Below are 288,358 nucleotides of genomic sequence, written 5' to 3' on the forward strand. Positions count from 1 at the left end.
CTTCAAAATACAGAACATGTCGCTCCTTCATAAGGGAACGGATCAAATATGGCTCATTTTGGGTTTGGAAGACACATTTTAAAAGGTGTTGGACCAATTGAAGTATTGCCAGAAGGTTTCCGCTGATTTTTTGCAAATTTTCCTTTTCTTTGCCTTGTGCTACTATGCAGGCATACAGACTGTCGTATGAAAGTCATCATCTGCTTTGTTTCCCAAGCAAGTGTTGACCTGGGAAATAATAATTTTTCTAGCTTTTATAATTCTGTGTTTCAGAGGTGGGGTTTCTTTACTATATTAAGTCTGTGCCAGCCCTCAAAGCCCAGCTTTTGGTTTCTAGAGAAAAAAAAAGGAAATATATTTGGCCTTTACAGTATGCTTACACTTTCCTCATTCATGAGTGAAAATGTAAGTTTACTTCCAGGTTTAAATTTGGAATAAAATTGTATTTTCATGATAGGCATTTAGCTGGGTTTTATCTCTTTTTTTTTCCTGTACCGTGAAGAAAAAAAAATTGTTCAAAACACACAGATTTTGCAGTGGATGACATGAGCTGTTGAATTAAAAGTAAACCATTTAGATTTTTGTAACAAGTAACCTTTCAATGCATTGGGAAAGAAATCTAATTTCATTATATCTACAGGGGGCTATATGTTTTGAGGGTAAACTTGATTTTAAATAATGTTGTAAACAAATGCACTGAAGGCTCACAAGCTCATCTTTCAATGTGCCTCTCTGTGGTGTTGCACTAGCATGGCACTGGGATGCCACAGATTTTTCATTTGTGGTTTACACTGCTGCTTAGCTCCTGAGCTTTTTCTATATGACTGGACAACTGTTTTCCTGACTGCCCAAAACTCAGCTTTGCATCCCAGTTACATCTTGTTCTTTTTACTCCCATGTTCCCAGAGCTCTTAAAAGTACCTCAATTTAGCTAGAAGTCTGGCAGGTAGAATGATTTTTGTCTGCTATTTCCCTCATGTGACCCATATCCCTTGTAGCTCACTACTGTGTATTGTACCAGCACTCAGAATCTACTGTAAAAATTACATTGGCATGGTACTTGGCATGATAAACATGGTGGGAAAGTAGGAACTCCACCCTAAGTCCTTAAAATGAGGTTTAAAAAAGCCTTTCAAGCAAATAGCAAGCTCCTCACGTGGAAGGCAGAAGGGAGAAGAAGGATCTATGCTGGTGAATGCACAATTTAAGTTCTGGGCAGCTGGAGCCAGTCCCAGTGTTGGTGACTTCTCCACCAGCTCCATATAAAAAACATTTCTCATTCCCTCCTAGTCCCTGGCTCCATGATTTTTGCCTCTTCACCCTGCATTCCCTGCCTTAGCCAGGCCATTTTTTTCAGCTTGTGGTTGAAGTATTTCACTTTTACATGTCTTTTCTTCATGTCATATTACTCTTCCCAAATATTAAGTAGCTTTGTTCTCTTGAGTTGCTTTTTGCTGGGTGCTTTTGATGTGCTTGTTCACTTGACTTTCAAATATTGTCACTCAGTCACTTCTTGGTGGCCACGATCTGGTTAATTCCTTACAAACCTTGCAGTGTGAATTGGAGGGCAAGCTACAAGTGTCCATCTTCAGTTTGTACTGAATTTCTGCATAGGGCAGAAATCAGAGGAGAAATCCTAGCTGATGAAGTTACCAGAAAAGTTATTTTCAACTTCTATGGGAATTTCCTCCTGTTTTTTTTTTTTTTTTTAGAAGTAGCTGGGAAATACCACTTAAAATGGTACAATAAGTACATAAACGCCTTTGGGGGGACACAAAAATGACATCAGCACACTCATTTCCTGACTCAATGAGTTTTGTTCACTTTTTCTCTTCCAAAAATTATGTTTCGGCTGTATGACTAACCTCAGTCACCTTTGTCAAAGCTGCAGAACTGCCATTATGCAATTTCCTTGGCAAAAGGCAGCTGCTGGAAAAGAATTGGTGCCCATAGAGAGGAAGGCTGAGTGTGCCCGAGCTGCATTAGTAAACACTGTAAACTGCACAGCAGAGGAAGCTACAGGAAATCAGGCACCATAAATTCAGAGGCGTGCAGCATTAACTGTTCCTTATGCAATATCCTGTATTTAAATTGTATTATTTTTGCTTCCCATTATATAATATGGTGGTGTCTGGTGGAGTAATACAGCCAGCTAAGGGTGCTCTTCATCACTGCAGGCATTAGGTAGGACATGAGCAATCAAAAGAAATTGTAAAAAACACCATGTCTGTGTGTCCTGCTTGTAATTACTGACTTGGCAGGACTTCATTCATGAAGAGGTGCAAGGATAGGCTCTAAGCTCCTGAGCTGTATAAAGAAGTTTAATATGTTCAGTTCCAACCCCAAGAACATCTTTTATAGCAGCAACAATTTTAAAGCTATGGGCAAAAAAAATCCTGCTGGAGCTTTGAGCTTGGAAGCCAAGTGGTAAATTCAAGAATAAATGGACCTGCTTTCATTTTCCTCCCATGTAGGTACTTCAGTCCTTATCCAAGGATCTTCACTGCTCCCTGGCACACTATGGGGCTTGTATCATCAGCTGCCCCTCAGGAGATGATCTCTGATTGATTTTACAGTCCAGGGAAGTTGTAGTCTTCCAGCTCAATGGGATCACTTTCAGGAGCAGTGCTGACTTAAATACATTTTTCATTTGGTGGTAAGGGATGAAACAGCACCAGGATAAAAATGTTTTAATTAGAGGAAATGGATCCTGGCTGGCTTAATAGTAAATATTTACTGCTCTAACCATTTTACCATAAGAGATTGGGGCTTATTCTACCCACATCACAACAATTGTCCTAGTTTCAAGGCTTAAATCTACAGGAGCATGGGCTCACCGTTAAAGTGCAAATTTGGGTTATTAGTGTTCTTACATCCACATTGCAATGCCTTTCTTGTTTACAAGCCTAACTTAGTGTTCCAGAGGAAACCACACAGGGCTGAGGCAGGTGATGAATGCATGTATGTACATCCCCAGATTCTGCAAAATGGAAGGTGAGGGGATGCCTAATCCTCTCCTGGTGCCAGCAGGCAGCATTGGCACTTGCTGTTCCAGCAATACTGATCTGTCAGTGCATGGATATGCTCCACTGGTGTGATATCTACATTGTTTTGGTAGGTAAAAAAACAGACATTTATGTTTTCCATCTTGCTGTTCTGCTCTGTTGTTAGTTTTCACGAGGCTGCTTTGACAGCTGCTTTCCTCCAATGCCTCTGATGCAAACTTCCTCAGCTGCTGTCAGCTCTGACCTGAGCTGTGGCTGGATTCTGGATCACAGGACACAGAAAACTTATTCCTGTAAAAAAGGAGTAAGTCAGCCTGGAGTGTGCCAGACTGGTAGTAGGATGGAAATAAGAAACATAAATTTCCACATCAACACATATCTGCATTTGTGTAGATCTGTTCTTCTGCTCTTCTCCCACAGGTTTTTTTTTTTTTCTGTTTTTTTTTTTTTTTTTTCCTTTTAAGAGAGGCCACAGATGTCAAGAATCTCTGGAAATCAAACTGCCTACCTCAGCAGGGGTTTAGAAGTGATCCACAGCCCCTATGTTCACTTTTCCTCTTATTTTCTGGAGAGCCTTTCACAGCACATGTGGTTTGTGTTGATCCTGTTCTCCAATCTGCAGTGAAACAAAGATGCTTTGGGGCTAAAGAGCAAACATGCTCAACCTGGGCAATGTGCATGTGCACACACAAGCATGGATCAGATATGAGTGGCTGAAACAGTATTGGTGTTCAGGATCAAATGTGGAGATGTTTTATTGACACTAAGAATAAATATAGACTTATACAAAGGACTGCTATTAATTCGATTTAAAACTAAATTTTTCAGGGAAAAAATCTAGTAAAATCTAAGGAAGAATATAGTTTTGCTTTCTGTCTTGTTGTAAAAGTTAAGGCAAATGTGTTTTAGTGTAATACTGCCTAAGTCCTGCATGTGTCTTACCTGGATAGCTGTTCCTGAACAGGCCTTATCCTAGAAAAAGCAGATCAAACCCTACCAGAACTACCAAATTATTGTAAGAAATAGAATTTCAAATGGATTTTGGTTTCCCTGCTTCTTCCTAAATATAACAAAAATCCTTATTGAAAGTTATTCATCAATGATGAATAACTCTTTGAAGAATGTCTTCATGCAGGAGTGACCTAAGTTTGCAGCCAGCATAATGCAGATCTGCCTTATTATTGCAATTGCTTTAGCTTATCTGTTATTGGAAGTCTCAATTATTTTGGCTTTAGTAATTTTAAATATAGTTACAGACATATAGAAGTTGAAGTTATCCAGGAGGATATGAACTTTTAAGTTCATAAACTTTAGAAAGTTTTAACTTGGAGAGGAGAAATTAACTTGAATGGTAGACCTAAATAGAGTACTGATTTTCCATGAGTAATTTCAACTTCACAAGTTGTTCAGTTTATTTGAGCTCTTGTGAATCAGCAGAGGAGATTAATAAATTGACACCAAATGTGATCTTTTGGAAGTGATAGTCATAGAATCACAGAAGGGTTTGAGTTGGAAGGGGCCTTTAAGATCAACCTGTTCCAGCTCCCCTACCATGGGCAGGGACACTTTCCACTAGACCAGACTGCCCAAAGCCCCACCAAACCTGGACTTGAACACTTATGGGGATAGGGCACCCACAGCTTCCCTGGGGAACCCATTCAAGTGCCTCACCACCCTCACAGCAAAGGAAAAGCCATTCCCCCTTATCCTGTCATTACACACCCTGGTCAAAAGTCCCTCTCCAGCCTTCTTGGAGTCCCCCTTTAGTGCTCCAGGTCTCAGGAAAACAGAGCAGAGGGGAGAATCATCTCACCATAAGTAAACCTTTAAAACTGTAGGGACTGTCATACTGGATGAGACCTGAGCTCTGGGTTGCTCAGTACTTTGGATGCCAGGCAGCTGCTTCATATCACCTGCTGTGTGGTGGAATGGCCCCCAGCAGCTCCTGTCCAGATGCCTGGCAGTTTGGCTGCTTCTTGGTTACCAGAGTCCCTTCGGTGCTGTTGGATTTTGGAGCTTTGGCCATGGTTACAGTTGATTTTCCTGATAGCTCTGCAGGACACTGTGGTGTTCCAGTGCTTTCCCAGCCAGGAGAGCTGGCCTGCTGTGTGGCCTGTGTCTGCTCAGATTCAAAACTGCTTTCTGTGGATGGCAGTGGGAGGCTGATCAACATGGTCAGGGAGCAAGGTTCTCCCTGTGAGAAGCAGAGGGGCTAGCCAGCCCATCAAACCTGACTTCTGCATTTAATGCTGAGGGCTGATGATCAAAGACTAGGAATGGATGTTTCCTGTGGAAGCTGCCTCCAGAGAGGAATGTGGGACTGCAAGTCATGCTCCATATGAAAGACTTCTCAGGACATGCTGAGGCTGACCAGGAAGAGAAACAGAAGATGAGACAGCACTTCACAGAGTTGGATTTGAGCCAACACAAAGATGGGAGCAGCTCTGGGAAAAAGTGGTTTTATACACTCTAGATCAAAGGATCTACACTGAAACCCAAGAGGGTACCTAAGCTTCAATGCCCCTTACTAACTCCTAGAGAAAGAGGTTACTGAAACTGACTGAGCAGATTATGGAGCCCCATCATGAGAGGAAAGATTGTTAAAGACCCATCTGGAGAGCTGTCAGTAGGAACAAACTTCCTGATGGGAAAAGCAGTTGCATGGCAGAGAAAACTGGGACAGGCTTGAATAGCCATCCCTGACTGCATACAAAAGTATGGAAATGTGGACACTGACTGTGGGCAGCACTGACTGTTTCTCCTGTTCTGGTGTGCTGTTGGCCTTGGTCTTGCTGGGGTTTTACCCTTTTCCTGTCACTGATTGACTCTGGGATTGTGGGTTTGCAGGGCAGATGGCAGGACAGACATAGTTTGGGGGCTTGCCCTGCATCAGTTGCATCAAGTTGCCCTAGCACTTGAGATCTGAACCTTTTGTCTAATGCTCCACTTAGAAACCTCTGTGGGGAAGTGGGAGAAGTACAGCACTGCCCAGTCTGATTTCTATAATTGTGGCTATAAAACAACCTGTGTGGTTATTGACTCTTGGTTGTTGCAAAGTGATTTTGAAAGCACTGGAGTTGTAGCAGCTACACCTTCCTCTTAACTTGCCTTTTTTTTCTCTTTTGTTAAGTTAGTTGCTACTGCACTTTGACCCGTGACACAGTGAACGAAATTAAGTATAAGTACTGTCTATTGTCTTGCTGCTCTTTTGACTGTACATTCAGCAACGATGACAAAATTTTGTTGGTACCAAAGACTTCAGCACTTACATTGTCATTTATAGGTCACAGATGAAATTCATGGCCCTGGGTGCTCATCAACAGCTTCCCTTGAATAACTGCTGTTACTCAGTTGTTAACACTCACACTCTATTTGGTGATGTCTCTGGGGCACAACAAAGCTGATTATATAATTTACCACATCCTTATGTCCTGGATGTAAGGATAAACCTTTTTCCCATGAAGACAGCCAGATATTGGAACAGGTCACCCAGAAGTTGTAATCTCTCTCCTTGGCGGGTTTGATTAGACTGGAGAAAACACAGAGTAACAGGGTCTGACTTCAGAGCATTCCCTGCTTTGGACAGGTTTCTGGACTTGAGACCTCTTGAGAGATGCTTCTGACCCAAATTATCCTATTATCCCACAAAGTTGGCACATTTGCTTGCAGCAAAATATTCCTTTCTAATGCAGTACATGGAATTCACCCAGTGTTTCCCTAAATCTCAACTAGGAATGAGGAATCCAGGCTATGTGAATGTAGTCCTTATCAAGTATGTAATTACCAGGCTTTTTCCTGCCATAGGTACGTTCACCCTGACTACTACTCTCATTTAGGATTATATGACTGAAAGGACCATTCTTCTCAGTTTCTTCTATGTTTAGATTCTGATGTTTCTCACTGAAATCTATGATGCTTCAAAAGCAGCAGCATCCTTTCCCCTGGCACCGAGTACTCACTCATCCATGGCAAGCAGGATGTCCACTGTTCTGCTGATACTGCTCAGGCAGACATGTGCACTATCTTCTCCAGCAGTAGAAAAGACAGACAAAAAGGACAGAAAGGATGGCAGATGTCATCTTTGTGGTTTGGACATTCTTACTTTCCTCCATGGCTCGCACCTGGATCATTTGGATCATACCTTTGGACTCAAGAGGAAACAAACCACTGCAATGTTCATGCATGCCCAAGGGCAAGGGTTATTCCTAAGAGGCCCAGAAAAAAGCCTTTTCCTGGATTTGAAGGAACAGAGTCCGCTGTGTTCTTAGGATTGTGTTCATAGTGGCAGCTCTTGTCTCAGTAAACCCAGTGCCTTGGGACCTGACAAGAGCTGACACCACCTTCTGTATCAGGAAGCAGTTTCCTGTGTACCAGTGATATCTCAGAAATTGTTCTAGGCTGGTGCCTGTGTGGGTGTTTCTGATCACTGTGCCTGGACAGCAAAACCACTCCAATTCTGGTTGTTCAAGATGAAAGTTAAATGTGAGGTCAAGTTTCTGTTTGGTACATAATCAAATTCACATTCTTTGCTTCAGATAAGTCATGAGCCTGAGACCACCTTTCAGACATATCTGTGTGCCCTGCACATGTCTGCTACCCAGCACATACCCTCCTGTTCTTCTCTTGGCAAGGGCATTAGGAAATTCCGAAGAAAGCCCACATGTATGATCTTAACAGGGCATGGCCAGCCCAAGCAGTTCAGCTGTCCAGATCTCCCGAAGCTCTCACTATAATCTCCAACAGCATAGGCAAGTTGTTCAGCTTTTCTGAATGACAGCATCTCTAAATCTCACATGGAATATTGTCTGGCTAGCTTCCACAGGGATGGCTTCTTCAAAGTAAAACCAAACTCCCTCAAGGTTTCAGTTGTATAGGGTCAATTATTAAGGAAAAAAAAGGAGTGTGTGTGTGTGTGTGTTTAGTTTTCTACGGTGGCAGAACACTGTGGGTATTTCTTAGCAGAGTCAGACATTTGTAACAGATACATGGGTGCTTCCAGGGCAGAATGTATATGGCCAACACATCTCCAAGAGCCAGCTCTGAGGAACCAACCATTATTTCCCAATGAAATATCAAAAATGGGGAATGCTGGATGGTTTAATCAGGCCTGTTGCATAATTTACTCTGGGGTAAGCCATTCACATTTTTTCCCAAATGTGTCTCGGCACAAGGGCTTTTCTTGATGCTTAATTCTCCCCTCTCTTATGTGAAATGCCATTATTCTCTGTTGCTTTCTGTAGGAGGCGTGACCAGAGCCCCTCATGGCAGTGTAGCCAGAAGCATTGCTGCCTGCTGTGAACCACCACAGTCCTCGCCCTTGTCTCCATCCCTGCCTTTCAGAAACGAGAAGAGCTTGTTTGGTTTTTTAACAAAACTGCTGGACTATCTCCTGTAATACCCTATCATCCTATCCGGCTGCAATATACTGCTTTTGATTTTTGCTTGGCTGGCTGGCTAGCAAGCCCCTTTTGCATGTGCATGTACTGCACTGGCGTGCCACGAGGCGAGCAGATATCCGTCTGTCCTGCTGCGTCTTTGGCCAAAACAAACCAATCCCTTTAGCACCAACGAGATGCCATTGCAGTCACCCTCTGGCCTCTCCCTCAGCAAACGAGGCTATAGAAACAGGCAGGTCTCCAGCCCGCCCTGTGAGAGTCAATGAGGAGCGCTCGGGGCAAGTCAGCGGTGCCGGGGCCTTTCCGCTCCCGGGCCGGCGGCGCCCGGGCAGGGCTGCGTGAATCAGCGCGGGGGACGCGCCGCGGCACCGGCACCGGCACTGGCACCGAGCGCTCCGCGGCACCGGCACCGGCACTGGCACCGAGCGCTCCGCGGCACCGGCACCGGCACTGGCACCGAGCGCTCCGCGGCACCGGCACTGGCACCGAGCGCTGCGCGGCACCGGCCCCGCACCGAGCGCTGCGCGGTGACACTGCCCGGCCCGGCTCGGCTCCGGCTGCGCGGCGTCACGGCACGGCTCGGCACGGCACGGGCTGCGCGGTGTCACGGCTCAGCACGGCTCGGCTCGGCACGGGCTGCGCGGTGTCACGGCTCGGCACGGGCTGCGCGGTGTCACGGCTCGGCACGGCACCGGCTGCGCGGTGTCACGGCTCAGCGCGGCCCGGCAGGGATTCCGACATTCCTAAGCCGGGCACTGCTCGCGCGGTTATCCTTGCACCTCCCTCAAGTGCGAGGCAGAGGGAGAGCGCTTCCAAACGCCGTCTCTGAGCGTGGGGATTGAGGATCTGCGCCAGCGGCTCGTGTCAGCTTTGAGGCTCCGTGTTCTGTGTCGTGGGGCTCTGCCAGGACTTCCTGTTAGATACTCACAGACACCAAAAATAGATGCTCCACTACTGCAGCATGCTAGCTGACAGTAATGACAGGGCTTTGCTTACTAGTTCAGTTACATACTGGCAATCAAGCCTCTTTGCATGCTTTATTTATCAGGTATTAATTGCAATTTCCACTTATCACCCCCAGCCGAAATCACTGCATTGTCTGTTGCAGCGGTCAGACATTTACTTATTTTTGCTTTTATTATTAGCACGAGAAAACTCAATTACAGCAGGCATGCATACACAAACACACAGTAGTAGGTCTGTGCTGATGTTCTTAAAGATACACATCTGCTGATACTAAAAATAGCTCCTTGTCAGCAGCTTGGTAATTTTAGGCTCAATGAGAATTCATCCCCATGGTAACTGTACAGTTGTTGAATCATTTATTATTTGAGCTTCAAAATCACAACAGTGCCAGCAATTTTCAATCTCTGAACATTTTTAAGGACCCTTTGCAGTGTTGCAATACTCCTTGCTCCACACCATCAATATTTATCAAGCAAACAGCTGTAGCTGACTGCGTGCTTCTCCTTGGACATAGTGGGGCTGGGATACTCGATAGCAGGATGACAGTTTGAGCAGGTTTCACTTTTGCGATAACAGCAGCCCCGTGATGTGGCTGTTTGGCCAGGGATGGTACACACGCAGCCCTGCAAACTCCCAACTGGCAAAATGAAACTTTAAAGTGTCAACCTAAGCCACGGTCTTTGTCTCCAGAGCCAGAAAACATCTCAGGTCTCGGTGTTGCAAGAGGCTTTGTAGATAAGAGGCTGTTAGTTTTTAACCTCTCAGATAGACGCTGTTGACCCCAAGCCGGTGGGGGACACACTGCCTGGCTTTGAGGAGATAAAGCTGTTTGCACTTTCACTTGCTTATAGATAATGCTTGTAGCCATCTTGTGCTAAACCCAAGAGAAGCCAGACCCCTAGGCTAGCAAAGAGTAAGGTGAAACTCAGGTTCCCTGAGGCCAGTGGTTGCTCACTCTGCTGTCCTGGAGCCTCCAGAGAGTGGAACCAGGGTAAGCTCTGCAGGGTGGGCAGGAGGTACAGAGTGAGCACTGTCGGGTTTGAAACAACAGGAGTCACTCAGCAGCACAAACACTTCCACAGCAGCCAAACTGCAGTGAAATGGGGTGCCAGATTTCAGGATGGTCTAAATCACAGACACCAGCGCTCCCAGCAGCCGCACACACACGGCTTCTGTTGCACTTTGCTGGCCATTAGATTTACTGGAGTGCACAGTACAGAGAGAGGTAGGAAAGGTTCAATCCCTTCTAGTGTGACTGTGATCTGAAAGTCTGACCCAGAAACACAGAGGCTATTCCCAGGTGCCAGCAGTTGTAACGTGATACACTTAACAGAGCTGATTCTCCTGGGTTAAAATATTGTAGCTGTTACACACTGTCAAGACTGATGGCTTATTTTTAGATCAAATGTATTTTAATTGTGTGAGCTTTTAAGAAGCTCTTGGACAAGGTAATCTGCAAGGTGCTTTGAAATTGCCTTTTGTCTTATTAGTTCAGTTCAGTTGAGCACAACAAAATAATCATGTGCAGGCACCTTTTACAGCTGCTGTGCAGCTGCCTTCTACCTTGAGCAGCATTCTGTAAATCTGTCAGTACCCCAAGTGTGTTGTGCATCACCCTGGTGGGATTTGTCAGGTGATCCTGGTGTGCACTGCAGGGAGAGCCAGCGTCTGCCATCAAGGAAAGCTCAGTTTCCCCTCCAGTGCAAGTGTATGATCATCACTGATGTCAGTTCAACTCACCTACATGCCAAGACAATACAGTGGATTTCTGACAGACAGGAGCACGAGAAAGTGGCCCATCCACAAACCAGCCCCCAGCTCTGAAGTTGTCTCCTGGAGAAGCAGTAGTGATTCTTTCTTCTTTCTTCTTTATTCTTGCATCTGGTTCCTCAGTCTGCTCATTTAATTAAACCAGAAATGGCCTTCCTTCCAGTTGGTTTAGCTGATGTACATTTATCCCAGAGCACATAGATAGCACAGAGATAGATTTGGAAGACACTGCGTTTTTGTATTTCCACCTCCCAGGCTCCATCTTCTCAGGCTGGGAAGTGCTCTCCGTGGCACCTCCTCAGCTGGTGGAGGTGATGCCAGGTCTCACTGTGCCACAGACAGACATGGCAGTAGCAGAATTACTTGCTTGTAGCAACAAAAGCTACAAGCTCATAGGTTTTATAATGAGTTGGGAGGTGAAAAATTCACCTGCACAATAAGCCATAAGTGGAGTTTATTCTCAAACCTTTTGTGGCCAAGAGCTTTTCTTCAAGCAGTTTTCCCCACTTGCCACACAGTGCTGGGTGGGTGGTTTGATTCTGCCGAGCAAGGCGCTGCCATGAAGATGGGGTGGCTGTGCCAGCAGCTCCCAGCTTTTCCCAAACATTGTTTTCCTGACAAAGGATGAAGATCTGAATAATGACCTCAAATATGCTGTTACTGCCTTGAGGTGTACAGCTAAGCACAGCACCCAGCTTTACATTGTCACTATTTATTTTTTTTACCTCATTATACCTTTTGAATCCTGCTTGGAGAGCTGTGTGGGGGGGAAGAGCATCCACACTGATGTTGTGTGATGCTCCAGCAGCATTGCAGACCAAGGGCCCCACAGCCCCTGAGCCCCCCAGCTGGTTGTAACCCAAGGTTACAGAAGCCTTCATCAGGCACCAGCGAGGGTGTTACTGAACCTGCAGAGCAGCTGCAGTTGGTGACCACACATGGAAAGAAGACCCAGCCTGCCCGAGATTCTAAGATCAGGTTGGGTTTTTGGCTTTGGGTACAGTCTCCTTGAACATAGGCTGCTTTTTAACCTGAAGTCAGAAAGAAATAATGAACATGTCATGCAATTCCATACTATTTTTGCAGTCACTGTCAGAAAAAGAATCAAGTGTTAAAGCTCATGTCTCAAATTTGCTGTACTAGCTTTTCCCATCTGGTTGTAACTGTATTTCAGAGATGGCTCACAAGCAGTGGGGTGCTCTAGTAATGTCACTCTGTCACTTTGTGCTTACTTTGTGATAGCTTTTAAGTGACATTTTTTCCATGTAATATCCCTTCCCACTTCACCTGAAGGCAGACTTGCATGGGCTGAAACTTTTTAATACATGGGCTGTTTTGTTCTGTACTTGGCCTGAATCTTGCACTCTAAGTTACACATCAGTCTCCTAATGCAGGTGAAGCACTGCTGTGTGCCTTTTCATGCAGTGAGCACGTGCCAGATGCTGCTGCTGCTGCTGCCTGGGAGAGCTGGGGCTGCTGGGGAGCTCGCAGCAGGCACCTTCCTCTGCAACCTGTTGCTGCCTTTGATGTAGGGGCTCAGACTGGAAGCTGAGCAAAGCCATGGGTGATCCTTTGTTTCCTGGAAGCCAGATGGATAGGTGGAGGGACACATGGACAGTATGGACAGAGCCAGCAGCCTCTGGATTGCAGCAGCCCATGCAACTGCTCCTGTGCATGGAAAGGTACAGGACATGGGATTTGGTGTTGGAGATCTCAGAGCAAGCATTCACAAAATCCCATTCTGCTGCTGATGCTTCTTTAGACAATGATGGATAGATTCTCTCTGCAGGCACCAATGTGTAGCAGCTCTCTAAAAAGCAAACCAGGCTTGCTGATTAACGTAGGCCATCTTTAATTTTCTCTACAATCATTTCTGTATATTCTCATTTCATTCCTGTGCCATTATGGTGGGCTCTCCCTGCTAAGTGCACTTAAATGTGACTGCAGCTACTGAGAGAGGACTCTCCTCTGTCCCTTTCTCCCTCTGTCCCTCCCCATCAAGGATCTCACTGCAGCTGAATTCATACAGCCTCAGCTCCTGCCCAAGCCTCCCAAACACCAGCAACAATTCACAGCAGGGCCTCAGCACTCCTCATCCAGGCTCCCTGACTGTGGTGAGCCCAGGTCCATTCTTTTATCACCAGTCAGGCTCACAAATCAGCATGAGAGTAGTCATTAATTGCTTGGGCAGACAAGGCTTGTAGCTTTTGAGGTCCAAACCACTCCTGCATTTGATTTCTGTGGTGCAACAAAAGTGGGTGGGAAAAGTTCCTTCCTCCCATTTGCCCATCACAGGAAGCCTTGACTGAGTGTGGGATGATTTGATGTGCTATCATCAGGGTGAGAGCCTCCAGCTGGCCTGCCCCAAATTCCCCCCAGATCTTCTCAGGCTGTTTCATTGCCTGTGATGCTCCAGTGACAGACCTGTGCTGTTGATGGTGCTCCTTGGTTCTGCACTGCTCATTCCTGGCTTGGCTCTCTTGTGTGTGCGGCCACCATTGTTGATCCAGCTCCAAACTGTGTTCAGTAATAGCCAACTATAGAGTAGTTAAAGACCTCTGTTGCTTCTCCATGGCCAAGAATACCCTTGGAGCATCAGACTATGCCCAGGACCCAAGGTGGTGTGTGGTGGCACAGGGCTGGGTGCATGCATGGCTGGTGAGGGATAAGGGATTTTCAAAGGGGGTTGCTTTCATACTATGAAATCACAGCCCCAGGATACAATTAGGGGCATATCTTGTAGGCAGAAGTGATATCTTTCATTAACTGAAGAGATAAAGTTGAAAAATCCCCAAAGTTCAAGTGTGAGATGATATGATATTTCTGTGTTTCAGACAGTTTGTCACAGGCAATGAGGAGCAGTCAGGGCAGGGCTCACTGGAGTTCATGTGGGCTCCTTGCTCAGCTCCGGCCCCTCAATCAATCATCTCCCTCAAGCCCAACCAAGCTGATGTGTGCAGCCACATTTCTCACAGGAGCAAATGAAGAAGTAAAATTAGCATTTAATAACTTTTCTCAATGCAGTCACAGTCAGCTTTTGCAGCTGTTTTCCAGCTTGGTTCTGTAGGCAGTGCTTTGGCTGTATATCCTTTCAGCAGGGTTTGCTGTAATTCTGTTCCTGCAGTGTCTCATTACAGGAGCTCCCAGAGCAGACCAGAACCACATTCCCTGGGGAGATGCAGGTACTACACCAAGGAACTGCCACATGACATGCCAGAGCCACAGGAGAACAGTTTTTATCCCCACATTCCATTTACACCATGAAAACAAATTTTTTTCTTTGTTTCCTTTAGTAGTGCATGACCTTCCATCAGCTTCACAAACCAAGCAGGTCAGAGGTGGCAAAGGTGGGGGAAAACAAACTCATCTTGCTCACACTTGCTCTGAGTGCCCAGAGTGACCTACAGCGTGTGAAAGGATCGCTTGGCTCCTTTCTGGGGGAGGACAGGAGAGAGTACAGTTGTTTACATCTCCATTCAAGTGATTAACGATTAAATGACAACAAAGCAAGGAATTTGTGTGGCCCCGAGCTGAGCGTGCCTGTCTGAGCACCTGCTGAAATAACCAGTTGTTGTGAGGGGTTGGCAAGCCCAGCAAACACAGGCTCCAGAAAGGGACACGGTCTGGATGGGAGGTGCTGGGGAGCAGACCATGCCCTTTGTCATCCTCTCTCTGAGGCAGCACTTTGACATTTGCTCAGGATGGTTGGTGCTTTGGGTCCCCTCTCATCCCCTTCCCTCCCAGTGAGGGGCACAGCCCAGCTCTACCCTATTCCCAGCTCCAGAGAGGAGCTGCAAGGAGGTGACCCTGGGGAAAGTGGAACAGAGCAGAGGTGGGAGCATAGAAAAAAGAACAACTTTCTCCATGTAACACAATAAATTTAAATATAGTCTTTATGAAAGTATGATGTATTTTCAACTTTTTTTTTTCAGATTAATTCCAGTTACCTTCATATTATAAATTCTTTGCACATTCAAACACATGAGCTATAGATTCCCATCTCAAGTTCAATCAATACTCTTAACCTCAAGAAAGTTACATTGTGAAATTGGACTTTCATCTTTACTGATGGAGTCTCAGCCTTTCCTGCTTAAATAAATAAAATTGCCTCTAGCTGAGAACCTGCCTAACTGAGATAACAGAGATATTAAGGGATAGCAAAACTGTGAGATTTGCCAACTAATTTTGCAAAAAGAAAACAACATACACATTTCCCCCTTCTCCGGGAAACATTTCTAGTTTGCTTTCTAAACCATACATACATTATAACAGGGAAATAGTATTCTATTCAATTTTAGGTTAAATTATATTTAATGTTGTAATGAATTTCAACAGAGACATATTGAAAAGGAATATAAAGAATTCAGTTCTGAAAATACAGAATACAAAAATACCAAAACATGAGAGAGCTTGTGAAAAATAGCAACATATATACAATCTGAGTTGGGAGCTAAGATGTACAGGTAACTTTACAATATCTGAGGTCAGGGTCCTAAGAAAAAAGCAGTATCATCACACAGATGAACATCTGAAGAGGACATCTTGTCCACATCTGCGCCTGACAGTGGGACCAGTTATACCAGTGCCAGTTTTGATAAGTGCTTGGCCAACCAGTCCCAAAAGATTACCAGGGTGGAGACTGCAGAGCCTGTCCAGGCTGTTCAGATCAGTATTTAGCCACTGCTGGTAGGAGGAGGTGTGTTCTGACCCCTTAATCCCTGCCTGTAACTCCATCCCTCACTTTGTCCCATGCACCACGGGAAGAATTTGGTCCTTCTTTCTTTGTAGCCACATTTTTAATATACTGCTCTTATGCCTGTCCCCAGCCTCCTTTCACCCAAATAAGTAATGCTAATGCCTTCAGCAGGCCTGGGGGAACTGTTTTCACATTGCTCCTCTTCACTCTGCAGTTTTTGAGCAAATTGTTGGTTATAAGTTTTTGCTGAAGTTTTATGATTACCCTGTAGAGAACACTTGGAAAAATACAAAGACATCCCAAACAAGAAGCCCATTTGTGCAACCCAACATGAAGTTTGCTTTTGCAAAAGCATTTCATTATTTTTGCAATCAGCTTGTGATTTATATTTCCAAACATCTTCCAGCCTACTGCTTCCCATCCCCTCATTGTCTGTCTCTATTTGCACACTTGAGATATTCCTGCACAGTTAATAGGCAAAAATTCTATTCCCCCATCACTTCCCTAGTGGCTTATATAGGCTAATTTTCCTTATGCATAACTACTAATTTGTAATTGTGCTACATAATTAAAGGCAGAACTATTTTCTCAGAAGGAAAAGTTGAAAATACCATTGAAGAGTATCTTGCATCAATTAATCATGTTCAATGTAGTCATGTTTACAAACAGTGATTTTAAAAAAAGGCCCTGTCAAATACTTCAGACTGTAACAGTATGAAGTTTTCCAGGATAAAATGTAAATCTAGATTACTGTGGCTGGAGTGAGCAGGGGAGGGTTGCACCAAGGAAAGAGAAGGGCAAAAATCAAGGAAGAACTAAAGGAGGAAACATTGAGTTTTTTTTGAATTAGACACTAGAAATGAGACTATCACTTTCATTGTCTGGAAGATTTTTTCTACTTTGTCACCCCACCACCCTCTTTTGTTCTTTCTTCCCTTGTACTTACTTTCAGTGATACTAAGGCACTATTGTGGATTTGGGTTCATGGTCACTAAACAACTCCTACAGCACCACCTACCTCAAGTGTCTGTATTCCTCAGTCCTGCAATTTTTATTTTGAACGTGCCGAAGAACCGATCCAAATTTAGCCTCATACATCTCTGTTTCAGGGCTTCCTTCCCCCTTTCTTCACCACAAATGAGGATTTTAATTGCCATGGAAAGGTGCAGTGATCTACCCCTGTGCCTGAAGCCCAGCCCCAGGGCAGGCAGGGAGAGCCAGGGCTGCTAAAGGACAGCAGTTATTTAGGAGCATGCATAGCATCTGATTTCTCTGGTAAGAGTGAGAGCTGTGGTGCTGGGTTACTGGTATAGTCCAGAGAGCTCAAACTACCAGCTCTGACTGACCCTCTCTTAGAGCAGACAAGGCACTGGGTCTTAACTACAGCTCACATTACTTTTCTTGCACAGAAGACAGTCAGACACCAAGAAGGGTGGGGAGAACATGAAGTGGCAATATGAAAGTAGGAGCACAGGAGAGAGGCTAACTGCATTTCTCATTTTCTGAGTACGAAGTGTGATCAAAGTTGAAAATGCCTACTCCTGTAAGCCTTTTAAAATTTAAATACTTCAGTGCATAGGAAAAGCCTACAAGATAAGAATCAGAGACAAAGCATTTAACATCCCACACATTTTTACAAAGTTACAGCAGCTTTTTTCTTAGATAATCCATTTTACATTCCTAATTATTTCTGCACTGTGTAAAATATGCCTGCATATAAAGTTTACAGTGACTTCTTTTGCAGAGATTAGACAAATATATACAAAAGATTTTTTTAATTAAAATGTCAAATGCAAAAATTAGAGGTTGAAAAACACTTGAATTACAAAGAACTATTTTAAACTGTGTGCAAAATTATGTAAAAAAGACTTTTTTGCTATTTCAAAGAACAAAAGAGATCAGACTTTGTAGGTTCAGGCTGAACAATTTTTGTGTTAAGAGCAGCTTAATACTTTACCAAGCAGAAACCCTCAAGGATTTGCACAATTTCAGCACCTGTGCTCTCAGGGAAGGGCTTAGTGGTCTGTGTGTGCATGTCTGAAAATTGTGCATGAACTTTAAAACAGTAACAGATCCATTTGGTCACTTCCAGAGTTCTGGTGGTTTTTCTCTTGAGCACAACTGGCTTGAGAAGCAGAGAAACTGGAAACAATCAAAATCTCCATCTAGGCTTGCTGTGTTTGTTCAAAACATCAGAAAGGGCAGAAGGATCTGCATGAAAGAGTTGTGCAGGTCACTGAACACCACGATAAAAGCAAATATTAATTTCTTGATTTCCGAAATTAAACATCTTTCCAGAAGAACCAAAAGCTTTCGCTTTCACCTTGCGCACACACAGTTTTAACGACATTTTCTACTGAAGTTCAGAGTGCTTCAATAAGAGTATACCTGAATTCATTCACTATTACATGACCTTTCACCTTTGGAGGTGAAGCTTTAAAATCAAGTCTAACATGGCAATGCCATTCCTATGTCTCAGAGCCTGTTTGAGCCACTTTCCTGTCTCTGGGCCAACACAGGCAACTGCTAAGCTGTACACTGGCTGAAAACAAACACAAACCCCATGAGTTTTTCCAGCTGGATCAGGAAGCTTCCTGATCTAGTCACTGGATGGCAACACAATAAATGGATGGGAAGTGATGTAGCACAGTTTAGGCCAGGAGTCCACTAAGCAGCTAATTATGGCTCTGTCAGTGCAGGGACAGGATTTAGCTTCATCAATCCAGCCAAAGGCCAGCTTGTTAGACAACAAGCTGAGATGGTCACTTAGACACATGCAAAAGTAGCACACTTGGAGCAGATGACAGTGAGGTGATGCTGCAGGTAAAGCTTTTGACCAGAAGTAGATTATACCCTGGGCTAAGATGTCTGTGTCAAAAGCAGAAGAATTAGGAAAAACAGACAGTTTTGTTGCTATTTTTCAGATGGAAAGCTGAAAAAAGGAATAGAGGAAAGAAAGGGGGGTAAAAAAAAATCTAATAACTTTGTTAACTACATATTTTTTTCAAATACTAGAGATTACAGAAGCATTTTTTGCAAATACATTTCTATATCTTCCTCTAAGACTATGAGCCTTGCAGTTCAACTTGCATTTTTCTGCACAAATGCTTTCTGGGTGACTTCACCCTTTGTTCCTATACAGAAGATCAAGTAATCCAAACTTGAAAGGCTGAAGCAGCCTGATCAGAAAGCTCACAAAAGCAAGAGAGTAGCTGCTATTATACAAACTACTTCATTGCTGCAATTTTACATCAGTGTGAAGCTTAGATATTGGATTCTGTAGTTACCTAAGAAAGTGGCTTATTCTGTCTAACCAACACCTCATTTTAGTGCATTGCTAGGAGAGTAACATCATCTCTGCACTTTGCTCCATAGAGAAAACTGGCTCTGAGAAGCTTCCTGCAGGCTCTCAGTACTGCTACTAAAGCTTAAAGTAGCATGCATTTGAAGCCCTGGGAAACATACAGAGCAGCAGCCCTTAAGATGACTGGAGTAGTTAAAATCCTTTAAATTATGGCTTTCATAGGGTTTTACATATTGTAGTGTGACATTCTGGACACAGCAAAGTGTAGCCACCTTCTCAGGGCAGCAAATGACAAATTATGTTGAGTATGGTGGTTATCTGAATAAAACACTATGATACCCACAAGCCCTATCTCCTGGGGTTTGTTAGCCTTACCTTCACTAAGGAAGTCTAACTGCTGGGGCCTTTAAATGCAAATCCATTCTTTGGACACTGTCCTGGCCGCATCATTTGTGCGTACAAGTCCATCCTCTGCTGCATACTACAAACACAAGTTGAGATAGAAGCAATCAGAAGCCAAACTAGTGCAGAAGAGAGCCAGCAGCTGGCTGTGCAACCTCAACTTTTCTTAAAGTGCTGGGCAGATATTGAAGTTCAGGCTGCAGAATTAGACATTCATAATGCTCTCACCACCATGGCATTAAGTGCAATTCAACAACAGAAACAACACTGGGGTAATCAACTTTCCCTAACAACAACACATTTGTACACACAGGATCTTGTTGAAGACCACTGTCCCCAGACTCTGGCAGCCCCAACTGTCTGACCTCAAGACAGTGTCCTTGGAGACTGGAGACAAACATCTCCTGCACAGTCACACATGCCCAAAATCTCTGAAGGAAAAGTTAACAGGCTCACTACTAAATAGATTTGCATAGTGCTAATACTGAAGGAGGTCACTGGCTTCTCCTATTTACTCAAGAATTTGGTGAAAGTAAAAAAAAATTAAGAACTCCCTCCTCCAAGAGCCCATACTTGCTCAAAGCTACCTCAATAATTTTCCTTTACCTCCTGAGCATGGCATCAAGCACCTAGCCATTTCCATTGCTATTTCAATGCTGTTCCTTAGACCTGGAATAACCTCTCCAAACCACACTAGAGAGATAGCTCTCAGATGACCTCCACTTCTGTGCTCCTAGCCCAAGACTATGAAAATATCATGAAAATTTTCTACTGGGCTCTATCAGTCTTCCCTTTGTGTCCTTACATTGGTGTTTCAATCCTTAGCTAAACTGGTGTTCATGAAAACTAAGTTTAGCCCAAAGGCTACTGGCCTAAGATGCTTTGTGGAGTCCTCCTCCCTCCACATGAGTCCTATAGAGAGTCCTAGCCTATACTGCACCTCCCTAAATTGAAGCTCAGCTTCTCGAGTGCCTCTGTAGCTTCCAAGTCCAGTAGGCACATTTGCCCCCAGGCATATGTCCTCACTGGTTTGCAGTCTTGACCTCGCTGAGTTCCCATTATCTGCAAAGCCCCAAGTCATCTTTATGCAGCAGAGTATGGAAGGGAGTAGTTTCATCACAACAAGTAGCAAATAAATCCAGCAGCCAAGCCTGGACATAATTCCTGGACATAAATCCAGCAGCCAAGCCATTCCTGGACATAATATATAGATGTTTATAGCCTCCCTGCAGAGAAACCTCTTCAAGGTGTTTCATGAAGTGAATGAAACTGACTGAGGTTTAACACTGCTGCTTCTACAGGGAACAGCTGTCCATGCCTAGAAAGAAAGCTGCTTTTCCTTTTTCCACAGGAACTGCTTATGATACTTGTTTATCCCCACAACTGTGCTCTGGGCACCTTTGTGACAACATCTTCACTGGTGGTTCCACTAGATAGCAGAGACAGCCTGGTGCCAAGGACAACACTTGTAATCATTTTTGTCAATTTGGAGCCTATTATCAGAAAAGACAGCTGTTGGAAGGTAAGACTTTATGCTCTAGAGAACCATCTTCATGCAAACTTGTCACAACACCTCTCACTAATCATTTCCTGTATGCCTTTTCTGTTACACTAGTAGTAATACAAATCCCTAAAAAACAGTCAATACACCTTTGTACTACTCAGATTCTCAAACATAATACCCGGGAGTCAGCTCATGACACTAATGAAGCCAAAAATAAGTCTTCCCCACCACTGCACCATTCAGCTTTAGAACTTACAGCCATCACATGCTGTCTTCAACCTTTTTTTTTTTTTTATGTAGCTATAGAGTAAGGATATGAATCCATGGCAGATATGCCCATCCACAGTTTGGATGCAAGCTCCAGGTCAGTATCTGCCAAATACATCTGGGGATGGAGCTCCCCACAGCTGCCAGCAAGGCAGCATTTGCCTCCAATTACTTATCTTTCATGGACTGTTGACACACAGCATCTTTTGAGGTCAGTGGCAACTGCCAGATTTTAAAGGCTAATGCCACAAAGGGACAGGCTTGTCTCGTTTTAAAGCAATATTAATGCTGCAATAATATAATTTATACAGGAGTAATAAAGAAAAATCTTTTATTATGCCCAAAATATTCAATCTGTAGATGTTGGAAACTTTGATATTCTTTTTCAGGCCTTTCTCAAAGGCTAAGGGTGCTACCTGTTCTGACTCCCTAAGAGAAAATAACATATGGACTGTTCCCAGCCCATTCTGTGTTCACCCAGTCTGAGGGGTGACAACCTCCCAGAGGAGCAGCAGCAAGTGACTTAGAGTGGTCATGTCTCCAGATGGAAAGGAAGTCAATAGAAGACACATGAAAACATTGAAAAGTGCCTAGGCAGGCATACAAGACAAGTATTCCAGTCTATATTCTCTAATCAAACAAGCCTCGGGAACAAATACTTGCATGTTTTACATCAGGCCAGACAGAATTTCTACAGTTGTTCTTAGTAGGTGTATATCACTATATAATGATGCAGTGCAAGAGCTTGAACTCTTTTTATATCCTTTAGTTCTCGAAATCAAATATGAACTGAAGTGTTTCCCAATGCAAACCTTTTTTCCTTATGAACTGATCCCTCTTCTTGAATCTCATCAACAGGCAGATTGGATTTTTTCCAATCAGTATTTCTGAGATTGTTGTATTCTCCAAAGAATCTCAAAATAAAACAATTAATTTCAGAAATCAGTTTTGGATGCAAGAACAAGTTTTCACATGTTCTAAAGGTTGATATTGGCATTCAAGCAGCATTTATATACCTCAAGGGACCTCAAATATTCATCACTAAACTATTATGCAGAAACATTGAGGTTCATGGTCTCTCCTGATTTCCTAACAAGTTTTTCCATTATACATTTGGTTAACAGATACCAATATCCAGAAGGAAGCTGTTTATATTACAAGTGGGTGTGAGTTGGGAGCAGTCAGCATACATAACCAAGCAGCTTTTCAGATCTCTGCCAAGTATCTTGCAGGTCCATCAAGAGAACCACAAACATACCCAGCACTATTTGCACATAGGAACAAATATGTGCATAGACACCATCTAGAGGTTTCAGCTCTCTCCCTGCAGATTTTCTATCCCTATTTTTCCTTTGACTTTTTTTTTATCTGTAGTCCTGAAAGTTTTTTGTTTGTGAAGTATATTAACAGTTGTCTGCTTTGTGGCAGATACTGACAATATCCTTTCATCAAGCTACTGATTAGTAGCTTCTATTAATTTCAGGAATGTAAAGCAGGTCCTGATTGCAAGTTAGTCTTATTTCATATCCCTTACTCTAAACTCAGAGGAGCACTAGCAGTGAAAGAGAACTTGTCACACTCAACTTAATCTTGAAACACTAATGGATATTTCCCCTCTTTTCGAGGCCTAGGAAGCTCAGCAGACCCAGAGCACCTCCGCAGCACCTCAAAGTGAGATCCTCTGACTGAAGCCAGCAGGAGGAACAGGAAAAGGAAAGGACACACATTACCAAGTAGCCTTCAGAAAAACTCAAAATTTGACAGATGATCCCAGACTTCAGTAAAGAGCGGATCATTTCAGAAACAGGGATTTTCAAGCACTCCTTGGGCAGGTATGGGACATGATTATAATGTGCACATATACACAAGCTTACAGCATAATGTCTATAGTGTTCACTACTGGAAAGCAGCCCATGAGGAAATGCAGCTTCAGTATAAAGCTTTTTTAGAAGTGGTTCATACAAAAGTTAATAGTAAATTTTTTAGTATAATCACCAAAGTTGAAAGTTTTAACATGCTACTTTGTTCACAAAAACTTACAAGACGTGTTACTAGCAAAAGTATTTACACAGCCTGTTCCAACATTGGAATGTTTATCCACATTTAAAGAAAGAAAGGCTGCATAACTTGACAAACAGTAGAAGTAGGAACACAAAACCATCAGGTCACCTGTAAATCAAACAAACATTTAGATCCCTGTGACTATATAATCATGGAGGAATATTACAGATGGTATACTCAACAAGGCAGACTTTTTTAAAATTAGAACCCAAAAAACTTTCAGGTCCAAGGAGTCTTATTCCAAGATCAACCCAGCTCTATCCTTGGAAATATCCTCCTTTAAAAAACCCTCCTTCCACCTATCCCTGGAAACAAAGCTCCTTCAATACAGATACCTTCCCCACATTTAACCAGACAACCTGCTGCCCCCCTCTGCCTACTGAAATCAACTTCCCAGCTGGATAAGGCCATGTAGCATGACAGCAATAAGCAGGGGGAATGGATCCAGAAGCTCTGCCACAGAAGACTGCAACAGTCTGCCCTGGGTAGTGCTGAGGCTTCCAACACACCCCTGTTAAGGCTGCCTCTGAGTAAAGTGAAGCACCCAGCAAGATACCTTGGTGCCATGAATAACCCGAGATCATTGCAAGTGTTTAAAAAGCCACCTGCGTGGATGACACAAATGCCTTCAGGCACAACAGGCAGATCTTCTCTCCCACCATTGAACTGTGTTGTAAATAGACAAAAGGAAAAACTGTACTCATACTGATCTCTGCAGCAAGCTTGCACAATGCTGCTGTAACAATTAATCCCTCATAAAAATCCAGTTGTTTCACTAGTTAATACAGGAACAGTCAGAAGATGACAGTAAGAGGTGGTACCTGAAAATCAAGTTATCGACAATATTAAGGAAACAAAAGGAAGAAGTCCCCACCAGTCTCCATGGCAGCATTTTGTGTGGTGGGCTGAGTAAAAACTTGGACACTGCTACCAGCAACAACATTTTAACAGATGTACCAGCCTTGAAGAAAGGTGGGGTTTGTTTGGTTTGGTTTAATTTAAATAATTTTGCTGTCCTGATATCCAGATAGCTGTTGATCAGAGCATTACTGTTCTGCTGCTTTCACCCACCATGGCAGTTTTACTAATTAAAACCTACAAATGAAGGGATAATGACAGCCTATGGAGGCATGCAACAATTAGTCTTCCCAGCTAATGCACTCCTCCTCCAGTGAAATATGCTAGTAGTTAAAGGCATCCCTGCTGTTCTAATCCTAGGCAAGCTACATTTATTTTGAAAGTGAGTAATTAAGTGTCCCCTCCAAACAATCATTCTGGTGACAAATTTGTGACATTAACTAAAGAGTTAAGGTTATTTTGACAAATTCATGATGGAGACGAGCTCAACAGAACAAGGACAGGTAATGAAGAGCCCCAAATTCAGACACTTAATTTAAAACATTTGAACTCCATTTATGGGACAGCAACTAAAAGCCACGAATAAGCTTTTATATCCAGTGAGTCCATCACTGCAGATGTGATTTCATGCAATCAAAGCTGACATACTTAGCATAAAAATAATAATAAAAAACAAAATCACAAGAGTTTAAGAGATGTGGCCCAGAGTGTTGATGTGATGCTGTGAGTACAACTAAAAGAGGTTTTGTTTCTGGCTGCTGCTGTTCTCCATCTGTGACAGAGCTCCCAGGCTAAATACACATATGGTTGTTTCCTAACCCAGTTCTGTCAAGTGATGCTGGTTAGCCAGACACAGACATATGTAAACAAAGCTGCTGGCAGCAGCTCTGAACAGTATCACCCACTTGTTCCTAGGTTTGCCAGTTTTGAATTCCCTGCAACTTAATTGTGCTTCAATAAGAATCTGAGCAATAACCAAGGTTAGAAAAGCCTCACTTGTTTCCCATGATGATCATTATGGAGAATCTGATTCATCACAGAGAACAAGTAAGACTTTTTTCTAACCTTGATTATTGCTCAGATTGCTCATTTTACTTTTACACATACATCTGCATGTATGCATACATAAATATCAGTGCTATATGTATGTTGCATATGTATATACTTCTACAAGGTTACAATGTACATGCTCCTACAAGGTATAATGAGAAAACCCATACCTTATCCAGAGCAGGAAGGGACATAAGCAGACATGAGAACACTAAGACATTACCCTGTATTTCCCTGTGCAGCAAGTGTCAGAATCATACCTTTATCACATAAAAAGGCCTTTTAACTCAAACCATTCCACTGGAGAGAACTGTACACACTGGTCCAACAGAGAGATAACTCCAGCTTAACCACTATTAGACAAACACAGTGGAACAGACCCACCCTCTTGAGCAGTACCTGTATCTCTCAAGACAAATCCCACAAAGGTGTGAACAAACAGATTTACCTACCCACCTTGGTTCAACAGCACAAGAATTTACCATAGGGGTCAGAACACAAGAACGCTCTTCCACTTATTTGGAGTTCAAGGACTTTTTGAGCCAGGTGTGGTTTCTGTGTATTCACTAACTCACAATGAATTTCCTGCCATGGAATTTATCCAGTTTGTTTGAACCTACACCAGGTTTCAGTTTCCATATCATGTTTTGGCTATGAATCATAAGAATCTCCTCTTTCCACTATGCTATTTAAAATACTTTCTTAAAAAGGAAAAAACAAATGCATTACTACATGTATGGATTTTGACAGATATTTTTGAGGCTTTGAAGGCACTGCTTAAAAGTGATAAAAATGGCATCAGAACTTAATAAATACAATAAGATTCAACTTTGTTTTAAAACTGTTTACCCTGTAGCAATAGCTTTCAAGTTTGTATACAGTAAAAGTTTCTATAGGATGTGTCAGCAGTTGCCAAGTAGTGCAGTTATTTCCAATGTACCTAGAGCACCTAGTACACCTAGGATTAGATAAAGGAAAACTCCCCCTTCCCATGAATCCTATTGTTCTTTCTTAAAAACTTGAGACTAGGCAGAGAGCAAGACCACTGATTTGCTGTCAGAACATGTTGCCAGATATAATTACAAGCTGAACAGTGATATCAAAGACTGACAGATCCTGAATAACTTGCTCTCCCTCCTTTTCATTAGGAGCTCACTAAAGCTATTTTAATAGCTTAGAAGGCATCCATTTCTTTATACCACTGGTTTCATCCCTAAAGCTGTAAGAGCATTAAGACATGTCTGAGAGTTTCAGGATATCTGATAGGTACTGAAAACCAAACAAATATCTCCTACCTTTCCACCATTTAAGTTGATTTCTGTGCAGAAAATGGAGCTGGACCACTATAAAGTAACTTGACCTTGTAAAACACAAGTTGTAGAAGCTTTTGGCAGCAGCTCAAAGAAGTTTCCTTATTTCAATAAATATTCACCAGTTAGATTCATGAACCATTGTCTGATCATTACCTACCAGCTCTATATTACTTTTCCTGGATGTGCTTTTAAATGGAACACTTAGGACAGAGGATACCCCATTCTTTCCTGCTGCACATACTTAATTTTTGACTTAAACTTCAGAACCAGAAAGCTACATTTAGGAGAGTTCTGATTACTACTTCAAATGGACTCAATTATTTTTTGCACTCTGAAAGAAGCACAGGAACTTGCCTGAAAGGAGTAAGTATTAAAGAAGAACAAAAAACAAAAAAGAGAAACAAACAAAAAAACCCCAAACCAAAACAAAGCTAAACCCCAAAAAAAACCAAGTCAAAAACATCCTCTTCAAAGAATCACTACATCTATTGGAGTATATACAAATTGTCTGTAGATCAAACATTCTGGATAGAAAAGCAATACCTAAACACTGAATCTCACATCAAAGAAGCCAACTTGAGTCCAGAAATTTTTCCTTATTTTCTTTAAAAGGGCAGTATTTGTAATTGGCAGTGAACTTGTGTGATAATGGTTTCCTAAAAACAGTGAACAACTGCCAGTTAGACAAGAATATAAAAAGGATATTTTGGGGCTTGGGATTGATGGGTCTGTGACCAACATCCATGCCCACAGCCTAAGCAGCCAGTGATGAGGCTCATGTGGGAACTCCCTCTGTGAGAAATCACTAGGGCCTGACATTTAGCCTGCAGTGGCCAGTCTATTCTCATCTTAAGAAGTGAGTCAGTGACCACAGACTATTACTGCTACTGTGTTTTCATGAAATATAGAACTGTTATTGAGAACCTTATTTTATATTGCCAGTGCAAGTTTGGAATTTTATTTTTCTTAATCTTACATCAACAAGGCTGAGTTTGGTAATATCATAACCATAAGACAGATATTGAAGGCATTATAGCAACTAACTCATGAGTGAAAGAAACATTTTAATAAAAAACCACAACAGTCATTTCACAGACATATAGGTAAAGTAGTAAGAAAACCTTTGTTATCTCACAGGTATTGAAGTGCTCATATTGCTTAACAGCTTCCTAAGTAGCTATTTGGTCCCTGCTGCAGAGATAAAAAACTTGAGTTGTTTAGCAGATTTCCTAACAGAGAAATGGTTTATGGCTTAAAGGGAACATGGCTCCTTCCAAGGCCTCATGACTGCAGAGGGCAACAGGTATCCAGAGAATTTGTTCTGTAGCAGGTAGCTAATACATCCAAAAGAATCAAAAGCCCTTTGTGAGAGGTGTTGATGTTGGAAGGACAGGAAGAACACATGCCTCTATATGCCTTACATGTGCATTCAATACAACATGTAGTCATAGAAGTAAACAGTTTTCATCATAAAGGTCAAAAGTTATTTTGTTACAAAGAGGCAGTATTTCAAAAGTTGCTAAGGCAGACCCCAGTCCACCCATTCTAAAGAGGGGCCAAGGGCTTCTTTATGGACATGGGAAAGAGTACTGCACATGTCAATTCCCACTGAGGGCATAACAAAATAAACAGGTAAGTTTGAGAGGAATGTTAGGTGAAACAAAAACAAAAAATATACCACTTAAATGTGTGTACTAGGTTAAAACAAACAAATACACTAACCAGCCCCCCTGTCCCCCAAACATTGCTACCTGCAATACCCTAAAACTTGGAAAATCCCTAGTTATCCTGAAATTGTTTCCCTGAACAAGATACCAACAAGCTGTTTGTGGCATCACAAGTCCTTAGTAGAGCAGACAATGTTCTTTTGTGAGCTTTGTGCATTTGCTGGGGACAATTAAAAAAAAAAAAAAAAAAAAGACTTCTGTGCTGCTGCTTGGGTTCTCTTCTGCTTTACCTGGGGTAATAAGCTGTGTAGTTCATGAAGAGCTGAGCCCCAGCAGGGTAGTAGGCTGTGGAGGGCTGGAGTGTTCGTGGGTTCAGAAGCATGGATGGCTGATACAGAGCAGCTTCTGTTGGCACAACTGCAGCAGGAGCCGGAAAGGAGTAGGCAGGGGGTGAAAGGCCTACAGGGAGCAAATGGAAAATAGATTAGGACCTCTGAAATTCCAGAGCTAATACATACACACACAACTCCACAGGACATCAGGAACCTTCTCATGCTTGTTCACTACAGAAAAGAAACGTGAGCCACCAATGCAAGTGTGACTACAGGGTGTTACACTTAGCATCCAGCCTATGGAAAAGTCAAAAATACACAAAAAAACCACCTCTTGCTCTGGGAAATAGGGTCCCTTTCTAAAACATAGGTCAGTTTTGCTTTTCTAGGATCATATTTTAATGAAGTCTGCATTCAAAACCTATAAGACTTCTGCACAGTAAGAAGTAAGTGTCTGTGACAAAGATCTGTTTAACATTCAACAAAACAGAGAAGACTTTCATCCTGGTACTGCTTATGCCTTAATTAAATCAACAGCAGAGTGAGAAAAGCCATGGCTTTGCAGCTTGAAGTGTTAGCACTAAATGAAAAAAAACCCAACCAAAAACCAAAAGTGTACTTTGTGCTGTTTCAGCAAGATGTTAGGCCCTAAATGAATTCTCACTGATGAGAGTTCACCCTCCTCCTTTGCTTAATGCTTCTCCTCCCTATTTCCATAGAACTGAACATAAAGCTTTAGATAAAGTAAGCCTTTAATTTTACTATTCAGAGTTACAGCCAGCATCTCACTGTATTGTAAAATGAGGAATGACAGGGCCAAAAAGCCTTATCTGAGGAATACATCACAGGCATTTGTAATTGGAAATGGGAACACTGACCAGTGTGTTTCCAAAAGTTTGTGACTCTGTCCAAGAAAGAACCTGTCCTAGAAGCTGTCAGGTTCCAACCCATCTGGAACAGCCTTCACATACAGGACTATCTACTGCTGACCCCTACTCAAGATACTTTTGTTGAAAGAAAAAAAAACCCTCTCCCAAGGATTAGCTGAAGGTCTACTTGCACTCAAAAAAACCACCCCAAAGGAAGTTGGCAGCTGCATTAGCAGCTCTGACTAGCATGTAGAGGACTTTTCTGAAAAGATCTACAACCTAAAAAATACACTTACATAGAGAGACACCGAAAAAGCTACTACTTGACTACCTTGCCATTTACGACTTTGGAAACAAAGTATTATTTTTCCCATAGGCTCAGATTTATGTGGCACAGATGCCTTAGCAAGTTAGCCCTTAAGCTCCTCAAATATTTCCCCCAAAAGTTTGCATAGAAGTCAGTGTTCACCCTAGTAGGTCTGAGAGTCAAAATTTAAAAGGAAATACAGATTTTGCAATTCTCTGAGGCAGAAGCCACGTGTATTTCACTCCCACAAAGCCAACCTCCATTTCATATGAACAGCAAAAAGCAAAGGAAGAGTTCAGTCAATTGCAGCTCAAAAAGCAGAACATATGATTAAGTCTCAAAGGGGAGCATTACCTATGGTTTCTCAAATTAAGTTTTGGAACTGAAAAGGGAAGGTCTCTTACTTGACATGCTCACCATGACAAAAAAATATAAGTACAGATCAATTAAAATACAAAACGATTCTTTAAGGTCTAGGTAGGGCTTAGAAATTACTTTTCAGAATCATCACTCACCCCAACCAATTAAAGTTTCAAGGAGGGGAGGGAAAATTTGCCACTGGAAAAGCAAAAGTAGTTCTTCAGTCATAATAATTTATAACCAAAAGGAAAAACAATGATTGCAAGCTGGTGATGATTTAAGACAGAAGACCTTATTTTAACACCCCCATCTCATAATACTACCCAAGAACCAGGACAAGAGTCAGCAAAGCAGCTCCAGTACCTACCCACACACAGTGTAGAGCAGAGTGGCAAGACCCAAGCAAAACTTACATGGTAACTTACATGGTGGCGGGGACAAGCCATTTCGATTTAAAGTGCCCCCCATTAATACAAAGTTCATCTCTTCAGCAGAACACTGAAAGACTTCAACATATCTGTCCTTCATAGTCTTCTTATGACACTTCTGTGCAGCCAGGAAGGCTCGATCTGCAGATTTCATCTGAATGAAAGCATCTCCTGATGGACGTCCCTACAAACAAGGCAGACAAAAAAGAAATGTTTCTGTAGGTTCCATGAAGGAGCAGAATAGCAATAATTTGTGCTGTTATAAGTCTCTTCAGTCATAAATATATTCGTCTCCAAAGTCAAGTACAGCCAGTCATCCTGAGCACTCACCAGCATGTTTAAGCTCTCCTCTCTAAAGTTTTTCCCACTTGTGATAACTTGATTGTATTTATTCACCTGTTTTGATTATGCTACATTGTAACTTGTTACATCTATATCTAAAAAAAAAAGACACCTATGGGAGAGACTGTAATTCAGTAGTACTTTGGTGCTTTGAGACCTGCTCTTGCAAATTTACTATGAATGCAGAATTGGAAGATCTAGTCCCCATTTATTACCTGTGATTTTTAATATTCATTTTAAAAGTGCTCATTGCTAAACAATTTGTTTTAAATTTTATTTTCTGAAGACCAGCATGGGCTGGGATGCTTTAGTAGAGTACTAACTAGCCCAACATTTAGTATGAGCTTGCAGAGAGGAAAAAAAACCATCTTTGTATGTGTAAATGAGTGGGATACACCACTGGGAGGAGTTATTTTAGCCACATGCAGCTGCTGATTTGAAGCAGCCAAAGCTAGAGAGAAATCTGAAGCTGGCTCCAACTCAAGCTCTGGGCCACTCCTTCTCGTTTTGGAAGGGACAACAACACTGTTAGCATCCTTTACACAGTCGTTTATGATTAGAGGATTGAAACCTGGGAACTTTGAGAAAGAAAAACCTAGTAGTCAGGCAAAAGCAGTATTTGGGGAGAAAAAAAAAAGTCTGATAGCTTTGGGCAGAGCAAGAGTAGCAGACAGCCCTTAGGGTTATATGCACACACCAATTTCCTTATCCAGGTTCTTTCATTAGTGCTGTCAAGGGCTGATACTACTGTAAATCATTACTTCTGCTTTAGTATTTGCACTTTTCTTAGTCTCTCCCAGCACTACACATTCATTAGTTTTTTAGCCTTGTCTAGGTCAAGTTTCCACAGACACAGGAATGTCTTTAGATAGACAAGTACTGAAATAACTACAGTCCCTTCTCCATCTCCATATTCCTGAAACACAGAAGTCCTACTTGGGACCAGGAAGTATTTTTTAGTTTTGGTTGATATTCAGCCTAAGCTAAGACAATTTTAGAAAACTCTATAATTTTTATAGAATTTTTTAATCAGCTTGTTCCATTGAACCACTCAGAGCATCTCCATGGAGTTAAAGGATTCCTCCCCCTGAAGTCACAAGAATAGAAAGATAAAGATCACAAGAATGTACAATCCTTTGTCTAAAAGGTTTTCATAGAAACTGCTTCCATAAAACAATGGCAAAGATGTCACACTTTATACACATCAATGAGCCATTAATCTTGGTGCTAAGCTGTGACTGTTTAAAGAAAGCAAGAACACAGGAAACCTTCTGACTTTTGACACGGGAATTCCTGTCTCTAGAAGGCTGCAGTCACATTTGTCCTCAAATATACTTGTGGCACATTGTTCAGCAAGGCAGGGACAAACCACTCCTTTGAGAGCTAACATTGCCCACACTTGGGTTTTGATGGCACTTCTCACCAGGTACAAGAGGAATCATGCACACTGTTGAGCAAGACTCTTCACTTCAAGCCTCCCACAGCTCAGGATCATGGCTGCTATTCCGGGAGCACCAACCCCTCCAAAACAGGCTCAGCTTTCAGCACATGGGTCTCAGTGAAAGAAACCACTCTACAGCAAATGCAGCAGTCTGCACAGCAGGGCTCAAGTCATCTGCTGCCAGCACACTTTAAGAGGAGAGCAGGAGGCACATTAGTACAATTACTGCTAGTCCCAAAGCTGCTTCCCTATGGACATCATCATCAGGACTGTATTCACAGATACAAGCATTTGGCAGAGTGGCTAGAAACATGTTGCCTACCAACCTGGTGATTTAGAACCATGTGAACTCCATGGGTCCGAATATCTGTAGAAAACTCTCCCAGGAAGTCCAGAATGTCCTCTATAGTAGCAGCATAGGGAAGCCCACGCAAGCGTATGCAGTCTCTGATGTTAGTGGGAGGCACAAACTGTTGAGGTAATACTGGAAGAATTGGAGGTGTTGGGAGAGGAATGAGAGGTGTGGAAGAGTACCTGTTCAGCACCTGTGCAAAACAAAAACAGATTACAGGAGCCTCCTCATTCATTCTTCAACCTAGAAGGAGTAAATACAACCCCAATGCCACCTGTTTTCACTCTGGGCGGTATTTTAAGATACAAATGAGCTAGAGAGAAATATTAACTGCAAAATATCTGATTTCTAAGCACTGTGTTGTGATTTAAGCTCAGAATCTAGCAGACTTCTATAGTTATTCTATGATAAATAGTCATGCTATTGTTATAAAAAAAATTTGGTTCTTTTTTTCTTTAAAAACAGTTTTGCTTTGGGATAATGCAAGTCTCAATAGAGATCTTAGAACATGAAACCTGTATATCTACAGTATTTTTATTGTGCAACTATCCTAAAACATTCTACCATCTACAGAGTCACAATGACACTTCTACCCAAAAATATCTCCTCTGCAAACCTTTAGGAGAGTTTGGGAACTAGAAGCGCATTTCACATCCCTAACTGTTCCTGCCATAGTCCATTCAAGAAACATTAGGAGCATTACCAAGTCACAGTACCCATGACATTTACACTTTGAGATTTCTTGTTAATTTTAACAGAAAAAAAACCCTGTCTGGTGAAAAGTTGCCTGAATATTCCATCACTACTCCTGAACTCTCTGAGCAAGATTAATATTTATTTGCAGTTATACAGCTATCAGAAGGTTTTACTAAACAAAAACATATGAGAGTACTTCAGAAAAATGCAATGACAAGTGAGCACTGTGGCTCTGCCTTCTAATCACTAATGTAATCTTTTAAACAAAGCACTGAAATCTCTACATATTAGGGAGAACAGAGCTGCATAATTTCTTGGATGCAATGACATGGCTACAATTTGCATCACAGATAACTTCTCAGCATGACTCTAAAAGGTATCTACCTCTACTGAAGCTCTGCAAATATTTTTGGAGACTTAAACAGTCCACTCAGCTCTCCTCCCTTTCCCTGACAGCTTAGCTGCAATTAATAGTCCACCAAGCCCTGTTAATCCAGACTCATCACTTTGAAACTCCTACCACCCTCTGCCAGGTAGCCTGTGCATCTGCAGAAGATGGCAGAGATCTGCCCTTAAAGACAATTTGTAGAATTCTTCAGATACATTACACTGGAGAGGACCACTATATCAAAAGGCTTTGCTTTTTTGTGTCACTGACTAAAGATAAACCTTTTAGCTCAAGATTTGTTGCTAAACACTCCTGAATAGATAATCATTGGACTTAGTCAAATTCAGAATATATAGTGTAAAGCACAAGACCCACATCTACATTTTACAAAGCTATTGGAAGCCAAAATCCCAAAGGTTTGTATATGATTGAGAACATCCCTATACCATAAGATCTTACATTTAAAGGAAACAAAATCTCCACAGAAATTCAGACAATACTCATTCCAGCAAGAGTCAAGAGTGAGAAAAGGTAAAAGAAGCTTTCAAGTCAAGGCCCAGCATTATTTGCTTCCTCTACTGCCAGCATAGAAGTTTGGACTACAAAAAGCCAACATTTGAAAGGTTTGCACCCACCTGCTGAACTTCTGCTGCAGTGCTCCGGAAGAGTTCAATGTACCTTTTCCCCAGCAAATCCTTGTGCTTTTTCAGTGCATTTTGTGCATATTCCTCACAAGCAAACAAGACAAAGGCATCTCCTGTTGGCCTGCTGTCAGGGTAAGTGACAAACAGGACTCCCTCCTTTCCTCCTGTTACAGGGCAGTGCTGGCCAAAGAAAGTCAGCACTTCTTCTGTTGTTACATTGAAAGGAAGACCTCGCATCCTGACAATCACTTGGTTTTCTTTTGACAAGAACTGTGCAACCTCATTGGAAGTACCTTTAACAAGAAAAAGTACAGAAGCACTTCAGTCTAGTATATAAAAATCATGTTACCCCATCATTTAGAGGAGATTGATCTTTATTCAAAGGAAAAATAGGGAGTACTTGCAACATTCAAAGCTCAAGGAAAGCACAATCTGTCAATCTCTTGTGTGAGTGGGACCTGTGCTATTGTTCCCCTTGTCTAACTGTGGAATACCTCTGGCATGCTCTGGAGCCATACTGTATGGCAACCAAGTCCCCAGATCATTGTCCTGGGAAAGAAAGCTGGAAGAGCAGGTTGAAAACAGCTCAGGGATTTCATCCTACCTCAACAGAACTGTCAAAGCCTAACAATTCTACTTTCAGTACCTTCAAAAGACCAGTGATGCTAATAACACAACCTTATTCAAAGGTAGTTGCTAACCAAATTCATATCTTAATACAGTCCTTTCACTTACAGCTCTCTTATTCTGCAGAGTTTGGTTGTACCAGACACACCATTCTTCATGAATGTCACTGTGCAATGTTTTTCCCTGTCTTTCCTTCCAAACCTATCAGTTAGCTATGGAGGTGACAGCTTAACCACTCTGAAGCCTCAAGCTCAGATCTCCAGTTAGTCACTTACAAACCTCAGCCCAAATCTCAGTCAGGAAGCAAAGAGGAACATAAGTATTATTGCAGATAAAACAGCTTATTTGCTCTTAATTCAAATTTTGTATGCTTGCAGACAAAGGGGAAGAAAAAGAGATTAAGAGAGAGTTTGAAGTGCAAATTTTGCAGCCTCTCAATTATCAGCAAATATTTCAAGATTCCCCTTAAATAAGTATTTCCCCCAAATCCTCCCCATTAAGTCTGAGGCAAAGATTTGATTTGAAGAAAATCAGTTCCATAAATCCCTTGCATTTACACTGTGATATCTGTTTGTTCTTACATGCATGCCTCCACAGCAACAGCAGTTATATTGTTTTGAAAAACTACTCTGGTTTCATTTTTTCAGCAATCAATAGCATTTAGATTCCCACTATCATGAAGATGACCTAACAAATTAAGTTCATATACAAGATCACTTTGCCCAATCAAATCTGGATTGACAGGCTGCTTGAAAGTGGCAAGAATGTGGAAGAGAGGCAGACAGATAAATCATGGATCATCTTGGACTGCTGCTAGCAGGATACATAATAATCAATACACCAGCCAACTTCTTGATCAAAGACAGGAAAAGGGGCCACATTCAACAGGAGCATTTTGCAGCCAAAAGTTAGAGATGCTGATGGAACAAAGCATCCCTTTTCATCCCCTAAAAATTACCTCCTGCAATTTTAAGGAAGTCTTCACCTGTTGCCTTGTATACCTAAAGGAAAAAAAAGGAACATGTGATTGGCATGTAATTTACATTCATTTCAAGAAGAGGATGTCAAAGCCCACCATGTCACCCACCTCTATGTATCGGTTCCCCATGTGATGCTTGTGCCTTTGTAGTGCTAGATCTCTGTGCTCTTCACTCACGAACCTCACAAGAGCCTCCCCATTCCTCCTACCTTGGGCATTGAGACAGAGTGCAGCACCTCCTCTGCAAGATTTAAATCAAGAGATGAAACTCCATGACCTATGCAGCTGAAGAACCACAAAGGTACAAGTAAATTCTTCACTACTAACTTGGCAATATTTAGACCTTTGAAGAACCTCGCTATGTCCTGGTCAGATGACTGCCATGGCAATCCTCTTGCTCGGATAACAGCATTGTCATCCACAAGTTCCATCTTGCTGCTGCAGGCACAGAAAGAAGTGGTAATGCAGAGACATCTGTCACACACCAACCTGTCTGCTTGTCATTTATACTCCAGGAACAGGCTTCTGTCCCTGCTCCATGTCTGCTGGACAGCAATGCCAAGGCAGTGAGGCCCAAGTGCCACCAACAATTGAAAGCCGTTGTACAAGTCTCTCCAAGGGACAGTTTGCTTTGTTAAGTTGCCCTTTCCAAATTCCCCTTTCATGCTTTACCACATTTACTCTTTGAGCTGTCATCTCTTCAATCATGTTCCCAGTTAATTTCCCTTTCCTGACATCATTTGTCCTTCTCCATTATCTGAAGAGGGTTACTGGTATAAAAATCAAGTACCTGCAGTTCCAATCTAGCTAGGAAGATATTGAAGCAGAACAATTAGATATAACAGACCTTAGTGCTTATTATTTCTACTGTGACAGTGAATAAGAACCAGTCACAAGCCAAGACAGAATCTGTTCAGGGTGTACCAGCACACAGAGGACTCTGGCATGAAGAGTCAAGCCTTAACATTGCTGGCTGGGGCCATCACTGTGCTACTAGAGACTAACATAGCTAAAGGCTACATTGGCTGCTTAGCATGGGAATAGCTTAGCCACAGAAAGCCAGGTTTAATTGGTCATTACTACAGTCCCTTTTGTTCCCTTATTTCTTGAAAGTGTCAAGTTCAACAAAACCTCACAGCTACCCAAGCCTGCCTGTCTGGTCATCACAGGAACAGCTTTTTTGCACGAAAGAGCTTAAGTGATTGATTAAGTAGATAAAGTGTTGTTCAGTAGTAGAGGACTCTCACATACAAAAGGGCTGTGGTATGCCTGGTGGGTCATGTTTCTCACTCACATTTTAATTTCTCAGGTGGTCTTTCTGTAGATGTCTGTCTCAAACTGTTCCCCCTTACCTCCTAGTTCTGTACTCCTCATTATCTCAAATAAAATGTGAACCTTCCACTTCATCCCAGAAATCCATTAATGAAAAGGAAGAAGGTTAGAACAAGGCTGAACATAGCCTCTGAGCTAATCTCTCTGGATACTGTCTACCAATGTTGCATTTTTTCTTACTTTTTTTGACTCAAAAGTATAAGCATCATCTACCGTTATGACAGATCCTTAATCTGAAAGAGGGAAGTGTTTGTGTAAGATGGCAATATAAATAAGGTCAGTTTAACACAAGTATCTTGTGATATTGCAGAGAAATCATTGAGAAAACCACTGAGAAAAATCTGTATTTACACATAGAAAAAAGGCAGTTATACTAAAAAAAAAAAAAAAAAAGCCCATAATCAACTACCCAAGCAACAAAGCAGGCAACAAAAGCAGATAAAGCTTTATGTTTAAAACATATTTGGGAATAAGAATCACCATAGATTAAACAACTGAGTGGCAGCACAGTATTCCTGGCACGATATCTTTATAAAAGTGCATTTTCCCTATTAAAAAAATCCTGTATATGCAGTACCTGTGCAGTAAATTGCAGGAAGAGTGCAGTAGTTATTAACTAACAGGGTTATTTCTGAAACACTGCTCATTCTTTGTTAATAGCACAACACATTTAGTACCCATTATAAGCACTTATTAGCAGAACACAGATCTCGGCGGCTAACAGGCAACACTGAAGCCTAACAAGAAAACAGGTTTGTATCTGATCATAGATTGCCTGTTCCCTTTCCCACCTGAAGGATCTAATCAATTCCCCTAGCAGTGGGAAGGCAAATAAATATAATGGTAACAGCTATCAGCAAATTAGGAAGAGAGAAGTACAGCTGATCTAAACAGTAACCTTAAATAAAAAGTGGTGGGGGCTGAAACACGTGCAACAAGAAGAGGGAGGAAGTACTTACCAAGGTCCACTTTCAAATTTGTAGTTTACCCTTTCTGGATCTGAAAATCTGTGATCTATGAAATAGAGCACAAGTTATTTCCTATTTTGTCAATGTACAGGACAGGCAGCAAAACCAAAGAAGGAACAAAGAAAACTCATTCATCATCGTCACTTACTGTATGGTTCAGATATTAATGTTAAAATAATATTCCCCATATCTTCAACTTGAGAGGCTCCATAGGGAAATGCTGGACTGCTCTTGTCAAGATTTAAATCTTTTTGCTGGAGTTAAGTCAATCATCACCAAACAGATTTCTAATTGGTTTCCTGCTATAGCAACACACTTTCATGTTGTCCTTGTAAGTTGCTTCTCAGAGGAAGATTTAATCCATCTTCCTGCTGGGATACATTAGCTGCTCTGCCTTGGCCTCGAGTTACTGCCACCTGTGGGAGTGCAAGGTCACTGGAGAAAGCATCTGGGGACAGAAGACCCCATAATAAGGACATGTATTTAAAATGTATGTCTGACAGATACACTGATGCATGTGGAAGAGACTGGAGCCCTGTGCTCTTTAATTAACATCCTCTTTAATCTCAGGGGAAGTTTTGGGGCAGGAGAAGAAGCAAACAATCAACTGAAAGCTTCAGAAATGGAGGGATATACCACATGCTTTTTGACCAGGAAAATCCCAAAGCAGAGCAAGTATCTCACCACTTCAACAAAATTCATAAGTGACACCTTGTCTAAACCTTACCCACTCTTAGAAGTTATAACCCAAGTTTTGTGCTGCTGCACAGAAGCATTTTGAGAATCTGGTTAGAGTCACCAGTCATGTGTTTTGCCAAGAGGTAAAACAGAGCCCCACAACCCATAGCTTCAGTCCAAAGGATTTTGGAAATGACTGCAATAGAGAGCAGGAAGCATCCTGTCCCAGGAAGGCCTTAGAAAGACTATTTTTTTCAGACAACTGTAAACAGTTTACTATGGTATCTCCTGTTTTCCATTATATTTGCCTCTCTCCAACACCAAGCTACAGGACTGCAAGATTATTTGCAGTTCTACTCCATTCTTCATTAAGAAAATTTTTAAAAAGGTCTTTTTCACTCTTTTTCTTTGAAGACTGAAGGGCAAAAAATGTAATCAAGAACAGAACAAAAATAAGGAAATCTGGGAATAAGTGTTGCACTTTTTACCCCCTTTATCAGTTTGCATCAAGACTTCAGAACAAAAATGAGAGTTTCTTAAACAAGACCCATCCTGACATGGAGGTACAATAATGCAACACATTGAAAACAGCCAAGGGCATCAATTATTTGCCCACATGCTCCCCAGACTACATTAAACACATTTCAAATGCTCCAGAGCCCTCATTATGATGTCCAAAGGTTGCTACATAGTCCAAGATAGCACTCCTATTTTAAGAGGAAACCTGCTTTCTCTACCTAGATCTGAGCAACATTTGAGTTGTCAGATGCCTACATGAAGTGCAGGGAACAGAACAGTTTCTGTTAGAAACAAACACCTCATACCAGCTTTGTTCTATCATCTCATCAACAGGTGAGCCAGCACAAATTTCTTTGTGGGATAAGGTCTTCCCTATTATTCGTAGGATGACAGCAAGACATCCTACAGAAACAGATTTTTAGAAAACTGTTTAACAGTTGTCTTGTTGCAAGTGAAAAATAACTTGAACTGAATTAATGCATTCCTCTAACACAGCAAGGAAAGGAAAGCTGCTGTGCCAACAAAATACATTTCAGGCTAACTTGATTTTGAAGCTTTGCTGGTTTTAAGTGTGCATTGGAGTATGGAATGTGAGAGGATGATGCTTAGTCTTAGAAAAACATTTGAAGCTTAAGTGAATTATCTTAGTTTGAAAACCAGAATATGTAAACCAGTGATTCCTCCCCTCCAGCTGCTGGACTATAAATAGTTTCCTAGTTATTGCCTTTACTCTCCCCCTCCTAGTACCTTCTTTGAGGTAAAGTACTGAGAACATCATATAGTTTTCTTAAAAACCAAGCCAAAAAGCCTCAGCAACTCCAAAGCATGGTTTAAGAGATTATGACTATTTATGACAACAAAAAATTTCTTAATCACAGTCTCTCTTCCTAAGCTTTAAACAAGCTCAAGCTCACTACCTCCTCTGCCCCCAGAAAGGGGGGGTTGGAAAAAAAAATAACCCACAAACAGACTCTGACAGAGAGGGTGCCTAAGCAGCACCACACAGATGTTTCTGGGCACCTTGTATATCAGAGCAGAGGAGTGCTCCTCCTCCCTTTCCTGACACTGTTCCCCCTTAGCACCTAACAGCTCCACACTGGCCTTGTTCAGAGCCTCTGCTGTTCACAGAGGGAACCAGAAGCTGCTGATTGTGCAGGTGTTGGAACCCCGGTCTTGCCTGACCAAGTTTTATGAAGATTTTGGAAAAGTGTTTCCTCTGTCAAAAGTCAAGAGAAATGGGGCAGGAGTTTCAATAGTTATTCCAGCAGGGGACATGCATACACATGTGCTTGGCTGTTAGACTGTGCTGTCAGAACTGAAAAGGCATTTCAATATTTCCTTTGTGCTGAGCCAAAGATCCCTACAAGTGATCAGCATTCAGGGAGGGGAATGAGCAATGTGAGAGGGGCAGGAATTTGAAGAGAAGCCATCACACAAGGAAAAAAAAACAAGGACCCCCATCCCATAATATTCTTCAGTGAAACTGTTTTCTGAAAACACTAGTCCACAGGAGAGGCAGTTCCTGAAAATGCTCTAGTGCCAACAGAAGCTGGTACCAGTTGTAAAACACAGGGAGTCAGTTGTGCCAAACTCTAGAGAAATATAAACACAGTGGAGAGGAGGAAGTAAGTCATCAACATTATTGCAGGCATAACCTCACAGCTTCACCTCTGATTAGTTAGAAGCACAGCTTTTCGGCAAGACTGCAGAAAAAAACTGATCATTTTCTGCATGTTTAAAGAACATGTTAAGTAAAAATCTGTATTCGAATGAACAAGATTGACTACACAGAGGTAGACATCTATGGACAGAGGCACTAGAAATTATGGTACTTGGGAAAAAATAGAAATGAAATAGCCTATAAAGTCTATTCCTTGTTCTGTGAAGGGATAGGAGACCACATATATGTTTCTGTACACTTCATATTTAAGGGATGCTTCTCCTGGGCAATTGGAGAAAGACAATTACAGGGGATAATCCAAGTTCACATTTAAAGAAGTGTTAGAAACCAGACATGGCTATCCAGAGCTAATATATGCAGTAGCATCTACATGTATATTCTTAATGAAGCAACAAGCAAAAGACAGTCCCAAATAAGGCAGGATGGGAAACAAGGAACTACTTAATCCTAGTATGCAGCTGTGGTACCACCTCCTGCAACACTCAGCAAGTTAAAGGGAGCAGGAAGGAAAGGTATATTAGGGTGACCTCTCTAACATGGAAGAAACTTCTAAATTATTTCCTCAGATGTAGCACCACAGCTTCATTCACTGCCAGTGTCCTCCAAGACTTATTCCTTCTCACTGTCTCTTAACTCCTTTCTCATTGAATAACTAACTTAACCTGAGATGACATGAAATAGCATTGCAATTGTCCTCTGCACTGATGCTTTGCCCTTTGTTCTGTTTCTTATTTAAGTCCCTTTAGACAGAAGATTACATCTTTCTACATAATGCTTTGCATAAAGGTAATGTAATATAATATTAGCCAGTTCCTGAGTACTATTACAGGAAATACAAATAGCAATATCCAACATTCTCACCTAATAACCAATTATGGGCATTTTATTGCCAGAGTTAAGCACTATTGGTTATAATTGTGCTCCATATTATTGTTTCCAAGACACCCAGGTAAAAACACAAAAACAAACCAAACAATAAAACCCCTACAAATCAAGTTTCAGTACTACAATATCCAGCATATTAAACAAGCTGTTCTGGAGTGCCCCTGAGTTTCTACTGACAACACTGGCAGATACTCCTAGTAAGAAGTTATCCTCACACATCCAGTTCAGAAGTGAATGGAGCAAACCAAGTACTGGAGGAAGCAAGAGCTATTTGGCATTTAATAGCTTCTGCACACCCAATCTCGAGGCAAAGGATGAGTCTTCTGCAAACCTAATAGGAATAGTCATGCAAGCTTTATTCACTCCACCCTGAAGGCACTCACAGGCTGAAAACTGGCTCAGCAAGCTTTGCAAATCAAGAAGTGTAGCAAGTATGGGAGGTACAGAGGGTGCAAGAACAACCCTCCTCCTTTGTATGCTTACACATTAAAAAAAAAAAAATGTCGACAGACCCAAGTTCTTTTCTCTGCTGGAACATGATCACTTCCCTCAAGTTTTGTTACTCAAAATTTCTCATAATTGTCCTGCTGTCATTACACTTACACAATTCTGACAAAGTCTGCCAGAAAGCTGTCTCATACACAAGAACTGTTTTGACACTATGAGTTAGGCAGCAGTAGTACTCAGAGATAATTACAACTAGTCTCAGTTCTGCCTTGGTCCCTTGAATTTCATAGCATTTTAAACATTGCTTTACTTTTATCTAAAAGAAATGAGTTGCTGTTTGTTGTGAAATGTATAATTTCTTGCAAGGATTGGGAGTAAAGATTTGTAAAGCTTTCACCTGAGTTCTTAAGTTTGGCATGGTTTCATTGCTGTACACAAGTTTCAAGTAGCCTCCTGAGAGAGTAAGTCCACAAAGTACTTTCTAAAGGAAAACCCAGCCAGTTATTCAGTCTATTATCTCTATGCTCTTTTACAAGATTGTGCTTGCCTTGTCTGCAAGAAATACATAGCCAAGCACCTACAATCCAGTGTACTGTATACTGAAATATGTATCTGGAATTGACTGTGCTGTAGGAAGTTATCTCCCCTGACAGCTGGGAGCAGCTGTGTACATTTCTCATTTGCCTGTAATCTGTTATTTGAGCAAAAGTGACCCATCAAAACAAAAGCTTTTGAAGAATTTAATAACTTCAATGACTGTAGATTAATACCCAACTTTCTGCTAACTATTTCATATAGTAAAAGTTTCCTCTTACTGATCACAACCAGGCTATACACATATAAATGGAGATGTAAGCATATGAAGGGATGTGCCCAAAAATCCTTCTACTCATGCTTCTACCAGTCTGTAAATGCAGGTCTCAAATATCCAGTCAGCTCCATACCAAAACCTCTATCCTCACCAAATGCTAATGTATCTATAGTTTCTGTGGCAGAAATCATGGAAGGGTCATACACCCTCTTTACCTGTGAGGCCAGGAAACTGCACTTTCTACCAGAATAAAAAGAGCTTGATCAGATTCTATGAGCTAATCTGCAGCTTCATTTCAACCTCCTGTACTTATTTCTGATTTGTTTTTGTGTCCACACCCCAGCATATCCATACATGAAGGAAGAACTGAACAACTCTGCATACAATTTATGGAATTAGTCTTTATACTCCACACCTGCTTAAACAATCTTTTTATCCTAAAGATCACATACACGTCCCTGGTCTACAAGGGCAATTAACCTGTGCAGCTTCTGACACTGATGAGATTAAGTTGATATATTTCAGCAAGATGAGGAGAAAGAAAATTATCATATTTGCCAATAAAAGAACAAAAATTGTTTTACCATTTTTGGTCTCTGCATCCTCTGCTACCACACTCACACAATTAATAGGGGAGAGACAATTTATTTTAGCCATGTTGCATAAACATAGCAAGTTTACAAATAAGAGCCTCAGCAGTCACAAAACAAAATAAGCCACAAAGATAAGTGCAAAACAAGAATGAAGTTAGGTTAATATACCTTAAGAAGCATATCTTATCCAGAACTGGGACTCAAGCTGAGTGTATTTGGATAGACTGACTAAGCTTCTGGGAACTTGGAGAAAATATTATTGGCAATTGCCAAAACTACTCTCAGGCAGCACGAACTCTAACTCCTGACAGTTACCTGACTGGGTGGTAACAGGTAACACAGAGTGGTCGGCCCCCCTCTCCCAGCAGGCAGGGAATACACAGTCCATCACCATGCCCTGGCTGACCAGTGACACTCCAGGTAGCTACAGTCATACAGCTCCTTCCACAGTGGAAAAGCATACCCCAGACATTCACATAAGGAGAAAACAAGGGCAACTCTCTGAAACAGCTAAAGTAGCTCATTGTCTTTAATTTCTCCAGATTGTGTCAAAACATTCCCTAAACAATGTATTAGATTTTTGACCATAACTTTAAGAAGTCTCCCTCATCCAGTTTCAATGCACCACAGCATTTATGTCACTTTTCTACATAAAGATTCAGATCCATTCACACTCTAAGTGTACTGCTTTCCTTCAGAATATGGGGAGAAATAATTTTTGCCCCTTCATTAGCCAAGATTAAGATTAATTTGTAGACAACAAAGCAGAGCAGAATGGTTAAACACAAAAATCCACCCCATATGTGTATTTTATGCCCCCAACAGGTACAAAGCCCAGGCAATACTAGTTCTGCAGTGAAAGCCAAAAAATTTCTGAAGCCACAGACATCACATCTTAATGGCAACCACTCCAGGGACACAATAAGCAAGTCAGAAGAAAAGTTATTAAAAACAATAGCAGCAGCACCAACCACCAATACCCAAGACAAACATCTCAAATTCCTTTATTCCTCCTTGATACTTGACTTTTGTGACCACTACTCCAATAGCTCAGTAGCTCTGCATTGAGGAATATTTTTGGGATAAGGACTGAAGGGGAGTCAGCAAGAGGGGAGACTGCCAGGGAAGAAGGCACAGCCAAATCACAGCTTCAGCTCTCAAGTTCAGACTAGGGAAGAGACAGGATGGGGTTATAGACCCCTTCAGACTATTCAGAAAGTAGTTTTAGACATCCCTATCACTGAAAATGGAAACCTACTACTGACTGCATCTTGGTGCCAGCCAAGCCTCACCCTGTGAGGTGTAGCATGTGCACCTTCTCTGAGACTGAATACCACATGTTGCAACAGCATTCCTGTGTTAGAGATTCACTACTAGGTCACACCAAGAGTAACCATCTCCTCTCCTGAAAACTAAGGTGGTCTCCCAAGATTTGCTCTTGTCTAAAATAAAATAAAAATCTAACTGATGCTGTAAAACTCAACCCCCAAACTTAATATTACAATTCACAACAGCAATCTGAAAAAAAAAAAAAAAAGTGCTGTGACATTTAAAGAGAGACAAATATCAAGATGGTAAAGAAAACATACAAAGTCAAGAAGAAATACAGGATTTTCTCCATGGAAGCATTCATCCTCATATGCTTTTATCTTTATCTTTGTGAGAAAACTAAGTACAGCTCCGAGTCACTCATTAAAGTTATACCACCCCTAAACATGTGTTGCAAGCATTACTCATACACCTCTGTCCTAAAATTCAGCCAAGACTGTAACAGCAGCAGAGACACCATCACTGTTAAAAGGATACATTCTGTCATGGCTGCAACATCGAGTTTGCTAACTTCAGGTGAGCCAGGGCAACACTTCTTGAACTCTTTCCGCAAGTCAAAAAAGGAGTAGAAGCATTCAGGCAGTGAAATATTCTGTAAAAGGAATAAAGTAACCACTGTCAATTAGGGTGAGTTTAACCTACTTTGTGTATAGATACCAAACTTTCTAACAATAGCTTTAGAATAGATAGGAAACACAAACAATCTCTTTGCTACAGATTGCTCTTCATAGCTCTTCTTAGCCAGGTAAGTATATTCATAAACCTTTTTTTCTTAAACAGCTTTCTCTTTATATTGTTTAATAAGAGAAATGTGCTTTTGCACTGCCAGAAAAACATTTGCCATTATTACTAGAGCTTCAAATCCAACATATATGTAGCAGAGAAAATGCCTCCTATTGCAAGATTTATCATCAGTTCTTGATTACTATTTTAGCTATATGAAGCCAGAGGGTAGTCAGTTCAGTTTGTAGAATTAAGCAAATTTCACAAGACTAGCAGATATTTTACTTTATAGAAAAGGCTCTTTTCAGAGAATAGTCACACTTCAAATATTTATTTCCAACAAATAAAAAATCTGACTGCGCAGAAGAGGGTTTGACATGGTGCAGAGGTTGTCAGCCCATGCATGGTAACTGCTTTAACTGCAGCATACAAGGCCAGAAGCAAGTTATGCAGCCCACTAGAAGTCAACGAAACCCTTCTTGCCCACCACTACATCTACCATGTGCTTCTAAGCTTTTTGGGAGTGGAAAGGAGAAGACATGGAGAAGTCTTGGGGGCAGCTGTTACAACCAATGCAAACCCTTATTCCTTCAGCTAGCTCTTCATCCCAGACAGAATACCTACATATTCCTTTGGGCTGTTTGTTGCCTGCAAGGCCTTTGTGGACTACAGATAAAGGCTTTCTAGGATTTAACAACTAGTTAGCATGTTGGCATTGTAACAGAGAGCAGCCTATGTGAAATCACATCTTGGGAGCCCAAAGAACACAGTTTAGGCTCTAAAACAAATTCTGCTTTGAGAACATTAGAGATTATCTTAGCATATGGACCAGTGTATTAGGCAAACTATACTCTTTTAAGACTTATGAAAATGCAGATGGGCTTGCCAACATTTCCTGCTCTAGTTTTAGCACGATTTTCTTCCTTGATGTGAAATGAAGTTCTGTACTTCATTTATGTTCTTTTGGAATGGCTGATGCCAATTCATTCTCTGAATACCAGGAATTGCTAGATGGCTTCAGAATGGATATCTTAGAAATAAATATCTTCTCAAGAGCCTACAGATTTCTGCCTATCTGGATCTTAGTGATTCCACACTCCAATCCCTGCATTAGGATATTCATCAAAAAACGATTACAAGTCTCATAAGCATCTGGTTTACTTAATCTACAGGCAGCACAAAGTAAATTACAAATGAACCATTCTCAACAAAAGAGCAACAGAAGAGTTCAATAAAGATGTGATGCCTGTCTGCAATCCTGTTATGATACAGAAAAAGGATCCCTGACATCAAACCAACTAAAATAACTGTAGGATGTATCCCTTCTTTTACTCACATAATTTAAATGGATAACAAATTTTACTTTATTAGCCAAGAAGAAAGTCTCTTAAAAACCTGTTTCCACATTTTCTCATGTTCTATGTCATAGAAGGCAAGTTACATATATAAGAACTGTCCCTTCACTGTGAATAATGCTCACTGTTTCTCTTCTAAGCCTTCAAAGCTATCAATACTTAAAGCACAAACAAGTTCTACAACCAAGCTCATTCAGTATCACTTCTGTAACAGCACAGACCTGCAGCAGTGTCCCTTCAAAGATGGGACAGCAAATTGATGGGCACAGAAGTCAAGTACAATGAGAGGAGCAGAACAGCTCAGTTACAGAGCAATGCATGTTCATACCAAACCACAAAATGAGGTGTTATTAATATTGAGGCAGCTATTTCAGAACCAGAGAGACTCACATATTGCTGCAACCTTATCACTAAAAAAAAAACCCAGGCAGGACTCCATAACACTGTTCGTGATTTGGCAACTCTGAAGTTATGGAAAACTCCAGACTACAGGACAATCATCACTCACAGCCTGCCTCACTCTACTGTTCAGCTCCTTACAAATATGAGCACTGCCCTCGGAGTGTCAACTCAATACCCAAAGATTGAAAGTTGATATAACTAGGCACAAATGTAAAATTTCAAAAAACAGTTTATGGTTAAGATGGTTAATTATTTAGCAACAATCTCACATCCTACCTGTTAACCCTGTAGAAGCTACAAGTATATTGTATATATATAGATATAATATGTTGCACCTTTCTCAAGAGCCTCTTCCTTCTGATTTATCTTAAAAAGGCATCTCAAGACCACATAAGGACGGGGCACTGTACATGCCTTCCACACAGACAGGCTCTTTAGCCTCTAAGCACATTACACATGAGCAATGTTTGTGCTGCAGTTGTGTGGAGGTACCCTCATACCAGAGAGAAGTTGATTTGTTTTGCAAGAAATCATAAAAAGCACATTAAGAGTAAGACTTAAGCTACAACTACATACCTTTTTGGAAGCTTCAGGGTGTAGAACCTGCCTAATGTGCAACTGTCCATCAGTACAGAAACAGAAAGAAGTACCCACACCAATGTTCAGTTCATTGCTCACGGACTGATTAAACTGTTGGCAGGAACAAGAAAAGACATACATGTTACAGAGATCAGAGTGGCACCACTAGGCAGCGTCATCAGTTGGTAACATGTTATTCCTGGGCAGCAGGAACACAGAGCTGGAATTCTTTTTCATATAAGCCTATTTCTTCACTTCTGTAGATTTGTTTCTTACTAGCTAAGCACATGCTAACTTCCATGATAAATCTCTTCACAAGGAAACCACCCCTTTCCCCCCTCCTAACGAGATATGGCTACACAGACAGCCCACACCACAGAATAAAATCCTTTTCAAGATTTGCAAGAGCATTGCAATGAGACAAAGCTGATTGCAAAGACCTGAGGCAGTACTGGGGCAAAAGAGCTTTTTAGACAGGGCATTCAAACATGTCAGAAAGAAGACAGGCTTTCAGCCCTACCCTCAATGGGAATCACACACACTTCCTTGTTAATCTAGAGGCTTCAGCACCATCATCTTCCCAGGACTGACGAGCACAAGCCTTAACAGGGGACACCTAAAACTGCCCTCTTCCAACACTGATTAGGGCTCACCCTCAGATGAAACTCACTCAGGGTCCAGCATGGCAGGAGAGCAGGGCAGGGAAATAGCTAACCCTAACCTTCCTCCCTTGGGGCTCAGCTCTTCCCAAGGCAAATAAAGACACGACAAGGGAGAAGGCCTATAACTGTAGGGCTTTGTGGGCCTTTCTGGCCCACACGTGTTTGTGTTGCTCCTGTACCAGGCTCCACTGCTCTGACGGTGGGGGTAAGCAGACGATGACACCACCTCCACCCCACGGGGGAGCTCCCCAAGGAGACCGGCACTCAGCGGCCAGGTATGGGGTGTCACCTGTCTCAGTGCCTGCTCCAGCGGTGGAGCCAGTGCCAGGCTCTCCACATCCACCTGGGTGATCTCCTGGCACTCAGCCGTCAGTTCTGTGTGGTCAGGCCGGACCAGCACGTCATGCAGGTGCCCCAGCTCCAGAGAAAGCAGAGGAGGGGGTGAGTCAGCGCTCCAGGCTGAAAGTCCCCACCTGCAGCACCAGCCCCGACCCTCCACCAGAGCTTGCTCCAGCCTGGGACACCCACTACCAGCCCAGCGCCGAGACCGCCCTGCCCGCATCCAGCATGGCAGGCGCCAAGGGGAGCAGCAGGTCGGGGTGCTCCCCCGTCGGGTGAAAATACCTCCTTACTCCTCAGGTCGACCACTTTCCACAGGAGCTGGAGCAGCTCTCGCTCGTCTGAGCCCAACCTTGCCCCGTTGGTGCCCGCCGTGGTCACGAAGACAATCACCAGGTAGTCGGGAGACGCCGTCATCGTGCCACCGGGCCAGCAGAAAGGATAAAAAGAAGGAAAGGGAGAAGAGGGGAAAGAGAAGAAGCCGGAAACTTTCCTTGCCCCAGGCGCTTCCAAGCGAGACCCAAGCGGCAGAACCCCCAGCTGCAGCCGCACTCCCCAAGGACCTGGCGTGGGGGAGGCGCACGGCTCCCCCTCTTTCCCACCCCCTTTTCCCCGAGGTGGGTGTAGCCGCTCCCGCACTAACTGCACTCCTGGGAAAGGCGCAATGGCTGCGAGCTTTTCTGCGCGGGGCCGCGGCAGCACCTGCCCGCCCCCGGCCCACGTGGTGCAGGTAACACACACCTGGCGCCGCCGCCCATTGGCCCCGCCGGGCGGGGACGTGGCAGCGCGCCGGGGGCGGCAGCCGGAGTGCGGGGCCGGGATTGCGGGCGGGACGCCCGGCGCGGACCGGGATTGCGGAGATGTTGCGGGGGCGCGACTGTGGAGGAGCAGCCCTGGACCCCTGAGGAGCCTCAGCGTGCCCGGAGCCTGGCGAGCCGCGCCTTCCGCCGACGAGGTGCGCTGCACCGGGATGGTGCAACTCCTGAGCGACGGGGCGGGATCGCCCGGTCCTGCCGGGACTTGCCGCAGAGGGCACTTCTGCTCCTGCCCTGCTCCGGCAGCTCCGTCCCCCGGACGGACGGGCAGGGGAGATGGCCACGCCGCTCGTAACAGCCCCGGCGGGTCCCCCGCTTTGGTCGGGCCCGGAGGGGGCAGGGAGCGCTGTGTCGGCGTGCGGACCGGCTGCCCCCGGAGCAGCTCCGAGGGAGACCAGCGGCTCAGGGCATGGCTTTTCCTCTGTCCTCCTTAAGGCAGCGGCATCGCAGCTTTTCTACGGTTCTGGCACGGCGGATCAAGTCGTGTGTTAACAGCTGGCTGGTTTGGCTGTCGCAGCCTTCCCTTGATGAGCCGGTGATTTTGGCTCTTTTGACAATCTCTCTTGTTTCATGGTAAAATCTCTATTTTAAAATCTCCTTTTTAAATGCATAATTCTTCAACACAATTTTTTTTCATGACAAATCACAGAACGCAGAGTAAACGGCACTAACTTTCTGCAGGGAAGTCCTGTAATATAATTAATTCTTTAGGACCTCAATTGTTCATTTCCAACTTCATTGAGATGCTGCTTCTTGAAATTTTTACTGAGATCACAGACTCATGGAATATACTGAGTTAGAGGGTGATGCCGTTTGAGTTTTGCCTTTTTTTTCTTTTATATGTTCTCTGTGTTCTTCACACATATATTTGTAACTCTGTCACCTATTCAATTAGTAGCTAGTTTTCCCAGTACTTTTCCATGGCCTTTCCCTAAGCAGAAAGACAAAACAAACTCCAGAGCTCTAAGCCCCGGGGGGTACAAGGCCCCAGCGGTTCTGGTTCTTGGTTCTTCCTGGGAACCAAGGCCGAGAATGACTCTTGGAGATACATTCTCATGGACAAAGTACAGCCAGTGCTGAAGGGGGGGCTCCAGAGAAGGGGCTTGGCCTGGGGGGGAATTGAATCACCACTTGTCCTTCTAATTAGTGCTTTTAATCAATTTTGCTAATTTCCTAAAACCTACAGAAATGTACTCACCCCTGGAAGGGGTAGGTTTTTGTGGAAGTTTTCCATAACTGCCCCTGAAGGCCTTCATTAAAGATCCTCTTTTATATTACCTCCTTACTAAAATTATCTTGAGTTTCATTTCCAGGTTGGGAAATAGGCAACACGGGGACCCATCAGGATCATTGAGTACAACTCCTGGCCCTGTGCAGGAAACCCCAAGAATCACACCATGTGCCTGAGAGTGTTGTCCAAACGCTTCTTGAACTAATGAAGGCTTGGTATTGTGACCACTTCCCTGGGGATCCTGTTCCAGTGCCCAGGAACCCTCTGGGTGAAAAGCCTTTTCTTGATATCTAACTTCTCGTGACTCAGCTTCATGCTGTTTCCTCAAGTTCTTGTCACTGGTCACAAGAATGAAGAGATACGCACTTGCTCCTTGTGAGGATGTTGAGGACAGTCTCAGGACAGATGTTGAGGTCTTGCCTCAGTATCTTCCTTTCTTTTCAGCTGCTCCTAATCAAGTTTTCCCTCAAGGCCTTTCACTATTCTGATAGCCCTCCTTTGGACACTCTCTAAGAGGTTTACATCTTTCTTATATTGCAGTGATCAAAATGTCAAAAATACTGGAGGTGAGGCTGCCCCAGCTCAGAGCAGAGCAGGACAATCCCCTCCCTTGCCTGGCTGGTGATGCTGTGCCTGATGCCCCCCCAGGACAGGGTTGGCCCTCCTGGCTGCCAGGGCACTGCTGACTCACATTCACCTTTCCACTGACCAGGACCCCCAGGTCCCTTTCTGTGGTGCTGCTCTCCAGCCTCTCGTTCCCCAGGCTGTCTGTACATCCAGGACTGCCCCATCCCAGTGCAGAATCTGGCACTAACCTTTGTCAAACTTCATACAGTTGGTGATTGCCCGTCTCTCTTAATTTGTCAACATCCCTCAGCAGGGCCTCTTTGCCCTCAAAGGAGTTGACAGCTCCTCCCAATTTGGTGTTGTTGGCAAATGTACTTAGTATGTCTTTGAGTCCCATGTCCAAGTCTTTAATGAAGACATTGAAAATAACTGGGCCAAGGATGGAGCCTTGTGGAACCCCACTAGTGACAGGTTGCCAGACTGATGTCACCCCATTCACTATAACTCTTTACACCTGACCCGTGAGCCAGCTGGCTCACCCAACATGTCAGTTCATTGTTCAGCTGTGTGCTGGACATTTCAATGAAGGTGTGCCTTGTGTGTTTCTTCATCACTATTCCTTATATATACTGCTGCAGGTTCACAGCTTGCACCACCTTTTATTAGCACAAACACATTTGTTTGTCAGGAAAGGAGCAGATGTGTTTCACCACTGCTGGGGATCCTGTCAGCCACTGACTTGTCCCCATAGTGCCTGGCATCCTCTTCCTTCCCTGCTGTGGTTTGGTGTAGCCTGGTTCTCCTTGTGGGGGCTGCTACCAAATTCCAGCATGGCACATGATGGCTGGAGTAATTTTCACTCTCTTTGGCCCGAGATTTCAAAATTGACATTCACTAGTAGCAGAGACTGCAGTTTAAGGGCTTAAAATGTCAAATTAATCCCTGCAGTTTTTAAAAGCAGTAGCTGAAATTTTTCATGTGAATCCAGTATCAGGAAACAACTAAGATCATTGTACCCTATTTGTCCAAGGTTTAGAGCGCCTGGTTTTCTTTGTGCATTTGTCTTCTCACTTTTGATGCACAGAGTAAAACATTTGTGAAGGTCTGGGGTGTTTGTCCTCAGTAGTGGCTGCAGGTGATCTGTACTCAGCATCTGAGTGATGTTGGTCCTCACACAGGGAGTTTGCTTTGTGATCTCTGCTTAGGCTGGAGCAGCAGGATTCAATGGCATAGGATTTCTTTGTGCAGTTTCCCTTTCAGGTCTTAGTTTACTGCAACTTCTTAGAAAAACATTTATACTTTAGTACAAAAATCCAGCACGTTTCTGAAATTACTTCACAGTGGAACATGCCAGACAGAGAGTTCTGGCTTGGCTGGCTGCTTGTCTTTCAGTGAAACTTAATCATATTTCTTAGGCAGTTTCTTTCTCAGTGCCAGCTTGGCTTTTGCGATTGTCTTTGTGAGAATGATTTTTGGATGGGCACCTGTTCCTTTACTAGTGATTTGTTGTGTTCTGGCTTATGCACTTTTTTTTCCTTCTCTTCTGCCTTATTGTTTCATCCTGTGTCTCTGTCTGTCTAGGGGCATGAGAGTTCCCAAATTATTGCTACAGCAGGCTGCGTTATGTACAGTAACCCCTTTTAAAAGTACCCTGAAAGTATTTTAAATTCCCATTATGTATTTTGGGTTACTGGCTAACCCTTGTTTCATTTACTCATTTGTTTATGAAGCTGCTTTTGCTATTGCCACTGTAGGGCCATTACCTTTTATTTTTCTCTTTCTTGGCTAATACATTCCCTAAAACACCTGTTTTCCAGTCACAATTCCCATTCCATCCTCTTTCTTGCATGCTTGCAGCATCTGGTCTAACAACATGCACCAGCGGGTCAGGTTCCTGTGTTGTGTTGCCCAGGCTCTTGGCATTTGTGTATTCCCATTCCACTTGCTTGTCCCAGGCCATTCCATTGTCCTTGGACTGGTTAAGGATGGTCTTTGCATGAAGTGTCACCTTCCAGATGACATGGGCACCAGTACAGGAAGGTACTGTCCTGCTCTGAAGCAGGGCGATCTCTCAGGGCTCCTCCCAGCACGCTGTTGCTGTACTCATCTCCTCTCTGGCAGTCCTTTTGTTTCCTGCCTGCTGTCTGTCTGCCCAGCCCTTTTGCCAATCTCAATGTTAACCCTTTTTTTCTGTCATTTTTCTATTAGTTCCGGTGATTTCCCACCAGCTGTTCTTTTGTTCCAGTTACTGTAACAGGACAGTTCTGAAACAACTCACACCCTTCTTCTTGCCAAGGAGCTCACACCCCCCCCACCCCCAACACTGCAAGAGACTCTTATTTATTTCCTCCATTTTTCTGAAGCTTCCTTCTTTCACCCATCGATCCTCTTCCTAACAAACAACCTGTGACTTAGCACTCCTCAATATGTCCAGATTTTTTCTGCCAGTTCTGCATCTCCTGCCCTGCTCTATTCCTCTACAGGAATTCACCCCAATACCACCTGCAGCTGTTATCCTTTCCAGCACAGACCTTTGGCCTCTGACAAGTATCCCACCCTTATCACTTTTCCCCAGTTTCCCTCCAGAATATCAGCTTCTTATGACTAAAATTGGAGAACTAGCTCTGTCATTCTTTTTTGAATGTGTTAATGTTCGCCACCAGTTTTTAAAATGTCTCTAAGATAACTGCTGTTTCTAACCAAATTCTGTTATCTCTGCTTTCATCAGTGGAGAAAATACCCCCCCAAAATACCCAAGTTACTTCTTGATATCATGCAACTGTGTGACATTCAAGCACCGCTGTTCTTGCAGCAAGGAGATGCCTGACCTGTAAGCCCAGCCATGTTCTGAAGTCAATGACACTGCATTCAGAGCCATCTAAATGGAATCCTGCAAAGCTGATTCTGTTCACATCCAGAGCTGCAGCTGTTCCCAGCAGCGAGGGAGTCACTGCAGATAAAAACGCAGGGCTGGAATTCCCCTGCCAGTTACCAAAGACTCACAGGCTGACCTGGTTGCAGTAGTGTTGCAGGCTGTCCCAGCAGAGGCCATCTGACAGGGACTGCGCTCCTCTGGCACACACAGTGATGCCCACATTTGGAGTAGTTGTGAAGCTACTGCTCCACAGAAGTCTCCAAAGAACCCCTAAACATGATCAAAGCAAGCTATGCCAACTGTAAAAAGGCATTGTGCTACTCTAGTAAAATACATATAAAGGGTTTTTTCTTCTTTTCTGCATAAAGATATTGTATTTTACTTCAGGAGTTTAATCTGGTAATTCATGAGGATGAGATAGGGATCCATGCTGGGGCAAGAATAACAGCAGGGAAATCTACCAGCATGGCAAAGGACGCCCCTTGTTTTTCAAATTGTGAAATATTTCTTTAAAGGGATTTGTACTTTAACTACATCTGTTCAAATAGCATGAGGCAGAACCATGTTTTCAGTGAACTGAGAAGAAATTCTAGTTGAGGAGTATCCCTGTACTGCCACAAAACACCTCTTCAGGTGCGCTAGTAGAACTCTTTGGGGAATTGCATGCTGGCTCCCCAACATGTGCTGTGGGGATGGGAACTTCCTGAACTAGTTTCACCAACACAAATGGATATATTGAACCACAGCCTTGCTTAAAGTGATGCAACATTTTCATGTGGAGTACAACCTAGAGGACTGCTGCTCCTGGTGTAAGTGAAAGTTTGGAGTGCTGAGGGAGCAGCAAGCTCGGCTACTGGAACAGAAAAGGGGCTTGTGAAGTCCTGATACACACATAAACCAGTGTATTTCATAAGCAGCTGTTTCAGACACGAGAGGCAGATAGCAAGGGATAATTATCCCCGTTAAGTAAAATGTAGGTATTTGGCTAAGGCTTCCATCTAGAGATGTAACACATCTTTTTACAGCTTCCTCCAAAGACACATGGTACAGCTGTGCTGTCAGGCATAGAGCTCGTACAGAAAACTTGTGTAACCAGCATCGCTTGCGTAAGATTAATTCCACATCATTCTCCTGGCCACGGGCAGGCTTTGGCTTCGTGGCGTCCCCAGTGCTTGTCCAACTTGGCTGCTGTTGCAGAAGGGCCATGGATGCTAAACGGGTACGTCTGGCATTGCGGAAAGGTTGAAAGGAATTGTGCCTCGCGAACTTGAGAGAAGCGACACGTTCTTCACCTGAAAAGAGTTTGCTTTAAGCATGGGAAAAGCTACAAAGGAAATTTCTTAGGCGGGGCTGAAATAAACCAGCACCGAGCTTGTGAAACCGAGCGGAGGCAAAGGCTCGGCGCGGACTGCGGTGACGCCCAGCGGGGACCGGGCTCTGTGGAGAACGGGGACACTGCCCCGGTGCTCCCAGCCCCGATTGCGGCCCGAGTTTTAGCAGGTGAAAGGTTGGACTCGACGATCTCAGAGGGTTCTTCCAGCCTAATTAATTCTATGACTCCGTGAGCGCTGAAGCAACCCAAGCTCCGTCTCCCCTGCCAGGCGCCGGGGGCGGCAGGACCCGCCCGGCCCTCGCCCTCAGCCCAGCCCCGTCCTCATCTCAGCCCTGCCCTCAGCCCCGCTCTCAGCCCCGCCTTCAGCTGCACCCCGCCCTCAGTCCCGCCCCGCTCTCAGCTCCGCCCTCAGCCCCGCCCCACCCTCAGCTAAACCCCGCCCCGCCCCTAGCCCCGCCCTCAGTCCCGCCCCGCCCTCAGCCGCACCCCGCCCCGCCCCTAGCCCCGCCCTCAGTCCCGCCCCGCCCTCAGGCCCTCCGCTCCCCGCGCGGCCCGGAAGCGCTCTCGCGCGCGCCGGAAGCGCGTCCCCCGCGGCCCGGCCAAGATGGCGGCGGATGCCGCCACCGAGCTGCTGTTCCTGGACACGTTCAAGCACCAGAGCGCGGAGGTAAAACGGGGTTCGGGTCCGCCTCTCCTCTCACCTCCCTTCCCCTCCTCTCCCTCCTCCGAGGCTGCTGCCGGCGCTCCCTTGCTTGCGCCGGGGCCTCCCGGGAGTGCGGAAGCCCCGCTCGGGCGGGCCCCGGCGGCGGTCGGGCGTGAGCAGCCCCGGGGCTGGTGCCTTCAAGCGGGAGCTGCCGCCTCCTTCCCGCCTCGCCCAAAGCGAAGCCTGGCTCGAGCCGCTGTCCTGGCAGCCCGAGGCGCTGCTGGCAGGGGCGGAGGGTGGTGGGAAAGCAGCGGGGGTTTGGTGGTGGCGGGGAGTAGAGGCGAGCGGAGAACAAAGGGGATAAACGTGCTTCGAGGAGGCGATCTCATGGAAGAAGTTGATTTCTGAAGCGGCCGTGCCCTGCCGCTTGTGAGATTCCTGATGCTCTTGTATAGCTGATGACGAGGAGGGATATTTGTGTGTTTGTGAGATATTCCCTTAGATTTGTTCACTTTACACCAAATGAGTGTGTCAGGCTTTTTTGGCCGTGGTAGATCGTGCAGATATTGCACTTTGAGGGTGTTGGGATCCTGAGCATCTTTCAAACTGCTGATCTTGCAGCAGATTTGTCTGGGGCTGAGCTCCATGTGCCGTTCAGGGAGGAGGAACAGGACTGTTGGGGAAAAGTGATTGTGTGCTTTAGCATGACAAAGACATTTCAAATTCATACAATAACTGGACTGCGTTTATAGATAGGCATTAAAGAAGGAAAATGGAGTATTTTGAAATGCAATGAAATGAAGTTGAAAAGTTTTTCAGGAGTCTTCTAGCTGTCTAGATTAGCTAGGCCTAAATGTGTTTTTAATTCCACTATTTAGAACAGTGTTAGGTAGGGAGTGCTACCCAGTGTGGGTAGAAACAGTAGCCACTCTTATTCTTCTTCAGGACCCTATGTTCTCTTGTTGAACATTTTTAATATTTTAAAATATTTTTTTATCACTTCCATTCTTACCAGTGGCATTGTCCAAACCTGAACCTTAGTTGTGTTATGTGTTTCTTGAAAGCCTTTTTTATGTTACACTGCTGCTTCTGCCTTGTGGATTATGAGCGTTGCACTGGAACTTACAGTTCTTGGAAAATACTGCTGTGGTTTTGAATAAAATTATTTATTTGGCTTAGCTATGCAGTTTAACTGCTGTTGAGTAGTTCTGATGTAGGGTCTTTTTTAATGTTTTGTAGGAGAAATGGGTTGAATTCACTTCTTGTTTTGGTGATGTTGATGCATGGCTGTCAGGACATAATCCAGCATCATTTAAAGAGGGATTTCTCTTTATTTGGTGGTGCTCCTGGGGATGAAGCTCCCCAGAGCAGCCCTTCCTCCAGAAATCTGAGTCTCCTGCATGACTCAGATGTTTTTTAGAGGCACAGATGAGCTCCCACAGCCTCAGTCCATGCAGGCTGCACTCAGCCTGTTCTGTTCGTGTGTCTGTGCTGCCTGTCCTAGCAGGATTCCTTTGGTTCCACCATCCAGCTTCTGACACACCAGCCCACAGGCCAAGCTGTTGTGTTGTGTGCTAAAAAATGTCTGCATCGATTTTTTAGAAGACAGTAACACGTGCCTAAAACCGTATCTTAAAAACTGTTTTTAAAATTCCACTTTGTCTGTTTCATTGCTTGCTAGCTTTCTAAAAATTTTAGTACTTGCTTTCTGCTGGTTTCATTGCTTTGATTGTAGTGAAAGAGATAAATTTCAACTGCAGATCAACTTATTTTTTTATTCTTCATTTTTTTGTTGTGTTAATAGACAGATGAGTGGCTTGTGTTTTTTTCCTATCAGTTTGCTGACTCAGCTTGCTAATTGGAAATGTGATTCTGAGCTTCTCTTAAGAAAGTCTTTATATATTTACAATTGAACATGAAGTTATATGTATTGTTTAATGAGCATATATATGATAAAATGATAGATAAATGTAATAAGATGTAATGCAGTGAATTTAGTGAGAGAAGACGTCCAGCATTAATTATTTAATAGCTGCTACATGGAAAGTCACTGTAAATTTGATAACTTTCTAGTTTGCTCAAACATCTTTTTGGAAAGTAGAAGAATTCTTTATCCTTGCTGTTTCTGTGTGGTAAACAGAAATGATAAGTGCTAAAGGTTTTCAGGTGTTGCAAAATTGGAAAAATAAGCATCATATGGAAATTTTGTACAGATTTTTGTACTTACTTTTGTAAGTCAGATGTACTGAATTACAATATTGTTATAATTTTTAATATTATATTTGAAATATGAAATTTGATAATGTTTAGAACTACATCATGCATACTTTCTGTCTGGAAAAAAAAAACCTGTTACTGTTAAAAAGATTCTTGCAAATTAAGGTAGTAAATTAAGTAAATAAACTCAATAGTAACACTTTCTGTGAAAAAAATAGTGTCAAATATGTGAAAAATGCTGAGATTATATTAAAAACTATTTTTCAGTATAACAGTGTTTATCAGTGTTTAGCATTTTACAGAATTGAATTTTATTATTAAGATTGCTACATGTTCTGTTAGTAGAGAATACAAGTGCCTTATGTGGTTTGTTTTTTTACATTTCCTGACTTTGCTTCCTCTTTGTTTTGCAGCAAAGTACCAATATTGACGTGGTTCGATTTCCGTGCGTGGTTTACATCAATGAGGTCCGAGTCATTCCTCCAGGAGTGAGAGCTCACACAAGTTTGCCTGACAACAGGGCTTATGGGTAAGTGACAGACACCAGGTATCAGATTCAGGAAAATCTTCCTCTTATTGTTCTGCTGAACTTTTGTATCTCAGTAGACCTTCCTACATAAAAATGTAAAATGTATTTATGTGTTTGCTGAACGTGTAATTATTTTCGGGTGTTCCTTAAACAATACAATTTTGTGGTAGTCCTGCTTACTCTGATAAGGAATTAGCATCTAATTTAATTTTACTTTCATTCTGTTCCTAGAGAGACATCCCCCCATTCATTTCAACTGGACTTGTTTTTCAACAATGTCAGCAAGCCAAGTGCCCCTGTTTTTGATCGGCTGGGAAGGTAAGTTCCTTCAAGATTAGTGTGTGACTTCATTATCTACCTTTTCTTCCTGAAAAATTTTATAGTGCAGAGAATGTGCAATAGAAAATCCTGTATCTCCTATGAGTTTCAGGTTTGCTTTGGATTTTGCTAGTTTGTGTTTTTATCCTTTTCCTCTGATCTGTAGGGAAGGACAGAGGTTTATGCTAAAGTAAGAAAAATTTCTGTTATTTTTAAATTTACAGAGCCCATATATATTAATGCAAGGAATTCTGTAGAAAGAAGTGATTTTTCTTTCTTGTATGTATTTGTTCAGTGTTTTATTGTTGCTTAGTATTGCTGTGTTTTACTTCTGCTTTATATTAATGAAAAATGACTTTGTATCTTTCATTTAACAGCCTTGAATATGATGAAAACACTTCAATTATTTTCAGGCCCAATGCAAAGGTAATGCAGTGCGATTTAAACCTCCTCTTTCCCCCTGTCATTTAGGTGTAAATATGGTTTCATGTGGTGTGTTAGCACTGTATAAAGGGGTTTTTGTTTTAAACCTTATCCTGAAACCTGCTTGTAGTTTAGATACTCTTTAGAGTTTTCTTGTGGTTTTTCATATTGTCTTTTGATTTTTTGTTTGTTGGGTTTTTTCATTAATAGGCTGTAGTGGATCCAGCATCTAGTCAATGTATGTGCTGCAAGGAATTTAATGCTTTTGGAGAAAGATTATTTGTTGCAGTGATTGATGTGTTTAATGTGTTCTCAGTTTTCAAAATGTGGGATAAAGAGGTATTTTAATGTTGAATTTTTCTTTTGGCTTTTATGCAGATACAGATACAATGATGCTAGAGTAACTGTTTTGGAGTTGTGGAGTTGTCTTTAAGTGCTTTTTTTTTCCCCTTCTTTTTTTTTATTCCTTTTATTTTTTTTTTTTTTTTTGAAAAACCAACAGGTCAACACAGATGGATTGGTTCTTAGAGGGTGGTACAACTGTCTGACTTTGGCAATATATGGCTCAGTTGACAGGGTAATAACTCATGAGAGAGAGTCACCTCCTCCACCACCCCCTCCGCCTCCACCTCCCCAGCAACAGCCTGGATTGAAAAGGAATCCAAAACATGGTGAGTCTTGGGAGAAGAAAGAGATTTTTTTTCTTTTACAAATCAGTGTTACAGTATCCCACGTGAAAAACAAATCCCCAAATCTTCCACATTTCAGATTGCAGTGGCTTTCATTTTTCTTTGCTGTGTCTTTAGTTTCATATTTTTTTCTAGATTTATATTGAATGGTTTTAAGTAGTCTCATCCAATGCTTTTATGAGAGTGGTTTATTTGATGTGTTGCTAGTTACTTTGGATGGTAAAAATGCAGTTTAACTTGTGTGAACTCATTGTAATGTAGCTGATTGGAATATAAAAAAACTGATTAAAATATTATTAAAGTCATAAGAAAATTTCACAGTTGTAGTTAACTTTGCTTATCTGACTTGTGTAAAATACATTACAGAGGAGTGCTCTGCGCTGGTTTTGGCACAGCCATGAATAGACTCCATGGTCAAATTCCTGCTTCAGTTTTTGTTGTAGATTTAAAATTAAAACTATTGTTCAAAGTATGACTGGAAGACTGCAAAATTTGCATACTATATGCAGTAAAAGACAATTGTAAACTGTAAAAACCAGTTGAGTAAAATGTGAACTTTTTTTTAAAGCAATTCAGATATTATTGATAGAGTTACAGTATGAGTAGAGTAATTGGCATTACTCATATAAGTTTTAAACGAATATTATATTAAAAAATAAGCTTGTTTATTGATGTAGCTCTTGTTTACATCAAAAATTACTTCATCAAAAGTGACTTTAGAAAGTTGTCTCATGTAACGCAGAATATAGATAAAGTAAAAGCTGGGCAATTGTGTTCCCCTGTCAAAAATAGCCCTTAAGCCCAAAAACCTTCTGCTTTTATTCGTGAGGTTTCATTAAATGCAAGTTTTTATTTTCCCAATAAATATAGTTGATGGAGAGAAAGAAGACCAATTCAATGGCAGTCCTCCAAGACCACAGCCCAGGGGACCAAGGACACCTCCAGGCCCTCCTCCTCCTGATGATGATGAGGATGAACCCATGCCAGTGTCAGGTACAATGAGAAGAGACTGTGTTTTATTTGCTGCCCATCACTGCTTAGAAGAGGCAGAATTCTGTGTTCCTGCCCAGTGTGAAGTTTCTTATCTGCTGTTACTTCTGCTGGACAGATTCAGTTTTAGGAAAGGGATTTGGAGAAAAATAGGCTTTGGGTTTGTTCATTTGCATCATTTTTAAAGATAGTAGATTGGGAATATTGGCTGTTAACCAATGCACTGTTAAACATGCTGCTTGTGTTTTATCTGGGTGTTCTGTTGAGTCTGGTACCCATTGCCCTTCTGCATTATTCTGCAGCATCTGCCAAGTTACCCAGTCTCTGTATTGCTCAGAAGTGCCAAGAACTCTTTGTATTCATAGTCTTGCTGAACTAAGTGATTGTGTTCAGTCAAATCACGAGAAGATTTTCAAGATGCTTTTTTTGCATCTGTAGTGTATGTGATGCAGAAACCTAAAAAATATATACTGCCATTAAAGACAATAAAACATTTCTATAATACAGTAGCAAAAAATAAAAGGAGAGCTGAGGAGAATCTCTTTTATTGTATGCAGAGGAAACATGGTGACAAAGGATGTGTGAAAAGCTGAGGTAGTTAATGACTTCTTTGCCTCAGTCTTTAGTAGGAAAAGCAGTTACTCTCCAGGCACCCTGGGCTGGAAGTCACATACAGGGAGCTGAATGAACCCTCAGTAATCAAGGAGGGAATGGTCAGGCCAAGTGTATGGGGCCAGATGGGTCCTATTCATAGGGCCAGTCCTATTTAATATCTTTGTATTTCAGGAAAGTGCTCTTATATCTGAAACTTTGTATCTGTTTTTAGTGGTTGGGGAAAAAGAAGATGATGTGGACCATAGGGAGGATTACTTTGAGCCGATTTCTCCTGATCGAACGTCCGTTCACCAAGAAAGCCAGTACTCGGATGATGGAGAGGTAGAGGAAGATCAGCCAGAGGAAGGGGATGATGATGATGATGTGGATGTTGAGGAGGAGGAGGATGAGGACGACGATGACGACGACGATGACGATGGTCATACAGTAGAGAGTATTGCTGATGAGGAAGAAGAAGAGGAGGAGGAAGATGATGAAGATGAAGAAGAGGGCGAAGAGGAGGAAGAAGGTGATGGTAAGTTGAAGAGTTTAGAAAAAATAATAGAGGTTTATGAAATTTTGATGGCAGTACCTTCATGAGTATGTGCAAGGGAACTGAATTTTTTTCCCTTAGTGTCCTGGTTTAGCGCAAATTTGGGAGAAAACCTCCAAAGGGGGCCCTTCCAGAAAGCAAACCCACACGGCCCCTCCCCTCAGCTGGTTTGGGAAGGATTCCTCAGAGAGAAGTGGAAAGAACCTGTTTATTTAACAGGCACAGCACCCCCACCCAGCATCACCCTAGGACACTTGGTTATTGCAACATTGCCTTATTTGTGGTCCTGGCATCTCTCAAGAGCAGTATCTTGCTGTCAAATATTTATTCCTTTATAGTAAAACTTTCTATAAATAGAGGAAAATAGATACAGTTGTATAGGTGAGAATAAATATTCAATCTTGTTATGTTTTGTTTTAAAATGTAGGAAAGTGGTGAAAGACTATTTCTTAAGCAAAACCATGTGAAGTAGTTTATATAATATATTTAATTGTCATCTTCTTGTGTTATTTAAAGATCCCACCCATGTCTATGCAGAAATTGCAGGCTGGAAGTGTTTTTATAGGTGCAATCACTGGAAGAAAATTGGACAATATAGTTGTAGTAATGTGTATTCTAGTTAAACTTCTTCCTTTATACATTCTTTTAAGTGACTCCATTATTACATAAAAAATGCCTGTCAGGTGGGGCTTTCACTCATATCTTGACAGAGAAGGCTTTTTGTATGTTAGTGTGTGGTTGTTCTCTAGCTAATAATATTTGTGTAAAATGAATCACTACTTGTATTTGGAAGATATTCTCTGCAGTTATGAATTGGTTTATTCATAACTGATTTGGTAACTTAATCTTTCTCTTTTTAGGAGATGATGGCTATGAGCAGATTTCAAGTGATGAAGATGTAATTGCTGATCTAGAACGTGAAACATTTAAGTATCCAAGCTTTGATATTGAATATACTCCTGAGGATCTGGCATCTGTGCCTCCTGTGACATATGAACCTTTTGAAAAGGAGCTTGGACCGCTTTTATACTTCAGCTGCCCTTACAAGACTGTATTTGAAAATGAAGTTGCTAAAATAAAGGATCAAGACACAGAAAAAGAAAATTCAGGGGCAGTGGAAGGCTCAGTTAAATTAACTGAACTGTTGGAATTATATCAAGAGGAAAGGGGTGCAAAGTGGGTCACGGCATTAGAAGAAATTCCAAGTTTAATAGTTAAAGAATTGAGCTACCTGCTGGTGAAAGACACAAAGCAAGACTATATTACCCAGCTAGTAGACTGGACCCTGCAGGCTTTAAACCTTCAGGTGGCTCTCAAGCAGCCCATTGCTTTGAACGTTCGACAGCTCAAAGCTGGGACAAAGTTGGTGTCTTCATTAGCAGAATGTGGAACTCAAGGAATAACAGCACTCTTGCAGGCAGGAGTGATAAATGTGTTGTTTGAATTGTTGTTTGCAGATCATGTATCATCCTCCCTTAAACTTAATGCTTTTAAAGCGTTGGATAGTGTCATTAGTATGACTGAGGGAATGGAGATGTTTCTAAGAGGTGGCACAGATGTACATGAAAAAAGTGGTTATCAGAAACTCCTGGAACTCATACTGTTAGATCAGACTGTGCGAGTTGTTACAGCTGGTTCTGCAATTCTCCAGAAATGCCACTTCTACGAGATTCTGTCAGACATTAAAAAGGTGGTGGATCAGTTAGCAGAGAGCACTCCTCCTCTTCCTAATCACACAGAGCCAGAACAGGACCAGGACTTGGCAGGACTTGAAAGAACCAACCAAGAATATGAAAATGATGTGGAGGCTCCTATGGATATGGATCATCTTTTGGAATCGTCTAATATAAGCGAAGGAGAGATGGAAAAACTTGTTAGTCTTCTTGAAGAGATCTTCCATTTGATGGAAACTGCTCCTCATACAATGATTCAGCCCCCTGTGAAATCTTTCCCAACCATGGCACGCATTACGGGCCCTCCAGAAAGGGATGATCCTTACCCTGTCCTGTTTAGGTACAGCACTTGTGAATTCAATTGCTAGTGTGTTTCCTCTAGCTTGATTGAAATTCATTTCAGGAGTGACTTTGAGATATTTCACTTAATTCTTTCTTGGGAGATTCTAGATTGTGGATATCAAGTCTGAGAGAGTTTGATAAGTTAATGTGCCTGTTATTTTGTTGGCTTTTGATCAACCTAGAATGCACCTAGCCTGAAGTTAACATCCTTATTACTCTTTTTTAATCTCCTTATTGCTGGTAATTTGCTCACCCTTCAGTTGCATTCGTAGATGCTGGCCAGTTATGCTTAGTGCTGTCCAGTTTGAAAGTGGTTGTAATTCTAGAGTGTTCCGTTTGTTATCTTTGAACACAACTATGTGTATGGATAAAATAGGTCTGGAATTCCTCAGTCTGGATGTTGAGGTGGCAAGATGCAAACTGGTCTCAGATTGATGAAAAAGTCATGCAGTTGTGTCACTGTGCTCACTTTCACAGCACAGGCAGAGGAGCTGAGGCTTGCCTGCCTTCAGCCAGTTAAAACATCTCATGGGTTCTTACTCTGTTAGCAAGTTTCTATCTAGAAAGTATTTCTGTAAATGCTGACAGATTTCTTTGGTAGTAATGGTGTAGGTCATGGCTGAATATAGGCATCTACATGCAAAGAGTCTTCAAAAATTGCCTGCTAGATATGCTGTAATGATTGATTTCCTAGCACATTTAAAACATTGAATCTGACATTGATGATGATTCAGATGCAGTAAATTTAATAAAATACAGTGTCCTGTTTTGTGTGTAGATATAATTGAGGTTTTTATTGTTTGAGTTTTTTTAATGGGGATCAGAATTTTAGGACTTATTTCTTGTAAATATAATAGCAATTACATTTTGTAAGGTTTAAATTTTTTACTGCTTCATAATTAGTTATTATTTCTCGTAGTCCACAGAACAATAAGTACTGAAGCTAGGAGGTACATAGTTTTATATGAAGCGTTGAAAAATATTTGTAGCACTGCTGATTATTTTCCTGATTTTGGTTTGTTTTGTTTTTTGGTTTTTTTTTGGTTTTTTTTTTCAGATATCTTCATAGTCACCATTTCTTGGAATGCATTACTTTGCTACTGTCTCTTCCAGTGACAGGTGCACATCCAGGTGTGCTCCAAGCTATCCGAGATATATTGCGTTTCCTGGCACAGTCACAGAAGGGTCTTCTTTTCTTTATTTCTGAGCACGAAGCAACAAACTTGTTGGTTAGAGCACTTTGTCAGTTTTCTGACCCAGATCAAGAGGAAGGTCTGCAGTCAGATGGTGCCAACGAGGATCCTTTTGCCCTGTGGCTCCTGCATTCAACGCAGACGTTACAGTGCATTTCAGAATTGTTCTGCCACTTCCAGCGGTGCACAGCCAGCGAGGAGACTGACCACTCAGATCTGCTGGGAACACTTCACAACCTTTACTTGATCACCTTTAACCCTGTAGGAAGATCTGCTGTGGCTCATGTATTCAGTCTGGAAAAAAATCTCCAAAGTCTTATTACTTTAATGGAGTACTATTCCAAAGAAGCTTTAGGGTAATGTATGCATTTATTTATTTCCTTTAGTTTTTTAATTTTAAAAGTATCTATCTTTTATAAATAATTCCATAAATCTAAAATTTCCTTTAAATCCTGATGTTTTTATTTAAAGCCAAAACAACTTTTAAGTGGAAGCATGTAATACAAAATCAGGCCTGTCATTTGTATTCAAGTACTTAACACCCCAAATCTGTGTAGGTCATCAACAAAGTTCGTGTAATATATGTAGAGCAAACTTTTGATTATGTGGAAAAATCAGTAGGTAGGGAGTTTTTATTCAAGCATAAAACGTTGTCTGTGAAACAAGTAAAAAGTTTGACTGGGTATGGAGAGTACTGCACGCTACTCTGGGGTGGGAATATCTCAATTCTTCAAGTTCTTGTAGATGTTAAATGCAGTCATTGTTTTCTCTGGACAGGCAGTTGTACTACTTTAGGTAGCAGTGATTTTAAAATATTTGTGAAACATAGTTACATAAAAATATTTGCAAGCCACTTGACTGGATCTCATGGTTTGTTGATGCTGAAATGAATATGAATGTGTATAATGTGGCAGAACTTGTTCACTTGCCAAAAAATAGGAGGAAATTGTTTGGGTTTCTTTCATTGATAATTATATGGGGCAATCCTTGTTGAAGGTAAAAGTTATGTAGGTAGATTTTTAGGGGTCAAATAATGAAAATCTAACAGATATCCATTTGTGTTAGCTGAGATCTAAAGGAAAACCTTGTTGTTGTTTCAGAGACTCAAAGTCTAAGAAGTCAGTGGCTTATAATTACGCCTGCATCCTTGTTTTGCTGGTGGTACAATCTTCCAGTGATGTCCAAATGCTGGAACAGCACTCAGCACCTCTGCTGAAGCTCTGTAAAGCAGATGAAAATAACACCAAGTTGCAAGGTATAGTGTGTGTAATTATCAACTGAATTGTTTGAATGTATAGAAGAAATATTTTTTATGTGAATAATTAGTGCTTTACAGTTGTCTGGCTTGGATAATGAAATTACTTCTGCAGTTGCATCTGATTAGTTGAGTCACTGAGATAATGTGCAATTTTTTTCTGTTAATGAGAGTTAAATAGGAAATACTTATAGTTAGTTTTTTTTCAAGTAAAATGGCTACCATGAATTCTGGATAATTACAGGAAATTTGAAATTATTCAAACTGTGTTGATAATAGGAGAGCAAATTTCTGTAGAAGTGGACTAACTAGTCAGTGAGCTGAGTCTTAGTTTTGTTTACTATTGCTATTGCTGTGGTTTAACCCCCACTGGACACTGAATACCACACCACTGTTGCTCACCCTGCCACCCACCCCAGTGGGATGAGGAAGAGAATCAGGGAAAAACAAGTAAAACTCCTGGATTGAGATAAGAAGTTAAATAATTGAAAAAAAATAAGTAATACCAATAGTACTAATGATAACAATAGTAATAATTGTAAAAAAAAAAGGAGAGAATAGATAAAACCCAAGAAAACAAGTGATGCACAGTGCTATTGCCCACCTGCTGATCAATGCCCAGCCCCTCCCCAAGCAGGGATCATCCACTGCCAGGCAACTCTCCCAGTTTTCATACTGAACATGACATCCTATGGTATGGAATATCCCTTTGGACAGTTTGGGTCTGTTCTTCTGGCTGTGCTCCCTCCCAACTTCTTGTGCAGCTCCTCATTCACAGAGCATGAGACACTGGAAATCCTTGACTTAGGGTAAGCACTGACTTAGGGTTAGCAACAGCCAAAACATCAGTGTGTTATCAGTGTTATTCTCATGCTGAATCCAAAACACAGCACTGAACAACAACTAGGAGGAAAACAAGCTCTATCCCATCTGGAACCAGGACAGTAATGTAGTCTGACAGAGTCTTTACTACTAAATAATCCTGGGACTGTTTCAAGGCACCTAGGCCAGCTGACATGGAATAGTCCATGTTACCCCGTTACTCCATCCTTTGATGTCCAAGCTGTGTCTTGGTGTCTTCCCAGCTTGTGTTGACTTACAGATCAGGCCTGGGACACAGAAAAATCCTGCTGGAGACTATTCTGACCCCTGAACATTGAGACTCTGATGTCCAAAGTTGTGCTCTGCACTGGTTAACCCACTCATATAGACATACCAATAATCTCTTCCAAAACTTGAATGCACTGAAAGAAATCAGAGTTCTTCAAAGTTTTAGTTTAAATCTCTCCTCTTCATGCTCTTATTTTTGCTCCTCACCTGACCACTTTATGAGAACCAGATCTAGCTTTTTAAACCAAATCATGAAATCAGTCTGAGTCATCAATTTATATGCACTTGATCTAAATGTTTTTTGTAAATGTGTTCAGGAGTAATGGTTTTTAAATCTTTAAATGTCTTATCCCAGGAACTTGGGACTTTCAGGTTGTTCTAGACTAAGAGAGAGACTGATAATCTGTAACGACTTCTAGCATGAGTGAGTGCAGGGCAGAGGTTGGCTCTAATTGGGCACTTAATAGAAGTTTTGTGCTTAGTTTGTAATAACCTGTGCTTTACATTAAGGGGAATGTGTTTTGGTTCTTTTCTTTAGCTTACAGTGCCCCTTAGTGTCTTTTGTAAAAAATGATCTGATTACAGATAATGAGATGAAAATTTTCTTCAGATTGACTTGAGCCAAATTTTGTCAGTGTGCATAATATATATTGCCTGTTCTGGAGTGCTGGTTTTGTTGATGCTGTTCAGCTGGCTACAGCTGCGCTAAATGCCCCACAAATTTCGCACTTGGCTTTAGTGCCTATTGTGTAAATTAGGTACATTTTGATTGGAAAAGGTTTTATGATCATAAATTCGCTGACTTAAGTATTTTGTTTTTTCCGCAGAGCTCAGCAAGTGGCTGGAACCTTTGAAAAATCTTCGATTTGAAATAAATTGTATTCCAAATCTTATTGAATATATCAAACAGGTCAGTAAAATACAGGTAGATGTTATCTTTATTTATGTTCTATAAGCTTAGACCTTTTGTAATCTGATGTTTTGTCTTAGATATGTACTAACATATTTAAAAATACATACTGTTATCCAAAAGAGATGTTTCTATTAAAGCTTATGATCTAGGCTGGGTCTTGCATTGTTATATTTATTGAAACGAAATCTAAGGTAAATATATGATGCAAAGATCTAATTATTTAAATCTTTGAGCTTCCTGTAAAACACAATGCAAATGTTGTTGCTCTTTTTTTTTAGTTTCTGCCTTAATTATGACTGCTTACCAAAAGGTGAAATAGTTAAACTTAAATTTTGTGACACACAGTAACTAAGTAGAGAATTTGAATTCTGTAGCATGAGTATACTGCAGCAAGCAGTATACTCATGAAGTCCTTCCTTGTAATACAGGCTCATTCCTCTTTTCTTTTTCTTTTCTCCTAAAAGAATATTGACAGTTTGATGACTCCAGATGGAGTTGGTCTTCCCACTGCACTTCGTGTTCTCTGTCATATTGCATGTCCACCGCCTATGGTAGAAGGTATGGCTGATGGATTTGTACAGGTTAAAGTACAAATCTTAGTTTTGAGTCTTCTACTTAAACCTGACTAAAGTGTAACTGTGATTGCCCAGGAGAAATTAGAAATACAGAAATATTATTTCTTTTCTGTATAGGTCAACAGAAAGACCTTAAGTGGAATCTTGCAGTTATTCAGCTCTTCTCTTCCGAGGGAATGGACACCTTCATCCGGGTGTTACAGAAGCTGAACAGCATCCTTATTCAGCCTTGGCGACTCCATGTCAACATGGGCACCACGCTGCACAGAGTCACTACTATTTCCATGGCCCGCTGTACACTGACTCTGCTTAAAACAATGCTGACAGAGCTCCTGAGGGGAGGCTCCTTTGAATTCAAGGACATGCGTGTTCCTGCAGCACTCGTTTCCTTACACATGCTCCTCTGCTCTATTCCGCTCTCAGGCCGCTTAGACAGCGATGAACAAAAAATCCAGAATGACATTGTTGATGTCTTACTGACTTTTACACAAGGAGTTAATGAAAAACTTACCATTTCTGAGGAAACTTTGGCAAACAATACTTGGTCTCTAATGCTGAAGGAAGTTCTCTCATCAATTTTGAGAATTCCTGAAGGCTTTTTCTCTGGACTTATACTGCTTTCAGAGTTGTTGCCTCTTCCACTGCCCATGCAGACTACTCAGGTATAACTGAGATGTATTCAGTTTTTAAAGAATTTTTATTATTTATATATAACGCTTTGACCATTTTTGTAGTGGTGGAAAGAACAGATGTGTGAAAGGATGAATTAAAGTTGCAGTAAAGCATTTGGGCTCGCACAGACTCTTTGTAGATAAGTCTTTTTCAGCAGAAACAATATTGGTATTATTTGGAGCATTTTTCCTAAGTTAGCAGTCATATGTTGTTCTTTTGTCACTTGTGAGATTATCTAGACTCCTGTTACTTAAATGACTGTCTCTGAAGCTTTTAATTTAACTCTGAATGCTGAACTTGGTATATTAAGGCTCTTCTTTCTTTAGTCATGGATCTTGAATTTGTTATCTTTATTAAGTAAGCATAAAAAGTGTGTGGCAATCCATGCTCCTGAAAGAATCCCTAATTTGCTGGCTCATGCGCTGTCATCTGGTGAACAATGAAAATGGCATTCCAGATTTTTAATGAAGACAGTAGTCGTACTTTGTTTATACATTGTGATAGAATTCAGATTTTATCATAAAAATTGACAGGAAGAACCCTTGTGCCCTTCTGTTGTGCAGGTAATTGAAGCCCATGATATTGCAGTGGCACTGAACACCAGGAAGCTGTGGAGCATGCACCTCCACGTGCAGGCCAAACTGATCCAGGAGATCGTTCGCTCTTTCTCCAGCTCGTCCTGCCAACCCATTCAGCACATGTTGAGGAGGATTTGTGTTCAGCTCTGTGACTTGGCTTCACCTACTGCTCTGCTCATCATGAGGACAGTATTGGATCTAATTGTAGAAGACCTGCAAAGGTATTTTTGTTTTCTCTTGCAAAGATTTTGTTGATGAACTGTTAAATTCACCTTGCTTCTGCACAGTAGATTTAGCAGGAGGAAAATACTTTTGGAAATATTATGCCTTATGGGCTGAACAAATTCTCATTCCAGTGCTATATGCTGTTGTGTCCTGATAATGCTTAAGGTTGCCTGAGAACCAGCTCATACCTCTAGGTTTTAATGTAGACAGTTTCATGTTGCATGTTTATGGTAAGTATTTCAGGAAGATTTTCTTCAGGTTGGCTTTGCAAAGCCTCGTCTTTCCTATAAAGAGCTTTTAAGGACCTGTATGACATAAATAAGAAGAGCAGGCCAGTAAAGTTTGCTGTACTGGGATTACATATGTGTTATAGATGTTTGTAAACTAGTGCAAGTTGAATGATACAGGTTCAGAGGGTTTTGAAACTGAGTGCTCTTTCTTTAAAACATAATTATCCCCTTAGATACTGTTTACATAACAGCATATTTATCTTATGCAATTACATACCCTACAGTATATTAAATGCACAGTAGATTAATTAATGATGTGACCAGAAGTTCTTTAGTGAAAGTTGAGCAGTAAGTAAATGGAACTGTAAGTTTAAGTATGCAAACTAGGTGAATTTTTTCTAAAATGCAGAATTATATGACTCCTGTGATGGTTGTTTTTATAGTTTCTTAGATCACTTTAAACCAGCTTTTTCACAGTGCACTGATACCCTTTCAGCAACACAGAAGACAAAGAGAAGCAGTACACTGGACAGACCACTCGACTGCTTGCTTTATTGGATGCCCTGGCTTCACATAAAGCTTGTAAATTGGCTATTCTGCATCTTATCAATGGAACTACTAAAGGAGATGAAAAGTATGGAGAGGTTTTCCAGGAGCTCTTGGCTTTGATGCGATCAGCTGGGGACAATGTCACTCATCAACAGTGTTCTGAATATGTAACTTCCCTTTTGCAGTCCCTCTGTGATCAGGTATTGGCTATATTTAATGCATAATGTGTGTTGATTGTTGTAGGAGAAAAATTAAATGAGATTGTTTCTTAAGTACCTCTCTTTTTCCAAAATTAAAAAAAATAACATTGTTAAAACACAAAAAGTGTGCATGGTTTAGGCTAGTTTGGCAGATATGCTGCCTTCTTGCTCTTGAATGTGAATACTTTCCATTTTATGACATGTCTTCTGCATTATGTGCACTGTTCTGGCAGCTCATTAGAGACCAGAAACTGAATGGCACAAAGATTTCCTGTCCCATCAACTGAGAGAGGGATACCATTTCTCCTTGTGGGCCACTGACAAAACTTGAGTTGTCACTGTTCACTTCTTACCTAGTTAAATAAATATGTATCTCTTAGTGATCTAACTGAAACCTCTTGAAAATGTATTCCAAATATAATGATATGTATGCTATGCTGGTACTGTAGAACTCCTCCATTAAAAAAAACCCCAGAAGTTGGTAGAGCAAGGTAAGAAATGCTCGTTGAAAGCTGATTCATAGACTGGCCCTGTAGTTTTTAATCAATGTGTGCACAGATTTGCATGCCATCATTTGTCTCACTAGTGCATGTATTTATTTGATCCAGTGCTTCCTCAGTTACACAAAAGAGATGTGGATGTTGTTGGTCAGTAGAGACAATCAGCCATTTGCATATAAACAAGATATCTCTGTCCATACAAAATCGTTGGGAAAATCAATCTTATTTTATTTTATGTAAAACACGGAAGTGACAGAAGGTCCTAAACTTCATAGGTGGTGTCTGCAGCCTCTTAGTTTTCACAGAACCTTAGAATCAAAGCATATCTTGAATTGAAGGGGACCCATAAGGATCATCAAGTCTAACTCCCCACCCTTCACAGGAATATCTAAAACTAAACCATGACTAAGAGTGTCATCCAGATGCTCTCTGAACTGTGACAGGCTTGGTGCCTAATCACTTCCCTGAGGACCCTGTTCCAGTGACTGACCAGCCTCCCAGTGAAGAACTTTTCCTGATGTCCAACCTGAATGTCCCTTGATGCAGCTTCATTCCATTTCCCTGTGTCCTGTGGCTGGTCAGCAGAGGGAGGAGAGCACCTGCCCCTCTCCTGTTCCCTTAAGGCACATGTAGATTGCTGTGAGGTCACCCCTCAGCATTCTCTTTTCCAGCTGAACCAGCCAAGGAACTTCAGCCTCTTTGACCAGTGTTTTGAGATTGAGAGACACATTGACTACCTAGGCAGGAAACTGTGTATGTTATCCAGTGACTATTGGGCTTTAATTTTAGCTCTGCTACAATATTTCAGAATTTGAAGCTTTTATGTTTCAGAAATAAATAATGGTTTGTAACCCTTAACAGGACTGAACAAAAAAGATATTCTAGATTAGTATTTTGCTGGTCACTAATAACTGAAAAACTGGAATAAGATGATAGAGGGATAGTTGAAAGAACCCAGTGCTTCTGACTTCATGTATGTATGGTTTATATTTACTGCAGGCATATAGAATGCATTTTTACTATATGTATAACAATAATTCTTTTAGGATATTGCACTTATTTTACCAAGTTCATCAGAAGGCTCTGTGTCTGAATTAGAGCAGCTTTCCAACTCCTTACCAAGCAAAGAGCTGATGCCCTTAATTTGTGACTGTCTGATGGAAACATTAACAAATTCTGAGAGCAGTTACAGCTGTCTGCTGACATGCATCCGAACAATGATGTTCCTTACAGAGCATGACTATGGCTTCTACCACTTGAAGAGGTATGGTATTTTATGGTATCACTGACAACTTAAAATTATTTTAAAACTGTAGTGTGGAATAATTTTTTACATGTTTAGTCGAAAATGTTGAGGATGAGGCATCTAAGCTTTTGTTTGTCATTGGGGCTTCCGTGTTTTACTCAGTATTTTGGTCTTCCTTCACACTCTGAATAATTTCTGCAGTATGCATATGGAAGCACTGAGTTTCAAGAAGGAGACAAAGCATTTGAAACAGGTTTGTACACTCTGTTTCCCCACTCCAAGGCTGGAGGATTAGAATGAGATGTAGTGTTCTTGTTCTTTCCCTTTTGAGACACTCAAAGAGCTCTCATCTGGAACACTAGACAACTGTCTGTAATTCCTGTCTTTTTAGGGGATTCAGTTTGCACTTCCCCGAGTGTTCTGATCTCCAGACAATTAAGGCTTTAGCAATTAGTTGTTTTTTTTTTCCACACTATTTTTGTTCACTCACTTTGAACAGAATATACATGTATTGGACAACATGTTGTTTTGCTACTTGATTCTTTGTCCTGTATTTGGACCTGTTTCTGTTTGCTGAAGTTGAAGTGCAGAGGCAAAAAGGTGAGGTTTGCAGAGAGAAAAAGGAGCCTTGTCAATATAAGGTGGTTCAAAACACTTTACAAGTTGTGGATGCAAGAAGCCTTAAAACCACCAATTAAAAATTAGCAAGTTACAGATGCTGTTCTCGCATCTTAGAGATGCTGGATCCCATGTGTCCAGCTGTCAGCTTCAGTGCACAGCCTTGCTATTTCTGTTCATGTTGCCTTTACAGTTTGTTTTCTGCAGTTAAGCATCAGGGGATGGAGTGAAATTGTAGCTGCAAGCATGATCCTGCTTCATACATAAGGTCCTTGTGCAAGCACATATTTCTGTACTTCAGTCCCTTTTCTGCCAAAGATGAAATTGTGATGTCTTGAATGTTTTGGAGGTAGTATATATAGCTGTATATGTGCACTCTGAAATATCTGCAGATGTTCTCACCAGACAGTACTGGTGAAAACAGGAGTCTAGTGTGGAGAAAATAATGAAGCTCCAGCTTTGTAATCAAGGCTGAACTTGATAATTGTAAAATTTGCCAGGTTTATTTTGCATATATGCCATTCTAGCCAGTTATGGTGGAACAGTCACAGTGTATGTACTAACAAAGTATTTGCTCTCTTTTTGTTTTAAAACCAGCTCTCTAAGAAAGCACAGCAATGCTCTGTACACTGTATTGAAGCGAGTGATAACTAGTTTCAGCAAAGACACAGGTGAACTGGCCTCTTCATTTTTGGATTTTATGCGACAGATTCTGAACTCTGATACGCTGGTAAGCAAATATGTATTGAATGCTTGAACTCAGCTGCATTTTCTGAAATCTGCAGTGTGAGACATGCTCAGGAACAATTATTTCAGAAAGCAGTTGATTCTGCAGATTGCTGGGTGGGGCTTTTCCATCAGTAATGTTAGTGCCATCTTTAGTTTTTAATGAAATGTGTGAAAGCTGGGCAGGGATGTATGTTTAGTAAGTAAGAGGGGTTTTCAGGAGGAAGAAAGGCATATCTATTCACACTGATTTCCTAAGTGAATAGTGTGCTCTGGTGTCCCACTTTTAGATTCACAGCATCCTGTTAGAGAGCTGCTGTACTGATGTGTAGTATAGAAAAAACTATAGAATCTGTCATACAGACCTCATCTAGTACAGGAAAGGGTTGCATTCATCTTGATGCAGTATATAAACTTGCTTGTTGAAGTGTACTTTGTTAAAATAATTTACATCATATATTTTTAAATCAAGAGAACTCATTTTGCTAATTTGCTCTAATGTGTGTTAGAATTCAAAGGGGTTTGCAGTCCAGAAGTGCTGAACATTTATGAGTACTCACTCCTTAACTGTCAAATATTTTAGGGATGTTGTGGAGATGAGGGAAGCCTTATGGAAACAGATGGATCCCATTCAGGCAGAACGCTGGGTCTTACCACTGCAGAGTTAAAACATCTACTACAAAACAAAGAAGAAACCCCAGAAAGCCTGCTTCTTGATCTGGAGAAACATGTTATGGTAAAAGAGTTCAAATAATCAAGTTGATATTGCAGTTTTCTGTTAGCACATCCTATTAGCCAGGCAGTTGATGGTGTCATGGAAGGCAGCACACACCTACAAGCAAAGGGTGTGGGGTAGTGGTGAAGCAGATTGTTAATGCAATACACAGCAGGAACCCCAGCTTAGCAGTGGCTCAGTGTTACTGGTGACTGGTAAGTGGAATTAATACTTGGGGCTGGATATTGCTGGGCGTTTTCATCTGAGGCCTGAACAATGGATACCTTTTCAGTGAGTTTGTGGATGCCAGTAGGATGGGGGGAGTGACTAATCTGACATACAACAAAGCCTCAATCCAGAGAGATCTCAGTAAATGCTTTAGGATTGATTTAGCAGAAAGTTTGTGTGGTTCATTAGGAAAAATGCAAATGTCTGCAGTGAAACAGGATAGTCCCATGCCTCGTTGCAGGCTGGGCTGACAAGGGCTGGGTGGTTGTGTTGGCTGATAGGTTACAGGTGGGCCAACAGTGAGGGGTCACTAGAAACAGGTGAGTGAGTGAGTGAGTGTGTTCTCAGCCATCCTGGAAGGAGCATGGTCAGCACAGCCAGGGGCCTTGTTGTGTCCCACCACAGGATGCTGCTGAGCTCTCATGTGAGTGTTGTGTTCACCTGTGACCAGCTTTGCCCTCTCACCAGTTCTAGAGAGACCTGGGGAAACTGGAGAGGGTTCCACCAAGGTGCTCAGGGACCTAAAGAACGTGTGCTAGATAGGAGGAAGAAGCTGGGCTTGTTTAGCCTGGTGAAGAGGGCTCAGGAACTATTTCACAGTTTGCCACAGCTGTTTGGGAAAATATTAACAAAGATGGTGGAATCAAACTTCTTTTGGTAATTCCAGATGATAAATCAAGGGGCAATGCCCCCAAATTGTGGCTTCAGAGGTTCAGGTTGACATTAGGAAACAAAAAGTTACCCACTGAGAGAGAAGGAGAGTGAAGCACTGAACAAGTCAGTGGGGCTCTGGGCTCTGTGACTGGAACTTTTTTTTAGACATGACTGGATAAAGTTATGGCTGCTGACCTGACCTGGCTTTGATGATAGTCCTGCTTCAAGCTGTGATGGTGTGGACTGGACTAGAGGACATGCAGAATTCAATGCATCCAACTTTTCTGTGATTATAATTGCAAACTTAACTCTAATATTCAGAGTGATTCTGTGTACCTGATGGCAGCCATGCAATAGATAACTAATTTAAGAGAGTCCATGAAACAGCTGCTCCACAGCTGTTGATCAAATGCCTTTCAAGTGCTTTATTCTCTCCTGTCCCTTCCCTGGCTGCCTACATCTATTAACTAAGAGATTAAAAAGCCAAAGTTGTTCTGAATGGGGAACAGCAGACACAGGACATTGGAATGCTTTAATAGAGAGCTTCTTAAATAAAACCCGGGGCAGTGTCTTCCTTGGGACTGTTATAAAGGATATTGCATCAGTTGAGAATGGAACCTAGGTGCATGGTATGTTTAGTACCACACCTAGGAGCTTTCTGCTGTTGTTTGTGTACTCAGGTGTCTTACTTTCACTATTTGTGGCTGGGTAGACTGTTGTATAGTAACTCCACCTTTTTTAATAAATAAGCAAAACATTATTCCTTCTGTGCAGAGGGGAGAAAATTCTGATTTGTTCTGTGTTGACATAGGATCGTTCTAAGGAAGATGATGGCCTTGAATCCTTACTGGACAACATTGTTGGAGTAAGGCAGATGTTGGAGTCAGCAGGTGATTCTTGTCCACTGAGTGACCAAGATGTTGAGCCTACTCTTTCTGCACCAGACTCTCTTCAGAACTTGTTTAACAACAGGTAAAATGGTTGAGTGTGTCAGCAGTGATTTATTTGTGAAAACTGAGTATTTTATGCATACGTAAATTAAGTATATTAAAAACAGGATCTAAAGAGCACTGTTGTCACTACTACCCACGAGTCCCAATGTATCTAATGTCATGTGAGTATCAAGAGTAGAGCAGCAGTGTTCACCCCGGGTCCTGTGGTGCTGTGTATGCTTGCAGGTGGTTGTGGTTCATAACCAAGCAGGCCTTTGGCCTTGTTCTGTTGTAGGACTACGTACGTGTTGGCAGATGTGATGGATGACCAGCTGAAGTCCATGTGGTTCTCACCCTTTCAGGCTGAAGAAATAGACACTGACCTAGATATGGTAAAAGGCTTCATTAGTGTATCTGAAGTGGTTTTAAAAATGAGGGTTAATCTGAACTAGTAGCATCAGAAATTCATGTGGCCAAATGGATTGTTTTCCTGAGCTCACCTTTCTAACTTGACCCAGATAGAGAGGCTCATTTGTTAAAGGGGTTATCAAATGCTTTCAGATTGACTTGGAAGCTGCTACAAAATTGGGATCTTTTGCAGTACCCTAGGGGAACAGTCGCTGTGTCAGTCTCAAACTGCTTTTGCACTGCTCTTGAGGCTTTTCATCAGTTTGTATTAAAGGAAGAAAATAATGTTATTTAGTTTCTTTTCCTTGCTTGTCTTCTGTCATTGCAGTAATATCCACAAGAGCCTCATAGGTTCACTTTTTTTTATTTAAATATTTGCTCTGAGGTTACAGAAGGGGGAAATGTGGAAGTAGTAAATGAAACTACCTGCACAAAAGTTTTTCACAGTTTTTGAAACTTCTGGATTATAAACTTGAACACTAATAATGAAAAATACAGTAACATTCTGAGTTTTTTAGAACTAAGGAATTGGCAGTGTCTTAATTTCTTGTGTGAGAAACAATCAGTTTCTGTTGACTTCATTGCATTAATTCCCTTTTAGTTTTACTTTTTTAATTTACATGCAAAGATAGTTGTGGTTTAATTTCCTTAGCAAAACCAAAACTGTATAAAAGTGACATTAATAAATTTATAGAGCTCTATCTTAAGCAAGAGAATTTTCAACTGTGGGTCATTAAGTGGCAAGATAGGTGTTCATATTTGAGAGCTATGCCCTTCACTCCTTTTTTGTTCAGATCCATCAAGATAATTTTGCTGCAGCTGTGCTGCGTTTTTTGTTACTGCTGCTCTTTTTTTTTTTTTTTTTGGAGGTGCTAGTAATGATGTTTTGATTAAATTCTCTCTTTGAAGGTAAAAGTTGACTTAATTGAACTGTCAGAGAAGGGCTGCAGTGACTTTGACTTGCAGGCTGAATTGGAGAGGTCATTTTTGTCAGAACCATCATCTCCTGGACGCACAAAAACCACAAAAGGGTTCAAGCTTGGCAAGCACAAGCATGAGACCTTCATAACTTCAAGGTAAAATGAACTTAATGAGTTAACAGTGGCTTCAGCATTGATTTGTATGTTATCAAATGTCAGATACCTTTCAAATTGCATCTCCAGTATGGAGAATGCCTGACCATCAGTAGTACAGTGTTACATTAACTAAATCATGGTTTGTCACGACAGTGGGAAATCTGAGTATATAGAGCCTGCAAAGAGAGCTCATGTTGTGCCACCACCCAGAGGAAGAGGAAGGGGAGGATTTGGACAAGGAATTCGACCACACGATATCTTCCGTCAGAGGAAACAGAACACAAGCAGGCCACCCTCCATGCATGTGGATGATTTTGTGGCTGCAGAGAGCAAAGAAGTGGTTGCTCCAGATGGGATACCACCAGCCAAAAGGCCACCAAAAGTGTCACAGAAGATTTCTTCGCGTGGTGGATTCTCAGGGAACCGTGGAGGACGAGGAGCTTTTCACAGTCAGAACAGGTTCTTTACACCACCTGCTTCAAAAGGTGTGTTGGTTCCTGTATTAGAACTGGAGTAGATGCATGCTAAAATTGCTTCAGTAATACTAACCCAATTTCCTAGCAGTTTATCGTCCCCGTGTGAGATCTTCCTGAAGCAGTGTTGTTGCAATGAGTTGTTTAGCACCAGGAAAGGTTCTCTTGAAGGTGAGAACCTCCAAAGCTGTAGATAGCTAATTTGAGAGAAGCCATTAAACAACTGCTTCACAGCCTGTTGATCACAAATGCCTTTCAAGTGAAACAAGGCTGTGAATTCCCATGCTGCCTTTCTGCCTCTCTTTTACAAAAGGAGTCAGCTGTTTCAGCAACTCTTGGAATGCTTCCCTGCCTTTTGTGACATGTAGTTACTGAGATCAAGCACCACAGTACATATTTGGGTTAAAATGAGGGTTTGGAATAAAAGGATGGAAGATCCTGACAGGAATACAATGCGATCTTCAGTGAACCTGGAGATTGTAACCTGCAGAGTGTTAAATTTCTTTCATACATAGTCAAGATTGCATTCCTTTTCCTTCCATCCCATAATTAGGGCAAGTCCTTGCAAAGTAGAAACAGAAAATACTTCTATTCATAAAGTTATAAATACTAGAATTTATTTCACCACAAAATCTGAAAGTATAAGAGTTTGTCTTGATACGCTAGATAATGTGAATTCTTTTCAACTTGAGTCCTTGCCTGATAAATAGATCGGTTCCCTCATTCTGTGCAGAATAATTTGTAGACTTCAAGCTGGAATACTGCAGGTATGTTGATACAGAGTATCTTTATCTATTTGAATTGTATAAATATTATGTTACCACCCTGAGTATTGTGAAGATTCAAATGGGAAAAAAAACCCCAAACCCAGTGATGTTTGCTCAACAGTGCGTTGGTTTTTCTCTCCCTATCTAGGAAATTACAGTCGTCGTGAAGGTGCTCGAGGCTCAAGTTGGAGTGCACAGAGCACGCCCAGGGGAACCTACAATGACAGTAGAGGTGGTCAAAGCAATTTTAACAGGGGTCCACTGCCACCACTGAGACCATTAAGTTCAGCAGGTACATGGTATTCATATGGGCATCGAACTATAGAGAATTCCTTGAATTTCATTTTTGCTTTACAAATGAAACCATGCAAGGATGCTGCAGACACCTTGAAATTCAGCAAATGTTTTAAGCATATGTGAACAGTTGTCAGTGAGACCATGTCAAATGCGCGCTTTCGTACGAGCTGCCCTGTAACCCATAAAACTTGCTGAATTGAACACTTGATCGCAGAATCTTAATTTTGCACTCAGACTTTTGTCATTCGATTCTCTTCGTACCTCCATGGTAATCATAGCGCAATTAAAGCAGCAGTGCTTGCCTAAAAGAAAAGTGAAAATTAAAAGGAGGAAACAGACGCTGTTTGTATCTCATCCTGGTTTTGTTTCTTACGCTTTGGCAGCAGCTACTCCGCCTAGGGCTTTTTTTTTTTTTCCAACTGAGTATACTTTTCTTTGCTTTAAGGCTACCGACCGAGTCCTCGCGATCGTGCGTCCAGAGGCCGTGGAGGAATTGGACCGTCCTGGACAAGTGCTAATAGTAGTAGCAGTGGTGGCTCAAGAGGGAAATTTGTTAGTGGAGGCAGTGGAAGAGGCCGTCATGTACGTTCCTTCACACGATAGAATAAGACCCAGTGGTGGAACAGCTCAACCTTGTGGACTTCTGTGAAGATGACAAAGAAAGCAGCGTCACTAACGGACCAATTCAGTTTCTGGTATCTGGAGGACACCAAGAGAATATTTTTGTCCGAAGAAAAAGCTTTTGTTTGATACAAGAATTGAAATTTCAATAAAATTCAAGACTTTTTGTGTACAATTGTAAATTTTTTGTTCCTTTTGAAAGAATGTTTCAGTTTTTTTGTGGATTTCAGTAGACTATACTCAGTAAAGCACCTCTTTCAGTTAAGACTTGAAGAACTTCTTAAATATTCATTGTGCCAAAAGAAAGGTGCAAGTGTTTTGTGTGTGACTTATTACTGCAAGAAAATTAAAAAATATGTATGTAAGGCAATTTTGTTTTTTTTTTTCTCTCAGGTTTAGAGCCATTAGTCCTCTTTTCCTTTGTTACTTTATTAGCCAGTCTGGGTTATTAATCAATGAGGTGTGTCTGCCAGGAGGTGCAGTAGCCAGTGATGGAAGGAAGAATAACTGAAAATAATTAATCTGTTAAAGTATACAAATGTCAATGTAATTTATGTAGGTTTTGTTGTACATCTTGGGAAATGAGATTAGAAACTTCTAAGTCCCACACCAGGCAAAATCTGAATAAAGTCTGTCACTAACTTCAGGAAGAATAAGTCAACATTCCATCATTTACTTTACAACTCCAGCTCATGCATTAGGAGGACAGGAGTTATTTGACTGGAAAGCAGCATATACTTTCAGTTAAAAATCAAATACTCATACCCTTAGAGTACCTGGAGTTAATTTGTTCCCTCCCTCTCCTCTGCCTAACATAGTTGAGAAGAGGGCAGAGACACAGGTGTGTAACCTGAGCCAACATGTAGTATATAAAGAACTGGAGTTTTGTTCCTGTGATTAGACTGAGATACAGTGCAAAGAGAAGAAGGAGGAGTAGGAATTAATAAAGAAATATCACTACTCGATTAAATTCTGAATTAATTTTCATATTGAATTCAGTGAAGTAAGGTTTTATGTGTTTGCATTCCTTTGGGCTCCGTGGGTTTCATAAAATTAACAGATTTTCAGTAGCCATTGCATTTTTGGACAGGGTGGGGTAGCCTAAAGGCCACATGCAATATTTGCAAATGAGCTCCACTGTAAGACTTAGTTTGATTTTCACTTATGCTTGGTCTGTTGACACTACAGAAGTGCTAAAGAGGGGTCTTACTCTACTTAAATACTGCCTGTATCGTATTTCAAGTGTTTCTAAAGTATGGTATTGTGTTAAACTGACATTTTTTTACCTCTATACTGCCTGACTAAATTAAGTAGGTTTTTCATTTGATAGACAGAAGGCCCCTATTAGCTGTATTTTTCCTGCATGGAGACTCTGAGACTGTCCTACTGCCTGGGAGGTGATTGAATAACCAGTGAAAGTGGGGAACGCCCATGAACTGACTGGGTTCACCTGTGGGGAGCAATATCGGTTCTTAAAGGGTTGAACCTTGTTTAAAATAACATGGACAGATTTGGATTGGAAGCTAAACAATTTTCTGAATGGTAAAATACGAGGGAGATGTAATTTTACTAATAATGACTAAAATGGGCGGAGCTTTCACAGGCATTACTGTTATTAATGCTATTTTTTTAAGGAGCACTGCATAAATATTTTTAAAGCTGACTCACTCCTTTATACCATGTGTTTAAGGTGGTTATTTTTTTAGAATTTTACTGTTTTCAAAACTAGCAGGGATATAAATAATTTGATTTCTGTCAGGGAATTTGAAATGAAAAGTAAAGTATCAAGCATGGAATAAATATGTAAGTATTCAGTACTGGTTCTTCAAAGTTTAAAATATACAGCATGTCACATTAGAAATTTTCAAACTAGGAGGAAATAAAGGGTTGGTTACATTGGTGTATGAAAGCTATGTAAATTTAAACTTGAAAAAAGAAGTGTGTTATTGTTTTTGGTTTTTTTTACTATTGAATTTAGTTCTGTGACCCTTCAATACAAAGTGGTTCCTTTCATGGATAAATTCAGCATGAAATAATGCTGTTTAAAACTCAGGTGTTACTTGGTTTGCTTTTTAAAATGAGATTGCTACCATAAGTAAATAACACTTCAAAGAAGTGTTCAATTTTGCTTTTGATACTCTGGCTAAAAGACATTTTCAAGTTTTGTTTCCTGACTGGAACACCAGGAAGTGGCTAACTTCAGAGAGTCCTGTGCTGACTTGATGAGCAGAACACTGGGAGGAGAGTGAGTGAGGCAGAAAAGATCTCCAATGCAGCATGGACAGACAAAGGCACAGTTTGTGTGTGGCATAAGGGTGAGACAAGTTGTGTGCATTTGGTTTTGCTTCCAGAATCCTTAGCTGCTGTGCAGTCTGTAATGTGGCTGAGGGCCAGGTGCTCGTGGAGAGGTGTAGGAGATAAACAGGCTATCAGCCCAGATCTGGGCTGGTCTCTGTGCCATGTTGGCTTTCAGCCTTTTTTCTTCTGCTGAGTAACTCCTCCAGCAGGTAAGAATGGGTCTAGTCAGTGAGGGCAGAGGACTGCATGCAGCAAATTCCTGCTTGAGTGCCCCAAGTCTGGATTGCTCACGTTTAAGCAATACAACAGCTCTGTTGTTTTGCTGCTCTTACATGTCTCCACCAAGGTATTTGTAGTGGCCATTAAAAAAATTGCATTAGGGGTAAGATTCCTGCAGTTAATGGACAGAGAATGAGTTCTTCCCTTGCCCCTTCACTGTCCTATTGTCTGTGCAGGACTGGAGTGTCGTACTCCAGGAATTCTCAAATTTTTGCCAGTGCTTTGCCTTCGAAGCTCATCCGATTCAGAAACTCCCATCTGAGGTGGGAGGGAAATGTGGAGAAGGGATAGTTTGACTGAACACCTGCTTTGTTTATTGCTTCCTCTAGGAGGGAAAATGCAGCCTTGCCTATTCCAGGGCAGCAAGCCTGTGACTGCAGTGCATTTGTGACTCCTGTGCTCTGCAGGCCAGTGTACCTAAATGTCATAAAGAGGTACTCAAACTTCTGTACAGAATGAAGTGAACCGAAGTGTGTTAATTATGGTGTAGACCCTTTATTAGTTCAACTTTTATACAAAGTGTACTTCAAAGTAATACAAAGTGTTACCATTTCTTATACACACTAGAGATTAAGATCTGTTGACTGCTGGTTTATCCTTGTGCATATAAAGGTAGAAAATGTAAATAGACTGGCAGCGACCCATAATGCTGGAAGACAGTTCAGTGTTTACTCAGTTAATAGAAAGTTGCATAGAATTGTAGGTCTTGATAAAGGCATCTTCTGCGTGCTAAAATCTTCCTGACCTACCGTACTCCACCTGACAACAGTACAGAGAAAGGCAAGGCTAGTACTGCTCCTGTCAATACTACCCAGCACTTCGAAGGAAAGTGGCTGTAGAGAAGCACCATGCCAGAAACATCCAAGAGGACAGCACATGGAAAATTTCAATTGCAAGGCTACCAATTTCTATAAATTGTAGGAACTCTTTGCAACCAGGGACTATTAAAACGTTACTTCATACAAACACCTAAGAACGGTTCAGATAAAAGCATTTTTGGCCAGCCAAAATACATCACTATAGCAGGTATTTTGCTTGACTGTGCAATTCCCTTCCCTTCTGTGCTGCCAAGAAACTCTTGTTTATGCAAGTTCCACATACCTTACTTAACCACTTGCTCTGAGCTCTGTTTCTCAATCTCCCAGGCTTGGTACTGTGACACTGTGTATCTACCTAACTGTGGACCATGATTTAATCTCCATTTAATTCTAATGCCATGTTAACTCCCTGCCACAGGCTGGCAGCTCACACTGGTAAGCTGGCTGATGGCACAAGCTGGTGAGGCCACATCTCTGCTTTTGGGCAGAAGGAACAGTCACACCACACTTGTTCTCTCTCTTTGCTCTCCCTCTTCCAGGTGCAAAGAGACACAAGCAGCAATTCAAAATACGACAATTTGCACAGTTACTGGTACACTCGGAGCAGCAGTTCCACTTGTGAGGAAATGGAACTGATTAAAGTGTGATTTAGTATGAGGACAGTAATACCAGTAATTCCATGCTGGAATCCTCCTGTAATGCACTTTCAGCAGTGTCTCATATAATGCTAAAGTATGATCATGACTAGGGAAGTATCATTTTCAAGTGAATGTCTTTAACTTATGTCAAGTCTAGTACAATATTTGGAGTCTCTTAGTTTTTGTGAACAGGATTAAGAGACTATTTGAAAGACAGAAAAAAAAAATCCCTCGCTGCTGCCAACTGCTATTAAGACCTGCATAATACATGAGACTGGAAAAGCAAGAAGTAGATGAAATATTAACATAACAGGCTATTTAATGTCAGTCTAGTCAATTGTAAGACAGGTCAAATGATGATGATACTTCAGCAATGCCACCCTCTGAGGGGTTCATTAGCAGAGGAAAATCTGAAGTGCAGAACCATTACCAACCCAGAAGAATGGCATAAAGCTTAAAGTCACCAGAGGGACCTGATGCCATTAGCTACTGTGTGCCTATTTAAAACATCTCTGAAAGTGCTTGTTTGCTGCTAAAGGAAGCCCAAACTGACAGCCCATGCTGCAGCTGTGGACCCAAAGCACTGCCACATTTCCACATTGGAAGTTCAGACTATCAGAGCTCAACAGCACAGCAGGAAGTCCTTCCTTGCACCTAGGACATGCTTTCTCACAGTTTCATGTCCATCACTTAGGAAAAAGACAGCAGGTCAATTGCTAGGTAAACATTAAATAAACCCTATTTCCCATACTAGGAGGAATGTAGTCAGAAATGTGTGGGTGAAGTTTCTAAAGCAAACAAATGCAGAGATCCCATTATGGGGAACGCACAGAGCAAATAGCTTGCTTTCTTCTGTGGTCAGAACAGAAAAGATTGGGTTACTGCCCTCTGACTCAGGAAAGATGATCCAGCTCATCAAGTTCTAATGGATTCTGAAGTAATTTTTGTCTTTACATTAGGCAAAGTAGATAAAGTCACATCACAACCACACAGTTACAGTACACAGAAAAGCACTAACTGAATCTAATCGCATGAAATCTCTGGTGCTGCAAAAAAGCTTGAAAATTAGTGTGAATGCTGCAATAATGTCACACAGGGCACAGACACTCACAGCTAGCTTGTTCAGAACACAAGAATAAACAGCATTCTTAGTTTCTACCTATTGCTTTAATACACACTAATGTAAGTGAAGTGGCCCCTGAACATTTAGTGTGAATTCAGGTCTTCCCAAATTATAGCTACAGGTTTACTGCTTTAGGTTATTAAATATGGCTGCTTAAGAGATGTGCTATGGCATGAATTGGTGAGATTGCTAGTGCCCCAAATACTCTCAATTACTTTACAGAGGAACTATTTATGTCAGTTTTTAAATACACAAGACCAGTTTTTAAATACTCAAGACCTGAATATGTGCACATCTGCCTCAGTGGTACTAACGAAAGGGCAAGTTAGAAGGATTTATTAATGCCTGAAATTCAGACAGCTCTGACCACAGATCTTCATAATGCAGACTGTGCTAAAGAAGATTGCTGCCTCTCTCTTTGGTTATGCTATTAGCTATAAAAGCATTGCTCTGAGCAACAGCAAGGCATGCACAGTAATGCAGTTGTTTTCTAAACGATAAAATTACCATATTCAGGTTGTTGAACCTGCACACATCTTCCTGAGCCTCCAAAACTGATTTAATGCATTCAGCAAACAGAAGGCCAGGTATCTCTATAGTTACTCCATTGGTGAGCTGAGAATATGGCTTGGTTACACCACTGAAAGCAACATGAACAGGCTGTGTAAAAAGTTTGGAGAAAGTCCTTGAACAGATTTCTCATGCAGTGCTTACAGATAAACCCCTCCTTTATTTGTGGGTCTGTTAAAAAATCCAACTGCAAACTCTGCATCATGGAATCATCAAGGGTGGGAGAGACCAAGTTCCACTGTCAACCCAGAACTAGTCCTGCAACCCCTAAACCATTAACCATTGCTCAGCCCCAGATCCTGACAACTCTTCAACACCTCCAGGGATGGTAACTCCAACCAGCTCCCCAGGCACCCTATTCCAATGCTTGACTACCATAACAGTGAATTATTTTCTCTAACATCTAATCTGAATCTCCCCTGTCTGAGCTGAAGGCCATTTCCTCTTATCCCCTCCCTGTGGACACAGTAGTAGAGACCAGTCCCCACCTGGCTACACCCTCCTTTCAGGCAGTTGTAGAGAGTGAAAAGGTCCTCCCAGAGCCTCCTCTTCTCTAGACCAACAAACCCAACTCTTTCAGCTGCTCCTCACAAGACAAGCTTTCTAGACCTTTCATGAGCTTTGTTGCCCTTTGCTGGACATGCTTCAGCATTTCAATTTCCTTTTTAAAGTGAAGGGCCAAAACTTGACACAGTACTCGAGGTGTGGCCTCACCAGTGCCAAGTGCAGAGGGACAATCCCTGCCACACTATTTCTGATACAGGCCAGGATGCCATTGGCCTTCTTAGCCACCTGGGCACACGCTGGCTCATATTAAGCTGGTTGTCACACCCAAGTCCCTTTCTGCTGAACAGTTCTTGAGCCACTCTGCCCTCAGCCTGTAGCACTGCATGGGGTTGCTGCAACCCAAGAGCAGAACCCAGCACTTCACCTTACTGAACCTCGTGCACTTGTCCTTGACACATTGAGTTTGTCCAGGTCTGTCTGCAGAGCCTTCCTAACCTTAAGCAGATCAGCAGAATCACAGAAATTCTAGGCTGGAAGAGACCTTTAAGATCATTGAGTCCAACCCATGTTCTAACACCTCAACTAGATCATGGCACCAAGTGCCACATCCAGTCTTTTTTTAAACACATCAAGGGATGGTGACTCCACCACCTCCCTGGGTAGATGATTCCAGTATTTGACCACTCTTTCTGTGAAAAACTTCCTCCTTAATTCTAGCCTGTATCTCCCTTGGTGCAGCTTGAGACTGTGTCCTCTTGTTCTGTCTGTTGTTGCCCGGAGAGAGAGACCGACCCCCAGCTCACCACAGCCACCCTTCAGGGAGTTGTAGAGAGTGATAAGGTCACCCCTGAGTCTCCTTTTCTCCAGGCTGAACAACTCCAGCTCCCTCAGTCGCTCTTCATATGGCTTGTGCTCCAAGCCCCTCACCAGCCTCGTTGCTCTCCTTTGGACACGCTCAAGCATCTCAACGTCCCTCCTAAAGTGAGGGGCCCAGAACTGGATGCAGTACTCCAGGGGAGGCCTCACCAGTGCTGAGTACAGGGGAAGAATGACCTCCCTGCTCCTGCTGGCCACACCGTTCCTGATACTGGCCAGGATGCCATTGGCCTTCCTGGCCACCTGGGCACACTGCTGGCTAATGTTCAGCTGACTGTCAACCAGCACTCCCAGGTCCCTTTCCACCTGAGCACTGTCCAGCCACACCGTCCCCAGCTTATATCGTTGCAGGGGGTTATTGTGGACGAAGTGCAGTACTCGGCACTTGGACTTATTGAAGTTCATCCCATTCGATTCTGCCCATCCATCCAACTGTTCCAAGTCCCTCTGCAAAGCCCTATGTCCCTCTAACAGATCAACACACGTTCCCAGCTCAGTGTCATCTGCAAATTTGCTAATAAAGGACTCTAAACCCTCATCCATGTCATCAATAAAAATATTAAACAGAACTGGCCCCAGCACAGACCCCTGAGGGACACCACTGGTGACTGGTTGCCAGCTGGATGCAGCACCATTCACCACCACTCTCTGGGCCTGGCCATGCAGCCAGTTCATAACCCAGCAAAGGGTGCTCCTGTCCAAGCCACGGCCTGCGACTTTGTCTAGGAGTATGCTGTGGGAGACAGTGTCAAAGGCCTTGCTGAAATCCAAATAAACAACATCTACAGCCTTCCCTACATCCACTAGGCGGGTTACCTGGTCATAAAAGGTGACCAGGTTGGTCAAACATGACCTACCCCTCCTAAATCCATGCTGGCTGGGTCTGATACCCTGGCCATCTTGTAAATTCTGTGTGATGGCACTTTATATAAACTGTTCCATTATTTTGCCAGGTACTGAGGTCAGGCTGACAGGTCTATAATTACCAGGATCTTCCTTTGCACCTTTTTTGTGAATGGGTATCACATTGGCCAGCTTCCAGTCATCCAGAACCTCACCAGTGAGCCATGACTGTTGGTAAATGATGGAGAGTGGCTTTGCAAGCTCGTTTGCCAGCTCTCTCATTACCCTGGGGTGGATCCCATCTGGTCCCATAGATTTATGAATATCCAAGCATTTCAGTAGTTCTATGACTGCCTCCTCTTGGATAATGTGGGGACCATTCTGCTCCCTGTCACCATCAACCAGCCCAGGCGGGCAGGTGTCTTGAGGGCAAGTCATCTTCCCACTAAAAACTGAGGCAAAATAGGCATTAAGCACTTCTGCCTTCTCCTCATCTGCAGATACTAAGTTCCCTCCCTTGTCCAATAAAGAACAAAGGCTGGTCTTACCCCTCCTTCTAGCATTAATGTATTTGTAAAAACATTTCTTATTATCCTTTGCAGAAGTCGCCATTTTAAGTTCAAACTGAGCTTTGGCCTCCCTAATTTTTTTTCTGCATGCTCCAGCAGCCTTCTTGAATACTTCCTTAGAGACCTGACCCTCCTTCCAAAGCTGAAACATCCTCTTTTTATTCCTAAGCTCCTCCAAAATCTCCTTGCCCAGCCCGGCTGGACGTTTACCCCGTTGACTGATCTTTCGGCACAGAGGGATGGTCTGTTCCTGCGCCCTCAAGATCTCTGTTTTGAGGTATGCCCACCCTTCCTGAACTCCTTTGTTTTTTAGGACTGCTTCCCAAGGGACGCTCTGAATAAGTTTCCTAAACAGGCCAAAATCTGCCCTCTGGAAGTCCAATGCAAGAGTCTTACTGGTGCTCCTCCTGATCTCACCAAATATTGAGAACTCTATTATTTCATGATCACTCTGCCCCAAGTGACCTCCAACCACCACATCTCCCACCAGCCCATCTCTGTTTGCAAACAGCAGATCTAACATAGTCCCTCCCCTGGTGGGTTCACCCACCAGCTGCAACAAAAAGTTGTCCTCCATACACTCTAAGAATTTCCTGGACTGCCTCTTTATTGCTGTATTAAGTTCCCAGCAGAAGTCTGGTAGGTTGAAGTCACCCACAAGAACAAGGGCTGATGATCCTGAAACATTACCTAGCTGCTTATAGAGTAAGTCATCTACCTCTTCTTCCTGGTTGGGTGGACGATAACAGACTCCCAGTAGGGTGTCAGCCTTGTTGGCCTTCCCCTTTATTCTTACCCATAGACATTCAACTCCATCATCCTCAGTTTCAATTTCTATGGCATTGAAAGTCCTGCTTAATATAAAGGGCCACGCCTCCACCTCTTCTTCCTTTCCTGTCTCTCCTGAAGAGCTTGTATCCATCCAGTGCAGTACTCCAACTATGTGAGTTGTCCCACCACGTTTCCGTGATGGCAACTACATCACAGCTCTGCAGCTGCACCATGGCCTCCAGCTCTTCTTGTTTGTTGCCCAAGCTGTGTGCATTGGTATACATGCACCTCATCTGGGCTACTGACTTCACCCCTAACTTGGCCTTGCAACCCTTGGGCCTGCTTCCAGATAGCTCAGCTGCTTCCCCTTCCCCCTTCAAATCTAGTTTAAAGCCCTCTCAATGAAGTCTGCCAGTTCATGAGCTAAAAACCTTTTGCCCTTAATAAAGAGATGTACCCCATCTGGTTCCAGTACAGCAGATTTTGTAAAAGTTTCCCCACGATCAAAGAATCCAAAATTTTGCCGATGACACCAACCCTTTAAGCCACTTGTTGATGATGCGGATTCTCCTGTTTCATTGTTTTCCTTGGTCACCAAAGGGACTGAGCAGAACACTACCTGTGCTCCTGCCCTATCAACTACTTGACCCAGTACCCTGAAGTCCTTTCTAATTGCCTTGACACTTCTCTTCTGAATCTCATCATTGCCAACCTGGAGTATCAGCAGGGGGTAATAATCAGAGGGCTGAATCAGCCCAGGAAGTCTCTCAGTGGTATTTTGTACCCAGGCCCCAGGGAGGCAACAACCTCCCTGTGGGATGGGTCTGGTCAACATATGGGGCCCTCAGTTTCCTTCAGGAGGGAATCACCTACTACGATTACCCTTCCTTTCTTCTTGATGTTAGAGGTATTGATCCATCTTACAGATGAATCATAACTGCCCATAATTCACTGGGCAGACTATTTTCTCCTAAATCATCCAGGACCTCATAGCTATTCTGAAGTGGTACCTGGCTGGATGATGGGATGGGGAGGAGTTTTTGTTATTACGTCCCCAAATAGGGACTCATTTCCACTCCTCATCAACTACCAGGTGCCCTTCTATTGCCTGAGACGGGGAGGCATATAAGTCCTCAGTCTCTCGGTCAGAGGGCTCCCTTAAAGATGGAAGGGCTGAACTCCACCAGTCTATTTCCCTTTCACTTTCCCTTATACTCCTTAACCTTTCAACTTCCTCCCTAAGCTCAGCCACCAATGAAAGGAGGTCGTTCACTTGTTCACACTGCAGTCAGGTCTCCTCCACAACATTCCCTGAAGCCACTGATAACCTCAAACACTCTGGGCATGGATGGGTCTGTACAGACACATCCTTTTTGGAGGGCTCAACTTGGTCACTTACACTTATACCAGCCACAGTTTTGACCGTGTAGAAACCATTACTAACAGACACCTCAAACACAACCAGGCAGCAGAAAGACCTCAAACGACACAGAGGACTCCTTATTAGCAAGAAAGCTGGCAACCCTGCCTGCTTGCCCCGCCTGCGCGAACTGCCGCGCAAGCTGCCTTGTATACGCCCCAGAGACTCACCACACCCGTCTGCCCGCTCTGGTCGCCGCGCTCCCCAGAGACCTCTTATAATCAGCCACTCAGCAGCAACACAGGAAGCTCCACCCCTTGCTCCTCACTGACTCACGATGGCCAATGTCTCTTCTAAAGAGCTTATATCCAGCCATTGCAGCATTCCCATGATGATGGTCATCCCACCATGCTTCTGTGATGGTGACAACATCAAAACCCTCCTGCTGAACAACGGCTTCCAGCTCCTCCTGCTTGCTGCCCACACTGTGTTGGTGTAGATGCACTTTAGCCGGGCCAATGCATCACAGACCTGCCACCCTAGGTTCGTCTCTAGTCACCCTCCCCTTTCTGAGGTGCATTTGACTGGTACATTTGCCTCAGGGGAGGCAGAAAATGCTCTATTAGTCAATCTCTTCCTCAGATGCTCTAACATCCCTTAATCCTTCCACCTCCACTTTTGAGTTGTACTGCTAAGTAGAGCAGATCACTGACCTACTTCCACCCAGGTGTTCTGTTACCCTCTGATGACAGAGCCAGGCTCTGGCACTCCCTGAAGCCTGCTTGAGCACTAACAGATGTCTGAAGCCCAAGTGACTGTGCAAATATTCATCTCTTGCGCATATCAAGTAGCCTTAAACCTGCCACAAGAAAATTAAGGATACTCGAGGTATCTATATATACTTTAAAGACATTGGGTACCAAATGACTGGTCTTATGCTTAAAAGATCCTGTAGAAATACTTGATAGTTTCACATATAAAAGCTTCAAAGTTTTAAGTAAGAAGCAGATCCATTCCCACAAACTCAAAGTTATTAACACATATGTTTAAAGGTTATTCTATTACCTCAGGCTCCAGTATTAGTCTCTTAAGTGTGTTATCAGCCTCAGAAATGAGAAGAAGCTCTAAAGCAATAGTCAACCTCACCCAAAGCTGTTACATAGCAGAAGAATTACAATTTAAAGTGCTTGCTTTCCATCTTTGAAATAAGACTTTCTACTGACCACAAACAAACAAAATCTTATTAATTTCTATTACTGACTTACTGATTCTACTATTTACTTTTCCCCAAATTAAGTACATCCCAAATGGTCACATTTGCTTTTTTGTTTCAGAAAGAGATACTGAAATGTTTTTTTCTTCCTGGTCCATAATAGTCAGTATCTTTGACTTCAAAAGGCTGTAGTTTCAGTCTTGAAAAATTCCTGTAAGTGATGCAGTAAAGAGAGAACAAGACTCCTTTCCCTTTCTATAAAAACATTAGCTAAAATTATGTCTTCCAATTACTGGTTTTAATGACCAGTATTCCCTCGGGGAAAAAATCTTCTGTTAGTTTTTATGGCCCCAAAGGAAATACCGTTCTAATTAAGACTTAAAAAAACCCGAAGTAAATCAGAAATTATATAAAGTTTGCCAATCATTCAAAGAAAGTAGTTTGCCAGAAGCCAGTATTTGAAGAAAATGCTTTTTGAGCTTAGTACTATTTAGATAACTGTAACTTCCCTAGGTTTTCTTTTCACACTCTCTAGTCGTGTCAAAGGACGGAAATTTGACTTCCTGCTTCCCTCTGTAGTAGTCAATCTGCAGTCCTTCTGCAGCCCCTTCAGCAGCTCCATTAACTCCCGCTTCTCCAGCTCTGCCTGCTCCAGCTCTTGGCGGTGCTGCCTCTCTGCAGCCATCAGAGACCGCACATCTGACATCAGCCGTGACATCTGACTCTGAAATGCAAACACAAGTTTACTGCAAGAAACAAACTCTCTTCTAATGATGCTGCAATGAAGTTGAGCTGGCCACGCGTGTTGGGTGATGGAGTCTTCAGAATAAAAACCACCAAAATTTTTTTTTGATAGTGCAACAAATGTAAACAATTTGAGACACAATCCAGCATTCACCTTGTGGGATGGTCTTGTTCTAAAGATTCCAATATGTTTCTCAAAAACATTTTGTTTGCATATTTTGTTTCTTATGAAGTATGATAAGAAACAGCCAATTTACCTACGTGCTGCTTTTATTTTCTGTTTCAAGAATCCAAACAAAATATGGTTGTGGTTATGTTCAGATACATTCTTCAAGGATATAGCAACAAATCCAGTAAAAATAAAACTGTGAACAATAAATTTTAAAAAACTTTTTAAAAGCTTTAAAAATGATTGCTTTAAAAATAATTTTTCTGTGATATAATAAAAAGAGGATGAATAAAAGATAAGACAGCCTTGCTTGTTACTTGATGAAGTTTGTTGTGACTCTTTCCAACCTTCTGATCACAGTGCAAATACCAGTCTTGGCAGTAGGGCTCTGTGTAAGCTCTGGACTAAGCCACTTTGGATAGCAATTAAAAATGGGGCTGAATGTTTAATTACATCCAGTTTGTGATGCATACTCTACATTTAGACACTGAAATCAGTTTCAGATTGATCTGCTGACAATGTTATGCATGCACAGAACACGGGTGGAGTACCCAGGTGAGCTCCAGTGAACCTGAAGCAGTAAACCACAGGAATACAGAATCCAGCCTGCTTCTCCACAGAGATAACCTGGCAAAGCTTTGATGGTTTTGTTCCCCATACTTAATGCCATTTTCCTCTGTATGAGACTTTATTTACAAAATAAGAAACTGCAACTGGGAAAAGCAAAAAGCTAGACTGTTAAGAGAGGAAAAAAAATTGTATTTACCTTTAGTTCTTCAATTTCATTTTGCAGAATACTCTCTTTTTGGACCATATGCCTTCTCTGTGAATCTAACCTCGACTCCATCTCATGTTTTGCCTCCTCCACTCTGCAGATCATTTCTGACCTAAAAAGTTTATTTCTCCTTGTTAAGTCTTGTAAGCAGAGAAAAGAATGATCTTCAAAATCCAGAAAGCCTTCTTGCAGCCAAGCAGACTGAACTGATTCCCATCAAGCTCTACAGGATGCCTCTGTAGAGGCATGATTTATTAATTTAAAAAGAAAAACAGCATAAAGAAGTGCATTGTGCCTAGGGGCATTAAAGTGCCCATGAGGAGCCTATAGAGGGACAGTCAAATCATACTCCTCAAATAAAATATTCTCAGAGCTCAAGAAGGTGTATTTATGACTTTAAGTGATTTTCTGGTGTTTGCCTACAGTATGTGCTTGCTGAGTGTTATGAAATAAGAAGCAGCCAAGATAAAAATCTGAATCCTATAGTACTGCTAAACATGTAAGGAAGTGAGACAGCCTGTGTGTGTGGACATGGTAGGCACTTACAGACACAGTTTAGTGGTGGACCTGGCAGCACTGGATTAACTGCTGGACTCAATGATCTTAAAGCTCTTTTTCAATCTAAATGATTCCATGGTTCTGTGTAAGCTCGCTCAGTTTTATGGTGGACACTAAATGACAGTATGCAGTAAACTGTTACAGCCTAGTCACTCACACAGCTCCACAGCCACAACCAGATGGCACTACATTAACCTTTTGAGCTCAGAAACCAGGCAGCAGAATCACTTGGTCTAAATGCATTTAAACCATATTTGAGCCTGACTTAACAGCAGTGTTCAAAAGCACAACACTTAGGAGCTGAAAGATACAAATGGGAAGGAGCACGAGTGGGGGAAAAAACCAAAGTACAACTCGAATATAGTACAAAGGGAAAGCTACAGAAACCTACGTAAGAGGAAAATGATGCTGGTAAGAAGAGTCATATTCACTGACTGTTAATCTACCAGAACTTAAAAAAAATCATAATTAGACCCTCAGTGGTTGAATCTACCTGTACTTGCCAAAATACTTACAGATTTTTATCTTCTCAATCTGTAAAAAACATAAACTAAATACAACTCTTAAATAATGTGGCTTCATCTGTATAAGAGGCCAATGGAAAAATTAAATTGCCAGCTTCCATTTTCTTAGGCTTTTTGTCATTTTAAATAGTAAGCTTGCAATTCTGTTCAACTGCAAGCAATGGTATTTTAAGATTTATGGTAACTTGGAAAAAACCACCCAACAACAAAAGAATCAAACCAGTAAGAATTTAAAGTCCATGCTGACACATGATAAAGTTCTGGCCCGTTAGCATCAAGTAATTAATGGCCCAGTTAACACATACCAGAATGCAGTGCTAGTATTTCAAAGTGCTTCATGCAGTGACTTTCAGCCCAGCCCAGCCCAGCCCAGCCCCGAGAGAAGGACAAGCTCTGTACCGAAGCAGCTCCAGCTCAGTCCTCAGCTCTGCCACACAGTTGTGCTGCGTGTCCTCGGCGCTGAGGATGGTGAAGCCGCAGCCGTTGGGGCACTCGCGGCTCCGGTACTCGCACACCGCCAGGTGCCCGTCCAGGTTACGCCGCTCGATCTGCACCGTGCAACCTGAGCAGGGGGAGCAAGGCAAGACAGCATCTACAACAAAAGCACTCTCAGTCATTCCAAACAAAACCACTCCAGAAAGGAAGCTGAGAGAAGTGATTTCCTTAGGACATGAAATATGACAGTTACACATACATAGCTACTCGTACAACGCTCACTAAGATACTTATCCATTAACTGAGAACACTGCAAGGCTGCAAGGATGCATTTTCTGTATTTTCTATAAAGTTTTCTACTGCTGGTCCGGCATTAAATCAACTTCAGTAATGACAATCCTGATGCCAAGCTAAGACACTAGCAGCTTGCTTGTGCTACCATCATAGATTGCAATGACTGGAATTTATAAAGAATACACATGTGTAAAAAAATATTATGCTATCAAACTTAAAGAAGTAGTAAAGAGAGATGTGGATGAGATGGAATGTAAACTTGTTTTCCAAACAATTTGTTGGGTCTTGTCGCTAATGTACTAGACCATAATAAGTTAGAACATTTATTTATGAACATTTAATAACTCATACAAAGATAGAAATATTTCCACAGAAATTCTGGGATACAAACTTTGCAGCTCTGTAGTGATTAAAAGTAAAGTGTAAAGAATCAAAAATAAGCACTATATAAATTATTGCTATATTCAACTCTCTAAACTTGAAGTTTGTAGTCTCAACTTATGAAGTCAAACTTGGGAAGTTTGTAGTTTAATTACTGAGACTGACTTTGATGAAGTACACACTTGCATTTAATTCAAAGAGAATAATGCATTAATGCGAAGAGAATATCAACTTAAGAAAACTGAAGCAATGGAGTATTGAAACTTCCCAATAAACCAAGCCAGAAAATGATAAATGAGTTCTCTAGAAGAGCTTTACTAATAAATGCAATGATTTGTAATTGAGGTACTCAAAATACACTCCATGTATTTTTGGAGAAGAGTTGGAGCAATGTAAGAGCCTTCACACCCCAAACACCAGTGCAGTGTAAAAACATAAATCTGTAAAACACAGTAAAATACATAAATCTGTAAAACACTACTGTTTCTGCAGGAAGTAGAACAGGTGAATCAATTATCTGCAGAAGTCACTTATAATAACTTATAAAATTATAAGAGAAAAATTATAACTTCTAGCAGAGCATTTCTAGTACCTTCATCATTTCATAATTAATTACAATGGCAGCCCTTAGCATCATTAATTAGATTTTATCTTTATCTAGGAACAGACAACATTTCAAATGAATTCAACTGGGAAATTTTAACAGTATGTTCCTTTTTAGAGGTATGTTTCTTTCTCAGGAGGTGTAGTCTTGCTTTAAATAAAAATCTCAACATGAACAATTCTAACTAGAATTTAGCTTAGAGTAATTCTTATTTCCAAGATATGTTCTTGTTAATGCTATGTCACAGAGCTGACAGCTTCACATGCACCAGGCAATCAGGTATTTTATAAATAAATTATGATCCCCAGGTCTTCTGCAGGGGCTACTGCATTCATTCAAACATCAAAACATGCAGTCAGAATTGGAAACCAAACTCATAATTTGACAGAAAACAAAACTAATGCACTACTACATTTTCATACATTTGAAGGTCATCATATTCATTTTGGTTAGTTTTTGCATAAGAAACAGTTGCTAATCATCATGACTGCCATAAACTGGTACTACATTTTGTTCAAAAACACTGCTGTAAAGGGCAGATCATGCCAAAGCTTTGAATTTCTGTTAGGAAATAATGGCCATTATTGCAGTTCTGTTGACAGGAAGATGACAAACGTGTTTGTTTAATATAAAGGATTCAACTTCTTTGAATGCTACTCACCAGCATTGGAGCAGGGTATCTGACTGTACTCACACTCCCTTTCATGCCTGTCTATAGACTCCAGAGAACAAACCATTTCACAGCCATACTCTCTGTTTCTGCAATGTAGCTGAAGACGGTTTAAATCATTTTTCATATATCTACATGCAAAGAAAAGAATTTGTTCTTAAATCTGGGAACATTATTGAAAAATTTCTATTTTAAACTTTTGGGAAAAGAAAGCAAGATTCTAATCTCCATTAAGAAAAATTGTGAGTAACTAGCTGAATTTATTTATTTGCTTAAGAATTCAAGTGACCATATCAAGAAAAAACAGCTTGAAAGAAAGAATGAAATATTCAGTGTCCAAATTTAAACGTGCAAATGAAATCTTTATTTTTGAATAATTTTTAATTGTGACCTTTCACTGGCTCAGCAGATATTATCATAACAAACACCAGGGCTACTCATTTGCTATTTAAGTTCTGTGTTTCTAAACACGCCAGACTAAAGGACTACAGTGAGTACAGACAAAACAATCTAAAAATGAAACTCTAGTACTCTGTCTACACTATAGCTAACTTCCAGATAGTAAAATCTCCTGAATGAAAAATTATGTTATGAGTACTAACAACGTTAAATGTACTGTAGCTGGAGACTATAAATACATAACTGTTAATCTGAGCAAGATTAGATAATGCAGATGTTAACCAACAAGCAGCATCTACTGTTGAAACTATTTTGTTCTGACAGTAGCAGGAATTACAGTTTAAAATAGAACAGTTTGTTTGGGGAAGACCAACAACAATCATATGGTCCAACTGCCTGACCAGTTATAGAAGGCACTAGTGAGAACAGCCCAATTTACATGACAAGGTGGCTCACAACAGACATTCCTATGTCTAAAGATCTTTTTTAAAAAGGATTTGAAGGTCATAAATTTGGTTAATATCTCCAGGAATTGTAAATTACAAACCCCACTACAGCACCTAACTAAGTCTGAAAAGAAAAGAGATACAGAGTGTGTAGTGACTGCCATCAAGAGTCGCTTTGCTTGCTTTCTGTAAAATCAAGTATGGAAAAGTTTTAGTGCCATAAAGGACATTCAGAATAATATCCAGACAGGCATCTGGAATCAATATTCAAGATATAAAAAGGTAGAGAACAAACTAAGTGTCCTTTCAGCTTTGAAATCCTAATACCCTAACAGTTATAATAAATAGAAAATGCTAATGCTTTCCTGTAAGTAGTTGGTGTCTGCCACAGGCATACTGGATAAAGACAGCCTGAGCAACAGTATTGACAGGAGATGAAGCTGTGCAAGCAAAACTGAGAAATCCTAAATTCATGTAATTTCAACACACAGCAAGATGACTGGGTACCTATAGAGAGGTCGTAGCAAAGACACATCAATGACTTGTCTGTCCTCAGGGCAGTTGCTGTGATGAACAAGCCAGCCATGGATGCAGGCAGTGCAGAAAGCGTGCTCGCAGGGAGCCTGCAGCGGGTCCTCCAACACGTCCCGGCAGATGGAGCACAGCAGCCCCTCATTGACATAGCCCACGAAGCGCTCAATGTCGTAACCCATGCTCTCCACACCTTCAGCCTGCTCAAAAACCCCAAGCACACAGAAATAAAGCAATCTTTGTGCTGAATCTCTATGGGTAGATCCACAAAGAGGCCTGACAGCAATTCTAAAAACATGGAGACCATACAGTGAATAAAGAAGTGAATGTGTGAATGCAAACAAACATTTACACACTTCAGAGACTTTCAGATTTAAGGGAATTTGAGAATTGTACTGCTGGATGTCAGAATCACAATTTTCTATCAAGAAATTCTGAACTATGAAAGCAAAGACTTTGGGACAGTGGAGCTGCACTTCTTCTGAATGCTGTTATTGAACATAATTGTAGCAGCCACTCTGAAACATACAGCTTTTTTTTAACATGAATTCTACCCGAAGCAGAAACATCACACAAATTCAAAAGCAAATGTTTGCTTTCCATTTTAACATCTTTCATATAATGCCTAACAAACTTACAAAATGGTGTTCTTACCAACAATAGCTGTGGCACTTTCAGCTAGCAAATCCTGGATTCATGAACTGCACATCACTTAAGATATTGTTTTCATACTGAAAAAAAGACTCTCTAGTCACGGTAGCCCTCCATTTCAGAGGAACAGCATGAAATCTCCACATGCTTAACGACATACTTAATATTCAGGAAGTAAAAGAAATCAAAACTGCAGCTAACCCTGAAATCATGAAGAGCTACTGTCTGTTCCTACATGATCTATTTTATAAAACTGAGAAGCTTTTGAATGGATTTGAAAGCTTTGTGAAGAAGAACTAATGGTCAATCTGCCTTCATCTAAATCCTATAATGAAACACCTTGTGGAATTTGGCAAGACTCCACAGAACTTGCTTAAAAGAATAAGTTTTAGGCTCCACATTGCTCCTTGACATATAAAGTTACTTCTGTAAACCCACTGAGACTCATGAAAGAGGTTTTCATTAGTTATGAGATTTTCTAAATAAAATAGAAAAGGAAGATATCTTACCTTTGTAGATTTTACTACATATATATGTAGTTTGCCCAAATACTTCAGAAACAGTTTTCTGACCAGTAAGGCATGTAATGCTTCCTTCAGTTTCTCTTCACTGCTTTATTATGCCTATGAGAAAAATTACAAAGAGTAAGGCTCAGTAGTGTTTCCTAAGTGACTGAGTCCTATGCCTAACAAGCCAGCTACTGAATAGATGCTGTCCTAACAGCCCATTAAAACCAAGTTTTCCAAAGCAAGCCACTGAAAACCTACAAATCAACACAGGAGAATTGACTAGGTTAGGGTGAAAATAATCATCAGTCTCTGTTTCAATTACTACTGATGCAGATATTTATCAAAAAACTGAACACCCTGCTGATGATCAATTTTGAAGCCAGCTTTGTTTGTAAGACGACAACAGAATTAGTATTATTGAAAAGTAGCAACTGAAATCTGGTAAAATTATATTCCTGAACAAGACAGAAGTTCCTTATTGACCTGTTCTAATCCAGTCATGACAGGCAGTTCATTTTTAAAACAAAACTATTACAGTCAAGTTTGTTGTATTGGCAAATATCATTGCTGTGTAGCATAACTAGAGTTGCTCATTTAAAACATCATAAAAGATGCCATTACTGAACCCTTTAAGTTATGCTAGAGGACTTAAACTGCATATACAGATGAGATAATAGGAACTGTAAGCCTAACACTTTGATTTGGTTTGGTGAATCCCAGAGGATTCTGCTTTTAGAAAACTTTCAAGGACAGGTAAGAGAAAAACTAAGCACTTCTACTGTCCTAGAGTTCTACTCTACTGTTCTAGTGGAATTGTGGATTCTGTGAGCTACATTTTGCACAAACACTACTAGTCCCTGAGGATCAAGTCTTCAAGACACTCTTCAGCATATTTTAACAAGTTTGAAGACTAACAGAATGCAAGAAAGAGTATTTTTATCAAATGGGGAACAAAAAAACTTTATTTGTGCTTAACAAGAAATGAAGTGCAACAGCAACAACAAAATATATATATTATATACATATGCATCAGTATATAAATATATATGGATGTATAAAGCAAAACCCCAGCCAAACTGAAGTTCAAATGAAGAGTGGATGGGAACTTTGAGGAAAAAATACAGTCAAGGGGGATTCTTCAGGACATTTTGAAGACTCATGTTGGAGCAGCAAAACACAGTGCTGGAAGCCTTGTGGCCATGGCTCTGGGACCTATGCCAGCAGCTGTTACTGAAGTCCCAGACCTCTTCCAGTAGAAGTTTCCTGACCTGAATAATCAGAGATGTTTTATTTTCTTATCAACTTCAAGAGATGCACCTTAGTAAAAAATAAGCAGAGGCAGAGCATCTGATGAATGTCATGCACTTTAGCAGTACAGATCACTTTACCCAGTATCTTTACCACAAAATGAGATAATTTTCAGCTTCTGCTTATCCCCAGAAACTTCTCACTTCTCCATTTGGCCTCAAACTTATTTTCCCAATTGTACTGCAATTCACCAATTGTCACACTCCTTTTTTGATTGCACCTAGAAATTATTTTGTTGAGAGATGTCAGTTGCTTAGCTTAAGCAAATAACTTCTAAATAGAGTAAGTCACATAGAATTATAATACTACTACTAATAATAATACTGTGTGATTTAGAATGCTGTTTGCTTATATCTACTTGCTTAGCATATGTAGCTTGGGTCCCACCTAAGTGGAAGCCTTAGGCTGAAAGCTGTGGACTTTTGCCTGGACATGCTTTTGGCTGGAACTGAGTTAATTTCCTTAGCAATTTTCCCGTAGCTGCTACAGAGCTGTGCTTTGCCTTTAGAATGAGAAGAATGCTGCCAACACACCGATGTTTTAGTTGTTGCTAAGTAATGTTTATCCTGAGTCTAGGACTTTATTTTAGTTTCCCATGCTCTGCCGGGGAGCAGGTGCACAAGCAGCACAAAGCAGGAGATAAGGAGCTCATGGCCATCAGCAGAAGCTGCAGCTCGAGATAAGAACAGTGAACTGCCTGCATGGACATGGAGAGAGAGCCCAATAAGCTGTTAGAAGACCCCAGAGCAAAAATCACCACTGGACGACAAGGGCCGTGTGAAGATCATGTAGGGGAGGGTGCATAAATTGTAAGGGTATCATTGTGCAGAGATTTCTTTGTTTGGGAGAGAAAGCACACAAACTCTGACATGCTATTTGCCTCTTACTGTTTCATATGTTTTATTTTTCCCTGCAGTTCTGGACAAGCAAAAATCTCCTCCAGACTTCAGAGGTATCAAGTGATTTTTCAACAGTTGTCATCCCACATGGTTTGCTGGGCAGATGCACATCCAAGACCAGCCCTGACACTTCACTGCCCTCAAACAGAGATTTGGTGTGGGTATGGTAACAGGGAGAATACAGGTGGGATGTACTTCCCACATCATGACATAGCATGCTAAATGCCTGGCACTAACCAAAGCTATTCCACTGTGAAAGTCAGGGCACTGAAATGAAATTACTGACCTTCATTTTTGCATCTGCAGTAGCTTCAGATTTTTAAAAAATGCTTCTTTTTCATGTGACAAAACAAAGCAAAACTGCTTGAAAGTCTGGAGTGAACCACGCCAGAACTACAGATGTGCATGGCTAAGAGAGCATTTTCAGAGATGCTGCAGGAACAGAGTCCATGCAGGGCCCAGGGATAGGTGACACTGAGATATCACATTTCTTCAGTCTTTATTTTCACAAATTCTGCTGTACATACCCAATATTTCAGTGTGTTTTTTGCCACTCTGACACTGTAAGCCACTTCAAGCCAGCATCAGTGCCCAAAGGGGCAGACTCACCCCTACAGCTGTGACTGTACAAGGCACTTGATGCATCACTCTCAGTAACTGACTTGTTTTAAGACTGAACTGGGGGAAAAAAATTAACTTTAGCAGTTTTCTTATAATAGTCCAAGCCTATCTATCCACAAATAAATGTGCTCCCCACCTCCCTCCACCCCCTCCTTTGAATCAGTGAGAACATTTAATTTGCCCTTTTCCTGAACTGGCCCATGCAACTCACCATACAGACAACCATACCCTGACTTGATTAGTTAGGCTAGAATTTCTTGTAGATGGCTCAGCAAAAGCTCTAGGGACTGTGTAAGCAGGGCATGACCAGGCAGAAGAAACTGCAGCCAGGGCAGAAAGGGAAGAAAGACAGACAGCAGCAGTCAAGGATGCTGAGGGATGCTACTCCCTCAGCTCAGCTCCCCTGACTGGTACACTGGGGAGTTGGATGAACATTTGTGTAAGAGAAAAGGTACAGAGCAGGGTAAGAATAAATGAACAGCAACACCACCTTACACTGATGCAAACAACGGATTTTTTTTTCAAAAAAAAGCTTATATAAAAATTATGAGCCAATTTAAGGCCTGTACCAGGAGCTACATAACTACTATAGCTATTCTGTCAAAGAACATTTTTGTATGACACATGCTGTCCTGCAAAGCCTACTCAGAACAATGCCATCCATGACATGCCTGGCACAGACCAAAGTCCAGAGAAGGGCAATGGAGCTGGTGAAGGATCTGCAGAATGGAGTTGGTGAAGGATCTGCAGCACAAGTCCTATGAGGAGTGGCTGAGGGAGTTGGGGGTTGTTTAGCCTGGAGAAAAAGAGGCTCAGAGGGGACTTTATGGGTCGCCTGAAAGGAGACTGCAGCCAGGTGAGGGCTGGTATCTTCTCCCAGGCAGCCAGTGACAGGATGAGAGGCCAGCGCCTCAGGCTGTGCCGAGGGCTGGGATTCAGCTTGTACAGCAGGAAGAATGTTTTCACAGAAAGGGTGGTCAGCCATTGGAATGGGCTTGGTGATCCTAGAGGTCTTTTCCAACCTAATTAATTCTGTGACCACCTTCGGTCACAGGTGCAGGGCCGGGCTCTGCCGCCCCGAGCCAAGCCCGGGGTCAGAGGAGCTCTCTCCCCTCGGATTTCGGTACAGCTAACAGGGGAAAGGCCCCCGGGTTCGGCCCGGGAAGGCGCTTCAGGGACGGACAACGATCCCGGTCACAGAGCACACAGCCGGCCTGGAAACACCTGGAGGAGCGACCCGACACCAAGACAGAGCACCTGCGCTGCCTCGGGCAGCGGCAAACACCCTCACAGCTGCACACGCCCTTCCCGCTCCCTTCCCCACACGGCAGCGATGCCGCCGCCGGCCCGGCGCAGGCCCTGACAACCGCTGGGCACAAACCCCGCGCGGCGCCTCCCGCCCCGGGCCCGGCCCCACCGGGCCCCCCTGCCCCCGGCCCGCTCGGGGCCGCGGCCCCGCCACTCACCCCGCCCGCCGCCGCGCAGCCCAGCTTCCCTTTACGGCCGCTCTCGCTTGACGGCGGCGCGGCGGGCGGCTGCTCCGCCATGCTGTGTGTGGCACAGACGCCGCAGGCCGGCACCGCGCATGCGCACGGCAGCGTCTGCCTGTCCCGGGTCCCGTCCCGCAGCGCAGCCCCGGCGCACGCGCGCCCGGCGGGAAGGGAAGGCTGCGCAGCGCGCACGCGCGGTACGGCCGGTGGGGCTGCCGGGAGAGCGCGGCGGGACAATTGAGCGCGGAGGCGGGACCGGAGCGCAGGTACGGGCGGCACGGGCGGCACGGGCGGCGGGCTCGGTGGAAGCTACCCTAGGAAAGACCCTACAAATGCTCTAGCTCCCACCCCTCTGCCGTGGGCACGGACATCTTTCACTAGACCAGGTTGCTCAGAGCTTCATTCAAGCTCGCCCTCAGTGATGGGGCATCCACAAGTCCTCTGGGCAACCCGTTCCAGTGCCTCACCATCCTCAGAGTGAAGAATTTCTACCTTACATCTGATCTAAACCCGCTCCCTCAGTTTGAAGCCATCCCCCCTTGTCCTTTCACTACATGCTCTTGTAAAAGTTCCTTACAGCTACTCCTGATCTGAAGCGATTTTTCAATAATGTTGATGCTCAAAACGATGCACTCGCTGCCTGCAAATTAACTGAGTAAAGCCGGTGCTGCAGTTGCCCACAGCCCCTGTTCTGCCTTTGCATCTGTGCCGGCAGTGCCTCTTCAAACACTGCAGGAGCAGCTGTTAATTTTGGGCTGAGATGGGCATTGCGGCTGCCTTCAGCAGAGCTCCGTGCACACCGCGTTGAGCTGGATGTGTAAAATCTTGAAACAGTCTTTGCATGTATATTTAATTTTCAGTGCAGCTACGAATGTACCTTTAGGACCAAAGTACTGAAGCGGATTCAGTGCCTGACACCCCAGGGGCAGCCGTGAGGCGGTTTGGGCTGTGGTTTCGTGGTGAGCCGGGTGTGCTCAGGCATGGTTGCTGAGAACAGCAGTGCTTTCTGCATGGCTTGCAGCTGCTTCCCTGCCAGACATAACAGCAAGGCAGGTGCAGTGTGCCCTGGTGTATCGGTGCTGTCTCTGAGGAAAGGGCATATTTGCATATTCTTTCACTTTGTTGTAGTCTGGAGCTGTTCCTTGCCTTGCTACACTCACTCTGATCTTATCTGAAAGACCTGGCGTCAGTGGTTTACTGTACATCCCTGATGTTCTATTCCTGTTGGGTAGTAGTGTAAAGGAACAAAATGTAAACATTTTTGTTATTATTTTTTAACATATTTTTACTATATTTTAAGAAAGCTTGTATTTTAAAAGAAATATGTATTTCTGGATGCAGTGTTTAATTTTAAAACCCACAAACCCATAAAGGTCTTTGTAGTTGCAAGTAAGTAATACTGGTAATAGTGAAGTTACTGAGTTATCAAGGATGGTGTCTTCAAATGTCTTAGTAATTTTCAGATCTTCTAATGAGTTTGTTCTTATGGTTTTAGACCAAATGACAGTGCAATGGTCAAGTGGATTTAGAAAGCAGAACACTTTAATCATGGATATGTGCAATTTATGAATTTTGCAGCTTCTCTGTCCCACAGAACCTCAAGTGCAGTGGGCAGGGTTAGTGAAGCACTGCAGCCAGGCCATGCACAGGCCTCATGCAGAGCCCTGGGGTGTCCTGTGCTGTCTTCCCAAGTGTCACTCTGCAGTGTAGGGTTGGGTAGAGAGCTTGCTCAGATTCCTGTGGCAGCTGAAGCTGGCTCTGCTGAGCACTGGCACTTGCAGTCTGCTCCCCCTGAGGGTTCTTGACACCTTTGCAGTGTTCACAGTGACTTTTCACACTACAGATACTCCTGTTATAATAACCAAGCTACTCCCTTAGTGCATAGGGTTAACTAAAACTCATTTGCTATCACTGTTGTCAGGTAAGCCCAACTTGAGTGAACAGCTGTACACACAGAGGCTTCTTTGCTTGTATTTGTAATAACAGCCACAGTGGAAGCGACAGGAGTTGAGACCTTTTTGCCCCTGAGATTTATGTCTAGTAACAGCATCATATATATGCTAATTGTGCAGCTATGGGGAGAGCAGTACTCCTGCTAGCAGTCTCTGCATGTTTGCAAAGTGTTTTGGCAGTGCTCTGTCACTACTTCAGGGCAAACCTTGGGAAGAACGGTGGTTGTGCCCCAGGAAGCCACTGGAGTGCAGAGTAGCACCAAAAAAGGTGCAGAACCACACAGTCTGCTGCAGCAGGATGCAAACATGCTTTTCAGATGGTACAGAAGTTTGATTCTGCAATCTGTGTTATGGTTTATTTTTAACCCAGTAGTTGGGGGGATAATTTAAAATAAACGTGTAAATGGGGAATTAAACCTGTAACTGCAGTGTAAGTTGTGCTTGCCTTCTTCATTTTGGCTGCTGTCTTTCTGTTGGAGTTTTCTTCTTTTGTTTGATTTCTGTCTACTACTTTGAAGGATTAAGACTATAACTGGTTTTTCTATTGGTTGCAAAGTAAACTTTGTCATATTAACACTGACATATGTTTGGTTTTGCCCTATGGTTGCTCAGGGGAATAATAGTTATATTTTGAGGGAAAATCTATAATACATTCCTTCCACTGCTCAAGTGGACATAACATGGAGCAATAATATCCACTGTAATTCAGTGATAACTTTCTCCTGAATGTTAATCTTATTATGGTGAACCTGAGTGACCAATGTAATTGACTGTTTAATGCAAAATGCTGGTCCCAGGTATGAGACATACCTTCAGGATTCATTGTGCACTAATTCATTGTTCATTGTGCACTAATAATGAGCTTTTCAAAATTATGTTTCCAGTGTATAGAATAGTAAGTTTTGCTTTAAACTGTCTTTCTTTTCGTAAACTGGTGTAAGTTTGCTAAGTAGCCCTGTATTGTGCATCTCTAGAGCATTTATTGCTATTGGGAACTGCATTAGTGGCTTTTTAAATGAAATTGGAGGTGCTCAGCTGCAGAATTTGCTGTAGTTGATCTTTCTTAGTAGCTAAACAAAGCATTGCAACAATACTACTTTTTATTAAATGTTATTATGCTTGTGAGTTAATATTGTTATTTGAAGATCTTGTATGCTCCTTTATATTTTGAAATAGTGCTTTTGTTGTCATCTCTGGATATATTTTTATATTTAGAGCCTATCCTGACTACAGTTGTCTTTATCTGCTTCCTTCCTTCCTGTCCCCCCTGCAGAGCAGTACAGCTGACTATGAGGCGATCTGCAGCTCCCAGTCAAGTCCTAGGAAATGCTGGCAAAAAGCCAAGGTTTACACCACCAGGAAAATGCACTGCTGTTTGTCTCAAGAATGAAACTAAGGAGATGGACCAAGAAATTAAGTTAAAGGAGGTAAACTGAACAGTGCACTAAAGAGTATTTTGTACAGTACTATGATTAAAAGATAACATCTGAGCTCACCACAAACAATCTCTGCTTAAAAAATCTATTTAAAACAAATTTTGACAGCTTTGCTGTAAGTACCTTTGACCTTGCTTCTCAGGTTAGGCTTCTCTCACTGTGGAGTGGTTGCAGAAAAATGTTTTTCAAATAAGTAAAATTAATCAGTATTGAGTCCAAGTGCAATTCTCAAGTGTAAATGAGGTGGGGATTGCATCTTGGCAGGGGCTTTATTGGATTTTTGTAAAAGCAGTTAAAAAGCCAGGATACTTGTCATAAAGTCTCAATATGCTGAGTTGCAGTTCTGCTGCAAAGGGACTTTCTCTGAAACCTTTAATATTGACACAGAAAAGCAGCACAATTTAAATTTATTTATCTACAGAAGACTTGTATTAAACTAAATTCATAAACTATTTACACAAGTGTTTGGTACTGTGTGCACACACATGTTGTGATACATCTAGTTTTGCAGAGATGGACATATTTATATAACAATTTGATAATGACAGTTAATATGTCTTGAAATCCCTTCTTGTTGCTCTTTTCTCTATTTCTCTTCACCTGCATGCAGGAAATGCTATTGTGAACTTATTTCTCTTTTGCAGATAGATGAGAAAGAGGGAGGTGCTTCATTGCTATCTAAAATAAATATCAAGAATCAAAATGAAAATTCTACACAGTCTGTGGAGTCAACTGGAAAAGTAAAGACAAAAGCATGTTTCAGCATTAACAAGTGTAGCAAGGCAGAAAAGAAAACACTAAATGTGCCCAAAGCTGGTAAGATGCCTTTTCTTTTTCACTACCATGTACCATAACAGAATTTTAAAGCTTATGCATGATAGACTGGATATACCAAACTTTTGTGAAGTACTATTATAATCATTGTGCAGTGGTGGCATTATTTGGTGTTATACTGGCTAGAGTGAAGGAAACAAGTGTTAAACAATTTTTTTAATAAAAAAGGAAAGAACCAAGGTGTTTTGGAAGCCATTTGGTAGTGCTGCTATTCAGGTTTGTGTCTTCCTGAAAAGCCTTTTAGTCAACTCACTCTAATCTACAGTTGGTGCAATGCAAGAATTGTAATACCTTAAATAGTGGGGAAGTGTTGGAGACCTTGCTGACCTCATGCAGAGAAAGCTAACAATTCTGAATGGATTCAGGTTTTTTTCAGAATTAATGAGGTTTTCTTTTCTTCGGTGTCTCCAGTGGGCACTTAAGGTTTAAGCCAACTTTAGCCACAGAGCAGAACTGGCTTTGCTCATTTGTGGGTGTGCACTTCATCAGCTGTGCCCTGGTAATGAATGCCTCTGACAAACCAGGGTAGAAAGCTCTGCAAAGACACTGAAGTGTCTGAACTATAGTAAGTGCACTTGGATGGACCTGAACAACATTGTGGGGTTGAGTGTCTTCATTTCCCAGTCTTGGTGTGCCCTGACCACAGATGCAGCACAGTTCTGTGTTGTATGAATGCAAGTGTATGACCTCAGGAGCCAAGTATATCTTGAAAGCCTGGCACTTGAACTGGATTACTGACACTGATGGATGACAACTGCTCCTTTTGGAACCAGCTCAGGCATTTAAAACACCTGTCTTACAGTTATTTCACTATTGTATCTTTGCAATTAATTACACTGATAATAATGGTTTAAGGTTCATTTAATTAATAACACTTTGTGTAGTGAGTGAAGTTTTAAAAGAGCATTTCAGGGCCTCTTATCACCTTGAATTATTGGAAGGCTTTAACAGCTGCATTTTATTTTGTTTATAATAAGACCTCTTAAATCTTGAAGCCTCACTGAAGCAAAACTGTCCCAAGGTCCAGCCAATAGTGAGGCTAATTCCCAGAGGGGAATTGTTCCCAACAGGCACACATATGTCCTATATACACATACACAAGTGGTCACATAGGCCAGCACAGATATGGAACACAGCACTCAGGCAAGCACAAACAGTGCCCATGGACACATCCCTTCCCTTCTCTGACTGCTTGGGTAAAAGCCTGTTTGTGGAAAAACAAATGAGTGGATTTATATGTAAATATACATGCACACAGAGAATTTAGATCCCTGCAGTAACTGACCTTATGCACTGCCTCTGTTCAGTAGCTGGCTCCTTGATTTGTTGGACGCCCCAGCTGTGGGCACATCAGCCACAGAGGCCCACAGCTCCCAGTCCAGCTCCTGGTACACAGACCTGCACTCCCACAGGTACAAGAACACTGTGGGTCCCACAGTAACTTGTCTTAGACTTCTTACCTTGGTCTTCTTAGTGGTGGGCTCCTGGATTCAGTGATCTCCCAGTTGCCTTGTGCCCAAGACATGCACACGTACAGACATTTCTGGCTGGTTGCTGAACGTACCAGGAGCCAACCCCCAATATGTCCTGGTCTCTTGAGTAACTTGCATGGACTTTTTGGTCCCTTCAGTAGTCAAGTCTCAGACCCTCTGGTCTCTCCAATATCTGGTCCAGACTTGTGGCTGCTCCAGTATTTGGCTTTCAAGCCTCTTATCCTACTTGCCAGCTAGTCCACGTTGGTGTTTGTTAGCAATCTCACACAGTGTGTCCAGGCAGTGCACTTGGTTTCTGGCCTCTCTGATAGCTGACATAGCAGGTACCTGAGCTCTGTAACCTGTCCAACTCCAGCTTGCACCTGGGAAAATATTTAGAAGTGTAGTTTGGTAGGAAGATGGGACTTGGTCTGGCAGTAGGATGTAGTGCATTGCTGAGGAAGCTTACTGACCTTCAGCTGTTTAAAAGTAGCTGCCTTTTCCCTTGTATTGCTACATGCTTGTTCCTGCCTGAACCATCTTTGTCTGTCCCTTCCGCATGTCTGTGTAGTTTTTGATTCTCTTTTTCTCCATCAAAGCCCTTTCTAGCATCTGGGGATTGCACAAATTCCAGGCCCTAGTAGGCAACAACCCCCTCCATTCTGTAAGGTGCTTTGGAGAGCCTTTCCCATTGACTGTTCTGGATTTCAGTCCCAGAAAATGGGAATGTGATACCTTGCATGGTTTGTGACCCAGAGTGTATGCACTCTGTTTGGCAGAGCTAATGTGGGGAAATTCAGCTTCCTCACATGTCTTTGTCTTATGGCTTTCATGTGTTTCTGCTGCATGCTGAAACTTGCAGTTGATGCCTAGACTTCAAGAAAATTTTCAGTGTCAATGGGACATATTGAGGGGTAATGCTTCCCTATAGGTACATCTACAGGAATTTGTATCTGCTAGTTCTGCTTAGCAGTGCACTTAAAAGATAAATAGGGGATTTAATTCCAAAATAATCTGTGAAATCAGCAGTCATTCCAGAAAAAATGTTATGAAGTAGAAAAGGTACTAAATGTCTTTTCCATATCATGAATTCTCGGTGCAGCTGGTATGGGTCCTCTGTGATGACTTTAGAAAAATAACCAAAAAGTTGTGGAGTGAAACTGGGTGAGCTGCTTCTGTTGATGTGCTGTTGCCTTTCTGAACAAGGCATTTTGTGCCAAAACCCTTTCTGTGCATGCAGAATGAGGCTAACCCTGCAAGCCTTTGAAAAGCTGCCATGAAATGTGCTATAAAAGAAGGAAATCTAATGTCTGTGTTAGTTATTGTCTTCAGGTTCACTGGTGAGGAGAGCACTGTAGTGGAAAAAAAAAACCTGTACTGAGTCTTCCTTAAATCTTAAATAATTTTTTAATAACTTAGACTTTCCAAGACAATTTCTGCCTTTACATCACTTTTCTCAGTTATTCATTACAGCTAATGTAGCGATTACATTGATTATGTAAATCATAACCTTCTTTGTAGTGTGAAGTTAAATTGTTTTGTCAGAGCTGGCTTTGGTATGAAATTCAGAAGTAATGGAAACCAGTTGTAAAAGCCACAGTCAGTTGGGGGTTTTTATTATTATTAATATTGTAATGGAATTATATTTGACTGTCAGTCTCTGGAGCCTCATACTTCTCTGTTAAAGGGGCATTAAAATAATTTTAAGATTGAAAAAGTCTGTGTATATGCATTATTTTGGTCTCCATATAATTTAATGCAGATGATAAACAGTTTGATAGTTATATATCACACTCAAAGCTGCTGTGTTTGGGTTTCCAGTGCAGCAGTGGAATGTGTAAATAAATACCCTAGGTTCCATTGAAATTCTTTTGAAACACCTGTGAACCATTGGACAACTGCACTGTTCACAGACCTAATCTTTCTGAAACCCAGCCCCTGAAAATGCTGTACATTCTTTCAAAGAAAAAAACAACAAAAAACCCCCAACAAAACTCATTTATCTGACACATGGTGTCCATTTCTTAGAGCAGACAAGTAAGAATTTTATTAGATGGAATCAATCTTAAAAATAGAGCATATCTGGCTTAAAAGATATTTGTTTTTCTACGCATCTTTAAAAAAAACCCTTTGCACTAAAACGTCATTAATGAAAGTGAAGTGCAAGGGACTCTTAAATTCTGTGAGATGAGGTATTTCCAGAGACATTAAATAAGTTTGTAGCAACAGTTGAATGAAACCTATGTAAGTGTTATAATTTTAGGAGTGTTTGAACTGTAAGATTTTGAACATGTTCCTTGGGCAGTTTATGACTTGTGATTATAAGTTCTGAATACTGGAAGATAATGTTACATGTTTCTTTGTAGGAAAATGAACTTTACTACTCCTTTAAGAATTGGTATTTGCTTCTTTTTAAGAGGAATGAACATGGCAATCTCTTTGGTACCTTTCTTTTGTATTCAGAATATAATACTTGTTCATACAATGGATCTTTGGGAGGGAGGTGATTTATTTGACTTTGTCAGTAATACTTTTTCTCACATGCTTCCGAAGAATTCAGCTAAGTGTGCATGCTCTTTACTACTTGTCCTCATGACATTCTGAGGTTCTATTAATCATAACAAGAAAATACAAATAATTTGCATTTGAAGAAACAATGGACAGGCAGATCCCTAAACTATACTTAGTAGCGAGTGGGATTGGCAAGAGCTGAGGTTTTTACCCATGTTGCCTTCAATTTAAGGATTTAACATATATTTATTTTATTTGTACGCAGCAAACATAATTTAATTTATGTTTATTGTCTGAGTTTACAGCTTACTTTCTGTTGGTACTTTTAACCTAGGAGAACGTTGCTGTGTTTGCCCTTTGGGCTCACTGTTTTGTGTGTGGCAATGAACAGCTCTTTCACCTGAGCACTTAGACGCAGCATTCCAGCGGGACTGAGATTTCATTGTTTGAACCGGATGTAGGTGAACAGAAAGAATGGATAAAGAGTTTTTCTGTTACAGCTCACCACCTGTTAGGTTGGTTTTTGGTTCAAGAGTACCTTGTTTTTCATCCATGGCTAACATCTGCTAATGCATCTTCCGAGAGGAACTTTTCCAGAAGTCATGGGCAGATACTATCTTTGAGCTAACAGTGAGGACAAATTGTAACTGTATTTCATAATGTGGTTAATGTGCTCGCCCCATGTCTCTAAATAGATATTTCTGATAATATCAGCTGTACTTATTATTTGAATACAGCTTTGAATATATTTTCTCTATCTTCTCTGGAATGTTAATGTCTACTGACTACATTCGTCTGTAAGATTGGGATGCTTTGCATACTTAAGCTTCATTTTTCATAATGTGGTTCCTTCAGCTTTCTAGAACATGGTTACAGGTCTGTCTGATACCTCTTATCACTTGATATCAGCAAAGTCTTTTTAACCAATTAATGTGAATATTAAGAGAAAATCCACTGTTCATTTACCACAGTAGCAAGCAAGTACCTGTCACTTTTAATCACAGGATTAAAAAATTTTATTTTCAGGACTTTCATATTGTCTAGTTTCAGTCTTAAATGTGTACTTACTGTTTCTAGTAACAGAACTAAAACCATTCATGCCTGGCATCTCATAATGAAGCAGATTATTCCTAGAATTACTTTGATATCTGCAAAAGTACAAGTATTAATTTAATTTTTGTTGTTGCACTTCACAGATGAACTAGAAAAGATATTTCAGTCAGTCTATTTTCGTGGTGGAGCTGCATGTGTAGCTGCAGTTCTCTGTGTCCTTTAAATGTTTAATAAACAGCTGGTAAAGCAGTTAAATCTTTGGGTAAAAGATACTCCATAATCATCTGTAGCTCTTAATAATTACTAAGCACATCTTAGAACAGCTAGATGTGATTGGATGCCTGAGTGTAAGTAATTTATTACTGCATTGTTTGCAAGTAATATTTTACAAGTCTATAAATTTTGTTGTAATTTCTTATTCAAAATAGTATCAAATTAGTCTAACAGATCTTTATGATTTAAAATGTTCTCCCTCTCCCTGCAGTGTTCTAGAAGAATAGTTTATAACAGCAAACAGACAAATTTATAGCCAAGTTTGTTCTCAATTCAGGACAGTTTCTTTACTGTTAAGGTGTCATCTGTGCCTGTTTGATCAGCCCATCTCAAGAGATGGGGACTGGTTAATAAAACTGGGCTGATGTAAACACATTGTAAGATAAATTGTCTGTATCTGGCTGGATGCTGGTTCCAGAAGTGTTCATTTACACATCAGTCACAGTGGGTCTGGTGTTTTGTGCTCTGTGGCTTTGGTATTCTCTGACATCTCCTCAAGACTTGGTGCTCTTCCTTGGGGGGTGAAATGATGTCTTCTACTCTGCTGCTGTCCTAGTGTTTCCCCAGCTGATTGTGCACACTGGGTGTTTCCTGGGCTGTCCTCACATCCTAACTGTGTTGATTCATCTTGAATTTGGGATGCCCACCAGCTGAGTGCTTGTAGAATTAGCAAGTGCTAATTCTTGTAGAATTAGCAAGCAAGAGTGAGATGGGAAGAAGGAACTTTACAGCAGCTTCACCACCAAAGGCAACATCTCATATAATGTTCAGCAACTGCAAAGCTGCTTTCCTGGATGGGGCAGCCGTCTGCAGTGCTGCTGTAAGACAAATCCAGACTTGCATAATTCTAGTGGGATATTTCCACAGTTAATTTATAATTTGGTATGATCATATCTTGCTGTGAAATGAATAACTAGGCTTTATGTAATTATAGATGATATAACCAGGATATTCACACCGGAGAAAAGAACAGTGAATTGGCAGAGAAATGTACTTTTCATTTGCCCCAGTTAAATGTGCTTTGCATTTGAGCTAATGAAGATAATGAAGGAGAGGGGAAGGAAACCAGGAATCAGAAAGGTATTACATGATCAGAAAATAAAGAAAAAGAATTCTAGTAGATGTAAGATATTCAACATTTTCCAAGGAAATTGGAGGGATTAAAATGAAAGTTTCACAGTCGTAACTTGTCTCTTAAATGGAACTGTGGGTGCTTCTTTACAATGAAAAATAAAAATTTTCAGATTCTTTACTTTTGAGCGGTGATACATCCATGATTGAAGAAAGCTGTGTTCCATGTAAAGATGATAGTCTTTCATGCATTTTAAAAAAGGTATTAAGTTATTGAAAGTGAAAATTTATACAATTTATAAACAAACAAGCAGAAAGACTTAAATACTCTTGCAGAAAGAGAGGTCTACTTGGAAACTGCAGATATAAAGCAAATACCCATTTCCAAGGGCTGGCAGGGGATATGTTGGGAAATTAAGTTACTATCCTAATATATTTATTACATTTAGCTCCCTAGAGTGGTAAGCAAGCACACAGCATATAGTCTGCAGTATACAGAAAAATAAATTATCTAATACTGTAACTTTAAAAATGAGGTACTTGAAAAATACCCTGCAGAGAGATTATCTTAAAGAATTCAGGTTTATCAGTAATAATTCTTTCTATTCCCTCATCCATTCTGAGGGGAGCTGTACACATAGTTTCTTCTTACTTCTTTTTTGATTTTCAAAATCTGTTACCAGGCTATACGGATGCAAGATGGGTGAAAAAGAGAAATGCATGGCTATTCACATTTTCTCACATGTCTTTATTTTCCTTTCTCTCACCATTTGTTTTCTAATTTGGAGTGTGGGGATTTGGTGAGTGTGCATATTCCCAGCTCTCCTGTCTCCAATAGATACACAAAGGTGAACTTAAGAGAAGATGAGGGAACACAGCTTTTAGGTGGGGGGACAAGAAATGCCTTACTGAAGGGACCTGGGAGGGGTTTTTTGAGCTGTCATGAGTGTTATGACAGACTAGGCCTGAATGCCTTCAAAGCTAGTTATCAAATCTTTCTGTGGCTGTGCTCATTGTTTGGAATCCCCTTTGTTGCCATGTCAGCCTAACTAGAGTTCGGTCCCAGCTTTTGGCTTTGGGCCTTAAGTTTTCCTTCAAACAGAAGCTTTGTCACAATATGACTTTCCTTGAGCCAACAAGATAATGATAAGATGATTATCTCACTGTCTTCAAAGCATCCACTGAGCAAGATTAGAAGAATGGAGAAAGCTGTTTCTCTGTCAAATGCAGGGAATAGTGCACAGGGTAGTATTTTCAGGATAGTATGTAAAAGCATAATCTCAAAAATTTTAATCTCTATGAACAAAACAGGAAACTTGCAGAAACTTGGCTTCTCTTAGACTATTTCTTTTCCTAGGGGCTATCTTGCTAGTGAAGAAGTGAGAATTTAGGGAAAATACCCTGGGAAAATCATACTTTCAAGCCTTTCTGTATTTCTCAGCTGCTTCTGATTAGTCATCAAAAAGCTTGTTGGAAGAGAGGATCAGAGAAGGTATAAGCATGTATTAGGAATGGATGCATTTCTTAATTTGTAAGTAATGGGGCTCTTAGCTTTTCTATTTTTAAGGACACAGCTTATAAAGTGAAGAGCTAATTCATGGAGCTGTACAGTCACATAGTATTATAGAGTCCTGTATTTAAGCCAAACTTGGTTTGAAGGATGGTTACTGATCTGAATGTGTGGGTCTTGGAATGGTACACTGAGATGAAGATAAATTCTTTAAAATTTGGCATGGAGGGCATTTTAATTGGCTAAGTTATATATTCCCCATTTCAGTGGGCTAAATGTTGAGAGAATACCTTATATCAGCAGAGGGGACAGAATTGTATTTATCTTTTATGCTTGGAATTTTAGCTGATAAGAGCTCTGAAGGAGGCTGGAACCCTTGTTCTTGCAGCAGTTTCAAGAACTGTTAGAGGTTGGAAATTAATACATGCTAGATGCTGATCACAAAAATAGATGCAGGACAAAGAAAAGAGGTTAAACTTCACCTTATTTGTCTCATGTCGCATGCAGGACAGAGGTTTAGAAATAATTGTGCAGGAGAAAGGAAAGGAGTAGTCTGAGAGGTTCAGGTACATCAAAGATAACAACAATAAAATATAAAACTGATGGTGAAAGTGCTGATGAAGACGAGAAAAAAAATCAAGTGACATGAGAAAGCCATTTGAAACAAAAATGACCTAAAAATATTATTTCTAAAGGGTCTGGTGTGAATATATTTAAGCCCTATAACTTCCAGGTAAAGTTAAATTACAGCTTTTGGATCACAAAACCTTGTCATCTTCAACCCTCTTCTTAGTGATTAATGCCTGCAACCCTTTCCTTTAGACATTGCTCATGAAACAACTGTCCCTGTGAGAAACCTTCTGAGTGGGAAGTTTTCTTAGGCACCCTTTGCTCAGCAGGCTCTTAGAGACAGGCAGATCGGATGACTTGGCACTGCCTTGCTGTCCTGTCAGTAGAGAGGACTATATGATGACCTAATGGAAGTTTTGCAGCCCTTTCTGCCTATAGACACTCTCATCTTATGCAGCTGCCAAATTCATTTGCAAGGCTAAGCAACTGCCTTGATACTTGCCAAATGTTCCCACTGCCATAATAGCCCAGTGTATTCAGTGATGTGTAACATACCCCATCTTAGCTGCTGAATCTTTCTACATTTTTTGTAAGCACAGGGGTGCCAGGGTTCCATTTTAGCTTTGATTCAGATCTTGCTATCATCCTATTCTTCTCAAGGATTTTCAGGCTCCTAGGTGATTGCAAATGCTAACCACAGGTCTCTGCAGAGCTGGTTTGCTTGCATATTACTAAACAGGAACAGAAGTCCTTCAGACTTATCCTGGGGCTACTACTTTGTGGGCACAGCACCTTCACAGAGCTTAGCAGTCTGGTGATTTGGTATTTTTTGCACTAGAAGGTCCCAGCCTGAATCACTTAAACTGGTGTCCTTCCTTTCAACATTCATGGTTGTTCTCTGTTCCAAATGGCATCTTTCAAGACACATTCCTTCTTAGGGCATCCTCAGTTTTCTCAAATGTCTTTTTCATGTACCTTAGACTGATTCTTTTTTTTAAGACTGTCATGGAGAGATTCTTCCTCAGTTCTGTGTGACAAAAGGTCCTCCCTCTCCCTCCAAAATGTTCCCCTGATTTTAGACATTCTCCTTCTCAGGGTGTTCTGTCTTATAAAGTATCTAGATTTACATGGGCCACTTGATGCAGTTAGTGGCTATGATACAAACCTATCACTTGTCAAATTTGTGGCCATCGAGCTCTCTCAGCAATCCATAGTGATTTGGCTACTTTAATTCCTGACTGTATCATAGCTGTGCTTCTTTCCTCTCAACAGTTCTCCAGGATGTACTGTTTGTATCATTTTCTGGTATTAATTCTGTACTTTTTCAAAGCAAAATCAGAAGGTATAGAAGGCAGTGAAGTGATCTAAGGAGTGCGTATATGTTTATTTTCTTCAGTGGTGAGCAGAATTTCTCTCCTACCTGTGGTTTGCTGTTCCCTTGGTTGTGGTAATACAAGTCTTTAGGAATATGGTTTGCAATTCACCCTACAATGGTCCAAATAGAGTTTGAAGAAGCTTTTTCAATATATTTCTTTCTGTGAGTTATTTGTCCTGTGGCATACTGGATTAGGGAACTGCTGGTGATTAAAACTAACCCGGCGCAGAAAAAAATGATAAATATGAGTTGTCCAGGTTTGTGAGTGCTCATATCAGCACAGTTAAGGAGCAGGAACATGACACAGTTGGAGGGAGGCAGAAATTATTGTTTTGACAATGTACCACATCTATGTTGACTTAAACCAATTATTAAATTCACATTAAATTCTTATGCTTGCAAAATAAATAGATTATTCTGTAGCTAGATCATCTTGCTGAACTGGCTGTGCGCTGTGTTGCATAAGTGCAAGTGTTGGTGGAAGGTGTAGGATGAAGGGTGGATTGTGGCAACATCTTTGGTTTTTGTAATTGTCTTGGAGCTACACCTGCTGTTTTAGCTTGAAGATGTCTATATGTATCATTAATATCCAGGCTTTTCACATTCTGTGATTTCTTATCCAAGCACTGATATAACCTTAGGCTGATGAGCAGAACTATTTTAAAAAGGGAAAAAAATAGGAAGGAAAAAACATCTTGGTTGGCAGCCAGCTTCATTTTTTACAAGGGTTATTTTACACTCATGCAGAACAATATGCAATTCAGGCATTTTATCAAGCTTTTGCTCAAAAGAAAACTTTATAGCAGTATTTTGCTATAATTACATTAGTTGTAGTTGCTACATTACATTAGAAACTTAGTTTCTCTAGCAACATTAAGCACTAAGTTAATAAAGTAATACAAGTTTCGATAATACTGGGAGTTGCTGTATCTGGTAGCCCATTATAGAGGAGACTGCTGCAGCTCCTGGTGCCAGGACCACAAGGATGTATCTGTAAGAGGCACATGTGCACGCTGTATGTGCATATACAGACAGAATCAACACGTTCAGCACTCATGCAAATACAAGCAGCTTCAATGGCCTCATCCTTTCCATTCACTGGCTGACTGGGAAGAAAGCTTGCTTCTGGAAATGCTTGTGTACACAACATGGATCCTCCAGCAAGAGGCCTTAAATTCTTACTCTGCTCAGTTACTGGTCCCTGGATCCCCATGTCTCCCAGCTAACAGACAAACATGCATTGGGTCTCTGGTAGCTGGTCCTGGTGTCCCAGTGTCCCCTCCAGTAGCCAAATCTCAGACTTTCTGGTCTCTGCAGCATCTGGCCCAGACTCATGGTTGCTCAGCTCCCAAGCCTTCTGCATGGCTGCTCTGGCTTGGGGTTTGCCCAAGGTTACACACTGGCACAGCTACCCAGGCTGTGTGCCTGGGCTCCAGCCTCTGCCTTCTGGTGCCTCTGGGCCCCTGCCACCCGTGGTGGTACAGCTCCAGCTGCTTGGCATCTCTGTTTCTGTACATTGTCACACCCAATGGAGATTTTCCTCACCCAGGAAAACAGTTACAAATGTAGTTTAACAAGCAGGTAGGACAATCTGCAGTGCTCAGGCCCAGGGCATGGCTGAACCACCATACTGGGCAGCCACTGCTTACATACACCTGGCCCCTGGTAGCCCTTTTCCCCCTTCCCAGTATCCTCCTATGCTTGTTCTTTCCCAAACCACTTTCATGGTTCACTGTCCCTCGTGTTGCCTTCAGTTCTTCTTCTGAATATCCAGTACTGCCCTCTGCAAACCCAAAATACTCCTTCAGGCATCTCACAATGAGTCCCATACCCAGTGGGCAGTAACCCCCTCTCTAGGTCTGTGAGGTGGTCTAGAGAGCCTCTCCTGTGGACTCTGGGTCTCTCTCGCCCCTGGGGTCTGGGAGCAGCTGGACTGAGGGCTTGGTTTCTTTCATCTGGGTTGTTGAGGTTCCTCTGCCCCGCACTGTTCATTTGTGCTCTTTGTGTCTGTGAGGAGGAGCCTTTAATCACTGACTTATTTTTGTCTCTAAAATGTCAAGAGTCTGGATGGGCACTGCACAACTGCTCCAACAGTGGAGGGTGCAGTGTAGGCTCACCTGTGACTCCTCAATGCTGACACTGCCAGAGTCTGAACTATGTGAAGCACATCCAATTCTTGTTCCGTTACTGAAGAACAACTAAAAACATAAATTAAAAAAACCTCAAAACTCTAACCACCAGCTTTATATTGTTAATATTAGTAAAGTGCAAAGGGAGGGGAAATAGGAAAGGATTAGGTGTTTATAAGTAATGGTTTTCATACAGTGCTTCTAACCACAAGAGTATTTTGTTTCTCAAATTTAAGTGTAATAGGCTTCACACTATAAAATGCTTTATTTAATCTTGGCTTGAAAGCAATGCCAGCGAAGTGGACTGGTCACAATTTTGTTAGGTGGTACTGACAAGCCAAGTCTTAGAAATGGTTCCAAAAGTACTTGTTATTCTAAATGCTAATTGATTTTTAGCAGTTAAAAGTCTCCCTTTGTTTAGTGTGAATTTCTTATTTTGAATGCGGCTTGTGTCTGCTTTGGGATTTTTCCCCTTAGAGCAAACAAGTTTATACCTAGATCTTTATAGCCTTAGGATATTTCAAGCTATAATTATTTCTCTTTCCTTCCCCCTGCTTCTAGGCTCCCTTGTTTTCAAGGCTGGACATGTTAAGCTTAGGAAGCTGTTGCCACTATCTCAAGTGGTGTTTGTTTCCACCCTCCGGACGCTTTCAGTGGAGTACGTCATTTTTCAAACTTAGTTTTTGCTTTTTGTACTTGAGAACACCTTTCCTTCTATCTACTACATTTTCTCTTTTTCCAATTTGTTGCTTTAGTTCAGACCACTATTTAAATTTAAAGCCTTGCACGCGTTTTTATGTGAAGGCTTGCTTTAAGGTGATACATTGTTGAGCAAACATTAGGAATGGAGGCACATCTTGTTAATAAAAATCAGATTTTTTTTTTATCTTGAAAAAACGCCTTGATAAATATAATAAAAGTCAGTTGTTTGCTGGTGGATATTATGAAAACCCCAGTATCCACACGCTGTAACGCACTCGGTAATCTGTCACGGCCGCGGGCAGCCCCAGCCCTTGCGGGGCCGGCTTGCAGCCCCGGCCGCGGGCGGAAGCCGGGGTTCGCCCGGGAGCCGCCTCAGGGCCGGCGCGGCGGCGCTCGGGGCCCGCTCGCACCGAGGCGTTCGCGCCGCTCCTCCGGCGCCGGAGCTCGGCCGGGGAGCGCAGCGGGCTCTTTAAGAAGCCCCCGTGCCGGTGGCTGTCGCCGGCTGCCAAGTGCGGGAGAAGCCGAGCTTTGCGGCGAAGCCCGAGCGTAACCAGCCGGCTGGGGGAGATGCCGCCCCGCAGTGACTGACAGCAGGACCAGCTCTATGCAAATGGCGCCGGGGGCTCTGCCGGGGCTCTCTCTCTCCACACGCGCCGCCGCCTCTCGCCTCCCGCTCCCCGTAACGCGCCCTGCCTCGCACAAAGCAATTGTTGCTTTTTGGGGGGGGACGTCGTTACACGTAAAATCATCTCCAGCACGGTTTCAGTTTGAGATTGTGAGAGGGAGCTGGGAGATGTGTCAGAGCTTGTTACTCCAGCTAAATTAGGTAATTTTTAGCTGGGTAATGTGCTAATCTTTAAACCTTTATGTTTTTAAATCCTGCATATGTCTGGTCTCTTCATACAAAAGTGTATTTTGCTTGTTTCTTCTCGCCTTCTTCAGTCTGAAGCCTTATGTAGGTCAGGCTTGGCTTAAGCAGATTTCCTGAACCTGCGTCAGCTTAAGCTGAAGGAATTTTAATAAACCCTCCCTTGTAGGCGTGGGCCTAAATGAGACTAGCCTAGTTAAGCCTGATCTTTTTCTGTTTGTGAAAAAGAGCTGAGCAGAGCTAGGGACTGCATGGTGGCTCCAGGAACGGCTTCCTTAATTCAAAGATAACAATGGTTGGGAAGGCCAGATCTTCTAATTTTACCTTATCTGAAAAGCTCGATTTGCTAAAACTCGTGAAGCCGTATGTTAAAATTCTCGAGGAACATACCAATAAGCATTCTGTAATAGTGGAAAAAAACAAATGCTGGGATATTATAGCTGATAACTACAATGCCATCGGAGTAGATCGCCCTCCTCGTACTGCACAGGGCCTGCGCACGCTGTACAAGAGGCTCAAAGAATATGCCAAACAGGAGCTATTGCAGCAAAAGGAGACTCACTCAGATTGTAAAAGCAGCATTTCCGAGCCAACCAAGAAAGTTGTGGAAATGATTCCACAGATTTCCAATGTGTGTTTAAGAGACAGGAGCGGTGTTCAAAGGTGAGACAATTCTTTTTATTTTGTTACTGAATGAAAATTATGGCGCCTCCTATCTACTTGGTAATGCTTTTGCTTGTGCTCAGGCTCCTAAAGGAAGTGTTTATCAGAGAAAATTCCCAATTGGGAAACAATGACAAAAATAATACTGCTGTTGTTTTATGAGAAGCTTTATGTTGACTTAGCATTGCATTCATTTTTTTCAGCTCTTTCAAAGCTTGTTTCAGAGTCTTTGTCATACTCTGGAAAGTGAGGGTTAAGAGAGAATCAAAGGGAAATAGTAGCTCCAACCTCTACCCCTCCCCTACCTTTTAATAGGCAGATTATTCAAACACTGGCAAAGTGATGGCTATTCTCCTCCATTTAAGGTAATACTGCAGTCATTTTGCAACATATGAAACTGTTACCAGTTTATATAGGATTTTTAATAAAGTTAGTTCACAGAGCCAAGAAATCTTATTCACCTTTTTTCTCTCATTTACTTTGGTGTTTGCATGTTATGTTTTAGCTAATCCCGAACCTTTAAAGAAAAAAAAAATTGATTCTCCACACTGCAGTGCCTTTGTGAGTGCAAATGTTTTTTTAAATTATACTTTTCTTGTACTGACGATGGTTCCCTGAAGCTGGAGCAAAGCTAATTGCAGTCTAAACTCCGAGCAGTTCTGTGTCATATGTGAGGTAGTTTAAATACAGAGAGAAACTGAGAAGTACAGCAGTAGAAGTTTTCTCTTTTTTTTTTTTGCAAGGTTTCTTTTTTTTACTGCTCAGTAAAGTGAGACACACTGTCTAGATTTGAGCCAGACATAATACAGGCAGGCACTGTGCAGGCTTTCTCCCACAGCTGGCTAATGCCCCTCATATCTGACTTGCAACACTCTACTGGTTCTGTATTGGTCCTTGAGGGATCAAAAAATGCCTGGGTCGGATTTTGGTTCCTCCAGATACAAAAACTAAGCTAGGGAGTGGGGGATGGAAGTCAAATAACTCCCCAGCAACCTTGAGAAAGCTCTGATTTTTCTTATTTTCCCAAGCAGATTAATGGGAAGCGAACTTTCCGTATTTTAATCAGATATACTGATAGTGAGTGCAGCAGCGTAACGCTCTAAGAAAAGCTGGCATGCGCACACTCGCTGAATTGGATTCATGGTGCCACTGGTTGAGCTGAATGGTAACAATTGTCTAAATCCCAACATGCCAGATGCTCTAAAAATATTCTGTTGTGGGTCCTTTGCGTAAAGAAGGCTAAAGCAACTGGACTGTGCTGCTGCTCCTGATGAATGCCCCTGGAGGAACCATTCCAAAGAATTCTCTGGAACAAAATGAGGCTTTTAATTGCTCTAATAAAGGTTCCAGTGTCTTGACTACCAACTTTTGTAAGGAGGGGGAAAAAACCATAGTGTGAGAACTTTAGTTTGTAGATCAGCTTATAAAAAGCACTGACGCTGTTAGTGAATGATTGAGCTAATGATCTCCATAGTTTGTCTCCTGTAATTTAAACAATTTTTGCAGTTTTTTATGGGTCCTGGAACACTGACTTGATTACTGCTTACCCAAAATGGTTGTTCCTAGGAACAGCCACTACACTGTGGGCTGAAGGAAAAGAACATAATTTACAAGATTATTTTTTTCCCTGCCCAAATACATAATTATTTGATAGTTCTCTGAGTTGCATTTTATTCTAATTTTATAAACCCAGTGTTGGGTTTTAACTCACCAGGATGTGACTTAGGTTTTGGGGGAGGGAAATATGACTTATAAGGAGCCCAAATTCTTAATCGCACCTTTAAGGAATTTCTAGCTTGCTGTGATTAAATGAAACCTGGTGAATCATGGGTGCCTGCAGGCTTATAAACACCATGCCCCAATTGTGGTAACTGTTGTTTGTCTTTCTTTCAGTCAAGTTGTCAGAAACAACATTAGTAACCACCATACAGGCAGCTCTTTTGTTTCTCAATTCCTTCTTTCTCTCTTTGCTGTCTAATTGTTTTGCACTTAAGAGGCTGACTAAGGGAAAAAAAAAAACAAGCCTCATCAGAGTTACCTGAAGATCTGGTAATTTTTCTAGTTCTCTGTGGATTACACTATTAAGAGCTATTTTTCCACTGTTTAGAGGCTTTAGTCTATGCTACACAAAATCTCACCTTTCTTTCTTCTATTTAACCTCTCTTACTTTCTCTTTCTGCTCTCTCTCCATTTCCTTTTGTCAGAATGACCTGCTTCTCCTGCTGGTTGTTTCCACTTTTCTCAGGCTAGAAGCTGGCCAGGAGCCAGCAAATAAGAAGGAGAGAAGCTTTATTAGAAGCTGTGGTTGTGAAAAGGGGGAAAACTCAGAATTACACTCAGCACCGGGGAAAACAAGTGAAAATTTGTGTGCAGGATAATGCTTCCTATGGTGAGAGAACTAAAACAATGTGAGAAAAAAGCATGTAGGAAAAAGTGAAGCTTTGTGGCATGAGGTAGAAGGGAGTAAGGTGATATAATTGATTCTCTATAGGCAGCTCAGGTAACAGTCAATAGAATGAAGCTTATCTTGGTTTTTTTTTCAGGGGATTAATGAAAGGTCAGTTTTCAATACCTGCTTCAGATGGACAGTACTTTTTAAAGAATTTTAAGATTAAATAATTTGTGTGGTTGACAGGCTTTATTTTTGGAAAATATATTGCTCCGACCCTCATGGGCCTTTTTGCAAATAAGCATTGAGAAACTTTCATGCTTTTATTGTAGAAAATGCATTTTCATGTTAATGGATGGCAGGCTAGGTCAGGGTCCTTCAGAAAATGCAACTATGATTGCTTATTTCTTTTAAACCCAGAGTTTTGAAGACCATGGGAGAACCAGAAGTTAGGATCATGCTACCTTTTCATTAAGGAGGTAGTGCATTTATGTGAGAACAGGATGTCTAAATTACATTTCTTCTTTGCTTCTGGGAATTTGAACCTACATCTCTTACTAACCAGGATGGTGTTTCAATAATCAGATAGTTTCTCAGTGTATGGCTTGTAGGGCTCTGAAGGCAAGTTAAGTTGTAGAGAAACACCATGGCTCACCCTCAGATTTAAGATGGCAACTCCAGTCCTCCAGGACTGGGGAGCATCTGTGAACATTACGTTCATCATGGATCCACTTGCTGCCTTTGACTGCTAGCAGCAGTTTTTGAAGGGTTCAGAAATGTTTTTAGTCTGCAAGCACCAGTTGCAGCCTCTGTTTTAGACAGTCCTGGCCATGAGAGTGCGCTGACTTGGCTGTCAATCCCAAGTTAATATATTCGTGTTCCCATGTAACTCTACACTGCCATCCCAGTCATGCTGCAAGTATTCTTTGTAGATCTGTACAGTAATAGATCAAGAAGCTGATCTGGCTTAAAAAAGCATTACCTGAATAAAGGAGTGATGTGCAGAAGTGTAGGGTTTCAAACACAACTGATGGTAGACAAGTGTCAGGAACAGCTTGAGCCATTATTATCATCAAAGCCAAGGCAATGCCAAATCATGATTTGAGATGCTGCTGACTCAGGGATTTACACAAAGACAGATGAGTCAAGTGGGTGTTGTTCTTTAAAAAAGAAATGCACAGGACTATAGCCTGTTCTTAATGGAAACATTTCTGTGTCTTGAACCTTCAGAAGAAATATTAAGATGGACGATGCAAAGAGAAGGAGCAAGGATTAGCTTGGTTCCCAAATCTACTGGCAAGGGTTGTCCTTTAGGCTCTGGTTTCTTTTCCCAAGGCTCTTTGTGTAATTTTATTTAGTGATTATTTTATGTTGAAAAAAAAACCCTAAATACTTGGGTACATGAATCAGAAACAGAGCACCTTAAAACAGGGGGAGACAAATAAATTTGGAAGATGGGAATGTTTCTGCCATAGTTCACTCCATCTAAATTAATGTCCTTTTAAAATCACCTTTTACATTATATAAACATTTTCCTCTCTTACTTGCATGACTTGGTGCTGCTTTTTTTTTAAATATAGTTTCATGTGTCATTAATAGCCCTTCTTGCTTCTTCAGTGTCAGAGGGGCCTACCAGATGAGGTCTCTATTTTCTGTAATGCCTTTAGAGCAATAAAATCTGAGTAAGACAGGGCAGTGTCTGTGTGGTAGAAAGAGGGGCACAAGTGGTGTTCAGGTAATGGAATAGAGTCCTGGGCATAGATAGCAGAGTAGTATTCAAATGAAGCTTTGGTTACTTACAGCTATGCCTTTTAAAATAGTTTTTAATGGATTATTTAAATATGATTTTGTGTGTTCTAGTGCTAGTATCGATAAAGAAACAATTGCTGGTACCAGTTCACCACAGGCAATGTTGGATCACCATCCTGCAACAGTCATGATGGACTTGCAGTCAGAAGAGGATGTCAAACCTCCTCCTTCTCTGATCATAGACTCCCAGCAAAATGAGAACTTAGAACAAGAGGAGGAACACCAGCTGGTGCATATTATGGAGAGGTCTCCTTCAACATCAGTGTCTTCAGTCGATATGAGAGTGATGATGTCTCCTTCCCCTGTACCGAGAAGGGATGAGTTTTTTAGGCTTGAGGTTGGAGAACGCTTTAGACCAATGTGTGGTTATGACCCACAGATGTTGCAAATGCTGAAAGAGGAGCATCAAATAATATTAGAAAACCAAAGAAAAATTGGTCTTTATGTCCAAGAAAAAAGGGATGGTTTGAAAAGAAAGCAGCAACTGGAAGAAGAACTGTTGCGAACAAAAATCAAAGTAGAGAAGCTGAAGGCAATACGACTACGCCGTGATCTGCCAGAATACAACAATATCTAAATATTTTATTACTTCTGTCATATTCTTTGAAATACTTAATAATAAATGCAAAATTGTTTCTTATGTTAATATGGATGAATCAAAATCTGGGCTTGAGACATGAAAGCATATGTTGTTTAAGTACCTTAGAAAAATACCTCGTGTGGGTTTGAATGCACCAACCCTTCTGGTCTAAAGTATAGTCAAATCCATGTTTAAGTGTTTAGATTGATAAAAATCCAAACTTTAAAAACATTTCCACTTATCTCTAGAGTTTTGATGAGCTAATGGAAATTTAATTCAGTTCTTGTTGAAAATTTTAGTCATATACATTGTTTTTTCAAATAATCATTTAATATCTTAATGAAGTTGCAGGTAAATAAATGCATATAAGAAGGAGAAATAAGAGGCCATGTTTAAATGTTTTATTCTTTTCAAGTTGGTAAATCTTATGACAGTAGTGACGTTTTGCTGGTATAACAGCTTGGAAAACAAAATTACTGGATTGTTATATTTTTTTAATGTTCAGTAGACATTTGAATAAAAGTACATCTTTTTAAAAGTTGATACTTTTTAATTGTTTCCAGTGGAGAAGTGTTTCCATAGGATGTTATCAAAAGAGAGACAGTGAATGCAACACTTGGTTTTTAAAACTGCATGCATGTGTAATTTGTGTGTACAGTTACATGATTGTGTATTCAGTTATAGTAATTATACTGGTGATCAACCATATAAATATCTACTTTGCTCATTTGCATGCATAATTACTGCAGTGCATGTGCAACCAAGACAGTTGCAGGTGCCTTTGATCAATATCACTATGACTATAAGCTACTGAAATAAAATAGTTTCTGTATGTAAGTAACATGTGACTTGAAATCAACAGCAGATTGTGTTATTCTGGGTCCCTTTTATAGATCCTGTTGTTCCCATCTTTCGATTAGTTTCAAATAAAAAGCCCCAAATGGAAACAAAATTGATTCTTCTGTCTGTCCTGGTAGCAGCTGTTTCCTCTGTAGTTATGATCAACTTTAATAACTGGAAGAAAAATACATGAAAAATATCAGTCCCAGATGATTAATTTCTTCATAATTCTTAGTCTCCTGCCTCTTGTGAATGTATCCACAGCTGCCTTAGACCTCTGGCTCCTTATTCCCTGTAACAATGCTTTCCCCTTCCTCTAACCTTTTTAGCAAGAAAAGGAAATGAAGGACAGTATCAAGGGAAAAAGACAGAACAAAGGAAATATAATTCCTCTGGTGCCTCCTATCTCAGAGGCCCCCAACAACAGAATGAAAAAAAGCAATAGGAAGCAGACTATTTCTTCCTTGCTCCTGTCATCACTGTTTTCCCAAATTGCTTTCTTTCTCCACTCCCACAAACCTCTGCATGCAAGCATGGGGCAGTGGTCTGCATCAGCAGACTCTCAGTGAGGCAAGCCTCACACCTTGTTGGTCTTCTGAGTAAATCAGACACCACAGGGGTAGGTACTTAGTAAAAACTGAAGACTGGAAGCATGTAAGCATAGCTGAGGAGCTAATGGAGCTTAAAGAATTGTAGCTAAATTTTGTGACATAATAATCTTGACTGTCACTGCCCAGGATAAATTTAACAAGTTTCAGGTAGGAAAAGTAAAGGGAAGCAAGTCTTTTATTTACAAACTGAGGAAAACTATAGAACAGTGAAAACAGGTGTTGACAATCTGGAGTTCCTCAAAACTTTTTCAGTTGTTTTCTTGAGAAGAGAGTACTGTAAGTGTTCTGGGAATTTTTGTGTGTACTGAAAATGATGATGCTTGGATAAGTGGCCTTTGTTCCAGTACAGTCCTTGGCTTTCTGCTGTGTTTCTTAGTTCAAGGACATTGATCTGTTTTTGTGTAGCTGGAAGCGCTTCAAGGAGATACTCACTTCTCTGAGTTTACAAGAATCAAAATGCTGGCTTTACTAAATAAATATAGATTTTATTTGTTCTGCTTCTCAGAAATGGGAAACAGTACTAAATTATCTGCCCTTGTCTTGTAATATGGAAGTGTCTGATCTTATCCTTTCAGTTGAAAATCAGAATTCTGGTTTCTAGTGGCAAGGAATTAATTTCTAGTTTCTTTTCTTATATATTATGCAAATGACCAAGTTTTTAAGAGTTCATAAAATAATTCCCATACAGCTTATTGTCTTGCAATGGTTTTGAATTCTAGGTACTCTTAACACTGGCCATCAAAATGTTCTGGAGACTTTAGGGTGTTTTCTTCTGATGCTATATGAAGAGGTGACTTCCAGGGCTTCTACTAGCACGGTATTTTTATTTCAAGGACTAGAACTAGAGGAGTTTTCAGTCTTGGAAAGCTTATAGTCTTTTCTCAACTGGCAGGCAAAGTAGTTGCAAAAATAGGACCCTGCACAGAGCAAAGTCTCCCTTGTGTTCTTGATGTTGGAAGGGGAAGGATGCAAATGAGTGAAGAAATAAAATGCACTGTCCCCTTATAGTTGGTGTTCTTCCATGTTTCATTGTTCTGACTTTGTGTCACTTGTTAGTGGAAGACTTTTGTTCTTTTCTGCAAGCAGCACCTCTGGTTCAGAGTCCTCGTGTTTCTCATTTGCTGTGTTCTCAGTTTTGTTTCTTTTGACTTTTGGGGAGCTTGGGAAAGGGGGAGACATCTCTTGAGTGCCCGTGGAGCTCGCTCCTTCCTTTACTAGTGAGATGATTATTTCCTTTCACTAGAGAAATGTTTCCTCCTTCAGTGCCATTATATTGCCCTCTCAGTTCAGTGTGGTGCTGACTAGATCTTCCACCTCTCTGTGCTGGTGGATTTGCATTTCTTTCCCACTCCACATCTGCTTTGCAGTATCAGGTTGTCTTTCTGAGTCAGACTTCTCACTTCTCCGTGCCTGTTCCTGGTTTTTTTCCCATGTATTCCTAATGTTGGGTACATGCACCACAGCTGTGGCTGGTCCTTCTGGACCATGAAGTGCTATGAATTTTTACTGTTCCAGCATATGATACTGTGCTAGCATGTGTGAAAGGGGGTGGAAGGAAGCCCTTCCCTCCTTCACCCTCATTCTTATCCTCTTACTCCCTCTGCTACATCTGGCGGTGCCATTCCCTGTCTGCATGTTCATAATGTACAGAGTACAACCAGAGTAATTTTAGGCAAGGACAAATTTCTACCATATGTTCATGTCCTTCTACTAATATAACTGCAACAAACAGGCTGTAGGAGTAACTTAATTCCCAACATCTAATGGATTTATGTTTAGGATTAGAATAAAAATTGTACCTATGATAACTTTGTGATAATTGTGATAGCATCTTGTGTCATTTCATCTATCCAAGTAACTGGTTAGCAATCAGTCTATCATTTCCTTGCTGCTACCTAATTATCTTGCTGGTTTTGTTCCTGCTTCCCCCTGTAAGCTTTTGATTCCTGTGGAATGCTTGCCTAATTCTTATGAGGTAAAAATGGTAAGAGAGAACACTCCAAGACTGCAAGAGATTGCTTGTAGCTAATTGCAATTGTCATACCCCTGTTTTCTAATATTTTCTACTTAACTAGCTTAAATTTATTTCTTTCATTCATACTTCTACACATTTCCTGACTTAGGATCCCCCCCCCCCCAATTAAAACTTGAGCTTGCATACTGTCTTCTTTGGGCAAACTTGTGCTCACTGGATTTCCAATAGTCAAAGCCATTAACTTCCTTGCAATTAGATGATAGTTGTTTCTGAGTGGGAGGAAGAAACAAGAAATTGTGCTACCCAGGCTGCCTGGCAAAGGTGTCTTTTAAAATTTCCGTGTCTTTTTTAAAAGTGCTGTAGGATGCTCCCATGTCAATTTCAACTTCACAAAAAAGTAAAACAGTTACTCAGGAACATGATAAAGTGTTGTTTTCCTAAGATGTTGATTACTTTTCCATTTTGCTTATGAAAATAAAAAGAGGCCTCTAAAAAGAACACTTTCAGCATTAAAATGCATTAAATATAGCTTCTCAGTGTGTATACCTAACAAGGAAGGCCATTATTCTGTTTTCAATATCCAGGTCTTAAATAATTTGAGAAATCTTACTGACCGTGTCTTAAAGTAAAAAAAAAAAAAAAAAAAGTGCTGTTTACAGTAGTTAAAATAATGTCTGTTAGCTGTCTGTGTAATACAGGACTAAATTTCAATCATTCTGTGACCTCTGTTTCTGTGTTTTATCTCTTGCTAAAACCAAAAGTGTTTGCCTTGGTGTCAACCTGTGTGTAGTGATGCTTGCTCTTGAGTGGCATCCAGTTTGTCTGGGTAAAGTTTTTCTCCAGCTAAAGATGCAGTTTCCCGAAGTTCCATTGAATGCTAGCTAACAAAATATGGATTCTTCCTTGTAAAACCTACAGTTGTTCAGTGGTAAAATAGATAGTTGAAAACCTTGCTTTTGATTAGTGTGTGTGGGGAGGTGGATGAGGGTCAGAGAACCCAAGGAGAGCTCAGCCATCTAGAGGCACTGGCATTCCCCACTGCCCCTGCCTTTCTTCCATGCTATGGGATTTTCACTCTGTTTTATCCCAGTGATTGCACAGAATGACTTGTTGATGCATCCAAATATCTCTTCAGTATGACACCTTGTTTGACTCTGTATTACTCACACAAGAAGAATATAATATAATTTTAATTGAATACTTAATCAGCAGTTACTCCACATAAATTATGATTTCTATTTGCTCTTTAACAGAATTGCAGACTTGGAAAATGCTGCTGATTTTTTTTTTTGTGTTTTACACATGCAATTATATAGTTTTTGAAAAGGAGTCATTGTTTCCTGGCCATTCCCTTTTGGCTCTTGATTTTCATTTATAGTTAGGCATAATAACTAGCATAATTTGACGTAAATATAATGAAAAAACAATTCCACTGGCTGACATTGCCCCTCCAGATTTGGTTAACTTCAGAGCCCAGTGTGGTTAGGGCTGTCATTTTGTTTACAGTATTCTGTGTTGCCATTTGCTTGCTTTGTGTGTTGGTGAAAGAGTCTTGTCTCTATTGCTAATACTTTCTCAAAATATGTACATTTTCAAAGCTTGGAACTTTCTACATGCTTGAAATAAGTAAACCAGCTTATAAATGACTGGTTTTTTTTACTATTTTTTAGCTTTCATTTAGCAGAAGCACTTGGACAAAGTGTTTATCTATTTTGGGGATGGGGAGAAGGGATGTTGGACTGCCTATGGTTAGTTGCTACAATATTGTTTGTCCTGCATTGCATCACATAACAACTTGCAGTAGTGTCAAGTTGTAGTTTTTGTTAATCACTGCATATGTCATGTGAAAGAAGTAATTCATCACAACTCAGCAGCAGTTTGCAGATACATTTTCCATAGGCCACTTGTTGATGCTATAAAGAACACCATTTTGTAAAGTCAAAGCTTTTATTTGAGGTACCTAACAGAGATACAGGATTAAAACCAGTATGTTATATTGCTATTGCTGTGTTCTCCATTCTAATATGGCATTTGTTTCAGGCTGCACTGTAAGCCACCCCCAGACAAAACTGAATTGTAAGCTCTGCAGGTTTCACCAAGTAATGTCTGCACTGCTTTGCACTGTGAGGAGGCTTTGGCAGAAGGTTGTACATGACAAGATGACCTTAGTAGCATTAACTGGCAGTTTGGCCAAGCTACTTTGTGCTGTTACCTCCTCTCAGGCTAGAGTCTGTGTGTTCTATATATGTGTTTGTTGATGACTCATCTTTTTCCTGTGAAGCAAATTGCAGGGAGAATACTCTGCTTAGCATATATTGAATTTTTCTCATCTTTCCTTTGTAGTGTTCCAGTTTCCCTGTGCTTTTGAAAAAGTACTTGAAACTTGGCATCAAGCTGGTCTTTGGGCATTCATATAAAACCTCACTCAAGTTTGTCTTAAGTTGTAAGTCATTAACAAATGCAGAAGGTGGTCATTTTCAGAACAAGTTTTTTACACTTTGGATGTTGTCCATAACAACTGATTCTTAGGAATCAGGCCTGTCTAGCCTGAGCACATTGCCCTCTTGAGAGTGGATCAGGGAGTTCTCAGCTCTGAACACCTTGAGTGAAAGCAAGAAAATGTGTCTGTAGTTCTGCCAATAATGGGACAGACAGCCTCAGTGGAGGAGCCATTTGTTTAGGTCCAGAGGGTTGCAGATGACAACAAGGATCTCAAGTACATGCGCCTTTCTTTTGGGGCAGTAAAGATTTCAGAGCTGTTGGGCTGTCCAGCTGGATGGATAATGGCCCCAGCTCTTTTGCAAAAAGATCAGCAGTAGCCTGGAAAATACAGAATGTAGCTCTGTGATTCAGAGTGCTGCATAGTGTGTGTGCAGAAAAGGCTGGACTAAGTTCATTTAGGGAATTTAGCCTTTGCTGTTAGTTATAATTATTTCTGCTAGATAAAATATATTCCTTTCAGAATAGTTTTTGTTATGTAACTATATGTGCTAATTTGCTGTACTTGAGTTTTGAAAATACACAATTCCTAAGTGAACTTCTGAGATGGCACTAAAGATGTTTTTCAGTAGGGCAGAACTTAAATCTACTCAGAAAGTTTCAGATACTTTAGCTCTGAAGATCTAGTGGGCATCTCTAAAGCTTGTTTTCAAAGGAAACAGAGATAAATTTAATCTTTTTCTAAATCTCATGCTTCTCTCATGAGCGTGCCCATGCACTTATGTTCGTAGGCACTCATCTACCCAGTGAGATACGCGTGGGGCAGCTGGTAAGAAGAGCTGCACGTGCTGCAGAGGCTTTCCAGTGACACCAAGGGTCAAAGCAGTCCTTTGGGAACAGCAAGGAGAGCTGGGCTGCTGATGGAAAGCTGCCACATCTCCATGTCTTCTGGCGTTTCCTTATATAAGTGGTCAACTCAGGACCAAAAATAGGCAGGGTTGACATAAAGTAGGGTCTGTTATAGGCATCACGAATTTAGGGCTTCCTGCATGGAATCATCTTATTAATTGCATTGGAATTTCAATGCAGTTTAAATTGTATTCAGTTTTCTTACATCTAGAGCCAACAAAGGCAGCACAGTAAACACCTTGTATCTCCACAGTGATGAATTTCTTCTGTTCCCTCCTTCATTTTCCTGGTTCTATTTTTCTTTCCTAGTAAGAATTACAACTAAAGCTCTAGGTTTTTGTGTTTGGGCCATAAATATTACTTTTCTGCTTGGACTACTGAATGGATTACATTTATGTAAATCAAAGTTATGTAACTTGATTTGGAAAGATTACTTTTTCCCTTTCCAAATATTTCGTCAGCCACTCTGCAAGTAATCATTGCTGCATAACACATGAAAGTTCTAAAAAATATGACTCATCCTTTGTGTGCCTCTTCACAGGGTAATGTCATAAATTTTAAACAGTTCTGTTTAAATAATTTAGGACAGGAATATGTTGCGTTTCATGCTTGTGACAGTGGGCATAAGTTTTATTGATTATTTGTATTTGAAGGACTCTACTACAATCCAGGAAAATCAAAGATGGCCATTAACAAACACAAACAGGACATTAAAAGTGTTTTACTTCCAGTATGTGCTAAAACAGATGTTAATATGCAGGATATGTAATCTTAATAAATCCTTTTCTGCCTGCTTGCTTTTTGTTACTGATCTGTCTTTGCATTTCAGAAACAGAGATTTTGTACAGTACAGAAATAGTTTTCTAATAGTTTTCTTAAAAAAATGACAGAAGTAATAAGAAATGCTTAAGAGAATGCCAAACCACATATTTTCAAAGTACCACATATAGGTTTAGCTGAATACCTTCCATTTACACTTAAACACAAAAGGATGAGCACTTACATCTCTGCAAACTGCTTCCAAAAATGACTGCTTTTTGAGAAGGCTACAATTAGCCTGTGATTGTGTAATAGTCTATTAACTATTTTTTAATAATGTGGGGGTTTTGGTAATTTAAATATTTGGAATATTTTCATATCACATTTACACTCTAAATTATTGCAATAACATTCAATATTTACAGAATCCAAGAATAAAGTTTGCTTGTGGGTCTCACTTCTGCATTTATTTTTTGAAATAAAAACCCCTTTACTTGACAAATTAATCAAAACAATTTTCAGTGTGGATGGCAACATTAAAAAGTATAGTAAACAGTCGATTTGGATGGCATTTGACTGGTTCCAATGTTTTACTGAGCTGATCTGGCTCACTGCACCGAATGATGCCTGCAGCCTTTCAGAATTCTCAATGATGCTGCTTTTTCCTTTGATAATAGGACTTGCACATCTATTTCTGTAGACCTGACAGAAGCTTTCAGCTTAGTTCATTAAATTTTTACAGTGAAAGCTGGAGTCAGTTGGATTTTTAGACAGCTGAGAGGTTTAGGAAGAATACTTTTCTGCCATGGAGCTGTAATTTTGAAAGTATGTGCTCTCCATCCTCTCTCCTCTACAGCTGATACCCTTAAGAGGTAAACGTTTCATTAAATGGCGATGAGAGTATTGTTCCTACAGGTTTGAATTAAGCACATCTGGCAGCTCTGTTATTGTATATAGAAGGGTCCTGTTTGAAAATAAAGGTTACTACTCAAGTGTTCAAAAACTCACAAATGACACAACCTGAACCCAGTTTTCACATTCTGTTGGCTATCACCATTAGGTACATGATTAAGGATTGTATTTCTGTGGGCTTCCTTGCCAGTTCACAGAATGGACTGTGTCAACTCAGTGAGTCACTATTCTCTATTTTCTTTCCACCTCTTTGTTCAGTTATAGAGCTACGCCTTGTTCTCAGCACATTTTTCAAACTATTTTGAATTATTTAGCTAATTTTTTTTTTCCTCTGGTGCTCATTGTGATAGTATCTGAGTGCCTACGAGATGTAATTGCGTTTCACAACATCCTCGTGAGACGAAAAGTTGATGCAGCCTCCACTTTCTAGGAGATAAAGTGCGAGTTGAGGCAGAGAGAAAAACACCAAAAGGCTCTACTTTTATGGATGGTGCAGACTGAATCATGGAGGGCTGCATTGTCCCAGTGCTTTAGGATACTGTACAGTTAATCTTCCCCAACCACAACTTCCAGTTACACCCATGAGTGTTCACTATTAATACAAATGAGACTGAATCACAAGTCAGGCGCTCAAATATTTGTTGCTGAAAGTTGGGGTTAAATGACTTTCTTTACATCACAGAGAAACTCCAGAAGGCATTCAAGCAAAGTCCAGTCCTTTAAGATATTATTCAGCTTATCTAACCACAAGATTTGACTATCTGTCCTTGCAGCCTTGTCCATCCCACACCTTTTGCAATTTACAATAAAGCAGTGCAGGGATGGCAGAGACAGCAGCAGCCTTTTGTCCTACCACTGTTCCTGCCTTTCCAGCAGTTCAGTTCTCTGCACTGGATGAACAAGAGGTCCCATGGCAGTGTAGTGCAACATGCTTTCTCTGAAGACTTTATCATGGATATTTATGCACAGTGGGGCAGATCAGATCACTGGAAACACCTTATTTTTGACATCTTCAAACTTTGCTTGACTTCACAGCCTTAGAACTATTCACTTGATGAAGATGGGTCATAGGAGTCGTGGGCAGATGGGTGGCATAGTTTCTTACCATAAGGTTGTTAATCTTTTGGGTTTTGGAGCAAATTAACAATTCTAAAAAGATTATTCCATATAATTTGGTATTTTCATCTATGTAAGACAGGGTTGAGAACCTTATCTTTCCCCTTTAAAGTAATAAATTACTGCAGTAAAACGTCACTGAATTCAGTGCACACCATTAATATCAAGGCATGCAGTGGTTTGCCCAGTGAGTTTTTCCCAAGTTTGATGACAGCAAAGAAATTGAAAGACGGATAATTTTTTGTGTTGAAGAGCAGAAGGTACTGAGGGGACTTCGGGGAAAGTGATGTGATTATTGAAGCTCTAGCTCCTGCTTTGCCTATGTGGACTTGTGCACTAAAAGATATTTGTCTGATTCTGGGTCTTCTGCTGGTCCTAAAGTCAGAATTGATTTGGGTTTGTCTTGCAGGGAATGATCTGTGAAATGGATCTGGTTCAGGAGCTTAATTACCTCCATCTCTTGCATTGCATCTAAACTTTCCATTGCAGCCTTGTTCCTATTCCCATTCCCAAAGGAGCAGCTACCAAACCTGAGTCTGCCCTGTTTACCAGGATGTTGTGTTAATGTGAGTGCCCTTCATGTCTTTGTGCAGTCAGTGCCCTTCTGTGCCCAACTGCTTGCCATTTTTTATGTGACAATACCGTGTTGTCTTTAGTTGGTTTCTTCTGTTGTCATTTTCCACTTCTATTTTCCCTGTCCTTGCCTAATCAGCTCCTGTTCTCATTTTTTCCTCCCAAGTTGTCCTGTGATTTCCCTCAGTGTTTTCCAGCTGTACATGTTCCTAGTGAATCTTGCATTTTGAGGGTCAGAGATGAGATGCATTAAGTTTTTTTTTTTTGCACCACATCCTACTCAGAAAATTCTCTGTCTGGTCCTTGACTCTTATACTGGACCCCAACCCAGTCTGCCTGAGTGGTTCTCCCTAACCATCTTCCTAACATATCCTGTTGTTTTCTTACTCTTTTACTCCCTGTCTGGTTCCTAGCCTTTCCCTGCATGCTCTGCTTCCAGCTTAGACTTCAAGTCTTTTATCCAGTTGCCAATTTTCCACTGGTTCAACCTCAGCCTTCCTTTCCAGCAATAGTCTTTCTTGTTTTCAGGCTTCATCTCCAAAATTGCTTTTCCTTGTAGCTGGTCTGTGTCCCTTCTGCCATCCTTACTTGTTTGGTGTCAGGAGGGGGGAAGGTGTTCTGAAGGAGAGGGCCATGGAAAAATTCTCTGCTGGAATTGTGGAAGAAACTCAACTTTGGTCTGAGCAGTGAAAGCTGTGACTACAGAGAAACCTGTTCTCAGCCTCAGTTAGAGCATGTCCAGTGTGTAATCCTCAAGAAATTAAGCTGTAGATACTGTACAAACTGCATTTATTTCTAAGATATTTTAGCTTTCAGGAATGGAAAAAGTTTTAGCTTAGCAAAAAAAAAAACAAAACAAGTGTTATCTCCTCCACAGATTTTTAGATTCTTTACCAGAGCATTGAGTTAGTAGAGCTTCTAAAAGAAATAAGAGTTCATTGTGGCTAAGACTGGATTAATCTGTGATTTTTTTTTCTTATTAACAGTGATTTTTCTTTCACTGCCAGTTTTTATGAACATTGTGCATGTGTGTGAATATGTGTGCTTAAGCTGAGACAGCTAGCATGGAAGATGTACTATGGACTCATGGAGGCCTGGCAAAGTTATTAGCTATGAAGACCTGGCAAAGTTATTACCTTTGTAAAATAAAATCTGTTAAAGGAAATCCCCATAGTATTGCATGGTCAGGAATCTAGAGGCTAGTTTGATTGGCATTTCAGATTGTTAAGAGACTTTGAAACAGAAGTTTAAAAATATTAAATTTTTTTATCATTTGCATTTTTCTTTAAAAATAATTTTGGATTTAGAACAATTATGTGTTTTCCAAAGAAAATATTCCTGCTTGAAGAATCAGTCTTCAGGTGAATTTGTTATCTATGCTCATGCATGAGAAATGCATTACAAATGCATTTTGTCTTGGAAAGAGGTACAAAGCACTGGCTTGTAATCAAATTACTCTGAAATGTAATCCCAACTGTCATTGATTCCTGTAGGTTTAGGGCAAGCCAGCTTGACTCTTACTGTTTGCACTCCTCCTGAGGTCTCACAGAAGTGCCATGGGAAGAGTTATTACATTTTTTTTCCCATCTTGGAGGCACACTGATATACGTTTACATGCTAGCATAGTATTAAGTTTATTATTAGACTGAAATAGCTTTGCAAGTGAAAGATAATGCTATCTGACTCATATTTCTTTAAATATGCCTGGGATATCTTCGGAGTGTGTGACATATAGATCTTCCATAGGCAACTAGACATTTAACTGCTGTGTAAATGTCTGTTCTCAAAATGTTACAAATTAATTAAGGAACTTTTCGATTGCTTCCTCAGCTCAGGAGAAGGAGATGGTGCAGGCTCCATGGAGCAGACTGATGGCACCTGAGCAGAGTCACTGCCGAGGCTACAGCAGAGCACTGGCATTGAGTTTGGGTTGTGGTTCATTCAAAGCCTCAGTCTCCTTTTACTGCAGTTCAGATTTTTTTATTTGCCTCCCTCTACTTAATTATTCTTTAGTGCTACAGAGTGCAACTTGAATCAAAATTGTCTTCTCTAAGCTGTAATTTTTGCATTGTGCCAGTACTTTTGATTGAGAAGATTCAGAGCAGTTGAGGGAAAACTCACCTGTTGTTTTATACGTGCTTATGTCATGGAAGTTCAGGTATGAAGGTGATGGGTAACACAGGACCCATGGTTTGAAAATCACCCCAACCTAACAGTAGCTGCTGCAAGAAAGATGGGCAACCTCCCAGCCTCCTTGGTCCAAGCTGCACATACCCCTTCCCTGTATTGGCTGTAGTGATGGGATTCATTGGCCTGGCTTTCCTGCAGCTGGTGGATGAGAAGCAGAGCAGGAAAGGGAAGGAAAGGTGAGCTCATGGGCTTTGGCAGCAGGCTGCACTTGGATGGGTTAAGGCATCCATGAAACCACACCCAGGCCAAGGTGCCAGTGCTGGGCTCACTGGAGCGTGCCCCTCTGGAGTGCTCACTGGAGTGTGCCTCACTGGAGTGCTCACTGGAGTGTGCCTCACTGGAGTGCGCTCACTGGAGTGTGCCTCACTGGAGTGCTCACTGGAATTGTGCCCTCTGCAGTGCTCACTGGAGTGTGCCTCACTGGAGTGTGCCTCACTGGAGTGTGCATTCTGCAGTGTTCACTGGAGTGTGCCTCACTGGAGTGTGCCCTCTGCAGTGCTCACTGGAGTGTGCCTCACTGGAGTGCTCACTGGAGTGTGCTCACTGGAGTGTGCTCACTGGAGTGTGCCTCACTGGAGTGTGCCCCTCTGGAGTGCTCACTGGAGTGTGTCCCTCTGGAGTGTGCCCTCTGCAGTGTGCCTCACTGGAGTGTGCCTCACTGGAGTGTGCCTCACTGGAATGCTCACTGGAGTGTGCCTCACTGGAGTGTGCCTCACTGGAGTGCTCACTGGAGTGTGCCTCACTGGAGTGTGCCTCACTGGAGTGTGCCTCACTGGAGTGTGCCTCACTGGAGTGCTCACTGGAGTGTGCCTCACTGGAGTGTGCCTCACTGGAGTGCTCCCCTCGCTCCTCAGGGCAAGGCGTGTGCTTACGGTGCTGAGCCACAGTGCCTGGAAATGGACGCTGGGGTTACCCTGGGGACTTTCACAGTGCAGCTGCTTCCTTGCTGCTTTGGGAGTAGCCTAATGCACTTAATCGATGCATTTTCTCTAAATCCTGCTCATCAGAAACTGGTTAAACTGGTTTGCCATTGGAATGCTCCCAGTCCCCTCTCCTGGATCCCGTCCCGATTTCTGTAAATCATCACCTTCCTGAGGCTGCTGAAACTTTTCCTCATATCAACGAGGCTATGGTTTATATCTTGAAACCTAAGCCCTTGTTTTCTCAACCACAGAGAGAAAGCTTTATTTGTGGGAGCTTTTCAAAGCCTTGTTAGCCATGTCTTAAAAGTTCCCAAGCCCTTCCTTTGGGAGGAAAGCCTCTCGCTGCTGTTTCTTCATGGTTAAACGAACCTCGCTGCCAGGCTGGGCTTTTGGCTGCTTGGGAGAGAAATGAGGGGGCATGATTTCCTGATGTTTCTCATACCACAGGGTATGCATGGTTGCTGTTACTTATTAGTTTCACTCCAAACTCATTAACAGCAGAGCCCAGAAGGTACAATTGCAGTTTGTCTTCCAGGGTCTCAGCAAATCCAGTTTTATTTCAGATACTGTCTATGGTCTCAGAGCAGTAAGGGGTTTCTGTTGAATCCACTGCTCATTGTACCCCTATATCAAACACTGAACTTAGTTCCTGTGCATAACATACCATTCTCATTTCAATTCCTGAAAAGCTCATGACACTGTAGTTACTGAATTTGAATATTCTGCTATTTCACTGTAATAATCTTTAAAGTTAAATAGGTGTGAAGCTGAATACAAACAAAACTGATAAGATAAAAAGAATGTTGAATGCAAGTACCTAATCAGCATTGCTGATGAAAAGGTTTAGGTTTTCTATGCAAGGAAATTATGTGAAAGATAATTTTGAGAGGATGTAATTACTTTTACATAGAAATGTTAATAAAAAAACACGACCTTACATTTTTATCTGAAAATATACTGTAGTTATTGGCAAAAGAAAGATAATTTATGTAGCATAGAAACAAATTGTTATTGAATATTTCTGTAAACAGAAGTTATGGTAATTCAGAAGACAAATTGAGGGAAGAAATCTGAACATTGCAGAAGCTATAATTTTTCATTTTCCCCATAGAAACATGGTAGTATTGCATGGAATATTGGTGCCCAGTTTGCTTCTTACTGGGGACAGGATGCTTTGGAAATCTTCAGCAAAAGTCACTATAACAAAAGGCTGTTAATTTCCGACTTTGTTTCTAAATTATTTGTTTTCTAATTATTTTAAATGAAGCAGGGATAAGAAAAGTTTGAACACTTGTTATTGATTTGAAAGTTAAGTTGCTGGTAATTCAGATAATACCATCCAGGATGCCCTGAGTAAAAGAGCAATGACCATAACACAGATATCAGGGGTCACCAAACTCATGTGGGAGGTCAGTGAAGGAGACAAAGAGGTGGTCATTTGTTTATGGATTGCCATCCTTCAAGAAAGAAGAAGAAAATCCTGCAGTGAAATCTCCAGTTCTTGCAGTAATAGCTTAAAATCTTAATATAAGGAAAGTCGTTGTTGAATAAACTAAGATAATAATTTTGAAAAACAAAAAGAAAACCATCTTGCATTTATCTGTTGAATCAATTTACAATTAGAAGCTCAATATAGAATAAAATTAATCTTTTGCAAGGTACAGGTTTCCTCTCTTCCCCCCTCTCTCTTTCACTTCTCTAAATCTTACCACTTGTGATTACTGAAGATCCAATAGAGCCTTTTAACTCTTTTACACAGCTGCAAGGATTTTTTGTTACTGTTTGGTTCATTTACCAAGATTCATCTACAAAGAATCCTCTACATTTCAAAAAGGGTTACTGTGTTCCATATTCTTATCCTTCTGTGAAATGCCAGTGTTCAGTAGCTGCTCTGCTATTCCTTGGAGATGGGGACACATCTGCTGCATGAAACTACAGATGTTGGCTAATGCACTGAAGGAACATCTACGTGTGGAAAATCCTGTCTGCTGTGGGCATTGTGTCAGCATAGAGTTCTGTACAGACAATACAACTTCTGGGGTGTTTTGGAAAAAGTATTCAACTAGATAAATACAGCATTTTTCACTTAGATAATGCCTTTTTAGTAAACACCAGTCTGAAAAATTGAACTCATTTTAGATGTGTAACTTAGGACTATTTTGCAGTTTTAGGAATATTGATGTAGAAGTGGTAAAGTGGACTGTTACTGTGAGCAAGAATTTCCTCTTGCTGCTTCTCCTTTAAATGCCAGCACACTTGCAAATTTTGGAAAAGTTAGTCTGTGGCATAAGCGCTTTTTTGTAACAGATTTGTATAGTGTTGAATCCCAGATGGAATCAAAGGAGCAAACCTATTTAAGATTTTAACCAGCATGCAAGGGTATTTTAATGAAAATTAGTCTGATTCTCCTTTTGAAGCTGTGCATGTGCTGGAAAGGAATGCTGCAGATATTCCTTTAGGTAATGCTGGTGACTTCTCTACCATTACTTGTCTCAGATTGCTAACTCTTGAAAGCATGTGTTTATTCTAAATCAATGTTATAATCAACTGCTGTCTGTTCTTTTATCATTTATTAACCTTATTAACCTAAATATTGCTTATTAATATTGACATCCATGGCACTTCTAACTGGGTAACTGCTGACAAATATAAATCAATCTAAGCCTAGTTACAGTGTTTGAGTTGGTGCATACTCAAGAGATGGTCTGCTTCAAGATTTGCACAATTAGTTATTTTTGAAGGGTGCAAGGAAAGAAGTTAAAATTACATTTTGTGTTATTACAGTTATGGTTATTCTGCTACTTTGTACAGATGACTTCAACTCCAGATCTGGTTCCTGGACTCCTTTGTTCCCTTTTCTGAGTTCTGTCTTCCTGTGCTTGCTTTCAGAACATTGCCCAGCACCATCTCACGAGGACCCTGTTTTCATTTTTCCTGTGGTCATTTCCCTTTTGCTTTTTTTTCAGCCTTTCCTTTTATTCTTTTTCCATTCTTAACATTTTGTATATATGTCAAATTAGGAGGTCACTAACTAATGCAACAAGTAATCTTATTTCCCTGGAAGTACATACTTTCTGAAACAATGTAATATTGTTTTGGTTTTTTTTTTCAGGATTGGTCCTTGTGTGGTGTTCTGTCTCAATCCAAATTTACGATAAGGACAGGAAATATACCACTTTGTTTGTATAAGACGACATTTATAGATTGGTCTTGATTTTTTTGAAATGCAAAAGACAGTACCCTTTATTGGGAGAACCTGAGATATTCTTTGTTATTTTATTTCCCTTTTAGATGCACTCTATTTGCCAACATCAGGGACTGCAAAGGAAGAAGCAGCTCAGGAAGCACCTGACTGCCTTGTGAAATATTTCAGTGTCGTGTGGTGTAAGGCATCAAAGAAAAAGCACAAGAAGTGGGAAGGCGATGCTATTCTTATTACAAAAGGAAAGTCAGTAATATTGAAAGATATGGAAGGCAAAGACATTGGCAGAGGTACTGTAGAATTGCATGCTTGCTCAAAGGAACACCTGGCAGAAAATCACTGTGCTTTGAATTAACAGAGACCCAGCTCTTTAGATATTTCAGTTCTTCATACTAATGGTGACCACAGGATGAAAAAACAGTGGAGGTTGTGGATTTGCTTTTGATTTGTCTTTTTTTCTCAGAGTGGAGGGGAAGACTGCAAGACAGCTTGATATTTATTACATATAAGGCAGATGCATGGGGGAGGCTGGAGCAGGCTGAATAACATAATTCACAGAAACACCAAATGCTTGTCCAAAGAGAGAATCTGGAAATCAATGGCTGTACTAATTCAGCAGTGATGCTAAATGAGGGATGAGTAGTTGGTTTTGGTTGCTCACATAATACAGAAGTGAAGGAGTTAAAATTTAGGGAACAAATACTGGTAATTTTCCTGTAGATATCTTGGTCAGCAGTAGGGCAATCAGAAATTTCAGAAGTTGGATCTTTACTTTTCAGCCTGTCAAACAGCTAAAAATATTATGTTTGTTGGAAAGACAGGCAAACAGCAAAATTTTCCTGCCCAGCCAAAGTCAACTGTGTAGCAATTTTTAGTCTTGTAGTTTTAGCAGCAGCTGCTGTTGTAAGACATAGTTTGGGTTGATATCAGAGTTAAAAATAAGACTTGCAAACCATAGGCTGCCATCAACTTGGAGCAGAAATTTTTTACTGAAAGCAAAGCAAGAATTAACTTTGCTAATGGAGCCAAAGATATTCTGTAAGGGAGTAGGATTGGACAATGTTTTTGCTAAGCATAATTCGATTTATTTTAGGTCAGAGATGGCTTCTCTGCTCTTTTGTTACAGCCATGACATTGTGATCTCATGACATTGTGAGCCTTGTTAGGACCAGGCAGTTTTGATTTGCAAATCAGTCTGTGACTTAGAAGTTAATTTGAATTTATTTATAGCAAAGCAATATATGTACAGACTTGCTTGTTTTTGAAAAAGGCAGAGTGAAAGAGAGTAATGCCTGGAATGCATCAGCCACCACCCTGTTGTCCTTCTGTTTTTTCAAGTCCTGTCTTCTTGAATTAGCAGCAAACACAATAGAAAAATGAACATTGTGATTTTCTCTTAAAACTTCACTTAAAAAAAACTTAAAAGTTTTTTTACCATGTTTGATGGTGTCAGAGAGCACAATACCAATGTCATTAGTGCTAACTTGCCCATTCAGAACTGCTTTCAATTCATATTGATTCTAAGAAGATAATAAATGGACCAATTTAAGCAGTGTGAGTGTTAAATTTCTGCAATTATTTAACTCACTGAGTGAAAAGGAAAGGTCCAGCAGTGGTGCTTGCCTCCAAAATTGTATGTAATACTGGGAATTTTATAGTGTGCATGAGCCCTTGGGATTATTATTTTTAAATGGGAAGAAAAAGGCAAAGGAAGAATTTTTCTTTTTTTCCTTAGGCTTACCAGGGCAGGATCAAGGATGGCACAAGGGAACCTAAAATCAGCACAGCTTATAGCTCATTTTTGAGGCAGCAGAACATCTTACTGTTCTCCTCTGCAATGTCCTAATTCCTTAATAATGCACTGCAAAGAATTTAGGACGTGCTCTCTTGTAAATTGCAGTATGTTACAGAAACGGTTATTTCTGGCAGCTGCATAAACAGTTGAGCTTTGTAGTTTTGCTTTTTGCCTTCTCAGTTTCCATCTAGCCTTAAAGCCCATCCAGTATTAGAATTAGACTCTTCTGACCAGAACCTGCACAGGGATACACCTGTATTCAGTGTGTTCAGCCTGAAGCTATGTAGAGGTAATAACAGAAAACAAAATTGCAGAGCAAAAAGGATCATAAATGCCCTCCCTAAGCATCCTATTTAGGAAGACACATGTATTCTTTTGTGTTCAGGCATCTTCAGCTCTTTCCTGAAAGCAAGTGTTCCTTCAAGAGCCAAACAAGGTTCACTGTGTGCTTTCTGAATACTTCCAGAGGAGAGGAGGAAAAGTATCTCTCTTTCCCTTTTGGCCAGACTGTTTTCCAGCACGTGCTTAGACTCTTAGACTGTGAAACACCTTGGTAATTTTTTCCTCTTAAAGGAATTCAGATGCAGAGCTTTACCTTCCAATCTTTCACATTCCTAGAAGTGGCAGACCCAAGCTTTGCAAACAGTTTCCAGGAGTCTTTATACTTTATATATGGTGTTTGTTGGATAAAATGTGCCTTGGGAGGCCTTGCTTCTTTCTTCACAGCTGAGTGATTTAACTGCTGGTCTACACAATCTTACCTTTTTTTTTGTCTGAGGTTTGTTTTTTTTGTTTTTCTTTTTTTTTTTTTTTTTTTTTTTTGTGAGTTTGGTTTTTGGTTATTTTTTTTTTGGCCTCACTAAGGATCGAAGCCTGTTTATCCAAATTTACACAAATTCAAAAACTGAAGTAAAGAATTCTGAAACAGAGATGTGGCTTTGACCTCTCTGAGTTAAGAAAATAAATTATATGTCCTCTGATTCTTATGTGAGAGCTTCAACCAGTAGACTGCTATTTAAAAGAAGGAACCCCCAGTCTTCCCTACACAGTTCTCTTAAAAGGAAGTGGCAGCTGTAGCTGTATTTTGTAATGACACCAGCTGTAGCTGTGTTTTGGAATTGTATTTGTAGCTGCAGTGAAAATGCCCACCTGACCAAGCCTAACAAGTTTTGAACTTAACTTACTCATAAATCTTGGCAATAATCAGAACATGTTCCAGACCATATGTAGAAGTGAATATTTCAGAGGCATCTGAATCTTTATGTGTAAGAAAACTAATGTAAAATTATTTAAAAAGTAGAATACACCATTTAGATCAATAGCAGGAGGGGTTATGAGACTTCTTTTGGGGGCATGAAAGAAAGGGAAAAGGACTTAGGATGGTTATTAAGGGAAACTTCTGGATTTTACCACATGGAGCTACTTTTTAAAAGCTGTCTTAAACAGTTGTTTGACATTCAGTAGACTTGGTTGGTGATGAGGATGACTGAGTCTTTGCTCATATACTTTGCTAATTCTGATTATTAGCACTCACATGTCACTCTATTAAGGAGGGAAAGGCTTTATGTGGAACAATTAAATGTTTCAGAATGAGTAACTTTTTGACAGTTTTTCCTTCCTGCAGATGAGTACTGGTTTTAAGGAAGTAGTACTTGCTGTGTTGTCCTAATTATTTTATTTTTATGTTCTTTTAGGTACTGGATATAAAGCTAAAGAGTTAGACAGCCTTGATGAAGGTCAAACACTGATGGTTGGCGGAAAAGAAATTGAAGTGATGGGTGTAATTTCTGCAGATGATTTCAACAGTGGCAGGTGTTTTCAGGCTGGAATAGGGACTCATGAAACAGATGCATCTGCATTATCTCAAACTAGTACAAAACTATTCTGTAAACCATTCAAAAATGTCTGTCAACCCAGTACTAAAGAGAATATGCTCAGAGATTCCCAAAGCTGCAAACCTCGCCATGATCCAAATGCCACAAGTAAGACTGAAATTTTAAAGTTTCTTTAAACATCCTCTGACTCTCAAAAAATATTGAATGTGTAACCTCAATGTATTACTGAAGTATTTCTGACATGCAGTACTGTTATCTAACCATGCTAGGATTTTGTCATGTGTGTTTCTAACAAGTAAAATACTCTACACTGAACCAAGTTTTTCATAGTTGTTACAGATGGCTATGGAAACAGAGTAGTTTTTAAGAGTTTTGCCGAAGACAATGAGTTTACTGATCATTGAAACAATCTGACACATACTAGGAGTTCTAGATGAGTTCCAGCTTCCCACTGGGGTCAGTGGCATACAGCTGCAATGTGACAGCACAGTAATTGCAGTGGAGGATCAGCAATAGAAAAGTTGTGCCACTTTGAGAGAATTGCTTCTGCCAATGCCTGATCCTTCACAGCCAGTGAGTGTAACTAAAACTCAACCAGATATGTTTTGGAATAAATGTTTATAGTTTTGTGCTGAAGAGCCATGAGAGTTCACATATTGTATAGGAACAGGCTGGTTAAGCAGTTGTGTAAGTGGTGTTGATTATTAAGCAGAACTATTTTTTGTCTACAAACCATATAGGAGCTATATTCTGCTGGTAGCTCTGTCTTTCAGATGGAAGATAAAAATGAGCGTAAAAACATGTTGCTAAGCAGGGCTGTGCTTATTTAAAAAAATACAGCTCTTTTTCTATATTCTTACTATAATACCTCCCTCTGAGTTCTTACATCATTTCCTGATACTGTGAGACTTCTGGAAGCTGTTACCTGGCTGCTATGTAAATAAACAATGAAATCTTAGTGAAGTGGTAATTATAAAAGAGCATCCTTATTAACACCAACTTCTGGTCTTAATTTAGCCTGATTACATTTTATCTAAGAATGTTCCTTCCTGAGATTGCAAGATGATGCTGCATTAGCATTCTAACTGAAAATCTGACCAAAGAAGGCCAGTATATTCAGCATGTAAATTAACAACTTTGCTGTTTCTGCACTAGTTTGTTAAAGAGTTAAAAGTATTCTAGTTGTCTTCTGTGACTTGTAGTGAATTTGAATACCTTGTATCATATTTTGGGAGCTCTCAACACATCAATGGGTTGGGCTCTCAGGCTTTAGGTTTGCTTACACCGGAGGATCATGTTATTTAATGCCTGATTGCATTAACTCTTGCAGAAGTTACTGAGATACTTTACAAGACCAGGACCTTGATATTGGAACAGTCAGAGGTTTTCACTTCACCATGAAGTCTGTGATTATAGTTGAATAAAATGCAGCTTCTACAGAACGGAAAGCCAGCAGAACAGAGCACAGTGGCAAAGATATAAAGCTACATCTTCCACATACAGTTTTTAAGCTTTTAGTCCAGTGTTTATCCAAGCCTTGTTTCCTCCTCATTTTCATGCAGATTTTTGTCAGAAAAGTTATCTTTTTGTCTCCACTGGCTTTTAAATATATGCACATGCAATTTGATTGAATCCATCAGAACTCAACCCTTTGTCATTAGGAAACAAAATCTCCCTGACTGATATAAACCTTCAACCAATCTATTCCCATAAATAAATTATCAGTATAGGTTTACTCTAGTGACATAAAAATACCAGAAGCCATAAATTTCTTTCTCATTCTGTCCTCTGACAATACAGTTTTTCAGTGAAGGTGTGTAGCAGCAGCAGGAGCAACCCAAGAATGGACATTGTCTAGCCAAATCATAATGTTTGTAAACAGATTATGGCAAGCAAAACTGTTATTTAGATGTTGCTCAATATTTCATTCTCTCTTTGCCTCTGCATGTCTTCAAACCCATCAACTTCTTTTATTCATGCACTGTGGCAGTCTTTGTCAGCTCACACTCAATCAGTGGCTTTTACCTCTGTTTCTTGGGCAGGGAAGTCTTTCTGGGCTACTGCAAGACTATCTCCTTGAAATGTACTATTTAGATTTTATGTAGGTCATTGGTTTTTTTCTTGGATTTTCAATTCAGAAGTATTTTGGAACTTCTTCTAATTCATCTCTATGAATTTAACTTTATGAATTCAAAGTCATCAAGCAGCTTTTATTAGGTAGGCAGTTTCACCTCATCCAACAAAACCTCCTCATATATGTCATTTTATCATCTTTACCTTTGAGAAAAAAACTATTTGGAAAGTCTCTTTAAAAGAATGTTTTTTTGTAGAAGGCAATCTAGGTACTTATAAATGTATTTTCAGTCTGAGAATGGTCAATATAATAAACAGTATATTTAACAGTAATTAGGTCATTGACTTTAATAAGTTTTGCTAACAGACTAAAAGTAATGCTTGATTATGCTTTGAACTTGAAGATTCTCTGGTTATGCCACGACCAAATGCAAGTCATCAGTGGATGTTCAATAAGGCTGGTTTACCTGTGGTGGATGTAGTTGTAGATCCTTACATTGCAAGTAATCTCCGCCCACATCAGAGAGAAGGAATTATATTTCTGTATGAATGTGTAATGGGAATGAGGTAAGCTAATAATTATCCTTGTAGCTTTTAATACCTATAATATTTTCCTGCCTATGTTTGAAATGTGACATCTTGGGAAGTGTTGAGCAATTTTTCAGTTAATTAATGTTAGTAATTTTCTCCCAAAAGCGGCTGCACAAGTTTTTTCTGACCTAGATGTAGCATCATACTTGCCATGACTTTGCCAGATGTTATGAGAAGCTAGTGCACCACAAGGCCTGTCATTTCTACATACCAAATTTTGTAAATACAGATATAATCAAAACCATGCTGAAAAACACTGTTTTCTGGGATTTATATTTCATAATTCAAAATTATTCATGTAATTTATAATTCTGGCATTTAGAATAAAAAAGATGTTATTTCAACCTGTTTCAAAAAATACGGCATTGTTTTCAAAAGTGTTTTCTCAAGTCATAGATTCTGTAAGGTATTGGATAATTCTAGTTACAGGTAGATTTAAACTTTAGTTTTAGAGGACTAATGAGTTACAGTAGAAAATGAGAATTTGCATTCTAAGATCTTCTAGTACCACTGAATAAAAACCTACAGGAGACATAATAAGTATAAATAGGTTCTTTATACTTCAGAAAACAATCACAGAAGCAAATCCCTGAAGCAGTTGTGGATAGTTACAGATATGTCCTTTAAAATGATGCCAGCACCTCGTTCCCTCTTACAGAGTTAGTGGCAGGTCTGGAGCTATTCTGGCTGATGAGATGGGCTTGGGCAAAACCCTGCAGTGCATTGCCCTTGTGTGGACTCTCCTGCGCCAGGGGCCCTACAGATGCAGACCTGTGCTAAAGCGAGCACTGGTGGTCACCCCTGGGAGTCTGGTGAAAAACTGGAAAAAAGAATTTCAGAAATGGTTGGGAAGTGAAAGGATCAAAGTCTTTACAGTTGATCAGGTAAGATTTATTTCCAAAAGTGGATTAGGTCATTTTTGGCTCAGAATATAGAAATTATGGGGTTTTTTGTCCTTTTTTTTTTTTTTTTTTTTTTTTTTTTAACTAGAGACAAAGCCTAGTAAATCTCTGTTAATATTAATTTGTAATACTTTATTTCTTCTTCAGATAATTGTCCATATGGGTATTTTGCTGTCAGTCACCAGTGATAACCCAAGCTCACATGTAGCATATGTCTGTCTCACCTTTCTTCTGGTTTCCCCTTTGGAGTTGTCAAAAGTGACATGCTCCTCCCTGTGCCTCTTCAGCTTAAGGAATTTTCTGTTATGTATCAAAGTGCACACCTTCCCTGTTTACATACCAAAGCCTCTACCTGTTTCTGTGGTAGTTGCTTTTGTTCTGTACTGAAAACTTCTAATTTGTTTTGGCTGCCTGTTTTGGGGTACTTCAGAAGGTTATTCCCTTTACTGTCACAGTCAAGAGTTACATCTCTGTTGGGATGATTTAAAGTCTCAAGAGTTACCAAGCCTAGAGTCTCAGTGTTAGGTAATGAGACTATCTCTTGTCTCTAGAAGAATGCAGACAAGTACAAATCTTATTAAGAAGCAGGATGATGCTGGTCCCTGTCTCCTCCTTTAGTGAAGCTGTTCCTGCTGCTATTAACATTCACAAATTCCAGAAGTGGAGAGCTTGTAGTACCTCCATGGGTGCTTGCAACAAAGATGAAGATACTTATCTTCCAAAATTATTTTTTAATCTAATAATTTCATACAGGTAGACTGATGAAACAAATAGTACTTCATTCTAAAGGTTATCAATTTCTTACACCAACCAGATTTGCCTTTAGTTTCTTGAATTATCCTTGATGGAAGAATGAATATTTCAGGTGAAGCAGAAGTTTTCAATGGAAGTTTACTTCTTGGTAAACTATACACAATTTTGTAACAATAATAATTTCTTTAAATTTGACTCATTATTGCCAAACTCCTGAAACTGTAGGTCTTCCACTGAAGACAATGCATGTATAATAGGTGCATTGTGCATAATTTGTTTTTCTCAGTAACTTGTTTCAAGTTGTGGAAGTGAAGCAAACTGACTTGCCAGGAACTGTAATATAATATAGGGTGGGATGGGAGAAATGAAATTTCCTAAAATAAATGGATACAAGGCAAAATATAATATGGCAACATTTTAACCTAAAAGGCTAGTTAGAGATAATGAAACGTTTTCTTGCAGTTCTTATGAATAATGTTGGGAGGAGAAAGCCTGAATGTGATGACAGTTACTATGACCCAAAATGACAGTAGCTTTCACTTTCTTCAAATTTAAATAACTTTAAAACTGTTACTCATCTCATTGGACCTATTTGACTGGGGACACTCAGCAGCTTTAACAGCTGTGTTCCCAAATACCACAGAATACACTGTCATGCAAAAGGAAGACACAATATGACTTGCCTGGGGTATAATGAGGTATTTCACAATAACTTACTGTCTATCTTCTCTGGAAAAACAGCAATTACCATGCTGTTATTTCTCCAGTATAACTTAAAGAAAGAGCTTGTCTCCAGCATTTTCTTCTGTTCTTGTCTATAAGGAATGCATTCAAAGAACTGCTAGACTTTTTAAAATGTTTTCCTCACTTTCACACTGAAATGCCATAACCTAATCCTAACCCTTCAGTAACAGACTTTTTAACACACCATGATATTATCTTTTAAAATGTGATTGCAGTTTAATTATGTTAATATGCAAATACCATGTGGAGAAGATTGCTTTTAAAAGGAAGGTATCTCCACAAAGGTTGCTTTTAGGTCTTGTTAATTCCTATTTTAAGCATTTGCAATGTGTTTGAGAGAATAATTCCTTTATCTGTCTGCAGAGTATCACTTCCTACTGGAGTTGTTTTGATTTGGTTTTGAAGTCAAAATATCTGGAAAAATAATTAATTACAGGTCTGCATTTCTTTATGATTCAGCATTTTTGAATTCACACTTTACCAGCGACATTGGATTTGAACGAGTGCAAAGAAAGGCCTGTTCAAAGAGGAAGTCTGGGACATTATGGACCTCTAATACTGATTGATAATTGCTCCATATGTGGCTCCAGGCAGCTCACTTAAATCTGTCAAGTCACTTTGGGTAATTGTTAAAATGGAGGCTATAATATAGACATATTCTGCAGCCAGTTAAGAGTATGAATTAATTACTTGAAATTAGCTTGTAAATTTATTTTAATTTTTCATCTTTCAACCACTGCTGTTGTTACATACAGTAAGAAATACATTATATTTGACTGCAGGAGGCTTGTAAGGGACTCTCCTGCTTTTCTTTTTTTTTTTTTAAAGAGTTCAAACTCCCCTGCATACTTGATATTTTTCCAGGGGAGGGATGTTGGTGGCTGTTCCCCAGTGCCTCAGGCCACTTTCCCCATCTCAGCTCACAGCCTGAAAGTGTACAAAAAGAAAATGGTTTCTGAATGCTGGGCATCTTCTGGTGCTTGACCATGCCAGGAGAAGTCCAGAGAGGCATTGCCTCTGTCTTCAAGGCTGCAATGTGGAGCCTGTATACCGGGCTGGGACAACATCGGGTCTTCCCTACAGGGCTCCTCTGTGTCTCTGTTCCTGTGTTGGGAAATTTTCTGCTTCTGTTTTGAAAACAGCAGTAAAAATACAACAAGAAAACAGGCAGTTAAGTACAGTCCTGGAAACAACAGGAATGCTCAAGTCCAGTCCCAAACACCTGGAAAAATGGGTGCATGTCCTTGTTACCTGGTCCTTACTACTCCTTGCTTCCTCTGATGTGCTGGGCCTCCTTGTGAGCAGCATGTGGGCTGATCTGCTGCACGGTACTTTGTGAGATTAATGTGCTGGATTGATCCCATGGATTCATCTGAATCACCTGCTAGGAGGCTCTAAAGGTTGTGATAATTAAGTTGTGCTGCTTTTACAATGTATTACACCATCTGGCTCCAGACTTAGTTGTCTGTGTTTGGTAACTGATCTTGTTTGGAAATAAAAAAACCTTCTAAGGCTCTAGACTGATTTGTTTTCACAATTAGAGAGGTTGCAGCTTGTCAGCTGCACCCATAGCCTGCTTAGTTAGTGAACACCTTTAGGACATAGGAAGAAGCATTCAGAAAATTAGCATCTGGAGCCAAGTGGAAAGGTAAGGGACATGCCCACAGGAGATTTTTGATTTTTCCAGTTTTATGCATAATTGCAAGACAGGTAGACAATCCTAGTACATTTTACAAGTCTGCACAGAAATACAGCTGTTTCTTTTTTGGAGGAAGCTCTCTGTGCCATTACAGTGACTATTTAGTGTGTGCATTTCCTTCAATAGACAGGAAAATTCTTGGTGTCTTTTGAAGGGAAAGGGCTTGAGGGGTATATGAGAGAGGGGATGGTTGCAGTCATTTTCTGACCAATAATACAGAGATTAGAAATCTATCAGTAGACAGACATGTTTTCTGGGGCTCATTATGGACTCTTTATTTTCTGAATCCCAGGGTGACCTTACCTGTTGGCCAACCCATCAATGTTAAGGGCTAGTAACAAAGTTAATCAGAGAATAATCATGAAATATCCCATTGAAATGGACCTCAAGGATCATGCAGTCCAACCTTTCTTGGCAAAAGCACTGTCTGGACAAGATGGCCCAGCATCCTGTCCGGACAAATCTACACCACTCCCCTGGGGAGATTATTTCAGTGGCTGGTGATTCTCATTCTGAAACATTCTTCTCATGTGCAATTGGAACTTCCTCAGGAGCAACCTTGTACCCATTATCCCTTGTCTTTTCCATGTGACTTCTTGTAAAAAGGGTCTCCATTTTCACTTTAAATAGTGGAACATGGTGATAAGGTCTCCCCTAAGTCCCCTTTTCTCAAGGCTGAACAAACTCAGTTCTCTCAGCCTTTTCCCCTGTCACAGGCTTCCCAGTTTGTGGCTCTTCTCTGAACCCTCTCCAGCCTGTCCACACCTTTTCTGCACAGCAGGGACCAAAACTGAGCACAGCATTCCAGTGTGGCCTGATGAGCTCTGAGCAGAGTGGGACAATGACTTCTGGATCTCTGCTGGTGATGCCCTTGTGGATGCAGCCCAGCACCCCGTTGGCTCTCTGTGCCAGCACAGCACTGTTTGCCCATGCTGATCTGACTGTCCACCTGGATCCCCAGATCTCTTTCCACAGAGATGCTCCCCAGCTGGGTGGATGCCAGCCCTATGGTGCTGCACACCTGGGTTATGTTTTCCCAGGTGCAAGACCTGATGATTGCCCTTGCTGGACTTCATCAGATTCTTGTTAGCCACTCTCCAGCCTATCCAAATCCTCCTGCAGGGGTGGCTCTCTCTCCCAAAGCATCCACTTTCGCACTCAGTTTGGTGTTGCTGGGAAACTTCATCGTGGTGCACTTGATCCCATCTTCCCAATCACTTTCTGAGGATATTAAGCAGAGCTGGGCCTGACACCAATCCCAGGGGACCCCACTCATGCCACGCTGCCCATTTGAGGAGGAGCCAGTGACCAGCACCCGCTGGGTGCTGCCTCTCAGCCAGTTCCCCCCACCACATGGAGCATCCATCCACACCACAGCCCAGCTGCTTTTCCAGAGGGAGGCTGTGGGAAACCATTCTAAAGCCTTGGAGAAATCCAGGAGGCAATGTCCACCCAGCCCACACCAACCAAGCAGCTTGCTTTGTCACAGAGGGTGACCAGGTTTGTCAAGCTCAGTTTGTCCTTGGTGAGGTTATGTTGGCTTTTCCCAACTCCTTGCTTCCTCTGACATGTGATAGCTCATGAAGATTCATTCCATAACTTTAGAAGTTCCTCCTTTAAACCCTACTTGTAGGTGGGATTTAAACCCCTTTAAACCCTACTTGTAGCACATCCCCTGCTCTTCTTTGACTTCTCCAGAAGTTATGCATTGGCCTTGCAATTATGTCAGTCAGCTCTCTTAATACCCCTGGGCAATGTCAGGGCCCATTAATCCATAGGGGTCAAGCTCATGTAAGAGCTCACCCCCACCTTCCTTCACTGACCCTGGTGGGTCTGTAATTAGCCTGGATTTTTGTTCCCAGGGCTGGGGGCCCAGCAGTGCCGGTGAAGACAGAGGTAAAGAAGGTGCTGTGACTAATTCACCTGCTGTTTATTGGTGGGCCTATATTTTCCTTCTGTTTCTGCTTCTTTTTTACGTACTTGGAGAGCTGTTTCTTGCAGTTCTCAACATCTCTGGCTAAATTAATTTCTAGCTGAGCTTTTGCTTTTCTGTCTGCATCTCTGCAGGCCCTGGCAATGCCCTTGTAGATCTCAACAGGTATTTATCCACATTTCCATTGCTGGTGCACTTTGCTTTTGATTTTGATTCAGAAGCTCTCAGTTAAGCCAAGGGGTCTCTTGCTCCATCTGTTTCCCTTATCTTTAAAGGGGATGAACTATTTTCATGCTTCCAGAGGAGCATCCTTGAAAAAAATCCCAGCACTTGGGAGTTCCTTTGACCTCCATGAAAGCTCCCTGCAGAATCCCTCCCACCTGAGCTCCAAGTAAGCTGAACTTTGCTCTTCTATGTCCTGAGACCTAGAACCAATTCAGTAGGTTAAATAATACCAATAGGATATAATATTCAATAATATAAAATTAAATTAAAATCTACAAAAGGAATTCTGGTAGACTGTGGTAATTTCCTACTGGACATTACAGGCTGAGATCCAAAGTGAATGTACCAGGAGCTACCTGTGGCCCTTCATTATCTTGGCTTTAATTATTCATTTGAAGCTTACCCAAATGCCAGCAGTGGAAAGCTATTACAAGAACTCTGTGCTTTTCACCTTCATGGTAATGTATCTCAGAGGATTTAAAGGCTTAAAAGAATAATAAATTTTCTTTTAATGAGGTGGTAAAATTCTAAATTGCTGTATCAGATCTCTTTCGCAAATTAGGAAAGAATCAATAATCTGAAGTCATGTAGGAGACAGTAAATACCTTGTGTCATGTGAGAAGAAATTTCTGTAATTACTGTATTTTTAAGGAATGTGATGATTTTTAAGGAAGTGATCTCCAATGAAATAGTTGTATAATGTATTTTCCTTTATGCCTGCAGGACCACAAAGTAGAAGAATTCATCAGTTCTCCACTTTATTCTGTTATGATAATCAGTTACGAGATGCTGTTGCGATCTTTGGATCAAATTCAGGCTGTAGAATTTAACCTCCTGATCTGTGATGAGGGACATCGGCTGAAAAACAGCACTATTAAGACAACTACAGCCCTTACTAGTCTGTCTTGTGAGAGGAGAATTATCCTTACTGGTTAGTATCTATAGTTATTTTCAGTATTTTTTTATGTTGATAGTGCTAGGTTGGGGTAAAAGAAAAGCATGAGATCAGTTGAAATTTTGGCAATGGGAATTAAATGAAGAAATCTCAGGTGTTTAAAAACAGGTTATTTCCAATTGTTTTTACATAAATATGTCAGTCTTCAGGGGCAAGCAAGGAGCCTTAGATCTTCTGTAAGGGAATTGGGACTCTGCACTCAATATTTTCCTTTGTAGTTATTTAATTAAATTTATTTAGAATTTGATTCTTTAAATTCCTTTGTCAGAACAATTATATCTGCAGTCTGTTTAGTTAGGAGTACAGTATCTTGTTATTCATGGTAAAGTTTTAGATCAATTCAGGACTCTGAGTCATTCACACAGAAATAAAACATCTGTTTTCAGGATACATTGTCAATATTGACCCCTGCATTCAATGTACTTCCTTCCATCAGTTTAAAGTAAAAATAACCAATTGCGGAATTTTTTTTTCTCTTTCAAGGTACTCCAATCCAAAATGACTTGCAAGAATTTTATGCATTAATAGAGTTTGTGAATCCAGGAATACTTGGTTCTTTATCCACGTATAGAAAGATATATGAGGAACCAATTGTCAGATCTAGAGAACCTTCAGCAACAGAGGTATTTGGTTAAAAATCAGTTCTAGAAGAAAATTCACGGTAAAGTGAAATTTGTATTCTATGGAGCAAAGTGAAGCTCAGGACTACTAATAGTAGCTGAAGCTTTTCACCTTCCTATTGACATGAAGTCACTTATTTTTCAAAGGGAGCAGAAGGAGAACACACATGTTCAAATCACCTAATTTCAGCTGCCTATTAATTATCAGGCAACAACATTCCCCAAAAGGCCATGTGCATTGCCATGTGACAATACTTTATCCATTCTGAGCTTCTCCACACCACTGCAAAGTCTGCATGCTTTCACTGCATCTTGAGAATAGAATTCTAGAATATAATTCAAGCCTTGGATGTCATCTGGGACATTATTTTCCTTTGTTTAAGACTTTAAAAACCAGACGTAGAATTAATGCAGTGGTAGTAATTGGAGAAGAATTGGTCATTACAGTGGATGTCAGAAAATGGTATCATACTTTTAAAAGGTTATTTAAATACCTAATTAAAATCATACAGAAGATTGTTCTGATGAAATGCAAGATTCTAATTAATTTTGTGCTTTATTCTTTTAGGAGGAAAAGAAATTAGGAGAAAAAAGAGCAGCAGAACTCACACGCCTCACTGGACTCTTTATTCTAAGAAGAACACAGGAGGTTATTAACAAATTTCTGCCCCCCAAAAAGGAGAGCATAATCTTCTGCCGACCAACAACGCTGCAGCTTGAATTGTATCGAAAACTGCTTAGTTCTCGTGTCATTACATCCTGTCTGCAAGGCAGGCTGGAAAACAGTCCCCACCTAATATGTATAGGAGCTCTGAAAAAACTTTGCAATCATCCATGTCTTCTGTTTAAAGCTATAAAGGTATCTATTTGCGCGGGGATGTGTGTTTGCAATTAGTCATTTCAGCAGACACGTGTCACTAAAACTGTTATCAATGTGCATGTTGCTTAAGGTCATTTCCATACTCTCACATGCAGCTTGCTCTAGGAAGTCTGCTTTCAAAAGCACAAGTGTTAGGAAATCTGAATGTGCTCAGGAAGAGTATCTCACCAGTTTCCTATTGCCTTATGCTGTTTTCTCTTTCTTAATGTATTTTCCATCTTAACCTTGTCTATCTGTAAAAATACATATAAATGTGAATTTTACAAAGAGCACTGTTAACTAGGGATTACTAGTCTAGATTACTAGTATTACTAGTATGTCTGCTGGTTTCTCTGAAAGCTCGCTGTCCACATGATATTTTCACTTTTTCAAGCTTAATGACCCTGGGAGCTGCAGGCTCAAGATGTCAGTGGTACTAGATGTCTCCATTACCACTTGTACATAAAAAAATGTTTCTATTCCCATAGGCAAATAGTATGATAATTAGAACTTGGTAATAGTAACTTCAATGGCCACTAGCTGAAGTCCAAGTAAGGTGGGTGGAAATGTAAATCTTTCTTTAAAGATGTAATATGCACAGTGCAGTATCCCTCTAGCTTTCAATGCTGCCAAGTAAAGTTCATTACCTTTACTTCATAGTATAAGCATTAGAAACCTTTCATATGCAAAAACACAAGCCTTTATTAAATATAGGGATGGAGAGGACTGTGTGCAAATAATTTATTGCCACTGTGGTTTTGGCATTTGAGTGGTCTTTTTCCTCCCTGTGAAACATTGATTTTCTAAGTACAGCAAAATATTACCTGTGTTTCTACTATTTTATTGGTTTTGTTTGCCAGCTTGTCTTCATTTCTAGTATTAATTACAGTATTTTCCCAAACAGAGTGAATGATTGGGAAGTTTCATAATAATTATGGGATTTAGAAAGAATACGCAATGTATTGATTTCCTCCTCACTCCCAAGGTTTAGATATATCTTTACTGTGGAAATACATTTGTATGGTTGTTTAAGTAGAGAACTTGTACACATTTTTCAGTTTCAAATATTTCAACTTTCTCCTTAGCTTCAAACAATGTCTTAGATTAGAGAATGTAAACTAATATAAGCTATAAGTATTTTAAAACTTTACTTTCCATCTTGTGTTGGAAGGTTGTCATGCTCACATAATACATTGCTTTGTGGCAGCTTTTTATGCCTCCTTTTGTCTTTGTGATAAAAATATAGCAATCTTAAAAATTTATGTTAGAGGGGATATGGAATTTTAATCCTTTTCTTTTCAACAGGAAAAAAGCTGTGATCCTATGTCTGAGGAATACGATGAGTCCAGCCTCTATGAAGGTGTAATAGATGTCTTCCCACAAGATTATACTTCAGACACTTTCTGTGAAACTGATTCAGGAAAATTGCAGGTGCTGGTGAAGCTGTTGGCAGCAATCCATGAGCTCAACTCTTCTGAAAGGCAAGTGTGAAAGAAAGGTACAAGGGAGGTAATGGGAGTGACCTTCTGGATATTGATTTGCTTTTCAAATGCATGGGAGTATAACATTCAAAATAAAGGTATTGCAGCTGTTTGCAGGGGTGCCAAATTAATTTAAACATTGTAGTCCTGGCTTTCTTGTTAAATTGTGAATTCAGAACTTATAGCTGACATAATTTTTAAAGATGGTCTTCATATTTTTTCCAGATAGCGATACTTCTATTTTTTACACTGTAAAGCAAGTAAGATGGTTTGCTACAGCCCTTGTGCTGCACCCTGTACTTGCAGAGGCTTTCCAGTTCTTTGTATCTTCATGAGAAGATGTGTTAATCCATGAAATTGCACTGAAATATTTTCATTACAAGATTATAAGTTATTTCCTCTTTAATCACGCTTAACTGTTCACTGCTTGCTGCCTTTTCTGAAGTTCAGGGCAAACATTCTCCACAGATAAACTTGCCCAGCAACCACTTATTTCCTCTGTGGTAAATGCCACTGACTTGTAGGAAAACTTCTGGCTATCATGGAGTAATAGGATGCACACGATTAATTTCTGTGCATTTGCTGATTTGTGGGAATCTCACATGATATAGTGTCCCAGGATAATTTTTTATGGATTCATTCCTTAAAGCCCAACTGTTCCAAAAGTATTTAACTTTTAACTTTTATTTCAAGTGATGTTTGAGTAGGACACCCTGTAATTCAGTAGTGGGAAGTAAGAGCAGATCTCTTGACACTGATGGAATGGAATCTGAAGATACTTTCTTTTCACAAATCAGAAAGTTGAGCCTGTTGCTGGAGTTTATGTACTTAGCATCCATTGAAACCAGTGACAGCTGAATATCTAAAAGTACTGGCCTTAGTTTGTGTAGGTCAGTGAAACCAGGAGTGCCAGTAAAACCTGCATCAGGTACTCTTTAGCAGTACTTTAGGGGCTGCTGATTTGAGGCATTACTTTATGCCTTAAAGTTTTGTTGCATTAATACAGTGCAGCTCATGTTTATTTTTCTTTGGTTTCTCTGCTTTCGTTGGTACTGAATAGCTTTTGCAATATACAAACTCAATTCTAGTCCTAATCTGAAGTTTATATTCTATTTTTGAGTGCAGACAAAGATGTGACTGTTAATGTTGATTGACAAAAAAATAAGTCTTGCAAAGTTTTTACAAACAGATCATGGATGTAGTTCAGCTGTAAAGTGTAATAATAAAAATATTCTAAAACACTTCTAATATGTTAATATTTTAATTTTCCCCTGAAATTATTTGTCTATTCAGAACTTGTTTTTAATCAAAATTATTAAAAAAAAAATAAAATGTATAATTACTTTTAAAAAAATGAAATATATTGCATTTAATTTAGATGACTAAAGACCTCCAAGTGAGATCTGGCAGAAAATCCCTGTTCTTTCACTTATGGCTTATATTCAAAAGATATTTGTCTACTTAGTAGAATCATCCTCAATATTTGGGAGGATAGAAATGCTGGATTTTCAAACCTTTGAAACCTAATTAGACAAAATTTTGGAGAAAATAGACCAACATAGCTTGGGCCATTACTGTAAGGGATCAGACCTTTCACTAGTCATCCCTGTTCTTTTCAGTCATAAAATGTAGGAAAGTCTCTCTGCTGTCCTATTCGACTTTCATTATGATTTTTGTTAGAATTTTCTGAGGTTTTCTGTAGGAATTCATAGTAGCTTTTTCAGTAAGTAGAGTTTTATATATACATTTTTTATTAGCTCCTACAACATCCTCTGCAAATGCTGTCTTAACAACAGTTATTTTGCATAAACAGATTTAAAAAAAAATCTATCTTTGTGATTGGTTCTGAATGCTGCAATCTGCATTATGCCATATTCTGTTGCAAAAGGAGACATTAATTATTTAACACTTGAATGCTTGACTGTAAGTATAAAGCATCCAGATCTGGTATGTGCTTCTAATTAACTGGAAATGTTTTATATTGTAGAAAGTAAAACTAACCCTGAGTTGATGTGGAATTTTGCACCTTAATTTTATTTTCTTCTATGTGTTCAGTGATTTGTTGTTGGACTTTAATTTTACCAAGGTCTGTGTTGATGACTTTGTTTTACTGTTTGACAGAGTTGTGTTGGTATCCAATTACACTCAGACATTAAATGTATTACAAGATGTATGCAAACATTATGGATACTCCTATACCAGACTGGATGGCCATACTCCTGTCTCCCAGAGACAACATATTGTGGATGCTTTCAATAGCAAATTCAGCCCAGCTTTCATCTTTTTGCTAAGTTCAAAGGCTGGTGGAGTGGGACTGAACCTGGTTGGAGCATCTCATTTGATCCTGTATGATATTGACTGGAATCCAGCTACAGATATTCAGGTCTGGTAACAACTGTGTACATGTGGGTTGGGATGGGCATCAAATGAATTCTTGACTGATTTTGAATTGCCTGACTTTACATGTCTTACTGCTACCAATTATCACATTGTGTCTGGACAAGTACAACAATGAGGGAAAACTCTTCCTGAGAAGAAAAGAAGAAATATTTCTCTGTCATATTATATATACTGGGATCAGTAGAAGCCCTCTTGCAGTAAAAAATAAAAAGATTAAATTCTAGTTTCTTCAGAGGAGTGAGTCACGTATCCTCTTTGTCTCTTGATGTCTTTTTATCTGGAGAGTTGCTGTGTTTCTAAAAAGAAAAGGAAAATGGGATTAGATTGCATGGCAAATGTTGCTGTTGATTTGCAATCCCTGAGGAAAAGGGAGAGACTGATCTCAATTGCAAGAATGAGAAAATCACATGGCAGCGATGCCAAAAGAAAGAAAAGAAAGCCAATGCTGTGCTATTCTTGTAAAGGGACTGTTGGCCTCAAGGGATTATTTAGTTGGCATAAGAGTCTTCAGTTAAAATAGTCCTTAAAAATAACAATTAAAGAAATCTTTTTATGAACTCAGTAAGAAACTTTTTATTGTAGAGTAATGCTGTGTCCTTAATACCTGAAATAAGCCCTTGCTCCTCTTCCCAGGGTGAATTAGTACCCTCATGTGGTCACTTGTCTTGTTGCTTGAAAAAGTCTGGTAAATCAGACAAAATTGCTACAGGTTGCCAGAGACTGCAAGCCTGTTGTGTGTGTTTGTACTGAGGATGTAGGTTTAACCCATACATTTTTTAAAAAAGGATCATATAGCAGTACTCAGTTTCACATTTTGTTTGTTTAAGAAATAAAAGAGGTGCAAACAATAATTTTTAGAATTTCAATAGAAATGTAAAAGTGACTTTTAAAAGCATATTGTGGAAAAAAACAATTTTGAAGATGGGGAGAATGATCAGTATTCCTGAAATATTAAATAGTTGTTAATGCTTGGAAAACAAATATGAAGAGGGGATTTCTTTCAGGAAATAATTGAAACACCTACTTTCCTACTTTAGTGTACAGAAAGGAAGAGAAGCATAAATGGCAGAAAGTAAAATATATTTTCAAAACTGTTTACAATTAATACTAGAAAACTTATAGAAACAATCACAGAGAACTATTGGGGCATGCATTATCCAGACAACATCTCTTTGAAGAAGTGGGCAGAACTGGTAATGCTGTCAGTGAAGGCTACAAGCTTTAGTGAAGTATCCCTGTAGAGCAGGCTGTTAATGCTCTTCATCTTCTTGCTTTCCTCAGGCAATGGCTAGAGTGTGGAGAGATGGTCAGAAACATGCTGTCCACATCTACAGGCTGCTAACCACAGGTCAGAGATGGTGCTCAACTTACCCAGAGTGGGACAGATGTTGACATTTTGTCCATAAAATAAAGAGAGGGAATGGTTTTGGAAATAATTTGTTCTTTAAAAAATATATTATTAGTTCTTTAAACATGTATATTTGTTCTGAGTTCAGTTAAGATGGAGAGATCACACTGATTCACTTGCCTTTGCTTTGCTTTTTCTGAAATAACTGAAAATAGTGATTTAGCATTTCCTGTGTATATTGTTATCAAGAAATGGATTTGACTTCTTTGTAAATACTGGTCAAAAATTATCCCAATTTATCTGTTTTTCTTTTCAATACAGGTTCAATAGAAGAAAAGATTTATCAAAGACAGATCAGCAAACAAGACCTTTCTGGGGCAGTTGTAGACCTTTCCAAGACATCTGAGCACACACATTTTTCTATTGAAGAGCTTAAAAATCTCTTTACTCTACATGAAGATTCCAGCTGTGTTACTCATGACTTGCTTGAGTGTGACTGTATGGGAAAGGTTGACCATCAAAGTGAGTTTGTTTTTCATTATCTCTGGCCACTGCTGTGGAATCCATTCTTTATATATAGTCTGTCTCTGGAGAAAACTTTGATTCTCAGTAAAAGAGGATTGAAATAATGAGGTTCATTATGGAATCTTCCACACACTGGCTGATTTATCTAATCCATAGGAGTCCCTCATAAAAGGAGGAGAAGATTAATTTCTTGCAGTAACAACCAGTTCATTTATCATGAAAGTAGCAAATATGCACATCTATCCTTTCTGTAGGGACCTGTCTCCTGTTCTTCTGGCATATCAAAGTTGTTTTCATACCTTGCTCTGTACAGGTATATAGGTTTAAGTTGGAAACAGGATTTAAAAAAATAAATGATCATAAGTTATGTTTGCATGTTAACCATTTTTGTTTTTATAGCTCATCTAGTCTCTTAAAGGAAAGAGTGTCTATTGCCTTGGTGTGTTTCTCTTTTGGGGTGTGAAATATCCATGTACACTATTTGCATGAGTGATAGTGTGGTACCAATACTGATGTCTTCTAAATGCACACAGAAACCTCAATAAAAAGAGCTCAAGAAATGGGTACAAGAGTGTGTGTTCTCAATAGACAGGGACAGGAAAAGAAGTAATGCAGACCCAGTACTTTTTTCCTTGAAGATTTGCATGTTCCCAGGTAATAGGTTAGACTTATACTTCTTTCTCATCTCATTCTAACCAAAATGAGGAAGACTTGGCTAGTGTCAGCACAGGGCTTCTGTAGACATAAGAATTTGATTTTCTCCTTTATTTTTGCTCCATATGCTGATTTAATCATCTTTGTATCTTTCTTTAATGATTGAAAAATTAGACCTTCTGTTTCTTCATAAGTGATTTTCTAAATTTATCATTCTCCATTTAAGGACTATTACAGGATCTGTGAGGGAAAGGCACCTTCTGAGTTAAATGTTGGCCACATTTTCCCAGTGGCATGCAGTGAGGCATGTGTGGCTCCTGGATTGCAGAAATCCAGAGAAATTTTGTGTTGCTACTGTGATGAACACTGGTGCTTGCAATTTTATTTAGCAGCTTGCAATTGTCTTAACATCTTGAATTCTTGTCTTATGCTTTGAACATACTTTGGTTTCATCAATTAAATCACAACATTGGCCTCATGAGTTCTGTGACTTTTTCAAGAGTAGTTCCTGTTCCCAGTGAACAAAACCTTTTGGCAATAAATCAAGGAAAATCCTGAAGGCCATTATTAGACTTAAGGGGTGGTAATGATTGTGTGAGGGGAAGGTTTGACTTCCTAAAAACAGAGGACAAGCTGGCTCATTGTCTCCCTAGTCAAATTGTTCTGAGTCATGGCATTCAGTTTGATCATCCCAAAATGCAGCTACCACTAGCTGGTCTCTTTGCCTTTCCTAAGAACAGAAAACTCAAATTACTGCATCAAGAACCAGATTCCAGGTTACTGGGGATAGATTCTGCTATACAGAAAAGTCAAGAATTTCCAATTATTTGTCTCCTCCATTTCTAGCAAGTTTGATTCAAAAGATGAACTAAAGAGGAGCCAAACAATATAATGCAGGTCTCACAGCCATCATCTCCTGTGGTCCATTCACACTAGGGTCATCTTTAGGAAACTATAGGGGTCTTGAGAGAAGGATATTTCCTGTGCATGGATCATGCAGATGGGTTGCTTGCTATTCTGCTGCCCTTCACATCAGCTACAAAGCTATAAGCCTGTTGTTTTACCTGATCATAGTGTGCTTTAGGAGTTAGGAAGGCAGAATCTGCAAATGCATCTATTCTAAATTTTCATCTGGCCAGTAAAAAAATGTATTTCAAGTCTACTTCAAACATCATATGTCAGTCAAAAGGAAAGTTTTGTGTTTATGAATCTTTATGGGCTCTCAGAAACTTAAAAATACCAGGAATAGTCTGAGTCATGCTGCTCATATCACTGGTGTTTCCTAACGAGCACATAATACTGCTATGAAAAGATTTGATGACAAGTTTTAAACCAGTAACAGTACTGATGCAATTTTTTTCCATACAAAATTATTTCTTCATTTATCCCATGCATCAGGTGAATCATAAAGCCATCAATGTGTGACGTGCACTGCAATGACCTGATACTATTTGGGGCTTTAGGATCCTCTCTTAAAAGTGAATTAATCTCAGAGGAATAGTCTTTTCCTTACTGTGATATACATTATTGTGTATATTGAACAACTTGGCATAATCTGGATGTACAGACTGTACAGATCTAGTGTGCTGAGTCAATGAAACAGCTACTAAAATTATTCTTAGCTGGCTGGAGTGATTCCTCTGGGAAGAAATTGAAGCTATCATGAATTTTGCTGCAACATACAGCTAGATTCAGATTTACCCAAAGAATGAGAGCAGGCCAAATGTCACAGAATTAGGAAGACAGGGGAAGGGAAGTTGGCAAATAAGATATTCCTTTCCCATCCGTGTGTAAAAGGATTTGTCTTTATGCTAGCATGTGGTAATTTTGATAACCTTGATCACTGAGCAAGAAGCAGCCTTCCCTCTCTTACTGTGGATATATGTTTGGATTTTGTTGGTACAGAATGATTATATGTGCTGTTCTATTTTCTCTTGTTTGTTATCACCAGCTGTCTTATTGATTCAGACCGAAATTTTCTGCCTTAGTTTTCTCTGATTAGTCTACTGCATCATTTTTTCAGATACTTCCTCAGAAAAGCCTCCCGTATCTAGAAGCTGCCAGCTTGAACAAAACCATGGGAAGCCTAATTCAAAGAAGCCACTTTCCATGTCACAGCTGATGCAATGGAGGCATTTCTCTGGGCAACATCAGACTCTTGCTGATCCTTTCCTTGAAAGGATAAAAGAAAATGTTTCTTTCATTTTCCAGAATGTAACCAATCCTACTTCCCCACCTAATAAAACTTGAGTGTCTTTTTCTGCATCCTCCTTGTCATATAGGCCTTGTAAACAACTGATGTGCAGTTACCTATTGGTTTTTTGCCCAGTTCTGTGTGTTTCTCGTGAGGTTTCTGGGTAAATATGATTCCTGGTGTTTATACAAAGTTACAGTTATTACTAAGTTAATCATACCTGCTGTAATTATAATACAGATTTTTAAAACCAACTTTGCTTTCCAGTATTTTGTTCCTCTGATATCATATATGCACATTGATTTTTATGCACATTACTACTGTAAGTCTACTTTGATTTATAGTTTTCATTTGATCATAATAATTTATTGCTTGTAAAGCTGGCAACTCTTCAGCCAAATTTTATAAATTAGGCAATGCTATATACATGTATATAAGGAGACTGGTTGGATTTTGTTATAACAATGTTATGTGTCTCTATAAATGCAGCTTCATAACAAGGTAGATTTTTTTTTCTGTTGAATTTACAATTTAATGAAATTCAGAGCAATAGTCACTAATGTCCAAAATTCTGAGGGCATGGCTTGATACTGTGTCAAAATATTTTAAAATTCTCCTATTGTTTTTACTTAGGAAAATAAACTATTTCTCAGACATACATAGTACAGGATTATCTTCATTTTGTTAGCTCCTTTTAAGAATGTGTTTTGTCAGACTGAAGTACTGAGCATTTTTATACTATATTTTATAATGACTGTATTACCCCTCTTTGAAGACATAAACATTCAAAATCAGTTAGTAGCTTTTAAGTTAAGTACTTTGAAATGCCCACAAGAGCAGAAGAATGGATAATTTTCAGAAATACTGCAAACTTACAGAATTTGAAGGACCCTGAGCAAGAGGAGAGCTCCATTGTCATAATCCTGCATTGTGTTTGATATGATGATATATGGTATATGAGGCAACAGAGCCTAAGTGCCCAACCAAATTTCAGAAGCATTTAAAATTATTCTCTGTGTTACTGTTAGTACTGCCTCTTTCCCTAGACTGGCATTGAATTCACAGCCCATCCTAACCCATAATCAGACATTCTCCTTGCATTTTGACGCAGTTTTGGAACTTGAAAGCCATGTGCACTGACCTCTACTTGCCATCCATATTTATTTCAGAGGGTTTTTTGAGTTTCCTTCCACTCTAATGAAAGTTGGCGCCTGGAAGTAATGAAGACCAAAATGAGACAATGATTGAGAAAGTCCTAAATTCTGAACATATTGTGTTCTTGGTAATAATTAGAATTATGCTAATAGGTAGAGTTTAAATAACATTTTAGGCTGGCTGCTAAAGAGCTCTTTGTTCACCCTGTGAGTGTTGGTGGGGTGGCCATGCTTATCTAGCTGCTGTGGTGCCCATTTGCTGTCAGACAAAGTTCACACAGATTATTTTGCTTAGCAAGGACAAGGTTTGCAGCTCTGGAACTCAAGGTGGAGATTCCAGGCACTCTGTATAATGATAGTTATTGTAATAAATAATTATCTGAGACTGATGATACTTAGATCTGTGCTGCCCATAAATCTCTGTAAGTTCTCTCCTGTCCCTGTCTGCAGGAGCACGTGCTGACCTTCTCTGCTGATGCTGTCACAGTAAGTAATGCTGCTTTGAGGTCAAGAAGGCCAAAGCAGCCCATGCAAACACGCTCAATGCCAGTCACAGCCAGTACAATTCCCCGTCTGTGCCCAGCTGTGCCAAGCTGCCCCAGACCTCTGGTGTTGTAGTGTGTTCTGTTAGCTTGTTTAATTGCTCCCCCATTTTCTGTATTGCTCCCCCATTTTCTGTAATGGTTCTGCCCTCCCAGTTTTTCCCGCCTTAGCTTTGTCAGTTATTGTGTTCCCATGGCAACTCCCGCCATGGTATTGTCTGTCATTTGGTTACCTTGGTTACCCCCGCCACAGTTTATGTCAATCCTCTGTGTTATATGATTTCCCCTCCCCTCTGTTTCCTTATATGTGAATTTGTTCTCCTCCCTGGGCCCAGTCAATCACTCCCCACCCCTCCTAGTTTGCCAGAATCTTCTGTGCTTAGGGAGACTTGATTGGCTGTGGCTCCGGGGTCCCTCCTTTACATTGTTTCTATTGGGTTTTTCCTCATGTCAGTTATCCTAAGTTCACTCCCCTACCTTCCCCTCTTGGTCCTTTGTAAACCCCTCCCTGAGATCCCTCCTCCCTTTTTAACCCTGATTCACCCTTTGTTTGGGGGCACATGCTGGTAGACATGTTAGATTCGACACCTGGGTGTCTGTCACTCCCTGGTGCTACAGTAAATCTGACAAGTCCCCAGTGAGTGTCTGGACTCTTTACTCTGGTCAGCCAGCAGCGATTCCGTCCGCTGTGAGCACAGCCCGAAGCCTTTTGACGCCAAGGGGTGCTCACACATTGGCAGCTGGGTGTTGGCCGCCCTCCTGCCTGCCGGACACCTGACCTTAAGGCCACACCTCGCTGCACTCTGGCAGTGGCAGCTGCAAGGTGATGCTCAGGGAACAGCTCCTCCTGCATCACCCTGTGCGTCACTGCCAGCCAGGTGCGTGTCCCCCTTCACCTGTCACGGCTGCAGGGCATGGGGGAAGTGTGCATGTGCTTCTTGGTGTGTGGGTGAGACAATACCATCCCAGTAACAGGTTACAGCACATGGCATTACATGTGATGCAGATTGAAAATCTGATTCAGAAATTTTATTTATCCTGAAAAATTATGTTTCTCACTGGAAGAATACATTGTGGAAAAGATAGGAAGTATGAATACAGACTCTAATTTACTGTGCCATCTGTGATTCTCTCACAGTAGTCTGCAACAGCCTTCGTAGTGGGACCAGCCCATCCTGTTCGTGTTTTATCATAATATAATAATCCGCATTTCCACACAGACTGCAGCAAGTGGACATGTGAATTCCTTCACTCTTAGTAGAGAAATGCCTCCTAGGAAAAGCCCCTGTGGTGAATTTACCTTAATCTAACTGTTGACTGGTAAGGTATATTGGGGATTTTAAGTCTCCAGCTGTGCCATGTTGCCCCTTCTCTTAACAAGTGTGAAACCTGAGAGAATGGGGAAGGTGCTGAAAGACAAATATCAGGAGGATCTGATACTTGGTCTAGCAGATGCTCTCAAATGCAGCTTCTGGATTCCTTGCCAGTGCTGCCAGCTCCAGAATCCTCTGTAATTTATGTTGCATGGTCTGACAAATCAGTGTCTTAGATCAAAGACTTGCTCTGCAGAAAGGGAGAGGCAAGGGATGTTGAAGCAATGGCTGTGTTGTAGTGCAGTGCTTGAAAAAGCAGGTGTTAATTAATGTGCTTGGTTGCCTTTTCCAGTGTTTGAAGGAGGCAAGCATTACCTAATGGTAGTTCTTATGGACAGATGCCAAGGGGCCAGGCAAATCTGCCTAACAACAGGGCTCAAATTACCTCTTCATTGCAGCAGGAAGAGCAGCAGATACTACAGGTGTAAGCACAGTGGCGAGCAGCATATTCTTTCAACAACAGCTGAGCACAGATTGTTGATATTTGACGTTTGGTAGTGCCATGGGACCAGTACAGAGGAATGCCTGGGGCAGCAGGTGGTGAGTGCAGTGCCAGCTAAACACCCCAGTGCCTCTATAGGTGTGAGATGTTGAGGGTTACCAGGTCAGGGTGTGCTCCAGCTGAGCTGAGGCTGTTTTAGGGCACTCCCTGGAATAACACTGATTTGAGCTGGTTTTCACCAGTGGTCCAGTGCTTACCCTGTCAGAAGAGAGATAGGAAGACACATTCTTTAGGGAATGGACTGCTAATCTTAGAATAGCTGCTGCAGGTCTGTGAATCACACTGGGCAGGGAGGCCTGTCAGCCAGCCCTCAGATACAGCAATCGATGCTGTGCTTGTTCCTTGCCAGGTCTTGGATGGGAGGAGGGGATTTTGGAGGATTTCAATTACTTCTGGTGCAGGGCATGCTGCCAGAGAGACAAGTGTACTGTGTGTTCCTGCCTGAGACCAACCCTGATTTTTAAAAGCAGAAGGAGTGGTGTTTTATTTATTTCTGTATACTGCAGCAAAGTTTTTTTAAATGGGTTTCATGTGACTGTTTTTGTTGATTCAGCTTTTAACCATCTTGGCACGAGTTTTCTTGTCACTGAGATGGTAACCCTTAATCATTATTCTCTTAAAGAATGACAAGCTGAATTATAACTCCATTCACTTTGGTGTCATACAAGTTTGTATGGCAACTGCCATACAAATGTCTTGCACTCTGACAAGAGGTTGACATCAGGTCCAGTTAAGGGTCTGCCTTTTTCAGAGGTCATAAAGTTCTTTCACTTGTCATCTGGTACAGAAAGGTGCCAAATGGTGACTGAATGATTCTGTAATGGAAAAAAACTCATGGGAAGTTCTTAAAATGCCAAATATGGAACAAGCTTTGACAACTGCTTGGGTTTACCACCAGGAATTTGGAAAGACATGTTCCAGCCCTTGCAGGCAACTAACACACAGAAGGAAAGTAGTTCTTTCATGTGCTTTCCATTGAATGAAAAGTTGACGTAAATCAGGGTTGTTTATGTGTGGCTTAAATAAATTATGTGTTTGTGGCCAGAAGATCTGGGAAGGGTATAAAGAAGAATGAGAAAAACCACTTTGGGCTTTATGGAGTAACTGAAGGATAAGCTGAATTGAGAATGGTTTTTAACACAGCCTGTGTGCTTTTCCTTGGTACAAAAGCAAGACTGTAGGCACAGGTACTCACAGGACTTAGGATGTGTGATGCACTGTTCCACTCCTGCAAGGTGGTACATGTTTGCACAAGCAGCACCAGGCAGAACCAGGTAAGTAATCCTGAACACTGCAACCAGCTTGTGAGTATTGTGCTAGAAATTTCCTGTCTTGGGTGCATTGGTTGCTGCTACCTTTCTCCTGGATTTTCATCAACGTGTGGAAATATAAACAGATTTGGAGAAAATATGCCCATCTCTGTGGCTGTTGCTGCTTCCAGCCCTTTCTTCTCTCTCAGCCTGAGTTCTCCCTGTACTCCTTTGTTTGCTTAGTTTGATTTACGCCCACTTGACAACATATGCTCATCAGTCTCCTCTAATTCATTTCCTTCCAAGAAGGCAAAACGTCAGTCAGTGTGACAAAAGCCTGGCCCCTGTGAGCTGGATTTTTGGGTGTTTTCTGTCAGCTCGTCATAGATCCTTTCCCTCTGTTCACGTGTCACTACCTTGCCCCAGGTTTTAGTTTGCTAGAGTGTGAGTTATGACATGTAATAATGAGTTCTCTCTTGACTCTTGACTTTTCAAGGTCCCTTTTGAGGGATAGATTTGCTCAACAATAGAAGTGCAGTCTGAAATTTCCTCCCTCTGCCCGGAACATGCCTTTGATGGAGTTTTCATCCTGTAGGTGGTTTGGGCAGACAGGTCTCCACAGCCTCATTGAGTCAGAGTTCTGTGCAGGAATCAAGACTTAGCCAAAACTTTGCAGACCCAAGATCTAAATTCAATTCCAGCAATAAATTCAAGCAATGTGTTAATAGATGAACATTTGTGTGTTATTCATGGTAATGTCACATTTGAATTGTGTATTACAAATGTAGAAGGGGTTAACAGTACTTCCTAATGCCAAAGCTGGCCAGCACTTCCTGCTATACACCACTTTCCTCTTTCCTTTGCTGCTATGAAATTTTTCCTCTTTTTTCCCTCATCAATTTTTTTGCTGCTAGGCTGATTTATGTTTGTGTTGCATCAAAACCCTCAGCAAAAATATCTGATCTGTTCCTGAGACAGGGTAGGAAAAAACACTTTGTTTTGTCCTTATTCCAGAACTGGAAACCCTTCTGCTGAAATGCCTTCTTGCCTTCATATTTTGACTAAGGACTTAAAATAGAGGTGGGAAAAAATAGGAGGAAAAGGCATGGCTTCTGCACTAACATGTTTTTCACTGTTCCCCTTAGTTTCTGCACCAGTTTATAATTATTTGCAAAAACACAGGCAGTAGAAATATTCTTTCTTTTGAGCAGCTAAAATGTGCCCTAATTTGTCCTACACTAGGCTTTTATGAGACTCACAGCTGCACAGTGTTACCGGTTTGAGCAAGCTGCAGTCCCTCAGAGCTTTTACCAGTGATCAGGCCCTGAATGCCCCACGTCCCACAGAGTGACTAAATGCAGTCTGACCAGAGTTGTTTAAGAGATTCTTTCTGCAATTCTTGACTCTAGTTGCTCTCTGCTGGGCAGGCCACAGTGCCACAGTTGACAGCAAGGAACTGTCTAATCTGTGTCCTAAATCAGCCATTCCCTCCACCTCCAGGAGGAAAAAAGAACCATGTCACTCACTAAGTAACACTATAGCTAAGGTGGTTTGGGGTAAGGAAACTGGAGAGATCAGGGTTGTCATGGAGAGAGAAAAGGAAGTGGAGGGGACTTGGGAAAGCAAGGAGATAATAGGAGAGAGGAAAAGACTGGGCAAACAAAGGCTTACATGGTGACCTGCTGACTGAGCAGGATGTGTGGGGTCAAAGGGTAAAAAAAAAAAAAATCAAGATTGGAACCAGATACCACTACTAAACAGAAGGAAGGATTGAGTTTCGTGAAAGGAGTGAGAGTGCTTTCCTCCAAGTCCTGTAATGGACTCCTTGATTCCTGGTCTCACATTCTGCTTTCAGTAAATGCTCACTGTGGTTGGTTAACCTTGACTGGACACCAGGTACTCACCCATCACTCTCCTCAGCTGGACAGGGGTGTGAAAATATGACAAAAGGCTCACAGGTTGAGATAAGGACAGAGAAATTACTTGCTGATTGCGATCATGGGCAAACCAGATTTGACTTGGGGAAATAAATTTAACTTATTGCAAACCAAATTCCAAGTAGGATAATGAGAAATAAATCCTAAAATGACTTCCCACACCCTCACTACTTCTGGGCTCAACTTCACACCCAGTTTTCTCTCCCTCCTCCCTCCCAGCAGTGCAGGGGGATAGGGAATGGGGGTTGCAGTCAGTTCATCACAAGTTATTTATGCCTCTCCTTCCTCTTCAGAAACAGAACTGCTCACACTCAACTCGTCTTTCAGCATGGGGTCTCTCCCATGGGAGACAGTCCTCCACAAACTGCTCCAATGTGAGTCCTTCCATAGGCTGCAGAGGGGTACAGTCCTTCAGGAACAGGCTCCAGGGTTGTTCCCTGCAGGGTCACAAGTCCTGCCAGCAGACCTGCTCCCCATGGGCTGCTCTCACCATGGGCCCACAGGTCCTGCCAGGGCTCTGCTCCAATGGGGCCTTCCATGCGGCCACAGCCTCCTTCAGTTCCCCCCTGCCCTGGCCTGAGGTGCTCCAGAGGCTGCAGCTGGATCTCTGCTCCACTCTGGACTCCATGCTCTGCACCATGGGTTCCAGGGGAGCCTCAGCTTCGACACCTGGAACACCTCATCCTCATCCTCTCTGACAGTGTTTCTCTCACATGTTCTCTCTCCTCTCCTACAGCTGCTGTTCCACATTTCCAGGCCCTCCCTTTCTGCCTCCCCCTTAAACACATTATCCCAGAGGTATCGCCACTGTTCCTGATTGACTCAGCCTTGGCCAGCTGTGGCTCTGTCCTGGAGCTGGCTGGCATTGACTCTGTCAGACATGGAGGAAGCTTTCAGCAGCTTCTCACAGAAGCTACACCTGGAGCCCCCTGCTGCCAAAATCTTCATACTCAAACCCAACACACCCGTGGAGTCACTGGCAAAGCAATTGTGTCTTCTCAGCTCATGTCTGTAAGCTTCCAGAGTCATTGACTTCTTTGCTATTGATTTGTGCATCACTGGAAATTTGAAAGTATAATCCAGATGAAAAGTTTGCAACTTTCATTGCAGCATGACCTCTTAAAGGACACAGTCTGTTTTGCAAGCTGTGGACATTCAGGATTAATGTTGCCTTGTAGACATTTAAAGACCTTGTACATGTGCATCCCAGTGACGTCTTGTGTGAGCATGTATTCTATTTCCTTGCTTCATCCAGCTAAGAGGATGGACAGCAACCTGGGAATAAATTGTGTTGCAGCTGATGTGAACGGAATTGGTGTTTTCTACATGTACAGAAATCTGGTATAATTTCAGAGCAGTCATTCCAAATTAGCCAATATCTTAGTCACAGCAGTATATGAAAGATATTAAAGTATTAGAGAGCATCCAAAGGAGGGCAACAAAGATGGTGAATTGCATGGAGGGGAAACTGTATGAGAAGCAGCTGAGATCACTTGGTCTGTTCAGCCTGGAGAAGAGAAGACTGAGGAGAGACCTCATTGCAGTCTGCAACTCCCTCATGAGAGGAAGAGGAGGGGCCGGCACTGATCTCTTCTCTCTGGTGACCAGTGACAGGACCCAAGGGAATGGCCTGAAGTTGTTCAGGGGAGTTTTAGTTGGATGTCAAGAAGAGGTTCTTTAACCAAAGAGTGGCTGGGCACTGGAACAGGCTCCCCATGGAAACATGGGTCACAGCACCAAACCTGACAGAGTTCAAAAAGTGTTCAAAAAGTGAAAACACTTTCAGGCACAAGGTGTGACTCTTGGGGATGGTCCTGGGCAGAGCCAGGAGTTGGACTCACTGATCTTGATGCTCACTCCCAACTCAGTTTATTCTGTGTGACTTTTAACTGCTGTCTCTAGTATCTCTGCTCCACCCCATAAGTGCAGTTAGGAACTCTTGATCAGACAGCAGTGACGTGAAGATAAATTAGTCAAATTCTGTGCAACACTTGTCTATCTATGGGAGAAATCAGTAATCCAACCTGACATTTAGAGAGAAGGTGGATCTGAATTCTTATCAAAGATGCACAACAAAAGAGTAAGAGGAGACAGTTATTGAGTGTAGAATGAGAAAATCTGAAATCTGTCTGGAAATAATAATAAATAATAATAATAACAACCACCCTACACAGCAAAAGAGATCAACATTGAAAGAGGCCTCCCAGAAGTCTGTGGAAGCTCTATCCTTAGCGGTTTTTGAAACCAGACTGAAACAAAATCCTAAGTAACCTGATCTAACATTGAAGTTGGTGCTTTTCTCAGTAGAAGGTTAAACTAGAGGACCTCCTAAGGGTCTTTCCAATGTAAGTGATCTCCTGGCCTGTATTAGGAATATGGAGAAAGTACAGATCTGTAAGGCATGTGACTGACTAATCGTCACCAACTATTGTCAAGGGTATCTTGAGTTCTAAAACCTGTGATAGATGTAGAACAAAAGAAACTGCTCAGGAGCAGTGAGGTTTTAAAACCTGACATGAAGAAAGAGTTCAGAAATCCTGCTTTGTGGAGGATATGAAATCAGCAGGCTGAAAAGAGTTGTGAGGTCTTTTACCAACTGTGTGCTGGCAGCTTCCAGAAGCCAGAGTATACCAAGGAGCCTGAAGCTGCAGATGAACAGTGGAAGATTGCCTAAGCCTGAAAGCCACTTGTCAAGATGCTTTTAGCAATGACTCTACTCTTTGTCTAGCCATTGACAAACTGTGTTGTTTTGAATATCTGTATAATAAAGAAAAGCTTAACTCAAAAGCAATAGTAATCTGTGTATCTCCTCCCAAAGATGTTGCAAGTTTTAATGGTCTCAGAAGCTGAAGAAACTGCTGAAGTGTTGCAAAAAAAATCTCACCTTTGATTTGAAAGCTAAAGACATCCCAGAAATTACCTTGAAGGTCTCAGACACCAACAGACACTGTATTGGAAGGGAAGAACATGCTGGAGATGAAGATATTGCTGAACTTGACACTCTTATGAATAGAACTTGCTTGGAAAATAATTTCTGCTTTCCCTCTACTTTGGCATGCAAGCAACTTCTGGAAGGAAGCTTCCAAGAAAAATATTACTCACCAGCATTCACCTTGAGCATACATCGTCAAGAGGACATGAAATTTCCCCCAGGACACGACTTATTTAGTTCTGCACTGAGATGTGCCTGTAAGTTATCCTCAGACAATATTCTGTGATTCTATGATTTCTTTTCCTCTCCATAGGAGAATTGCAGAGGTATCAGAGTGCTGAAAAGACCACAGGTATAGCAGGAGAGCAATAAGAGCAAAGCTTTGGCTTCAAGTTGTTTTTTGTTTAACTGGCTAAGCAGTAAAAGTCCTGGCTGCAAAGGACTGCCCCAAGCCAAGTTCTCTGCACCAAGCTCATCCCTCCTCCCACGGTGCAGCAGCTCTGGCAGTGAGAAGGTGCATTGCTTGCCTCTGGAGCGATACCCTGCCTCATAGCACTGGGAAGTTCTCTTCCCTGTTCTCTCTCATCTCACCTTTGTCAAGGCCTATGCCCCTCAGCTGGTACAAGCTGATGTAGGAGGTTCCTGGTGGCACAAATGCAAGCAAAACACTTGTTTAAAAGCAATTAGGATTGCTCGATACTGTGCTCTTGTCCAGCTTTGGCTGCAGCAGTGGTTCTGGCTGTGAAGAGAAGCGTAAGGGTGTGAGTGTCTAATTTCAGCTGGGGATTTATTTGGGGCATTGGTAGTGGGGAATTAAGGTGATTTGGGACCTCTTTCTTCAGCTCTGGTTTCCAGTTTCCCTCCTGTAGTTGCAGTTCTTGCAGATATCACACTCCTGGGGCAGGCACAGCTTGTTTTGAGCTGTGTGTTCCTGCAGGCTGCATGCAGTTGAGTTGCCTGTGTGGCTGCCCAGGGGTGCTGGGCTGGTTTTGGGAGAGCTGAGGCATCGTGCAGCAGAGAGGGACAGCGTGCTGCTCCCTGCCTGCAGGCCTGCACTGCAGCCCCGTCCCCGGGCCTGAAACTCAATCGTGAGCACACTCAGGCACTGAACAGTCTGCCTGGGAAAGGGATGGAGTGGCACTTGGGGACATGATTATTGCTCTACTTGGTAGTGCCACATTAATAGTTGGAATTTATGGTCTTGGAGGTCTTTCCAACCTAAATAATTCCATGATTCTATGACTGTAGCCCTGCTGGTCCTCCTGCTCTGCCCTTTTATGTCAGAGATGCTCCTGCTCTTGCATGGAACATGTTCGATGAAGCCTCTTTGCACATCCGCGGGAAGCAAAGCCAGCACGCCAGCGAGGTGCGAGAGCCCTGCCAGCAGCCCTGCTGCGCTCGCTTTGCATTTCCTTTCTTTTCCGAGAGCCTCCAGCAAAGGCAGCGAGCGAGGCTTCCTCGGAGGGTGACCTGAGGGTGGCAGCAGCTGCTCACGGTCCCGGCGCTGCCGAGCCTGGGCCGGCCGCGGAGAGCGGGCCCGGGATGGCAGAAGGGACACAAGGCCAGCCATGCCCCGGGAGCACTGCTGCCAGGGAGGTGCCTTTGTGCGAACCTGAGCGCTCCTTCCGGGCAGCGACTCAGCACAGCCTCTGTTTCTGCATTGAAACCAGGGCCATCTGGTTTGGTGACCGGCTCTGTCCCAAGTGATGATGGGATGATTGATGGGATGATGGGATGATGGGATGACACCTTCCGGCCGGGACTAGTGCAGCCTGCAGGTTGGTAACTCACGGGAGTGACCAGAGTCTGTAGATCAGAGCTGCAGCTGACACCTGACTGGGGCACCTGACAGCTCCAGGAAACAAGAGCAGACGCTGTGGGCTACAGGAGCAAAGGAATTTGGGTACCCAAGTACTGCCCTAGTCCTGCTATAGGCACTGAGATACTCAGAGTCCTGAAGCCTCTTTGCAGCTGCAGCCTGAGCTGTGAGACACCTGAATACACTAAACACCCACCCCAACCAATAAATTCCCTGAGGATAATCTCAGGTTGCTGTTTAGTTGTCAAAGTCTTGGCACCATGATTAAAATGCCCTGGTGTCTTTCCTTTCTTCTCATGCTGTAGGTATCTGTGGATCCCAGCTGAGGTACTCAGCTCTCCCCAGGCATTGCAGAGAATGCCCCTGCACTCAGCTTGGGGCTGTGATTTCTGAACCCGGGGAGAACACTGAACAGCTTGGTGCCATAATACTGAGTTTCAGAGCATCTGTGTCTGCACATCTGGCTGATGCTGGCATCCTTCTCCAAGGTTTGGTTACAAGCCAAGAGGAAAAAGTAGAAATGGCTGCATAGAACTGCTCTGTTCCTTTCATTTCCAGGGCCAGCAGAAGTCAGTAGGATCTTGCAAGTGATTTAAGCCTGAGCACTTCTATGAATTACAGTGTCCCCTAACAGTTTGAAGAGGTTGTTCCGTCACAACATTATAACCTTCAAACCTTCCCTCAGTGGTGATTAAGACCATGGAAGGTCCCACCTCTATCCATTACCAAATTTGGCCACTTTGCATCATTCTATCAGGATCCAGGATCTTGGAGTTTCATTTGGGAGGGTCAGAGTCCCATGGGATGTAATTAATTCTTACTGCATTACAGTTAGGCAATAAAATCTTGAGACCACACACAAAATTTCTTTCAGGCTATACTTCTCCTGATATCCTTGGGTAAGAACTGAGTTGAAGAGGATCAACGCTTGAGGATCGACGCTTCAAATTTGGCCTTTTGTTTTTTTGCTGAATCATGAGTGTGCCCAGAATCAGTTCAAGCAAGCCTGGCATTCTCCAGCTGTTTTTTCCTGTTACCTGTGAGCCATTGCACCTTAGGAGTGCTCAGATGCAAACAGAGCAGAATTCAAGACACAGGTGGCTGATCTGCTGTGGAAGGTATCTGGAACCACTGTGTCTTGCTTGTTTAGTCTCTTCAGATATGACCACTTAACTCCCTTTCCAGGTGCTCACCATGTGTCAGTACACATGCCTGTAAGACACATCTTCTACAGCATCTAAACCAAAACTGACTGGGTTGGTTCCAAAGTGATGCCATCTGAAGTGCATTTGTAAGAACCGAGGAAGTGCCACCTGGGAAAGGTGACAGGAAAAAGTCTGTGAAACATGGAAAATGTGGGGAAACATTCTCTTACATCACTGATACCTGCCTGTCAGAGTGGGTGCTGTTTCCTTTTCATTTGGCAGTATGCTGGGCAGACAACTTCTGCTGACCAGAAATCCCTTGCAGAAGTTGTTCATTGTTAGCCAAAGCTGTGTGCTGCTCTGCTTTGCCCAAACCCCTGAGTGCCTGGAGCTGGGACTGATGAGAGCTTGTGTTTGAATGAGTACAGCTTTTAGACAGTCTCTGCCAATGATGTACAGACTAGTTTAATGAAAAGTTAAGAATTAATTACCCAATGTCCAGCCCCTGGCTGCTACCAGCAGCTGTCAACAGCAGGTCCTGTTTTGGTGTGGCTGAGGGTGGTTGTGCTGCAGAGAGGCAGGAGCTGTGTCTGGACCCACTACAGGCTTCTGCTGAGCCCTGCAGAACGTCTGCAATCGGAGCCCTTTCTCTCTCCTCTGTCCTTTCTTACAAGGAAATAGGTCAGGAAGGAAAAAATCAGGAGCTGGGAAGGAGGAGGAGAAGTTTCAGTGAGAAAGCATTCCTCTTAGACTGGAAATGATGTACTCTCAGTGCTGAGCTCCTTTGACACTCTCCAGTTCCCTCTCTGGCTGTGGGAGCACCCTCCTGCTTGTGGCCATGGCTGATACCTCAGGTTGTAGCTTTTTATTATTTTTTTTTTTCAATTTTGTGCTGCTTTGGTGTGTGGGCCTGGGTTTCATATAAGAGGATAGCAAGGTGTGAATCTTAGTTTCATATTCAGGGATAGTAAACTCTCTTCACAGAGTAGGTAGACAAAACAATTCCTTCTCTTACTGGGGACCCAAGGACGGCCAATCCAGATCTGAGGCCCAAGAGCATAAACAATGGTGGACTGAAGAGAGAAAAACAAGAAGGATGGGACTTCATGGACTGGGGCAGTAATTGGACAATGAGCTCCAATATGCAAATGGACCAAAACTTTTAAAAATGTGAGATCTTGTGACCAAGCCCTCCTTTTCTTCCATCTTGGAGCCATCTGGGCAGAGCCACGGCTTTGGCTCTGGCACTGCCTTTGAAGGCTCTTCAATAAATATCCTTTTCATTGCCCTGTCTAGCCTCTGTTCCAGCTGCTTAAGGCATCATGGCCAGCAAGGAGCTGTACCCAGGCCAGGGTATGGAGACTCAGGGCAGCCCTGGGCAGGGCAGAGGAAGGCAGGGTAGGAAGGGTAATGGCTTCCTTTCACTCAGACAATATTCAAAGTAACTTCTCCCCCCTCCTCCAGCTTCCCACATGATTTGTCAGGCCAGGAAAGAATGCAGAATGTGATTTGCATTGAACAGCAGTCGTGCTGGTGGGTTGTGCTGATAAGGAGCTCTGATCTTGCCCTGCCTTGGAGCAAGGGCAGCAGTCCCTTGTCCCCAGCCCAGCTCCTGTCCCAGTGCACCTGTGGCTGTGGCAGTGGACTGGGGGCAGCGTGGGGATGCTGTTGGTGCAACCCCAGCCCAGGGGCAGTGCCTGCTGCTTTCTGACACCCCACTGTGAAAACCCACCCCAGTATCTTCCCACTCCCACCTCGAGTTTTCCACCTAATGCTGCCGTGAGGGGTTGGACTTGGGAAAGAACAACTTTCCTCAGTCTTTTGGCTGGCCATCCTCAATAAAGGGTGTCTCTGCCTTTTTTAGGAGGGGAGACACACATTTGTGGTGCTGGAAATGTGTGTGAGAGGAGCCCTGCAGAGAAGATGGCATTACAGCTACCGACCTGATGCACTGCTCAGGGACAAGTCTGGTGAGGAGCCATGCCAGCCTCCTCAGGGGGGAGGGCAGTGCAGCCTGCAGGGAGCAGTGCCAGCACCTCCCAGACCACTTTGGCACGCCTCTCATTACCAGAGAAGAGTTCAGTGACAATAAAATGCATTTTATTATAAACTTAAAACACTAGATTTCTAGAATTCAAAAATTATTTGCAAGTGTTAAAACAGGAACATCAATTTATAATCAGTGGTTTTATGGGTGAGGACTCCTGATACACCCTTTTATGCACTCTGGGCTCACAGAATTAACCTGCAGCTGTTACAGTTGTCCCAGTCTACCAGGTGCAATTTCATGCTTCAGTATGTGATGCCAGGCAGGAGCCTTAATCCTGAATATTCTCTGTGTATATTCTTATTTCCTGGAGATCCATTGGTTATAAACATTCGTTGGATTTTCTGGTAATGTAACATGCTGAAGTTTAACTAATTACTGTTTAAATTTCTGCTCCTCATGTTAATGATTTCCATTAGAGAAGATGTAAACTGACCCCCCCAGCTGGGCAGCACTGCAGGTGGATGGGCACGCCAACGTAAAGCAGTTACTGGAGGTAAAGCAACAGCACTGGGGGCAGAGTCTCCTGGCTTGTCTCAAGTGTAAATGCTGGAGACAGATACTTTTCTCCTCAGACTTCAGGATGGCTGAGATGCCTCTCTCTGATAACTTTGCTTAACTAGTATTTTCTAGTAAAAGTTGTATTTTAAAAGCACAAGGTTACAGACATTCTGAAGTAGCACCTTAAAAACCTGTTGATGCCAAGGCAGGCAGAGGGATGTAATGTAACATTGCAGGAAGTGGTGGGATGTGACACTGCCCTCACTTGTGCATCTGAGAAGATTCAGTGGTGGAAGCTCCAGTGGTGTTGGAATATGGAGCCTGAGGACTACTCTCAACATACAGTGTGTGTCAGAGTGACAAAAATCCATGGAGGTTGTGAATTGTCCTGCATGTGAATTGCCCTGCATCCTGGATGAGCACTTCTCCAGTTGCTTATCAGCACTTAACACTATACAAACTCACTGACACAAGTTCAGTGGTTTAGGTGCCTTCCAAAAAGGCCAGTCATCTCTAGAATTTCCTGTCATTTGCTGTAGTGGACACAGAACTAAAGCCTGACTGTGTGGCTTCATCTCCTAAAAGGAGAATGGAAGAGTTGCTAATTAACTGCATATTTTATTATCAGACCTCCTCTTCCTGCCTGCTGCGACTGTCTGTTGGTCATGCTGTGTGTCCAGACACTGATGGCATCTCAGAGAAAGCCTTGAGGTAGGTAAGGTTTCCTTTAAAGCCCTGTGAGCTCATGAGAGTGAGATAGTGCATTCCCATGTGGTTAAGTTATCCACTTACAAGCTCTGGCTAGAAGTGTTAGCATAACAGCCTTGGGTTGCTAGGAGGTGCTGTGTGGGGATTAATTAATCAGGATGGTTGTGCCTTCTGTTTGCCATCATTGCTGATACAGAAGAGAGGTTTTCAAAGCCAAAGGCTGTGATGGACTCTTGTCAGGCTGACAGATTTGCATAGAGAAGCACACATTAAGGCTGTTGTGGCAAAAGTTAGTCATTGCAAAACACTGCACAGGGAAAAAGCTGAGCTGTGGGGCCTACAAGAGGCTCTGTCTGCTCCAGGCTGCTCCTCTGTCCACATTGTCACGGGCAGCAGCAACACTGAAACAGCTGACACTGCTGAACAAAAGGACTTTCCTGTTGCACTAAATGTGTTAAAAAGGCTGAAATTAAGCTCAGAGATTTTTGGACCAGTTTTGAAGCAACATCCTAAACTTTCTTAGCACACCAGTAAGAGATTTGGCTTGTCTCTTGCAAGAGCAGGGGATGCTACCTCAGGTTGCATCTCCTTTACTGTAGCTGGTCGAGTTGCCCAGATGGTCACTTTCTGATGTAGTTCCACCCATATGGATGAAGGCAGCAGATGGGAAGGAGATGGGATTACAGTAAGTCAGCAGACAAAACAGAAAATCTATGAAGAGAGTGATAAAACCTAATGGAGCTTGGAGCAATCTCTTCAGCTGGACACCAATGAGTGCCCAAAGCTCCAAACTGCAGTAGACACAAGACTGTCTTGATCACATGCACACAGAGGACTGAATCCACACAGCTTCCAAATGATTTTAAGACACTAAATTCATTTGACAAGCAAGCTTGCTGCTAGCTGTCTCCAAGCGTCCATTCCCTGGGAGGTACTATCCAAACAAAAATATTTCATTTTCCCTCAGTTGAAGTCAGGTGTTTGCTCAGCTCTTTGAGAAGAGTGCAAAAGGAAGGCAGGCACAGTGCTCAGATTCCAAAAGCCCTTTGCAGGTGACCCTGCATGAGGAACTTCAAGACAGCTGGCCCCAAGGGTCCTGTATTCAATATGCCCCTAACCAGGGATGAGCACTCTAATTCTCTCATGCTTCTCAGAGCTGCTGCCTGCTACGGGCTGTGAGACTGGGGCTCAGAGCCCCCCATCAGCTTTGTCTGCTGACTGGAGAGCTAAGTCAGTGCAATCACAGCAGCATGTCCAGCACTTGGTGGGGGTGTCAGCAAGGGAGAAGGCTGGATCCAAAAATGAACATGAAATGAACTCTTCTGCTGCACTGTAGGGGAAGCATGGGGGCCTAGCCTTGGTAATACAACCCACAAGATCACACCTAATGCCTGTGTGCTCCTTTTTCTGTTATCTTTATTTCTTTCAGCCATGCAAAGAGGGACCTGCATGGAAGGTAGGGCAGCCTTTTGGTTAATAGTCAGTTCCTTTCACTATTCTTCCATAGGGGAACTCCATATTCTGAAGGAATTCAGCTCTGCAGCTTCCTCTTCTCTATGCCTGAACCCCTGGCTCATAGAAGAATTGCAGGTGGCCAAGAGCAGCTGAATGCCAAAACTCATGCACCAGGCTGATCATCTTCATGGAAACAATCTGATATATAAAAGCAGGAATGTACAATAGTGGTCAAAAGACTTGGTTTGGAAGGGAGGACATGAGCTTCCTCTTTGGGGCCTGTGTCATTTCCTTGGGGGTACAGTGCAGCAGCCCGGGGTGTGCATGGCCCTGAGTCCCTTCCAGGGAAAGAGAGGAATACATACTGCTTTCCCTTTCCTGCAGGAGTGCAGGGTCCACAAGACTATTATGAAAACCCTGTTGGAATTAATTTCAGGACAGAAATGACTACTGTTTGGGGTGGGATTTTTGTTTGGGGTTTTTTTTTGCTAAATGGATATTGCTGAGTACTTTACATGTGTACTAGAAGTCCCTAAGGAACCAGGCTGTCAGATAAGTGACCAGTCTGTGATTCTCAGCAGAAGAGTTATGATCATCTTAGCCACAACAGTGGCACCTGAGGGCACACACAGTGCAGAATGTTCAACAGCCGAGAACATTGTTAAGGGAAAATCCTATATGCCTATAGCCCCTGGGGTGTACTGTCATTGTGGTGTGGTTTGGTGGCTTGTTTTGCTAGTGTTGATCACCCAAATTCCCACTTGTGTTGCATTTAAGAGCTCATGTACACATTTTACTCCCTTGCACCATTGCTAGACATGAGGATGGGCAGTCAGTGTCTTTTCTGCACTCAGGGTCATGTACAGGTTACAGGTGCTGGATGTGACCCCAGTAACCTCCCTTCCTGTGTGCTGCACGCCTCAGTGCAGAACACTCCCTGCCCAAAGCTGAGACGGGGGAAGGCTGAGCAGGTTTGGTTTTGCTCCCTCCAAGGGGTTTGAGCCCAAGCACTGCAGGATCCTGTCCCAGCTGCTGCTCTCACTGCTCTCAGCACTGCAGCAGCAGTGTGGCTCCTGTGATAAACTGTTTCCCAGCCTGCAGTGACACTCTGCTATTTATAATGAATAGTTACTGGAATAGCTCAGGCAGCAGCCACAGACCTGCAGAGCAGGCACTGGAGCTACAGTAAATGAGGCTGTGGAGTCTCATGTGCACTTCCAGGAAAAGAAGGTTATGCTGATGCCAGAATAACACATTTCCCCACTGGTGCTGGCACCTCTTTCTGGGCACTGCAGCTTCTAGCAAAAGGTTTGCATAAGAGAGTTGTTACTGTACAAGCTTCTATTTCACATCTGTCATTACCTGCACCTATGGGCTTGTTTCTATGTGCCCATCTGCCCAGACATCAGCTGCTTGCCAGGGCCATGGAAAGCTGGGGCTTGTGGAAGTCTGATCAGTGCTGCTGCTGAGTTCTGTTAGCCACTGGCGATGGTGGCTTTCAATGCAGATGGCTGCAAACTGTTTTTTGCTTTGTACCTCTTCAGTGAGTGATGGTAGCCCCAATTCTGCAAGTTATTTAGGTTCCTGCTACTGAAATCTGTGGGGACATAATGTCTAAATTTAATCTTTCAGAAGGTGGGACTGTTCTGCTTGCTGCAATTCAAATACATAGAAGGATCCCTATAAATATTTCATGGCCTCAGGGACAAACTGTAATGTGGCTGCAAAACTAGGCACACATACATCTCCACAAGAAAAATCACATTGCAGCAGCAATGCAGAAACTGTGCTCCTAGCCTGTCAGTACTTACTGACAGATGCAGAAAGACAAAATATAGTTAATGTTTTAGAATTAGGCTTTGCACCAATATAGGTTTTCAGTTTCCAACATGTTTTTAAATGAAGCAGAAATTACATGCCTCTCTGCCCTCAGATTTTCCTCGTTAGCATTAATCAAGCACACTTGACTCACTTACAGATGAATTTGATTAGGATCATGTATACTCCTAGGAACCAAAAATAATGAATCATGACCAGAGTGTACGTGCTGTTACAGCCAGCATTGCTGCTTGGTGCCTGCTGCAGCAGTGAACTACTAGAAAGCTCCTGGAATTGGGTTCCAAACCATTGGCAACAGGAGGTGGTAAATGGCACACATGAAATAAAGCAAGACCACAGAGAATGGAAAGCTATGAAGTGCACAACTATTTAAATGCCTATATAATTGGTTGAAATTCTTTATTTTCTGATATAGGAAAAGTTAGAATGGAAACTTGACTGTGTCTACATGAGTACACAAATGTTTTTGCATATGTTCCAGCCCCTGGCCCACAGTTGCAGCTTTTAGATCTTTGAGCTCACTTACATGTCTCATTTCATAATGTCAACAGATTCTCCTGCTTGTCTTTTAGCACTATGGAAAAAAGATGCCTTCCAAAAAAAATCCCAAACCCCCAAAAATCTAGGTACAGTAGTATAGCTTTGTGTGTAAATGTCATTTTACATATTCACTGCTGCACATGTAAATTCATGCAAAGCCCATGTGCTCAAGCACTGGTTCAGAAGCAGCCAGGGGATGCAACATTTCACTGCCTGTAAAAATGTTTGTTGATAAAAAGACAAACACAGGAAAGTGTTTCTGTTGTGACATTTAATTGATATTCCACGTAACTTATTCTGACCTTCTGTCATCCTCCGTTTTTTCTTCTTTTACAGTTAGTTTTATTGTACAGTAATTCTTTTTACACTCATCTCACCAGCGAGGTCCATGAGGACCATCTGTATGATGAAAGAATATGTAATATCTGTAATCTCTATTATCATGACAACTGCCTGGGCCTTAGACAGTTCTGCAATCTACTTAATCATTTACCTAAGCGACTGAAAATGCCTGTAAGAGGAAAAGTAGACATATGAAAAGGGAATAATACATAAAGAAACATCTGCATTGAGATCATTTGTCATTTTTGGAAAGGCTTTGGAGAATGATGCATACATTCAGTATAGCATCATGCTCATGACAGCGTGGATCTTTTATCTTGCAGGCCTTATCTGGCATGTATTGAGCTTTTGTCATGTCTACAAGTTCCCTGCTGTGTGGCCTGGCTGCAGGGCCCTCCCTGACCCTGCCCAGTTCTTGCACTGGGTGAGGAGGGACTGCTCTCCACACCATTCCATGCTTAGCAATGCTTAGTTTGCAGCAGGTGCCTTTTCCATTAGCTGTTTGCTCTTTCTCTTCTGCCCTCTCCATTTGCCCAGCAAGCCCCTGGGGCTCCCTGTGCTGTCACTGCTTGCCAGCCCCTGTCACATTGCTGCAGGCCTGGCTGCAGGGTGACTCCTCTCCAAACCCCCCTCTGTCACCCTGTGCCTTCAGCTCCTCCAAAGCACATTTTAAGAACTGGCTTTTCAGAAGCAAGAATGTATGTGCCAATATATGCCATGACCAGAGCAGGTAACTGCTGCTAAGGAGCAGAGGATGCCTGGGAAGGGAGCATCAGTAAAAGAATTCCACATTAATTCAGATCCCTGCCAGGGAGTTGCAGTTACCTTGAATTCTCTTTGTGATAATAGCAACAGAAAACCTCCCTCACTCCCACTGCTTGCTGGTTTATGGAACACTGGAATGGCCTTGGAGCCAGGTCACTGGCAATTATCAAGATATTAGGAGAATATACAAAGAAAGGAAAGTTTGAAAAGCATAAACATACTTCATGCAAGGTTTTTATGGACATTTCCAAGGGTGGATGTGCCAAAATGTTTCCACTGGAAACTTTATATAAAATTATTGATGTGAAGGAGCTCTGCAATCCTGGCATGTCTCTCCCCTCTCCTGAGAGCTGTTGTAGCTCATGACAACTCTGCTCTGTGTACTGGGAGCATCAGCAGCTGGAATTTATAATCTGTTAATCTTAGTCTTTATGTAGCTCATTTTAGAGATTCCGCTGGTAATGACAGCTCTTGCCCTTTCACCTTCAGGACAGTTTGGAATTCATCTCTTAGGGCCAGAAATCACCTTAGCATCAAGTTTATAACAAGAAGAAAAATAACCATTTATTATAGTATCAGGCCAATTTTTGGCATTCTTTAAATTCCTTCAAAGGACAGCCAGAGGGACAGATGTGTCATTGCAGCTCTGGGCTCTCTTTCACCCCTGCTCTGTAATTGTGTGATGCTCTTCTGAAAACCTTCCCTTTGCTTTTTTCACTCTTCCTTGCCCATCTAAAGATTTTACCCAAGAGTTTTCTGATGCCTTATGGACTAATAGCTACCTTTTAACCTCAGGGTTCCCTAATAAAATTCTGTTTTTTTTTTTTTTTTTAGCTATGAGCTGCCTTGGAGGTGTGACTACCCTTGGCTGCCCACTGCAGCTCCTGAGTGTCTGTTTTGGTGGCCATGCAGTGGAAGGTATCTTTCTCTGAGAGGGGGAGTTTGGGGATCTGTAAGTTCAGGAAACACAACTCCCAGGGCTTCTGATAAGGTGGATTGTGGGACATCTCTTTTGATTACACTTTTACCATCATGTCAAGCTGTACTGGACAGAGGGGTTTCCTGGTGGCTATTTGCCTTCCCAGAAGGTGGGAAGAGTATATTTTCTCTTCTTGCTTGGCTCACAAGAACTATTTCCATGAAAAGGCTGGCACAAATTGAATTCCTGCACAGTAACCAGAGGGACTGCAGTGATGGTATCAGTCCTATTCTGCCGGCACGTGCTGTGTCAGAGTTCTTAGAATAAACAGGGTTTATTCAAGAGATTAAAGCTGTCAGCTACAGCCAGTGACAGCCAACAAGGTGGCCTTTCCTTTTTCACATTCCACTGAGTGTTGTGCCCTCTCTGCCTCCAGATGGCTCAGCCTGTCCTCTTGAGGAGCACAGCATCCTGAGTCCTCGTGCCCCAGGTGCTTTAGACCCAGGAGGCCTCGTGGCTCATGAGTATCCCTGTGTGGAATCCCCTTCCAGATGGGAGGGGATGCACATCCATGCCTTGTCCTCAGGAGGTTTCCAGCCTGTGCTGCCTGTGGGAGAGCAGGGAGGTGGCACTGCCAGCAGGGACCCCACTGCCATGGGGAATCCCCCTTGCCAAGCAGCTCTTTCCAGCCCTTTTTTCTACTGATGCCAAGGATGTCTGTTTTAAGGAGCCAATGAATCTGCCACAGGAATCTCTTGTATTGGGATTACATGTGCTATTAATAAAAATTGCCTTCAACTTCTAAATCGAGGCACTTAAAACCCACAATGAATGCATTCTGCAGTAATGAAAAAAAATACCCAACTTTTTTGTTGAAATTTAAATAGATCCATGAACTTTTGTATCATGCAAGCTATTTTAAAACTGTAAATCTATTCCATTTTTTCCATTGTGGCTGTTTTTATGTTTCATTGTGCTCCTACAGAGGAAAGTCTTTGGTCTTTTAATAGGAAAGATTTTATGTTTCCAGGCACAGGTTTTTGTGTCTAGCTCAATAGGCTTGGTAAGAAACTAGCTTTTTGACACTCCTTTTTCTATGGTACAAGATTTAAGAAAGGAATGAAAGAAAGTATTAAAGTACAGTCGTATTAATAAATTAGTTAGTTCTGGAAACTTAGATCAAGGTGTTCTAAATATTTCTTTTAAATAAAAAAAATAAAGGACAAAATCTAAATAGCGGCAAGGTGTTCTTTTCTGTGATTTCTGAGAAATCCAAGCATGACTCAGACTAACAGACTGTCTGAGGCCAAATGTTGTATTATTACAAACATGACCTGAAACTGGATGATAAATCCTGCAGGTAGTGTAAGGGTGTCCTAAAAGCCCAAAAGCTGTTTAAAATTGTGCTAGAAAATGTACTCAACTCTGCTCCCCCACCAAAAAATCTCTTATCTGTAGACATGAAGGAGAATTTATCTACAGTTTTCATTCTTCCATATCTTTTTGTCTGCTGTCCTTTGTGCCTAAAAGATCCCTATGAGATCAAAGAGCTATTTCACTCTCTGTTAGTTTGCATAAAAGTAATTGACTATTCTGCACATATTTGATGCCTGTTGTGATGATGATTTGCTCTGGCCATTGCCTTTCCTGTTGACCAGTGCTCTCTCTTTGTTTCCTTCTGTTTTCCATGCCTCCAGTTTAATAATGAGGTTGGCAGTTGCCTGGGACAATGGTTATGTTTTTGATATATGTTTGTGTAGTGCTTGGCACAATGCAGCTCGTGCAGCTTGGTCTCTGACTGTGTATGTCAACCAATAATGATGTTGTTTCCAATTGTTTCAGTCTTCAGAAGTCCTCTTTTAAACAGTTAGAAGCAAATTATTATTTAAACAATATTTTCCACATCAGTTATGATTTCTTTAAATAATTTAAGTGCTTTTTCCAATGCTCCTCACAAGCACTGCGTTATGCCTGTGTAATTTTACTGATTTAAAGCCAAAGATCCAATGATACAGAGATCTGCTCCAGATGTCTGAATAAAGCTGCACAGTGCAGGCACTGAGCACCAAGTGGTGCTGCTCTGAAGGCAGTGCCTTGCTAGTGAGAGGCAGCACAGCAGGTGCCTTTAATACCTGGCGCATGCACTCAGTGTCAGCAATAATTAATCTTCAGCATTATTCCCTTGGAGCATTTACCTGTCTCGTAGTACTTAAGGGATGCCCCTTTTAAGCCCAGGAAATGACACAAACAGCAGAGCTGTCACTGGAAAACATCCCTGAGCAGGGGAACCCACGACGCGCTGGTTCGTCACTGTGTGCGAGCTCTGCTCTGATTGTCATGTTAATCTCTTTCTATTTCCTAAGAGGAAATCAGGATCTACTTCTGTATTAAGCCAGTCTCTAATCCTTGTTCCCAGCTAAACATAACAACAATCTATTTATATATTGGGCTATCCCCAATCAAACCAAAAAATAGCATAACCTAGTTCAGCTGTTGGGTAACACCAAGTATTAGCAGTGGTTATTTATATCGTTAAGATGTTTTAGACTTCTGCATTAAATAAAAGCTTATACTGAGCTTTTTAATGTTTGCTGTCACTTACAGCCACATTGGCTTGAATATGTAACAATGCTGACCCCCAAATTTTCTGGGCTGGCCTGGCTCAGCTGTGCCCTCCTGCCCGTTCCCTGGCTGGGGGGGCAGCTGAAGTACCTGGCTTGCCTGAGCCCTGCAGGACACAGCCCCTGTGGCAGCCGGGAGTGTTGCCATGAAGCTCTGAACTTGGCAGCTCCTTCCCTCCACTGCAGCTGGCGAGGTGACAGCAAGCAGGAGGGTCTGTTCAACCTTCTCAGGAATTTCTCCATGTATGCTGGTGTTTGATAAATCACTTTTCCCCTCAAATGCATATAGCAGAGTTTGTGTATTTGAACAGGTGGGTTTTGGGAACTTGCTGCTCCATTTGCAGGAAAGTATACACTCCACGAGTGCATCATGGAAAGATAATAACTAAAGTAGTGACGCAGACTTTAAATAAATAAAAAGGTCACTACCAGGTGATTTGTACAGCTCTAATATAATTAGTAATTAATTTTAGAGACAGTGCATTGCATTTGACTCTGCAAGGCACTATATCTTACTTTCTTGTGTGTGAGTTTGGGTTTATTCTGTCTTTTGCATTGCTACAGAATGCACAGAGCTGGTGTGGCTGTCAGTCTTCATGCATTACTATGACTGTCACTGTCACTGGATTTAATTTTAAAAAAATTATATGTGATTGCTACTTCCATTACTTCAGACCAAGCCAGGACCAGGATAAGGCAGCTCCCTTAGTATTGGGTGCTGAACTGGTGAAAGTGAAGAGGCACCTTCAGCAGGGACCAGTGATACATGCAGCTGCCACTGAGGAAACACTGGTGTGGTCTGGAGGTGAAATCACAGAGGTAAGGCCAAGAGCAGAGTGTTGCTGAGTGCATTCAAGGTATGGAGCAACCCATTAAATAGCTCACTTCTCACGTTGTCTGTTGAGTGTCTCCTCTTTCCTTTCCACGACTTTTTATTACACTTTTCTAAAATGCAGGAACTTTTCTCCTCACTGAGCAAAATGTTTTCCAGTGTTCTTCAGACATGGGAAAAAAAATCCAAAAACCAGTGGCATGCAAGCCAGGCATGTCCTTCACAGAAAGTTGCACTATGTGTCTGATACCTCCAAAACTTGACTGCATCCTGGGTGAGGGAGAAGTAACCTCATCTTCTCTCAACTCTCATTCATCACTGATAAAATGCTGTTGATGAAGGCTGTCCTCATCTCCACATCCTCATCCCCACTTTATCCCAGTTCCACAGACTTTCAGCCTCAAGCTGAAGAAATGTGCAGGTTCTCTTTTCTGTAGAATTTGAACAAGCCCACACATGACTTTGTACATTTGCTCCTGAGCCCCTGATGTGAACAGAGCAGCTGATGATCCCTTCAGGTGGATCTGCAAGGGTTTCGGAATCAGCCAGTGCAAGGACACCCACAGGGAAACTCCTGGTTTATCACAAAGCTGAAGAACTACCTCCCCTGCCTGTGTGCTAGGCGAAAAGGGTTTGTTCTGTTAGTGATGGTTGAGGAACACTTTGGAAAGCTGAAGTGGTGCAGCACTTAGGTCTCTCAGAGTTCCTTTGGGCTCAGAAGGGTTAGTTCCTTAGTATAGTCACACGACTGTAGCAATAAGAGATGAGGCACTGGGAGTCTAGGGGCCTCCAAAGAGAGCACTTTCCTGGGATCCTGGCAATGTAAAAAGTGAATTACAGGCTGTAAGTGATATACTATCTGCAAATTCAACACTTCTTGAACCTGCATGGTCTCAAGGAGTCTGTTCTATGACTTGGACATGTGTCTCTGACAGTCTGTCTCTTGACCTCTTTATCTCATCAGGTTTTCTTTTTTTATTCAGCTAGAAGGTTAACAAGGGCAAATTTGGGAGGAAACTTCTGAAGGGGTCCCTCTAAAAAGCAAATTGAAGCAGCTCTTCCCCCCCGACCTGTTCGGGAGATAAAGCTCCTTTGAGGAAAGTGGAAAAAACTGTTTATTTAACAAGCAAAGTATTCACAAACACAAGAAAATGAATAATACTAAACAATGGAACCCTTCATTGTTCTGAAGAAATGGCAAATTCCAAGACGGCCCTTCTGCAGGTCAGAGTCCTTTAATGGGAGTGTCCGTGGGTGTGTCCTCTCAGTCTCTCGCAGTTTGGGGGGACCCCAGACCACAGTCCTGGTGTTCCCAGACAGAACAATGGCTGAACAGTTCTAGAAACCCCTTCTGGCCTCAGCTAAAGAGAAGAACCAGCAAAGACAGCAAGGGAAAGCTCCCCATCTGTCTGCAGAACGGAGAACTCCAAGGGCACTGCTTATCTCTGTGCTTTGAATGCAGCCGCGAAAAGAGTTCCACTGCTTTTCCTTCTCCTCCACCTTTGCTCTCAGGTCTAGTTTAAAGGTGCTGAACTTATTTCTGAGCTAAACAGACAAATGGGGATACAACTCAGCATCATGAAGCCACCCCAGGACAAAAAGTTAACAAGCTGCATGCAATGTAATCAGAAAACAATCCAGTGGTGATGTTGAAGGCCTCTAATGAGGCAAGTGAAGATAGCAGAGAGTCCAGGGTAGTGAAGGCAGTAGAAATGTTCTGTGCTCTGTGAGAAGTGTGAGCATCCAGCACAGGTGCTGTGCAGTATTGTTGAACCAGAAATGTGCAGGTATATGGGGCACAGAGTCTTCATTCTGTGTGGAACATAGGGACTTACTACTGTTTTGTCTTTCCATAACTTGGACATATTTCTAAATCTCAGTTATGCTTGACTCTGACTAAATTTAAGGGTGGTTTCTGATGTATACCAGTGTGAGAGAAGAAAGAGGTATTTCATAGGAGCAGATATTTGAAGATGCTCAGGTATGCTGTCAGACAGAGTTTTTCCCTATGATCCTCTAACCAAAGAACATTTTGTACCCTAAGGGTGCTTCTCGTTTTAGCCTCATCTTTTCCTTAAGCTGTGAGTGAGGGAGAGCATAGGAATCAATCCAGTGCCAAATCCTGCCTTAGCTGCTCTCCTCTCCTTGCTGAAGGAGCCCATTTCCCTCCACTGCCTCACTGAGATGAAATTGCTCTTCTGCATACCCTGCTAATGAGGCAAAGAGCTACTGGAGGCAGAGTTACACTGGCCAGCAGTGGTGATGTAATTGTCAGCAGCAGAGTCTTGGGTCAGAAGTCAACCAGGAGTGGACTTGTAACTAGGAGATCAAAATATTTTCTCTGCCTTTTGCAAAGGGACGTGTCTGTATTGTTCCCCCTTGCTTCTCTCTTTGTTGATATGTTTTATCATTTCAGTTCATGTTTGTGAGTCTTACTTGACAGTGTGACAGAATTGTTTAAAATCTGTCAGAGCAGGGCTGCAGAGAGGGCACAGTGTGGTGGGAGGGACACAGGGGCTGTGCAGCTGCCTCCCCTGCTCAGCTCCAAATGGGAGCTCATAGAACTGAGACTTGGAGAGCATCAACATCAGATCTAGTTTAGAAGTCATGCTAGAAATACATTCTTTGAGCTTGTGACTTTGAATTAGCTATTTTGCTTTTAGCTTCTCAAACTGTCAGCCTGACTGTTGTGTAAACTCCCAATAACAGAGGATTAGTGAAAAACAGGGCTACTTCCACAGCCTCAAAAAAATCAAAACTTTTTCCCACCAGTTTCTCAAATGTTGTACTTCACGAGAACAATGCATGTCAGGTACCCAGTTCAGAGCAGCTCACCTGAGAAATGAGCTTGATACACAAGTGTCAGTTCTTCTTTTCTAGTCACTTTCATCTTTTAATCAGTAGCATGCTTGATGAGATGATGAGAAAAAGTCTGTTGAAAGCGAAGGGAGACGACCCATCTTTGTTGATCAGCATTGACTCCGATTTATTGATCAAATTATTCATCTTTTATAATAGTGTTAATTAACTTCATGCATATTGCAAAATCCGAGCTCACGATAGGTTACAGACAAAACTCTAACCCCTCCTTTTGTTTACAATACCCGTGGTTGCTTATTGAAACCAAAATTAGTGTTCTCACTGTGATATGAAAAGTTCTCAAAACCTTCATATCTGTTCCCAGAGCAGCCAAGGACTGTTATGAGAAGACTGTCTGAGAATCCTGCTGTTTATAGAAAAGGTGTCTGAGAACCTAGTTATTTACAAAATCAAGCCTGGGAACTGCTGCTTTACACCTACCTTTTACTTTCCCATCAGCTGTATACCTTCATGGCCTCTTTCTTTAAGCCATGCTTGAACCAGGCTCTCCACAAAAGTCCTCCCCTATTCATAGGAAATTTTAGTGTAGAAAATGCTCAGAAAGTATTAAAAGATGTGTTAATTGCTGTGAAGGAGGGAAAACATGACAGAGACCTTGCAGAGTCCACTGCTGAGAAGGATGGTGTTGTCTCACACTATCACAGAGAGGCAGAAACATGATTTGCACGAGAGCACAATGCAGTGAAATTATTGGAAGTTCTGCTAGTCATCAAGATGGTTGATTAGAGTTATTAATGATGGCTTTTTTTTCTATGCCCATCTCCTCTGTTTATTGCTTGCTTTCAAAATGAATAAATTTGATTAAAACAATAGAGAAAAATTAAAAGACAAACTAGAAGTTGTTGTAGGAGGTCACTCTACATGCTTGATCATCATCATCATACACGTGTGCATGTGTGTGTCCTAGCTAGAGGGCTCAAGAAGATCCTGCTGCAGCTGTGCCTCCCTTTTCTGGCTCCTACAGAATCCAAGAGCCTTCAGTGCCAAGGAGCTGGCTTCACAGGATAAGATTGCAGCTGACAGCATTGTAACTGCTGCTGTTTTACTGAGTGTGTTCCCTGAAAAACACGCTGGCTGTGATCTCCCTTTTTCAGGAGGCCTGCTGGACAGAGCAGCACGTGTCTGCAGTGATGCACTGACAGCATGCACTGGCTTGCAGAAGCAGAAAACTCCACAAGCCATGTTGCCATATGTCTGAGGCTGTGAAGGAACAGCAGTTGGTGCTTGGTCACTGGGGATGGCAGCAGAACTAATTCATGCGCCCTCTGCATGAGAGGAGGAAAGTTCTAACCACGTGCAATGATTAAATCTTAAACCTTGTCATGCTTACTGTCCACTTGAAAAGGACATCAGTAAAATCATCATCAAAATTAGCCTTTAGGCCATTAGGGATTTCTTCATTTCACTTGAAGCCAGTACAGCTTTCAGACAGTGCAGTTTAAAATCAGCATTAGTGCAGAGACTCATCTCCCCAACCCTCTGTGGTCAGTGGGGAGAGAGGCATCTCCATGATTCATCAACCTGTGTTAGATGAATCACCGTGGAGCTCCTTGGTTAACCCTGTCTGCTTTGCTCTGGAAACTAGGCAAGCAGTTTGAATGAGGTGAAATTAATTCTACCTGCAGGGGCCAGTGCTCAGTTCACCTGCCATGAACACCGTACAACAGAGGTGAAGAATTAGATCTTCAAAAAGAAAATAAACAACTTATCTTCAGTTATGGGTTCATTATCACATCTTACATTTTGGAAAATGGAAAGCACATGATAAATGACATAAGGGTAAAGCCATGTAAATAAAAGAGATGCTGTTGTTCAATTAAGTAGACATTATTTATGCCTGACTGTGTAGCGCATCTTGCTCAAAGGCATTTTGTATAGCTTCAATCCGCTTAAAGCCTGACACTGGACAGTGTGTGTTTTGCTGATAAACATGAGCCCAGGAGCCAGAAAATCCAAACAAGGCAGTGAATCACTGAGCAATCACATGAAGCATCACTTTACTAGGTGCTAGTGTGGCAAGCAGGCAGCTGAATGCTGAACCAGGATTCTGGGTGGACGATACTGTAAACGGGAGAGATCAGAGCTCCCTCCAAGAAGACCATATTTAGCTGTGGTTTTGCTGCTGCTGGTTGACTGCGCAATAAGGAGAGCTGGGGAAGGGTATGACACCCAGACACCACCCCCCAGCTGTGACCCAATGTTTGGAGGAAGAGCTGGTTTAGCCACTGCCATGTGTTTTGTGTGCCATGTGTTTCAGCCCAACACTTTTCTCCTGGTGTGGCCTGGACTGAACCAGCCCAAGCAAACCCAGCTCTGCCTCAACCACGTGCCACCACCTTTCCTCCAGGAGTGCACCAAGTGGGGGTTGGGGTCCTGGGGACACCCACAGCCCTGCCCACCCTCCCAGGACTCCTCCACCCTGCCCATGTCAGCCTTGACCCAGGAGGGGGACTCCTCCACTCAGACAACGAGTCCAAAACATTTTTTGATTATGCAAAACAGAAGGTGTTTTGCAAGCCAGGGTGGGTCAGAGAGCTCAGTGGTGTTCTCTTGCCATCCCAGTATGGCTTGTTGTATAGATAAATGCAATCTAGGACCTGAAAGTCAAGATCTGGTCACCATGTGGAATATTTTTAAAGTAGATTTGCTTCTGTTGGCAGGGCTTCCTTTGTATTTCTGTGTGAGTATGCCTGAGTATTGATAATTATTATTGGCTGCCCTCAGTGTAAGAGTCTTGGAAAGCAAGGTGAAGAAGAAATTGCATTTGGAGCAAAAGACCTTTTCCTGCATCTCCCTTCAACAGGTCTGCAGATCAGAATAAGATCATTGTTCTGCTGAAGTTCCTAACCTATGGCATACTACAAGGATCCCAGCTACAAAAATTCTTCTGTGCTGGTGCCATTCATCTAAAGGTTTTTTAGCTCAGTATTTGAAGAACATTTATGGCTAGCTCACATTCAACTATTGTTACTATATTATGATTTTTAAAAATTTGCATTAAAAAGCACATTTATTTATGTCATATATGACTTGATCCCATTCCCTGGACAATTATTGGAAGAATTCATTAACGTCATTGAGTGCAAGAGTGGGAAAAAGGCAGTCCTTTAGCTAAGTAACTCTTACTGAAATAATCCAGTTCTGCCATTTACTCTTTATCATTGTTCTTTTTTCTCCCCTCAAAGCTGACAGTTCTTTTCATTTCTTTTCATTTCACTAGACTAAAATGTAACTTGTATTTTATTATGAACTGAGCTGCACTGCTTCCCCTGGCTGCTCATTTCTCATTTTCTGCTGAGTCTTCTACTGTGCTGGCTTTTAATGCATTAATGAGGAAAATACCTTTGGACACTGGTTATAGCCAACAAAGCTCTGCAGTGCACAGATATAGAACACACGCTCCTTTTGGTACATCAGAATCCAGATTATCTGCAAGTAATAGACTAATAAGAGGTTCTCCAATGAGTCAGCTGATTAAAGGCAATCCTATTCCCTGAGAACTCTAATGCTTGCTTTTACAGCTAACTTGTGCAGATCAGTGCTTCTTCCCTATCCTTGTGCCCATCACCAAAGGGTCATTTTCCACTTTTAGTGTTCAGTTAAAGAATTGTAAAAGTGCTGCTGTGATGTGGAAGGAAAGGAGCTGGTGGAACAAATCCAGTACTCCCTGCAGGCAATTCTAGGAGCAGGGCCTACCAAATCTACTCCACTGAAAAGAGCAATTTTTTAGATTGGATGCTAGCACTTTCAGGTGCTTCTGATTGCATCCCTTAAAATGAAACAATGTTTTATTATTCCTTCATTTCTCAGTGTCTTTCTCTGCCCTGTCCCCCTCTTAAAGCCCTCAGTAATTTACTTAAGGCATATAATCCTTCACTTCCCTACCTCATACATCCCAGTCTCAGAGTGTTTGATCCCTTGTGCCTTTTCAGTCAGTATGGAACTTCACACTGAGTCCTTGGATGTGAATTGGGATCGGCAAAGGCAAAGCTGTGGACATAAGTTGGTGTAAGTAATCCAATGGTCCCACTGCTGTGGGCCCAGTGCTGCTTCATCCCACATCTGTTTTTGCTTTTTGCACTACATTTGCTCACCAACCTGCCTGTGGCTGCCTGTGCAGTTGGAATGAATGGTGACAATGGAGCAGCTTCCCTAGGGAGGGCACGCAGTGACTGGGGGCACTCCCAGTGTGTCCAGCACTATCCAGCCCCGCACCCAAATTCATTTCTGTCCATAGCTGCTGTTTTTGGTAGGGCTGAGAATAGCCAGGGGCCTGCCAGCACTGCCAGATGCGAGAAGCAGAACAAAATGTGAAATGCCACAATGGTCTGGAGGAGAGGCAGACCTCATTCACTGCCTGTGCAGGCAACTCACTGCTGGGAACAAAGTCTACTCAGTCAGGCCTTCTGAGGGGAAAGATGAAGGTGAACTTCTCTGCTGGATGTATAGGGAGAAAGTGCACTTTCAAACATGCTGCATTCAGTTTACATTGAATGAAATCTGAATTTTGTTTGTCCTGCTTTTTAAAAAATTTTTTTCCTCCCATGAATTTCCCTCCCACTCCGAGATGGTTTATGTCCTCTCTGTGGACAGCCCTTATACCAGAAGGTTTGAGAAACTACTTTTGCCATCATATGCATAAATTCAAATTGGCTAATTAAGTGTCAGCTAAAAAGCACTGCTTTTATATCCAATGGAAAATTTCTGCCTAATTGCTCTGGGCATCACCTGGTCTAATTGTAATTGGCTGGGGAAGGATTGCAGGAGTGCTACTCTGCAATGTTTACTTCATCCTGGCTGCAGGGAGAATTCTTTTAAGATGTGATTAATGAAACAGAGAGTGGATAAGATGTAAGAAAAACAATGGCCCTGATTTTGGTATTGTACCAGGCAGTTACGTTCGAGCACTCGTGCGCTTTGCGACAGCGCTGGCCTCATGGTTTGTCTCTTCTCGTGCCTGAGTCTTGGGCAGGCACGGGACTTGCAGGAGTGTTGACCAGCAAAGAGTGCAAAAGGGCAGAACAGACCAGGACTGCAATCTGTGGGGTTGTTTTTGTCCCTGAGAAGGACTCAGTTCATATATTTCAGTGATCAGCCTGCTGTTATCTCTTGTAAGTAAGTACTCGGAGGCTAAAAAGGCTGCATCTCTCCCCAGCTTCAAAAACAGTTAAGAAAGTGTTTCCCCCACAGATACAGTGAGTGAAGTTCATGAGTGCTGGTGGCAATCCCTGAGGAGCAGCAACGCCACATCCTGTGGATGTGTAGTGCGAAATGGGACCTGGAGAGTGAATTGTCCACTTGGAAAACCAGAGTAGGCTCAGAAGAGACAGTACAAAGGAAAACACACGTGCAAGTTCCCCAAGTACAAGTGCTTCATGCCATGGTGGGACAACTGTTCTGGATGGCTTTAGGGAAGAGATACATTGTGTGGTTCTGGAGAGATGTGTTTTCTTTGTCTGTCCTGAATTTTAGAGAGAGGATATGAAAGATGACATCAAGCAATTCCTAATCTAACAGTAACTACAACTAAACACAAAGGCTTTTCTGACTTTGGTTTATTTCTTCTGTCTGCACTTTCTGCTGTGATATATGTTAAACATTTGGGTGAGACATTAGAGTCTGCAGCTCTGCTGCAGTCAGTCTGGCCATAAATCTCTCCAGTCCTGCAGTGGACAGGTTTTGCTTTTTTACTCAGCAGTGACAAATTACAGACAACTTACACAGAGCTATGCAAACCATAGTACTCCACTCGCCTTCATGCTTTCCAGCATGTTTCAAAAAGCGATCAACTACAGTTGGGTATGCCAACAGGAAAGGTATTTTTGCAAAGTATTGTCCATGCCACAAACCTTCCTGGACAGAGATGTAGTTACATTTTTTGCAGTGTTACAAGCCCCTCTGTACAACCTGCAGAGAGGGATGTGGCACCTTGTGCTCTTTGGGATTATCACTCAGCAGCAGAGGCCCAGAGCCTGATGAGCAAGAGACAGGTGAGGTGAAGATGCAGGACCTGGGGCCAGTTTACCTGCTACCAAGCACTGAAATACATGTGAAGGAAAATCAGGGCATATTTTTGCTCAATTCTACCCTCAGTAGATCTGCATAATTTTCATGTATATTGATGAGTACCTATTAGTTTGTGAAAAGCTCTAGGCTTTTAAAACTTGAGATTGGCTCAGGAGGTCCCTGAAAACCCTCATGAAAGACACAGGAATGCAATAAAGCCAAAAGGGAAGCAAAGCAAGGAGATTTCAATTGCAGTGTTAACAGGAGATGTTTCCTGCACATCAGTGTTCCCTTCAATAAAGGTACATTGTCAGTTAAAGATTTTCTTGCCTGTAGAATGGAAAAAAAAATAAAATTCCCCTGTTTAAAGCCAAAGTTGTTCAGACTTTCTAGGATAAGAACTTGTCCTATCAGATTCAGGGACCAGGAGATTGTAAATATAAATGTAAATATAAAATGTAAATATGCAAATATAAGAGAAAGCAGTAGGACCTCATTATATTCAATCCAGAGTCTAGATAATTGGGAGCTGGCTACAGGGTTTGTGTATACTTATATAGAAGTTGTGGCAGCCCTAGCAAGTAGTTCTGTCACAGTTTCTTACTCTTCCTTTGCTAACGAAGAAGTATGTTGTTACAAGTTTCAACAGGTTTGGATTTCTTGCCTCCTGGCAAAATTTCTTATGCCAGTCAGCTGTGAGGCTGTAAAAATTTAAGGACCAGACCCTGGGTTTGGGGCATGTACACTGTATAGTGATTGTTCCTGTACACAATGTCAACACTGTGTGACTTTGTGCAGACTTTGTGTGCTCTGATGCATCTTTGCCAACATCCAGCTGCAGTAACACTGAATTCATAGCTGGATGTCTTTTCAAGCCCTTGGTAGTAAAATATTGAAGCAGAAGTGCGAGAGAGATGGTTATGCAGTTCAGGAGACTGGGTGCAGTCACTTGGAGGCTGACAGAGAATAACAGGTTACTTAATATTGGAGCTTTAAAAACAAAGAAACAAACAAAACTCCAACAATGCCCCAAGAATAATATTCCTAATTCTAAAAAATTTCAAAATAGCATTCAGATATTTTATTCCAGAGAAATGTTTTGTCCAGGAGGGGGTTAAAGTGTGTTTTGCAGACAGAGAACAGATACAGAATACATTTACAGAATTTCATGCATTAAATAAACTTAGGTAAATTTTAAATCATCATTAATTTTGATAACATTTGAATTAAAAGCTCTCTGAGGCTAAATGACATCTATTATTTATTTTTGTTCCACTTTCCTGTTTTCATCATGCAAGAACCAAAAGTGTTTATTTTACTGGCAATATTAAAGCAATCACATGATTTTAAGTAAGTCTTTTGAGATTGTTTTGAGAGACGTTTTTCTCTTCTGCATGTCTGCTTTCCCCCAGCTGGGGGCTGGCTGTTGTATGGAAAGTCCAGCCACGTCACGGAAAAGCCCTGTCTCTGATCAGATGGGCTTAATATAAACCAGGTTTGCTGAGAAAGAATTAAAGAGGCAGTCGCAGAGCAGGGGAGGATTGACTCCGGCAGAGCTGCTCAGAGTGCACAGCCCAGCGAGGGAGAAGGGCAGGAGCAAAGGACGGCTCTGGCTGCGGGAGCCTGGCACAAGTAAGAGTGCTTTTGGACCCACTCCTTTCCTGCGCGTGCTGCAGACCAGGCAGCTGAATGAGTATGGGGTGGTAGCAAAACCAGTTTGAGCTTGGAGCACAGTGTGTGACAGGGACTCGTTCGGCTTTTTATAATGAGGGATGACAATTTGTTAGAGGCTAAATTGTAAAGTGTTTGTGTTTGTGATGGTTTTGTGAGTGACTGCTTGTTGCAGGTTGTGAGTTACTCTCTGTTGCTTGACTGAATCAGATCTGGCTTTTTTCATCTGGTCTTTTCAATGGGCATACTGCAAGGAAAAAGTGCATTTTAGAATTCAACCACAGTAAATATTTAATTTTGTTTGTGAAGAAGCCTTTGCTTGTGTATGATTTTTTCTTTAGATGTATTTCTTGCTGACAAAGTTACTGTGGCTAGGACCATGTAAATGATCTCCTTTTGCTCCAAAGTACTGCATATCACAGAGAAAGTATTGTGTATTCTGTAGGAAATTCAGACAGCGCTTTTTCTATATATTTGTCCTGGGTCCTGCTGGGAATTTATTCATAGAAGTTTTCAGACAGTTTTGTATGAAGAAGAATAGCAATTTGTACCTGTTGCTTTACTGTTCTTTTTATTGTTCGTGACCTATAATTGAGGTTTGAAAGTGTTTGGGTGAATTTTATGGACAATTATCTTATTTACTGAAATGGAGGAGAGAGCCGAGAAACATCAGATATAGGGCAAAAAGGAAAATGTCTAAATAATGGTCACTTTGGGAGCTGGAATGCATCAAAGTAACTTTCCTAAAAATGGTAGGTATTGGCCTGTGAGAATGACATCACTCTTCTCTGCCTCCAAGCAAGGCAAAATAGAGTTTGCTGAGTAAAATATAATTAAGAGCTATGATTATGTAAGAAGAGTGAACCTAACTAATTAATTGTGTGGTAATGAAGTTATTGATTTAATATCTATAAATTAATGAGCCTTTACTCCCAGTTGTATCTCCTGTAGAAGCTATGACTTGTACCTCCTCAGAAGAGCTGTTGGATTTCACTACATTCTCCCTCTTACCAGCCAAAAAGTCACTGTCTGAGGCAGAATCATTCTTTGTTTATCTGGCCACAGACAAGACCCAAATCCACCCCATCACAGCAAGGCTTGCTTGCGTGACTTTTTGTACCAGGGCTGTCTCAAGAGTGCAGTGAATGATGCCTTACTGCTTTCCCAAGAGTTTCAGCTCTTAACAGAGTCAATGAGAAAGATGCTGTGCACCAGCAGTGGGAGGCAGCTGAGACCAGAGTCCCTGTTTGTCCCCAGTGATGCCAAAAGGAGGTGACCATTGCCTGCAGCACAGGCAGTGTCTCGGCAGGGCTGCAGCTGCTGTGTAGCACCGGTGTGCTGAGCACTGTGCCCTCCTCTTCCTCCTGGGACACAGCAATGCCTCCCTCTTTCCAGGACTGGGCTGCACCCAGCACAGCCAGGAGCCAGTGAAGGCTAAACAAGATAGGATTTAGCATGTGAGGGTGGTATTATCCCTGGGAAACAGGCTCTGTCTCACTGGCTAATGACTAAAATACTTGTTTGTGCATCACCAAGTCACTAGAGTGCAGAAAAACTAATTTTTTCTTTTCTCACATATTAGGTCCCTACACAGGAGCAAGATGTGGCCCCTTGAAGCTAGTAAGAGAGCATTTCTAAATATTTTGTGGGTAACATTTGTGATTTCCCTGTTTTTCACTAGGAGTTAAAAATGACTCTCAACAATGTTACCATGCGTCGCACCCACAACAGCAGTCTGCACCAGCAGCAGCAGCGATGGAGCATCCCTGCTGATGGGAAGAATCTGCTGGTCCAGAAAGACTCCAATGAGTACAACCCACAGAAACGATACACCATCAGCCCTGATGAATATTACAGAAGGAGCTGGTCCTCAGAGTCATCCGACTCCGTCATCTCCTCCGAGTCTGGCAGCAGCTGCTACCGCGTGGTGCTGATCGGGGAGCACGGCGTGGGCAAGTCCTCGCTGGCCAACATCTTTGCAGGGGTGCACGACAGCATTGACAGTGACTGTGAGGTGCTGGGAGGTAGGTAATTATTAGATTTTAAGTCCTGGGGTGTTGGTGTTTGCTTGCAGTCAGCTCTGCCGGTAGTAATTGGCGCAGAAAAAGAGAGAGGATGTTTAATGTAAACCAGAAGTAGCAAGTGATTGGGTGTGAGTATCAAAACTGATTGAACTCAAGCACCTTCTCTAAGAAAACAAGAAAACAACAAAATAAGATGAGTAAGATACTCTCCAACAATGAGTGAAAGCCACTGAAAGAGAGCAATTCAGATTCCCACGCTAATTAATTCCAAAATACCTGTTGGAAAATCTCTCATTCCTACCTGTGATAATGCTACACCAGAGTCTGCTTCAGCTTTCATGCTGGTCCAACATTTGTGTCACCACTACCATCACAGGGCTGACTCCAGCTTTCCTTGTGGGAGAGAAAGCAACTGAAGGTCCTCATGATTTACAAGAATTAAATACTTTAAAATTATATATAAACAAATAGTCACTCCCAAAGTATCTGCCATTAGAAGTCATCGCAGCCTTTCTGTATAAACACATTGCTTTAGTACAGGCTATATGGACTTTGAGTAAAATAAATGAAATTTTGAGTAAAAACCTTGTTTCACCTTATTTGCACAGTTGGGGCTCCTCCAGGAGGAAAAAAGATATAGGTCCTTCAACAGAGTAGGAAAACGCCTGTTGCCCATTGGGGGAAAGACACAAGCTGTAGGGTTCTCTTTGATGCTTGCCCCTTGTTTACCCCCTTGCTTTGTTTAGGATTGTGAAGTGTTCTTTAATCCCAAAGATCAGACCATGCCGAAGGTGAAGCTGTAGCACCAAGTCCTGAGCTATACTGTGTGCAAGATGTTGATGTGGAAGGGCTGTGCTGCCACAGAAATCTGCTGTGTCTCCAAGGACATAGTTGCTGCTGCTTTCAGGGGACATGCAGTTTGCTGCTGGGTGTTTTTTGTCCCTGTGCAGGGCTTTCTTTGTCTCTCCCTTTTGTCTCCTGCCAGTATTCCCTTGGTGTGATGGTGCCAGTGCTACCACAGAGAATTTCTGGGCTTCTCTTCTAGCCTTCAGTGGGGCATAGGCAGGACAGCTTATTTTTTGTGTGTTTGACTTTTGTGTGTTTGATTTTAAAAAGCCCAGTATCAGGAAGGTGTGATACACATTTTCCTTACTTGCTTTCTCAGACTGGGGACACAGAGGTTTGTGCCTTTGGGGGATTTTGAATTCACTGATTTAGGTGTGCTCTGCCTTCAGCTTCTGCCATCAGCTTTTTCCATAGTTCTACCAGCTCCTCAGCCTGGAGTATCTCTGATAAAAGTTTTCCTAGTGCTAGATGACTGAAGTAGAGTAGGATCCTTGGACAAGCCATCAGGAAGTGCAGCTGATTTTCTTTGCACACCCCTGTCAGGCAGTTTTCCCTCATGTGAAGCTTTGTGGTTTCCTCTTTCCACCACACTCCCAGCAGCATTGCTTGGAGTATAGCAGTGAAAGATTTTCAACGCCAGCTCTGAAGAGATAATTGGAAGTCTTTCTGTTATCTCTCTTTTTATTGTCAGCTTCGAAAACAGCATGAAATGAACTAAGTGCTCACTTTCAGAGTTTTTTATATTCTATGGAAGTTCCTTAGGACTGACCACGGTGCAAATGAGTGCTGAATATGACTGTTTAGGCATTTTCAAGGAGTGTGATTATGCATTTGTAGCTTTTCTATATGTTATGCAGTGCAGAAGGAGTCTTCTGGATTTTGTCCTCTAGTGCGCATGGAGCTTGTTCTTGCACAGATACTCAGTCACTTGAAGGAACTATTTACTTTAGCTTTACAAACTGGAACTTTAGCTTACACACTGGAAATTTAATTACATGAGAGGATAGTTTCAGGGTAGCCAGCTTACAGAGAAGTACAGCTGCTTTTATGGAGAAGCTTTGCTACTGAGTGTAAGATGAAGCTAACTCATGAACACAAGCCTCATACTCTTGGGACCTCAAGGGAAACCACTCCTAGTGATTTTGTCTTTTTAGTCTTGATATTTTAAGCATGGCCCCATTTGACTTTGTTTTAAATGTGTAATATTTTTGGCTTATTCTTTTACTGAGATGTGGATCCCTAGCTCTGAGGAAAGGCTCTGATTACAATTTAGGGGAAAGTTCACTTCATCAGTGCCCAGCAGAAGTCTTATGAGGCACAGGTTAGACAATACCCTATATACAAGTGTGGTTGGGACAGATCCTTTAAATGCTGCAGTACCTTAAAGACTGGCTTTTTTTTTCCACTGGCTGCTAGTGGGAGATTAGAAATGGGTCCAAACTTCTCACTGCTCATCCTAATGTCCCCAGCTTTGGGGAAAAGAAGAAAGATTGGTATTTGAAGCAGATTTCACAGCAAGGGTTGATCAAAATTCAGAATGGCAACAGCCCCCTTAGATCTAGGCAGTACTTTGCCACATGGCATTTATAATCTAGGTATGAATTTTTATGACTGCAGTACAAAATAGCTGACCTGTGCTTTTTTCGTTTTTCTGCTATTTGACATCAAAGGTGATGTGGGAAACAGTGTAATGGGAGAGAACGTGCAACTGAAGTCTCAGTCTCTCCCAAACTCAACAGCTGTTGTCTCACAACACCCTGTGCTCCTCACTTGGTAGGCTGTTTGCTGTATTGCTCTCAGCTGCAGTGACTGTTCACCCGTAAATTGTCCATGCTAAAGCGAAAGCAAATATTTTCCATTACTCAGCCTTGCTGGCCTCTGCTGCTCCCATGGGGCAAATGTTCAGCCTTTGGTTATTTCTTCCACTGGTTCTATTTTCTCTCTCCCACATAAGATAAAGAGACTATCAGCCAAAATAATGAACATTTTGTTTCCTGATCTTTCATCTATCATGGAAAGTAAGGCAACCAATAATGAACAGAGTGCAGATTCAGTGCGGATGGAAATGAGGAAAGAACTGGATGTGAGCCGGCCTAAAATATGGCTCAATAACTCTGCCAACAAATCCCCCACATTCAACAACTTGGATTTTTTAATGTATATGATGAAACACATTAATATATCACCAACCTTTCTGCTTTTCTCTCCAGAAGACACGTATGAAAGAACCCTGATGGTGGATGGGGAAAGTGCGACTGTTATACTGCTCGACATGTGGGATAATAAGGTACTTTAATTTGTTCCAATCAAATGCTGACAAGAAAGTGTATATGAATAACTGCTAATATAAAAAGCAAGCTATCTTTGTGAAAGAAAATAGGTGTTTCCATAGAGCAGAAACAGGGAAGATATAGGATTATCAGGGAAGATATAGGATTAACCCTACCTCACATCAAGGCAAGCATGCCTAATGGCTCTGCACTGTGAGTCTGAGAAGTGCAAGTCTTCATTTTTTTTAACGATAAAACAAAACATTCAAGCTTTCTTTCCAGACCATTTTCATTCCAGCCTAAAGACAGCACAATAAATTATCTGGGGCAATTTTTTGCCCCCCTTTGTAGTGAAGTATTCATACCATCACCACTTTGGAATTACTCGTAGTATAACTGTGATTCAAACCATACCCATTACAGTTTACAGCAGGAATGCATTTGGATTCTCTAATGTTTTACTTTCTAAGTAAAATCTGCTCTGGGCATAACAATGTCTGACCATTTCATTTGAACAGCGGGAGGGAGAATGGATCCGAGAGCACTGCATGCAAGTGGGAGACGCCTACTTGATCGTCTACTCCATCACGGACCGGGCAAGCTTTGAGAAGGCCTCTGAGCTCAGGATACAGCTCCGCAGGGCGCGCCAGAAAGAAGATATCCCCATTATTTTGGTTGGCAACAAAAGTGACCTTGTCAGGTGCCGTGAAGTTTCAGTGGCAGGTAAGGAAATGATGAGCATAAACCCGAGATAAACATTAAAAGTCATCTAGTAGCTTTTGGACAAACTGCAGTGCTCTGGCAGAGGGAGTACATTGTGATCAGGACTAGGCAATAAAAGAGTAATAAAATAAAAGAGGACTGGAACAGAGGGCAGAGGACTGGGAAGGGTCTGCCAGATCCTTAAGCCTTCCTTGGTAATACTGTTATATGTCAGATGATCCCTTTTCTTTATTTATTAAGTGCCATCATAAATGGGATTTCTTCCCTTCCAGCTCCTAGTGTAAGACCACTGCAAATGTGATTTCTCTGGTAGCTGGAAATCCTTTGTATTCCCAATGCATGTTTATGCATAACAAGTTTAGCCCCCTTTATTTTGCTGCCAAAAACTCTCTTCTTTATAACCAGTTCTCTGTCCTCCCTGATGAATTAAAATTCCCTCTCCATCTTTGTTTTCCTAGTCTGGGCAGGAACTGTGCAGCCTTTTAGAAGAGGTCTCCTTATTGCCTTGCTTTGGGATGCTAAATCAGCCTTCCCTTGGCTGCACACAAATGAAGAACCACTAGGCCCATAAATAGGAATGGAGAGATTGTTGGGAGCACTGCTGCTGGCTCTCAACATCTGCAGCCAGTAAAATATCTTCTTGGAGAATCTTCCCTGAGGCTGAGGTGGCACACTGTAGTACACAGCTGTGCATTAGATGTTCTTATCTTGGCCCATCAGAAACATGGGATCTTCTCCTCAGCATTTTCTTCTCTCTGCAGCTGTTCTGCTCTTCCGTTTCCCAGTTGAACTAGACTTTTTTCTTTGCTTTGTGGATGTGTGCAGTTCCTCTGGCTCCTGTCACAGCTGCCTCAAGTGAAGAGCTTGAACTGAGGGGTTCATAGGCAGCCCAGGGTTGCCCTCTCATTCCTCTTTGCCCAGATTGAAAGCTCCTTAGAAAGATGGCAGGTGAATCCATGTCACTTTAATGGCCCTGGCAATGAATTCACAGCAAGCCAGAAATTGGCTTGTGTGAAAGACAGCTGTCAGGTTTAGCTTAGGCTCATGTAATTGAGAATAAGAACTATGACTTCAGATATACCCCTAAAGCCATGGACACCATTTGTTAAGGGTTTTGTACATGTGTCTGTTCTCACTGAAATTGCCACAGTTCTAGGGCTGTGGTTTACACCCATGGCCCATGAAGGAGGAAAGTGCTCTGCCTCCAGTGCTGTGCTGTATGCCTGGAGAGTGCTACCATCACCCTTCAGTGCAGCTTGAGGGAACCTGCATTGCAGATGGCCAGGTGGTGCTGTACCATTGCTGGCCTCCCAGCCTTCAGTGGCTCAGTGGCTCAAGTCCATCATTCTGCGCCACCCTCACAGCCAGCACTGCAGGCTGGGCTGTGCTGGGAGGGGATTTACCCCCCCATACACCCCCACTCCCTCTGGGAAGCAGCTGTGACACAGGGCAGATGGATGCTGGGCTAGCAGGCAGCACCAGGTGATTAAAGGCTTATCTGTGCCTATATCAGGCTTGAGGAATTCCCTGGTGGCTCTGACTCCCCGCACATGGCAGCTTGTGCCTGCTCTCCCCGGCCCTGTGACCCCACGTAACGTTCCCATCTTGGGATTTTGCAGAGGGGCGAGCCTGTGCCGTGGTGTTTGACTGCAAGTTCATCGAGACCTCAGCAGCTGTGCAGCACAATGTGAAGGAGCTCTTCGAGGGCATCGTGCGGCAAGTCCGGCTCCGCAGGGACAGCAAGGAAAAGAACGAGAAGCGCCTGGCGCTACAGAAGCGGAGAGAGAGCATCCCCAAGAAAGCCAGGCGGTTTTGGGGCAAAATAGTTGCCAAGAACAACAAGAACATGGCCTTCAAACTCAAGTCCAAGTCTTGCCATGACCTCTCAGTACTTTAAGAACACTGGACTCTGCCAGAGCTTGCGGCATTTTGCCGACATTATCTAACTTTGTCATAGGACAATCAATCAATCTATATTAGATTGGGCTATCAGTGACTTAGGTTCACAGCTGTGATTGTGATGATATGTGCTGGCATAAGAACAGCACAGTGCATGGAAATAGCTCTTCCCTTTTTAAAATTTTTTTCTGATTTTTTTTTTTGTCAGTAGTTTTAAAAGAAAAGCATAGACCAGAATGACCCAAAGTTATGCTGGGAGCTGTTCTGGAGTACACCTGTTCTTCCTCTTCTCACCTTTGGACAATAGTGTAAGAACCTCAAACGCCATAACTTGGGAAGTGAAAACTACTGTCTTTACTCTTTCTTCTTGCTATTAATATTTCTTTTTTAAAAATGTGTAAAGAATTGAGGAACTGACTGGAGATTGGTCCCTTGTCAGTTGTCTGGTCAGGCTTGAGCACCCACAGCTGAAAAAAAAAAGCATTTTTGTAGAATAACCACAAAGACACCTGTTTGGTATATTTTCTTTATTTTGAGGATTAGTTTCAGTGAGTTTACACATCTCTTACTTTGAAAATATTTAAAGGAAAAATCCTACAGTCAAACAAATTTTCCTCTCATGTTTTCATATTATGGGACTGTTTAAAAATCATAGTAAAATTGAAATTAAAGTGCAAATTGTATCAAAGTGCATCAAGTGCAGGATGCCAAACCTTTAAAAATCACCTGAGCTTTTTTATGCCACCACGTGGACTTCTTGTATCCATCCTTGGCCTTTCTCTATGCCAGAGCTATGCTGTATTTATTGTTGTGCAAAATAACAAGCATTTTAATGTCGAGGGGAAATGTATTTATTACCAATTTTCTTAAGATAATAATGTTAATTTTATTACTGTTTTCTATCTAATATCTTTTTTCAGATATGCAAGTTTTTACTTACATGCCTTGTAATAAAATAAATAAAATATATGACTGCCTTTGAGCCTTAGTATAAAATCCCTAAGAATGTTTTCAAGCAGAGAAAAGATTGTTCATGCTGGGCAAGTTTGCTTCTTGAGAGGTGCAGAGAGGATTCCTTACATCTCTGAGCACAGGCTGCATAGCAACCTAGCATCTCAAGGCAGTAAGCACCAGGAGCCTCAGAGACGAGTGCACAATATCCCTCACATAAAAATGGGGTTGGGGTGACAGAGTTAAAAATAAATCACTTCTAGCAAAGGTGTTTGGCTTTTAGCCTAGAAACACTTTAGAAATGTAGATGAGTACTGTTACCGTGGTTTTGGAGACGAGGAGAAGTGAAATGGACAGAAAGCAGGTAGCTGGCATGTTGTGCCCTAATCCTCACTTGCTGTTGGGCATATTTGTGCTATTTTCTTCTTGGCTATGCTGGTCAGAGGTACAGTCATTACATTTTCTGGTGACTTAGAAAAGCCAAATCTCCAGCCTGGCAGCTCATCTTCCCAGATGATGAAGGTAAAAACGTGCAACACTAACAAGGTGAAACTTGGGATTCCCCGTTTTGGGCTGCACAGTTTTCTGTACCAAATGCTCTGGACAGGAATGAGCCTGCTGAGTGTTTGCCCACAATTTCCTCTGCTGAGGAGATGACTTCTAGCAGTTCTCTAGGGATAAAACATCCCATTAGAGAATGACTCAGTGCTTGTGTGGTATTAAGATCTCCCTGGAAGGAAATTTCTGATCTAGAATCAAGTGTTGACAAGAACAGAAAAAACCCCTTTTGAAAGGAGTACAGACAAGATCCATATTGCTGCATTTTGGCTGAATGCTTTTGAGCAGTCAGCATGCAACCTAAGGTCAGCCCAGAGCAGTCTAGAGAATTTAGTTTTCAGAACTTTTAAACTCTCCAAACCTTTCCCTCATTCAAAAATGAAAACAAAATTGCACAAATTAAGTTTTAAGATTGTATTTATGAAATGAAAGTATAGCTGTAGGCAAGCATCACATTTCCTTAGTCTATTCTACATCTGTCAAGCTACAAATCTAAACCAAGCAGGTTTTGAAGAAATGCAAAATGTCCATGTTGATCATACATACAGCCCTTAGGAATAAAAGGATTCATACATGTTCATATGTTCATAACATCATTATGATACCAGGATACATTTATGGCATGATAAAAATTTGGAAATGCCCAGTAAGTTTTCATATCCTTGCTCATCTCCTTCCACTCCTTCCAAGATAACATAATTTCTTACTGAAACATATGATTTTTCAAAGAAAAACATCCAGTGAGGTAGGCGCATTCCCCTGAGATGTCACAAGCTGCCACAAAGAGCTGTGCAGTGGGCATGGCATGTCACCTGACTTTTCCTGCTCACAGCAAGCAGTCCTCACTGCAGCTCTATCTTCTGGGACTGCTGCTGGTGTCTGAAGAGCACAGTACTGCCTTTGGACCAAAACAGTTTAAACACATGCCTCCCCCTTTCCTGTGCCAGGACAACCTCTCACCAGCCCCCTGGTTCACCCTGCGGGCTCCATGCTTGCCACAGGTGCTCAGGCAGAGCGTGGGGAAGCTGTAGGGTGAAAGTCCACAAGCAGCAGCATCTCCTCCATGGAGCTGGAGCTCAGACACCACCAGGGTGTGTTATTTCTGACCTGGGGATGTGCAGTGAGAGAGCTGGGGCTGAGCATCTACACTTTGTGCATTTCAGGGCTTTTCTTGTTTTGAACCTGGTCTGGTCCTGTGGATTGAATTATTGAATTATTATTTCTGACCTGGGGCTGCAGTGCCTGAGATGCACTCCTGAAGGGCACTGTGAGTTCCACCTAAGGGAACCTAGACTTATGCTCTGATCTAAATGGCTGCAGCAAGCTGAGCATGGAGGAAGGGCTGGGGCTTTCCCTTGCAGCTCATGAGATTAATCTGAGTCATGGCTTTAGCTGATCATCACCAGATTACCAAATACAGCAACTCTTACTATATATAAAAGCTAGTGTACCTGGAATGACTGATTAATACTAATTTACTCTGGAATGCTGATATTTCAAGTCTTTAATATCTTTAACAGTCCCTCTGTTCATCTCAGATGCGAGTGTCCAAAACTGTGGAATGGATCAATCAGCAATTCTAATCACTGTTTGCTATTTATGAAGTCAGGGCTACAATGACAGATCCTGATGTGATAATTACAATGCTGGACCCAGAGATTTGGCAGTGGCTGTGGAATACGTGAGTCACAGCACTGAGAGCACCAAGGCCAAAACAGCAAAACTCACAGAGTCCAAATAAAATAAAAGAAAATAAGTACAGAAAAAAAGAAGTCTAAGAACACACAAAATGCCAATTATAGTGAAATAGCTGTTATAAAAAGCTCTCTTCAAGAAGATAGATCAGATTTGTAAGAGGAATTACAGAGCATGTACAGCTCTGTAATCTTCAATCGTGACAGATGAACTGCATGAAGAAAAGTTTACTTATGCTTTGTGAGAAAACAACTTGTTATTATGGCACTATGTGGATTTGCATGGTGCTTCAGGATTCTGGATTTGGGAGAATTATTGATAAAATTTAGTTAAGTAAAAGAAAGATGTTTTCAATAAAATCAATGGATGTACTGTGAATTTGACCCTCACATATACAAGCCTCTCAACATCAACCCCATGGAAAGCCATAAAGACTTGAGTTCTCTCTCTTGGCCTTTTTGGGGCTCAGATACAAAGGGGAGAAAGGGCTCCTTACAGGAGCAGTGCTGGTGAAGATAGGGGACCTACAGGGGGCTGCTGCAGAGGAAGGAAGCAGTTCAGTTCAGTGTCTTTAAAACCTGCCACAGCTCTTCTTTCTCCCTGGGAAGGCTTTTCAGAGAGAGATGTGGCATGCAGAGAAGAGACAATGTACTGATGAGATCCCTGGACTAATAAACTATTGACTCTCCAAAAGTGAGCCCTGCAACTCATTTCTTGCAACACCTCTGAAGACTGTAGAGCTTACTGCATCATGCAAACCATTCCTGTGTCTGACTCACAGGCACAGGAGATAAGTGCCTCTGTGAGCTCTGGGGCTGGTTCTCCTCCAGCTCTTTTCCTGGACTAACTCATTGCTCAGTTAGGAGGGCAAATGCTGTGGGCTGAGGTGGTGTTCAGCACCCTGTAGGTTTTGTCAGATGTGGCTTCCAAGGGCATTAAATAATATTTAGTGAGACCTGTCTGCCTTGCCTGCAGTCCCACCAGTTCTGATTCACTGTGGTAGCAGAGGAAGGAGGACAGAACAAAACACTTTCTTTTGTGTTTTCTCACTTGTAGGACCCATGCAACAGTAGGTTTGCAGTAGCACCCAAGACACAGATGGCATCTTGTGTTAAAATCTTGCTAAAATGTCACATTGCTGGTCATACACTGCCAGCACTTTTAAACATGGCAGACTCTGTGGGAGGTTTGTAGAGTGACTTCTAATTCTCTAAATGTAACTCCCTGCAGTTCAAAAAAGGGAATAGCTCGTTATTCTCTTCACTATGCTTCAGAAAGCTGTGGAGAAGCCTTGTTTCTGCCATTGCTCCCAGAAGGGACCACGGGCCAGATGTAGGGATGCAATGCAGGGCAGGGATGGCTGCAGGAACAAGGGTGAATCCTGGTACACAGCATGACCAGAGAGCCCTGATGTTAATGTGCAACCTGACAGCTTCCCCACCTGCCCCTCCTGGTACTGTCACTGCAGAAATCTCCCACAGATCTTGCAGCAAGTCCCACTCCTCCCTCAGTGACCACCTCACATGGGGGCCTGCAATACTTCTACATTTATCCTCTGTAATCACAAATGTGCGATCATCAAGGTAATGTTTGGGGTTTTTTTGCCTGGAGCCACTGAAATTCACTGTGCAAGTTCCTTGTGATTTTAGCAGTTTTGCTGCAACAGGTTCCCTGCAGTCAGACAGTGGGGACAACACATCCAGGAGAGAGCACACAGGTCCTGTGTGCCTCATTTTACAGTGCTACCTGGAACATGGTTAATAATTTGCTGAGAAAATGATTAGTGTAATAGACTTCCTCCAAGTCTTGAAAATTATGCATGAGTCATTTTAAAGTGAAATTACTTTCTAAATAGGAGTTGTTTCTGATACTGTGCTTGTGTGCACTCAAAAGCCTGCTGTTAGACACAGGATGCCCAGAGCTGACCTCTGACTGCTCTTTGGGCCAACAGGAGAAAGGCAGGTGGGAATTTCAATGAGAAAATGCAGACTGTCACAAGGATACACTGAAGGATGCCTGACTTCTGCATCTGTACTAACTGCATGCAGGCACCAGCCTTTCTTCCCCACTTGCACTTGGTGGGTGAGGCAAGCCTGGGACACCGTGTCCCCCACCAGACCTGGCACTGCCCACCTGAGGCATGGTGAGCAGTGGAGAGCAGGGGAGCAAGGGGAGGGCTCTGGGCTGGTGTCCCTCCCACGCAGGGATGAGGGGGAGCTTGGTGCTGCTCCTCTGGAGGAAGGCCCTCCAGCTCTGCTGCTGTGAGTGTTCCACTGAACTGCTCACTGGTCGAACTTCCACTGAGCTCAGAATGGACTCATGCCAAATAATTTTGGCATGGCCAGGCCACTATTTTTGTGTCTACCTGTGTTTTTCATTTCTACAATCCACAGCTTTGCTCTCACATTGTTCAGGATGAATTCCCTCTCTACACACCTTGAATCCCTGAGTGGTGCCCTGTGGAATGCTCTCAAGCTTTACTGCCCCAATGCTACTTTAGTTGCTTTTAAACTTTATTCTCAGTCTTCTGTGCTTTCCTCCTCCATTTGGTGCAATCTAGTGTCATCAATGGCTGCATTTGCTCCCCCTTGCCTTGCTCCGTTCCAAAGTAATCCACTGGAGCTGGAACGCTCCTTTAGCACCCACGGCAGGATTTTTGACAGCAGTAGTATTTGGAAGTTGCCCAGCCCCACCAGGATGTATGGCACATGGACTTGGACAGAAGCAGCTCTGGCATCTCTGCTGGGGCTGGGATGGTGTGCCCAGCTGATGAACCCCTGGGAACAGAGGTTGCCAGTGCAGCTTGGCAAAGCAAATTGATACTCCTTGGTTTATGGACTTCAGACTGACCCTGAATAACAATCAAAAAAGAATCTAAGAACTCAGAGAGAAGAAATGCCCTACCACTTTGGACTTGTTGTTCTTCCAGCTCTGTGCTGTCTCAGAGTAGCAATAGGAGATGCTGTTTGGAATAACACCCATGGGACCTTGTGAGAAGCAGTTTTTCACTCACTTTCCTCACTAGATTTGTGAAACTGAAATTATCTGCCATTTCCCCCTCAGCCTTCTCCTCTCCACACTGACAAGTCCAAAACCTGCTAGTACTTCCCTTAAGGCAACTGCTCAAACCACTTCACTGTGCCCTTCACTGTTCCTTTCATGCTCTGGGAGAGAGAGGCTGCAGTTCATTCTGCTCTAGATGCTAAATTTTAGAGAATGACAAAATATAGGTTTCTTTCCTGTGTTAGAGTGACAAAATATAATTTTCTTTCATGCTTTCAGTCCACTTTTTGACTATGTCCCATGTGTGTTGACATATCTGTTGACATGTTTGGCTGCCATTAGATACCATGTTCAGACCACAGTGAACTGTGACTGCTCACCTGCCCTCTTTCTACCCTCTCAGTCTTATGAGATCCTTCCTCATCAAAAAATAGTTTTTATGTTAACTGTGCTCCATTCACCTGCATCTCTTCCATGCAATATTTTGAAAATTACCAATTTGTAATGCACAGCTTTTGTCCTAATTAGGGATGTAAATACATATGTTTGGTTACAGGTTACAACTTCTATATGCTGAGTGACACAAGATTTTTCCTCATAAGTGTTATCAGATCAAGACCTTGTAGATAAGTATCTTATATGGAAACCTGGAAAGAAGTGACAAGTTGGCAAAGGGCAGCTCTGTCACCCCTGCCAGGGTTTGGGATTGCATCATGCAGTGAGCAGGAAGACAGATGCCCTCAGCAAACACGCTTGCAGAGTTTTGCTCGAGCAAGCAGTCTGCTGATGTTACTCACAGTAATGGTCTTCTGAGGACCAGACTGTGTCCTTTTTATTGAATCAAGAAAGCACGAGGTGCCAAGAAAGGATCAGTTGCTTTGTTTGTGAGTAAGAAGTTACATCACTCTGCTGCATGAGCAGGAAGTATGTCATGGTTTCACCTGGACCACTTCCTTGAAGGTGTGCTCTTATCTCCCATGGGTGGGGGCTGGAGGTGCTCTGTACTTTGGCACACATAGAAACAACATTGTATTGAGAATAAGCACAGACTTTTCTCTAAACTGCTTAGAAATGGAGGTATGTTGGATGAAGGAAAATAATATTTCTGTGCAAGTCTAATTATCCATTTAGTTTGTAAAGGCAATGTCTTTAATAACTGTGGTCCATATTTCCAAAAGCCATTAAAAAAAGCTACAGTCCATGTGATAGCATGTAGTCCACTAGTTAATTCACATTTTCCCTGAAAAAGTAATTTCATTAATAGAATTTGGTTGGAAAGAGATCCCTCTGAGTTTATAGCAACTTCAGTGCTAAGGATGATGTCTTAATTTAAATTATAATCTGTTCCTTGACTTCAGATGCAATTATAGGCAGTCTGCTTAACAAACTTGTATGCATAGGAATGTGCATTTTGTTGATGGAGTGATAAAATTATCTTTTGTCTTCTTAAAAAGGAAATAAGCTCAGAAGTTTCTCTTTTTAATTAGGTGAAAAGACATCTCATAGGACCTGGGGGACTTCAAAGTTAAGGATAGCTAATTGGACAGAAGCCAAAAAGTCCAGCTTTAGCAATTTACTCAACAAAGAAGAGAACAAAGAAACTCATTGCTTTTGTGAGGTGTTTTACTAAGGGCAAAGGCTCTTACACCCAACTCAGTTTTCCTCTGTAAAGAGTTTTGTTATTTTGCCTTTTATTAAAACCTTTTTTTTTTTCCAGCACTACCACAGAAGCCATCCTGCTGATTTTATGCCTTCTGAAGTAGCTGAACTATCTTGAGTGTGAAGTATATCTCCAAAAGCTTATAAGGCCTAGTTCAAAGAAACTCATATTTCACTTGTGTCTCTTCATGCTGAGAGCAGTACTGCCTTATGTGGTTGAGAGATGTCATTTTGAGTGCCAGTGCAGGACTCAGTGCTGCCCGCTGTGTTTGGGAAGCATGTTCCTCAGGAAAAAGCAGGCCACCTCCAGCCCTGGCAGCCACATGTGGAGCATGGTGCATTTGCTCTGCCGGGACATGAGGATGATAAGAAACAGGGGCTCTGCTATGAGAAGGCTGAGGACTTACAGACCTGCTGCTGGGAGAGGTCCAGATCTTATTTATGGTCCAACTCCACATCTGAAGGCCACTACTTTTATAGTTTCTACTTGCAGTATTTCACCAGTGTAGTGATTGAGAATTTCTGTTTAAATAGGAGAGACAAATGACCAGAGTGCTTCAGATCCAAAAAAAAAATTTAAATACTTTACCCTGGAAAGCAGGATTTGCTATGAGTGCCACAGGGGCTGTGCAGAACATCTGCATCCCTGGTGGATGGCACCTGCTGCAGCGCTGACGTACAAGCTCTCAGTGACAACCCTGGTTTCGGGGGGGAAAATCCTTGTTCCTGTTCCACCCCTGTGAGGTTACAACACTCTTGAGTGATGTATGCTACATGATAGAGGAAACCCTTTTGAAGAACTGTAGCCTCAGTCAACGTGTAGGCTCTGCCACTGTGCAATTACAGCAATGATTCCATCCTTGGCAAAATCTTTGCCAACATTTGCTGCAATACAAGTAAATCAGCAAACTCTCCCTTCTCTAATTAAAAAACTAATTTAGTATGATGGCAAAAGAATGCATGTAAGACATAGAGTTATATAGTGTTGAGATTTTGACCTTGAAACATCAGATTAAGAATTACACTTGTCTTCAGAAGTCACATTGTTGCCTGCATGCAATATATATTTAAAGCAGTTTCAGAAGTATTAACCACATCTACAGAAATAAAATGCCATATGCAACATGTATTTAAAGCCATTTCAGAAATATTAACCACATTTACAGAAATAAAATAACCTTGGTCAAATGCTTACACGTATGCCAAAATCTATGATGAATACCAGCCTAGCTAAAGAAAATTAAACTGCTTTAAATGAGAAAATACTCCAGTGATTCTACTGTGCAGATTCCCAGACCTGCCTGGATTTTGGTGTAGCAGAATCCTCCCAGCACAGCACCTCTGAACACCCCTGGAAGACCACATAGCGCTGTGGCCCTGCTCTGCCTGCTGAGTCCTGCCCTCCTGGGCTCTGTCAGGAGCTCCAGTGCAGCAGGATTGCTCTCCATCCCAATTGCTGCTGTTTTGCCACAGCCCTTTGCATCAAAAGTTCTCAGCAAACCCATGAAGCCAGTGGTGCTGCCCAGCTTCCACCAGCTGGTCTGACAGCAGCCCCTGGCTCCAGCAGCCTGTTAGGAAGCTTTCTGACACTTGGATGCTGTCGGAACCCAGGAAATTCCTCTGGCTGCCCTGGAGGGCTGGAGCCCCTGCCCAGGGGGCTCAGAGACCTTGGCACAGAGCCCAAGACCCCCGTGCCTATGATTTAGCCCTTGGAAAAAACAATTACCAACCTTTATATGAAGAATTACAAGGCAAAAGAGTTTAAGTAGAATAATAGTTTGTCAGGGGGTGAAAAATAGATTTTTTGGGGGTTTTAGAATGGGGGCTCAGGGTCCCAAGATGGAGGAATTTGGGTGTGCCCTGTCCTTCTTTCTTCTAACTAGCCTCCACCTTCTGGGTGATGTTGGCATTTTTAGATTGGTTTAGAGTAGAAGCTCACTGTCTAACATAGGTGATAGGTATTGCAAAGTAATTGTAAACATCGTACACGTAGTTTTTAGTATAAAAAGATAACACCACCCAGGGGCAGACAGAGTGCCTCTGATTGTCCTGCTGAGCAGACCTCGGCAGGCCAGGAGAAAGAATTTTATAGATAAGATACAATAAAAAACCTTAAGAACGAGAACTGAAGAGTTCTGACTCCTTCTTTGACAGCTGGACTGAGTGCCTGATCACCTGGCTGATGCCACAGATGCCCTGGCCTGAGCTACCTGCATTGAATGTATTCCTCCACAGGCTCAGCAAAAGCCACTTACAGAGATCCCCAATGGCATGAAAATATATTTCTGGAAGAGCTCTGATAAAATATAAGATTTTTTTTCAGATTGGGTAAAAATTAGTTACAAAAATTTAGAACAGTGCTGCAGGTACTGTTATGTAGGTATAATGGAATTATGCTAAAGATATGAAGTGTTTGTATCATGCATATGCGATAAAGGGCAAATACGTAAAAATTAATTAAGGACATATGAATTTATATGTTATATGAATAAGCTCTTTATTATTTAGAATAGACAATAAAGATATGCTATTTAAACAGGATTTATTTAACATTCATATAACATTACCTTATACTTGTGCTTACTCAAAAAATGGCTTTTCTTTCTGTAGGCAACCTAGAACATGTTTATGTAAAAATATGGACTTAACTTCCAATGTAGCAAAAAGCAAAGAAAGACAAACCTTCGTCCATTAAAACTGACATTCACTCTTAAAGAGTAGCAGGAAGTCTGCAGATGTTTATAACAGGACTCCATAGACAGCAAAAAATAAAGAAAATAAATTTGTTCCTGTCATTCTCACTGAACTGAGTTCAGCAAAAGCTTGCAGAGACATGAAGTGACCATTCTAAGAGTAACTTTTCTAAGAGTAAGTCTTAGTACTTTGTAGAAATTAACTGTAAAAAATCCCCTTGTAATAGAACTATACATACACAATTTCAGCTTTTATTTTTACCTGAAATGCTATACAGGTTGTCAAAACCTGCTACTTCTCTCAAGGCTGCTTTTAAAAGCAACCAGAATATCAAATTAGGTTTGTCCATCTCTCTTTATTTCTGAGTTTAAAAAATTTGCATTTATGTAAATAAAATTCAATTCTTAGTATAAAAGATACTTTTAAAACAAAACTTCAGTTAAAGAGAGAGCAAATGAAAGAATCAATGTCTGGCCAAGGTGGTCTTGATGCCATTGCAGCTGAGTCTTAATGAGAACACCTCTCTCCAGCAAAGCTGGCTGGGGTGAGGAGGGTGCACATCAGTGTCCACCTGGGAGTGCTTGTGCAGTGGACCAGGCTGGGGAATGCCTGTCCCCCTACACCACCACCCAAGGGCAAAAGTGATGGACACACCTCCTAAATACAGGATATAATTATTAAAAATTAGACACTTCTTTATAGTAGTGAAGCACCATAACCAAAAGATGCAAATAGGTTAAGACTCCAGGTCCATCCGAGGGCTGCAAAGACGGTTAAGGGACTGGAGCATCTTTCTTAAAACTCTTAACAGAGTTGGGCCTGTTCAGCCTGAAGAAGAGACAACTGATAGGGGACCTCATCAATGTCCATCAGTCTCTGAAGGGAGCGTGACAAGAGGATGGACCAGGCTCTTCATGGTGGTGCCAAGCAATAGGACAAGAGGCACTGGGCAGAAACTGATGTACAGGAAGTTCCACCTGACCATGAGGAAGAACTTTACAGTGCAAGTGACCAAGCACTGGAACAGATTTCCCAGAGACATTGTGGAGTCTCCCTCACTGTAGGTGAGCAGGGAGGTTGGACCAGATAACCCACTGTGGTCCTGTTCCTTCCAGTTTTACCAGTTCTGTGATTCTAAGGGAAAATCAGCAAAGAACTATACAACACAGAAATCTCAGGACTGAAGTAAAAGTGAAATGTTTTAAAAATATATAGGAATGTAGGTAAACACATTATGGGCAACAAAGGACAAAACCCTCTCCGGTTTTATTAAAAGAACGTGGACAGGTACCGCAAAGAGCAACATCCCATCCTCGTCCCATCTCTTCTCTCTGCGATCTAGTTACAGTAGGTTGCATGAATACCAAAGACATTGAAAATGTATTGCTTCTCTTTTTGCATTAACTGCTCATTGTCCTGTTTAACTTACCAGCAACTCATTCATAAAAACTAACTACCAGAACTACTGTTTCATGAACATAACTCAAAGGCTGATAACAAGCTCTTTATGCTTTAGATTAGTTGAGATAGGAGATAAAGATCTCTGTAGTTCCAAATAGCTCAGTAATTCAATTGAAAAGTACACAGGAAATACAGACAAAGTTATATTTTTATTTTCTAATCACACTGTGTTGAAACAGTCTTATTTTTGTTTGATAGATTCTACAAATTTATAAGTATGTGAGAACATTTCTGTTGCTCAAAAACTCTAATCTCCATAATTGTAATAATTGTAATGAAACATTAAGGGTCACATGGCAGCGGGTGAATAAAAATATATTCATCATTCATTCATTCATTCATTCATTCATTCATTCATTCATTCATTCATTCATTTATTCATTCATTCATTCACATTGTTGTTCTTACTGAGACCTTTTTAAGACCACCATGATATTTTGGGGCCTGAATTACTATTTTTGAATGCCTGGAATTTATGGCAGAACCACTTTTGTGGAAAGGAGATGGTTTTTCTTATAGATCTTGCAGAATTTGATTAATCCAAGTCCACAAAATACTTGGAACTCATATAATGCATTATATAAATGTATTTATTAACCAGTAATTGATGCAACTTATTCAATATCCCATGAACTGCTGTGTTCACTCAGCACTTAGACAAGATACATTAAGAGCAAGAAGTTCAGGCAAAGTATTCTTCATCAGGCTGGTTTTGGTTTAATAGATGTGCTCCGAAGTGTGTTGGTCTGCCTTTGGCCTGGGAGGAGAATCCGACCCACGGCACAGAGTTTGCCGGGAGCCAGGACTCTTGTTTGCTTAGCCCTGCCCTGCTGTGCCTGTGCTGGTGATATGGCCTGGGCTGCACCTACAGGGAGGGAATGCAAGCCTGAGAGCAGCCATGAGGTGCTGCCCTGGCGCCAGCCCAACCTGCTTGGACCTTGCTTGAGTCCAGGGGAAAAGGAAGCGGCTTTGTGCCTCTGTCTCTAAGTGAAACCTTTGACCTCACTTCTGGGCTCCTCAAGAGGAAGTCTGTCCTGTTGTCTTTGAGCATGAAATTAACCCCTGAATGAACAGCATTTAGTTTCAGCTTTGCTGGGCTTGGATCACTGAGGTCTAGGACGGATATTGATGCCAGCTGAGTCCAGCACCACAGCATCACTTCTCATGGGCATTGTTAAAGGCACTGGTTCATTCTCTGGCTGCACTGACCTTGAGATGCAAAAGGCGGAGGTATTTCTGAACTGATGAATTTACCCTGCTGGCTGTCCTTATAACTTGAAAAGTAATGAGACAGATGCACACTTGAGGCTTGAAGATGGGAGATGATGGAGGGCATTAAGTCATGGAGCTTCCATAAATGTCAAACAGAGGCGTATGTCCAGGGAGGCATTTCCATATAAGTCACAAGGGAGACAGAAAAAGAGCTAAAATGGTTGCACTGTAATCTTTGGAAGTGCAGAAGTGAACACGAAGTACATACACTGATAGACCAATACCACAGTTATTTAGTCACAGAAATCAAAGTCCCACAGAAAGTCCCTTGAGGTCCTAGCTTGTGTATGGTGTGCCAACAAAAGCTGACCATCCATAGCTGGCAGAAGTTAAAATTATGTGGTACTTTTGACATTTTCTATTCTGAGCACAGGAATTAGTTCTTTAAATAGTGTTCACTGTAGGTGGTGGCAACACAAAATGTGCACCCTCCTCTCCTCAGACCATAGGCCTCATTCTCTAATGGCTTGCCCATATGACCAGGTCTTGATTACCAAAGTGGGTAATTGAAATAAGTGTGATTATTTGTGCTTGGCTTGGCCTCTAATGAATGTAGAATTGCTTCCAATAGCTAAAGGTCAGTCTCAGCAATGATTCAGGTTTATCAGGTGAGCCATGTAATTTGACTCTGAGGTGAAATTGCCAAACCCTAGAAGGTTTGACTCCCATTTTGTCACTTCTTTGGAAGTTTGTGATACTTTTAGTGGAGGGCACAGCTGCAATCAGACCTCATGGTCCTGCTGAGATGAGTGGTAACACAACTGATTTGTGGCAATTTTTGCAGCAGAAATCACATTTAGGGCCACTTGGAAGCTCTTTTGAAAAGAATGTGCGCTAAAATGATCTCCAAGTTTGATATTTGGACATGAAGTACTTTCATTGCATGTTTGAATCAATGTGAATATTCAGTCCCTTGCTATCTATTCCTACCCTTGTCAAAGGCTTCAAGGAAGCTACTTCAGTGTCAGAAATGCAGGTATCATTTAGAGAAACATACTCTGGGAACTCAATTGCCTGTAAGAACTCCTGATGACCTGAAGTTTGCTTCTCTTCTTGCTATTATGGTTGCTGGTACAAGTATTTATAAGAAATCCTGTGCTCAAGGAAACACTTGGTATCTTATCAGCTTTGAAAGTTCCACCCTGTGATGTAAAGCAGTGTCAGTATGAATATTGTCTGCATGGGGAAGAGAAGAGCTAAAACCAAGGGGAAAATGAGCCACGTCTGACTTATCTGTGCTCAGGCTAAAAGCATCTTTTTTAACCTATCCCAGGACAACAAGCTGGTTGGTTATAAACTATAAACCTCAACCAGTTTTTCTTCACTGGGCAAGCTCTACAATTCTGAGACTTGTACTTGTATGGCAACAATAAACCCTGCCCTTTAGAGGAGTCATCAGAGTTGAGATGAGGGTGTTGGAGTGGTATTCCTTCCTGTTGCTGGTTTTAAACAGTCATGGCAAAGGGAGACTCAGGTAAGCCTGAGCAGCAGAAACTCATTCTGTATTCACAGCTGGGAGGTTGGGAGGGAGGGACACAAAGAGCATCAAGTTCCAGTCATTTGTGCTGGGTTTTGAAATGTGTTTTCATTCAAAGATCAGTTTTCCAGGTTCTGAGCTGAAGGACATGGACTGCCCAGGCACTGCAGATTTGTCTATATGGTCCACTGAATTTCAGTTTACTTTGTAAGTCAGTCACTGTAAACATATTTCATATCTCATATACACAATAATACTAATTTTTGATTAAGAAATTAAGAACAAGATATAATAAAAAGTTGAAACACTGCTGGGCTTTTGTTTTTCTCAAGCACAGAGCAAAATTCATTCCTAAAGCTCTAAGCCTTCATTCCTGACTCAGCTAACAGGGCCAGCAAAAACCTCAGGAGGGCAAACCCAGAAGGTGAGGAGGTGAAGCACTGAGCTGCAGTAGGGGGGACTTCCCTTCCAGGGAAGGGTAAGCACAGGGCTGGCTGTGAGCACCTGCCCCAACTCTGGGGTTTGTCCCTACACCTGGGAGCCAGAGCTGCAGATCCTGCCCAAGATCTGAGGGGATTACCTGGCTATGATTTCTGATAAGAGAAAGAGAATGAAGAGCACCTAAATTCTGCTTCAGTTTGAAGGAGAAATCTTGGAATCTGGGCTCTGCTCCTGACTTTATTTCTGATTTTCATGCAGTGATTGCTATATGTAATAATTCAGACAGCAGAGTCTGTGATTACAGTGATAAACAAAGCCCTAGAGACTACTTTGTTTTATCATCCGTATTTCAGTGTCCTACAGTGGGCACATACACCCAGATGATAGACTCCTCTAAGACCATCTGCATTTATGTATGTGTGTGAATAAAAAAAGAAGCATCAGTCTGCCAGCTTGATGGTTATTTCATGTCATAATACTATCAAGCCTTGTAAAAAGACTATAGATGAGGAAAGACTTGCATTTTCTTTTTAGATTTTACACAGTGTTATAGTGAGCTATGCAAATTTGGACATGTCTATATAGGTATTGAGTTATGGATGCAAGAGGTAAAAAATTGTTTCTTCTGCATTTATGAGGAAAAAATTAATTTCGAAATATGCAGTTTAAAAGTCTTAATGTGTATGCCACCTTAAGACATCATGTTGCAGGACACCAGCATCCTGAAAGAAAGGGAATATCTCCATGGTACAGTATGCAACTCAAGTTTTATCTTCTTTCGAGGTCTTGCATGTAGAGTAAACACAAGTAATCTCTAGAATATGCATCGTTTATTCCAGAAGAGCCACTTGGTTCCATTATGTCATTGCTTGCAAGAAGAAAAAGGAAAACTAAAATCTATCATCTTGACCTGTGCAAGTTTAATAGCTGAGGAGCTCAAGAGCATTAGCTCAGCAGCTAACAGGGGCCAGGGCCTGGCAGCAGCAAACTGGGGAACTTCTCAGCAGGCCTCTTGTGCCAGGGGTGCAGAGGGCAGGACTGTGAGGTGTGTGCAGAGGGAGAGGTCACACTGCCACGCCTGGGGACACTGCCCGGGAGTGCCACATGTGTGTGTGGGGCACCTTCTGCAGGGATGGGGCTGACCCAGCCCTCCAGGGAGATCCTCTGAGAATGGAGGTGGGCATGTGCTGTTCATTAGTCACATGTGCTGCTGGTTCAGCTTCCTCCTGCTTTGAGAGCAGCCACACCTACCAACAAGTGAAACCAGCTTAGGAGACATCTGTCAAGCTGAGAGGTGGCATCACTGTCACTGCAAGCCAAGAATGAGGCACCACGAGGCTCAAGGGCTGCTGGGGTGGTGGCTAGGCTGAGACACAGCAGGGGCTAGGAGAATTACACCACTAGAATGGACATGGAGTACTCTGAGGACAGCCAAACACAGAAGCTGGAGATACATGGAAGCACCAACAGGGAAGGACTGTGCCCCTCAGTGGGGTTAAAACTGTATGTGAACTTCCCTGAGAAAGAGCAGAGCCCATGTCTTCCAGCAGATGGGCAATCCATAATGACAGCTGAGAGGAAGGAAGCCAGCAGGAAGGCTCTCTGCTTCTAAGACAGTGGTGGGGAACCTTTTCAGGTACCTCTCCTGAATTCTTGGTCATCTGTTTTCTGCTGCCTCAGACAGGAGGACTGATCCAACTGAGAATTCAGATTAGCAGGCCAAAACTGAAGAGCCAGTTCTGGGGGCAGGGGTGATAGAGGCAAGTTTTTCATCATCCAAGGCACACACAGAGCAGTCAAAGAGCCACATCTCCTGGACAGGGGAACAGGGCCACACAAATGGTGTGGCTTCACTCACTCTGGCCAGCAAGCATTAGTACTGTGAACTGCTGGATACCTCTGCCTTCCCTCTTTTGTGCAGAGCTTGCTGAACAGTCAGTGCCATGCTTTGGTCTTATCCCAACACATGCCCGCCTGGTTTACCTCACGCCCTTATGCCCTTTGTCATGATGTCTCTTGTTTTGCATGATTGCTCACAAAAACATGTTCATCTGCTTTTCTTGGTTTGTGCTTTTTTGACTAAGTACCCTCTCCTCAGCACAACTCTCACACTATTGTATAAAGACAAATTATCTCAATGTGAACTGGGGTATAAACAATAGAAAGGGCAAAGCTACAAAAAGAGAGTGAGAGATGTTAAAGGAAGGTTTGAAGAATACTTTAAATGGAAGGAATATGTGGTCCTTTAACATTTAATATATTCTCATGATTATGAGAACTACAGAGATTTGGCTGAATAATTTAAAACTGAATTGTTTGTGTAGAAGGGTAATTTAAAACTGAATTGTTTGTGTAGAAGGGTAAAGTGTTTCAGAAAGAATTGTCAGGAAAATAGAACTGTCAGGAAAAAAGTGAAATGTTGATGGGGATGCACGTTCTTATTTTGAAGTGCAGGGTGCCAGAAAGAGCAATGATATCAGTGTTGGTAATTAAACCATGATGAGAATCCACAGTCCTCACAAAGAAAAAGAGGGAAAAGTAGAAAAATCACAGTGAACTTGGAAAAAGCAGACTTCTATAAAATAAGATTAGTGATAAGAAGAATTTCATAAGAAATAAACCAAAGAAAAGCATTAGCAGGAATGACTAGGTCTCTCTATAAATAGAGTGAATGACATATGTCCCAAAGCAAAAGTAGTATTAGGAAGGTTGGTAAAAATAAACTAAATCAGAACTAATCTTTGCTAAATCAGAGCTCATCACTGTTCTCAGTCTCTCAAAGAAGTTCAGACAATTATAAGTAGGTTACACCACTAAACTGAGTATATAGAGTAGGCAAATACAGACAAAACCATAATTATGCCAGTGCAACTATCAAAGCAACAAAGATAACATGAAAATACATTATAAGTGCACTGGTAAGAGGCACATTGTTTGGGAGATAATTTCTGTAAGAACCTTTCCTCAGCAGTGTTGTAAAGTCTCATCTGGGAGAATATGGGGACACAGCTCATCAGCAAGGGTGGAGTGACTGAGCAATGTACAGAGGGCATCCATGTGAATGAGCAGATGCTCAAAGTCCCACAGTGCATTAGCTATGGAAACCGAGACTGGTCATTATTTGCATCTTTTACAGTCAGGGAGGATGCAGGTATAGGTGATTCTGCCACATGAGAAGTGAAGGAACTAGGTCAATAGAAACTTAAATTTGTTTTCAGCATTACTTTTCCATGCTTCTTTTTCCTCCAGTGGTACTATCTCATGTTGACACACATTAATTATATTGTGAAATTATCATACCCTAATAGATCCATAAAAGAAATATTTTCTAAACAAACAGAAGGGGAAGGAAGCTGAGGTCAGGCAGGTGCAGCTAGTTTGGGAAGTGGAAGAGGTACAAGGAGAGATGTCAGCTGAGTGGAAACCAGGAGTAAAAGTAAGAAGACAAAAAGAGAAAATGAAAAAGGAGCAGGGGAGAAATGACAAAGTTGATAAATGGGAAGGGTGAAAAGGATGTGACTAATGATATGAGAAGAGTTGTTTCTGGAAAAACTGACTCGTTGAACAATGATTCACACAATAAACACCTGGACGTTTGCCTTTTTTTCGTTGGATTTACTCAGAGAAACAGCTGGCTCAAGGGCCCAGTCTCACTGCTGAGTTTCTTCTTGTGATTTTATCTGTGGCACCATGTTATGACTGTTGTAAAGCCTTAAGTGCTTCTGGACTTTGTAATACATTTGACATGGGAGACTTTTTTTTTTCCTGCTGTGCAGTTGCAACCTATAAGCAGTTGCTCTGTGCCTGGGAAACTTTTTCAGCCAGAGGAAGATACTGGGTATGACAGGCTCACCTCTGACTTTAAATAATGGGGACATTCAATTAGGCATGCTAGGTACCTTACTTCTGTGTATTTGTACTTCAGGTAATACACTGCACTTTCTGGCAATTAAACTTCCAAGCAGAGACCCTAGCACTTGAAAGACAAATGCTGGTTTATAGGGATTGCACTTCTGACATCATGACTTGAGTTACTCTACACTTGTCATGTGAAAGAGGACTAAAAATGTCATTAGGAATTTGTGGATGTGAATTTGGTTTTGCCACGTGAAGTCTCATCTCTCTGTTTTAAAATTAATACTTCTTTTTGAAAGTACTGCTCATTCAGGTCCAACTAGTACACAGTTAATCTGCACATAGGACACTTAAAATCAACATATTTCCGAGAAAGTTAATTTTCCTCTCCTTATATTTATTTAGAAATCAACAGCAATGAGTTTTAATGCTTTATTCAAAACTGATTTTGAACGGTGCTCTAATGATAACTCACTGCTAGCAGACAGCTTTGAGGGAGTCTGAGTCATTCTGAATGCATGAGTGAATGGAGAACACTTGTGTTTTAAAGCATGCTGAAGGCATAGCCTAGAGGTTTTTTCCTGGAGAAACAAACACTGATTTCAAGGGAAAAGATCTGAAACCCAAATAGAAGGCCTAACTTCCCAGAACTGTACACCTTAGAGCTGAAATCAGTTCTAAACATTTCTTTCTTTAGATACATAATTCAGAAAATGGACTGCACAAATAATCTAACAGTGTTCTAGAGCAATCTGACAGACTGAGGAAATTGACAGCAGAAGTTAGAACTTGGATGAAAAATAACATTTCTCAAGACAACAAAATAAGCCTGTCCAAAACTTCTGAAATAAGCACTATATTAAACAGTGAGATACAAAAAAGCATAACATTTTAAGAACTGCAATTAAAAAAAAAGTAGTTTATTTTTCAAATATATTTTATTGATTATTTGTTTTACTATTGTCCTTTACAGCCCAATTGATTTCAATTCCCTTTACTGCAGGTGTTGTAATGCAGACACTAGTGGGGACTAGTTTCCTGGGAAGGCTGCAAACATGAAACAGACGTGAGAGATGGCACAAAGGGAAAGAAATGATTGCGTCCATTATAAGTATCTGGAAAAGGGCAGACAGACTGATTTGCCCAAAGTTACCTAAAATTTTTAGCAGAGCTCAGACAGAATCTGAACTTTCCAATACGAGGACTGATGAATTATTTTAACTCATCTGGTTCCTTCCCATGAAAGGATCTGCTGTGACAACAAGCCACCTTGATGTCCAAATTATTGTCTTCTGAATGTGAATTTTTCCTGTGACTAGGCAAGTAGCAAACCTGCTCTCCACCCAAGGCCCATGCCCTCTCCTCTCCACCTTCTCTCCCACAGAAAGGCTCTCTTTACCCTGTGCCTTCAACCCATGCCCTGCATGTTCCTTTCTCACAGCCTGACTGAAAAAAAAATAAGTCAGAAAGAAAATCACAAAGGATGTAAAAAATATTGAAGACTGTGAATTACCTTGGAGTTACCTTGCTTCCTTACAGGGCTGCTGTTTCATACCACACCTAGTCATTAGAATCAATAATTGTCCTGCAGTTAATGTTTGAGCTGCTGAATCTCTGAGGGCAAGTCTGAGGAACTATAAACTGGATAAGCACAGACAGACATCACCAACCTGTGCAAAGGTGATTCACACAGCTGAAAGAAAGAAGCATTTTTAGAGCAAAATAAGCTTTTCATGTTACAGGTAAGGGATGATCTAACTGACATTTCACTGAAAGATTTTAAAAGCTGAAGCGGGGGTTCTGCTAGAGGATTTTCAGGCAGTGTTAGGAACTCAGCTGTCCCTGTAAAATGGATGACTGCTGTGCTAAGGCTTAGTCTGGTTTATATTTGATTTGGATCAATTTCCTCTGTTTTCTCTTTGCTGAATTTGAACATCTGAAATCAATCAACTAAAGAAAATAATATTTTTTTCCATGGAACCAAATACTTGTGATTTTTACTGATCTTTAATCTCCAGGAATATTCTTTGTTCTCTGAATGTTTATTATTGAAAGTCACTGGAATATTTGTATGATGGTTATCCTAGAGATTTCTCTTCAGTCATGGGAAGCATGAGGGATTATTAGGGATATAGCACTGAAATGAAGCTAAGAAATGAAGGAGAAAATATGGCTCCAGTCCTCAGTCCAGATCTCAAGCTGCTTTTAGTTAAGCTGATACTATTCTAATCCTGAAATTGCCTGTTACTGAAAATTTTAAATGAACCTATATATACAGGAACTCTGTTCTGAGTGACAGAGGAGTATGGATTTTGGGGTTTCAGTCCTTGGCAGTGAGGTGGTTCATGAGACTTGGTAACAGTTTCCACCCAAAAATAAATGTTCAAGGACTGATCAAAACTTGCAAAAGGTGCCATAAATGATATGACATAAGGAAATGATGTTTATGTTCAAAGAGAAGGGAACATCAAAGGCAGTTGTCATGCAAACTGTGAAATGGCTGAATTTCCACTGCTGCATTTGGTAGTTGGATCTGGACAGAAGAACCTGGCCATGACACAGCCACATTCAGCAATTAATTTGACAGCATTTTCTGTCCCCAAAAGTGGGATGTTTCCCCTGAAACATTCTCCTCCCCCGGTAGGCCTTGCTGCTTCTTTTTTCCCTGAATCCAGACCATGATACCCCAGACCACCCCATACTGTTTTTTCCCTGTTTTCATGGCCTCCCCCAATACTTTGAGCTCCCTGGTGTTCCTCCACCACCGGCTGTCAAAGGGGCACTTCCAGCCATGCCTCCTCCAGAGGGACAGACAAAACCCTGCAGGGAGCCCTGGGCACAGACTGCTGCCTTACAGGATGGACAGGGAACACCTCGGGCACTCTGTCCCACCTTCTGCCACAAATTAATAAGGAATTCGTTTTTTGACGCTCCCACATGGCTACTAAGTGCAGCAGGAACAGGCCAATATATTCAAGAGAGGGTGGCAGGAGGGGAGGGGAGAGGTTGTACAGGCAGAGGAACAGAAAGAATTTTCATTGACTGTGTAACCGGAAAATCAGCAACAGTTTTGGTTTGAGGTGTCCTTCCAGGAGGTTCAAAGGGTATTCTCCTTCTCTCTGCCCTGCCTGTGCCACCTCCTCTGGCTCCAGGAGGTCTGTGAAGGACCCACTAAGGAGGCAGCACAGCCAAGCATCTACAGGGGGCTCCATTTCAGCCCTTGTCTTCTGACAAATTTAATGATTTTTCTGATCACTTCTGGTTTCAAAAGTGTGTCATATTATTTTCCAGTACTCACACAGTTATCCAAGGAAAGAGCCCAGTATTCCAAAGGCTGTAATTGCACACACAGTTCAGAATGGGATTTGGAAAGTAAACTCCTGTGGCAAGTCCTAGAATGGGTGCTCAAAAGAACAGCAGTGTGGGTAGCAGTTTCTGTATTTACAGGTCCCCTTTGTGTTCAGCCATTGAGGAAAGAAAAGAAGGGGGGAAATGGGGTGATGGGAAGCACAAGCAGGAAGGCATCTGGAGGGAGCTGTGCCTCCACACTGTGTTCTCCCCACTGGGGGCCTCCCTGGGACAGATTTGTGGAAGGATTCCTGTAGGTGTGAGCCATGTAACTTGAAGCACCACTGAAGATGGCAGCACTATATGCCACCTTCACCTCCTTCCAGAACTGGCCCCATCCTCTTTGTAAAAATCTGGAGGTAGTAAGTAAGCAGGATAGCATTTTGCAAAAGCCATCTAATTTTCAGGAGGATGTAACATAAACTGTGGTCGTGTGTGCTCAATATTTCTTTGAAATTTGAGGCAGAGAATGCTCCTTGGACTTGGAAATTTTGTTTCCAGTAGCTATGTAGTTTTAGGGGGTGCAGATTGGCTTTCTTTGAAAAGAAAGCATTAGGCTTTCTTTGCCTCTGTAATGTGCAAGAAATTTTTGAATTTTGAATTTGAATTTTTTGAACTAGAAGATAGACACCTCATGACATCCTCTGCAAGACTTTTGTCCTGTGGTTATACCATTTCCTGTAAACATCTCATTGCTTTCAGTAAGGCAGAAATGAAGGTGGCTTTGCAGTACAGAATCATTGTAACAATGTGGTTGCACGGCTTTTTGGTGCTGGGTTCAATCCTTGAGAGCTCTTTGGGAATCTCACATATTGCCTCTCTTGCACCATTAGGCAGAACCTGATGGGCACAGCCTTCCTTGGCAGCCCAGGGGCACCAGTGCTCTCGTCTGTCCTGAGCAGATCTGCAGCTGCTCCCTGGGGACCGACTCCTCAGCTCTCTCCCTGCAGCCTCAGGAAAACTCAGCCTTGGTGTGCAACAGCCTGGGCCAGCTCTGTGGGGCTAAAGTGACTCTCATCTCTTTGCAGGAGCTGAAGCAAAGCATATTCCAGTATGCTTAAGCTGTGTGGACTTCAGTTTCTGCTTCTCATTCACTCGGTGAGTTACAGGTTTTCCTTTGTTTATCTGTGAGCAAACGGCAAAGGTTGCCTGGAGCCTCTGAGCTCTAATCCATGGGTGTGCCAGCCCGCAGGTCAGGCAGCCCTGGTGCCAGCGCAGTGGCTGTAACTCCGGGTGTGTCCCCAGCACAGGTGTGTGGCCCCCGCAGCAAGTCGAGAAGACATCTCAGTCATTGGGGGAATAAAAACTTCAAAAAGCCTAGAAAGCACAAATTTACTCATTTTCCCTCTTCTACTTCCTCTTTAGATATCACTGTTTCCAAAACATGAATTTCGTGCTAGAAAAGATTCAAACATACTGCAACAAATCATCAAAGAGTGAAAACATCAGTATCATGAGTTCTGCATTATAATCCATACATGTGCTGATGTATTAAATATATTCTAAGACATATAATGCCTCATAGCTTAAACTGTGCATGTTAATTTTGTATCCTTATTATTTGATTCCTGTGAATCCCATTTCAGAGGATTTTCTGGAACTGAAATGTATTAATTGTGTTCTTTATGGACCTTATGTATTAAATGCAAAAGATTTACTGATGTTTGTAAAGGCTACAGCAGTGGTGACTTCTACTTCACAATGAAAATTAACAGAAAAGATTGAAAAAATGCATGAAATTCAAGTTTAATAAAAAAAAAAAAAAAGCCTCAGAATATGGGGACCTTGAGGGCTGCTTCATGAGCACCTCCTTTTCCCTTCCCATTTCACAAACTGCTGTTTGTGGCAGTGCTGGCTCTTCCATGAAGTCACTCTGCAAGCCTTATAGCCATCTTCAGAAGATATACCAATGCATATGGACCAAGAGGTAAAGCCTCTTTCCCTTTCAAGCTCCTGAACAGTGATTCATGTGGTAGAAATATGTTTGGAAATATTTATGGTCCACATAAAGTAATTTTAATCAACAGAAGTGATATTGCTTACTTGTTTCACAGGCTGCACTTTGAACCTGTTGGGTTTTATAGCATCAGCCTTTGTTCCTCCATAGCAGGGAACATGATAAAGCAAAATCTGTCCATAGAAGAGACCCAGGAGCAGCCTGCAGGAACCAGGCTGTGCCAGCCTGTGTGACATGGGAATAGCTGTAGCAGGTCAGGCTCAGGGTCCTGATATCTGGTCCGTGGTGAGGCCAGCAGTCAGCATTTTGCAAAAATATTGAAAAGGTATCTGCAAAGTGCATTTTCCTGGATGCATAAGATTGCATTTGTTGATATTCTTCTGCTCTCACTATTATTCACTACCATCCTTCCCTCTCCTTCCTCAGCTCTCTGCTTTTCCCATTTTCAAAAGGAGTCACAAAGCCTTGTAGGCGAGCGGGACGGCATCTCTGGCTATTATTAAGAACAATATGGAATTATTGAAACACAACTTGTGACATACACACACAGAGCAGTGCTTTAGGGTGAATTGTGCTGAACTTTGCTGTGTTTTTGTCATAGGCAGAATCAAGTTTTCCCTTGGTAATATGCAGACTGCTTTTCTGTGAGAAATTGAATGGCTGTCCCAGCAGCAATAGGATCAAATCCAGAGGAAAAGTCATGCAGCAGAGAACACACACTCAAATCTGTGGTGTGATGGACAGGGTGGCAATGGTACTCTAAGTCTGTAAAGCAAAATAAATTAATTTTTACTATTGAAGAAAAGAAACTTGTTCAGCCAAATAATGGAGCCCTTATTCTGACAGGCAGACACTCAGTGTTGTCAAGATAGGTGGTGAAGACAGGGGAATTGGGGAATCTTGGTCTTTCCTTTCAAGAAACAGGCTGATTATCTGAACCATAGTGTGAATTGTCTTGTGTGCACGGCCTGCCCTGAGAGGCTCAATTTTGCTTTGTTTTTTTTTTTGTTTGGAAGCAAGAAAAGCCCTGAAATGTTAGGGCAGGAGTGTGGAGGTCTTTGGGCACTGGGGAGTGTGAGGTTAAAAATCTCATAAAAATTTGGTGGTAAAACCCCATGATGTTAGGACATTGCTAGCCCTTAGGAGGACAGAGGCTGAGACAGATTTGTGTGACAGATTTGCCAGCAGGTAAAAGCCAAAGATCTGAAGGTGACATTTGCTCTCTCTGTGGCTTGCATTCACATGCAATTGATGTGAAGGCACAGGGCCCAAGCGGCTTGCCCAGATGGCTGTGGCATGAGGGGGGTGCTGTAGGAACCCAGAGAGGGCCGCCTTATTCCCATACCTAAAAGATTTGATTTACTGGGGAAATTACAAGGGGTGCAGCCACAGCTCCTCCTCATCCCCAGGTGTGATGTTTGATTTCCAGACACACTTGTTTTCACAGGGCTTTGTGGTTCTTGGATAGGTCATGGATGGTCCTGCTGGGGACAAAGGGGAGATCCAGCAATGATTTTATGAATTCCCTTTTGCTCTCAGTCTACTTTAATCTATTTTCTTCTTCTGTTTGCACTTGAAGGTAGATCCAATCTCATTTAATTATGTAGTGGTCAAAAAAGGGCAGGGCACAAGCCTTTGTTCTCTAATTAATTAATAAATCTCACTGCTTTTAAAAATTATATATGCTAAAGAGCCTGGAGATGTTCAGTGCAAGCCTGGAAGAGTCTCTGCCCTTGTGCTGTAGCAGAAGAGCTCAAGGAGGCTCAGGGGTGGGGAGCTGCTGTTTGTGTGTGGCGGCTGCAGACATCCCTCATGTGCTTGCCTCCATCCCTCTCTCCCTCTCTCTCTCACAGGCCATGTGGCTTGGTCTGGAGGGCCTGAGTGTAACTGGGCCTCTGAAGGACATGGACTTCTCTGTGCAGGAAGGAGGAGGTCCACGCATCCTTCACCAGGTAACCAAGTGTCTCGTGTGATCCACTCTGGTCAAGCACCCCACAGCCTGCACACAGACACCACATGTGAAGGGTTGTCTCTGTGCTGGTGGGAAGAACAGTCCCTCAAGGGGATCCAAAATTAATTTTTAATTCCTCTCTCTGGGAATTCAAGAGGCTACATGCAAAGAGCAGGAGACAACCCCCTCTCAAACACATATTTAAGAGGATATCCTAAGACAGGGATTAATAAAATCAACATTCCTGGAGAATTTCTTTCCATATAACTTGTGTCATCATTTTCCTTTGACTCTGAGGTTTTCCTCCCAAAGCCATAACCACAGAAGGACAGATCCAGCTCCCAGGCAAATGGAGGATGTGTGTCATTTTTTTCCATTCCCATGCTCAGACAAAGTCTGTCCTAAGCAGACATTTGCTTTGGAAACAAACTGCAGTCGGGATTTCTTGCAGCATTCAGGAAACAATGTGAAAACTCCTCTGCTGAGGATCAGAAAAGAGCAGACTTGTTTGAGCAGACTCTTGGAATATCATTCTCCCAGCCAAACACATTGCTGGCAATAGATTTTAAAAGTCACAAAAGCATGAAATTATTTTTATTATGGTGAAAATGCTGAAAAAATTATGATTTTTCCCTCTGTTTTTGGTTTGGTTTTTTTTTCTTTTTCTTTCCATTGTAGTTCAAACTTGAGCCACCTGCTGTGAGTTTCAGAACATCTGGTGAAAAAGCTGGAATTATTGACATTGAGCCGAGGACAGGCATCCTGTATATCAATGGGTCTCTGGACTGGGAGACCCAACAAGTGCACAAGCTGCAGGTAAAAACTCAATAAAAAATAGGAAGGGAGAAGCATTCACATTTATCCTCTTTGGGTATACCTGGTAGTAAGAGAAATCGGTTGGAATTTGGAATCCTTTCTTTTGCCTATGTTTACAGGCAGGTTTTTCATTTTAATACCAAGATTTACTGGAAGACATATGGTTTTGTAGCTCTCAAAGACTGAATAGGAAAATGCTTCTTAGCAGAGGAAGGCTATGTTCAGAAAACAAAAATTGTGATGCCAACACAACCCTTTAGCTCTCCTAATATGAGGGGAATACTTGACTGGAAGTAAAATCTAACCTCATGAACGAGCTTTTCTTATTATCCCTGAAGGCTGATAGTGTGAATTCTATTTCTGGAGTGGAAAAATGAACTACTGTAATAATTTAGAAAGCTTACAACATACACGGTGACCAGCTGAGATCAGCTCAGTTGGTTAGAGCATGGTGCTAATAATGCCAGGGTTTGATCCTTGTATGGGCCATTCACTTCAGGGTTGGACTTAATGATCCTTGTGGGGCACTTCCAACTTGGAACATTCTGTGACTCTGTGAAACAATGTGAGTGAAAGACATTTAGGCAGAGAGGCACAGATCTAACCTCTGTCAGATAACAGCAGAAAGCTGTTGGGCAGATGTTGGACTCCAAGAAAGGAAAAAGCTTTGTGTGCTTGTCTGCTATTATACCTTTTTCATGAGGATCTCACTAGTGCAAACGCTGTTGGGAATGGAGCAGTGGATGGGCAGTCCTTGGGTCTCAGTGCATCCTTGTCCTCTTAAACAATGTCAGAAATGGTGCTGTCTTTTTCTGAGGCAGTAGCAGCTGAGAAAAAAATGATCATGAGAGGATCAGTATCTGAACAGACAAAGTACATGATGATTCTTTTAGCCAGCCTTAGCAGTCTTTCTAAAGTCTATCACTTCAGGTTTCATGGTTTCACATTCTCAGCTCTAAAGCACTCTTGGATTGGAAGTAGAGAGGGCAATTTCCTAGCCCCAGAAGTTAATAACCCAAAGCGTGTGAATCATTTATAGACAAAAAGTGATGACAGAATGAAAAAGTTATGCTTGGTTAGGCATAAATAATCATGATTTTATCTATTATGTGCAAACAAAATTAAGTGTGAGAGATATAATATATTCTTGGTGATTTAAAGGTAAAGAAGGCTGGAAAATAAGTCAAGTTGTGTAGAAAAAAATGTCATTAGAATTAAGAATTAATTTTTCTTTACTAACCCTTATATCAGACTATTTTTCTGATTTATATTTATAATAGCAATTCGTTATAAATGCAATATCATGTTGGATTTTCTCCTTGTTTGCTAGAAAGTACATATTGCTTTTTAAAGAAAAACATGAATTCGAAGCTGTACAAAAATACAAATAGTCTGCTGAAACTGGAAGTGGGAAATTGTCCTCTGAAAGGTGTCATCAGAAGCAGGAGTGGGTTATTTTATTTTGTTGGCATTGTATACTGTGACAAATTTTTGTCAGGGAGCTACAGTGGCAAATTTGTCCTGGTATGTGGAGCTACCGAGTGGTGGCTCTCACCAGATTTCCATGACAGTAAGAGTGACCTGGCATCTGACACCTTGATATTAATTTATGCCTTTTAACCTGTCTGCATGAAAATATTTACTTGTTGTTCCTTCTTTTTTCAAATCAGGTGGAAAGTCTGGATGAGAGTGGAGAGAGAGTTAAAGGTCCATATGCTGTTACAATACATGTGGAGGATATCAATGACAACCCCCCAGAATTTAACCAGACAAAGTACTATGGAGTAGTGAGGCAGAACTCTCGTCCAGGTAATTGCCACCATTATTAAATATTATCATTAATAGGAAGGTAGGTAAATTAAGCAGAAAGGTAAAGTGGTTGCTATACAAGCTGGAAAAAGATCAGTTTTTCTTCCCACAGGACTGTACAAAATAAGAGTGAAAGCTTCTATAATATAATGAAAGGGCAAAGAGGTGACCACTATATGGTGTGAAGGGATGAGCGCAGTCAGAAATATTTTTTATTACTTAGTCTTTGCAAGTGTCATTTAACAGACAAATATTGCTGCTCTGTCCATTGCTCTGGAAAAAAAAAAAAAAAAACACCAAAAAACAACAAAACCTTATGCTAGAAGGGGTTTAAAATTTAAAGGCTACCAAAGACTATACAGAAAGAGAAGGCTAAGACTATCTGAGTCTTTACATATCAGTGAAAGAAAGTGCCAGGGTAGATATGGGGTATGTGCTTACCATGAGTGATGCTTCTCAGAACATGGGCTAAACCTCAACATTTAGAAGTGAGTCTTGGATTATGAATTGTACTGATCCATACCAAAAGTCATGCAAGTATCAAAGAGCAGTAAGTTGGGACTTATATATTGGAAATAAAACAAAGGACTCATACAGTTGTTATTGCTGTGGCTATGGACTCAAGAAAAAACTTTTGCTAAATAATATGCATATAAACCTTCATGGAGTCAGAAAATTATTCTGAAACATATTACTGCAAACTCTTCAGTGCATCCAAGTCAAAAAGATTTTGAATGCTGCCCTGGTATGCAAAAGGTAAAAGTTGACTTACATTACTGGGTATTTCAATTATTTTTTTCACTGTATGATTGTTCTTTTATTGTATCTGTGCCACAGGTGATGCACCATTTTTATCAAGGTGCTTTGGGTTTCACTGATTTGTGTAAGAACTGCAAAGTGGCCTTAAGGAGAGATCCCAGTGAGCTGAATTCTGGGTTCAGGCACTCTTGTGTGATAGATAGCTCTCTGCTGATTTAACTCTGTCACCTTCTTCACCAGCTGGTCACCACACCTGTTGTGATCCTACTAAGCAGAGCTGGTGGAGGGCTGACTGTGGGATGGCATACAGCAGTGTAACCTCTGCACGTGGCTTCCCCTGGGAGATGCATTATGGAACAATGGCAGCTCCCCATAAGTTGCTTTCCTGGTTTGAGAGCTCTGCTCAAATGGATTATGTGTTAAGGTTCAGTCTCTTCTCTTACCACTGTTTCTTCTCCGATCCAAACAGGCAAGCCCTTCATGTATGTCCATGCCACTGACCGTGATGATCCTACAACTCTCCATGCACAGCTGTCTTACAGCATTCTCCATCATTTTCCCAACCCTTATGAAGAAATGCTTTTCCAGATTGATAATGCAACCGGAGCAATCTCACCAAGCAGAAAAGGTACATAAAAAGATTCTTGATTGCAAAGAGCAAGCGTGAGTTCTGGGATATGAGTAGGAACAACAAAACAACAACATGGGTCTGATGCTACATTGTGAATAAATGTAGTCAGTGGGACAGACTCCACTAAAGCCCTAGTTTTGGGGGACAGGTGTTTTGTCCCACCAAATTCAAGGGAAGTTAGCAGAAATGGAGATTGAGATCTAAAAGTACACTGAGAAGAGAGATAGATCCTCTGGCCTTCAGGACTCCACCATGTCATATCTTGGAATAAATTCTCTGCCATGAAATCTAGAAACCCAAAAGCAGTAACATGAAAAATGCCGAGAAAACTCAGCTGGACATGTGATCCCAACTGCATTGCAATGATTAGAAACTCCCATCTATTCTGCTGGGCTGAACAAGTGCCTAATGGGTCTAGGGCTGTTCAGGGATGCCTCTGCACAAAATGAGACCACAGCACAGAGGCCCCATATGATTCCATGCACATGAGGCTGTTGAGAGAACCCAGAGGAAGTGGCTTGCTGAGGTTGGTCCCAAAGGACCATCTAAGGAGTAAGTCTGAGCCAGTTAAAGAACCATAGTGCATGTAGGAGGCAATGGGCAGATGAACAGCCCCCACAGCCTCTGTGTCATTTCTCTTGACTCTTTGCTCTGTCTCTAGGCTCTTATTACTTGGATCCTCAAAAGCAGGACAACTTCATACTTGTTGTCTCCGTGAAGGACATGGCAGGGACGACAGCGAATGCTTTCACCAGCAGTGTTGATGTGAGCATCACTGTGAAGGAGAGCCTGTGGAAAGCTCCCCCCACCATCTACATCAAAGAAAACTCAACCCAGGTCCACCCTGTCAACATCAGCAAGGTACGGTCCTTGACCACACTCCATGAACTTCTCCTTGTGCCACACAATTGTTTCCTCACAACTAACTGTGAACGTGTCCCCGCTGCATCCAACACCAGATTCTTCAGAAGGACTTTGACACCTCCCAGTCATTTTTTTAATATGGCATCCTTTGGAAATGATTGTTAGTGGAGGTCTCATTGATTTTTTGTTAGCACAAAAGTTAATAGTTTGGAGGTGACTGAGATACAGTCAATACAAATACTAGACTGACTGAACTTTGCCTTTCAGTTTGGGACCAAAATCCAGTTATGGGTCCTCCAGGCTTTGAGCAAACCAAGAGATTTTTAGAGCTTATTTTGTGGTTAGCTTCTTCCACCTGCAGAAGAGCAGGGCAGGGAACCAGCTCCACAACAGCCCTGCTGTGGACAGTCCCTCACACTCAGGGACGCCTGCTGTGACTGGTTTTGTGTCATGCAGCACAACTGCTACACCAAAAGTACCTTGAAAGGACTGAAATACCCTCCTTCACATCCTGCATTCCCAATATTCCTCTTTTCACAGTTCAAGCACAAAATATTTTGCTGATAACTGCAGACCAATAGCAGTGTATACATGAGTACATATTAACTAACAAGCCAACAGCCTTTCAGAAATATTTGACTTTGAAAAATGCCTTGGCAGTGACACTCCTAATGCTGTCATCCCTTGAACATGGCAGGATTCCATGGATCCTGTTCACAAGAGTAACTGGCTTGGTGCTATTCTCAGTGGCAGCCCAAGGAAATACAGAATGAAAACAGGTAGAAAGAAGAGTAACATGTAAGGATGCACCCATTTTGGGGTCACTTGTATATACATTTCATTTGGGAGCCAATGTCATGTTGATTCTGCCCAGGGGAAAATGAAATGTAGCTGCTGCTATATAGAACATAAATGTTAATACTGACTCCATTAACTAAACAGTCTGTGTATTTAATTTCATTTTAAATGTGCGGCACCCCAAAAAAGAGCCTTTCTCATGAGCGTTGATGAATGTAAAGAGTGTGCATGCACCTATTTACAGATAGGTACCAGCTATTTGTTTGCACAGAATCACAGAATCATAGAATATACTGTATCGGAAGAGACCCATCAGGATCATCGAGTCCAACTTCTGGCCCTGCACAGGACACCCCAAGAGTCAGACCATGTGCCTGAGAGCATTGCCCAAATGCTTCTTGAACTAATGAAGGCTTAGTACTGTGACCACTTCCCTGGGGATCCTGTTTCAGTGCCCAGGAACCCTCTGGATGTAAAACCTTTTCTTGATATCTAACATAGAACTCCCCCAACTGAGCTTCCTCAAGTCCTGCCCCTGGTCATGAGAGTGAAGAGGTCAGTCCCACCCCTCTGCCTCCCCTCATGAGGATGTTGAGGTCTCCCCTCAGTCTCCTCCAGGCTGAACAAATCAAGTGTCCTCAACTGCTGCTACTAAGGCTTCCCTTCCAAACCCTTCACCATCCTTGTGGCCCTCCTTTGGACACTCTATAATAGCTTAATGCCTTTTTTATAATGTTGTGCCCAAAACTTCACACAATACTGGAGGTGAGGCTGCCCCAGCTCAGAGCAGAGCAGGACAATCCCCTCCCTTGCCTGGCTGGTGATGCTGTGCCTGATGCCCCCCCAGGACAGGGTTGGCCCTCCTGGCTGCCAGGGCACTGCTGACTCACATTCACCTTTCCAGTGACCAGGACCCCCAGGTCCCTTTCTGTGGTGCTGCTCTCCAGCCTCTCGTTCCCCAGGCTGTCTGTACATCCAGGACTGCCCCATCCCAGGGGCAGAACCTGGCACTTTGTTACAACTTCATACAGTTGATGACTGCCCATCTCTATAATTTATCAAGGTCTTTCTGCAGGGCCTCTCTGTCCTGGAAGGAGTTGGCAGCTCCTTCTAATTTAGTGCTGTTTCGTTGTTCCATTTCTCTGAATGAAATAAAAGCAAGCAACAGGCAGGAATAGAGAGTGTTAGGAGAGGAAATCATTAGTATCAAGATATTAAAACAAAAATAATGCTTTTTTCCTCATAATCACTCTTTATCTCCACATCACCAAATCCTTTTATAAAAAGATATGTGTTGTATCCCATCTGGACAGATGGAGAAACTGTGGCAAAGTGGCTTCAGCACACAATTCAGAGAGCAGAGGTGTATTATCAGTCTGATTTTCTGCAGTTCATCCTGAGAGCCCGCCAAACTGTTAATTTTCTGGTTTATGAAGCTAACAGGAATGCAGTTGTTTCTGTTTGTGGTCCAGAAATAATCCCTGTTAAATCTCACTCTACACTTCTAACTTCCTATCCTGATTTATTTTTTGGGGTTTTTTTTTAGGTGCAGTCAAATGAACCAGATGTAATTTATGGCATTTTTGAAAAAGAAAAGCTGCCAAGGCTTCCATTTTCCATCAGTGAGAATGGGGATATTTATGTGACCCAACCATTGGACAGGGAAGAAAAGGATGCTGTAAGTAAACACATAAAGCTTCACTGATGGCAGAGAGCACAGCAGGAAGCTGATTATTCGTGTGGGAGTAAATATGACAAAGCTCAGCAGAATGGAAGGGAGATGGGGAAGGGGAGAATAGATAAAAGTTTTGTCTCTTGTCACTTCTGTTTGGAAATTATGTGATATATGTGAAAGTTCATCCACCTATTATACTGTAAACGGGCTTCAGGTCCTTACCCTAGAGTGGGTCTGGCAGTAGCAATCCCTGCCCACAGCATATGTACAATGTACAGCATAGACCAGCTATGGCAGGGCTGTAGGTGCATGAGTAAGAGATAGGCAGTGGAGTGAAGGAGATCTATCTAGAGGTTTCAGATCTACTTCAGACCTTGGGGACCACAGATTTTAAAATCCTTTGAGAACTCAGCCCTCAGAAGCTAAAGGGTGATGGAAGAGCTCTGATTTAAACAGAAAACACTGAGCAAACTCATGAGATGATATTTCATATTCCTGTAGTTAGATACTAAGATGCAAAATATTGTCACAGTGGACATTCAAACCTTCTAATTGCCATATTCTTGTTGCAGTATACATTCTATGTGGTGTCAAAAGATAACACAGGAGAACTGGTGGAGAAGCCTTTGCAAATTCACATTATTGTGGAAGACATCAATGACAATCCCCCTGTGTGTCAGCAGGAGCTCACCATAATTGAAGTTCAAGAAAATGAAAAGGGAGGTAAGAAAAGAATTTCTGTTAATTTATACACCTCACTGTATTCATGCTGTTTCCAGCTGTGTGAAGGAAGCTAAAAAATCTGATCCCAAAGATTAAAAAATCTGATCCCAAAGATTAAAACATGACTGTCCCAGGGAAATGTTTTCCTGTGCAAATAGCCCTCCTGTTTTCCCTTCAATAATTCCTATGGAAAGGATTTCAAGAACCTGAGAAGGACAGAGACAAAACACCTACTTTAAAAATGCTGTTTTATTTAAAATATAAAACTGCATTTTCCCACAAGCACAGATTTGGATAACTGCTTAGACTGTGTAAAGAAAAACACCTCTTTTATTACCAGTACAAGAAATACTGTTCTTAAAGTGGTATGAGCCCATTTTCCCTCATCCAGCTGCAGCTCCAGCATAAAGCCTCTGACTTCAATGGACCATTACCAAAATCCTCCAATGTCTTGACATCAGTTATTTGGTTTCAGGACTCAAGAGTCTGCTGTTAGTCTTTTGGACTGCCCTGACCTCAAACCAGTATGTTGGGAGGCTAAAGCAAAAACTCCCAATAGTGAAAAGATTGCATGTCCATTAAAGTGTTTTCCATACAGCTTTATTTTTATTGGCCCTCTACGCTTTGCACTGGCATCACTGTTGTCACTGTGCACTTCTGTGGAGACATGGAGCCACTGCACTCTGTCTGATTCCCATCTCTGCTCTGCTACAGGGAGTAATATCGGCACCGTGTTTGCTACGGACATGGATGAGGAGGACAGCCTTAACTCTCGTCTGCATTTCAAAATCCAAAGTCAGGAACCTGAATTCCCCACAAATAATCTCTTCTATATTCAGCAAGACACCGGGACTTTGCTATTAGCTGGCCGTTCCTTAAGCAAGCGTGAATCAGCCAAGTATTTCTTGAAGGTCCTGGTGACAGATCCTCGTAAGTAATGCCTGCTGTTACACTTTGGAAAAACTCTGTCCACACTGGCAGGACTTGTGTTCAGTGTCTAAGGGATGTGGGGAGACAAGGAGGATTTGCTGAATAGGCAGTAGCACTGAGAGCTGTCTTGCTCTGGCATGGTACTTGTCCTGTTCTTGAGATGCAGGGAGATGAATCATGATTCACAATGCAAGCATGGAAGGGAACCAGCTCTAGGACAGAGTGTGGCTAAATTGGGAAGCTTGTTAACAAGTACTTCAGAAGGAGATTTCCTTCCACAGGGGGAAAAAAATGAAGAGATCATGATTGTGGTTTTCCCCACATCTTTCAAAGGGACTTAACTGGAAAAAAAAAATCAAGAAATTAAACACAGCTGCTCAGACAGTCCAGATAATATTTTAAAACATTAAGAGAATATTAAGCTGAAAAAAACTTTAAAAATTATCTTGTTCCTTATGTAAATTGTCATGAGTCCTTTGTGATTCACTGAATGGAAAGGAAATCAAACTTCATACCAAAGCTTAAAGCTTTGTGCTGGAATCCCTACAGTCAGGCAAAACTTGTGCATGAAGGAACTGGCATGGAAAGATGTCTGTAAATGAAATGGTATCATTTTGGCAGATGATGGAAAACGTTCCAGAGGGAGGAAGCTGGTGATTTGTCTTGAATGCTTATTTGAACTCCATCCAAACAATGTTGTTTAGAATTTTCCTCAACTTTCAGCTCATGAGGCATGTTCCATCTATATATGGGTATATTATGCTTCTAAAATCACGACCTGCCATTGGTTTGGGTGCCCCTGCTCAGGTAGTGATTAGATTTACATGAATCTGAAATCTGCCTGTAACAAAACTGGGGGTGCTGCCTGATGACCAAGAGGACAAGGGAGCATTAACAACCCAGGGCTTACTTTTTGACATGGAAAAGTTATACTGAGACAGCTAACACAATTCATAGCTATCATCATCCTGGAAAACAGATACGGTTTTAAAAAGTGAGGGAAATGAAACAGGATGGGACAGTGCTGGAGAAATGGGGAAGATCAATGGTAAGAAGTGAGGTTGTCATTGACTAAGAGATATCTGAGATAAGTGCTTCTCTCAATTTAGTGCTTAGATTGGGCAATCTGGCAATCTCACTTTTGCTCACAGGGAACCCTTCTGGAGGAGAGTTAGTTTTGGCAGAAAGGCTGGTGTGATATTGTTTGTCTCTTTCCATGCAGAATTCGAAACAATCTGTAATGTGGAAGTACACGTCATCGACATCAATGATGAAATTCCCATCTTTAGCAATTCAGATGTGAGTACTTTTAACACCATTTTGGATGTTCCAATAACTTTTGACAAGGATTTGAGCATGCCTTCAATGTTTATAGGATGTCAGCAGGAAACTAGCCCTTTACAGACAAAGTAATAGAGTAAATATTAGTAAAAACAAAGGTAAAATATTGCTGCAAGTCCGCATATAAACTCTATCTAGACAGTGATCAATGAAACAGATTAACAGTAATTATGAAATTTAAGGTAATTTGCTCAGTGGAAAACTGTGTACAGAAAGAAATTTTTCTATTAAATTAGTTTATTCCAGAAATGCAAGTTCTGAAGGGAAGTGGGGAAGAAAAGGCTTTAAAATTAATCAAACAGCTAAATGGAAAAAAATGCTGGTGTCTCCCAAGTACCTTTCCAAACACAGCACCAGTGTACCCAAAACAGCCAGAAGATAAATGGGAATCAAAAGTCCTGTGTGGTTTGGCCAGAAACAGTGGTCCAATGATCCATGCCCAAACCTGATTCCGGGATGGGTGTCAGGCTCTTGCCTTTTCTCTGGTGGAGGTGCTGGCATCTGGCAGAGACCTGCAGACATTTCATGACTTCTGCCTGATGGCCCAAGCCTCCTGGCAGACACTGGAGTGGCTGAAGTACTTACACAGAGGTGTCCCAGCTCCCACCACTCCTGCAGGCCCTGTAGGTGGTGGGCTCAGGAGAGCTGTCTGGCCTGTCAGGCACAGTTGTCCTTTCAGGGAAGCTGTGTTGGTGTTTGGGCCTTGCAGACTGTATTGCCCATCTCTCAGTTGATGGCAATGGCAGCCCAGTCTCATGCAGACAAGGTTTTACACCATCTCACCACAAGATCTTGGTCCAGGACCTGGTCTCAATGTGAGGCTTCTGGGCAAGGGCACACATTAAACAGTCAGAGGAGCTGGGATGCCAATGTGGCAACAACCTATGGTGCATGAAGCAGTCAAATATTTAACAATGAGTGGCCAGGGTGCTCACAGGGTACAGAGAAGCTGTACTATCCCTTCTGCATGATCATGGGCTGGTTTTCACAGCGGAACTAAAGATTTGGGACTGGTGCTGTACTAGTGGCACTGACAAGATCCCATTACCTACGATAAATATGTGGCTAAAAAGCTTCCCTCCTTTGTGTTGCTGCTGTGGGTTAAAATAAATCCACACATGTGGGTCACAAGCTTGTGGTTGTGCTGAAATTCTTATCCACAAATGGTTGTGCTGAAGTTCTTATCCACAAACAGTATGTCATGTTTCAATGACACCTCTCTCTCTTCAGTATGGCAGTGTGACTCTGGCAGAAGATAGCCCAATAGGAAGTCCGATATTAGAAATTGAAGCAACTGATGGAGATGAGCCTGCCACAGGGAGTTCCCTCATCATTTACCAAGTGAAGGAAGGTGATCCAAACAACACGTTCATCATAGAGACAGACTCTGAAACAAACCGAGGGTTCATCAGGATTAACAAGGTGAATAGATGGATTTATTCTTCTCCTTTAGTGTTACTTATTTGTTATACACAGTTATTGCCCTGTGGAATTTGTGAGGAGGTGAGGACTGGTGGTGGAGTAGGGACATCCTAAGCATGGTGCGGCCTGCAGGAGGCTCCACTTTTGGACTCAGGCTCTGTGTCTGTGCAGTGCTCACACACACACACCTACCCTCCTGCCTTTGCTGTGCCCTCACCACCACCAGCAGCTCCCTCCACTGGCTCTGCTGCTGGCTGCTTCTCCAGAAGAGCAGATTCTGGCCGATGAAGTAGGTCTTTATGCACCATAATGACAAAAAAAAACCAAAACGTTATTTTAGTGATTTTGCAGCAGCATTTCTGGACAAGAGAAAGCCAGCTAATGCTTCCACGACTGTGGTGGTAGTGGTGGGCTGTGAAGGGGCAGATTCTCCTCCCTGCAGTTGCTCTGGCCATTAGTGGCCTTTGCAAAGCAAGGGGCAAGTGTAGCCAGCATGTCTCAATGTCAGCATGGAGATGTAGTTTGTTCCTGATGAGGGGAACATTAACTGTGACCAAGCCAAGGACAGCGTGTGCTGCAGTAGGTGGCACAGCCCATATGCTGAATGCTGGAGACAGGAATATAAGGAACACTTTTTGCTGCATCCATGAATTTTAATAACGAAATCACTCTCCCTTTGAAGTGAACCTTCTCAAAGGTGCTTGGACTATGGCTCCAGAAAGCTACCACTCATTTTCCAAGGGGTGCTGTATTGTGTGCCTCCAGCCTGTGTGCTGGCCAAGTGCAGGCAGAGGCAGCGTTTGGTGAACCATCTTCAGCATCAACATCAGCATCAGCCTCTTTTTTTCCCAAGGAGGAAGCTGTGAGAAACTCTGTGATGTAACAACCCTTGTATGACTTTTGGCACCCGGAGGTCGTTTGAGACCTTCTCATACAGAGCTATAAATACTATTTCTGTAAACAGGATATTGTTATTAAACTTAGTCGGGCAGGTGGCAACATTATTAGAAAATGCAGTTGCTGAGGACACCTCTAAACAGGCATATGGTTTCATTTAAATGGAACATTCCCAATGAATTTTCTCCTGTCAGCTGTCCTTTATTTTGCCTGCAATTTGGGATGCAATCTCCTCCTTGAGAAGAGGGGGACATTTTAGTTTCTCATTGGAGCTCCCCACAGCAGCAGAGCCATTGCTTCACAAACCCTTTTTTTTCCTAATTCATCCAGGCTCTTGATTTTGAAACAATGCCTGTGTACAACCTGGTGATCAATGCCACAAACCCCGAGCCGCTGGTGAAAGGTGTGAAGTACAACTCGAGCTCTCTCACCAAGTTAAAAGTTTCTGTGACAAATGTGGATGAGCCACCTGCTTTCCGGATGCCATTTTACGAAACAGAGGTGTCTGAAGACATTCCTGTCAATACCTTGGTCATGACGGTGGAGGCCTATGATCCTGAAGGGGATTCTGTACGGTAAAAAACAGTGACTGTGATTAATTAATTCAATTTAGGGTTTCAAAAATGGTTCAAAAGGACATGCAAGGAAAAGATGCCTAATACTTGGCATGTGGAAAAATATTGCTTTTACAGAACTCCTATCTCCTAGTAGAAGGGGGATGTGTGGTGGGGTAGGGGCTAGCGACACTCCTGCAGCTGGGTAGTACTTTTCTGACCAGATTTGTCTCTGTACTGTGCCAAACATCAGTCTTGAAACAGGAAACCACAAGGGAAGCAGGCTAATTTATTTGTCCAGGAAAAAGATAGAGCTGGACTGAGAGTATCAAGGCTCCATGTCCACAATGCCTTTATCAAAAAAATGAGGCATATACTGTGTACCCCTGAACCAGTAGGAGAGTAGCTGCTTTTCACGTCACACAGGAAACAACCAAAATGCACAACCTCAACTTTTTCTCCACCAAAATACACATCCTCAAGTCTACAACTGAAAAAGAATTCATTTTCTTTCCTAACTGTCAGAAATGATGCATCTCTTTCTGTTGTGGATGCAAAGCTCTGTGTAAGACAACTCCTGTGCTGTGTTGCACGGTGTAAATGTACCTTACACAGCAGAGTCAGATGGAGGAGTTATTTGTGACTTTTGCTGTACAATTCCCAGCTGGAACTCTGAACAGATCAGCTCAAAATAAACAGTTCTTGAAATTTAACTGAAATTCAGCAAAACACCAAGTGGTTAATGGAGTTGCACAATGTGACTCTTAGGCCTCCTGTGGGTTCTTATTCCCAGAGATTTCTCATCTGGCTTTCTACTTGCCCCTAACTTTTGGGAACTTATCATGTTTGGCCTTCTGTCAAACTAGTTTGAAAGGGAGCCACATAGTCCAGAAGCTCTGGGGGATGATGACAGAGACATATGACAGGAATTTAGCTATACATAAACCACATTTCTGCTAAAAATAGGTTAAAGAGCATAAAATAAAAAGTATGAAAAGTAGAAGATGTACAAGCATGCTGTTTCTAGTATAAAGGGTACTGAAAGAACAAAAACATTGAATGAGAAGGTCTGGTAGCTTCTATTCAAGCAAGTGCCTGTGCTTTAACTGGGTCATATGTTCATGGTTAAATTTGTGTAAGTAAATACCCAGGGACCTTGGTGATTATTTAAACAATGATATAAATGCAATTATGTGGTGATGCATAAAGCACACTGTGTTCCAAGGCTGCCCCAATGGTGGTAACATTGGCTTCTCCAGACTGCCAGAAGATAATCACCATGGTTCTCCTTGGGGTCCTGGTCCCTCCTCAATCCACAGAAGGGTTCCTGGCTGCACTGGCCCCTCTGTTCCCCAGCCCTTGGCTTGTGGCCCCATCAAAACCAACGTGTGGGAGATGTGATGGGGTGAGATGGACATGGGGCTTGGACAAATCATACTTCTGGACTGAAAGCTCAGTGCCATCCCATGTTCCCCATTTAGAAGGAAAGTGGAATTGCAAGCACACAGGCTACAGCAGAGATGGCATTTCTGTAGTTCTGCTCTCACTCTTATTCTGGATGATTTTGGCCTCTCTTTCTCTGTCTATGTCTCCTGGTTGGCTGTAGTATCGCAGTACTGTGACTCTTCCAAGAACCTTCTCTTTCAGTACAACTGTAATCAAGCTTCTTACATAAAGTCACCAAAGACGTATTTGCTTTGTTGGAATTTTTTCCCAGTTTGGAACAGTATATATGATTTTTCCCCCTCCCTATTTCTTTCCAAAGGTACTTCTTGGAAGGTGACGTGAGGAAATGGCTGAGAATCGATTCAGCCACTGGGCAGGTATACACTGCTTTGCCTTTGGATCGAGAAACTGGAGAAATATACCGAATAGAGGTTGTTGCATCAGAGCTAAGTAAGTGATGAAACAACTAAATATACACACAGAGGAATCCCCTGTCCTTACTCTTTTATGAGGAATTATCATACCTACCATGACTAAACCCATGAAAAATACTGGAACATGTAATCTCAGATATACATCCTGTGGTGTATCCTTAGAAGTATATATTTTTTAAGAATTTAATTTCCTGAAGAACTCTTGATGCTGTTGATAACAAGGATTAAAATAGCTTTCATGAAGTTGGGTATGGTCTTATATTTGCTTGAACCACATGACATATAGAGAAGATTCAAATTTTTTCACTGTTTTCAGTATCAATATTTTCTGCTGCTTTTTTCTCTAGAGCTTGAAGATTTTAGTCTTTCTCCTAGGTATGATTAGGCTTCCTGAAAACATACCCAGAGAGTAGTTTGTAACCTTCTACAGAATTTCATTTTGTTACAGTTAAAACGAATACTCTGTCAGATCTGAAATATATTAGGACTTCTAGTTCCAGCCATTAAATCTTTCAATTTTGGCTTGCATTTTCTGTCTATAGAAGAGGGGTGGGAAACTCAAGGCATTTCATGCTTAAGAGCGCTCCAAAGAGCACTGGTCACTTTGGATGTGACTGCTTGCTAGACATGATGGAAATGACAGATTACTAGACAAGATCTGCCTCCTTTCCCTTGCTAGCGTTCTGTAGCTTGCAAGAACTGGTGGTAAATAAACAATGCTCGTTAAAAAGTAGTGGCAACTGCCACAAATCCCTCAGGACCTCCTGAGACCTTGTTTCTGCCACCTTTATACAGAACACCACCTTTCAGTGCCTATCTGATGATGTACCTCTCTGATAGCTGCAAATGCAACAGCCCAGAGTGTAAATCCAAGATGTGCATGTAACTTTGCATTCTGTTAAACTCGACAGATAATGCAGCTCAGAAATCCAAAGCATTGTTGACTCTACACTTACGTGATGTGAATGACAACTACCCACAAATAGCTACGGATTATCCTGCTTTCTTCTGCTACCCAGTCAGCGGAGGAGAGAGAACTCTCATTCAAGCTACTGATGCTGATGAACAATTCTTTTATTCAAAATTTACTTTTTCCCTTGCGGATGACATGAATGCAAGAAATAATTGGGAAATCTCAAAATTCAATGGTAAGCTAATTCAGCTGTTCTTACAATGATATGGGACTCACTTGGTACTCTGGTGAATATGAAGAATTACAGAATTCCTTTTCACTGTTATTATTGCATAACCAGTGTCCCACATAGAAAAAAAATTGGGTTGTTGAGAACACCAAAGTCATTAATTATTTTTTGCAAGAGGTAAAATCCAGTATGTTGCAAGCTATAATTTCATTAGTATTTTTGAGAGAAGAAGAATGTAAATATGAAATATATGTATTTAATGAATACAATTCACTACTGAAAAAGAAATAGAACAGTTTGCAAACTGTACATTTCTGACATTTCATGCAAAAGGAAGTCCTGTCTCACAAAGTGAATGGAGCTCTTTGAAGGGGACAGTAAGCACATGAATAAGTGCTTGGCTGATAGAGCCTGTCTGAATTAATAAAACATGTTTGATGAATTGTCCCACTAGAGAAAGCTGGGTTGCCACAAATTTAAAGTTATGAAAGAATAAATAATAATTTAAAATTCTGGACTTGGAGTAAACAGTCAGCTCTTGCAGTGAAGGGAGTTCATGTGTAGTTTTCCAAAGGTTTTTTGCTGGGATCTGCATAACTCAATACATATGGATGTGCAATGAGGAGGCAAAGTTTACTCATTATACAAAGTTATTTGAGTAGGAGCCAAGCGTGAAGAATTCTTCCAAGACTGAGTTGGTTGAACAATAAAATTCACAGGTGCTAGTGAACCCTGGACTCCCAAATTCACTTTTGAAATCATGGGTGCTGAGCTGGCCATTATGAATCAGGAAGGAGAACTACAAGCAGTTCCATGGAAATGTGAGATCAGCAGTATTCAAATAAACAGGTCAAATATTGAGGATTACCAGGAAACAACCGGAGAAGAAACCTGAGGACATCATTATGCCCCTGTATAAATCCATAATTTCTTCAAGCTTTGAACTCCAGTCCCTCTATCTCTATCATAAAAATGCAGTATAAATGGAAACAGGTTTAGATAAGGTGACAAGGATAATCAGAGTTATAGAATGGCCTGATATAAGGAAGTGTATAGGAGCAGCAAAGTAAGCTACTACTTTTAATCGTGGAAGACAGTAGGGAAAGAATGTAATAGAGAGATACAAAATTATGAATGCTCTGGTCAGGGTGGCCAAGGTTCATCCTTTGCTCTCTCTTCCAGTGCACAAACCTGGGACTCTTAAGTGAAGTTTGTGGAGTTATTTACAGTGCAGATAGAATGAGGAGGTAGCTGACTTGGGAACTTGCTATTGCAGGGTGTTGCGTGTGCAGAAATCTTCTACAAGTTCAAAGCAAGAAATTACATCTTGCTCAAGAAGTCCTTGAGCTGAAAATGTTTAAAGGGTGAGAAGGAGGAGGAAGTAAAACACATGCTTTCTTTTTCATTGTAATCTCCAACCAGATACTTATATCAACAGACTTTTGATCTGATCCCAATGGCTGGTTTTACCTTTTCCAGTTTTTAAAGAGTCTTAGATGTGACAGTGTAAGTTCACTAGAAGGATGGTCTGTCCTGCATTTCCTTGGGAACAAATTAAGCTGGTTGTGGTCTCTGTGTGCACAGGGGACTATTCCAGGTTCACATGGGATGCTATCAGTGTAGCACTACCCAAGATCAGATTTGGCCTGATGTAGAAATTAGGAAGGAAATTTTATAATCATATTATGATGACGGCCAGACGAGGCTTGCAGGTATTCCCTTTTTACTTAATGTCTGCAAACCAATGAGATCCTGGAAGACATTGAGGAAAACAGGAATTACTATCATGTGCAAAGCAGCCTTAAAAAAAAAAAAGTCCACTTGCAGCTGGTATGAAAGCTGAGCTAACTTTCTTTCTTGTGCTGACCTGAATGTCCCATTTCTTACTTACAGCTACTCACGCTTACCTGTCCCTGAAACATGCTAACTTTGAAGAGAAGGTGTATGATGTTCCAATAATACTTAATGACAATGGAAAACCGCCTTTGGAAAACAAAGTGAATCTTAAAGGTATTCTATGCACACAACTATTACCTTCAAGAGAGCAGTTACATTTATAAATAACCAAATGTGGCCACTAAACTTCTCATTAACCTCATGGCATTTCCTTTTGCAGTAAGCATCTGCAAGTGTTCCAGTGAAAATTCATGTTTTATTGACATAGACCGTCAGCACTCCTGGCCAACCGCTGGGCAGGCAATTGGGATTCTGCTTGCAGTCCTGATCATCATTGGTAAGTCACTTCTTCCTGGCTGATTTGAAGCCAGACCTCTGAGATATGATGGTGCTGCTGCATTTCTGACAGGAAGTCACTTGTTGGGTGAAGACTTGTCAAGCATGTTGCAGAATGAGTGAAAGAGGGAAGATCCCATGATTGTGTATCGTGATGGCTGCAAACTTCTAAGGTTTTGGTTGTAAGAAAAATATCCAATGGCACAACAACCAGTTGGGACAGAAGAAACTGCTGAACCTCTAGTATAGTGTCATTTCATTGCTACTTACTGCCCTTTGCCTGTCAGAGAGGGGATTTGAGTTTTGTCTTGGGCATCCAGATTATAGGAAAAATAGTGAAGCTTCCTACTTATGGTATCTGTACCTGTAGCTTATAGTCATCATTTTATTTTTCTATTTCAGCTTTACAGGTTTACATCTTTCATATTCATTCTAACAGTGATAAAGAGGAAATAAATTTATATACAGTATAACAAACTCATAATGATTTTAAAAGATCAAATGATACATTATATATGAGGGACTGCATCTCAAGACAAACATACAAATCCCTGCACAGAGGGAGGGGGGGGCTAAAACAGACACTTTGCCATCTGGTCAGACCCTAGAGGAAAAGTTTTCCTTTGTGGGAAGGTCTCTGAGCCCCAAGGCATCTGATCCTGCCTAGCACTGACTGGATTGATGCTCTTGGTCTCATGCTGCATGGTCCTTCCTCAAAGCTGCTTCTGTTCAAGAGCACTGTGGATAGTACAGGGCAGTGTCATGGCCCTTGCTGGAACAATTTTTCAGAAAGTTTTCTCTCCCCTTTACTGACAAACATTCTCTCTTTTTCAGGTGCCATTTTAGCAGGTGTGTTTTTCCACATGAGATACAAAGAGAAAAAAGAAAAGAGCCATCCCAAGGATGCAAAAGATAATGCTGAACTCAACAGACTGACTTAATGACTGTTTCATCAAGAGACAAAACCGCCCTTTGGGTTGTCAATGAGTGAACTGTGAACCTTCCAAAGCCCAGAGATGTGCTATCACAAAAACAAAAAAACCATGCAAAAGTAGACTCCCAGGGGTTTGGCCTCACTTTTGTACATAATAGTCTTTAGTCACAAAACATAAAACATATGTAATCTTTAGCCATTAACGAGCTTATCAGCTTTGACTAAAGTGTTAACTATGACAGCACCAAATGCTGAGCTCCTTCAGGGATCTATACACTGGACCAGTCTCCTTCATCTGACTGCTGATGTAAATATCGACTTTACAGAGGACTACATTTTGTTGACCTGCACATATTTGTCTCTTTCCAATTCTGTAAGTCACTGAACAGCAGACTGGGGAATAGTCCTGTGCTACATTTGAAGATACTCCATGAAGTTGTAGGAATCAGTCTGACTCTCAGCAAAGGAGATCCCAAATTTATTGCAATCTGTAATCTGTCCTGGGCCTTGCCTGCTTACATTATATTGAATTTGTACCATCAATGTGATATTTCAATTTTTCTTTTTTGATATCCCATAAAGTAAAACAAGTTTGTGAAGTACCATGGCCTTTCATTACAGTTTCCAAGTTAAAAAAAACTCCTATGCCGAGTCATGTAGGTAATATACTGTTTCATCATACTGCTGCAAATATTGCTCTTGCCCCTTACACATAAGATAAGAATAAAAAGTTTCTTTAAAGATTTTAGTCCCTGCTTATTTTATAAAATAAATAAAAAATGAGAGAGTGCATGAGAGCAAACCATTGCTGCTTGGTTCTCTATTGTATTTAACCCTTACTTTCACCTAATACAGATTAAAAATGGCTCTTAGGCCAGACTATGTGTCCAGCTGATTCCAGATGCAATGATTGCTGGAGCCACATCTATCCTAGTTACAGTAAAATGTATTTGAACCCAGAGTTATACCCAGAGAAAAAAGCCTTTCTCCTGACAGCATGCCTATAGAAGGGCATTTTTGGTGACAGTTTGAGGAAGGCTTTTCTTTTAAGCTATAAATAAAAGCTGAAAAATATTGTGTTAAACCGAAAAGACAGTATACTTTTGAAAACATTCAAGAAAAGGTCATATGGAAGAGAGCATATTTGTTTACCCAGAGTTTTTTTAATGGCTTTTGCATGGAGCACAGAACTAGAAAGAAAAGAGCACTTTTTTGGTAGGGTTGCACTTATAATAGGTTTTCCTAGAATGTTGCCAGCAAAAACTTTGCTTTTGGGCTTCAGCAACACAACCCAATTGTTGTACCTCTTGCCCCAGCTTCCCCAGCTGTTGGAGCTCTGTTATTTGCTGGGGGGGCTCACTGCTGGAATGTATTTATTTTATGATGGGAATGTAATCCATTATATTTGGAAAGTATGACATTCAGTTACGTCAGTGTGTCCAGGGATTAAGATTAGTATATTGTTTTATAAATAAAGGAGCCAAAGATCAGCAGTCGTTGTACTTGTGTATACCAACACGGCTTTATCTGAAGATGGGGAAAATGTGCAGAAGTTCCCCTTTGCTCTGTCTCCCTGACCTCTCTTTGTGTTTGCTAAGTTTACTTGAGTGCATCTCCTATTTTGAACTATTTCTTTTCTGGAGAAGGGTCAAAATTTTTCTTTTCCTCATTTACCTACATTCAGGACTGGTTTGACAGCAGGACCTGTCCCTGTCCCCAGCCTAACATTTCCTCTGTTTCTTGTGTCTCATGGGGTAATTCACTGCACCCTCTCCCACCTGCCCACAGACTGGTTGAAAGCAGAGCCCCTCAGACCAGCAAAAATGTTCCCCCTCCTCAGGAACACATTTTCAGTCTTAAAGACTTTCAGTCTCAGTGCACTGGGAATCAGCCCTCCTGCAGGTATTTACTAAATGCTGTTCACGGGAGGTAGGAGAGTCTGAAGGAAACCCCTTCGGGGCGCTCCTTCTCTGGCATCTCCCTGGGGTGACATTCCCGGGGCTGAGCACGCTTGCTGCTGCAATGGCCCCTTGACAGCCCACACCTCTGCCTGCTCCAGGGCACAGGCAGGGCCTGCAGCACCGTGCCTGCCTCACCCACCTCTGTCCCCTTCCCCAGCCCACCTGCCACAAGCCTCTGTGCTCAAGGGATTTGGGATGTTCATGCTTGCAGGGGCATACCCAAGCAGTTCAGCTGCTGGCTGACCTGTGCCTGGGCAACCATTGCTTCTTAGTGCTGCTCAAACTGTTCTAACTTAAACAAAATTAAAAAAAAAAAAAACAAAACCAAAAAAACCCCATCATTTCCAATCCTGACACAAATATTCTCATTTTTTTCAACTTTCTTCTGCCTGCCTGCCAGAACTTCTCCTCCAGGGTTTATTTAACCCAGTCCTGCTCTGTCCTTCACTGGTTCAGTCTTTTTTGGGAGCCAGACAAAACTTCTCACCCAGCCTTAACTCTCCCCCTGCGTCAGACTGCTGCCCCCAGCCTCCGCTCCAGAGGACAAACTCAGTTTTCTTTGGGTCTCTGGAGAGGAAGAGAAGCAATACTTATTATTATTCCTTCCCACCATGCTTCCCACCAACTCCAGCTGGTTCCCAGGTCCCTGCAGGGGTGGCAGACATTAGGACATTTTGCCCTTGTACTTGCTCCTAGTTCAAGGATGAGCATTACTTTTTGAGCTCCTCAAAATCTGGACAATGTCTGTGAGTCACTGCATCCTCCAAAGTTGTTTCATTAACACTTACTGGACAGCATAAACTGCACTTTACATATAAAAGTGCAAAGCTATGGACAGCATTGAAACAAGAATTTTCTTGTTTAAAAAGATTTAAACAAATATATAGTTCTCGGAAGTTGGCCACCTTATTACTTTTTAAACACCTTGGAAATATTCCCTTCTATTAATTCTATTTCTTTTTTTCAGCTTGAATAATATATATTGTATACTGGCATGACTTTCACACCTGCAGGAATAACTAGGAAGTAATTAGGAAAAGCTGAAGCAGTGCTTTAAATATATGATTCTTACAAGAAAAGGGTAGACATGCGAAAGCTCTCCTGATTTATATCCACAAATTCTTAGAATAGCTTTATACATTGACAGGAGGACAAATTTTAAAAACAACGTTGATGACTTTGGACTCCAGTTTTGCCAAGAATAATATCACACAAGAAGTCCAGTGATGAAATCTGCTGAGAATATGTCCTCTGGCACTGCTCCTTTCCATGGCTCCTCCTCCAAGCCTGCAGCATCTCATTAAAACGTTTACAGATGGCAAAAGATGTTTCAGTGCTTTCTAATTCTTTTTTACAAGATTAGAGACTTATCAGGCTTTTGATTATCTCCAGGATTAATGGCATACATTAATTAAACTGTCATTATGCCTCTTTTTCCACCCTTTGTAAATATAAACTTGAAAAGTAAGAACAAGATTTTTATCTGTGTTTATAGAACAAATGCCACAGGACAGCAGCTTTGGGGGGTGGGGAACGTGTGCTGATTCCACGTTGTGAAGGAGAGTCCATCAGCCCTCACAGTACGAGGCTACCGCAGTGCCTGGTAACGGGGACCAGGGTGGGGCAGCCCCTGGGGATGGGTGGGCAGGGCTGTGTGCCCTCAGCACGGCTGGGGTGGCTGTGCCGTGCAGCTGGCTGGAGCCACCGGCACATCCCCTCCCGTGTCTGGGGAGCAAACTCTCCCCATACCTGGGGAATGCAGAGAGAAATGTGCTTTCACCCAAAAAATGGCTCTGCAGTGAACTGTGCTGCTGGGGCAGGCAAGCACCATGTGCAAGAGCAGAGAGGGAGTTGAGGTGGGATTGGGAAACTGGCTGATAAAGAGCAACTGGTTTTGGCTGAAAGCTGATGAGTACTCTTCCAATCCCTCTGTGCAGCAGCTAATCCTAAATGCACCTCTCTAAGAGTTTGAGAAGACTTTCTTTCAAAATAAATAAACACGTTTATTCATAGTATTATTTTCCACAGATTTGCCAGAACTGGAAGCTGAAATTAGCTAACTTCTTATACAAACTAGGGCAAGGAGCAAATGTAATCCACAGCCACCACTGCTTCTAGACACCAGAGATCTTGCACTCAGTCTTTAAATGGCATTCCAATGCCATTCACCCAGTCAGAGTTCTCCTTCCCTCTTGATTGGCTTTAGGTCTTGAGCAGAGGACTCAGAAATCTGCTGCTTCAATTGCCAGACAAAGTCCCAGAGCTACAAGTCTGTGCCACAGCAAGAGACCATCCTTTCAGCTGAAAATACTCTGATTCTGTGATCCTCTATGGACAGAGCTCAGAAAAATGAAGCACCACAGGCTGTGACCAAAGGGTTGCAATGATGTACATGAGCATCCATTAGTGCAGTAAAATACCACAGAAACATTCAGTAAGATGGACAGCATGATCATGCTAAGGACCCTAAGCCAGGAAAAATACTTCCAGTTTTTTGATTGCATATTCCAAAAGAAAAACAGAAGATTAGAGGCAAACCAGCAGCAGCTCTTTGAACTCATTGCTGGACGGCATGTTCCTCCACTGATAGTGAAAGACTGCACAGCACAGGGACACAAACTGCTGAGCCTGTTCTGTTTACAGCTTCAGGGCCACAGATGGGTGATGGGTACAGCTGCAAAAAGATACTCTGCCACAGATGAGCTCAAGGGGAAGCAGTGTCTTGTGTTTGCAGCTAAAACGATGACAACTTTTATTGCCCACTTACGTCTGGTTATGACATCAGTACTAAAAGTGGGGGTTAAGCAAGCACCATCTCACCATTCCTGAATCATTCCATAATGCTGAATATGGTCAAGAAATGTGTTTCTACAGCCTCCTTTTCCAGTTCATTATTCCTCAGGACTAACATTAACATGAAAATCCTCTCAGGAAGGTGTAGATCTAGCACATGATTCCTGGCTCTCAGAATTGACCAAAAAGAAGGTGGAATATGGAGACTAGGAGAGATCCCTCTGCTGCATTAATCCCATCACCAAGTGAAAAGAGCTGCAGTCTAGTGCTGGCAGCCAGCACAGGAACACACATCCTGTTGTTTCTCCACCTGCCAGAAACAGCCCCTTTGAAGATTTCACACCCTGGGGCCTTCATTGCAGAACTACATGCCTACATTTGAATTATTTCCATTGTTTGGCAAAGCTGAAGTGATGCAACAGCTGAATCCACAAGACATTTCCTACTGTGAGGTTCACAGAAGGTTTATCCCATCCCTCTGTGCAGTACAGTTGAGCTCACCTGTGCTGCTTGTCCCTTTCCAGCAAAGTGACATGTCTGTGCTCACTCAACACAGAAAGGCCGTTGTGGAGAAGCAGTGGAGGACAAGTAGTACCAGAGTAATGCCAGTAATGATTTACTGACTTGATTTACCTTAGTTATAACTCAAGAAGACTTTTGAAATAACTTGTCCCACCCAGCTGAGCAGACTGACAAGAGGTGGGGACTGGCAGAGCTGCTGCTGTGCTGCTTTCACACGTTCAGTCTGGACAGCAAAGGGTTACCAGCAGAGGTGATGGTGGGAGATCAGCAGGCAGAAGGAACAGGAAGGCAGCACCAAGGAAGACACACCGAAAAAATGAGAGCAGAAAGAAGCATAGAAATGGGGCTCCAGTTGAAGGCCTGAATGAGTGGACCAGCCTGAAGGCTGTGCAGCCCCTCAGAACCATCCTGTCCTTCCTGCCTGGAAGGATGTGAGGGAACTTCAGGCTGCACATGCATCCTTCTGGATCTGGTGGCCGCAGAAGGATCAGAGGCAGCAAAGTGCCAGGGACTTTAGAAGCCAAGTGATTTCCAGCTGCCACCCCTCCTGAGCTCCTTTTGCTGGTGGCTGCTGCTGCCAGACCTGACTGAGAAGGCGCCTGTTTTTCTTTCATTTTTGGCCAACATCTGAAAGGCTACAGATTTTTTTCTTGTCCTTTGGATAACTCTGTTGATGTTGAGATGTACTCTTATGAAACTTTTTCCATTTCCCCAGGAAACATTTTGTGTTAATATATTCTTATCCTTTACTTATTGATTTTATCTGCATTAGACTTTTGCCAAGTCTAATTTTTAGAGCCTTACGTTTATTGTCTTAGGTCCCAGTTGTTAAGTGTTTTGCTGGGCTCCTTTTTTTTTTTTTTCCATGATGCACAGTGCACTTCTTTTAAGTGAGGCACAGCTAAGAGGGGTTTATTATTTCTGTGTAAGTCTGACTGTCAGTGTGGGCTAGCAGACTGGATGAATGTGTAAGAAACAGGGCATATTCTTATGTGCTTACATCAAGGGCCTGAGGCCAAAAGAAAGATAAATGAATTATTTTAACTAATTAGTTAAAATAAGAAGGAAAAGAGAAGAGGACACATGTGAAGCCCCATGTTTTTACTCATTCTTCTGGCTACGTGGGTTTGAGCATCAATAAACCATTTTGTGTGAACAAGTAATTTAGTCACAAATACCTTGTATTTTAGGAACAGCCTGATGCTGGGCCTGTAGCTTGGTCACTTGCTAATGCCTCTTGCCTTTCCAGAGCTCTGTGATGATGCAGGACAGGACGGCCCCAGGGACAGCAGGTGAATACCCCAAGCTGGGGCATGCTATTATATCTCCCCCTTGTATTGATCATTTTTTTGCTTTGCAGTCATCAGCCCATGTGTGAGTGCCATTTTTAAGGCCTAGCTCCTGGAAGCTGGAAGCAGGTTCTTCTCTGCTAGGTGCACACCTCATCTGCAAAAGCCAAACCTGACAAGAAATGCGTTTCAAGTGAACTCATGGAGTTCCATCACCTGCCTGGGGCTGTGGACATGCCCTGGAGAGCCCTCACTGGGCTCTTGGCTCAGGCAGAGCCTCCAGCAGCTCATCCACCACCAGCTCCTTCCAGGCCGTTTGTGTGGATGGTGTCGCCATCTCTGATGGCAAAGCTCTGTACAGACTGGGCAAAGGCCTGGTATTGGCAGCAGGGAGCAACAGTGGCAGTGCCATGGTGGCCCAAGGTGCCCCAGCAGAGCACCCCAGAGTGACAAGAGCCCTGCCTGGGAAAGCAATAGAGCCAGGGAGTGAGGGAGGGAGACAGAGACTGAGCTTGGCCAGACTCTGAAATGCCAAGTGACTCAGTGGGTGCCACGTAAAGGATGTTCAGATTCCAGGGAAGAGGAAAGAGCTGTTTTCCCAGAAGCTCAGGGAGGTGTTATCACAACAGAGCTCTGATGATAGCCATTTTCCCAGAATATTGGGAGTGAAAGATACCCTGGATAGTAAATGTTATTGATACTAGCAATCTCCAGAGCCTGTTTCATTTGCAAGGGCCTATCACCCAGCCCTGGTCTGCCTTTGATGTGCGTTCCTGCACACGCACAAAGCACATTCATTTCCTTTTCCAGTGTTTCATTTGCTGCTAGGAAATCTCTCAGCCCCTCAGACAGGCCTGTGGCTATTAAACCAGTGTTTTAAACCAGTTTTCACATTACTGAGAGCCTTAAAGAAACTCTGCTATCTTTCTGCTGCACTGCATACTGGTGTTTTACCATGGTGCAGAGAGTTAAAAATTCCCACAGTAGAACCTATGGCTTATTTTCAGAAATTAGCCACCATCATCACTGCAACTACACAAAATATTCATCTGAAAATTGACTTCTTGCCAGCACCCACTGTGAAGCCCCATTTTCTAACACTGCAGTATAAAACAGGGCTTCCCTCTCCCTCAGAGGAGTCAGAGGGTGCCACCAAAGCACACAACAGAAGGAATAGAAAAAGGTACAACTCAATTATAGTCTGAAGGTGCTCTTAAAATGTGCAGATTTGCATGTGGAAATGTTAGCTGCAGGGAGTCTTAACAAAGAAGTGTTTCCATAAAACACTTTCACAAGAAACATCCCTGTAAAAACTAGCATTTAAGGGAGACAAAGCAGCTCTCTGTCATCATGCTGTTTCCTGTGCCACTTCTTGTGCCATTTTTTGTCATCACATAATGCTTACAGCAGAATGACTATAACCAGGCTGCCAGGGGCATTACTGTTTCTCAGGGTGCACCACTATGCCTTCAGAGATTGGTGGCATGAAAAGACAGGCAAACAAGTGGCAATTTATATCTGCTACCAGGAATGTACAGTGGACCAGATGAAACCAGAGGAAAGCAGAGGTAATGGAAGTAGACAGGGCTTGCAACAGAACAAGATGGGACCAAAGCCAGGGTGGAATTGTGGACAAAATAAGTCCACGTTTGAGGATCAGGTCATGATTCAAAACTTCAGTGTGCCTTGAGCATGGTACATCCAAAGGTAAAGCAGGAGTGCAGTCGGGAGTAACAAAAATGTCAGGAAACCTTAAAAGCAGGAGGGTGGGTATAGGGGCCTGAGTAGATGTATGTATTGCAGTAAAAGATCTCTGTATTGTATAAGTGACCCTGCCCCAATTCTAGTTATTGTAAATGGGCTGCAGCTGTGATGTCCTTAATTGGGCGGCAGCTGTAGCCCGTAGAGGTGGCTGGGATAAAAGGGGGTGGGGTGGTTAGGGAGAGCCTTGGAGGAGCCCTGATGAAGAAGCAGGAATAACATTGCTGTGAAGAGCTGTGTGTGAGAAAACCACCCAGAAGGTATGGGACTCTAGAAATATGATAATAACAATATGAATATAATAAGTGGTGACCCTGACGTGATGGAGATATGCAGCCTGAGAGCTGTGGAGAAGTATGGCTATTGAATCAAGGAGCTGTGACAGCAGAGAGCTGTGAGAAGCATGGCCTTTGAGGAAAGGAGCCTGAGAAGATCTAGGGAAATGTATGTACCGAGAGCTATGGCAGCCTGAGAGCTGGGACTCTAGAAGTATGAATACAACAGGTGGGGAAGAGAGCATTTGGAGCAGGGTAAACAGGCTGGTCAGGGCAGTCCCTGATGCCTGTGAGCCCTGAGCCTAGTGCTGAGCCTGCTCTGAGGAGCACTCAGTGTCCTGTGGGCCTACAGGGCAGGGCTCAGCAGCTCCTGGGGATGCCCACAAAGCCTGGGCAGACCCTTCCCGGCCTGTGGATGTGGGAGCTGGTGGCACTGCCCTCTGGGCTTCAAGATGTGTGGAACTGTAAAGCCATCATGACCATGGGAGGTGTCATATAAAGAGAGTCACAACCATGAGTAATGGGAGAGGAAATGAGGAGATGAGACCAAGCAGAAAAGGGTTCAGCAGAGTAATGGGACAGTCTTTCCTGGAGCCTTGTATTGCCAGGCAAGAAAACACAGCGTGCACCAGTGCTTTAGCTGAAAACAGGTTCAGATAACACTGACAAGTCATTCTGTGTTGAGGACTTCCAATACTCAGCTGAAAATTTAAGAGCTTTAAAAGAGAAGTGATGCAAATATTCTTGACAAATTTCCTTGACACAGTGGCAGATCAGCTGTGCTCTGTTGGGGATTCAGATGCAGCCAGTAAGTTCAGAGTGGAAGAAGGAAAAATCCCCAGCTGGCAAAGAAGCACCTTGGAAAATGAAGACATGGAAGCATTGTCCTGGGCAAGCCTGGCCAAGGGTTAGGTATACAGCATATCATACTGATGAAGTTTCAGTATATGGTGGTGTCACCTAACACTGATTTCCAACACAGGGAACTAGCTGACAGAACAATGTAGAGAGATTTGCAGATGACATTTAGAAGAATAAGGATTTACCACCAGGAAGAAGAAATCAATCTGAAATGATTCTGACCAACACTACAGGGCACCAGATTCCCTAAAGGGCGGTGGGGAATCCTTGCATGCAGCCATCCTTTTCCAAGGATGATGTCATCAGGTATGGCCTTGTGAGGAAGGCAGCTCAAAGATGATTTCTGAAAACAGGGAGACTGATGTCTGGATGGAATGGAGTGCTGCAGGTCTTTGTGGGTTGGTCTGATCTCAGGTATTACAGGAGCCAATAGATATTCAGATCTCTGGTTCATATGCCTGGCTACCAGAAATTATCCATGTTCCAGGATTTCTAATGCAATTTGTACATCCAGGATAAAAGCTCACCTTATAATAACAGAACAGCCTTCAATCTTAATTGAAATCACAGGTAGCTGTTTTAGTCTGCCACAATGGGGCAGATCTCCACTAGTTTTACTGGAACTCTCTTACTGGGATAACTCCAGCAGAATGACCTCTGTAAATTGCATATTTTTTCACTGTTGGAAATGGGAGGTCTCAGAAGAGTGTAACTTGCATTTTCCCTTTACTCAGCATCTGTCCTGATGTTTTGATTACTTGTCTGATAAGTTAAAGAAATCTAAACATTGAGGAGAGCAAGGACCATCCTGCCTGTTGTTTTGATATCGCAGATTTAGATGAGTCTGCTCCCACAAGAAGAGTTCTGATGGGTTTCAATGTGTACATGTAGGGGTGAAATAATCATCTGCTTTGGCTGCTCCATGGCAAAATGGACTTCTCCAAAACATGAAATCTCCATTTGGGAGACTACAACTAGAGGGGCTACTCACTTGAAAAGCCTTTGATGAACTGGTAACACACATCAAAAAGACAGACTTTATTTTTCAGTTCATTGGATCAGCATCCAAGCCCCCAGTATCAAAATAATGATCCAGAAGAAGAATGTGTATGGTCCCTTGGTAGATACTGTGCAGAAATACCACTTATACTGCTATTCTGTCACTTTAGATTAGATAGACAGATTACATTGAAAAATATGTCTCAGGGCAAAGGGAATACAAAAATCACTCTGTTTTTCAAGAAAATAGGTGATTATTGTATTTTGTTGCTCTACAGCAATTTAGTGAAAACACTATGGAAATACTTGAAACATTATTTGAAATATTACATTATTATTATTATGGAAAATACTTGAAACATACTTGAAGCATTCCAAGACACTTGGGTATATAAAGATGCCAAAATTTGTGTATGAGGAGTAGAATATCGTTTTCCATTTATTGCTCTGATAAATGCAGACGTGTTCCCTGAAAGCCGACTTACGTTGTACTACTTCCTGCTATCTTTGAAGTCCTTAATTTCTGAAGGCTGCAGAATGTCATTGTCTGCATCAATGACAGAAGCCTGGACTTGCCCTTAATATGAACTTCACCTTTCTCTAGCAAACTCCAGAACATCCCTGGGTGCACCAGCAAGGAATGGTATTTTCTTTTTCATAGAGTGCCATGCCTTTAATGTTGTTAACTCAATAGAGTCACATGACATTATGTATGGTAATGCATCAGCTGCTCCAAGATTTGGCAGAATAACTGCAGTGTCTCCCCATCCCCCAAAATAATGTTTTGATTCGTGTTTCTAGCTTTCTAAACCCAGGCCAAGGAGCGTTCTAGCCTGGGCATGGTGTCAAGTGTCTTGGCTGTGGTAATGTGGTATGGCATTAAACAACAACAGCTGCATGGGAATCAGGAGAGGCTGCAAGGAGGAAACTTCTCACATGTCAGGATCTGTCACTACCTGTGGGACATGTGAGGGCACTGAGAGGAGCTCCAAGATCATGCCACTTAGCTGCAGTACACAGGGAGTGGAAAGGATTTTCTTTGGCTGATGAGACTGGGCCAAACAAGGGGAAAACAATTAATAAAGGCAATAAAATGGGTATTTAGACTTCTCTGCAACAACTGCAAAAAAAAAATGTAAGGGATGAAGAAATTCAATGATGGCAATTTAAATTAGTTTTTAGGGCAGGAGTAGAGATATTGCCAGGAATGGATGTGATGACAAAGATGACATAAGTTGCAAGAGGAGTTACCTGACAGCAGTTATTTTTGCATGAAGCCCCACCTGATGTGGCTGATGGAACAGAGCACCCACAGACAAGTAGTAGCACTGAATGTGGACAGGACACATGTTGCCATCTGAGAAAGGGAGCAGGAGAAGTGTGGTATCAAGAGAAGAAAACAAACAGTGAGGAAGGAAGAGTAAAGGAAAAAGTTTATACAGGAGTACAAAGCAGAAATAAAGCACTGAAGAGGATATGGTTACACTGAAAAACAGAAGAGCAATTTCATTGCTAAAAAATAGAGTAAGACAGAAAAAATATGATCTCCAGAAACAGAGCAGAGAACAGGTAGAGCTATCCCTAAGACAGACCATCAGTGTCTATCTTAGTCACCAAACTGAACCAGAGTTTAGGATGTGGTGACTCAAAGTGGTGTAATCATGAACTTCCCAAGTTCTGCTTGAAGAACTGGATCTTAGCTGCTCCTGGGTATACTAGCCAGGAGATGCTTTCAAAAAGCTGCTAAACAAACAAAATCAATTTACAAAAGCAATACTCTTTTAGACTTGACTTCAGTAAGTAGGCCTGATTATAAAACATAACTTTAGCTACAATATTAAACATTCATATTTTCTGGAAAGACTGCCAAATATAGGGCAATAAACAAAAAATGCAAGTCCTAAATCATGAGTTTTGATTAAAAAAATAAACATGGTGAAGCTGACTGAATAACTCAGAGACCTGAATGAGAATTAATCTTGTTACTTCTTTAAGCCAAAGACAGGGCTGGCTCTCTCTGTCGGGAGAGACAGATATACATGGAAGCACTCCAGACTTAATTGACTGAATAGCCTCTCAAACAAGACAGTAGGAATAGTCCTTTCAGAATACAAATACTTACGAGCATACGAGCATATAAAGCTGTGGTCCTTAAAGAGCACAAACAAATTCTTAGGAACAAATAAAATCAAGCTTTGTACATCGGGATGTGGAAATGTAAAGTAAGAATAAGCCAAAACTCATAATAGCTTTAGATGTTCTAATGAAAATGAAAAAGAAAACATTTTTTCAGTAGTATAATTAGAAAAAAAAAAAAAACAAGGAAAGATGTGGAGCCAGAAAGAGCAAGGACTAAAAAACTTAAAAATTCAATCCATATGTTGACTTAGTTTGCAATTAGAAAAATGAAATAAAGTATGGAAACAAGCAAGGAAACTAAAGAAAATTATAGCCTTTGAGGTGTAAACAAAACTAATAATGGAGTTCTGCCTCCTAAATTCTAGAAGTAGTTACAGTGAATGACAATTTTGGTAGCCACAGTTTTGGTATCAAGTTAAAAATGTTGCAATTATGAGTAGAGAATAGCAAATATGATTTTTCAGGAAGGAAAAAGTAGTGTGCTGGGACAAAAACCAAAAAACCACCAACCACCAAAACCAAGCAAAAAACAGAAACCAACTGATTGAATTCCACTGAGTGTCAGCTGGTATTTTGATACACTGTCAGATGGGAAATATAACTCAGCTTAATATAACTCAGAAAGGTAGAGGATAGAAATGGGATCAAACATTAAACCAGGCTTTCACACGAGAAGGTAAAGCAGATCATGTTCAAAAGGAAATTACTGGGCTGAAGTACCTTGTTAGGATTTATAAAAAAATCAGACTTGGTTTCATCTAATTAAATATTTTCCTCTGAGACTTCAGCAAATACTGTATTTTTCCAATGGCCTTTTCTAGAGACACAAGTAGTCTGTGATTGTCAGCACAATGCAGAACTAGAGTATCACTAAGGAATAAAAGGTGACCTTAAGAAATAGGTAGCAAGAATGTTTTGAACATTAATATTGTGAAGGGCACTATCACTCGGGGATCAAAAATAATTTTTGCTGATTCTAAAACAACAGAAGAAAATAGCTTAAGGGGAAGCCTGCTATAGTGGTATGAGGTTAGATGAGAGTGAGCCACTGCTGCCACACAGCCATGAGAAAAGCAAAGATGTGAAGCCAGCAAACTATGAATATTGGAGTCTCACGCTGTGAGGTCCAATCGGAAACACTGTGGACATTGCTGGGCATCCCTGTCAAGAAAGATTAATTGAAACAGGAGCAAATGAGACAATGGTCAGACTACTGGGGACTATCCTACAGGAGGGACCGGCGCCTGCTTAGCAGGGAAGAGAAAAGGAATACAACAGGTTTCTAAAAATACATCAAGAAAGAGTAAACACCAGGAGAAGAAAATATCTATATAAGGGAAAGTGGCATAAGATGGAAATCTAAACTAGTTACAAACAACATTAATGTAGATGATAGAATTTGGCTTTCATGACTCAGAAGACCAAGACTGGCTTGTCATCCCAGCAGTAGCACTGTAACAAGAAATTTGCCTGGTATACATGCAGCAGGATCCTGCAAAGAAGGGATCCCTGCTCCCCACAGGGCTGCCTGAGAAGCAGGATGCTGTGGTCCTGTGTGCTCCCAGAGGAGGAGGCAGGGCCCCATTGCTGGTGGCACGAACACCACAAGAATCCCTACATGTGAGCAGTCAGCCTGGTTTAACTGGAGCCCTGCAGCTCTCCCTAGACCTTGAATTAAACGCTGTATGTGTGGAAATCCAAAAGTGCTCACCTTCTGCAGCCAGCAGTGCCCCTCACTCCTTTTCTGCTTTAGCAGTGCAATTAATTCCTCCCATTTTACTGAGAAGCTCCCCATGTGAACCTGGCTGTTAAGCCTTATGCATTGTTATTATATGTTTTGTGTGATTACACTATATCACTGCAGCACATGCACCACTGACACCATTCCACAGTGGGGGAATACATACTGTGCTCCCTTTTTTGGGACTGCCAGGTCTCTTGGCTGCCAGAAACATGTATTCCCTTAAAGTACCACCTTCTTGCAGTGGAAGGTTATCTGTTACAGAAAAAGTTACAGAAAAATCAGAAAAATCATAGTTGCCTGGGTCATGCATTATATAATAAAGCTATAAGCTGTGCATAATTTTAAGATGTATTTTCCTTGTAACAGCAAATGCCTTGAGGAGTACAGCGAGTTAATTATACCAAAACCAGTCTAAAGTTAGTGCCTACAGTGGATTAGGTGCTACCATCATTTTATCATAGACATGTGATTAGGAAAACTGCTTTGTTTAAAAGTTACAAAACCTTTTTGAAGTCTAAGCTTGGATGAAGCTAATCTGCACAGGAAGCAAATATTTTTATTCTTTAGATGTCACTGCTGTTCTTCCATTTCAGCTCCCTAAGAGTTTGTGCCTTTTAAAGCAAATAAATATACTTCGGGGCTGATGGGAACCAGGCAGCTGTGTATTCCTCATCTTGCACAGCAATGGATGTGCCCAAGAGCCTTGGGCTTGCTCTAGTGCCCACTCCAGAGCACAGGACCTTAAAAGTCAGATGATCATGTTTCACATTAACTGCAAGTGTGTGAGTAACTTGAGATTCACTGGGCCCAGGATTTAGGAAAACAAGAAGAGAAACCAATACTTGTGGCAGAAAATATAGGACATGAGGAGAAGCAGGGGAATCTTGCTAGAAATCTTGCTAGAGACCTTGGATGGCAACTAAAGGAAAAAGAAAAGAAAAGAAGTGAGAAAGCTGAGTGAGTGAGAAAGACATGAAGTACTCACCCATCCAGGAGCTGGATGAGAGGAGAAATAGAAGGCACAAAATTACAAAGATTTCAGAGTTTGCTGACCATACAAAGCAGGTGCTAAACTTAAAACACACCTAGGTGCATTCAGGAGCATGGAATCATAGAATAATGGTACAATAGAGGTTGGAAAAGATCCTTGAGATCATTGAGTCCAACCGTTAGCCTTGCACTGCCAAGTCCACCACAGAACCACGTTCCTAAATGCCACATCCACATGCCTTTCAAGCACCTCCAGAGATGGTGGCTCCACCACTTCCCTGGACAGCCTGTTCTGATGCTTGATAACCCTTTCTGTGAAAAATGTTTCATAATATCCCATCTAAACCTCCCCTGGCACAACTTGAGGCCATTTCCTCATGTCCTGTCACTTCTTACCTGGGAGAAGAGGCCAACCCCACCTGGCTACAATCTCCTCTCAGGTCGTTGTGGAGAGCAATAAGGGTCTCCCCTGGGCCTCCTGTGCTCCAGGCCAAACACCCCCAGCTCCTTCAGCTGCTCCTCACAGGACTTGTGCTCCAGACCCTTCCCCAGCTCCGCTGCCCTTCTCTGGAAATGCTCCAGCCCCTCAATGTCCTTCCTGAATTGAGGGGCCAGAACTGGACACAGCTCTCGAGGTGTGGCCTCACCAGTGCCCAGTACAGGAGGACAATCCCTGCCCTGCTTCTGCTGGCCACACTATTGCTGATGTAGACCAGGATGTCATTGGCCTTCTTGGGCACCTGGACACAGTGCTGGAACACAGGTTAAAATTAAACACAAATCAAATTTCTTTTTTGATCCCATCCTGAAGCAGAAGTCAGATTAAGAACATATTCAGAATATTTGTTTTGGGAAATTTCTTTAACTAATTGAAACAGAGCACCATGAAATTCTCACAAAGTGAATTAAAATCCTGAAAACCCACCATTTTCTGTCCATAAGAATATTTCACATTGACTTTTTCATTTTTACTAAGAAAAACCTCAAATATTTTGAAAAATATTATCCTGAAGTAACAGAAAAACACTTCATTTTTAAAATTGACTATTGAAATTTAAAAAACCAACCAACCAACCAACCAATCAAAAGTAAAACAAAACAAAAAAAACTACAAAAAATCCCCCAAACCCCCCCCAAAAAAATAAAAACAACAACAACAACAACAACAAAAACCCCACAAAAAATAAAAACCCACCAAACAAACAAACAAAAAAAACCCCCAAACAATTGAAATATTTTATCTTCCTGAGAGGCTTCTAGAGGTTTTCCTTTTCCAAAAAAAAAATGCTTCCAACATACTCCATGTTTCCATGGAAACTTTCTTTCAGTTTTAACATGAATGGCACAGTTTAACTGAAACAAACAGTCTTCCACTGGCAAAAAAATTGCCAGTTCTTATGTGGCCATTCACATCCTTTTCTTTATTCCCAATATCTTTTCCCAGTCTTGATCAGTTACCCCCTGATAAAACGCTCTGCATACCAGAAAAAGGAGCAGCAAGAACATGCCTTCTGCTGTTCTGTGCATTGCTGTGCATTGCTCTGGGCACCCTCTGCTCCTTCACATTAACCCTTTCTCATTAACCCTTTCTCCACCAAGACCCTGCAGCATGCAGTTTTCAGGGCAGCTGCCCCCTCCCTCTCTGCAGGACTCATGCACTGGGGCAGGATCGAACCACAGAGCCCATCCTCACCCTCTCTGTGGCCAGAGGGAGCAGCCCAGCTGGAGCAGGCAGGCTCTGGTCCTCAATAAACACAGCATGTTTTGTTGTGCTTCATGTTGCCTGTCCTGTTCCCTCCTTTAGCTGCCTCAGAGTTGAGTAGTACTGAACAAGTGCTGATTACTGCCAAAGGAATACTGTGTACAAACAACACTGACAGTGCAGGCCTGAAGTGGGTTGAGCAATTTTTAAATTGCTTCTGCACTGAGGAGGGTTTCTGAGGAGGAGCAGCCAAGGTGGTTCTGTGTAAGCTGTGTACACCAGGTCAGGAAAAGTGGTATTGCACATAGGAGGTCTAAGTTTCTAGTGCTCTAAGTGCATCATTAATTTCTCATCATCCCAAGACAGGTGGTTTCACAGCTCTGGCAGCACTGGTGCTGGGCTCTAGAAAGATTTATTAACAGAGTGCTTGGGCACTGGTGCAGGACAGGGTCATTCCAGTAAATGCAGCGGAAAATTCATCGATAGTGCAGAACTGTGTTCAGCCCAAGGAGCTGAGGGGCTGGGGGGGGACTCTGCCCACTGAGTGTCCCCATGTGACTCTTGAATGATCTTTAACTCTGCACTGAAAGCAGAAGTTTATTTTATAATGTCTATTATGGAAAAGTTAAACACAGCTAAACAACACTCAGAGCTCAGCTGCTATTTGGCTTCAGATTATGATGACATTAAGAGGGGGTCAGGATTGGGGTGGGATGTCTCACCAGGTCACACACAGCTCAGCACCGTGAGCCATCCCATGGACTGCCCCAGCTCCAGCATGGATGGATGGTGGGTGACTGCCCTGACAAGAGGGCCACTCTTCAGTGGCTACTCTGCAAGTGCCACGGAGGGGAAAGAACAGTGCTGTCATGCAGCTCCTTGCCTGAGCTTGGCTGGACAGCACAAACACTGCTCCTGCAAACCTCTGTGGAATTGCTGCTGGTATGGTAGGACAGCAGCAGGAACTGCTGTGGAGATGACAAGCCTTGGCAGAAATATTTATGGGTCTGTAGCTGCTTAAAACCAAAAGAGCTGTTCAGTAATCAACTCATGGTTCTATTTAACAATGTGAGCAGAAGGGTCTCTTATCCTCTAACAGTTTAAAATTAGCAGGTGCTTTCTCTGCCAAAAGAAATCTTTAAAGCTTTTCAATATTTATCCCCTATAATTGGCATGTTTATTGTAGCATTTGTCCTTGAGTACATGTTTTGAAGAGAAACCCAAGAAACACTGGCAAAGAAGAAAGCCTGTCTGAAGAAAGCAAAGCTTCATAAAACACCATATCATGAGAGGCAGTGTCACCACTCAAGGATCAGTGTCACACCACAGGCACTCCTTTGTGTCAGTGCTGTCTCTTCTCCAAGCACCAGAGAGTCCATTCCCACCAGAGGTTTTGATTTTGTCAGAGCTCCCAGGGTCACGTGCCCTGGGAGTGTCCCTGGTCTGTGCCTTGGGGATGCTCCAACCCAGTTAGAACGAGTGATGTCTTTTTTTGTCACTGCCGGCCACCTCCAAGAAGAGCTGGGCACCTGCACAATGGGAAGGGGTCAGTAGTTCTCCTTAACCACCCCCAAAGCAGGGAAAGGAGGAGAAGTTGTTGGGACTTAAAGGGGGCTGTTTCAGAGGTGCCGTTCCTCTACCTCCAGATAGGGCATAAGCATCACCCATGCAAGGAACAACATCAACACCAGGGAGGCAGAGGAGGCAGAGCTTGAGGTTTTACAGACTGACAGGCAGCCCTCAGCAGACAAAACCAGGCTTTAGGATCTGCTCCTGATTCCCAGTGTGAACCGTGTGTGTGTTGCCATCTCTTGCAGTGACACAGCAGCAGTACAGCACAGAGCAAAGCCCACAGGGGATTTTTGCACCCAGAACTGCTGGCAGGATTATTCAGTAGGGGAAGGCAGAGGGCCTGTTCTGCAAATCCTTCTCTTTACGTGTTTCTTTTCTTTCTGTCAATGGACATGCTCATCAGTTTATCCTGGCACTGGCCAGCAACAGCAGCAAAGCCAAAGGTCTCTTTTGTTTGTAATCTCTGCTGAACAGATGAATAATTGCTGAGCACCATCAGATCATTTCTGGTTTGTAACATCCTGCTCATATCATTACAAAAATCCAGCCTTGTGTGGAGTAAATTAATTTGTATCTTGTCTTGTCCTCATGTTTCTTTTCATATTTAGAATATGATTTCCACAGAAAAGCAGTAATACTGATCTGTGCTTGGGGACAGCATCAGGTGTCCAGCATAGCACTTTCTGGACACCAGGCAGCCTTTCATACATGAGCTCCACTGAAACAGGCTTCTTTTAGTTGTCCAGTTCATGTCCTATCATCACTGACTTGATTTACATGCTTCTGAAATAGTGAGATAGCTGTGAAATGTTTATCATGACCATTTCTGTTTGTCTAATGTCAAGTTTAAAGTTTTTTTATTTCTCCTGGGTACTCTGTACCCAAGCTGCACTGCAATGTGCATCAGCTCAGCAGTTGCCCTCAAATCAGGAGCTGGCTTTGTCCAAGTGGTGCCGTGCTTTAAGCATTCACCGTACAAAAATCTCCAGGGGACACACTGAAATGGAAAGCACGTGCAGGTATCCATGCATTGTCCAACCATACCAACCTCAAAAGGAGCAAGGAACCTCAGGGTCACCAAGATCATCAAGGACCTTCTCCAGAAGCTGCAATGAGGCTGAAAATGTATCTGTCCACCATGTGTGCAGTGTGTGCAGTGGAAAATGCTCTCCACAAGAGCTCCAAAGGGAAATTGCTGCTGGGATTAACCCAACAAACTCATTGCTTGGTGTAAGTCTTTTATGATACCACATTACAATTTCTACTGTCTTTCTAGTTTGCTTTTTTTATTCAAGGAACTTCTTGTATCAGCTGTGAATTTCTTTGGCTCAGTGTAATAGTAAGGAGTAATTTTCAACATGCAGCTGGTGAAAAAATAACAGTGGGAACAATGGCCTGGCCAGAACTGTCATGTTGTAAAGCTAAATAGAAAACAGCCAGTGGGACAGCAAACTTCACTGGTCCCCAAATACAGACACTGATATTGGCACTAAGGGCATTTGTGTCAATGCTCTGGGCTGCCAGGGACTAACACAGATGGTTCTGTGTGTTGGTGCGGTACATCTCCCTCCCTCTGGCCCATGGGGTCTCTCAGAAGAATTAAAGGGCAGCAAGGCCCATTGTGAGCTGTGTAGTACCATCCTAAATTACCCAACCATCAGGAATATACACTGAAGCTGTATACATTGAGTACTGGTTTCTGTGAGTATGACATACATGTGAAAAAATGTATTTCCCAGTTCCTTATCCACTGACTGCAACATCCTACGTTATCTACCAGGTCTGAACTTCTTGGGACTGATGCAGAGATCTTTCTTCTTGCAAAATCTTCTGCACAGCAGTTCAACCTTCTGGCCAGCACCATGGCCTCTGTTCACAGGGCATGGCAGCTTAGAGAGATTTGCTTGCTGATCTTCACTCAGGGTTGTGACTTTACAATTTTCCATTAAAGAGAAAAAAAAAATATTTTGAGTGTGACGGATTTATAACTGAAAAAACCAAAATCTTTCCTAAACAAAATGTGTTTTGGAATTTAATTGACTTTGCATGCACATACTAGTGTCAAACTTAATTTGTTGTGAATTGTTGCTTGAAAAAACATGTGAGAAGCATCTTCCTGCATGTTAGTCATTATTTAAAAAGGGGAAGTCTGTTAGTAGGGCATTGAACCTTAGATCACTAGAGAACAGGGAAAATAAATTCCTTCAACTGTGTCTTTATGCTTTTCTTTCTACCTCTTCAGGGCTACTTAAAATAGGAGCTTGTGTGTCAGGCAATACTTAAGTTCATGTTTGTACAGAACTTGTGTTTTATCATGACATGATTGATAATTTTATATATTTCAGAAGAATCAATCAAGGCTGTTGAGATAAATTTTATGGTTGAGCCACTGCTTTATCAGCTATGGGTGAAAGTCATGCCTATCCCTGCACCAGCCTGTGGTGGAATAGGAACAAGGGAGTTTGCTCCCCTGGCTCTCTGGTACCATGATAGGGCTGAAGAAAGCAGAGAGCTCCTCCTTTCCTGTGTCTCAGACAGCAGAAGATATTAATTTTGGGAATCGGTGTATCCTTCTGAATCCCATAACCAGATACCAGACCTTTCATTCTGTTTGAGTTGAAGTCCTGAGCAATCTCAAGGCAAGCTCGAAAAGTCAAAGAGTACAATGACCTTTTCACTCTTTAGGACTTTGTACCACTGTGTGCTCCAAGGAAAGACCAGTAGGGCAGTCAGGCTAGTGAAGGAATTTATCTTCCATCTCAGAATCAAATACCATGGCTCTGAAATATGAACTAGTTTACAGAGTCTTGTAAAGCCCAAAACTATAGGAAAGAACTCTCTAAATGCATTCAGCCCTGTGGCCAGTTTGCTGCTGTGCAGGATTCTTTCCTGGGGTTGCTCCATTCCCATGTGTCACTGGGCCCTCTTGGCACAAGTCATGTCTCATCCCACAGGCAAATCATGCACAACTCCCTTGTGCCTCATGTCTGGGACTTCTCCCACCACTCCCCTTTACCTTGCCCAGCTCAGGTCATGCTAGCTCCCATCCTGGAGAGGAGTCACTGGAAAGGACTGAAGCTTCTGCCTGTGGCAAAAGCACTCTTGCAATGACTCTTTGCTTGCTTCCCCCTATTGCAGTGTCTTCATTTACCAACTCCTTTCTCAGGGTCTGCTAGGGGATCCCAGGCCAGCACTCATTTCTGAGCAGCTGCCATCCCAGTGCCTGCTCTCAGTTCTTCCCCAGTGCCTCTGGCACATGGCCATGCTCCCTTCCTCCTGGGGACGTGCTGTGGCCAAGGTGAAAAGTGGCTGAGGTAAAAAGTGCAAGCAAAATCCTTGTTAACATTTTGGGAATACATTACTGTAAATGTTTGTGCATAACTCTTGGAGCTTCACCAAGTTAACTCTGTGTCACGATGCATGCACGTGTGGGACTGTTGCTTCATTTCATAGATAAGATTGCTCTTTACTAGGGAGCCTTCTGATTTGGTGGGGTTTTCTGCTACATGTACTTATCCCAGATCTTGTAATGTTTGTAATGTTGCTTTATTTTTCCTTGTGATGAGGTAAACACAGCTACAGACTCCAGTTCTGGGTTTCCTCGCCCACAGCTCAGGGACACTGCTGTAAATGACACTGCACAGCTGGGCCAGGTCAGAATCCAAAGCTCTGGCTTTTGGCATTGCTCAGCCATGCAGATTTGGCTATGTGTATAGCAAAGAGACCCTTCCTCTTAAGTCACTAAAGACCATCAAACACACTTTGAGCTGTGGCATTGAAAAAAAAACCACAAAACCTGTGCCTGTGACTTTGGTGAACAGCAGCAAAAGAGATCATTACCTCCCATGAAGAAAAGAACCTCACAGAAGAGAAGTCATCTCCATACTACCTAATGTGTGGAAAAAGCAACAGCCAGAAGTTTTTTGAAAAAGCAGGCACAGGTGAGTACATTCCATCTGATTTGGTGCTTTTGCCAATCAAACTAGTGTGTTCTTCTCGTCTTTTCACAAGGGACAAGAAGGAAACAATGGCTTCTTTAAAGGAGAAGTTTTCTGTCATTCAGATCTTCTTGGTCATAAAGGAAACATTTACCAACATATAATGGAATACTGGCTGAATGTTATTAACTAGCTTTTGTGGTGTCCAACATAAATTCATAGTGCCTCACTTTATCAATCAATCAGCCAATGTCACTTAAAAAGTTTGGCCACACTAGAGAGAAATGACAGGCAGGAGCAGGTCTATCTCTGTAAGCATCATGCTTTCAGGCTGTAAGGGCTAAGGAGTCTGGAGGGCTGTGGGGAGGAGGTAGGAGGAGCCCTGAGATGCTGAGCTCTCCTACTATATTAGGCAACAAGGAAGTGAATAAAGCTCTGCAGGATTATGAGTAGGATGAAGAATGGTATGTTTCTCTCTCGCCCTCCTCACTATATTTCCCTGTTGCACATATCCAAGCAATTTATGGCTAAGTTTCAAATTGTTTTTGGAAAGTGATGGTTAACTGAATGTTGGTGACAATAATAGCACATCTGCCACATCATTGCTTCTCCTGCAGCTGAGACTGGTGTTGAACAGAAGGTGTTGACCTCTGATCACTGTGCAGAAGAATTAGTGAACTCAGCTGCGGCATCTTGAATCTACATTTTCACAATACAGATGCCTACAGCTGAAAATCACTGCCCTCATCAAAACCAGCATGCCTGTAGGAAGAGACACGAAAGAATAAATAAGGATGGAAAATCAGTTTTTCTTTAACCCTTAGAAATTAATCTTATTCCAAATAATTTACAGTGCAGGCAAAGTTGGAGGTACACCAGTACCCAGATGGGCCAAAAAAGAATGATGATTGGATCTAGTTGCCATCAACCTCATCCTTGTCTTTGCAATCTTCCTAAAATCAGCATCTCACCAACACCACACCAGTTATAAGAAGTAGCTTAGTGATCATAATTTTTATTATTTTTATCATGAAAATATTATTTAAATAATGGTGATTGAACATCTGGTGTGGAGAGGAACACAGCATGTGATGGCACATTACCTGCTCACTGTTAACACCAGGCAACATTACTCAAACAGGGAATACCCATGACTCTGGACAATGGCAATGTTACCATGGAAACATAGGTGGGAAACATAGATGTCAATCTTCTACTTCTCCATTTTCAAATGGGTGATATTTTTCTGAGGTTTCTATATTTGGAACAGTAATTATTTTTGCCTACATGCAACATTAAAATGAACGGTAATGTTCTTGAGTCATCAGCTGCATCAAAGCTTGCAATTTGCAATTTTGGAATTAGCATTTATCTTACTCATCCCATTAATCTTATTTTGGAGCTCTCTAGCAAGACTTAGACTTAACTCCTAAACTTGTTCATACATTAGACATTAAAATTAACATATTATAAGCTGTGATATAGTTGTTTAACGACATAATTTGTTGTTTCAATAGCAAATTAACAACAAAACTGTTAAAAGTTATGAGATACACAGAATCTAAGTCTTTTATGTTGCTCTGGTGATATCTTTAAGGAAACTATTTCCTTGGACTGAGGAGGCAACAAAACAAAGTATGCCACTGCTGAGCAAAAGAGGGTATTGTTACTGCAAATGTCTCCAAGTCACATGGTATTCAGGATCACTAAACATAATTCTTCCACTTTTTATCGTGCTTATGTAACAATTTAGAATACAGTTTCCTCTCAAAAATGTTGGTAATAAAGGCAGGTGATCAGCAGGGAGATGACGCTCATTTTAAGCCTCACTGAAGTCACCAACTACTGGAGTGTGTATCAATAGACAAGGGTGTTCTATTTCCATCTTCCAGCTCAGCATTATAAATAATGAGGAGAAATTTACAAGCAGGAGAATATTTTCAATACAGCAACATTCTTAGTAGGCTGAGAGGGAATATAGCACAAGTAGTTTAACTTCATAGCAGACCTCCAAAAATTTTAGCCCCAGCTGCTAACTTACAAAATCCTTTCCAGAGGAATAACTGGTGTATGGCAAGGGAGACCTAGTGGATACCTAAAAACCACAGTGAGCTATTTCTTGCTGTCACAATGCTTAGTTCTCTCTCACACTTAGTTCTCTCTCTCACTGTTAAAAGTTATGAGATACACAGAATCCTCATTGCAAAACATTAGAACTAACAAAAAAACCTTAGCAGCTGGAAGTACAAATTATTGTGAAAGGGCAGGATAGTCCAAAATAGCTTTTTCCTAACCAAAAATGTGTTGTGTCAAATCTGAGAGGATCATTATGTCTAGTCTGTCTAGTCTTGTTCAGTGTTTTTCTGTAGTAATGGACTTTCCTTTTTGTTACACAAAAAGGATATTCAGTTTTAATTGTTATGGGCTGTTGTGTACTACAGATTCAGAGCTGGATTCAATATCTGGTTACAGTGGTAACTTTCATAAAGGTCTTTCAGATCAATACCAATATCTTTCCAAAACACATAATGCAAACAAAACAGGCAAGCACGACCGAGTTGGCTTGACTTTTACATAGTCCTAGTATGCAGAATTCCCTCTAGTTCCATGAGATTTCTACTGCAGAACTGAAGACAATGAGAATTTTCAGTGAAATGAGACTATGGGATGTGGACTGCGGTAGTTAGAGGAATATTTCTTGGCATTTTGATCCTTTCATCTGTCTGCATTTTTCTTAAATAATGAAAAACACTAAGCAGCCTGCAACCTCTCATAGGCAGGATGTCTGAAGTGTAAACACTTTTTCCAAGCAATCAGGATAGATTTTAAAATTCTGCCTTCTTATTTATAATTTGATCAGCAAAGTATATCAAAATAATCACAGATTAAAGATGTAACATTGAATTCTGTGAATATATTTCAATGATGGCTTTGTAAATTTTTCTGACATTTGTTACTGACATTTTGCTAATTAAAATGGCATCTACAAGGATAATGTCATAAATGTCAATATATATCCATTTGTATATGTACACTTGGACATATTGTCACCAAAGCTACTGAAGTAGATGTCTTTGACATCCTCTTCAGTTTTGGTAGCTTTGAGTTTTCAGCATCAGACATTACATTTGAAATCTTTCCCATATGTGCCTGAAGTTAAGTGGTTTTTGAAATTTACAGGTGCTATGATCTGATATGAAGAAGCTTAGATTACCTTGCCAAAATAGAGTGATCTAAAAACCAGCAATATTTGCAAAATACTAAATTTTGTGAGAGAAAGATAATGGATGGATATTGCCCTTTTAGAAGTTATTTTTAGCACAAGCATTTTCCTACTGCTAGGCTTTAAAGGAAATTTCTGCTAGGAAAAAAAAATTTCCAAGAGCAGACATTTGATCCATCCTTGTGTTTGTAAATACAGAGATTACCATAAAATATTCTTGTTTATCAAACAATCACATCTTCCTGAGAGCTGTTTGACTTTCTTTTAATTCTGCAATGGCTCAGTGTTCACTAGCTGGGAAGAGTTTACTCCCATCTCTTCTGTTTTACAGAACTCAAGGAGCCAAGCCATGTCAGGTGCTGACAGGAATCTTCTCCAGACCTCCTCAAGTAAATGACATCCCTCCTGCTCCCTCACTTCCTACTTTTGATTTTCCATGTGTATAGCTGTTACAGGGAATGTGAAAATGAGAAAACAACACTAAATCCCCAACCCAAACTTCTCCTGTGAAAAGGAATTTTTCCAACCTTTCAGATCTGCCTGGCCCTGCTGCACCTGCATCCCAGTATCATCCACAGCACCAGTCAGTCAGTTTTGGTGAATGCCTTATGCCATTATGATGTCCCTGACCTGTGCTCCTATGGGATGCACACTATGGCTGTGACCCACATGGAGCTCCCCAGTGCCTTTGGAAAAGCCACCCCCACCCTCCTTCCATCACACTGTGTTCAAGTGAATCCCACTGTATAAAACCTACATCTTCTTCTTTCCTATTTCTGTACATCTGGAGGACAGAATGTGCTGTCTATATTTAGTGAAAAAACAAAACTGTCCACATTGTGCTCCATTTAAATCCATGGAGAGCTTTGTTCCTGATTTTAACATGGGGAGGATAATGTCACTTTTTCCTTCCTGGGCTGGAGCTGTAATTGCTGAGCTGCTGCCCTTGAAGCCCCAGCACCAAGTCAAAGCCTGTAAATCAGAGAGCTTTGTGCACTAGCAAACACATGCCAATGGGCACTATAGGAAATGCTTCTGAAAAGTCACAAGACCAAGGAAAATAAAGATAATATAAATTATTGCCAATTGTATCAAATCATTATCAAGAAATAAAAGGGAGTCCATTGTTATGCTGCTGGGCTGTTTTTTGGTGTTGGTTTATATTTAACCTACTTAAATAAACTGCAATGGCTGTTCTGTGAACACAAAAATGGATTGAAAGTTTCCATTTGATTAAATAAGGAGAAGAAATTACCCTGTGGCTAGTCTGTACATTCACTGATCAACAATGAAATCTCAATGGAAACTAGTGACCTGCCACCGTCAACACACAGCCAATTTGAACGGAGCTTGAAGGGGGCAGTCATGCAAGCATCACTTTGGACATTTATTTAACACCACTTTAAAGCACAGCTCTCTGTCCAGCTCATGCTATTTTCCATCTGTCATTGGCAGAGATGTGGGCTCTGGCTGGACATGTAGATTGGACAGGACCAGGTTGTGCTGAGCTGTTGTAGAGCTGGGTGCATGCCCTGCACCCTGCAATCCCCACCAGGGACACCAGGCACACTGGGAGATGGTGTGGTCAGGGTCTGCTCCCAGGGCCAGGAAACTGGATGCTGGGGAGAAAAGGAGTTGGTAGCACAGAGGGAAAACACTCGGGGAAAGCAGTCTGAGAATGTGTCCTTTGCGTTTTCTTACTTGGTATTTTTCTTTTGCAACAGTGCTTGCAATTGCAATGACTAAAACATCATTCTTAGCCTGCTGATGTACAGTAAGAAGTGCTAATTTCTTCTGACTTTCATCCAGCATTAAAAGCAGTTCCAAAGAAATGTGACACACAGTAATATTCCTGGAGATGATGCTCCCAGTACCTGCAGCCCCTCAGCAAGGCAGGGCCCAGCTCCCCAGTGCCCTTCAGCCCCAGCTCTTTCCCAACCATGCCAGAACAGGATCAGCTCCTCCCAGAGCCATCCCTGTGTCTGGCTGCTCTCCTCCCTCCAAACTGATCACCTCTTTTTTTTCCTCCACTTCAAGCACCCTAGGAAATGTAAATTTAACTGCACTTCACACACCTTGGGAAGACCCAGGGGACTTGGGAAGACCTTGGGAAGACTTCCATGCTTACCAGTGAGACTCTCTCAGCCTAAAATTATAAGACTCAGCCTAAGCCTTTTCAAGCTAGAAGAATTCCCGATGTGTTGTCTTGCATGTTGGAATAAAAAGACAGCTAAAAAAAATTATGTAACCACTGATTTAACATATTGCTAAATTTTGCCTCCCTTTTGCAATTTCTTCCCCTAAAAAGCTAATGCTGAAAATACAGTTCCAGAAGAATTTGCAATAGAATATTCTGCTCTCAGTTTCCCTCCAGGCAGAAACTGAGGGAGATATATGTAACCCATACAAAGAATTTTAAAATAAACAACCAACGATCCTCCCACTGGTTTCTCAGAAAAGTAGTCTGTGAATTATCCTTTATTTCAAGATTCATTATCTAACACGTGAAAAACACTCAACACTGCTTGCTTAGTTTAGGAAAGAAGTTGCTGTGATGTTCTTGTTAATTGTATGTTTTCTGGAAATGTAAGAGTACTTGCTTTGACCTTCAAATATTTATTGGCTTCTGGAATTCTATTACTAAGTTTGAAGGAAGACATGAAAGCAAGGCTGCTCCAAGCAAGGCTGCTTCCTTGCCTTTTTGCAGGACCTGCATATTTTCCATGCTCTTAAATCCATGCTGATTTGCCCCATAAAAACACAAAATCTTTGTCCTTTGGGAGAGATAAGTAATCTCTGAGTCTCTCTCAGGTAGTCTTCTGCCTGATTAGGAGCTTCTTTGATTTCAGATTTCCCCACAGATCCTACTTTTTAATTTTCAATAATTTGGTCACCTTTATGGGCCATTGCTTTTATCATCTTTGCAAAGTTTTTGGTTGCTGTGCAGTTGCCTTTCCCTAGTAGCAGAAGAAAGAATGGTGAGGACCAGTGAGGAAGATTTCTCTTCCTTCCTTCACTAAACATCTGATTATTCAGTTCACAAACACAGTTTTCTTGCAGGGGAGCCCCAAATGTGTCTTTCTTTGTGACTAATACTAAAAATGGCATCTGGGGTACATCATCTCCAGGAATATCACTGTGTGTCACATTTCTTTGAAACTGCTTTTAATGCTGGATGAAAATCAGAAGAAATTAGCACTTCTTACTGTACATGAACAGGCTAAGAATGATGTTTTAGTCATTGCAATTGCAAGCATTGCAAGTGAAAAACATCAAGCAAGGAAATGCATTTACAGACCCTGGTTATCAGCAAGGCTCCTCCTTAGCTGTTCTGGGGCTTTATTTACCATGCAGAGACCAGGATCAAATCTCTCCTATCTCCTAAGATTTCCAGGGCCATTTAGAGCCCACAGCTGTTTTTTTATGCCTGTTAGATGAGGAACTGTTCTGCCTATTTATTTTTTCCAACCTTCAAATACTTTCTCGCTTTTAGTTTCTTCCCATCACTGACAGCTGGGAAGAGGAGGATTGTCCCCCTCACCTTGGGGGCTTCTCTGATTCTGCAATTCCTTTGGATTTCTTAATTAGCATATCTCTGACAGCCTGAGAAAGCCCAAAGACCTTCAAAACCATCCTGATATTTTAGAACTTGTTAGACACTGACAATACTGACATATTTTAAACTCATGCCTCCCAGTTTGCTGTTAGCCTTACAGTGCCCACATATGACAAGCCAGTAATAAGAACTGAAGATAATAACTCAGTTGCAACCAAGCAGGCTTTGAGAACATTTTTTCCAAATTACCTTCCTCACCGTGGGAAAGACATTAAGCTACTTTGGAGGACAGGGTAATAACTCACAAATTGGCCTGCACCTTGTCAGGAGAAACTTTCAAGACAAAGTCAAGGCATATAAGATAGGAACAGTCTGTCTACTTCAAAAAAAGCCAGGGCTGTGTTTGCTAGCAGGTGAAGGGGGAACAGTTTCATGCCATGGAAAATGAGGCCCTGACTGTGTTACTGGAGTAAACTGTGCTGTTGATATACTAATAAAAAAAAGGAACGTTGGCTGTGAGTACAAGGAGTGTGCTGACCTCATGAAGTGCAACTCAGCTTGGCTGGGAGAGCTTGAAGGAATGATTAACTACAACAGGAATGTTTTATTAGCCCTTTCCTAACATCATCTGAAAAGACTGGGTGGGGAGGCATGGGGGTTTGTATTTCTGGGAGGCACCCATCCTCAGCAAGCATGGACTCAGCCTCAGTGCTTGGTAGGTTTTTTGCTTTTTTCTCTCATGTCTCACATTTTCTATGAAGTTTTGGTTGCTGTCGT

The 288,358-nt window shown here is 41.8% G+C and overlaps 7 protein-coding genes across 12 annotated transcripts; 5 read left to right on the forward strand and 2 right to left on the reverse strand.

Moving 5' to 3' along the window:
* Positions 1-15,012: 15,012 nt before the first annotated feature.
* Positions 15,013-49,999, reverse strand: ESRP1 (epithelial splicing regulatory protein 1). Of its 2 annotated transcripts, none has more exons than XM_063172338.1 (15): positions 49,613-49,999; positions 49,278-49,406; positions 48,324-48,437; positions 45,745-45,859; positions 38,473-38,571; positions 38,316-38,370; positions 36,352-36,462; positions 36,133-36,265; positions 36,004-36,046; positions 34,410-34,711; positions 32,665-32,883; positions 30,553-30,739; positions 28,550-28,718; positions 19,513-19,618; positions 15,013-18,044 (listed from the first exon to the last, which is right to left on the reverse strand). In XM_063172338.1, exons 1-14 carry the CDS (start codon positions 49,742-49,744, stop codon positions 19,528-19,530), a joined length of 1,899 nt encoding a protein of 632 aa, XP_063028408.1. In that variant the 5' UTR covers positions 49,745-49,999; the 3' UTR covers positions 15,013-18,044; positions 19,513-19,527. The 2 variants fall into 2 exon arrangements, with proteins under 2 accessions (XP_063028408.1, XP_063028400.1); XM_063172330.1 differs by having other exon boundaries at positions 30,541-30,739.
* Positions 50,000-56,732: 6,733 nt separating this feature from the next.
* VIRMA (vir like m6A methyltransferase associated) lies at positions 56,733-82,250 on the forward strand. Its single transcript, XM_063172352.1, has 24 exons — positions 56,733-56,815; positions 59,422-59,537; positions 59,769-59,855; positions 60,233-60,281; positions 60,781-60,949; positions 61,838-61,960; positions 62,784-63,086; positions 63,965-65,117; positions 66,177-66,668; positions 67,413-67,567; positions 69,505-69,587; positions 70,055-70,148; positions 70,283-70,827; positions 71,401-71,636; positions 72,367-72,619; positions 74,166-74,383; positions 75,581-75,713; positions 76,293-76,445; positions 78,118-78,278; positions 78,534-78,630; positions 79,556-79,722; positions 79,876-80,207; positions 81,111-81,254; positions 81,705-82,250. The coding sequence occupies exons 1-24, from the start codon at positions 56,753-56,755 to the stop codon at positions 81,860-81,862; spliced, it is 5,484 nt and encodes a 1,827-aa protein (XP_063028422.1). The 5' UTR covers positions 56,733-56,752; the 3' UTR covers positions 81,863-82,250.
* Positions 82,251-84,936: 2,686 nt separating this feature from the next.
* Positions 84,937-105,833, reverse strand: LOC134426956 (RING finger protein 151-like). Of its 5 annotated transcripts, none has more exons than XM_063172397.1 (7): positions 105,730-105,833; positions 101,436-101,549; positions 100,252-100,475; positions 98,891-99,030; positions 96,915-97,077; positions 95,425-95,545; positions 84,937-94,469 (listed from the first exon to the last, which is right to left on the reverse strand). In XM_063172397.1, exons 3-7 carry the CDS (start codon positions 100,455-100,457, stop codon positions 94,236-94,238), a joined length of 864 nt encoding a protein of 287 aa, XP_063028467.1. In that variant the 5' UTR covers positions 100,458-100,475; positions 101,436-101,549; positions 105,730-105,833; the 3' UTR covers positions 84,937-94,235. The 5 variants fall into 5 exon arrangements, with proteins under 5 accessions (XP_063028467.1, XP_063028433.1, XP_063028459.1 ...); XM_063172363.1 differs by having other exon boundaries at positions 96,915-97,107; XM_063172389.1 differs by having other exon boundaries at positions 96,915-97,107; positions 100,252-100,478.
* A 123-nt stretch (positions 105,834-105,956) lies between these two features.
* RAD54B (RAD54 homolog B) lies at positions 105,957-169,239 on the forward strand. The gene is made up of 15 exons (XM_063172408.1): positions 105,957-106,019; positions 108,979-109,132; positions 109,786-109,957; positions 145,489-145,689; positions 148,889-149,176; positions 151,507-151,669; positions 152,352-152,577; positions 158,673-158,880; positions 159,388-159,527; positions 160,093-160,383; positions 161,689-161,864; positions 163,986-164,247; positions 165,546-165,612; positions 165,934-166,134; positions 168,815-169,239. Exons 2-15 carry the CDS (start codon positions 108,995-108,997, stop codon positions 169,039-169,041), a joined length of 2,760 nt encoding a protein of 919 aa, XP_063028478.1. The 5' UTR covers positions 105,957-106,019; positions 108,979-108,994; the 3' UTR covers positions 169,042-169,239.
* FSBP (fibrinogen silencer binding protein) lies at positions 123,474-129,791 on the forward strand. Its single transcript, XM_063172420.1, has 2 exons — positions 123,474-124,172; positions 128,422-129,791. The coding sequence occupies exons 1-2, from the start codon at positions 123,802-123,804 to the stop codon at positions 128,945-128,947; spliced, it is 897 nt and encodes a 298-aa protein (XP_063028490.1). The 5' UTR covers positions 123,474-123,801; the 3' UTR covers positions 128,948-129,791.
* Positions 169,240-204,557: 35,318 nt separating the features above from the next.
* Positions 204,558-213,496, forward strand: GEM (GTP binding protein overexpressed in skeletal muscle). Its single transcript, XM_063172434.1, has 5 exons — positions 204,558-204,726; positions 206,447-206,789; positions 209,846-209,922; positions 210,424-210,628; positions 212,248-213,496. Exons 2-5 carry the CDS (start codon positions 206,456-206,458, stop codon positions 212,523-212,525), a joined length of 894 nt encoding a protein of 297 aa, XP_063028504.1. The 5' UTR covers positions 204,558-204,726; positions 206,447-206,455; the 3' UTR covers positions 212,526-213,496.
* Positions 213,497-235,635: 22,139 nt separating this feature from the next.
* CDH17 (cadherin 17) lies at positions 235,636-258,997 on the forward strand. Its single transcript, XM_063178329.1, has 17 exons — positions 235,636-236,039; positions 238,752-238,850; positions 239,528-239,665; positions 241,336-241,474; positions 242,703-242,861; positions 243,526-243,725; positions 246,073-246,204; positions 246,774-246,924; positions 247,639-247,854; positions 249,077-249,153; positions 250,426-250,617; positions 251,845-252,089; positions 253,834-253,964; positions 254,860-255,096; positions 256,984-257,100; positions 257,207-257,323; positions 258,157-258,997. The coding sequence occupies exons 1-17, from the start codon at positions 235,995-235,997 to the stop codon at positions 258,261-258,263; spliced, it is 2,502 nt and encodes an 833-aa protein (XP_063034399.1). The 5' UTR covers positions 235,636-235,994; the 3' UTR covers positions 258,264-258,997.
* Positions 258,998-288,358: the final 29,361 nt, after the last annotated feature.

This window comes from Melospiza melodia, chromosome 1, assembly GCF_035770615.1.
Source record: "Melospiza melodia melodia isolate bMelMel2 chromosome 1, bMelMel2.pri, whole genome shotgun sequence".
Taxonomy (NCBI): Eukaryota; Metazoa; Chordata; class Aves; order Passeriformes; family Passerellidae; genus Melospiza; species Melospiza melodia.

Excerpts from the sequence above, each read along its gene's own strand:
- FSBP (XM_063172420.1), top strand. The coding sequence starts at position 123,802 with ATGGTTGGGAAGGCCAGATCTTCTAATTTTACCTTATCTGAAAAGCTC. Across the intron at positions 124,173-128,421 it reads GACAGGAGCGGTGTTCAAAG|TGCTAGTATCGATAAAGAAA; the intron begins GTGAGACAATTC and ends TGTGTGTTCTAG.
- ESRP1 (XM_063172330.1), bottom strand. The coding sequence starts at position 49,744 with ATGACGGCGTCTCCCGACTACCTGGTGATTGTCTTCGTGACCACGGCG. Across the intron at positions 38,371-38,472 it reads ATTAATATCTGAACCATACA|ATCACAGATTTTCAGATCCA; the intron begins GTAAGTGACGAT and ends TCTATTTCATAG. Across the intron at positions 28,719-30,540 it reads GCCACCATGTAAGTTACCAT|GCCTTTCACCCCCTGCCTAC; the intron begins GTAAGTTTTGCT and ends TGCTCCCTGTAG.
- LOC134426956 (XM_063172363.1), bottom strand. The coding sequence starts at position 100,457 with ATGGGTTACGACATTGAGCGCTTCGTGGGCTATGTCAATGAGGGGCTG. Across the intron at positions 99,031-100,251 it reads TTGCTACGACCTCTCTATAG|ATATATGAAAAATGATTTAA; the intron begins GTACCCAGTCAT and ends CTTTGCATGTAG. Across the intron at positions 94,470-95,424 it reads ATGAAATTGAAGAACTAAAG|AGTCAGATGTCACGGCTGAT; the intron begins GTAAATACAATT and ends TTTGCATTTCAG.
- GEM (XM_063172434.1), top strand. The coding sequence starts at position 206,456 with ATGACTCTCAACAATGTTACCATGCGTCGCACCCACAACAGCAGTCTG. Across the intron at positions 206,790-209,845 it reads TGACTGTGAGGTGCTGGGAG|AAGACACGTATGAAAGAACC; the intron begins GTAGGTAATTAT and ends TTTTCTCTCCAG. Across the intron at positions 210,629-212,247 it reads CCGTGAAGTTTCAGTGGCAG|AGGGGCGAGCCTGTGCCGTG; the intron begins GTAAGGAAATGA and ends GGGATTTTGCAG.
- VIRMA (XM_063172352.1), top strand. The coding sequence starts at position 56,753 with ATGGCGGCGGATGCCGCCACCGAGCTGCTGTTCCTGGACACGTTCAAG. Across the intron at positions 76,446-78,117 it reads ATCTGGAGAAACATGTTATG|GATCGTTCTAAGGAAGATGA; the intron begins GTAAAAGAGTTC and ends GTGTTGACATAG. Across the intron at positions 81,255-81,704 it reads GAGACCATTAAGTTCAGCAG|GCTACCGACCGAGTCCTCGC; the intron begins GTACATGGTATT and ends CTTTGCTTTAAG.
- RAD54B (XM_063172408.1), top strand. The coding sequence starts at position 108,995 with ATGAGGCGATCTGCAGCTCCCAGTCAAGTCCTAGGAAATGCTGGCAAA. Across the intron at positions 145,690-148,888 it reads AGGCAAAGACATTGGCAGAG|GTACTGGATATAAAGCTAAA; the intron begins GTACTGTAGAAT and ends ATGTTCTTTTAG. Across the intron at positions 149,177-151,506 it reads CCATGATCCAAATGCCACAA|ATTCTCTGGTTATGCCACGA; the intron begins GTAAGACTGAAA and ends TTGAACTTGAAG.
- CDH17 (XM_063178329.1), top strand. The coding sequence starts at position 235,995 with ATGCTTAAGCTGTGTGGACTTCAGTTTCTGCTTCTCATTCACTCG. Across the intron at positions 236,040-238,751 it reads TTCTGCTTCTCATTCACTCG|GCCATGTGGCTTGGTCTGGA; the intron begins GTGAGTTACAGG and ends TCTCTCTCACAG. Across the intron at positions 242,862-243,525 it reads AATCTCACCAAGCAGAAAAG|GCTCTTATTACTTGGATCCT; the intron begins GTACATAAAAAG and ends CTCTGTCTCTAG.